At 43.7% G+C, this 288,358-nt stretch overlaps 4 protein-coding genes and 2 pseudogenes across 6 annotated transcripts; 3 read left to right on the top strand and 3 right to left on the bottom strand.

The window, feature by feature from the left end:
* Window positions 1-32,346: 32,346 nt before the first annotated feature.
* On the bottom strand, window positions 32,347-32,468 carry LOC136642603 (5S ribosomal RNA; annotated as a pseudogene).
* Window positions 32,469-58,338: 25,870 nt separating this feature from the next.
* Window positions 58,339-86,618, bottom strand: RBM5 (RNA binding motif protein 5). 2 transcript variants are annotated; one of them, XM_066618504.1, is made up of 25 exons: window positions 86,259-86,618; window positions 85,295-85,357; window positions 84,329-84,539; window positions 80,667-80,822; window positions 79,062-79,131; window positions 78,506-78,579; window positions 76,312-76,395; window positions 74,188-74,248; window positions 73,982-74,047; window positions 70,379-70,539; window positions 69,824-69,921; window positions 69,035-69,122; window positions 68,842-68,919; window positions 68,677-68,740; window positions 65,629-65,717; window positions 65,098-65,176; window positions 63,957-64,048; window positions 63,116-63,277; window positions 62,521-62,667; window positions 62,362-62,433; window positions 61,365-61,544; window positions 60,443-60,517; window positions 59,836-59,933; window positions 59,620-59,749; window positions 58,339-59,030 (listed from the first exon to the last, which is right to left on the bottom strand). In XM_066618504.1, the coding sequence occupies exons 2-25, from the start codon at window positions 85,309-85,311 to the stop codon at window positions 58,905-58,907; spliced, it is 2,478 nt and encodes an 825-aa protein (XP_066474601.1). In that variant the 5' UTR covers window positions 85,312-85,357; window positions 86,259-86,618; the 3' UTR covers window positions 58,339-58,904. The 2 variants fall into 2 exon arrangements, with proteins under 2 accessions (XP_066474601.1, XP_066474600.1); XM_066618503.1 differs by having other exon boundaries at window positions 86,460-86,618.
* Window positions 86,619-91,431: 4,813 nt separating this feature from the next.
* On the bottom strand, window positions 91,432-178,106 carry RBM6 (RNA binding motif protein 6). The gene is made up of 21 exons (XM_066617668.1): window positions 178,040-178,106; window positions 173,363-173,449; window positions 165,326-166,637; window positions 164,636-164,725; window positions 162,854-162,923; window positions 151,135-151,208; window positions 111,658-111,732; window positions 109,322-109,382; window positions 108,353-108,640; window positions 107,929-108,089; window positions 107,250-107,347; window positions 105,992-106,034; window positions 105,330-105,387; window positions 104,003-104,094; window positions 103,758-103,913; window positions 102,062-102,151; window positions 98,883-99,134; window positions 96,613-96,687; window positions 95,223-95,320; window positions 94,329-94,458; window positions 91,432-91,655 (listed from the first exon to the last, which is right to left on the bottom strand). The coding sequence occupies exons 2-21, from the start codon at window positions 173,404-173,406 to the stop codon at window positions 91,530-91,532; spliced, it is 3,393 nt and encodes a 1,130-aa protein (XP_066473765.1). The 5' UTR covers window positions 173,407-173,449; window positions 178,040-178,106; the 3' UTR covers window positions 91,432-91,529.
* Window positions 178,107-182,078: 3,972 nt separating this feature from the next.
* Window positions 182,079-198,489, top strand: MON1A (MON1 homolog A, secretory trafficking associated). Of its 2 annotated transcripts, none has more exons than XM_066617021.1 (6): window positions 182,079-182,271; window positions 188,635-188,782; window positions 190,859-191,326; window positions 192,555-193,320; window positions 196,497-196,644; window positions 197,438-198,489. In XM_066617021.1, exons 2-6 carry the CDS (start codon window positions 188,656-188,658, stop codon window positions 197,576-197,578), a joined length of 1,650 nt encoding a protein of 549 aa, XP_066473118.1. In that variant the 5' UTR covers window positions 182,079-182,271; window positions 188,635-188,655; the 3' UTR covers window positions 197,579-198,489. The 2 variants fall into 2 exon arrangements, with proteins under 2 accessions (XP_066473118.1, XP_066473117.1); XM_066617020.1 differs by having other exon boundaries at window positions 182,079-182,275.
* A 14,719-nt stretch (window positions 198,490-213,208) lies between these two features.
* Window positions 213,209-276,971, top strand: MST1R (macrophage stimulating 1 receptor). Its single transcript, XM_066612952.1, has 20 exons — window positions 213,209-214,420; window positions 235,374-235,556; window positions 236,819-236,944; window positions 239,070-239,240; window positions 246,019-246,197; window positions 249,715-249,889; window positions 251,173-251,315; window positions 252,442-252,600; window positions 253,931-254,024; window positions 258,684-258,911; window positions 259,579-259,725; window positions 262,365-262,518; window positions 262,769-262,858; window positions 263,316-263,516; window positions 268,644-268,724; window positions 269,767-269,948; window positions 273,834-273,943; window positions 274,345-274,510; window positions 275,693-275,829; window positions 276,698-276,971. The coding sequence occupies exons 1-20, from the start codon at window positions 213,209-213,211 to the stop codon at window positions 276,969-276,971; spliced, it is 4,212 nt and encodes a 1,403-aa protein (XP_066469049.1).
* On the top strand, window positions 249,485-249,604 carry LOC136643254 (5S ribosomal RNA; annotated as a pseudogene).
* Window positions 276,972-288,358: the final 11,387 nt, after the last annotated feature.

The following is a 288,358-nucleotide window of genomic DNA, read 5'->3' as shown; positions in this document are numbered from 1 at the left end:
ACAGGCAAAAGCATACTTGCAATGCATGCAGGTGTAGAAGTTCCCCTCTCAAACTCTTACACCAGCAGGTGCCCCACCAGGGCAGTGGGGATTAGCAGTGGAAGGCAAAAACACAAATCTGAAAATGGAACAAGCCACATCTACTACAGAATGGATGCAGGAACTCCGGCTGCTCATGTTTTAACAATCTTTGGATTGGGGGAGGAGCAACTTTAATCATCAGTAACTGTGCAAGCCTAGTCACTTCTGAGTAGACTTCACTGAGAATACAACCCTACCTTTTGGCTGCCTTCAGATCTGCAACAATGTATTGTATACATATACTCTTTTAAAATGCTGGTCCCTATCATTAAAGGTGTTTGAAAATGGTGTTATTGATTTTGCTCAGAAGTAAGCCCATTGTTTCCAGTAAGGCTATGATCCTAGCTTACTCACTGAAAACAAACACCCTATCATTCATCTTTGGGATAAGGCAGGCCATGTCAAAGGAAGCAACCAAAGAACTGAAAACTGGAGGGTCTGAAGTCCATTTGACCACCTCATTATGCTGCATTCGTGGAACAGGCCTTTGTTTCAGGTGTTGCTCAATGGGGCTTCAAAGGGTATGATGTGTGAATGTAACAAAAGAATGCGGAAAAATAAAGCCAATTGCAGAGTTCACATGAGCATATGGGAACTGCATTTGGGTAATGGCTGGTGGCAGGGGCGGAGTGGGAAATTCTTTCCCCAGAGACTCTCCATATTGTATGTCACACATCAAAGGGGTGGGTTAGCAAAGTTGTGACAAAAGAGGGATTTAGTGCTTGTTAAAAATGGGGGAATGGGTGACAAGAGGAGGTTTAAGAAGGCCTTTCAAAGTGTAGCACACTCTATGGATAGCCCCTTCAGTGAACTAGCTGGAATAAGACACTAAGCCCAAGACCATGTTATTCCTTTAGTTAAAATGATAGTAGATGAGGATGAGGTACGGCAGATTTGAGGAAACTAGACCCAGGTCAGCCAAATGACCCTTCACCTGAAAGATTTGTCCAGGTAACCCAAACACCCTGGGTTGAAGAACATTGGAGATCTGCTGCGACCCCACTTTTGAATCAGGCTTGGAGAGACAGCTTTGCTGAGCATGCTGTCTTAGATAAAGTATTTTTTCCTCCATTACAAAGAGGGACTGAGAGGTCAGACTTGCCTGTGATTTTTGACCCTTTTTAACCCTGTTTGGTTAAAGAGATGAACAGATTCAAGAATCATTTACAACAGAAAACTGATGATGGAGAGGATCAATTGAAACAAGAACTGGACATAGATTTCAGTTTGATACCAGACATAATTGGATACAAAATTAAATGGTATATCTGGTAAACTAGGCACAAGACAAAAGGCAATTACTGATTGGAAAAAGCCACAATATTGTAATCAAGAAGTGATAAGCGCTTTGAAGAAATAGTATTAAGAAGCTAAGGAAAGAGAAGTTATGTATTAAACAAGGTTTGGAAGTTATGGAAAGTAAGTTACAAGAACAAATGAAAACACGTGAGCAGAACGGATGTTTAGATGGGTTCCTGCACAGGTAGAGAATGGGCATTTAGTGGAGGAATTTGTTTGGAAGCCTGCATAAATAGGGTTAGAAATTTCAGCAATAGTAGGTATAGAAACCACATTTACAGTCCAATCCTGTCCAGGATAAAATATTTGTCCTATACACACACACGACATGTCACTTTGAGCTTTTGGAAAGGTGAGGTATAAATATTTTAAATAAATAAATATAGATGGAGGGAAACAGCATCCCCACAAGACTCCTGAAGTCTCACTAGTGCAACATGTCTCTTCTTAAAATCCAGCACTATAATGATGTCGGTGTCCTTGCAATCCGGGCTCCCTCTTGCTTCATGAACTCTGCGCTGGAGCAGAGAAGACACCAGAGACACAGCTACTGCCCTCCTTAAGGAAATGGCAAGTGGAAAGGGCACTCAGTGCTATTCAGGTAATCCTTGAATACAGACACACTAGGTCAGTACTCCACAGTAGAAAGTTCAACAGGGAAAGAAAGTCATTCAGAAAAGTCTCCAGACAAAAACCAACTCACTCAGCACATGCAGCAATGAAGTGTTCCTACTTTTCTCACTGAAGAGGCCGCACACTCTCCAGGGTTAACTTGGGATACTGCACTGCTCTCACTCCTTACACCTCACAGGGTGCTGACAGAACACTCGACACCAGGTGGGAAAGGTAAAGCAACCTCTGACCTGTACTCAGTCTCCCTCACTGGGAAAAGGAGTACCTTGAAAACAAAGGGAGCATTGGGCACAGATTTTATGGCTTTGGCTTGAATGTAAGTATGGGGTAGGCAAAAGTCAGGGTACTAAATCTTCTAGGAAGCACTCCAGAAATGCAGCATAATTCTTCCTCCTCCACAGACCCCAAAAAACCTTGGTGCATGAAGGCAGAAGGGTGGAATTGCTTCAGAAGGACTCACCACAGTCTAGTTTCCCACAATGTTTCATGGACACAATCCAGTCAGGAGCCAGAGGTGCGGGAGCTGCTGTGGAATTCATGTGCGTCGCCATCTAATAACGGTGCTTCTTTGGGGAGAAAATAAAAAGCACCAAGAGAAAGAGGAAAACACTGAATGGAAACACCTGCTGCAGCTCTGGGGAGTGGAGTGGCTGCTGCGCTGCAGTTGGGACAGACCTTGTTCAGTCAGGAATGCTGAAGCTGGAGACGGCTGGGTTTGCTGCCAGCTGAGGTGTTAATAGGGGCTCACACTGAAGGGGCTGCCGCAAGAAGACACAAAACAGCAAAGCAAGAAGTGGGTCACGCCTGCTGCAGGAGGACAATGCTGGACCTAGGAACAGAAAAAGTCTGTGGTAGCGTATGAGTGGTGTGCATACACGTGTCGCACATATATTACATACCCACAGGCCCCTTGGTTGTATATGCTCTCCATTTTCCATTTGTCCTTGTGGTTCACACAGCCTGCACGTATTAAATACAGCCACTTCTTCATTCATACTGTGCTCTACCAAGGGTCAACCCTGGCACTTGAGGCAGTACGATGAGGCGCTTGATGAAGGACGTGGCATCTTGCTGTGCCAAATGGTAGATGGCAACACACCCTGTGGTCCTCTGGAACTGCCAGTGCTACGTCCTGGAAGATCCATAATGAGAAAGTGAAGCAAAAAAAAACCCTGATGCCTGTCAAGCAAGGTGCTAACCTTTTCTCCAAGTGCCTAATTGCTTTCAATAGCTGATGACTATGAGCTGCTGAATATACCTCTATGGGTGGGGACAAAGGGGAAATGTGTGGCAGTTGCAGTGTAACCAGAAAAGGAGACTGCTGAATGTTCTCAGGTGGGTGTGAGCAAGAGCTTTGTGGGGGGCTTCAAGTGCATGCTGCCTGCTGGTGGAAGAGGAACAGTATTGCTTTAAGTGCTACTGTGTGCTTGGGTGCTTACCTACTTTCAGCTTATATATGTATGTTCTTATATGGAAGGAGAGGATTGCTTAGAAAAAGGATTGCAGCAGCAGTGGCTACTTCCTTCAGCTCCACTATTGTGAACTTTGGCAATAGCACTAGGGGAGGTAAGTCTGCACCCACCCACCCTCTTCTCACTCTGTCTCATTAGAGCACACAAGAAGAGAATGAGACAATAGCTGGGTGGAGCAGCCAGCAGTTCAGAGGAGGTGGGCATGCAGTATGGGGCACTATACTGCCACCTCCCCCAACCCATAGCTTGAAGCAAGCACTTCAGCTGCTTTATTACTGGGCTTCCCTTTTTACAACAACAAGCTAGGATGAACGAAGACCAAGGCAATTTTTGACATTGTGATCTGGCAGCGGGGCCCTGAAAAGGGTTCCTCACCCTCACTGCTCATGTCCCAGGACAGTTGTCAGGATGACTGAACCTCTGCTGAAGAGTTAGAAGGTATCTGATATGGGGGGGGCATTAAAGTATATATTATCTGACTCAATTTTGCCACCTCACCTTAGTAAGATAAAGACCTAATGCTAAAGACATGCTAACATGCATTCATATTAACAACCATATACCACTGGGTGGCTGCATACCAGGTGAGGTAGGAGGAAAGATTAAATGAGTGTGCCTATCACCCTACAGCAGTGTTTCCCAAACTCCTACAAGGGAGTTGGGAGCACTGTATATGTGCAGGGAAGGCAGCAGTGTCATCCCCAGGATCGTGCTGCTGTTGGGAGGCAGGGTTTATTTTTTCCATTTACCTAACCGGGTGCCAGCCTACAGGAGGTACAGGCAGCCCTGCAGACACCGCTGCAGGGCCTCTGTAATAGTAAAAAAAAAACTTGATTTAAAGAGACTTCCTGTTTATGACTGTAAACAGTGCTTCCCAGGTTGGTGGGTTGGGACCCACCAGTTTGGGAACCACTGCCCTACAGCAAGGTGTAGAGCTATAGCTCATAGGGACCTTTCTATGCAGAAGGTCCCAAGAAGACCAATACAATACAATACAAGACCAATACAGTGTGCATCTTGCAGTGTTTGCATTTCTATCTATTCTGCTGACTGGGACTGCAGCATTTCATGGTCTGCAGCTGGGTGACTTCAGGTTCCAAAGCTCCTGAATGAAAGCTATTGTTTGAAGGCCTCCCAGAATATCAGAGGATTCCCTGTGCTCAGGTTGCCAGCAGCAATATGCTCCAGTTACAGACACAAGTCTGAGTTAGACACCCAGGAGCACTTTTCTCCTAGATTCAGTGATACTCTGAAATGATCCTGGGTTAAAATCTTTAGGCAAGCAGAACAGGGCTGATTTCCACTCATGTTTGAGTGACAATATTTCAATATTTCCCAAGCAATGCATGATCTAGGCTACCCAATAGCTACCTCAGATTCTTTACCTGCTACAGAGCTTTGACTTCAGCTTCCGCGGTCTCCATCCACTTCCTGATCCCCCTCCTTGGCAGCAATAATCTTGAGCTAGAAGAGCCACACAGCCCAGGCCCCTGGAAGGCATGAATGTGTGTGCTTACTGGCTGGTGTTATTAACAAGGTTTTTAAAAGCCAACTGCTCCAGGACTTACACATATCTGATAAATATATATATATGTATAAACACGCTCGTTGGGAGTTGTGTAGCAAATTTGGCAGGCTTTCTACATGTGCTCAGTCTTAGAAGTAGAATCTAACTTGGCGATACAATCACCCTGAGAATGAATGACTTTGATCCATGTGAGAATTCTTATGATGGGATTAGAGGTGATTGTTACAATGCCTCTTTGTCAAACTATGGGCTGTCCCAGCTACACAGGCTGTCTGCACTGCCCGGATCTTGAGCTCTTTAGTGCCATCTGTTGAAAACTTTGACTTATGCATCACACAGATTGGGACTGCATCTCAAACATTTTGGTTTCAAGTGTCTGGTAACCTATATTCATTACTCTCCCTCAGAGGGATAGATGCAGAGAGGGCATATGAATGTGATTGGGGCTGTACAGCTGTTATTGTAAGTCTAAATAAATAATATGGTCATTATCCACTTTCTGGTTAGTAAAGTTCACATTAAGAGCCATATCACTCTACCACTTAATGGATACTTGGAACTAATCCATGTTGAAACACATCACCTTCGCCCCTTGAGTTAAGGCATCAGACCTCTCAATACATGTTCTTGACACTGAGAATTGACTCTTGACTGAGAAAATTACTTTCCGTCACAGCAAAACATAATCTGTATTCTTAAAATTAGGAATATTAAATCAAATTGTGTTTTCTCCTTTTCCCCACCCCCATTAAAATAAGTATGTTTTTAGTTAATCATTTATATTACTGGAGGACAAAGGCAGAACTGAATCCCAATTTTAAAATACAATACACTCTGCAGACTTTAACCACAGTGGGCCATACTGTGGAACTCCCTGCCTAGGGAAACTCACTTTGCCCTTCCCTGATGCCCTTCCATTGGCAAGCAAAGAATTGTCTTTCTAAATTAAACTGTGGCCTATAGATCTCTTACTTCACTTCAAATGGGTTTAAGTAGATTTACTGATTTTTAACTACTGTCTTGGGAATTTTTTCTATTGTTTTATAGTGGATGTTTTTAAAAATAGCATTTTTTGATATGTTTGAATTCAAATAGTGCTAACAAGGCAAACCAAAATTGAAAAAAGAAAGAATTCATAACTTGAAATATAGAAACACATAAATAAACATAAGAGGTCTCAGATACTTTTATTGCTAAAATTTGTCACATATAAAGCCAACTAAGATAACCCTCAAAGTAATGAATGTTGTGGTTGACTACTGTGGTATAAATTAGGTCTAATGGCTTTTTCTGTGGGGAATTGGGATTGTTTTATTGTGATGTTATTCATTGTGATTTAATTTTAATTCTATTGTTAATATTGTTCTTATTGCTGTATGACATTCACTTTCAAAAGTGCTATGAAAAGGCAGAATAGAAGTCCTTCTAATAAATATATTCTACTTTTTTAATAATAATAATAATAATTAACCACAGTCAATGAACAAGAGGCAGAAAAACCATGACACAATTGTAGGATAAGTCAGTATTGTGATGAGGATAAGGAAACACATTCTTATTGTGTGATGAGGATATAGAAACTCCTGAGAAACCCATTCTTGCTGAAAGAAGTTGATAACTAAATACCCACTTTGAACTCCATTGCACTCCGTTTTTATGTTTCACTGTATAATGTTAAAATTAATGTTTTTTAATGCTTCTTACGTGCTATGATTTGTACTTTGTACTTTATTATGGAGTTTTGTAAACCTCCTTGGGCATTTGCTTCAGCTTCAGAAAGGAGGGATATAAATTTCTTAAATAAATAAATACTTTCTAGAAATGGACATTATTGTTATCAAAAATCCTCCGACATTTTATGAGTAGAGGGGAGGGTTAAAAGTAGGGTTGCTAACCCTACAAAATTGGCCTGGTGTCTCCATCAGTCTGCATCAATCTCCAAGTGACAAAGGGCACAATCCTAACCAGATCTACTCAGAAGTAAGTCCTATTTTGTTCAATGGGGCTTACTCTCAAGAAAGTGTGGTTTGGGTTGCAGCCAAAGAAAACAACCCCAGAGATTTTAACAGGGCCTCTAGGGAATTCCAGCATTATCTAAAGTGAGTCTGCCAGAGACTGGCAACAAAAAGCCAACCCTTTTCATGGCTCCATCTTTGTTGGTGGTCCTCCTTCTAAAATAGTAATGATCAAGTTTTCAGCCCAAGCTCCACCCATCCACCCACCCAAGGCCCTCCTAGCTGCTTTCCTCAGCTCTGCTCACTCACCTCTTACCTTTCCTGTCCCCCAGCTGCTTCCACGATTACCTTTGCAGGAATGCCTCTTAATAATAAATACATTAAAATTTGAGTTAAAAATGTTTCTCTAGTTATGCTTTTCTTTAAAAATGTGTTGTTGCTTAAAACATAACAATAATGAGTCACATCTAATTATAGATGAGTGAGCCACAAAAAAGAACAACCATTAACAATCCTTACATTTGTCTGCTAGAGAATACAGTTTTTTAAAAAAGGAGGGTCTTACCCTGGATTAGAGAATCTAAACTATAACAAAAACCTAAAGTCTGTGACTGTCCATGTGCTACCTCCAGGTTCAGGGGAAGTGTGCCTCTAAATACAGTTGCTAGAGAACAATGGCAGAAGAGACATATACCTTCATCTCCTGCTTGCGCACAACTGTTAGGCCACTGTGGAAAATGGGATGTTGAACTGTGTGCCTCTTTGGTCTGATCCAGCAGGGCTCTTACGTGCACAGCAAGAGAGTTTAAAAACGGCCTGATCACAAACATCCAGTTACTTCTGCCTCCCAAACATCTCCACTTCCAGGCTCCCTTAATAGGAAACACTATTACCCAAATACAGAAAGCAGAAGTGAACCCGCAAGAGGAATCCATATGAATGAAACTAACAATCCCAGCAAAAAGAGAGCTGGTTGAGACCTGAACTTTCTCACAGCATATTAATACAGGCAGATGAAAACATGATACATTCTTTGTTTTGCTTTCCCCCCACTTCTTTCCTTATATAATGCAATCTTGCAAGTAGTTTTACAGATTTTTGAGCATTCTTTGTAAGGAGGATTGCCAGATGAAAATGTCATAGCACATTCAGTGCTTCAGTGGTCTGCTCAGTATAGCACTGGATGTTCTGAAATAAGGCCTATCCCCTTCTAATTTATACAGCACTGATATGCCCTGAAATAAGGAACTTCCTTTGAAACAAAGACTATTCACTGAGATGCCCAGCAGCCACCTTACTTTGTAAGTATCTTGATTTTTAGCTTGTGCTTGAAAACACGGCAAGCCTTCTCTCTTTTAGAGATGTCGTTGATTTTTTTTTAAAGGAAAGTAGAAAGGATTTTGTTCTGAACTTCAGCTGACAGAAAACCCAAAGTTATACATGTTTAACAGGAAGTTGTACATGTTTATCAACTAGACTTCAGGTCAAGTTACTTTTCTGCTGTTCTCCTTCTAGTCAAGCATGCAACCTTCAACTTTTGTAAGATATTCATAGTTCTTTTATGTCTGTTACATTTACAAAACATTTAGCTGACAACAGCAATAGTGACATGTAAACTGAGCAGTCGTTCATAACCAGTATTAAACTGACTAGCTAGCTAGCTATTGAAGTTTTTTTCATTAAACAGAAACATTATCAACAAATTATTAACACACAATACCACATTCAAGCTGAAAGCTTCCTTCATGTCTGAAGGATTTGTTGCAGGAGGTTCAGGCTCAGATCAAGTGGTTTCTGCTGTCCTCCAGAGGTTCTCCAGAGGCCTTCTGTCCCAGTAAGGCTACAGTCCTTTAGCCCTTCATGGGACATAAGCATTCGATTCAGAGGATCTTACTTCCCTGCCTTTATATAGCAACCCATGTCTATGGTGTCTCCGGGGAAATGAATTAATACCCAGTTCACTTTAGCATCTCCAGCCAGGGGTGCTATGTTGCGTAGATAGTTCACATATACTTGAGAATACATGCCACTGAGCGTAGAAAGACTTGCTTCCGGGTAACCATGCATAGGATTAGACTGCTACTTTTCCAGACTTTGTCCTGAGAATCGAACAAAGACTATCCTAAACAGTCCACAAAAGATGCCCAAACCAAATATAAGCTGTCGACCTGAAGGCTTGGTTATGGCTGGGTTTACATTGTTGCCACTGAGGCCTGTCTTTGTAACCAGTTTGTAACCACTTCCTTTGACACTGGCAAAACCCTGGGGAAGTGGGTGACGCTTACCTAAGCCTATAGGCAACCCTTAGGGTTTTCTTTTCCGGCCTTGAATCACCCAACCTCATCACTGCTCTTTCAGAAAGAAACCATATTTTTTGCAACAAAGCATTATTTGTATCACAGGGTAGAATACAATCTTGAATTCAAGGGAAAACATTTAACAAAAACATTTTTAAAAGACACAGTAAAGTCATAGCATAGGGAGTGAAGAAAAATAAAACCTAGAGTTCATAGCCAGGGAAGTGGGGTCAGGCAGAATCTGAACCATTAAGAAATTGCTTTTCAACTGTAACATAAAGCATGGCAAAGAGATTAATTTGCAGCTCTGGTGACCCTAGGTCAAATGGCATCTTAGACCCTAGAAAAGCAGGATATCAAACTCCACAGGTGTCCACCCTTCCCACAAGGGCCTACCTGACCTTACTTGGCAGGGTCAGCATTCCAGTGCTTTGCCTGATAGGCTGAAGTTGTAATGGCATTTCTAGGAACTATGCTAACCAACAGAAGATTGCTCCAAAAGTATGATTTTCATCCAGCCCCAAGCCTGAGGATGTCTTTGTTCAGACACCACTGAAGTGAGTAACTCATCCTGGGGGTGCTCTGTGCATGCAGCTGTCACACATAGTGTACACATATAACATACATTGCACACATGGTGAAGTAAACACAAGAAGGAAGAAAGGAAAAAGGATTTGGAATGAAACTGATGAACCTGAACTTTAGGAGTAGAGTATCAAAACTGCATCTAGCTTCTGTGCATTTTTTTCCTCCCTAGGGATTTTCAGAATGGTTGTAGGCAGAACTGCTTACTGGTACATTACCTGCCTCTTGTGTTACACTACAAGCAAGGATATAGGATTAAACTTTTAATATTATGGATGCCCCAAGGCCTCAGTTAGTTCCAGATCAATTGTAAAACAGCACGTCATGAATAGTTGTACAAATGAATATCTTTAACACGTGTAAGAAGGTCAGATTGTTCTGCATCTTCCTCTGAACTGATAGCGCCCTGTTCCTGACAAAACCAGAAATATTGTTAAAACAGTGGGGGAAACCTCAGAAGACTTCTAGGCCACTGCCAAGCTCCACATGGAGCCTAGCCTTCCCACGGAATGGCTTGGATGGGCAGGCAGAGGCAGCCGTGGCGGGGTGCAGCAAGTGCAGCTCCTGGGACATTTGCCCCCCTGCCCTGCCTCAGGTTTGCCACTGCTGGAAAAGGCTACTGCACCCTTTCTTTTAATATAACCAAGCATGAGCTAAAGCTTCTTATGAACATAAGAACATAAAAACAGCCCCACTGGATCAGGCCATAGGCCTATCTCGTCCAGCTTCCTGTATCTCACAGCAGCCCACCAAATACCCCAGGGAGCACACCAGATGACAAGAGTCCTGCATCCTGGTGCCCTCCCTTCCATCTGGCATTCTGACATAGCCCATTTCTAAAATCAAATGGTTGGCAACCTTGCACATACACATCATGGCTTGTAACCCAAAATGGATTTTTCATCCAGAAACTTGTCCAATCCCCTTTTAAAGGCATCCAGACCAGATGCCATCACCACATCCTGTGGCAAGGGGTTCCACAGACCAACCACACACTGAGTAAAGAAATATTTTCTTTTGTCTGTCCTAACTCTCCCAACACTCAGTTTTAGTGGATATCCCCTGGTTCTGGTGTTATGTGAGAGTGTAAAGAGCATCTCTCTATTCACTTTATTCTTCCCATGCATAATTTTGTATGTCTCAATCATGTCCCCCCTCAGGTGTCTCTTTTCTAGGCTGAAGAGGCCCAAATGCCATAGCCTTTCCTCATAAGCAAGGTGCCCTAGCCCAGCAATCATCTTAGTTGCTCTCTTTTGCACCTTTTCCATTTCCACTATGTCCTTTTTGAGATGCAGCGACCAGACCTGGACACAATACTCCAGGTGCGGCCTTACCATAGATTTGTACCACGGCATTATAATATTAGCCGTTTTGTTCTCAATACCTTTTCTAATTATCCCAAGCATAGAATTGGCCTTCTTTACTGCTGCCACACATTGGGTCGACACTTTCATCGACTTGTCCACCACCACCCCAAGATGTCTCTCCTGATCTGTCACAGATAGCTCAGAACCCATTAGCCTGTATGTGAAGTTTTGATTTTTTGCCCCAATGTGCATGACTTTACACTTACTTACATTGAAACGCATCTGCCATTTTGCTGCCCATTCTGCCAGTTTGAAGAGATCCTTCTGGAGCTCCTCACAATCTCTTCTGGTCTTCACCACTCGGAAAAGTTTGGTGTTGTCTGCAAACTTAGCCACCTCACTGCTCACCGCTGTCTCCAGGTCATTTATGAAGAGGTTGAAGAGCAACGGTCCCAGGACAGATCCTTGGGGCACACCGCTTTTCACCTCTCTCCATTGTGACAACTAGCCATTGACACCCACTCTCTGTTTCCTGGTCTTCAACCAGGACTCAATCCAGGAGAGGACCTGCCCTCTAATTCGCTGACTGTGGAGTTTTTTCAGTAGCCTTTGGTGAGGGACCGTGTCGAACACCTTCTGAAAGTCCAGATATATAATGTCCACAGGTTCTCCGGCATCCACATGCCTGTTGACCTTTTCAAAGAATTCTAAAAGGTTCGTGAGGCAAGACTTACCCTTACAGAAGCCATGCTGATTCTCCCTCAGCAAGGCTTGTTCGTCTATGTGTTTTGAGATTCTATCTTTGATGATGCATTCCACCATTTTACCCGGTATAGATGTTAGGCTGACCAGCCTGTAGTTTCCTGGGTCCCCCCTCTTTCCCTTTTTAAAGATTGGCCTGACATTTGCTATCCTCCAATCCTCTGGCACTGTGGCCGCTTTGAGGGACAAGTTGCATATTTTAGTCAAGAGACCAGCAACTTCATTCTTCAATTCCTTAATAACTCTAGGGTGGATGCCATCAGGGCCCGGTGACTTATTGATCTTTAATTTATCAATGAGGTCTGAAACATCTTCTCTTTTAACCTCTATCTGACTTAATTCCTCAGTCAGGAGGGGCCATTCGGGCAGCGGTATCTGCCCGAGGTCTTCTGCCGTGAAGACAGATGCAAAGAACTCATTTAATTTCTCTGCCATCTCTAAGTCTCCTTTTATCTCCCCTTTCCCTCCCTCACCATCCAGAGGGCCAACCACTTCTCTGGCGGGTTTCCTGCTTCTAACATATTTGAAGAAGCTTTTATTATTCCCCTTAATGCTGCTGGCCATGCGTTCCTCATAGTCTCTCTTGGCCTCCCATACACCTTCTTACATTTCTTTTGCCACAGTTTATGTTCCTTTTTATTCTCCTCATTAGGGCAAGACTTCCATTTATGGAAGGAAGCTTCCTTGCCCTTTACGGTCTCTCTAACTTGGCTGGTTAGCCATGCGGGCACCCTCCTGGACTTAGTGGAGCCCTTCTTCCTTTGCGGTATACACTTCCGCTGGGCCTCTATTACTGTTGATTTGAGCAACCTCCATGCACTCTGGAGAGATTAGACTCTTTTTACCTTCCCTTTCAACCTCCTTCTAACCAGCCTCCTCATTTGAGGGAAGTCCGCCCGTCGGAAGTCAAGGGTTTTTGTAAGAGATTTGCCTGGTATTCTTCCCCCAACGTGCATGTCGAAATGGATCACAGCATGATCACTGTTCCCCAACGGCTCAGTAACACTGACATCTCTAACCAGGTCCTGAGTACCGCACAATATTAAATCCAGAGTCACCTGTCCTCTGGTGGGCTCCATGACTAGCTGCTCAAAGGCACAGTCATTTAGCATGTTAAGGGATCTGGTCTCCTTTTCGTAACCAGAACACAAATTGACCCAGTCAATATGAGGATATTGGGATGAGGATATGATGACTCTTGTAAGCCAGGCACATGTAGACTGGACATGCCTAGAGGGGACGGGACGGGCGGATGCAGTCTCTTGAATATCAATATAAAACATATTACATGAAATTGGTCTTCATCAGCTTTTTGCCCTTGAGGGGCAAGTGCCACATGCGGGGGAGGGCAAAAATGTCATGCAAGACTCCTTTGTCCTAGGTTCTTATAATTATTTGCAATGATTTGTAGCCACTGTTTACCATTTTTGCTACTGCTTCAGTGCCATTATCCCAAAATGATTATGCCATTTCAGCCCTCTGGCATTATCCCAATTCTGTGTGTGTGATTGAGGGAGGGACAGATGATGTCAGAGCATCATGTAGCCAGTCAGATTTGATTACGTAGCAATGTCTTGGAGGGCAAACAAAGCTACTTTTTGAATGGGTCATGGATGGAGAGCATGCATGCATGTTACTGAGGCAACTGAGCCAATTGTCCAATTTAGCTGTGCTAAAACAATTTAATTGCTACACTGTAGTGCAACAAGACAGAGCTCATTGGCCTAGCTGCCTCAGTCGTGGGGAAATATTTACACCTTGACAACTGCTACTGGAAACACTCTCACTTCCTTTTGCAAAGGCCCAGTAAAAGGAATATATTGAACTTGTTGAAACTTTAGCAAAAACCATCCCATTTTGTCACTCAGCCACAGTTTAAGCTTCAAAAAAGTAATATTTATTTTCCAATAAATAATACAGTCATTGCTTGGACAATAAACAAAGCATTAAAAAGTAGGAGCCCACTGAGTGGGAAATAAGAGAAGGCTGAAACATACTTTTGCTCTTAGCCTCTGAAGGTCTTTATGACATATGAACGCAGAAAAAGGAAACTAGATATTCATTCATTTGATTAAATATCACAAACTGAGCTGCTGGGGTGGGGAGGTTTAGCAGAGCTCCCTGGCCTTGAAATAGCTTCACATTGTTTTGGCAGCAGTTCTGTTGCTTCAGGATTTTCCAGTTGCCATACACTGCTCACACCCCTGCACTGTTTGGTTTTCCCTTTAGTTTGTCTGTTTACTCTCTGGTTTGAGAAGAGTCCCTTTTTTACCTGCACAAACGGCTGTCTGTTCTGTTGAACCCAGATGGAAGTTCCAAGACTCACATCATATCAGGGATGGAGAAAGGAACTTAATGCAGCTCTCCAGAATTTCCATCAGATCCCTGGCCAGGAAGATTTTAGACCAAACATGGTCCAAATACTTAATTTTAAAAAATCACTTCATTGATCATTTTTACTGGTTTTAGGAGAAATGCCTCATGAAGTAACTTGTATGTGTCATGGAAAGTGAAAGAGAGAGCACATACATCTCAGAATGCAGGGGGAGAAAAAAGTCAAGGCAAAACACAGAGGAAGCTGCTTTATACTGCATTAGACACTTGGTTCATCTAGCTCAGTGCCTGCCCACTGACAAGCATGATTCTTCAAGGTTTCAGGCAGGCATCTTTGCCAGTCCTTCCTGGAAATGTCAACTAGAGACTTTTTATATGTAAAGAATGGACTTTACCACTGACCTTTGGCCCCTCTTCAAAATGTGATCCTGAGGACAGCACCATAGTGAAACTAATTTTCTAATTCCCTAACATTGAGGAGAATCCACTTTCTTGGATCCCAAAGAAGCTTATTTATACACTTAAGGGAGAGAAACCTCTTTCCTGGACTACCAACTTCAAAAGGCTTCTTCTTCTGTTCCGTCATATCCTTCTTACCTGCCAAGGGAGCATTTCCAGTCTGCACAAAGCCCTCTCTCTCTTCAAGCTCACTGTATGGGTTGAAGGCAGAAGTAAAAAAAAAAAAAAAAAGGCAGTTTTAGCAAATTATGGCCTGCCAGACTGGACTTTGGGGATGGTTCAGTCCAAGGCCTTGCGCTAAATCCATCATCGTTGATGGATTACCAGGGGTAAGTCAGAAATAAATCACTTTTGTCCCCAGCTGTGGCACAATCATGGCAGTTGCATTGCTGCCTTCGCCCCTTCCCCGCAAGCTTTTATAGCACTTTCCAAACTCCCTGAGAGTTTGGGAACCACTGGGCTATGTGTATTCATTTTTAACATTTGCCCAGAAATGGTGCTAGGCAATTTTGCATGTGAGACTTAGGACGCCATACAAACTGTGCCCTAGGCTGGTTGGCCCACTAGTGATGTGAAAGTGCTGTAAAGCACTATAGCACCACTCTGAAGGGAGTTAGGCTGGCACATGGACAGGTACTATCCTCCCCATCACCACGGAGGTGGGAGGGAGGCATTCCGGGGTGGGTAGAGGGTATTCCGGGGGGGGATGAGCGGGTAGAAAGCAGGAGGCGGGGCCAGGATTCAGTACTTATCTTAGATCCTATCCCTGTTCCTGGGCAGCCCAGGACAGTCCCAGTCTGCTTGGATTTGCGCCACCTCCTGAGGTGCTGCAGATCTGAGTAGCCCCATTGGGACTGCAGTGGCTCTCCCCGGGGCAAGGAGAAAAGTTTCCCCTTGCCCCTGGCTGAGCCTCTGGCTACCTGAAACTTGCAGTGGATACAGCACAGGCCCACTGGCCTGCCTGTTCCAGCACAAGTTAGGATTGGGCTGCCCATGTGGTTCTTTGTTTCAGCAATTTGTAATGTGAATGGACAGCTAGATTGACCAGAAGGCTCATTAACAGTACAAGTCCTTTCTAGTTCAGCAACATTGGTGATCAAGTGCTGATACAAGAAGTGGTGCAAGAAAGGCTCATAGGTCAACTTCATGTATAACTAAAGTGCTTGTGTTTAGAACTTCAGGGTTCTTTGCAAATCTTTAAAAATAAAGTCACCTTTTGATGTCTTTGTTTTGAAATATAGGGGCCCAGCTAATTCTAAAGCTATCAGCACTAACAAATAACTCACCCCTGACATCATCACTCGTTGTGATCATCATCATCCTACCTTTTCTCAATTTATTATCACAGAAATTAGTGGGCAAATTAATCATACATGTAACATGACCTTTAAGGTCATCAACAGAGTTAAGCTCTGTTAGTCAAGGAGAAAAGTGAACATCTGAGCACAACATCCCCCCACATGAACATCTTGTCCTTGTACGCATAGGCATGGCCAGCTCCATAGCACTGAAATCCCTGGAGGCTCATTCCAAACTTTCTAGTACCCAGAGAGACAGAGACAGAAAGAGGTTGGTGCTTTCAAAAACAAAAATGCTTTTCCAGCCAAACTTGGAAGTTGCAATATCATTGCTCCAAAAGAATATTTTCTTCAGTGCTATCATGTTCTCAATGCATCTTTGGGAACTATCAAAATGCAATCAGTGAGAAGGTTAATTTGAAAGTGCTTGGGGAAACAGATCTCTTCTGGGGTGCCACGATATCCTGAAATCCATGTGGTGTCGATCCCAAGACCAGAAATATTTGCAAACTGGGATGGTGCAAAACAGCTCATTCTGCAAAAGTGCTGACTACATGAGCAGTACAAAGCAGAACAAAAGATAAGGGAGAAACTCATTACAGAGTTGCATGAAGCTCAGCACTGCCTTTCAGGAGCTGGCCAGCTCACCCTGACAAAATGAGCCAAAACAAATGTCACACTAATGAGCCCTCAGGAAGGGTGATGACCTGCTCTGCCCAGGAGACTTGGCAAGCGGCTAGCAGCAAAACTGCAGGAGACCTCAGTTCTGTGGTAACTATGTGCACTTTTTCACCTCCAGGGGAGAGACCTGACAGCACCTCTGTAGCCAATCATTTTCTAGATTCCTTCTGGTGAGTATATGCACCAGGCCCACCTGGCTTAAAACTGGGTCAGAAGCAATCAGGATAGAGTGGAGGGAACACACCATCTCTAGAAACCCCAGTCCTTAACCCTGACCCCTGGAACTATGGTCCCCAGGCTCCTGATCCCTGCTGCAACAAGATATTGAAACAGAACAGAAATCAAATATTGTACAACAATATTTGTATGGCTTTCGTGGATGAGACACAAAGGCTGCAATCCTATTCTCACTTTCCTGGGAGTAAGTCCCATTGAACACAATAGGACTTACTTCTGAGTAAACCTGCTTAAGATGCCTATAATTTCCAGACAGTCCTCTTTACCTAGAAAGTCAGTTTTATACCCATTAATAAAATTCAGGTGGAACGTCTGTCCTTACAAGATTCATGCCAAGAACATTCAAATAGTTGTTGGGCAATTCCAAAGGAATGTGAGTTCCAGTGAGCAATCACTTTTAGATGTCAAACTTCATAAGCAGACTATATGCAATAAATCATCTGAAACAGCTTGAAGGACAATATGACTGCACAATACATGAAAACACTCTCCAATCTTCGTAGCAAATCCTGGAACTTTAGGTAGGTATTTTAACATTCTTTTTCTGTTCGCAAAAAAGTATTGACTGATCTTCTCATAAAGCAGAGACCAAGACCAAAGGAGGACTGGATGAAGTTGTAGCTTAGTTGTTGATATACTCAATGCAAATTCCTCAGTTAAACAGGGACTTCACAGTCTCTACAGATTACTGTATTTGATATTTGAACTATGGCTGTTAGAAACACTATTAGCCATAGGCCAGGTAACAGGGAGATAATGTAAGAAAAATTAACATCTTTACAGGGCTGTATTATTCATAAGGCTGACTAGGGGTCTGTTTTTTGTTTTTTTGCTAGAGCACTGTAACCAGCACCCCAGGGCTCCAATGGTTAAAGGCACTTTGCACTCTGCAAATTGTGAATAGAATTCATCAGGAGCCCCTCAAAATGAATATAGGGTTACGTACTGGGGTCTAGTACCTACTGTACCAGGGTCAGGCTGTCAGCTGTAGTGGGGTGAAAGACTGAAGTGCTGGAGGGGGAACGAAATAATTTGAAAGCCTATGGCCCCAGCCATAGGTTAATATGGCCCTGCATCTTTAGAAGAATGTGGGTGATTTTCTTTTATTCACTTATCAGTTAGAGTTAAATTTAGTTACCATTCACTTTTAGAGGTTGTGTGTTTGTAACTTTAACATGTATTCCCTTCCTTAGTAAAATAAAGAACTGAGCTCCTGGTTATGACTCCATTCTGCAGGCAGCAAGGATTAGACTTCATTGTTCTCAGCAGTCTAGGCATGCTAAGGAAAATAAAATCTCAACACCAAGTGTGTGGACAGAATACATCCCCATTTGCCTCATCCATTCAGAGCATGGCATCTATGGTTTTCTTCATTCAGTCAGACTATGCTGATTTTTCATTCCACTGCCATGTGGGAGCTTGTCATGTGAATGTTAATGGCACATGCAGAAGTCTGTATGGCTCCGATAGTCAACTGTCATCACCATATGAAGCTGCTTTATACAGAATTGGAGTATTGGAACATATACGTCAATATTGTCAAAGCTGGCTGGCAGCAGCTCTCCAGAATTTCAGGTTGCAGTCCTGTTGACACTTACCTGGGAGTAAGCCCCACTGACTATAATGGGATTTATTCTGGGTAGACATGCATAGGATAGGGCTGTCAGTCAGGGATCTTTCGCACTCCTACCTGGAGCTATACCCCTTCACTTGAAACATGGCCATTCTGGTGGCATGTGGAAAGCTGACTACTATGGATGGCATAAACATTCTCGTGGTAGTAGTAGTACTGTACTTGTGTGTGTCCATGAGCTTGTGTGTCTCCATGAGTGTCCCCTCCACTTGGGCATTGTCCAAGATGATTCACAGTTCTCCTTCCTATGGAATCTGGGAGGCTGGATACAAGACGAAGCCTGCACAACCACCAGCATGAGGTGTGTCATTGGGTAGACTCAGAGTAGTTTTGATGGAAGGGTTGATGCCCATCTAGATCCTCCTCCTTCTCGGAACTGCCTCACAGAGTTGATAGCTGGCCTTTATTCAGAATAGGAGGCAACCAGAGGCTCTTGGCTTCTTGCTCTCTAACCTGCTGGAGTTTTTAACGCTCATCATGGATTAGAGTTTTTAAAGCTCTAACTACAGTCATTGCAGGCTCCATTCATCTCCTCCTCTCCAGCTTAAACCAAATGCAGCATCCCAGTTGTGGCAGCAGAAGCAGCAACTTTGGTATCTCAGAATGGCAGTACTTTGACAGATGCAGGACAATTAAGAATGGGGCCTGCAGGGCCTGCAGGGAGCCCTAGACAGAAGTCTCTCTTTGTGGAGGTATAGCTAAAACTCAAGACTGTCATACTGAAAAGCATGGCTGTCATGTGTCAAAATGATTTTGAGAACAGGCCCAGGGGAAGAACATTTCCCATAACAGCTTCATTTTTGCATTTGCTTCCCATGCTGACATTTTTCATGACTAACAAAACCCATATTCTGTTTGCTTCTGCTTGTTGTCACCATCTTGCATAGCATCTAAGAGGTGTCAGCAAGGATAAACATCCTCAGGTCCATCTGGTTTATAAAAAGCAAATTAGCATATAAAACTCAAACCAGGGTAGGTAAAACTGGACTGGATGCAGCAATTTCCTTCCTGATGGTCTCTCGCGAGTTGCAACATTTATCTATGAGCACGATTCCCTTCTGCAGAAGCCACTTCCATGTTGATAAACCACAAGCTCATTATCCCCAAGTTACGAAAGAGAAGGCCTTTTCCAACTCTTACCCCACAAGACTGCCATCAAACAAACACCTTCCTTGACGCCACTCTCCAGTGTATTTTTCCATCCCCTCTCCCTACGTTACTCTTGTTTGAAACATATTTCTTCATCCTTGATTCCAAGAGTCCATAACGACCTCATGACTTTGCTGCACAAAAAGAGTTCTGGACTTATAAAGAGGCCAGTTAGATGCCAGAACCAAGAAAGCTGTGTGGAAACTAGTTCCCCAGAGACAGGTTAAGAGACTGATTTAATTAGCGCAAGCAGCCCGTTAAGAGCTGCCAAACACTGTTCCCAGTTGACACTCTCCAGACTTTTGTCAGGCGAGCTCTGGCTGTCATCACCAAACCTTGTGTTCTTCTGACATAGCCGTACCACTCTTTGGGGAGACAGGCTTGTCCAGGCCTGTTCAACTCCAACCCCCTTCTCAGGGTCTCAGCTAAGGTACTGGGGCTGGTTTGTACTTGTTTGCTGCCATCTTGGAGATGTGGGGAAGGCTACAATGTCAAAACTAACTCAGGAGCAGTCACAGTGGGAAACCTTCTTCTTTTTCCCCCAGTGTCATTTTATAGTTCCCAAATGTCCTGTCCACTCACATTGCATTGGGAGCAGAGACAGCCAGATATGGTTAAATAGCACTGAGGGAAGAATGACATGGCCTGCTGCCACCGCCTGCTCCCCACTGCCTCCCCGTAAGCCTTCCTATTGGGTCTCCAGTCAAGAAAGCTAATCAGGAACTATTAGGCAATGGATGGGCAAGAGTCCACCGCAGTCACTCAACTGCAGGTGGCAGCATAAAGCAGGATTATTTGGGGCTATCTGCTTCCCGGTTTGGGGGTACTATGAGGGGGCTGATGGCATGCACAATTGGGGAAACCTGCAGAACTTTTTCCCAAGAGCCCCTCCTCAAAAAACTGGAGCCACAAATAATAGCACTGCTCAGGGGATGGCCTGGCAGCAGGGCCTAGGAGAGGGGGGTAAAGGGGGTAATTTGTACCTGGGCCCAGGGCAAAAAGGGGGGCCCAGGACCCAAAGGAGGGGCCCAGAAATTTCCTGGGATCTGACATTTTCCTATCTACTCAGATTTGTTGCCCGTATGGGATGCTTGGGACATTACCATGACTGGGGATGCTGGGGACACCACTGATGCCACACGGGTGGGTAGACCTATGCTCCAAAGACTTTTCCAGCTGTCTCTACCCTCCCCTCACCATGCTTCACCCTTCCCTGCCCCTATTCTGCTCACCTGTCACCACCCTCCCCTGCTCTGTTTCACTCTCCCCCCCCCCTTTGTAAGCGGGCCCAAAAGAAATTTTGTATCCCCTGATTAAATTCCTCTCAGAGGCCCTGCCTGGCAAAACCAAAAACAAGGTACATGTGCTGTTTCTCACCTGGTTAGTGGATTCCTTCTCATCTCATCAAGGCCCTGGGATGCTGCCCCAGTTCTTAGTGGGATGAGTGTCCACTAGCAAGATAAGCACATCCTGGGCCATCCTCACTTCCTGAGTGACATTGCTTTGGAAATTGTTCTAGTCAGGTAAAAAGCAGCATGTAAGGTGCCATTTCTCACCTTGCAGGTCCTGCAATGAAATGAGATCACCGGAAATGACAAGCTCCTGCCACGTAAAGATTTGCAGGCCAAATGGGGTGCAGGGATGGGGGAGGGTGGTGGGGCCACAGAAATGGAAGTCAGTAGCCAGTGGGCTGCCAAGTAGCAAACCTTGTGTTATATAAAATGACAAAGGCAACCTAGTAATATGGAGTTAGCAAGGGACAAAACCCAGACAAAACCCATTGACTTCCTTTTAGGACAAAAGTTCCAACAGGAACTTTTAGGAAGTTCCAACAGGAACTTTTAGGAAGTTCCAACAGGAACTGTTGTTGTTAACTGTCATAAATGTGGAAAGGATAGATTAGATAGAGTTACAAATGGATTTCTTCCTTTCTTCAAGCCACTGAGTTTAGTTATATTCAGAAACTCAAACGAGATAGCATCTTATTTCATCTAAGCATTTAATTTCATGTGTTGTACAGCTTTAAGGGAAAGTCTTGCCCCCATTCCACTGCTCCTCCATTTCTTTGCCTGTGCATTTGAGAAATTTCTGCTTTACATAGGGAGCAATTCCAACTCCATCCTATGACCCAGCAGCACCTGGGATAGAGATCTTAGAATGAAACCCAAAAGCACCAGTGCAGCATCATAACTTGTGACTCTGGGAGCTGACTCCTAAGCAGCCCAATCCTAAGCAAGTCTACTCAAAAGTAAGCCCCAATAGGTTCCATGGGGCTTACTCCCAGGAAGAGACCCAGGAAGAGACTCCCAGGAAGAGACCCTGGCCTCTGAGCGGCCCGCTTGGAGGCAGGCTGTGCAGCATGGCCTTTCCCAGTTTGAAGAGACACTTTGCCAACAGTCTGAGGCTAAGAGGCAAAGAAGGAAGGCCCATAGTCAGGGAGACAGACCAGGGACAGACTGCACTTGCTCCCGGTGTGGAAGGAATTGTCACTCCCGGATTGGCCTTTTCAGCCACACTAGACGCTGTGCCAGAACCACCTTTCAGAGCGCGATACCATAGTCTTTCGAGACTGAAGGTTGCCAATACAATACTTCCAGGAAAGTGTGCATAGGATTGCAGCCTCAGTCATCACATTGACAGAACAGTGATATCCTGATCACTGACTTTGTCACCAGTAGATGTGGCCTAATAACCATATGGAAAATGGTAACATGGATATGAAATTTTCATGGGAGAGGGAGAACTGTAGATGATTCCCCTACCTGTATTCTGAGATGCAAGCGGAACTAGAAACCCTTGCTCTGCAGCCAGACAGATTGGTGAAGAACAGCTTCCCAAATAGGCAGACAGAGGAACTCCATTAATACTGGAACTCCAACTAAATGTGACTTGGGAGCTGCAGGACCAGAACCTTCAACATTTTGAAAAAACTGTATAGCAGCTGTATGGAGGGAAGGGGTGCTTTGGGGGAGAGAGGTATCTGGTGCAGCAGGCAGATTTCTGAGGATTTCACCATTCATTTTTTAAAAAGAGCATGACTGTACTTCTTGAGGTAGTTGAAATATTGATGTACCACTTCTGAATCCCATCTTTCCTTCAGGGAGTTCAGAATGGTAAACAGGGAGTTTTCTTTGCTCCCTATTATTTCTACAACAATCCTACAAAATAGGTTAGGCTGACAAATAGTGGCAGTTGCAAGGTCATTCAGTAAGATTTATTTTTACAGTGAGAATTTCAGCTGATATATCCTCATTCCACACTCTAGCCACTACTTTTCTCTCTGGCAGCATAACCTCATATGTATCTACTCAAAAGTATCTTGGAGTTCAATGAGGCTTACTCTCAGGTACGTGGGTATAGGATTGTAGCCTGAAATGCTTCAGTGCTTGGGCAACCTACATCTCATCGTGGTTAGCGCCCCCTTTCCCATGGCCACTACCAGCCCAATAATGAGGTGAGGTGGTGGGTTACATCAGCGGCTGTTTGAAGATTTGGGGTGTGCTTCACCTTGAGTCTGCTGCCACGGCCACCACTTCCCTCCAGCCTGCCAAAGCCACAGTAATCCACTTCCTGCTTGCTCGATCTGGTCATTCCACTGCTTATCTTAATCCTCACACAGTTGCCTTAAAGCTAGAAGTACAGAACTTCTGGCTTTATTTGCAGGGATAGAGCAGATGAAGGAGCTCCTTCATTCACACCATCCCTTTACAGAAAACTGGAAGTCTCCACTTTGGGGTTTGGTGAAAGGGCATGAGGAGCACAGGAAGGGGCTCCTTCTCCCTCCCCCCCCATCCACCACCACCCCAAGCACCACGACACAGGCAGCAGCCACAGCCTCTGCGTCAGGAGGTCCTCCAGGTTGTGCTGCCTCATGGCCTCCAATCACAAAATCCTCACTAGTCTGGGATTTCTCTCCCACACCAATGTCTCCTTCCATCATACTGCTCTTTGGGGGGAAATGCCAAATTCTGCTAAAATGCACATACTGGGTTGAGAACATAGCGACCAAACCTGTGCAAGAATAAGCACACATTCATCAATGTTATTTATTTGGAGCCTAGATTCCAAGTCTCCTTGGCTCAGGACTTGGTTTTCTTACAGCGCTCTGTAGAACAGACTCCCCAGATTGAGAGCGGGGTTTATTTTGACGTGATGCATATATTTTGCATAACTTCTATAATATACACCACACAGGCAGTTGCTCCATCCGCTTGCTTTTAGATTTGGGGCCTAATCCAAGGGCCAAAAAAAATAAAAAAATGATTGGATCAGTTCTCATTGACTTCAGTGAACTCTTGTGGGTCAAACCTTTGGTGGAAGGAGATGGACATGCAGCACTTAACTGAGGTCATTATTGGTTTGGGGGTTCATGTTAAAATGCAAGAATTGTCTAAGCAGAATGAAGGGCAGCAGCTGAAAAAATATAACCTGTATGGAATAATTGATCTGCTGGACTGTGCAGCTGGCTTTCTTTGTGAGCAGATCCAAAGTTCTCAAATTTACTCATTATTCCAAGAATCACTGGCAAATTTCTTTCTGCAAACATCCCCTGAGAGTTCTTTGTGAATGCCTGAAGTGCACGCTGCTTCAGTTACACACATATCCGGTTGCACACATCTTGGCTGGAACTATCTAAACACAACACAAATTCCAAATACTACAACTTGACTGTACAATTTGAAGTGCACTTTCACAAAACAGTTGATCTTCACATATTCTGCAAAGCTCAGTCAATTACACCATTTGAGGGTGAAGAGAAAATAGCCACAGGTATTGTGGCATCCGGCCTGAGCCTGTTCAGCTCTCCGTTTTGACACAGGAAATTCTCAACAAAACACATACTATAAGATGAGCCCAGAACAGAGTTGTACTTGGGAGAGCCCCAGCTCCAAGGGCGGCTCAGCCATAAGGCAAGTTGAAGCTTTCATCTTAGGTCTTGTCTCAATATCTACATTGTGAGCCTCATGGGACAGGGACCTGTCCTCATTTTTTTGTGAAGTGCCATGAATGTAGATGACATTATGTAAATAAATGACAATAATGCATTGAATGAACTTCAATGATTCCTTTATCTCCTCCAACAGGTTAATCTCTAAGCATTGACACCAGTGGGAGAGTGACTGGGGCACACAGAATTGGGGAGTTCTAGCTGATGGCACCCTTTCTTAGGGAACAGGAAGTACATTTGCCACTCTGAGTGAGCACTTGGTCATAACATTTGCTGCAGCTGCTACCCATTGTTCGTTCCCATTCCCATCCCCATCCCCATCCCCATGTCTTCCTGTAAGCAACTGAACAGCCATGACACTTCCAGAAGCAAGGATGTTCCTTGCCCCCAGTGTCATGCAGACCACAAGCAGGAACTACAGTAGAAATGGCAGGAGTGCAAATCAAAAAACCAACTGTTCCTGTGGAGGGTAGCCACTTCCCTGGCTCCTGGGCCTTAAGAAATGCATGTCTGACAGGTGCAGCGGGTACAGCACAACTGAACTACCATTTTGAGGAATGCTCATGTTTCTCTGCAGCATGTAAGGGACAGGGTCCAGAAAGACCCCACTTCCTTGGTTCTAGCCCTTTGCTCTAGGATTTGACTCATTCTCTGAAGAATCTAATACCCTGACATTTCAAACCCAGAGACCTGGCAACCTTAGGTTGGGGAACATGTGAAACTGCCTTTTGGTTTATTAACATAATTACCCTATACGTGTCTACTCAGAAGTAAGTCCTATATTGAGTTCAATGGGATGTACTCACAGGTAAGTGTGTATAGGTTTAGGCTGTCACCTGTGCTGAAAGTTTCAGAGAGGGAACTTTCCAGACCTACCTGGCAATGCCAGAGATTGAACCTGGGACCTTTTGCATGCAAAGCAGTTGCTCTACCACTGAGCTATGCCCACATCCCTGTAAGGGGGAGGAAGAACCCACCTCCGAAGTAACTCTGAAGCAATAGAGTACAATACACTGAGCTAATTTGATGAGCTCTTCCACCACCACCACCACCACCACCACCCCCCAGGCCAGGAGTAATGGTATATAGCTTATATTTGTTCATTAAACTCTGGCTTCTTTTCCCCCATAGTGGAATTTGATTTCACAAGAGCAACTTTCTCTTGTGAAAGTTGGTTCAACAAAGTTGGCTTTAAATGTGCCCTTAAACATTTGGGCACAAATTTGCATACATCCTTAAGGTGGTCTTGTCAGAGTCTCTTCTAGCCAGTATACCTGCTACTCCTTGAGGCCCCTTCTCACCTTTCTGCCAGCAGAACAGCATTATGAAATCCTCTGTTAAAGCTGTAACAATAATTAAAATAATTTTTAGCAGTGACACCACGAACTGCAAAGAGGGCTGGAAAGGGGAAATTCATCTGGCCAGCTTTATGTGTCACGTGCAATTACAGCCCAGTCATTTTTGCTGGGAGAAAAATGCAGTGAGGTCATCTGTGAAAATAGAATTTCCGTGAGTAATACTTTGAACTAATCTTTGTGGCCATGGTTACTCTGTGCCACTCACACTTTGCCCAGATGACATAAGGTCTTGGCCAGGGTTCCTGGGGAACAGAAGGGGATGGAGCCGGCTGCCTGGTTCTGCTGTGCTACCAGCACATTGTATTTCCTGGGTTTCTTTGCAAATCACCTCATTGCTTTGCTTCTATGCTGTGCAAGTGGCTCACACAAAAGCAGGCATGTCCCGTCTGTCAAAGACATCAAGTTAGGAAGCTGGGAATGTGAGACAAAGAGAGTTTCTGAGAAGCACATGTCAGTTTGTCTCCCCACAGGGTGTCTCCAGCATTCCACACCTGTGCCTGTCAAAACTCCTGAGCAGGCCCTCATCTGCACCCCCACTAGCAGTCTGTCCCAGAAATCCGAATTAATCAGTTTGTTAGACTCCAGGCATGCTTTCACCTCTCTGAGGCACAGATTCTGCAAATGGAAAGTTTATGTGCAAGGATTTCTTTCTGTCTTTCTAACTCACAGCCAAATGCAAAGCTTTGTTGCCTCACTTTCTACAGCACTGCAAGAGAAAGCTCAGCTTTTCCATTAGGGAGGACACTGTAGAGAGCAGGGATAAGATGCTGGCTGGTTAGATGTAGATCAGTATAAGGCTGCAGCAATTTTGCAGCCGGCACCCCTCCAAACATTTATGGCAGAACAATTTATTCAGTTTTTGTATGGATAAAGAGGGATGGCCTTAATAAGTACAAAATGGATAACTGAAAATCCGTATATTGAAGGGACTTATAAAGGTATATATTGAGACTCAATATGCCCTTTAAGGAGGAGAGTGAACCATCTTTGTGATTCAGACTGCCTGTGATTAGTCATCCCCAGTGTAATTCTTTTCTGAAAATCTGAGCGAAAAAAGCATTATGGAGTTATAATGCTCACCTGGTATTCGAAGTGAACATCACAAATTCTCAAGGTCATATTTCTAAGTTCCCCTGGGGGCTGGGGATAAGAATAGGCCCTCAGTTTGACTGTACTTGTCATAAGAGGCGACTAAACAGCCACCAGGTAGATGGGACTCGTCAGCCTGGGAAGGCAGCTCAACTGAGAGAAGGAAAACTCTGATCCCAAACCTCCACTGCCTTGTGGCTACATCCAGTTATGGAAAAGGCTTCAGGAGTCAACCTCGAGGCAAAATCCGGAGCCGGAGTCCCTGAGGCAGTTCATGGCTGAACACAGTCACGTTCTGGCAACTCCTGCGACGCCGCTGGAACCAACCGTATTGGCCTCTGCCTTTCCATTGGACCATTTCAGCGACGTGGAGAGGGGGGATTTGCTGCATGGGTAACAGCCTATCCTCCATACCTACTTTACCCAGGCTTCACGCACTGGAGAGGACACTGTTCCAGAACCACCATTCAGAGCGTGACGCCATAGTCTTCCGAGACTGAAGGATGCCAACAAGATTTCTAAGTTAAGAAATATGAGTTGTGTCAACATCACTTACAATGAGAGAGAATGGCACTGTTCTCTCTTTATATACAAATATATATGCTGAGTATGGAAGAGCAAGCACACACCCAGACAGACCATTTTAACTCTGTAAAGCCCTCTTCTTTCAGTCAGTTGCAAAGTTGAGATTTCTGTCTCCTTTACTGGTTGCATTCAAACTCCTAATTGTTTCTCTTGTGCCACCTCCACCACCACCACAGATGAATTTTGTGTCTAATACCTTGTGATCACTAATAAAAAAACAGCAAGATTCGTTTTAAAAAGAATCTCCTAGTCACCAATAACCCCTTAAAGCAGTGGTTCTCACACTTTTAGCACCGGGACCCACTTTTTAGAATGAGGATCTGTCAGGACCCACTGCAAGTGATGTCATGGCTGGAAGCGACGTCATCAAGCAGGAACATTTTTAACAATCCTCAGCTGCAATCCTACCAACACATACCCAGGAGTAAGCCCCATTGACTATCATCGTTAAAAGCATATACAGAGTAGCCTGTTTAAAGTACAGACCTGTAACATTTCTCCAAATGCACATACCATGATAGCATCAAGTATAATATATTAAAAATAAAATATTGAAGTGAATGGGGACCCACCTGAAATTGGTTCGCGACCCAGTGGGTCCCGACTCACAGTTTGAAAAACACTACCTTAAAGAATTATCTTTAAATACATGCTAACTGATTTGCCTAAGAAAAGGTCAAAGAGAAAGACTTTAAAAACTGCAACTTCTCTTAAAATATTTTGCTTTTCTTTTCATTTAAATGTAAATATATCCAAGTGTGTCTTTGAGTCTTGCTGTGAATCTTGCCCTTTTCCAGTGAAACTATTTTGCCCTTTTTATGGAAATCTGAAATGGTTTCTCTGACCAACAAATAACCCTTTGGCTCCTCTCTCTTCTTTATTCCCATATTCAGTCTGGCACCAACTCATGCCAGTTCTCCCTGTACATTTATTTATTTATTTATTTATTTATTTATTCATTCATTCATTCATTCATTCATTCATTCAGCCTATGGCATATAATACATGGACCTATATAACAACTAGATCAAATATCAATGTCCAGTTCATCCAGCCATTCAAGGACAGAGTTACCCTCATTGAAAAAGTCAGACCATGGGCCAGTATACGCCTTCCGTTTGCAACCTGACACAGTGTGGTTTGGCAGGAGAACCTACTGTGGGGTAGATGCTAGCCCCCACTTAAACACTGAATCCTGGCAAACACCATGTAGGGTACGGATCCTGTTCAAAGTTTTCCAGTGCTGGCGAGGCAAGTCGAAACCTGGCACTTTAAGTGTAGGATTGTCTATATATCTATCTGTTTCTGGGTGTTCAACTGCCCATTTAATTTTCAGTTGGGCATTGATGTTGAAATTATTGTGCAGATGTTGTGCGAGTGCCAGAGAAGCCTTCCTGGGTTGAAGCCTACCAATTGATAGATAAGGAAGATTGGCATGCACTGGTAAAAGCGGGTTGTTGGTGATTGTTCTATATTCTTTCACTCTAAAGCCTCTTGTCTCTATAGGGCTAGGGGTGCTATGTGGCTCAAAACGGGGAGCCAATAGATAGGAGTGGGTCTTATACAGCCACTTATGATCCTCACAGCTTCATTTAATCTGGCATCAATCTTGCTAGCATGACAGCTGTGAAGCCATACTGGAGCACAGTATTCTGCTGCGGAGTAGATCAATCCTAATGCTGATGTTCTGAGAGTGGTGGCTGAAGCTCCCCATCTTGTACCTATTAATTTCTGGAGTATGTTGCTCCTGGTATTGATTTTTGTGGCCCTGTTCTCGAAGTGTGACTTATAAGAGATCCCTTGTTTCCCTGTACAATACTGCAGGAATCCAGCCTTACGTTCTGACCCCTGGACAAAAACTCTAGTTCCCACCTTGGTGATCCCTCACACCGCAACCTGTGATCGTCTACTGCGACCTCCTCCTCACTGATCCTCCACTGGCTTATCTCAGCCCCTTTACCTTCATCCAGCACTCTGCTGCCAAATCATTCACTTATCTCATCACTCTGGCCGCATCACCTTCCTTCTTAAATTCCTTCACTGTCTCCCCGCCAATTCCAAATGCAACCCAAGCTTCTTGATCCTCCAGCTCCATGACCCGCCCCCAACTATCTAAAGCAGTGGTTTCCAACCTTTCTAGAGGCTCTAGACCAGCCATTTTCAACCTTTTTCAGCTCACAGCACACTGTCAAGGCACTAAAATTGTCAAGGCACACTCCCAGTTTTTTACTTACATTAAATTACTACATTACAATTAATTTTTAATTAATATAATTAATACAGTTAAATCATTACATGACAAAGGGCACAATCCTAACCAGGTCTACTCAGAAGTAAGTCCTATTTTGTTCAATGGGGCTTACTCTCAGGAAAGTGTGGTTAGGATTGCAGCCAAAGGGGGGGGCATTGGAGGGGAATGTTCCTGTGGGTCTTACTTCTGAGTAGACATGCCTAGGATTGGGCTTTTGGTTGCACTCTTTTTTCTCAAATACACAAGCAGGCAATTGGCACTTCTCTCTCCTCCTCTCCCCCTCCCACAGGGACATTCCCCCCTATTCTCATAATTGCAGTTAGCATCTCTCCTACTGTCCCTCCCCTCACTCGTCCCCACCTTCCCAAGGTCCAGAATCACTTGCCTCACATTCTCTCTCCCCCCCCCCCCCACTACCAATTGCCTGCTCCTGTATTTCAGAAAAAAGTGTTACCAAAAGCCCAATCACAGGCATGTCTACTCAGAAGTAAGCCCCATAATAGTCAACAGGACTTACTTTCAGGTAAATGAGGATCGGGTTGCAGCCTTCCTCTTGCTCACAGCTGGAGATGCAAAGCAGCAGCTGCTCTTTTTTCCCTGCTGTGGCGTGAGGGTCAAAGCAGCCGCTTCTCCCACACGCGGCTGCTGCCTGCCTCCTCTGGCCCCGTGGCACACCTGAGGCTGCCTCGCAGCACACTAGTGTGCCGTGGCACAATGGTTGAAAACCACTGCTCTAGACTGCAAACCCCTCAGGGCAGGGACTTAATTCTGTGTAAAGCACTATCAAAGCAATATTATGGGTGTTGCTACTGTTGGAAGCCTGGCATGCACTGCTGCTACCAAGACTCTCCCTGAACCGCCTCACCCTCACCTTATCTGGGAGCCACTCAAGCATGTGGAGAGCCTCCCGCTATTTGCATCAGTGGCTCCAAAGCTCACAATCACGGCATGGTTTTCTTGCCACTGGAACATTGCTTACTCTGATGTAGCATGAGATCCATCAGCATAAGCCCATAATAGGATTTGGCTGTTGGTGGTGGTAAGCAGGCCTAAGGGTAGTTAACAGTATGCCGAAGGGTATGGGAAGAAAGAAACAATGGATATTCTTCCTCTGAAAATAGAATAGCTAGCAGGCATCTCTCTCTCTCTCTCTCTCTCTCTCTCTCTCTCTCTCTCTCTCTGTGTGTGCGTGTGCCACTGATGATGAATGAATGTGTATCCCAATCATGGTTTATCATTTGCATGATAATCTGACAAAATAATTCCAAATTAAATCCAAGAGTGCTATCCACATGTTTCAGATAAGGAAGTGGTATTCTTTATGGGAACAGCTGCCCTTCTTTTTAGCTCCATTTTTTTTACCTCCCCCCATTTTTCAGTTCAGAGGGATGTATACTCCAGCACTGGTAAGCACTTCTAAAGAAGCCTAGGGAAGGATTTCTGTAGGTCCCTCACTGTCTCCCCAGTAGCCATACCTCTCTGGAGGTTGCCGTAATGGCCTCTTCTGCTATCATTCTAGTGAGGGCAAAATGCACCTTGTTTGAAGCACTTGTTCACCAGCAGCACCCCACTCCCTAACCTTAGACATCACAAACACAAAGGTCTCTGTTACAATAATTGAGTGTTCACGACTGCAGCTTTGAATCAAAAGTCTCCCTCCTGCTCTGCCCATAGCATTGGAAAGGTCATTGAGACTTCAAGGGAACATTCTTTGAGATCTCGCTTGAACTTTTGTGCAGTATAAGCTTGCAGAGTTTTCTTCACTACTAGCTGAGCTATGTGCCCTCCCCAGCTTTAAAAATAATAGTTGGTCAGTTGTAACTTCTACTTTAAAAAAAATGAAATGTGCTTGAGCATTAAATTCTGACATAACAGAGACAGGCAGATAAAGAGCTTTCAACAACTCATGCCCGGTTAGTCATGGCAGCCATTTTAACATTTTCATCATAATCCACAAATGTCATGTACACACTAAGACGCCTGAGGAATTCTTGGTTTTCCTGCAAAGTGGCCTTTAACAAAATTGCACTGCAGGCATTTTGTAGGAGTGGTGATTGACAGTGTGGTGTTTTTGTACTTTTTAAACACATTTCCCCTCATGCCAAATGCCAGTCACCTGTGTCGATGAAGTCATACTCGCCTCAATAGATACACGACCCTGTCTAGAGGCCTCTTGTTTCAGCTTCATGGGGTGAGGGGGCACAAAGGGGTGGGGGTATGGGGTGGGAGTGCCAAACCCTTTAGATGCTTTTGACAATTAGGAACACAGATTTCCTGCAACTTGAAACTGTAGTGATTCAGTCTGTCCTCCAACTTTTTTGAAGTTATTTTAACATCCAGGATGAAGTGAAGTTGGAACGTTCCCCCATGGTTGGCAACCTTCAGTCTCGAAAGACTATGGTATAAACCTACAGCACCTGGTATTCCCAGGCAGTCTCCCATCCAAGTACTAACCAGGCCTGACCCTGCTTAGCTTCCGAGATCAGACGAGATCGGGCATGTGCAAGGTAACAGTTCCCCCATGAACTAATAGAGATCTCAAGGCTACAGTTTTCAGTGGGATCACAGCAGGGCTGGTGCAAAGCCTCCTGACACCTGAGGTGGCATGACAAATGCTGCCCCCCTTTATCTGATGTGCCAGTCTGCTCTTCCCACTCCCCTATGTGTTAGCTTAGCACTTTCCTCTCCCTCGCCCAGTTCTTCTAGTCCCCCTCTTCCTTTTCCAAACCAGGGAGTAGAAGGAGAAAGATGAGCAATGGAGGCAAGTAGGTAGGTGGAAATGAACACCTCGCACCAATCTGCTGCCTGAAGCGATCACTTCAACTGATCTCACAGGTGGGACAGTCTTGCCACTCAGGGAAGTGGGGCAAGTGTATAACAATATTTGTGCCCATTCGAAGAAGAGGTATTAAGTGCTCCACTTGCCATTACAGCAGTGTGTTTGTTTTTAGTCTAGAAATAGCAGCCCTCAGGGATCTGAAATATGGCTAGGACCTAGTGGATGGTCTGAAGTTCTCGTTTAGGTTAAAACTGTCTCCCGGAGAACAGCTGCCTCATTTAATATAAAGTTTGTCCACCAAACAGCTCTCCACAAGGACCAGGGAACTTGAATCCAAACACCAGGAAAAGTGTTCCCACGAACTGGAATTGACTCTGAACCTAAAATCTCTTGGTTGCCTTGAACTTGTCCCCTTGCCTTGAACCAGATGTCCCCTGGTTCTGGTGTTACACTCTCACATAACACCAGAACCAGGGGACATCCACTAAAATTGAGTGTTGGGAGAGTTAGAACAGACAAAAGAAAATATTTCTGTACTCAGCGTGTGGTCGGTCTGTGGAACTCCTTGCCACAGGATGTGGTGATGGCGTCAAGCCTGGACGCCTTTAAAAGAGGATTGTACAAGTTTCTGGAGGAAAAATCCATTACGGGGTACAAGCCATGATGTGTATGCGCAACCTCCTGATTTTAGAAATGGGTTATGTCAGAATGCCAGATGCAAGGGAGGGCACCAGGATGAGGTCTCTTGTTATCTGGTGTGCTTCCTGGGGCATTTGGTGGGCCGCTGTGAGATACAGGAAGCTGGACTAGATGGGCCAATGGCCTGATCCAGTGGGGCTGTTCTTATGTTCTTAACTTGAACCAGAACAAAACCCTTAAGGATGCAATCCTAATCAACTTTCCAGTACTGGCATAGCTGGCATAGCTTTCCAGTAGAGCATGTACTGCATCCTGCAGTTGGAGGGCAGTAACAGAGGCCTCCTCAAGGTAAGGGAATGTTTGTTCCCTTACCTTGGAGATGCATTGCCCTTCCCCCAGTGCTGGAAAGTTAGTTAGGTTTGCGCCCTAAATGTGATAAGTTGTGACCTCAGCCATGCCTTTGAATAGGAGACCTGTGTGAATAGAAAATTTTCCTTCAGTGTTCAAATCCAGATGCTTGTGTTTTGTTCACTTTAATGTGAGCAGGTATCAAATACGAAACCTCAAAATGCAAACTGCAAAAAACTAAACACTGTTGCGGGTCAGTCATCAAATACTGTCAGACAGCAACCATTAAGTACCAAATACAGAACACAAAAATTATGGGTTATCAAATATTCCATGAATGAATTCAGCAAATGTCTGAACCTCCAGTGAAAATCCAGGGAGTAGAGAATTTTGAGAAGAATTTTGGAAGTAAATTCATTTCGGCGCTACTCGCAAGCTTTGATGCTGTGTGTGTGTGTGTGTGTGTGTGTGCGTGCGTGTGTGTTTCACTCCAGATGAAGAGTCATGTGATTTGTAACAGCCTTTGCTTTTATTAAAAACAGATGTCTTGCGCCTCTGCAGTTGTGGAGAGAGGTTAAGAAACCAGTCCTTCAGACTTTTTGTTTGTTGCCACAAACAAGGAAGATGAAGTTTAGGGGTGGAAAAGATTGCATCGCCCCAATTTTGAGGCTCTCTGCTGTCAGTCACAAGTCTTCCGATGTTCCAAGAGGCTCCAAACGAGTACGGAGGCAGCCTTTGCAATTCTCTTTGAGGAAGCAGGGTCCAAGGCGCTTTTCCTAGCTGTGTGTTCCTGAAACTTCAAAGAACCTATTGATCCAGGTGGAGTGAGCATGGACTGTGCCAGCACTTTGTAATTCTGTTTGACTTTTTTCACTCTAAGGCAGAAATCAGTGAAACAGGGAGGGGTTGCAGAGGAAGGAGTGAGCCTCTGAGCCAAGCCGTTGCAGCAAGGGAATGAGGACTCAGCACTCCTGGCATCTGTTTTCATCTCAGGGAGAGGAGTAGGCAAAGAGATTAGAAAACAAGGGAAAATTGGACTCCAAAGGAGATGCTGAGTTTTATTCCCAGTGAAGTCTAGTAATTGGAGTCCAGGGCCTGGAAATGTGCATTCTGAATTTCCTAGGGAGGGCAAAGGGCAGTCCATAGCCCACCTCTCACTCCCCGTGATAAAAGCAGTGGGGTAGAATGATAACAGAGCTGACAGGCATGCTACTTTTGTATTTGCTTCTCTTCATGCTCTCGTGAGGGAGAAGACATTTTGTCTATCCCAAGTGAAACTAGCAGACAATGCTCAGTTCCCTTGCGTTACATAAGAGGGCAGAAAAGATGGTACTCAGTGGATATTTTGTACCTCAGATGGTGTGGCTCTTCTCTTGACTTGCCTTGACCCTTGCAGGCCTTATCTGGGGTTAGGAATCAGGTAACCCGGGTTGCCAATCTCGCATGGATAGGTAGGCTTGGCCTGGATGCTATACGTGCCATGCCGAACAGGTGGTATGAATTGTAAGATTTCATTTTTGAAAAAGAAAAATAGAAATAGAAAGGTTTTAGCTCTTGTGGAGATGTGTTTCCTAAGGTGTGCACAGAATTCTGCCCAGTCACTTAAGGAAAAACAAGATATAAAATGTCGTATCTGTGGAATGACACATACGGTTGTTGGAACTTCGTTTTTACAGGCAGCTGGAGCAAGAGGCAGCCAACCCACAATGGTTTCTCCAGCCAAGGAAGGAAACAAGAGAAGGAAAGAGCACACAGAGGTTCTTAGGTAACTAGGGCCCAAATCCTAACCAACTTTCCAGCACAGGCATAGCAGTGCTAATGGGGCATGTTCTGCATCTTGCAGTTGAGTGGCACTCATGGTGGCCTCTTCAAAGTAAGGGATTGTTTGTTCCTTTACCTTGGAGCTGCATTGCCCTTATGTCAGTGCTGGAAAGTGGGTTAGGTTGGCAGAAGTCACTTGTGCCAACCCGGGGATGTTGCAAATGTTCCATAAGGCACATTTGTGCCAACTTTAGAGTTATGCTGGCCTCCCTGCGCGGGATCCAGGCCCAGTGGGGTATGTTTGTGCCGGCCAAGCTCAGCTAACGCAGGGGTCTAGGGGGGCATGGGGAGGAGGCAGGGAGAAGGCATTTTGGGGCAGGGAGAGAGTAGGCAGGAAGTGAGAGGCAGAGCCAGGATCTGGCAATTATGCTGGATCCTGACCCTGTTCCCAGGCAGTGTGGAGCAGCCTCTGGTCATTCCGTTCTGCTCAGATTTGCGCCACCTCCTGTGGTGGTGCAGATCCATGTAGACTCATTGGGCCCAGTGCAGTGCAGCACAGCATAAAGGGAAAGTTTTCTCCTTGCCTCAGGTTGTGCCGATTCTGGCCCCAAACTTGCGCTGGATATAGTGCAGGCTTGCTGGCCTGCCTGTTCCAGCACAACTTAGGATTGGGCGGTAAGTAACAGAGGTGGGAAAGAACAGTCAGAGTCAGCAGCAACAAGAGGGAGCAGCAAGGCAATGATGATTGTTTGTCTGCCGGCTCACCCATCCACCAACCCACCCACTCACCATGTCAGCCCTTGCAGAGACCAGTAGCCTGCTGACCATCTCAGAAAAAGTTGTTTTGCTCTGGTGTCTGACTTTGCCCCAAGTCACCGCTCAATTTGTATAATTAGCAAATGGTTTTTATATAATGCAAATTAGGCCATCCAGATTTTAGGAATGAGGATATGGAACCCTAGCTAGGAGGCAGACTTTCCTAAAGATTGATTGTGCTGGAGAGGAGACAACATGTGAACAGAGCTAGATGACACTGAGGGTGTGAATGCTGTCCAATAACGGGGGAGCTATAACCTATCTTGTTAGCTGCTTAAGAGTTTGTTGAATATTTCTCTGTTTTCCAGTCTAAGTAACCTTCTCTTGTACTACTGGAAAGTCCAAGGGAAGGGGCACTAACAGCTCAATCCTGTGCTTCCAGGTGCCCACTGGAGCAGCGGTGCCAAAGTGGCTACCATTGTACCCATTGGGTCCCAGGAAACTGCCAAGGGTTTCCTTGGCAGAAGGGTACTTTTGTCCCCTTCCCCCAAGGAAAGCCCTGGCCCCAGCAATGTGTCTTCTCTAATCTGCACCGGCTATTTTGCTGGCACAGGTATGAGATCCTCCGTGTCTGGCCTTTCAAACTGACGTGGAGTTCAGGATCCAGCTGTCCCACCCTCCTCCTGCCTGGTTCCTCGCCCCACCCTGCCCTGCCCTTGTTCTGCCCTCCCCCAGCTTCTAGAGGCCACACCGTCACTTGGCAGTCTCACTTACCCCTGGGTGGCAGAATGTTCTCCTCCTGCCACAGCTGGGTCCAGTGCCTTACTGGCACATGCCCAGCGGCAGCACACCATATTTTCCAGGTACCGGAAATGTGCTTTACAGTACATTTATGGTACCCTGAACCTAAGGCTCAGTACTGGTGCTAGGTAAGTATATGTTTGGGCCCCAAGTTCCCAACATATGTAGTGGTTCCTTTCTGGAGGTCTGTCCAGAAAGTTGGAATGTACGTTGGTTAAAACAGCTAGCTCCGGTCAATAGCTCTCTGACCAGGCTATTGTACAAAAGCACCACAATGGACGGATTGCACCTGTGCAAAAGTGCTAATGCAGGCATCCATAACTTGGATGTCCATAACTGGGGGACCCAGTGTAATGTTGCTTGCAGACTCTTCTGCTGAAAGGTCACAATCTGATGTTGCTTGTGTTCTGTTGTTGGTATAAAGCAGGGGTGCCCAAACCCCGGGGCCACTTGCGGCCCTTGAGGCCTCTCAATGCGGCCCTCAGGGAGCCCCCAGTCTCCAATGAGCATCTGGCCCTCCAAAGATTTGTTGGAGCCCACATTGGCCTGACGCAACTGCTCTCAGCGTAAGGGCGACTGCTTGACCTCTCGCATGAGCTATGGAATAAGGAAACCACTGCTTGCTGTTTCACGTCTGTGATGCAGTAGCGGCAGCAAAGGAAAGGTCAGCCAAACTTTGTGTAAGACCTTTTATAGGCCTTGAGCTATTGCAGGACCTTCATTCATTCATTTAAATTCATCTTTAATAGATTCATTTATGTAAACTTATGTAAATTTATTCAAATTTTAAATGTAAATTAATTCTTTTTCCACCCTGCCCCTGATACAGTGTAAGAGAGATGATGTGGCCCTCCTGCCAAAAACTTTGGACACCCCTGGTATAAAGCATTACAAAATTGCATATCTCTCTCTCTCTCTCTCTCTCTCTCTCTCTCTCTCTCTCTCTCTCTCTCTCTCTCTCTCTCTAAGAACATAAGAACATAAGAACAGCCCCACTGGATCAGGCCATAGGCCCATCTAGTCCAGCTTCCTGTATCTCACAGCGGCCCACCAAATGCCCCAGGGGGCACACCAGATAACAAGAGACCTCATCCTGGTGCCCTCCCTTGGCATTCTGACATAACCCATTTCTAAAATCAGGAGGTTGCGCATACACATCATGGCTTGTACCCCGTAATGGATTTTTCCTCCAGAAACTTGTCCAATCCCCTTTTAAAGGCGTCCAGGCTAGACGCCATCACCACATCCTGTGGCAAGGAGTTCCACAGACCAACCACACGCTGAGTAAAGAAATATTTTCTTTTGTCTGTCCTAACCCGCCCAACACTCAATTTTAGTGGATGTCCCCTGGTTCTGGTATTATGTGAGAGTGTAAAGAGCATCTCCCTAACCACTCTGTACATCCCCTGCATAATTTTGTATGTCTCAATCATGTCCCCCTTCAGGCGTCTCTTTTCTAGGCTGAAGAGGCCCAAACGCCGTAGCCTTTCCTTATAAGGAAGGTGCCCCAGCCCCGTAATCATCTTAGTCGCTCTCTTTTGCACCTTTTCCATTTCCACTATGTCTTTTTTGAGATGCGGTGACCAGAACTGGACACAATACTCCAGGTGTGGCCTTACCATAGATTTGTACAACGGCATTATAATACTAGCCATTTTGTTCTCAATACCCTTCCTAATGATCCCAAGCATAGAATTGGCCTTCTTCACTGCCGCCGCACATTGGGTCGACACTTTCATCGACCTGTCCACCACCACCCCAAGATCTCTCTCCTGATCTGTCACAGACAGCTCAGAACCCATCAGCCTATATCTAAAGTTTTGATTTTTTGCCCCAATGTGCATGACTTTACACTTACTGACATTGAAGCGCACCTGCCATTTTGCTGCCCATTCTGCCAGTCTGGAGAGATCCTTCTGGAGCTCCTCACAATCACTTCTGGTCTTCACCACTCGGAAAAGTTTGGTGTCGTCTGCAAACTTAGCCACTTCACTGCTCAACCCTGTCTCCAGGTCATTTATGAAGATGTTGAAAAGCACCGGTCCCAGGACAGATCCTTGGGGCACACCGCTTTTCACCTCTCTCCATTGTGAAAATTACCCATTGACACCCACTCTCTGCTTCCTGGCCTCCAACCAGTTCTCAATCCACGAGAGGACCTGTCCTCTAATTCCCTGACTGTGGAGTTTTTTCAGTAGTCTTTGGTGAGGGACCATGTCAAATGCCTTCTGAAAGTCCAGATATATAATGTCCACGGGTTCTCCCAAATCCACATGCCTGTTGACCTTTTCAAAGAATTCTAAAAGGTTCGTGAGGCAAGACTTACCTTTACAGAAGCCATGCTGACTCTCCCTCAGCAAGGCCTGTTCGTCTATGTGTTTTGAGATCCTATCTTTGATGAGGCATTCCACCATCTTACCCGGTATGGATGTTAGGCTGACCGGCCTATAGTTTCCCGGGTCCCCCCTTTCCCTTTTTAAAAATAGGCGTGACATTTGCTATCCTCCAATCTTCTGGCACCATGGCCGTTTTGAGGGACAAGTTGCATATCTTAGTCAAGAGCTCTGCAACTTCATTCTTCAATTCTTTAATAACTCTAGGGTGGATGCCATCAGGGCCCGGTGACTTATTGATCTTTAATTTATCAATGAGGTCTGAAACATCTTCTCTTTTAACCTCTATCTGACCTAACTCCTCGGTCAGGAGGGGCCGTTCGGGCACCGGTATCTGCCCGAGGTCTTCTGCCGTGAAGACAGATGCAAAGAACTCATTTAATTTCTCTGCCATCTCTAAGTCTCCTTTTATCTCCCCTTTCCCTCCCTCACCATCCAGAGGGCCAACCACTTCTCTGGCGGGTTTCCTGCTTCTAACATATTTGAAGAAGCTTTTATTATTCCCCTTAATGTTGCTGGCCATGCGTTCCTCATAGTCTCACTTGGCCTCCAGTATCACCTTCTTACATTTCTTTTGCCACAGTTTATGTTCCTTTTTATTCTCTTCATTAGGGCAAGACTTCCATTTACGGAAGGAAGCTTCCTTGCCCTTCACAGCCTCTCTAACTTGGCTGGTTAGCCATGCAGGCACCCTCCTGGATTTAGTGGAACCCTTCTTTCTTTGCGGTATACACCTCTGCTGGGCCTCTATTACTGTTGTTTTAAGCAGCCTCCATGCACTCTGGAGAGATTGGACTCTTTTTACCCTCCCTTTCAACCTCCTTCTAACCAGCCTCCTCATTTGAGGGAAGTCCGCCCGTCAGAAGTCAAGGGTTTTTGTTAGAGATTTGCCTGGTATTCTTCCCCCAACGTGCACGTCAAAACGGATCGCAGCATGATCACTGTTCCCCAATGGCTCAGTAACGTTTACATCTCTAACCAGGTCCTGCGTACCGCACAATATTAAATCCAGAGTCACCTGTCCTCTGGTGGGCTCCGTGACTAGCTGATCTAAGCCACAGTCATTTAGCACGTCAAGAAATCCGGTTTCCTTATCGTGACCAGAACACAAATTGACCCAGTCAATATGAGGATAATTGAAGTCCCCCATGATTACAACCCTGTCCCTCCTTGTCACCTCCCTGATCTGTTTCCTCATTTCAAGGTCCCATCTGATTTCTGGTCTGGAGGACGATAGCACGCCCCCAGTATTACATCGCTGCACAAGCCTGGTAATATAACCCACAGAGATTCTACGATGGAGTCGGACCCACCTTCAATCTCTACTTTGCTGGATTCTATCCCTTCCTTAACATAAACGGCCACCCCACCTCCAACACGCCCCTGCCTGTCCCTCCTGTAGAGTTTATAGCCCGGGATTGAAGAATCCCACTGATTCTCCGCATTCCACCAGGTTTCCGTTATGCCCACTATGTCAATATTTTCCCTTGTCACCAGACATTCCAGTTCTCCCACCTTTGCTCGTAGACTTCAGGCATTCGCATAAAAGCATTTGTACACGGAATGCCCCAGGATGCGCTGCTTATTCGTTCCTTTGTCCCCGCATCCTCTCATTGTGCCAAACCGTCTATCACATCCCATCACGCTACCTTTGCCAATTTCTTCTCCTACCCTGCCTTTGTCTTGTTGTTCTCTAACCTCCCCAACCTCATCCCATAGGGATGAGGAGTCCCGAACCGGATACCCCTCGGCTCCTGTCGGCCTTCCCCCAGGGATCAGTTTAAAAGCTGCTCTGCCACCTTTTTAATGCCACTCTGTGTGTGTGTGTGTGTGTGTGTGTGTGTGTGTGTGTGTGTGTGTGTGTGTGTGTGTGTGTGTGTGTGTGTGTAACTGCTGATTTCCATGGCTCTGAGATTGTGGGGCATAATTCTAAAGAAAGTGACATACCTAAATCCTGTAGAATTCAAGTACTTGTCTGCATGCTGAAATCCCACTGACCCCACCCCTACCCTTTTTTTGCAGAATTCCTCTTTAATATTGGAGTTGATGCGTGTGCAGTATTATTTCCACATCTGTGCCACTTTCACTGCACACTAGACAGAACCCTTTAAATCTACCTACCACATCTGTCAGGAAGTGATCCACACCACATTATTTACAATGGATTGCACTTCCAGAACCACATTCAGATTTGCATCCCAGTGGTAAAACTAGTTGGTTCAGGAACAGGGCATAGATCCATGAATGAGATTCACAAGAGCCAGGATGCCCACTTACAATTGTTGTTTGAGGGCTTCCTTTGTTACTTCTGGTCCAACCAGGTGATGGTTGGACCAGAAGTACTTCTAAAAGCAAAAGCTTATATATTTATAATATCATTTGACTCCAGATTGCTAAGGTCTCATGCAGGACTTTAAATGATCCATGTCCTTTTAAAAAAGAATAGTCCTCATGCACAGAGATTCCCGTTGCAAGGTTTCAAAGAATAGTACTAGAACATAAAGGATATGAAGAGCATGTATACTCACAAAGAAGCAACCTAGAAATGCATACTTGGATGTACTCATGTGCACAAATTCATTCCCCTCCCTCAGTTGTGCAGAATATTTAAATGTGTGCACTCACCTATATGCATGGCTTACAGAGAAAAACATGAAGGACGAGAGCACTGTGGTAAGAGTACACCAAATGTGCAGTAATCATTAGTCTAGAAAGCCTGTCTGAAATGACCTGATAACAAATGGGTTAGATTAGTGCTTCCCACATTTTTTAGCATCAGGACCCACTTTTAAAAATGACATTCTATCGCAACCTACTAGACCCCCCTCCAAAAAAAAATCTAGAAAGAAGAAATAACAACAACAACAACAACAAAGGCATGACAGAGTTGCAACAATAATCCACTGGAATTTGTGTAAAAAGTATAAACTGCCTTCAAGTAACAACTGGTGGAACTTCAAAATTGAAAAAGTAATAGAGAATGAAGAAGTCAAAGTGCTCTGGGATTTTAGAATACAAACCGACAAACATCTGCCACGCCACACACCAGACATAACTATCATCAACAAGAAGGTTAATAAAGTCTAGATAGTAGACATTGCAATACCAGGTGACAGTAGAGTAGAAAATAAAGAACTGGAGAAAATCACCAAATATGGACCTGCAAATAGAAATGAAAGACGGTGGCATAAGAAAGCAAGAGTAATCCCAATAGTCATAGGGGCCTTGGGTGCTATCATAAAACAGCTGGAAAAACACCTGAACATCATCAGGATGAACACGAGTACCATCAGCCAATTGCAAAAGGCCACCTTACTAGGAACAGCACATATACTCAGGTGATATTTGTAATACAATGTCATGAAGACAAAAAATAGCTATCCTATTTTTGGATAGGTATATCCAAAAAATACCTATCCTAAGTTCTTGGGAAGGACTCCATAGGTGGATACAAACAAAATCCAATCAAAAACAACATGACTGTGCAAAAATATCATCATCATCAATGATTAATTAACAATAATCAGGGTCCTGTGCTCCTGAGGCTGCTAAACAACTTACATACAGTGGGTGTGTAGACATTTGATGGGCTCTCCCAAGAGTTCAAGGATTGTTTCCTCAAACGTTTAGTCATTCCAGGTACCCAGGCAGCTGAACAGGAGAGCAACATGTGCAATTAGGGACTTCCAGGCCAGACAAAAGACTAATCTATGCCATGCCAATTACTACAGAAAATTGGAAAATGTGACATTTTAATGTGACATATGAAGATTATCTCATACCATTGGTTAGCTTTCCAGTTAACAACTTTCTTCCGAAAACAGGGCAAGGGTGCTTGCAACATCTTATTTTTAATGTTTCTAAAACTTTTTGTGACACACCAAAAATCGGCTCACAGCCCACACTGGTGGGTTCTAACCCACAGTTTGGGAACCGCTAGATTAGATCTATTCCACCAGATGACTTGGGAAATTCAGAACCAGAATCATTGGGGTGCTGTAGCATACTGGCTATGAGATGAGCTGCAAATCAGGAGTTTCCCAATTCAAATTTTGTAGGTGGCCTTACTAGCAAGCGTCTTAGACCACTACCCCATCCACACTTTTGCACGCTCCAAAAGTTCTATACAAATGCTAAATAGGTTTATTACATCATCTGGGGATAGATTTGGCAGGAGGGAACTTTGTAAGCCTCCCTCCCTTCAAGAGGCATCTGGGACATATAATAAAGAAACTTGACCCTTCACAAATCATTTCTAACAATCAAAGCAGTACTTGGGATGGAGAAAAATAGGAGTCACTCAAGAGGGACATGAGCACTCTTAACAGCCCAGCACTCTCCTGTGTTAGGAAGGTCCCTCCTTTGATTGTCTTCCAGGGCTGTGTGTAGACCTTTCTCTTCCAGGAAGCATTTCACTTGCCAAGTCTGTGAGTTTGAATCCCCTGGTATACCTGCTTGGATGATTTCAATTGCTGTACCTTCTCACTTTTAGCTGCTGCTGTTACTTTTTCTTTTTTCTTTTAAATCGTCTTGAGCATTTTTTAATGTCAAGGCGGGGCAAAAATATTTATAATAAATAAGTCCTCCCCTGGAAGACTGGGAATTCCAGAAACCCTTTCTTGGTCAATCACTTGTGGAATTCCTTTGAAGCAAGAGCATAATTCATAACAGACTCACCTCAGCTCCTAAGGGGAAAAAGGCAATTTGTATGAAAGCAGCATTGCTTTGACAAAGCTTTTCATAGCAACAGTGGACTGAGCATATTATATTTGGTTTCCATGTAGCCGTCGTTGCTTCCTCCCATCTCCCTTTCCCCCTTTAAACCTATTGTTTAATAACTGTATCCCTTTAATGTATAGAGTCCCATGCTTTTTGTACTTTCAAAGGAGTTGGTACCTGTGCATATAAAACAATTCCCAACATTCTGTCTCTTTACTGTTCTGTGAGCTGTCACACCCAGATGTCAATATTTAACCTTTTGGTCACATAGGGCCCAATCCTATCCAACTTTCCAGCACCGATGCAGCTGCAAGTATGGGAACAAACATTCCCTTAACTCAGTGGTTCCCAACCTTTAGGAGCTCAGGGACCACTAAGACAAAATTTTGAGACGGTGGGGACTACATGCAACCCCCACCCCCACCCTCACACACAAAAAATACAATTAAATTTGTAATACATAAGAAGATTATTTAATAATTAATGTGATGGTTGTGCTTGCATTTGCTTCACTAGCTGTGAAAGTCTTGGGTTTACATGGAATACATGAAACACATAATTCCCCCCCAACTCAGAGGTTTTCACACCCACCCAATTCAATCCAGTCTCTTTTCCCCCACACCAGACCACATTACACACAGCCCTTGCCTCTTTTAAGTGTGGAAAAACGCCTCAAAATCGGAGAGGGTAAGCACAAGGGGATTATAGACAAGTCATGCAAGGTAGTTAAATGAGCCAACAAAAAGCACACATCCCTCCACAGTTCCTTTTGTTACATAGCCCTGATCCTGCTCCCTCCCCCCCCCCTGCACACACTAAGGACTCTGGACTTAGGAAAGTGTTCAACACAATTTAGGCAGGTGGGTCCTGAAGGAGAAGAGACACGTGTGAAGGAAGTACCAGCTCAGAGAGACATCTCAGAATGGCTGCTGCATGTCTCAGGAAGAAAAGTCCTTTTGGTGTGCACTGCAAGGTCTTGGGGGGGGGAGCCTCTCTTCACTGCCTGTTCTAATTGCTATCATGCTCTAGCTGTGGACTACTTTGGTTGGAGCTAAGAGAGTGTGAGCAAGCCTATAGGTAGGCTGCAGCCACAAAACAACAGCTGCCTGCTCTACCATTAGTCTGTGGAACTCCTTGCCCCAGGATGTGATGATGGTGTCTAGACTAGATGCCTTTAAAAGGGAATTGGAGAAATTTCTGGAGAAGTTCATCACAGCCACAGTATGGCATGTCTACTCAGAAGTCCCATTATAGTCAATGGGGCTTACTCCAAGGTAAGCATGCATAGGATTGCAATCTGAGGAGCTAGGGAACTGGCCAAGTGTGGGGTGGGGGAGGGCTTCCCATGGACAAAGCTGCTGCTGCTCTCTGAGGAGGAAGAGTCAGGGGTTGCACCTGCTATACTTGGCTATGGTGGCGCCTGTTCTGCAACTTCTGGGATTGCTTCTCCCCAGGTGGGCAGCTTGCAGTAAGACAGCAGAGGTGCTGCCTGTTTCCCTCTCCAAAAGGGGTGCCAAAACCTGGTTGCTTGGATCCCTTGCTCCACCCCTGGGCGTTAGAAGAGCACATCCAGGGGGCCCAATCCTGCCAACTGGGGAGGGGGTACCAGGGCTGGGGCTTGAGCATACTGTTTCTCCCCTCTCCTGCTGCCACACTGTGTCCAACTCCCTTCCTCTGTGTTCCCTGGCCAGCTGGAGTCTGGACTCCCAAGGAAACCCCCCAGCCAGCCAGCCAGCCAGCGATGCCTTTGGGAGCCTGTTCCATCTCCTCCTCCTTCTCCTCATTACTCCCATTCCTCCCCTCCTCAGGCCCCCCCACCTCCTCTTCCAGTGGTGGCAGCCCTGCCCCACCACGCCCAGCCCAAGAGACTTCCCAGGCTGGCTGCAGTTCTGATTTGACTCCTGAAAAACCAGGCTGCGAGGGCTCACCTCAAAGCACAGGGTCAAGGAACGGAGGCAGCAGGCTGGAGGCAGCGGTGGCAGGGCACCTCTCCTCTGCATGCAGCTGAGCCAGGAGGCTGCACAAACGTGCGCACATTACAAGGTGCCTGCGCTTCACTTTTTCGCTTGTCTGGGCACTCCCAGACAAGGAGGGAAGGGAGGTGGAGGGGGGAGGCAGGAGACGGAGAAAGGCTATGCTCTGGTTGGCTCTGAGCTGCTTTGATTGGCTGCTGGTGCTGCAGAGGCTTTTTTTCTTCCTGGAAGGGCTTTTTTTTTCTTTTTCACCAGAGAGGTTGTGGACCACCTGGGAGGGTGCTGCGGACCACCAGTGGTCCACGGACCAAGGGTTGGGAACCCTAGCCTTAATGTGAGAGGCCTCTGTGACTGAACCCCCACTGCAGGATGCAGCTGCACACCTCATTGGCACAGCTCATCAGTGCTGGAAAGTTGGATAGGATTGGGCCCTAAGTTATTTCTTGTACTCCAGTCCATAAATTGACTTATTCCAGGCTTTTCCAGGGAGAGGCATTTCCCACAAATTTGGGGGAAAGCATTGTGGCCTCCCTCAATAACCAACATAAAAATTGGTTTTGGGAATGGGGGGGAGCCTATGGGTAGAACTGGAAGACCAAAGATGAAACTCACTGGGAGGAGGCTGCCAACCTTGTTGGGGTGTATCATCCTTCAGTCCTGTGATGCTCACTTGGATTGATGTGTGGCTAGAACTGGGGGTGTTCCACAGGTGGGGCATAGTGAGGCATGTGCAGGGCACCCTAGGGACACAAGGGCCCACACCCATGCCAGCATGCCCTTGAGGCATTAAGGATCTGCTGCTACTCCCCCTCACCACCTACTAAACAAGAACCCCCAAGGATGCTTGCTGGGTGATGATGGGATAGCAGCAGCAGCAAGCATCTTCCTCCACTACAATTCCTGGATATCCTATCTCCTACATTACATCAGGGCTGGAGCAACTGAGGGTTAATAGCACCAGGTGAAAGAGAAGGTACAGTCCACAGCTGCTGCCTGTTCCCCACTGCCTTCTAGTAAGCCACCCCACTGGATTGAGCAGAGCTAGTGGACCTGTAGAGCTAGTGGCAGTTCCAGACAACATCAAAGGGGAGGTAGCTGGTACATGCAGCTACCTCCCCCTTGATGTTATCTGGAACTGCCACTAGATCTGCAGGTCCACTAGCTTTTGCCCCCCTCCCCACCTGGAACCACTATTGTCAAGGCCACCTAACTCTCCCCCACAAGCTCTGATGCTGAAAGGCCAAATTATACGTCATGCAGACTTCCATGGCAGGAGCACCACAACTGTGTTCCCCTCTAAAAGCAGTTACAGGGGGTCCCCAATCTGGATCAGGGCTACAGCATAGAGTTTAAAGCTTTACCCCTGCACTAGTTCCCTAATTTGAATCCCACCCTCCAGTGCAGTGATTTTCAACCAGTGTGCCATAACACACTGGTGTGCCATGAATCATCTACAGGTGTGCTGCAGGAATTTGAGGGAGGACCATTGGGGAACATGAACCCCTGGCTGGCAGTGTGGTGTGCCTTGACAATTGTAAAAAAAAAACAAAAAACTGATGGTGTGCCTTGACAATTTTAGCACCAATTTTAGTGTGCCATGAGATGAAAAAGGTTGAAAAATACTGCTCCAGTTGGCATTTCCCAGTTAGGGAAATCTTGCAGAGTTCCAATCATTGAAGTCTGTGTAACATGTAGTTTGGCACTCCAAGCCACTCAGGGGAAATGATAAGTGTGATAGAATGGGAAAGATACAGTAATATTTGTCATTGCACCAATTTCTGTTAGTGTAGAAGTATGCAAATTTATATTCATTTCTCTATTCCATATAGGAAAGGTAAACAGATGGCAAGTTAATTACTAGTGGAAATGTTTTATTTAACCACTTCTAGTGGGGCATGGCTCAATCAAACAGCAATTGATCCTGCCCCCCCCCTTTTTTCTTTTTTTAAAGGGACCACAAAGTATAAGATATGCATTTGAGTTAGTTCTTCATATTCATTAAGGGAGGTTTTCTTTGCCCTTCTACTCTCAGAAGATTTGGCTGAGTAAAAAAAACAACACATCTTTAATTGGATTTAGGGGAGCTATCTTGAGGGTCCTTGATGGGTAGGGAAAGTTTCAAATACACTGAATAAACAAAAAAAACAGCCTTATTAATAAAATGGAAAAGACTCTCAATCCAGTAGCCAGGTAAAACAGATCCTTTTCCTGAAGTGTAACACAGAGAATTGGATATCAGAGATTCTCTGACCCCAATTCAACCCTTCAGGCTGTTCAGTTTTTCAGGCACCATTCCTACTTCTCCATCCTCTGCCCAACTGAACTGGAATTTCAGCAGCTGTGTGGGTGGACAGAGGGCCAGTAGATTTATTCAGCTGGTGCCTTTGCTTCCAAGCCATGGTCTGTTTGGGCACAGCATCTGGTGGAGATGAGAAAAGCAACACCAAAGCTATACATTTTCCATCCTCCTCATCCTTATGATTTTGCACATCTGGGTATCACACACTGACTTTACATTCCATACATGCCAAAGTCAACACATAAAACAAGCTCCCTATGCATCAAACTTCCAGCGAGAGAGAGAGGGGAAAAAATGGCCCTCCATGCTATCAAATCAACAAGCAATAGGCATTGTGAGGATGGAAAAAACTGTCAGCAAGCCACACCTTTGTTCAGAATCAACTGTCCAGGCTTTGTGAACTCATGAGGTCACAGATCATTGCCAATGGGGCCTGCACAGTGTGGTCTGGGTGCCAAGTTGGTTCATAGTTCTCATCTCAACTTTATTTACTCTGTTTAAAATTAGAAAAACGTGATGAATCACGTTTTAGGTGGAGCAGCTTGATCAGATCTGGGGAAAACTCCCTGTTTCCTTCCTCTCCCTCTTCATTTTCCATGTCTTTACTTTAAAGAAGGAAAGTTCAAGGTCTGACTCATCTCCCCTTGCCAGGAGGAAGATATTTTTGAGCAAGATCAATAGACCCACAGTGAGAGTGAGATGAGGAAATGCATTTTATCGACCAGCTAAATCTCCATGCTGGGAAACTCTCGCTGGGAAATTACTTCTCTCCAGTTAGAAACAATCACTGAGAGAATCAAAGCACTTACTGTGTGCCTGGCTCTCTGCCAGCTGGGACGTTGCAGGTATTGCTAGTCCCCAGGATTGCTAAAGAGGTGCTGTCATCTGGGTTGATGAAAGGACAGTATCTTCCTTTAGGATTCCAGCAGCATGTGAAATGTCTTTCAGTAGCTTCACATGTTCCCTTCCTGCACAGCACCAGGATACTCGGGTTCCCTCCCCAACGTGACACTTGAAATCCAGCTGTCATGGATTTGCAAATCTCCCCATGAATACTCCTACTGGAGTGTGACACTGTTCCAGAGGCACTGAATGATGCAGCTGACCCGAAGACACTCCACCTCTTCAAAACTGGAGATGGGACTAAGGAATCCCAAATGCTGACAACCTTTCTCTTCTGCCACATTGAATAACACTCACCCTAACCCTATTCTGAATAGCAAATTCTTGAGTATGACCGTTGATTTAAAAAGTGTTCCAGTTACACTATCCCAGAGCCACTTCAAACTCAACTGCACTTCATTTTGCAAGGCAATGGCCAGCATCCAGAAGTCTGTTTTATTGATTAAAGTGCTTCAGCTACAAGCTATAGCAAAACTACCCAAGAAGTGTGCAACCAGGTCCATGAACTCTGAGGAGGGGGATTAAATTTGAGTGTTGTTTTCAGACAACACACACCCACAGAGCAAAGCTTTCGAAATTGAGGAGTTTTTGAAAACCAGTGAGTCATGTGGCAGGAGAGGTTTGCTGAAACAAAATATGTCTCTCAAAGTTATTGTGCCACTATAACATTTTATCCCCATTGAATATTTTGAGGGGAAGCGGCCACTCCTAAAAACAGCCAGAAAAGCTCTCCCTTTCTTTTTCTGTGGTCTCTTTATTTATTGTAATAAAAGGAAACGAAAACACACAATAAAATGAAAGGAAAAACAAACAACATTTAAATATACATTAAAAGTGCAGAAAAAACCTCTACTAGTATAGAATGGGTGAAGTCAAATATTCTAATTGCTTACAGCTTAATAATTTCAGTTTCCACCCCTATATTCATTATATTTCCAACAGCCCCTCTTCTCTCTTTTTTTTCCAACATTAAGTAATTTTTTTTTTTATGCAACCTGCCATGCTACGTGGAAGCTTCCCTAATCTGCCCCATTCCAAAAGCAAATTGAAATCCCAAATGCAATGGATGGCACACTTGTCATTCATTTCACTGTGCACCTTTCTGCATTCATTCCAGAATGACTGAACATTGACGAAAAGGATCCCATTTGTTTGGTTCCTTTTTTAATTTGTTCCAAAATGAATGTGCATGCCTGCTTAGTCACCGTTCACCAAGCTGTATCTTAACAAAGTACACCTGCAATTAAGAGCGCAATCCTAAGTGCTCGTTTGGCCAGTTCAAGTGCCATGTGCTGGCCTGGGAGGGTCGCAAATGTGCTGTAAAGCATGTGCTGGCCTCCCCGTGCTGCCACGAGCCTGAGGACGGGTGAGTTTGCGCTGGCCGGGGATCTGGAGGGGTGTGGAAGAGGCGGGAAGGAGGTGTTTCAGGGTGGTGGAAGGTGGGCAAGCCTGTGGGTGGGTGGGGATGAGAGGAGGGGCCAGGATCCAGCACTTGTGCCAGATCGTAGCCCTGCTCCCAGGCAGCCCAGGCTGCTCGGATTTTTGCCACCTCTATAGGTGGCACAGATCCAAGTAGCCCCAATAGGGCTGCTGCAGTGTTACCTGAGGTCAGGGGAATTATTTCACCATGCCCTGGGTTGGCCGGCAGTCAGTCCCAAACTTGCGCTAGATACAGCTCAGGCCTGCCAGTCTGCCTGTTCCAGCACAAGTTAGGATTGCGCTGTAAGTCATCCATCTGCCATTCCTGCCAACTGCTCAAGAAAATCTAATCATATTGCTGTAGGCCGCAGGCTGTGCAGCATGGCCTTTCCCAGTTTGAAGAGACACTTGGCCAGCAGTCTGAGGCAAAGAGGCAAAGAAGGAAGGCCCATAGCCAGGGAGACAGACCAGGGACAGACTGCAGTTGCTCCCAGTGTGGAAGGGATTGGCACTCCCGAATCGGCCTTTTCAGCCACACTAGACGCTGTTCCAGAACCACCTTTCAGAGCACAATACCATAGTCTTTCGAGACTGAAGGTTGCCAACATACATACCTGATCAGAAATACACAGAAGCAGGAGAATCATAAGATTGCCTTTACTGCTTGGCAAAACAATGCAGACAACCAGTTTATTAAGTGACCGCATGCACAGTGTGGAAAGTTAGCACAAGAGTGCATTGGGATACTCTGGTCCTTTATCACCAGAGGAAATGATTGTTTGGCTCTAGCTGTTTGATTGTTTTTATATGATTTATGGCTGTGGTCTATATTAACACTTAAGTGAAATGTTTTAGTCTTTCAGTGCTGTACAGGTGGGTGTGGGCTGTTTTGATTGAGAAGATGCCAAAAAGTGGAAGTTTCAATTGTCCGTTGCATTGCAAAGCGAGGCATTTGCATTTCTTGCTGCATTCATTGTTCCCTGAGCTCCAATGTAGCTGGGGAATTTGTTTAAAAAGCTGCAGAAAATGGGATTCTATTGGATTTTTATCCCAATACTCTTCCATGCTTTTCTAAGCCATTGGAGCAATGGGTGGAATCACGCCACCTGCTCTTGTATTAAAAAACACACTGCAGAATTTTCTCCTTTGATAGGTTCCTACTACATTAATTATGAGACCCAGGTATGTATAATTTAAGAAGAATTCAATTACCATTCCTTTGTAGTATCGCTTGACTTCACTGAACAGCATAGTTACTGCCGATTTCACAAGCTGGAAAATCAAGACTTGTTTTCACCTAGTTTATTTTCAAATAAATGCCAATGAGCTACAATACTACAGCAGTAACCAATGCCCTGGTAGTTTGTAGGTGATTTTTCGTCCATATGCAGACAGTTGTGGGTTTGATAAATGGTTCAAGGTGGCTGCAAAAATGTTGCAGTCTTAAAACTCCTTCAGTGAAAACTGTAGCTCTGGTTTACACTTCACTTTTCTGAAGTCTCTAATTTGCTTGTTTCCCACTCATATCCTGCATTTGATGGATCTGTCCAAGGATTTAGTGAGGTCATCGGTTTTCCCTCCGACTCTGTTTTATAGCAGCTTAAGGATCAACTCTGGATGTCAGATGAAGTCCATGGCAAATATTTTCCCTTCTTTGATATTTTATATGTTTGTTAACCAATGTCTATATTGCAAAGATGTGCTCAGTGGTCCTTTTTTCCAGGGAATAAGCTTGTTCGAGTTATTAGATGTATCAGTACAGGTAATTCCATGGTTATCTGAGCCATAGGTTATTTTATGGATTATCATGTGGGGACTACTTATTTTACAAGGTAAAACTATATCATGATAATGAATGTAAATGCTTTGAACACTTAGAAAGCACTGTACAAATGCACTATATTCTTGTGCATTGGGATGGGCTGCCTGCCTTTTATTTTAAAAAGTGAAACACACATTAATGAATGTTTATTTACCCAAAAATTTCACAAATATTTTGTGAATGGCAAAAGCCATTGCCAAGCCAAAGCCCTGGAGCATACACAGTGTATAAACAGACACTGGATCAATTTGTGGTTCTGTTAAATGTTTTGAAATGCTAGATCTAAACACAGGTAATTTAGTGGGAAAGTATTAATTATTATTATCTTCATCTATACAGGTCCATCAAGGTCTCACTCGGTTTTGTGTTGGATATAAAAGCAAAACAGGAACTAAAATAAAAGACGGTGCTTTATAGGGTTGAATAAGCAAAAATGAGAGGTCTCAGTAGAAGGCCTTAAATATAAACCCTGGAAATGGGAGAAGAAGCATAGAAGGGTAATACAGGAGCAAATGCAGTCACACACCCTTAGCATTCATTGTGTGTGGTCTGAAGACTGAAAAATTAAGCAAGCTTTATGGGAATGTAGAGTGTTGAGGGAGAACTTGTAGGGGGAGAATGTTGACTGCACATGTTATCTGAGGGCACCTTAGGTATAAGAGGCAACAAGGATGAGTGGGTGGCATGCAAACAGCTATAGTTGAGAAGGTGATTATCACCAATTTGGAATTATCACCAGGCTTAGCTTGTAGGTTTTTAAACTTGCTACAAGAGCAGGCCCTTTGCACTTGCTCTTGTGTCTGCTCTTTTCTCCTTTTTTTCTCTGTACTGTTCAGGGCTGGCCCACCAACGAGGCCAACTGAAGCAATTGCCCTCAGGCAGTAGATTGGAGGTTGGGCCCACCACTATTCGCTTACTTGCCTCCACTGCTGCTTCTCCTTCTTCCACTAGCTGGATTGGAAAAGGAAGAAGGGTTTAGAGAGGCAGAGGCAATGCAGAGGGGGACAAGGACGCTGATCTAGAACTCAAGAGTGAGAGGTGCAGTGGTTGGCACAGCATTGTGTAAAGGGGGGCAGCATTTGACATGCCACCAAAGAGGTCAAGAGATCTTGGGCTGGTCCCAGCACCCTCGTCTTACTGAGGATAGCACTTCATGCATCTGATGAAGAGGACTGGAGGCAACGGAAGCTTGTGCTATAATAAACATGTTAGCCTTTAAGGTGGCATTAGACTCTTTGATGTTTTCACCACTACACACTCCAATGGCTCTCCCATGGGAGCCACAACAGGAGCAGAGTGGGCAAGGAAGTTGCTTGATAGAGCAAAAAATGGGCAGCCATACATCTCTGATGCATCTGGGAGGGAGGAAGCTTGACCAGTGAGTGCTCTCATGAATGGGTTCAATTTAAATTACTGAAATAGTGCTTGTAAATATAGTTTAGTTACTTCTGCCTTTTTCTGTAAATAACTAACTGTAAATAACTAACTTTTAGTCTAACTAAAAGCTCCCCCCCCCCCAATAATCCCTGTCCCTCCATGAAGTCTATCCTTACATCTGTGGGAGTAGCAAGTAGGGCTTCCAGGCTGGAGCTTTCACTTCCGTTCATACTTGAGATAGAGACCATCAGAATAGCCACCACACAGCACTTTACAACAGGCTTTCAAGATGGCAAATATGCAAAGCAACAGGCCAAGACATTCAACCACATTCATCATTAACTGCAAATACCGGAGAACGGTCAGGTTATACACTATGTGAAATGGCTATCACAGATCAGCTATTGTGGACAAAGCTTTCTTTAATCACATTAATGCAGGGCCTGTGATTGGTGGCAAGCTTATCCTTTGGTAACTATGACCTCCACTAATTGTGTGCATTGACCCAAAGCAACCCTCATAGCAAAGAATATTCTCATCAACTCTAAAGCTCCAGGCCTGGAGCTGGTGGAAAACACTGTAGATTGGGTTTATTGGAAATATACTGTCATCTAGTGGGTATTTTGTGGTATTGCAGATGCTTGCGTCTCAGGTACAATTCTGCCTTGATTTGTCTATAATTATATAGCTATATACTAGAGCAGTGATTTTCAACCTTTTTCATCTTGCGGCACACTCGCATGGGAATAAAATGGTCAAGACACACCATCAGCTTTTTGACAATTGACAAGGTACACTGTGCTGTCAATAGGGGCTCACATCCCCAATGGTCCTACTGATAAATGACCCTCTCCCAAATTCCCACGGCACACCTGGGGACAATTCGTGGCACACCAGCGTGCCACGGCACAGTGGTTAAAAATGGCTGTACTGGAGTCGCCACTTGAAAAAGTGCCCCTCTATCAGCAGTGCTCCCTCTCAGAGCTTGATCTGCCAAGGTGCATACCTGGCCTAGTCTCTCATATCGGGGCTTTCCAACCTTAATATATACAAGTACCACCTTTTGCAAGCACCACCCCTGCCTGTGCAGAAGAATGGGCTGTGCAGAGGAGTGGGCTGCTTTCTCCAACTGGGCTTCTGCAGTCTTACTTCCACACATGGTCCTTCTGTTGAAGGCTGTATCTTGCCCACTGCTGCACAACCATCCCAGCCACCTCCACTCCCCAAGAGGTTAGGCACTGCCACATGGGCACCATGGCAATGGGACCAAGTATGTGCTGTGAAGTACCACTAGCACCACTGGTTGAAAAGCACAGGCATATATAATCACTCCAATTAGCTTCTTTAACAGATTTATGGCTGTGATAAGTTCACAATACAACATATTTAATTGCTCAGTATTTGCTCAGTATTCACTTCTCTCCCAATTGTGACTTCAAATTGGTTTAAAAACACAACCAAGTGGTTCACATCCAAAATTTTTGTGTTTATAATTTTACTATCATTAATTAGATTACATGTCACTCTCGCACACTCTTTCATGTACACACAGTATCCTCACAGCAGATGACCAGTATCCTCACAACAGATGACCAGGTATAGGAGCAGTGATGCTCTCTTCCCTGTGTTCTAAAAATCCCTTTAATTAGCAACCCCCAAGGAATCTTTCATTTACCTGTTCAAGGACAATTTAGATACCTTTCTACCAAGATCTCCTCTGCAAAGCAGACATAATCTGTGTAACTTCACCTTCATCCCACCTTTTTAAAGTGCACTTCAGTGATAGATGCTGAAAGTCTGCTTTTTCTCCCAGATGAATGGATATACGGCAACATGAGAAACCCTGGGCCTTGCAGTTTTTGTTCAATCCTAAAAAATTTTCACCAAAGTGTTTGGTTTGGAAATATGAAGTTGCTTCAGTAGACAATGAATTCAGCTGTGATATCCTTGAGGTCACTATTACTAAGCATACAACTTTCTGAGTGAGATGACAAAGGGGCATTTTGCAAAGCTTCAAAAATGTGATTTCAACAATCTCCTATAAATCCTTTATGGGAAACTGATAAGCCTATAAGCAAATTTAAAAGGGAAAATATACACGTTGGATGTGTATACACAGGATGTACAAATCTAAACATTTGAGTTAACACATTTTGATGTCCCAGCTTATATGGTTCCAAGGTGGCACAGTAGCTTCCAAGGTGGCACAGTAGCTGCTGAAAAACCACTTCTATGGAGTTTAGTTTTACATGACCATGCAGTGTGTAGAAGTGCAAGATACAAGTCACCATAGCTCCACTGTTACTCAATACACTTACCCTTGAAGCTGGGATGGAACATGAAATAGGATCAAATGGTTCACATGATCAAATATTTGTTGCCAGTAACATAGAACTGGACAAGAGGCTTGTTTCTGAACAAACATGTGTAGGAATACATTGCATGAATAAACAGATTCCAAGAGTACCCATCCCAACAAAGTTTTGACTAATGCAGCAATTCATTATATTGTCTTAAACCAGGGGTTTCCAAAACCTGGCCCAGGGCCAGATGTGGCCCTCAGCAAGCTTCTTTCCAGCCCGCGGCCAACCTCTTGTCCCCTGAAACCTCTGGCCACTCAACTGAACATGACCAGAACTGTGCTCTGATTGTGTCTGGAGGGTGTTCTGAGGGCCAGATAGGTTGAATGAATGAGCCCATTCATTCATTTATTCATTCATCTAAGTTCCATCTCTTAGTTATTTAAATTTTATATTGAAATTTTTTCCCCGGCCCTTCACACCACGCAATATTTGATGCGGCCCTCTGGTCAAAAAGCTTGGAGACCCCTGTCTTAAACTCCTGAAAGAAACGTAACCTAAAATGTTTAAGAGTTGAGTCTAAGTTTGGGAACCACTGGTTTAGGAAATAAACTCCTTGGGAGTTTTGGGAATTGGGACAAGTTGTTGCAGGGGAGGGGCAAAGTCAGTGACACAATTCCCAGGATTGCACCGCTGTCAGGCTGACAGAACAGGGTGTTTTCACTTACTTTCCACAACGCCAACCTCCAGGGGGTGTGCAGGGAGCCCCGCAGAGCCGTTGGCAGGGTTCCCCAAGCCTCTGTATGATTAAAAAAAGTGATCAGAAACCACTTCCAGTTTTCAATTGCAAAACTGGAAGTAGTTTCTGATCGCTTATTTATTAGTATTAGTAAATAGTATTATTAATACTATTACACCCTTTATAGATCCATCCTTGCCAGACTCAGGCAACGTGAGAGACATCAACAGGCAAGAGAAAAATGCAGCACTCCACACAATAGGTATGAAACTGAAAAAACTCCTTAATATTTTACCCTCAACTGTTCTGCATCCCAAAAAGTACTTCCACATCTCCATTACAAAGAAACTATGTCAGTGGTTTTCAAATTCTCAGGGAGAATTTGAGCTGCTCTAAGTTCTTGAGGGGGCGGGGGGAGGCAGCAGGGGCAGGGGGAGGCAGTGGTGTGATCCCCAGGATCACGCCACTCAGGGGGGCTGCAGGGGCTTGGGTACACTTACCTGAGCCTCCTGCAGCCTCCCAGGGGCACAGGGAGCCCTGAACGAACTCCACAGGGCTCCCTGCAGCTTCAGAAGTGAAAGTGGAGCGATCGGACTCCACTTCCGCTTTAGCAGAGGCGGCATCGCTGCTTTCGCTTTCAAAGCTGCGGGGAACCCTGCAGAAGTTCATGCAGGGCTCCCCACACCCCCTAGGAGGCTACAGGAGGCTCGGGTAAGTGGACCCAAATCCCTGCAGCCCTCTGAGTGGCGCGATCCTGGGGATCACACCGCTGCCTCCTCTCTGCCTCCAGGTTGCCCCCGCCCTTTAAGAGGAAACAGGCCAGGGCTCACAGGCTGGGGCGTCGCAACGCCCCAGTTTGAAAAGCCCTGTATTAGGGTGGAAATTCACTGAATTTAAGTGCAATAGATTCTACAGGCATTTACTTGTGTAGCAACAGAAGGTACTTTCTTACTGTCACATGCAACTTGAATTTTGCTGGCACATTTGTCTCCTTAATCTCTCCCAAATTCTTATGTTCCACTACCAATCACACTTAAATATTGTTGGCATTGGTTGAAATTAAGTTTATGCCAATTGATTTCCTTTCCTGATAAGGGCTTTTGTGGTAGCAGATAGACGTGTCTGCATATAAGACAGATAATATAGATTATTGGGTGGGAATTCACTTTCCTGAAACTCATATTCAAGAGACAGACAACCAAGTTTTTCAAAGGAAAATGAACCCATGGTTTCCTTTCCTCAACATCTATAAAGCAGACTAGAAGGCAGATAGACTTGTGCTTACTTAATGCTAAGTTCATTCAGGTGCTTTGACCCTAAAAGTCATTTCTTATGCGCCGCATACCACCTTCCCATTGAAAAAACAAAGTTTGGTTTAGGCTTTATTTCTTTTTCAAAGAATTCTGGACTGGCATCTAGAATCAAAACCTTCAAAAAGTCTATACAAAGACATATACAAAATGTACAGGAAAGTTTTGCCAAAACTGAGAAACAGTACAAAGTAAGCAGAGACAGTAGTGTCAAATCACATTAACACTTCCTCAACTGCTCCACAGGACAGGAGTGGCTTTTAGACTACACCAACCTCTGAACACAAACACATGAATTTACACTATATACAAGAAGCACCCCCTTTTCTGTCTAGTTATGTTCTTCCAACATGGTTACAGTGCTTTACGTTCTACAATCCACCAAGGAAAGCACCCCCCTTTTCTGTCTAGTTATGTTCTTCCAACATGGTTACAGTGCTTTACGTTCTACAATCCACCAAGGAAAGCACTACATGCTTGAAAGGAAAACCTTAAATGGAAGTGGTTAACCCCAAGGCATAACTAAAACTCTGTCGTGTCTCTTAGGCCACAAGGTTTTTAACAGTCAGTTTGGGACACAGGTGAAATGCTCGGTGCCTTTTATGCTTCAAAAGATGGACAGAACTTATTCCATTTCAGTGAATCGGGCAAACATGGCTTTCCGTACTGCATCTTTATAGGAGTCTGCTGTGGAGACACCGTAAGAGCTACCTTTTGCTCCTAATCCAGCTCCTCTCATTCTCACTTGAGCCTGAAAAAGGAAATGAACATTTTAGCAAATTGAAATAAGCACCACAAACATCACCACTCCTGAAGCTGCATCTTGCTCAGCTAAGTGAGACACAAAGATCACAACACTGCTTAGGCTTAATTCTTTACCAAAGCAACAGAAACTTCTCTCTTGAACACTTTCCAGGTAAGAATTTCCCAACTGTTTCTTAATCTCTAATTCTGGTTATTTTGTATTGCTATCAAGAAACACCTACAAAACAAGGAGCTGAAGCAGTGAAAAACATAGCCCAATAAGCCATATTTCCACAGGTACAGTTATGAAAAGGTCTGCAGAGCTGTTAAATTCATGCTCATGGCATACAACCAATTCACAGAAGCATCCCAATTTCTGAGCAAAAGAAAACAATTTTGCAACTTTTATGGGACATTAAGACAGTGGGCTAGACAGAAGCTGCTGCAGCAGCTTCTAAGGGACAACACAGTTGAATAGTCAATTTCCTCTAAAAGCTGACAGGTCCTCTGAAGATCAACAAAATTTAAAAAAAATCCAAAATCAATTTGGTAGAGTACAGAAATGTATCCTATACACAAACGTCAATTATGCTTACCTCAATGGGGGCTGTGATACCTTGGCATTTCCTTCCTAATCCAGAACCTTCCCTCCATCCCATGGCCTGAAGCATTTTGTTGCCAATATTGCTATGGTCAATACCATCTTTTGTGGGCTGCTCATAATTCCTATAGAAACATAGCATATAGTTAAGCCAAAGAAAGTTAGGGAGAATTTGTTCCAAAAACAGTTGCAGCATCTTTCAAATACATACACAGTGCCTGCATCAAATACTTTTTTCCGCTTTGGCTCTGGTGGCTCTGGGATGCCATACTTCTCACGTCTTTCAGCTGCTCTGTCTCTGTACTTCATCTGAAATTAGATTAATTCCAAATTTTGAGCAAGATTCCCACAACTAATATGGAAACTATGTTCACAGCAACCATTTGGGGACAATGTAATAAAACCAGAGACGGTATTATCAGCACTGACCATTTCCTTCTGATACTGACAATTCTGAGATCAATCTCTCTCCCACACACACAAAAGCAGGGCACAGTTTCCAGTAAATGAGACACATACCCCTTCATCTTTCAGATATCCCAGGCAACCAAGTTAAAAGCCAAAGTACTTATGGCTCTAGAGGTCAAACAGTAACCTTCCACCTTACTCCGTTCTAGCCACTATACATTTCAATTTAGAATTCCCTCCAAAATGCTTTCCTGAAAGTACATTTCTGCCATTTATGTCTCTGCAACTATAAGAACTGGTACTATGTTTAAACTTTCAAATCTCAGATAATAACAGAAGTTTGTGGGATGTCATTACTTAAAAGTGAACAATTCTCACTAACTGTACAATCTCTTTTTTATGTCACTAACCTCTCTCTCACGCATTTCCAAGGCTTCAAGTTCTTGTTCTGATAGTCTAGATCTCCTGTAGATGTCCATGTTTTGCTTTACAAGGAAAACAATTATGAAATATAATCAAAACTGATCATAAAGACTTTAAGAGCAAACTACTATTGTGTTTTCCAATTTAAAGAATACAGCTATATTTGTGAAAACCATTACACATGTTACTAACACATTTCAAAGAATGAAACCACTAAAAGACCACTACTCTTTAGTTCAGAAGTTCCCAAACTAGGATGTTTAGACGTCCCAGCCAGGGAAGCCCTGTCTCCGCCCCTTTAAAGGGTGGGGGGAGGGCAAAGGCAGCAATGTGATCATACTACTGCTGGGCTTTTTTGGCCTTACCTGAAGCTGTGCTGGCCTGGGGGGGGGGGGAAGAGTCTGGGGAACCTGTGGACCCCTCTGCAGGGCTAACTGCACCTCCAAGCTTCTGAAAATAAAAAGCAACACTTCCTGGTTTCGTTGTAAAACCAGAAGTACCTGTTTTTTATTATTTTCAGAAGTTTGGAGGTGCGGGGAACCCTGCAGATGGGTCCGCAGGCTCCCTGGACCCCTCAGGAGGCCAGCATAGCCTCAGGTAAAGCAAAAAAGCCCCTTTAATCCCCATCAGCAGCGCAATTGCAGTGATCACATTGCTGCCTTTGCCCCTCCCCCAAGGAACTTACAGCAGTCCCCAAACTCCCACAGAGTTTGGGAACCGTTGCTTTAGTTTAGATAAAGATAGTAGAGGAAGGGGCAGGCTGAATCTCTACAGTTCCAAACCCTTCTGACAAGTTGTCCATGCTCCTCTGAGCTCAGAGCTAAGAGAACAAGTTGTTTTTATAGTCTTTAACATACAACCGTAAAATTCTACACCACCATATTTTAGTACTTTGAAAAAGCAAGCTACCTTATGCAGATCGGACAGCTGCTGGTGCCTAACTAGGGCATCTTTGTTTGGAAACTGCCTTCTACATAACAAACAGGCCAATTTTTTCCAATCTGTTAACTTTTCTTCCTCATTCTCCAATCTTTCCAGGAAATCCTCTTCATTATCACTGTCTCCACTATAAGCAGCCACCAATCCACGCTGTTAAAAAAAGCAATGTACAAAATTAGTAGCAAATACATTAACAGATGACAGCAAAAAGCAGCCAAGCTTCTTGTATTCTTACATTCCACCAAAGAGCAATGACAGAAAATGATTCACACTGGAAACATGAAGTGCCTGTCACAAAACCCTCAAGTACAAGGAACCTCAAGAACACAAAAGAGCATTGCTCTTACATTGCCAAATATAAGTAATATGCTAAGAAGAGGCAGCTAATTAAATTTTGGACCATTTTTGGAATTCTGAACATTTTAAAATATTTCTATCCCATTTCACTCTCAAAGAGACTTGATACATAATAAGAACTCAGTGAAATCTTTCACACAAGTGTGGAATGCAACCAAATATGGCTAATTGTCTTTCGAGAAAAGGAATACCTTTAGAAGAGAGCTGTCATAGAGAATGAAAATTTTAATAATTATAGATCAATAACTAAGTAGCAAATTGCTCTGTCAGACTATACAACTCCAGAGACAAGGGGGCCCCAAAACATAGTTTTTCTGAAATTTTCTGAAAGAAAAGCACTTTTGCACTCTTGTTAAGTCGATAAAACTAAACTGAAAGATACAAGCCCCACTACTGAACCTATTTAACTAAACTCAAACTCATCATTAAAGATAAGAATTCAAGTTTACCAAGTTTTAATCCAGATGTAACAATTTATGCCAATTAAAAGAAGGCCCCACAAGACAAATCAGTCATTGGTCAATACTTATTTTTCAAGGTGAACTGCAGCAGGCATATTACCAGAAATCTTGAAAAGCACAAATATCAGTATAGGCTACTGTACACTCACTTTGAGTGGGTTATCATCATCTCCATTCTTCATCACCTCTGTCATTATCTGCTGTCTCTCTGACAAGGCGCCCTAAAAAAGTAGTAACTCATGAGTCTAAAGACAACACATGCCAGTCTTCTTTTGTATACAAAGTTCTAGCAGTCAATAATCCTTTACCTTTTTCTCAAACAGAGCAAAACCAGCATCTGCTGCAGCAGATTCTCTTCTTTCTTCCTCCCTTGCGTTCAGAGGCTGGAAGCTATTCTTGAAGTTCTCCTTCTGTTTGTTTAGGCTCTTTGCCCAACGCTCCATATCTTTAGCAATCTGTACAGGAAAATAGCACTCATTAGACTGTGCCCATATGTCACTTTTAATATCTGCACACACCACCACAACCTTTTTCTTCCATTTTTCCATTTCAGGCTATTAAAACACCACTGACAAGATCTCTTTTAACATTATAACCTAAATTTAGTTTGAAACACCTGAATGTGGAAATGTTCAGAATAGCTTGCCATTTAAAAGCTGGCTTAAAATAGCGCCTAGATCCAAGAGAAGTTTCACCTAGTTATTTAAGCATACAGCAAACATATTATATTGTAAACACAGCCACATTCTTCCAGAGCCCTTCTTCTCTAGTGTGACTACTTGCCCTACCTGTCAATTCTATCAATTCTAAATTACTTAGACATGAAATTATCATAATTTGTATTTACATTTCAAGCATGCAAGTTTTGATCTTATATATACAAGCTGTTATTTTAATCATCACCTGTTGAGCTGTTTTGCTCTTGGGTTTCTCTTTTTTCTCTTTCCCTTCTTTGGTGGAAGATTGATTAGTTTGCTGGTATGTTGCGCCATCTGCTGCAGGCATGTAGGTCTCCTTCTCACCATCCCAGTAAAGATACTGTTGTGTTACTGCATTGTAGTAATACTGAGAGAGAAATCAAAATCCCTTATGCTTTCATATACAACTTCCATGCAGAGACAGCCACTGCTGTCAAACACACAACAAAACTGCTTGAATTAAGCAAATGGTGCAAGATTATTACAATACTTGCCCAGGAGACTAACTGGGTTCACCAGATTGTATGACAATTTCTGGTGCATAACATAGGAAGCTGCCTTATATGAGTCAGGTCAATGGTTTATTTAGCTTAGTACTATCTTAAATGGTAGCAGCAATCAAGGGTTGCAGGCAAGCGTCTTTCCCCCTTTTACCTAAACTTCCCAGGACTGAACCTTGAACCCTTGGCATGCAAAACAGGATGGAGCTATGGCCTTTATAACTTTTGTGGAAAAGTCTGCCTCAAATGATGTCCAAATGAAGTGCAACCAAATGCCAAGAACCTATTTGGCAGGTGGCCTCTTTAGGATATTAAGGGTGGGCATGCACACCAACTGAATACCGTCAGACCACTGGTATATTTACACAGAACTGTTTACTGTCAGCTGCTGTTCAAGACCTTTTCCCAGATGCCAAGGACACTCCCAACTGCTGATCCAGCATTGATTGGCACTCTGCTCCCTTCCAGAGGCCCACAGAACTTTTGTGGACAAAAGGATTTTTACTTGGAGTACTCAAATTACAGCTGCAAATAGAATCCTGTTACCTGGGAGTTTGGATCGTAATACAGCCCTGTCACAGGATCATAATAGAAACCTGATGATTCATCATATTGATACGTAGAAGTATCTGGCACGGCTGTAAAGTGAAAGTGTGAACTGTTATAACATTGCTCCAGTAAAATAACCATTGCAGTCAGCTCTCTGTATCCATGGGTCCTGCACAAGTAGTTTCAACCAACTGCTTATGAAAAATATTGGGAAAAAATTTCCAGATAGTTCTTGGAACTTTTTGAAGCAGTGCACCCCACTTCCTCCTTCCTTCCTCCTCCCTGGCCCACCAGTGCTGTCCTTTAAAACACAGTGTGTGGCTGCAGGTTCTGGCTTCCCTCTATCACCACACTCGGTGGCATCAACACCAAACTCAGCCCCTGCGCCTCCCTCTGTCTCTCACAGCACCCCACCTGGCGACTCCCTACACCCAAGAGACACTTAGGCAGCTGTCAACATGGGAGTAGCCAATGAGCCAGTCAGCCAAGCAGGCTACCAATCTGATCTTAAAGGCCAGAATCTACAAATACTATATATAGGGTTTGCTACTACCCGGAGTTTTGGGCATCCGCAGTTGGTCTTGGAACATACAACCCACGGATATGGGAATACTACTGTATTTAGAGATTGCCAAGAAAATAACTGCTGACTGCTAATAAGACATTAAAGCAATGGTCCTTGGAACAATACCATCTTGCTGGATTAGTATATTATCTTAGAGAGAATTAGTTAGAAGAGCCTTTAATTAGGTGCTGTCTCTTGGATACAGGCTTAAGTGAGTCTAGAGTACAGCAGAAGCATTCTGCTCACATATGACAACAGTTAATAAGCACTCTGACTTGTGCCCTTTCTATAGTCCCTCTCTTTCAGCAACACTGTTGCCCTTTCATTTTGTCTCTCAAAATTACACCCCTCATTACCCCCAACTAAGAAGGGCTATTAAAGATGTTTGTTTTTTTTAATTCATCTGAATTACAGCAAAAACGGAAAGCAAGCTATTGTACTTATAAGCTACTTTCTTCCTAGAAATGACTCTGCTATTAATATGGATGTGAAAGAGTAAGTCAAGAAAAACGCTATGCATTCCTACATGATGACATGCTCACTTATAATTTAGTAGTAGTAAAGACTGCTTACCATACTTGGTACCAGGGACTACACCAGTTGAAGAAGTTGATGGAACCTGGGCACTAGTGCTTGGCTGTGCTGCCTGTGTCTGAGAAACAAAGATCAATTGAAGAGCTGGATTTCAAAAGTTACTGCAATTAATCAAGAGTCAATAGTCTTTTTGCAACTCTGCAATTATCATGCAGTTAAAACATGCTTCCTAAAAGACTTAAAGGTCACAGGGGAGTGTGCACACAAGCGTGAGTGTGTGAAGTAATTGTCCCCTGCACGAGTCTACTCAAAATCTAAGTGCCTTTTAGAAGCATCCAGGAGGCCTTGCGTGCACAGGGAGGTCACCTCTGAGGCCCTCCAGTTACAGGCTTGGTTTCTGTGGATACTCATATCCAGATGCTGAGCCTGTGGATAAGGAGGGACCACTGAACACACAATTTGATCATTTATATTTTAAATTATGCTGAATGTATTACAACTCCATACTAAGTGAAACTGTCTGCAACCAGGGAAAGAATCAGAGTCAGAGAGAAGGTATTTCGGATTTACCGGAGAATCAGGCGAGTTGGTCTGCTGATTATATAATTGAGGACTCTGGGAAACAACTGCTGCTGTAGTAGTAGCTGCAACTGGTGCACCTGTCAACACACACAGTCTGTTAAGAATTCCAAGAAAAACCAACAGAAGTACAGAGTACAGCACTCCATTAGTCAAACTACCGAAACTCCATTTACAGTGCAATCCTATATTTTTTTTTTTTCTTGGCATCCTTCAGTCTCGGAAGACTATGGTATGGCGCTCTGAATGGTGGTTCTGGAACAAAGTGTCCTCCAGAGCACAAAGCCTGGGTAGAGTAGATATGGAGGATAGACTGTTACCCATGCAGCAAATCCCCCCTCTCCACTTCGCTGAAATGGTCCAATGGAAAGGCAGAGGCCAATACGGTTGGTTCCAGCGACGTCGCAGGAGTTGCCAGAACATGACTGTGTTCAGCCATGAACTGCCTCAGCGACTCCGGCTCCAGATTTTGCCTCGAGGTTGACTCCTGAAGCCTTTTCCATAACTGAATGTAGCCACAAGACAGTGGAGGTTTGGGATCAGAGTTTTCCTTCTCTCAGATGAGCTGCCTTCCCAGGCTAATGAGTCCCATCTACCCGGTGGCTGTTTAGTCGCCTCTTACGACAAGTACAGCCAAACTGAGGGCCTATTCTTATCCCCCAGCCCCCAGGGGTTGCAATCCTATATATGTCCACTCAAAATTAAGAACCATCGTATTTAAACGGGACTTAGGATGCAATCCTAATCCCTGGGTTAGGTCAGCACACGTCATCTGCGCCAACCCAGGGGTGTCGCAAACAACTCAGGAGTTGATTATGCCAGATTCTGACCCCATTCCCAGTCGCTCTGTCAGATGGCGCAAATCTGAGTAGACCCCTTGCCTTGGGTTGTGCCGCTTCTGGCCCCAAACATGCAATGGATGCAGCGCAGGCCAGCTGGCTTGCCTGCTCCAGCGCAAATTAGAATTGCACTGTTACTCAATTTACTAAAGTATTTCAGCTCTCCTACACAGAAAACATTAAGGGCAGAATATATTTGTCACAGCACACTGACAAGGCACTAAAGCTGTCAAGGCACACTACTAGTTCTTAATTACATTATTACGTTACAATTAATTTAATTGTCACGGCACACTGACAAGGCACTAAAGTTGTCAAGGCACACTACTAGTTCTTAATTACATTATTACATTACAATTAATTTAATTAATATAACTAAGGGCACAATCCTAACCAGGTCTACTCAGAAGTAAGTCCTATTTTGTTCAATGGGGCTTACGCTCAGGAAAGTATGGTTAGGACTGCAGCCTTAGATCATTACATGACAATGAAAGAAATTCCCAAGAAGCTTGGAGTGGGAGGTGTATGTGGTTTCTGGAAAGGTTTTGAAGCAGGTCTGTTCAAACTGTTATCAATTGATATGCTCTGATACGCCAGGAGGTGTTGGTAAAGAGAGATGCAACTGAGCATACTGGAGGAACAGTGAGGAGATGTGGCTGAAACAAGTGCAGGATTCAATGGGGTGGGGGGAGGGGGAGAGAGAGAATGAATGGGAAGCAACTGGTTTTGAATTTTGGAAGGTGGGGAAGAGGGAGGGGTGGGGAAGGGCAGTCAGAGTGGTTAACTGCAATTATGATGAGGGGATGTGTGCAGGAGGGGAGGAGGTGGGGAGGAAGAAAATCATCACTTGCCTGCTCATTTATTCAAGAAAGAGTGCGACCAACCAGGCCTCTGTACATTTACTCAGAAGTAAGCCCCATTGTAATCAATGGGGCTTACTCCTAAGTAAGTGTGGATAGGATTGTGGCCCACCACCCTTCCTGCTAAAGCCTTACCAGGGGAGAGTCACTTTGGGGCATTGCAGGCAAGGAAAAGGGTCTCTCCAGGATCCTTGCCAGCCAGCTGCTTCTGGCTCCTACCTGCTTCCACCATCAGGCTCGCTCTCACTCCCTCTTTGCTCTCACCGCTCGCCCTCACTCCCTCCACGTTCCCGCCCGCCGGGAGCTCTTCCAGGCTTCTCTAGCTGCCTGCCCAATCAGCGCACGGGACAAGCGCCATCAACAGCAGGAGCGTCCAAGCCCTTTCACGGCTACCCCATTTTTGCCTGCTGCCGCATGAGGCTCTGAGCAGTCACTTCTCCTGTGCGAGCAGCTGCTGCTTGACTCCTTGATCTCACGACACACTAGTGTGTCGTGGCACAGCGGTTGAAAACCACTGCACTAGAGCATTCTACCACCTTAGCTGCTGACAGCGTGAACTTACTTTACAGATTAAGGCCTCTAGAATCTTAAACCAAATTTTCCAAATTAAAAATCTAAAAAAAAGAACTAAAAAAAGTGATGCAGTTCTTTACTAGCCACCATTCGACTACATCAGGGGTGCCCAAACCCCGGCCCTGGGGCCACCTGCGGCCCTCGAGGCCTCCCAATCCGGCCCTCAGGGAGCCCCCAGTCTCCAATGAGCCTCTGGCCCTCCGGAGACTTGCTAGAGCCCACACTGGCCTGATGCAACTACTCTCAGTTTAACAGCCAACTGCTTGACTTCTCGTGAGCTGTGGGACGAGGGCTCCGTCTACTGCTTGCTATTTCACATCAGTGATGCAGCAGCGACAACAAAGGAAAGGCTGGACTTGCTTTTTTCAAGGCCTTTTATAGGACTTGAGCTATTGCAAGACCTTCATTCAATAATGTAAGTTCCATCGCCAATATATTCATGTATGTAAATTTATTCAAATTTGAAATATATATTAATTCTTTTTTTCCCCGGCCCGTCATAGTGTTAGAGAGATGATGTGGCCCTCTTGCCAAAAACTTTGGACACCCCTGGACTACATGCTTAAATCAGACACTTTATTATAACCTAGCCTGACAAGATTAGAAGAACTAATTCACTGATGGATACAAATGGTTCTGAAGCCCAACATGACCCAATAAGGTGGAATTTGTACAAATTCTATCTTTAGCAAAGTGGATCAATTCCACATAGATCACTCATAAGAACATGGAAAATGTTCATTTCTGTAATATGAGAAAACTATTACCAGATATTGTAGCTGTATCTGTGTCTGATGTTCCTGTTTGATTCTGGTAAAACTGCTGATAATCCTGCAAACACAAGAAATTAAGCCACGCTGTTGTTCTTATGTGGTACAGGATAAAAGATGCTTGGAACTGAATAACACTGTAGTAATTCTGTTCATAACTACCTGAGCGTACTGGCTGTAACCATCCTGTCCTAGTTGAAGGTAGTTGAAATCCACAGTGCCACCTTCTCCACTCTGAGGCTACAAATTTAAAGACATGGTTAAACATCACACAGCAAGCAAACTCTTCAAACATTAGTTATGTCACCATTAGAGATTGCCTTCCAACAACACATTTCTAGAAGAGATACCTTACCTGAGTGGACGACCACTGGGCTGCAGCAATAGCTGTACTAGCAACAGAGAAAGCACTCACACGATTACCATCTGGAAGAAGCAAATCCCTGAAACAAAAAGCCAAAAAACTAAATACATTTTTCGCAAGCAACACAATCATGTTTTTAACCACTTCCTTAGCCACCACTGGTGATTTTGAATTTGCATGTTAAGTCAGTGGTCTCCAAACCTTGGACCACTGCATCCAGAAAAATTGTTCCATGGGGCACTTTCCATTCCGGCTGCAGCCTCTTATCTTTCGAGCTGATCTTCTCACAAAGTCAAGCTGGCAGTTTCTTCCACCCGGAAAACAGGGTGCAGAGCCTGCTGGGGTGACGGACAGCAGAAGCGGCTGCCTGACCCAACTTTCTGAGGGGTTTGGGGGGGTTTAATTACAAACCTGCCATATCACTATACACAAAGTTTCTTCTATACTATTAAGAATCTGTACACAGCAATATTCAGTTGCAAATAAATTCTGATGCCTGATCTGTGGTTTACTAAAATAAGGAAGGCTACTGTTCCACCAAACCCTGATGTTGGTTCCTGCCTGTCCTCAACCTCTTTCTCCTTTGGAGAATCAGAAATTGTCATAGGTAGACAGATTACACTGGGTGACAGAGAACCCCTATTCATGAGGTTTGATATTGAAGACAGAGAGAATTGAGCAGCAAAGCAATAACGTAAATTTCCAGTTTCATGCCTTGGAGTTGGTGCAACAAACACGTAATGTAATATGAAACAGAAAGGTTACCAACATATAACTCACTTCCTGGCACTCTTTGCAAAATCCACACCAATTGTCTTGCCATCTATTTTCAGAGGTGGCTGAAGACTCTGCAAAATCTGCAGCAACTGAGAAGCATCCTGGAGGACAACATATGAAGCAAAGCTCAAACTGGTAAGGTTATCACTGAGAAAGAATTACACCCAGGGCACTGAAAAGTTTAATCTTGAAGATCAGCAAGTCGTGTGCACCTGTAGACAAGGCTCTGTTACCTCCCATAAAGGGAATTTCATAGCCTAACATAACCACCACTGGTAAGATGACTAAACTCTGTACTATTCTTCTCACATTTAAGAGGTGCCTCCTCAGTGTTTAAGCTAATGAATATCTCAGCCTCCACTAATACCATGCAAGCCATGTAACTGGTACTTAAGTTATCCCAAAGAATTTAATCACACTACCCCTCCAAAGCAAGAGAAGGTGCAACAGTTAGGTACAGAATATCTAAATGAACTGATATTACTAGGAAATAGGACCTTAATTTCTTCAATTGAAACATTTAATCAGATACCAAAGTGAAATAAAACACAGCCTCACCATTGCTGAAGACAACTGTACAAAAGCAAAGCCTCTATTCTGCTGGGTCTGTTTGTCTTTGATAAGTCGAATATTATTCACTGCCAGTGAAGCGTATGGTGACAAAGCAGTCATGATTGATTCCACTACTGTGTGAGGAGCTATGTTTCGGAGAATTAGAGCTAGGGAAACAAACGAGAAGTTGTTACAACTGTGCTTTCTTTCAGAACTTAAATAAGGATTAGTATAACCAACGTCTGATGAAAACAGACTCCTGAAATCATGTCTGCTTCTTTAAAAACTAGTCATATGTTCTGCATTTGTTAATGTGTTTTTATCTATTTGTTAAATTATGTTTTAATCTGTTTTTAACATGTTGTAAGCCGCCCTGGGTCCCTTTGGGGAGAAGGGTGGGGTATAAATAAAGTTTATTATTATTTATTATTATTTGAACAAATGTCAAGCACATTTGAATTTAACCAACTTTCAGCAATAACACAGGCCAACACACATTTTACTTCCTTAAACGTTACATCAATTCCTGGTATATTTGGGGTGCTGATTCCAAAAATGGCATCCGTTTTGCCTATCATGTTTAGTCTAGTGTGGAAGCCTACACCATGGCTTCCTCATGAAGAAGCTGCTTGAACCATTCACTAATGAGACTATACTATATCTCCAAAACTAGACATGATAGGGCAAAATGGATGCCATTTTTGGAATCAGTACTCCAAATTCATATCAAACCACCATAAAGTTTGGGAAAAACTTTTCTGACCCTCAATTTTGTAGGCCCGATTTTGTATTTTGTAATCAATACCTCTTCTCCCATGAGACTATAAATCAAGTATCCCCATCACACAAAATCCATAATACAGTACACTCTCCTTATCCTTGGGCTCAGCATCCTGGATTAGGATGCTGAATCCATGGCTAGAAGGCCTCAGAGGACCTCTTGGATGCAATCAGAAGTGCCTTTGGTTGTGCCTGGGAGATCTTCTGACACGCAGGGAAGACACATGGGATATCCCCATATCTCAGAAAAAATGTCCACAAAAAAAATGTCCTAGCCCTAACCCACTGAATCCTGAAGCTTTTCTTAGTACATAAATGAAGTTGTAGAGAGGAAATCTTGCCTTTAAATGGGCAGGTGACACCAATGAAAGGAAAAATGGTTACAGTGAGGGATGAGGTCATAGGAGACTTGTGAAAGGAGTGAAGGCAGCAGAATCCAAGTGTAAGAGAAGAAACAAATTCTCAAGGAAAAAAGCAATGTGGATGGGAGAAAAAAATGGAGGGTGTGATGTGGGCCATGACCTGATAAGGAATGCAAGATGACACACAGAAAAAGCTACTGCAGTGAACAACTAGGAGAACAAGAGTGAGAGAAGAGAAGCCCTCAAAGCTGCAGCAGAATTAAGTCTAAACTTATCATTGCCATGAACCAGAACCATCATATAACTCTAGGGCAGGGGTCGGCAACCTGCAGCTCTAGAGCCACATGCGGCTCTTTCAGCTGTCTGCTGCGGCTCCTCCAGGTGAAAGTGGCAAAGGGGGTGACAGGAGGCACCTGTGTTGGGAGGGCAGGCTGCTTCCCTCCGCCCCCTGAGCTCACTGCCCTCCTCTCCCTTCACCCTCACCTGCCCCACATTGGTTTCCCTTTTCAATTTTGCCCGCTCTGCAGGCTTAAGCTCCGTTTTTCCCTTCCCCAACTCTCCAGCAGGCTCAGCCAATCAGCATCCAGCAGGCTCCTGGCTTTCTCTATTGGAATGGCTCAGGGCCCTTTACTGGCTGATCACCAGCCAATCCTGAGCCGCCTTCCTCCTCAGCCCTTGCAGCCCGCCTTTCCCTGAGCAGGTCCCCACTCAGTGCAAGGAGAGGCAGCAGAGGAGACATCCTGTGTGTTTACTCAGTAGTAAGCCCCATTACAGTGGATGAAGCTTGCTCCCAGGAAAGGGTGTCTGGGATTGCAGTCGTGGAGCCTGCTCCTATGTGTGTCTACTCAGTTGTAAGCCCCATTACAGCGGATGAACTTACTCCCAGGAAAGGGTGCCTGGGATGGCAGCCTTGAAGCCTGCTCAAGGCCAAGCGCAAGGATGGGTGAGTGGGAGCCAGTGCAGGTCTGTTCCAGAGTAAGCCCCAATGTAGTCCCTGGGCTACTCCCAGGAAGGTGTGGAGGGCTGTATCCTCAGCCTCCTCCTGTGCAGGTCTACTCACAAATAAGCCCCACTGTAGTCAGTGGGGCTTCCTCCCAGGAAGGTGTGGAGGGCTGCAGCCTCAGCCCCCTCCTATGCAGGTCTACTCACAAGTAGTCAGTGAGGCTTCCTCCTAGGAAAGTGTGGAGAGGACTGCAGCCTGAGAGCTCCAACCAACTTGTCTGTTCAGAAGTCCCATTGTAGCCAATGGGCTTACTCTCAGGATAGTGTGGAGAGGGTTGCAGCCTGAGTGAGGGCAGGCAGGGCAGAAGCTGGCCTGTGGTTGCCCCCCCTTCCCCCCCAGCTCTGGCTTCCCCATGCCTGGAGTCTGTGTCCTTTTTTCCTTCCAGCAGGGTGCCTCTGGAAGGTGGGGGGAGTTCTTTAGTATCCATTTAAGATAAGCAGATGTCATAACCGCCATATGTATTGGAATCCTGGAAGATCTGGTGAGGAGGTAGATGTGGTGTCAGCAGTGGCCCCTTTAAGGGTAAGGCCTGGGCATCCAGCAGAGTGTGCTGCACAGCTGCAGCCACTTGAAGGCAATAGGGCCTTCAGGGATATAAGGAGCACCTGAGGAAGGGGGTGTGGGTTGTAGAAGGAGTGCAGGTTGGAGAGGAGACTGACTGGGCTTATTGACTTGGATACTCTGACTGATTTACTTTGGAATCTGATCTTGGACTGTGACTTTTCTTATTGACTTTGGACTCTGCCCTGGATGCTCTGACTGACTTTGTGACTAATGGACTGCTGGAGACACTGGTGTTTGGTGTGTGGCTGCTGTGCCCAAGACCTGCTGAGGACCCAGGGTCTGCTGTAGTGGTGGGAGGCTGCTGGCAGGAGAGAGGACCTCTGCAGGTTGAACAGGTGAGCTACCCTGGAGGTGGGATCCAGCAGGAGTGCAGGACAGAACCAGGGTCATTTGCTGGGGGAAAGAAGGGGAGCTAATTTGCTTAAAGTGGGCATAATTCTCCAGGCAGAGAATGGCCTTGGAATCAGGCAAAACACCATAGAGGACCAGGCGTCTGAAAACACAGGACAAGAATGTATGACAAAACTAACTAAAAGCTACAAGAGGGGGCTACATTATAAAAATGGGACCTATAAGAGCATAAAGGTAAAAAAAAAAACTATATGCAGTGTTATCTTCATTTTAGATGTCAAAAGGGTTTTGTAGCTCCTGAGGTTTTTTTTCCTCCAGAAAATGGGTTCAAATGGCTCTTTGAGTGCTTAAGGTTGCCGACCCCTGCTCTAGGGGAATGAGTGCACTTCATGTTGCTTATCAGGTATTTCGCCTTCACGAGAGAAACATTTTCTAAACCAGTCTATAAATATTACTATATAAAAGTATACAAGACAGAGTTGGCATATTCTTGGGATACAGTCAATCCCACGGTGCAACGGAAGCCTTAAAAGAGGAGACTTTACTCACTGTCACAATAGTAATCCACAGACTGAACAGATTCAGCTCCTCCAGGTGGTAACTCCTGCTCTGAATCTTTAAAAAAGGGGGAAATGCATTGAATCACAAAATAGGATTATGACAACTCTCAAGAGATGCCTACCACAGTGGAAAAGGAATTATATGTATAGTTTAGAATCATGAAAAAGTATCTAACTTACTCAAATATAACTTACCAAATTTATCTGCTCCACAACGGAAGCATTTTAGTCGCCTCCTGAAGTTGTAAAGGCAGCACTAACAAACAAACAAACCCAGCACATTTTAGATTACACATCTGGTTAAACATGCTGTAGGACATGCCACATATAAACCAATTACTTTCAAGGCAAACAGTTAAGAACAGTAACTACAAGATTACTATATGCATAAAAACTAAGGCAAATTCTTGAAGCCAATGGGTTGAGTGTCATACGAACCCAGTTCATAGATACAGTGTATTACTTCTATGGCATCATATGCAGAGTGCCCTTTGATCACAGTGAACCACAACAATTATTGTCCGACAATCTTTAGGGGACGCTTTATGTCCTGGCACTGTTAATTTTAAAGATTTAGCACTGTGCTCTGTATCTAGTCAAGAATTAACTTTTCTACAATCCACTCTGTAAGACACTGATGGAAAAATGTCAAAGGCCAAGGTATTTCAGGCATGCCAATTTCCTAATCCCTCTAGCCAAAGGTTTAAATTGTCACTATTAAGCAGCATTTTTGTGGAAATACACAAGGGAAGTATTCAAAGTGAGTCTCAGATGTCAATATAAAGAGAAGGGATTCTAAAACTGTCATCTGCAAATCCTTGCATATAGTATACCAAATGTATACCCAGTTTTTTACCCAGGTTTTACCCAGAAGCAAGGACTCCCATTCTTTAGCATCTTTACAAGCCAACTAATGCTTATCCCCTTGTTTAAATTTAGGATTCATCGTTCTCTCACTACTCTTGCCATTGTCTGAAATAGGGACAAATGGAAGACTGCAGCAGCTACTTCAATTATTAGAAATATATCATGTGATTCTTTGAAGCACAAAAGAAACTACCATATTCCATGTATTCCAACTTCAAATTTTACACTGCTTACACAAGCAGACACTTGTATACACTTGTATTCACAATTTCAATTGTTAATTCAAAAATCACAATTTTTTTAAGACAGCCATCTTCACCAGCTCCAAGGATTCATTCTTTTCACTGAAACCTATCAAGATCTGCAGTTCAATACATTATTGTCCTTAATAATGCGGTTTTATCTTTTTTTAAAAGAACTTTATCTTGGTTTCTGATATATCTAACCAACTCATAAAAGGTAATGCCAACTCTATTTTAAAGCACCTAATTGTAGAACTGCAGAATCTGGAAAGCATACTGATCCCTCTAGGAGACTTACCAAGAATTAGGAACTGCAATACTGACAGTGCACAGACACATCTTCAGTCATTCATATAATCATGGGCCTAAATGCTTCAACATGGACTGAGGAGACCTGACATCAGAATATCAGAAGGCCCACTCTCTTCCACATAGACCAGCTTATTCCCTTAGAGCTCCAGTGGTGGCCCTTCTTTGTGTACTATCCTTGACTGAAGCAAGGGGTGGTGGCAAGAAGGGCCTTCTCAGTGGTAGCCTTCCAAATACAACATTCCCTCTCAGATTATTTACTTACTATATTTATACCCTGTCTATACCCTAGCTATTGGGGTTGACCCAATCAGCCCCTTCCCTGGACACTTTCCAACAGGGCTTGGAGGCTTCTTTTGAATGACTTTTGATGGTTGAATGAGAATATAGGGAGGGGACTACTGGAGTTTTTATTAACTTGAGAACTTTGTATTTTATGGCTGCTGTTCTAGGTTTTCAGTTTTTATGGCTACTGTTGAGTTAGTCTTTCAATCATGTATACTTTTGGTGTTGTAAACCACCCTAGGCACCAGGTTTTGTCATCTAGGGAAAGGTGGTATATAAATTTGCAAACAGCTACCCTCAACACAGCAATTCTCAACTCTAATCCAGTCAAATTCTTGCTATTACAGAATATACAAAGTTAAAAGTCACAAGAATCTTTTGCCTTATCACAGCACAAATTTCTATAATAGTGATTTTCTTTCAATCCTTTCTTAATAAGAAGATTAATTCCCTTCTTATGGATTTCTGTTCAGTTTATGGCATTCTACTCACATTTTGTTGTTAAGTCAGTAGCATTTACCCTTACCAAAATTTAAAGTCACCTTAACATATGTTCATGTGACTCACTAGAACAACTAATTAGCACTACTTCCCCTTTACAAAAACAATGTCTTACCTTGTTACAAAGCCAATCTTCAAATTTAGGCCTGGGATTGCTGTAGTGCATTGCAATTTGTTTCCCCTGGATCACCAGCTTTTTCTGCAAAAAAAGCACACTTAGTTATTCCAGTATCACTGTACATGTGTCCATTTTCCCAAGGCAGAGCACACTTCGGAGGATTCAGTGCTCATGAATTAAATGGACAACATATGGGGAGGACGTAGAGAACCAACCACCGCCAACTACACTCTGCCCATCCAATCCTGCAGGACGACACGGGCAGTAAGAAAATGGGATGTGCGGTAAAACAGAATAAGGGAGTGATGATCAAGCTGCCAAAACTAAGCGCTGACATGGAACCAGTAAATTTCTCAAAAGAGACTGAGTCCTAATGATATAGCAACACACTGCTTTTTAAAGACTGCTTCACTTCTTCCCCAACTCCAAAATGCCTATAATTTTTAAAACTTCCAACCATTTGGACTGTTCTCAGTTGTTTTCTTCATGATGTGCCCCTCTGGAAGTACAGCAATTCCTCCCAGAAGAAACCTGGTCACACTCCTTGGAGGCTGAATTAAATGTAATGAACTGAACAGAGGTTCAATATTAATCTCTTGACTAATTCATCAGTTCACTTGAAAGCTTGCATAAGTGTAGTGTTCTTTAGAAAGTAGCTTTCTCCAAATAATTAGAATGCTACTGAAGTTTTGCCAATAGGGTAACAGTTTATTTTGCTTTCCGTATCCCTTCAGAATCAGTGAGATATCATAAAGGATGAATCACTTAAATTTATACAGAGAAGCCAAGTTTTTAAACTTTAAACTGTTTTAGTTCTACATATGCAGAATGCCATATTCCCCCCTAACTTTCTGTAAGTCTGTTATATCTTTTCCTTCAGAGAGATGCACCTTTAAGTATGCCCAGGGAGTTAACATGGGCCAAACCTAACGAAGCTGAAAAATTAACTTTAGAAAATTCAAATAAAAAGGCATTAGAAACCATAAAAGATCTAGCAGATCTAGAGCCCAGACCTAATCCTTTATTGCTTGAGTAGGTAAATTTTGTTTCCCTTGAAGGAAGGCAGAAAGGCTGAAGGGCCCAGAAATCAATGGGATATGCACACACAAACAAAAAAATGTTGGTATATTTACAGAATATCATGTTTGTCTGACAGTTAACAGCAATAGGGCCACTAGGGAGACTCAACTACTTTTTCCCTAATACTAGAGGATGTGTGGTTATTTCTGGAGTGAATTTGAAGTAAATTCAAAATGATGAATACTGGTATAGCTTTGTATACATTAAAATTGTGATTTTACAGTTTACTAGCCAAGTGAATTAAGGTACCAGTTTTTGTACCACCACTGCATGCTATAGGCATTGCATAGGTAAATTGAAGAATACAAGAAATAGCTGAAAATTCATCTTCATTGGTTGCCCATGAGAGGTATAGGAAGACTCACAGTACTTGCACACATTTGCCAAAATTAAAAATGGTAACATTCAGACCAAGATGCTCTTATTTTTTTTCTTAGAAAAACAGGTAATTAGTTGCATTTTTATGCTTTACAGTTTTATCTCTCCTACAGTTGCTTGGATCCAGCTTTACAGAAATTCAGTAGAACAAACAAGAGCTTTGGCTATGACAAACGGATTTAATTAACATCGCCAGAAGCATACCAATTTACTGGACTACTGCAGAAGAATAATTCAGTATATTTTGTTTGTTTTTATTGATTATTCATATTCCTCATTGTATGCAACAGTTTACCTGCCCTTAAGTTTAAAGTCACCTTTTAGGCAAAATTGAAAGATCTCTCTTACTTAAAACTATTTTTATATTTGTCATAGATGGCATTTTCACAGCTCATACTAACATACATCCAAAATTATAGTAGTCAGTCCACTTTGGCTGGGCACTTATTTATTGTTGAAATAATTTTCAGAGCAGGATAAACCAGATGGAGTACTTAAAATACTATATTAATAATCACTATCAACAATGTATAGCTTACACATTAGAAATGTGTGCTGATTTTATATAAGGCGGCTCTGGTTACCCTTGATTTAAAAATTTTAATATATACAAAGCTTTAAAAGTCACAGTTTTGGAACAAACCACTCCGTCAGCTTTTTATTTATTCCTTTTTAGAAACTGTACAGACTTGTTCCATTTTCAGGAATATCTAGACTTGGTGAGTGAAGCAACCTGATTGGCTTCCATCCAGCTGGTAGCATCTTGAAAGTGATAAAACTCCACGAAGGCGAAACCACGGCTTACACCTAGAGACAGCATTCAGATATAGACGGGATACTTGTGTTAGTCAGTTCCTTTAAAACAGGTGAATCTCTCTCCAACTGCTTCATAACTTCATGACAAAGCAGTTTAATAATTGCGACGTCAACTCTGAATTTGCTTCTTGTTTTGCCATGGCAAGGAAAGCAAGTTGCCTTAACAGGCTACATTCCTCCTGAATGGGATCCATGTTAAAGATAACCATGCAACAGACTATTAATTTTAACATCAATTTATAGTAGTGTTACTTACCAATACTTTTAATATATATATATGTGTGTACGCATAAATAAATGCAGGCTTCTTCCACTATCTATAGCCTTTCAAAAGGCCAAATTCCTTACCCATGGCAAACCTTTGATTTTCATTTGTACTTGCAGGTGTGGGACACTTTTTGGAAAATGGTTTAGGCCTGGGGAAGAGGAAGACAATGCCAGGAAAAAAATAAAAAAGAACAATTAGAGCTCACCTGTCTTTCTCTTCATGAGCCTCACATCTGCAGGCCGAGGGCCTTCACAGGATTCAATAATTTCTCGTATCTGTGTTTAATAAAGTACTAGTATTCAGAAACTTGAACAGAGATTAAGCAACTACTTATCAAATGCTTACTTGGTATTCACCACAGTAGACTCACTACAAATCAAACTGTTTTCAATAAATCCAAGATCAATTACTTCAGAACTAGGAAACTTAACTGAAACGACAAAACATTCTTCCTCACAAGCTGGTTATCATCAAAAAGCAGACATATGCTATGGTTAGAGGTGTTCTTAAACATTTTTATTTTTTGCAAATTCATTTTTCCCCTCCCCCAAGGAGGAAAGCTGTTATGTTTTTATTCCAAGTGCACATTTTTATAAATTACAAGTACAATCGCTTTAATAGTGTACGAGGTAGGCCATATATATATAGTATAGTGTCAGCAGATGCAGCCAGAGTCATCACTCATGCACTCTCCCTCAGTCCAGCTCTTTATTTTTTCACAGATTTTGGGGGGATTGTTTTTTTAAGCAAAAATGAGAACAGCTGAAAGTGGTGATAAGCGTTTTTTATTTCGTTACCACCAAACAAATAATTCAGAATTGTTAAACAAATGCCAAGTTTTGCTACTTGGACAGCTTCTAAATATGAGCCAATAATATATACACAAATCATATGCATTTAAGTACCACAATAAGATCAGACGTTTTTATCAAATATCCAAAAATGGAACACGCATACCAGAAAGGTTGCTTTTCATATCACAATATATCACATAATGTTAAATTTCAGACAAACTGCAAGGATAGTGACATCCAAATTATAAAAACCAAAATCAAGCATAAATAACACTTTTTATGAAATGAATATTATTTATCGAGCTCACAATGATCACAAAGATTTGTTTTTTAAAGGGATTTGTTTTTTGTTCTTTCCCTTTAAAAAACAAGAACTTTCTTTCTTTATTCTTGAATATTTATTTACAAATCATTCAGGTAGAAAAATACTTTTCCTTAGGGATATGGTGAGTTTGTTCTAACTATTACTGCATACAATATCAACAGATCAAGAAGATACTTCTCACAATAAAATCATATAGTATGTAGAAAGATCTTCAGTGCTGAAATCATTTAGAGTCAGCACTATAAAGATCAACTACATTCTAAAACAATTTTTTTAAACCACCCAAATTGTCTTAGATTTACACTGCAAAGACACAGACCACATGGAAATTAGTTTCTTAATCAAGACTCTAAGAAAAGATACACAAAGGAGTTATAAGACTCAACAAGTACTTCAAGCAACACCCACCAACCAACCAGCTTTTAGGAGACAGGATAAAAGTGATAATTGGTACCATCAACATCCCCCAGTTTCCTAAGCCAGCTGGGAATGGAATCCATAACCACCCATCATACTCACTCCCTAGTAAGTGAAATGCCTTTGAAATTCTTACTAATCTTGTATACCTCACACACAGAACTACTCATTAAGAAAGTGAGTAACCTTTAAGATTTTGGGCATTACTTTGAAGGAAATCATTAAAAACTACTAAAGCAATTCAAACTAAATCAACTATTAAAATGTTCCTTACATCAAAGTCTGTAACAGTAATAGGGAGCCCACGTAACATGATGGTCTTGCTTTCTTTCTCATCATTGATGTCATTTCTATAATCATGTTCTCCATACTCTCCATCAGAATGATACCCATCTTCTGATTTATCACTATTACGGCGTTCACGTTCTCTCTGCCAAGAGAGCATGCAGGTTAAGAAGCAAATACAATGCCACACTGCAGGACACTTTTGTAGTTTTAAAATAAGAAAACACTTATAACTAACAAAAACCATCACTATTCAATCATTTCTCTCAGTTAAATTTCATTCCAGACCGTATTTTAGTCTGCAAATTCTTACTATATTCTGGAAAGATAATATTATGGGCCCAAACCTATTCAATTTTCCAGCACTGGTGCAGCCACAATGCAGCCCAGAGGTAAGGGAATAAATGTTCCCATACCCTGAGGAGGCCTCTGTGACTGCCTCCTCACCATAGGATGCAGTGCACGCCCCACTGGTATGGCTGCATCAGCACTGGAAAACTGGATCACTGAGAGGTGCACCCTCTGCCCCCCAGGAAGAACACTGTGGCAATGGTAAAGCCAGTCTGCCCCTAGTCACTGGCCAGGGAAGGAGCAGCTAAACTAATCTTGCTTTTCCCCCTTCCAGTTAGAAGACAACACTCTGAAACAATCACCCCAGAAGTGCATCTGTAAAGCAAAGCATCCTCTGCCTCTATCTAGAATTCCCAAATTATTCTCATGTGCATGACTGAATTTTACTGTTTTTATATTATGGTCTTTGGACCATGTTGGACCTGGTGTTTACAGCTGGGCACAGGGGCAGTGATCTGGATGTGGAGGAGATCAAGATCACTCCGTTGCCATGGACAGATCAGGACTTACCAGGACTTCCTGGTAAGGTTTAGGCTTGTTGCGACTTCCTACCTCTGCAGAGGTGGGGGACCGTTTTCTATGGTCCGCCCCGGAGGCTAATGGATTCTGAAGGTTTCCTGAGGGCTCTGGGGGATTTTCCCACTGCCAAGACTGGAGTCTCATCTGAGGCCCTGGTTGACCTCTGGAATGGGAAAATGACCAGGGCAGTGGATGAGATTGCTCCGGAGCGACCTCTGCCACGTCGCAGACTCGGAGCAGCTCCTTGGTTCACTGAGGAGCTGCGAATGATGAAACTGCAGGGCAGGTGACTGGACGGTGGCAGAAAACTTGCGATGAATCCAATCGGACACGGAGTAGAGATCATTACAGAGCCTACTCCGTGGCGGTGGTAGCAGCGAAGAGATCTTCTCTGCTACCATTGCATCTGCCGATAGCCGTCCGGCAGAGCTGTTCCGTGTGGTACGGGGCCTCCTTCATCGGGCCCCTCCAGTAGACCAGGAGGAATACACGGTCAGCCGCTGTGACGTGTTTGCGCAACATTTTGCAGATAAAATTGATCGTATTCGTCGTGACTTAGATGCCACATTGACAATGTCTGACGATGTCCCTTTAGCAACTGCTTGTCCAGTGTTGCGGGATTCTTTTCAGCTTGTACAGCCTGAGAATGTGGACAGACTCCTTTGGAGTGTAAGGCCATCTGCCTGCCTGTTTGACCCTTGCCCAGCTTGGCTGATAAGAGCTGCCCGGGTGGCTGAGTGGACGGGAAGGGTGGTCAACTCTTCCTTGATGGAGGGGACGTTGCCACTTGCTTTGAAATGGGCGGTGGTTCGCCCCCTCCTGAAGAAGCCCTCCCTGGATTCCACTGTGTTGGATAACTACCGGCCAGTCTCCAACATCCTGTTTCTGGGCAAGGTAATTGAGCGGGTGGTGGCGGCCCAACTCCAGAGGGTCTTGGATGAAGTGGATTATCTGGATCCTTTTCAATCTGGTTTCAGGCTGGGCTTTGGGACGGAAACTGCCTTGGTCGCCTTGGTGGATGACCTACGCCGGGGACTGGACAGGGGGAGTGTGTCCCTGTGGTCCTGCTGGACCTCTCAGCGACTTTTGATACCATCAACCATGGTATCCTTCTGGGCTGATTGGCCGAGTTGGAGGCACTGTTTTGCAGTGGTTCCGCTCCTACTTGGAGGGTCAGTCCCAGATGGTGGTGCTGGGGGATGCCTGTTCGACACCCTGGCCTTTGAGGTGCAGGGTGCCGCAGGGCTCAATTCTGTCCCCCATGCTATTTAATATCTACGTGAAACCGTTGGGAGGGATCATCCGGGGGTTTGGAGTGGGGTGTCATCAATATGCTGATAACACCCAGCTCTATCTCCATACTCCAGGGTGGCGGTTGAGGGCCTGGAGCGCTGTCTGGAAGCAGTGAGGATCTGGATGGGGGCGAACAAGCTGAAATTAAATCCGGATAAGACAGAGGCTCTCCTGGTTCGGAAATCCTCGATGCAGGTGCTGGACTATCGGCTTGCGCTGAATGGGGTTGCACTCCCTCTGAAGGAGCAGGTCCACAGCTTGGGGGTCCACCTGGACTCGCAGCTGCTCCTGGATTCCCAGGTGGATTCCCAGGTTGTGGCTAGGGGGACCTTCGCTCAGCTTCAGCTGGTGCGCCAGCTGCAGCCGTACTTGGATCGTGCAGACCTGGCCATGGTGATCCATGCCTTGGTGACATCAAGGTTAGATTATTGTAACGCGCTTTATGTGGGGCTGCCCCTGAAGACGGTTCAGAAACTGCAATTAGTGCAGAATGCGGCGGCCCTTGTGGCTACTGGAGATAGGCGGTTTGACTCTGTCAGCCCGCTTCTCCAGGGGCTACATTGGCTGCCCATTCGTTTCCGGGCCCAATTCAAGGTGCTGGTTTTGACCTTTAAAGCCCTATACTGCTCTGGGCCAGGGTATCTTAGAGATGGCCTACTTCCGTACAATCCGGCTCGTCCTCTTAGGTCATCAGAGAAGGCCTTCTTACAAGTGCCACTGCCTAAGGAGGTAGGTGGGGCGGCGGCAAGAAATAGGGCCTTCTCAGTAGTGGCACCAACGTTATGGAACTCCCTTCCCCTTGACTTGAGAATGGCTCTTGAGACTTTTCGGCAAGGCCTGAAGACCCTTTTGTTTAAACAAGCCTTCTGAGTTCACGGCTTTTTTTAACATCTTTTCTACATCTTTTAGTATTTTTTACCGGCCTGATTCCTTATGATCTGCTGCTATATACTCTTTTTTACCTGACTTTTTATCTGTCTACTGTTTTTATTGTATCTGTCAATGTGTTATTGTATGTTTTTATTTGTTTGCTAAATCATGTTTTAATCTGTTTTTAACCGTTGTAAGCAGCCCTGGGTCCCTTTGGGGAGAAGGGCGGAGTATAAATAAAGTTGTTGTTGTTATTATTATTATTAGCAATTCACTGTAAGCTGCCTTGTGAACTATACATTGAAAAATAGAGAACAAATCCTTCCAAATATCTAAAATAAAAATTGTTTCCAGTTTTAATACCTTAATACCATGGGCCAAAAGACAATGGGCCTATGGCAGGTGGTCTCCCAAAATGAACACCAGACAATCAGCCTGGCCACACCCAAAAATGGTGCAGCTGCAGGGAGCCTAGTTTCCCATCCACGTTTAAAGTGATTGTCCTAGGTTGCTTTGTATCAACTCAACAAGTGAATTTTGAATGAAAGGCAAAATAAAAGTCTATTACATTAACAAACTTTATTCAAAACCTGCAAAATATACAAATATTTCACTCACCTCAGGGCTGTCATAATCCCTACCATCGTAATCCCTGCCATCATAATCTCTTCCATCATAATCTCGGTAATCATCATATCTGTCACTTCTGCGCTCTTCACTGGATCTTTTGTAGTCGGAATCCCGTCGTCTGCTTCTGGAGTCCCGATCATCACGATCATCTCTGTCTATAATAGAGCCGTATCTTCCACTCCGTTCAGTTCTACTCACGCTTCACAAATAGAATATGAAAAGACAAACAGTTTGAAGGCGAAGTTTTCATTTCCGTGATATTTACACGAGAGGAGACTTCTATCAAAAAGCTGCAGACCCAACCACACTGTAGATATAATAACATAGCAGTACAATTTCGAGAGTTTGCTATTTTAAGGACACACATTTTGTTCATGAGCTCTGTTTTTACTCACAAAGCCTTGCCTAGACATCGGCATTAATGCATATGACAGCGGAGGGAATTTTTGTCTCATCATATTACCACCTTGGTTGAGCATCTCTAGCACAATTCTATGCATACCCACTCCAACATCTATTGTGTTTAATGGAATTTACCCCCAGGAAAGCATATATAGAATTGCAGCCTAAGAGTTGCTTACAAATGTAAGAGAGCACCCTATGACCCACACCTCATAAGCAATCATATTTTTCATGGATTTTAATTTATCCTGCTTATTTAAGTTACCACAGTATGACCAATACATACAGAAAGAAAGACTGGAAAAGATCAACCATGTATGAAAAACATCTAGTAATTCAAATTCAACATTGTCCTTCCAAGCTCTTAACATATACAAAATTTATTTTCTCCACAATGACTATGAAATGAAAACTATGAAACAATATTCACACTACAAGGATTTGAGATTTGTGCTTCACTATTGAGAATTAATAACAAACTACTTAGTACTCCTTTTATCTCTTAAGCTGCAGCCACCATCATGAAGAACCAAGCACTTCCATGTTACATACCGTTTGTCTGAACCCATGTCTTCGTTTCTTTGTTAAACCAATTTAACAAACCAGGATGCAAAACTAGGAAACAAAAAAGGAGGTGGGGAAAGAAAAACCATCAGTATAGCTGCATTGTGGAGCGCAGACTGCAGAGGTCTGTAACAAGCGGTTACAAAAAAATCCTGCCTGTTTACCATCATGTCTGAGGAGCACCATTCAAGAGCAATCCTCCAAACACTTTGCAGCTAAAAACAATGTTTTGCATCTTATTTATTTTCTACCTTACCTTTCCTCTGCAGAAGCCCAAAGCTATTTACACAAAAAATTCCAAAAAGGTGTTTAACTTGAGAAATCACTGGGATAAATGATACATCTAGCTGTGCTGAAAAAAGGTGCATTCACGTTGACCCAAAAAAGAAAACCACCAGAGGACACACAGAGATCCCTGCTAAACACTAGGGTAAATGGGAGGAGGGGGGAGGAATGGGGCAGAGCAATGGCAGCCTCTGCTGCTGCTAGATCTTACTGGTGTGAAGAGGGCGTCATGTATTAGTGGCTCTGCAGTGCCCGGGAAAGCTGCAGAAGGATCACAGCTGCACCAAGTGGGGAGGGAGACTAGAGCTGCTGCCATTTAGCCACCAATACTGAAGGACAGTCCGGAGCACAAGGCCAGACTCAGAACCCAATCCTATGCCTGTCTAATTAGAAGTAAGCCCCATTATAGCTAACGGGGCTTACTCCCACGTAAGTGTGGATAGGATTGCAGCCTGAGAGCCCAATCCTATGCATGTCTACACAGAAGTAGATCCCATTATAGTCAATGGGGCTTACTCCCAAATAAGTGTAGAGAGGATTGCAGCCTCAGAGCCCCAGCCTATGCCTGTCTACTCAGAAGTAAGCCCCATTATAGTCAATGGGGCTTACTCACAGGTAAGTGTGGCGAGGAATACAGCTTTTGTCCACCTGCCCCCTTCGAGCATACCTCGACCCACCAGAGGCGAGGACAACGCCGACGGACCCTCGACGCCTCCGCGCGTTCCCCGTAAAGAAGACCTCGGTCAGCCTCCGCCCCCCGAGACGGCGCTGTCGGAGGGCTGCAGCACAGCCCGGAGCCCACAGTCGCGGCTCTTCGCCTTGGCGGCGCCCCTTCCCCGCCTCAAAGGCCTCCCGACGCTCCACTCACCACGAGCGGGGAACGGAGGGGAGAAGCGTCGTTCTGTCGCCGCCGCAGCCGCGCGCAACAACTGCCGCAACAGCGCTCCGCGAGACGCCGCCACAAAATGGCGCCGCAGCAGAGCTCGCCGTCTTCTACCCACAATGCCCCGCGCGTCGCCCTCCTGGAAGTTTCGAGCCGCAGCGCCCAGCCTTTCGCTTCGCAGGGCCTGCTGGGTAATGTAGTGCGCTTCGCTTGAGGTGACCTGTCGGTCTGGAGGCGTTTCGCAGAGGGGGAGAGGGGGCTTCGGGGGGCTCTGGACGCCCTGGAGCCCATAAGGCGCCTCAACAGACCCCGCCCTTCCCCCTCGAAGTGCCTCCCAGCAGCAGCCGCGGTGGCTTGTGCGCTCGCTCGGCCGCCGGGAGCGCAACCATCTTGTGAGGCGGCAGGCGCGGCCATTTCAGGAGAGGCTCCGCGGAGCTCGCGCTTCCTGACCCCGAATGAGCACAGCTTGACGTGACAGGAAGGGCCCCATCCCAGGCACGTCCCCTCAGAAGTCAGGCCCAGCGTAGCCTATGTCTACTTCTGAGTAGACATGCATAGGCTGGGGCTCTGAGGCTGCAATCCTCTCTACACTTATCTGGGAGTAAACCCCATTGACTATAATGGGACTTACTTCTGAGTAGACACGCATAGGATTGGGCTCTCAGGCTGCAATCCTATCCACACTTATGCAATCCTGTGCATGCTTTCCTGGGGATAAGCCCCCCAACAGACACAATGGCCTTTGCTTCTGAGTAGATGTGCCTAGGATTGGCCTGTAGTTCACATGCAGCTTTTTTTTCTGATTACAGCGTTATGGAGCAGAGAAATAAACACTTTAAGCCACTTCTGACCAACATTGCATAGACGCAACAGGGAAAAATGTGCACTCCTGCGGACTGGGCAGAAACAGGTTTTAAATAAGAGACATCAGTTGCAATTCTGTGTGCACTTATGGTGCAGTATACACAGAACCTCTGCAGACTGAGGTTGAACCTCTTCAACCTCTCCAGACTGAGAGCAAAGTCCAGCTGAAATGACTTCCTCTTTGCCGACGATGCAGCTGTCACTACCCACTCTGCCAAAGATCTCCAGCAGCTCATGGATCGTTTTAGCAAGGCCTGCCAAGATTTTGGACTGACGATCAGCCTGAAGAAAACAGGTCATGGTTCAGGATGTGGACTCACCTCCCTGCATCACAATCTCCGTGCATGAACTAGAGGTTGTCCATGACTTTGTATACCTTGGCTCAACGATCTCCAACACTCTCTTGATACCGAGCTAAACAAACACATCGGTAAAGCAGCTACCACGTTTTCCAGACTCACAAAGAGAGTCTGGTCCAACAAGAAGCTGACAAAACATACCAAGATCCAGGTCTACAGAGCTTGCGTCCTGAGTACACTTCTGTACTGCAACGGGTCATGGACTCTTTGCTCACAACAGGAGAGGAAACTGAACGCTTTCCACATGCGCTGCCTCCGACGCATCCTCGGCATCACCTGGCAGGACAAAGTTCCAAACAACACATTCCTGGAACGTGCTGGAATCCCTAGCATGTATGCACTGCTGAAACAGAGACACCTGTGTTGGCTCGGTCGTGTCGTGAGAATGGATGATGGCCAGATCCCAAAGGATCTCCTCTATGGAGAACTCGTGCAAGGAAAGCACCCTACAGGTAGACCACAGCTGCGATACAAGGACATCTGCAAGAGGGATCTGAAGGCCTTAGGAGTGGACCTCAACAAGTGGGAAACCCTGGCCTGTGAGCGGCTCACTTGGAGGCAGGCTGTGCAGCATGGCCTTTCCCAGTTTGAAGAGACACTTGGCCAACAGACTGAGGCAAAGAGGCAAAGAAGGAAGGCCCATAGCCAGGGAGACAGACCAGGGACAGACTGCACTTGCTCCCAGTGTGGAAGGGATTGGCACTCCCAAATTGGCCTTTTCAGCCACACTAGATGCTGTTCCAGAACCACCTTTCAGAGCGCGATACCATAGTCTTTCGAGACTGAAGGTTGCCAACAATATGGTGCAGTTGCATCCAGTGAGATTTGCTGCCGAATATTTGTGTATGGCACTATCCATTCAGGGCATGGTGAAGCCATGCTGCTTTAGAACCAACCATCCCTCCCTGCCTATATATCCCCAATCCATTTTCATTCTCATTTCAAAGGTATTCCAGGATAGGGTGACTGGAGGATGCAGTGGCCTTTTTTACCCTCAGGGGAAAAAATCATTTTCCTCACTAAAACCGCATACACCTCAGTTGGCATTTGCCTGGAAAAAATGTACCAGTACATACTGTACAGCAAATTTCCCTCACCCACCTTCACTGTCTGTTCTAGACAACATGGAGGAGAAATAACTTGCTTCTTGACAAATTGGAAACAATCTCCCCACCTCCTCTAGCACATACACAGCTATATCGTGTCCCAGAGGGCTACAGCCTCAGTTCAAAGGCTTTCAGGACTGTTGAAACACACAAGAATTTCTTCCTTCCTGCAATCCAGTATTTCTAAAGATGAACACTTACAAGGCTAACCCAGCCCCTCCCATGAACCCTCTGTGTGCACCACACTACAGGAGGGAAGGACACCTGTCCAGAAACACCATATAGCCTAGGCAATTCCCCAGGTCTCAGCAGTCCGCTTCTGTAGCAGCGATTCTACCCTTGCTATGCATTCTCCCCATGAAACTCACAGCCAACACGTGTTCCAAATAACCTATATGGAGCACTATGATAACCAATATGTATTTTTTCCACTGATTGATAAATGCATATTTTGGTGTTATGTTAATGAAAGCACACTTAAATATTTCCTAATACACTGCCTTACCACAGCACTCAAGCTTATATAGAAGAAAACAGCAGGTAATTGCTGCTCATCTTTCACTCATTTCTTGATTCTCCCCCTCCGTGTATATTATAAAACTGGATGCAACACACCTCACAGTTTGATCAATGAATGCACATTAAAGACCAGTCCAACTGAAAGGAACTGGATTCTCAGTTCCCACCAGTTACAGAAGCCTACAAAATTGAGGATCAGAAAAGTTTTTCCAAACTTTATGGTGGTTTGATAGGAATTTGAGGTGCTGATTCAAAAAATGGCATCCGTTCTGCCCTATCAGGTCTAGTTTTGGAGATATAGTATAGCCTCATAGTGAATGGTTCAAGCAGCTTCCTCATGGGGAAGCCACGGTGTAGGCTTCCTCATGAGGAAGCTGCTTGAACCATTTACTAATGAGGCTATAGTATACCTCCAAAACTAGACCTGATAGGGCAAAACGGATGCCATTTTTTGAATCAGCACCCCAAATATATACCCAGGAATTGATGTAATGTTTAAGGAAGCAAAATGTGTGTTGGCCTGTGTTTTCAGCACCCCTGGTGCTTGTTTATTATTTTTTTCCCTTCTTTTGCTCCTTCTCAAAACATATTTTACTATTTCCTCCATGCAAAATAGTAGAGATGAGGTAACATGGGCACCTCCAGACATGCCACCTTTGCCCCTGCTCACCTGCCTGTTATTGGACCTGTTCCTAAATCATAAACAGAAAATTTAATTAAGTCTGCAATGCCAAGTCTGCTTTCTTGAAAGTTAAATCCTTCAAAACCAATAGGACTTCATTCAGAATAAAATATGTTTCACCCATTTCTGCCCAACCCACAGGTGTACACATTTGATCCCTGTCGCATATATGCAGTGTTGGGTAGAAATTGCTTGATGGGACCATTAATGCAAAATAGTTATTTTTCTTTCAGAAATTTATCAAGCAAGAAAAGCTCCCCTCCCATACCAACACACTTTCCCACTTTTGGTCCCCTGCATTTTTCTCTAGAAGGAAGGAGGTGGCATTCTTGGGAAAGCCCCTCCCACTCCTGGAGTCAAGGCCAATGATTGGATCTTTGGGCTTTTCCCCATTGAAGGGTATCCCATCCCCCAGTCTGGCCCTGCCTTTCATAGACACAGTCATGTTTTTTCAGACCTCCATTGAGTTCATTGTTAGGATCAATAACTATAGCAATAGGCAAAGTTATTCTGTCTGTGACTATCTTTTCCCTACAGTTCACCTGAACATATGGAAAGAAATCTTATGGCTATAGACCAGTGTTTCTCAACCAGTGGTGCTGTCCAGTGGTACTTGTAGGACCCCCCCCCCGGCCCCTGCCACCTAGCAGCAAAACTAGCAACACAATGTGGTAGGATGCTCGGCTTGGGGCACAAAGCTCAAGTGTGCACTTTTCGCACATAAGAAAAAGCCCTCCCATTTTTCCTGAGCCTCTTACTGGTGTTTGCTGCATTGCATCTGGCCTTGCAATCTGGAAGAAACTGGTGATGACATCATCGCCAGTTACTTCTGGTGGTACTTCCAATAGGTGGTCAATGCAAAGTGGTACAGCAAGAATGTTGAAAAACATTGCTATAGACTAGCAAACGTGTGTGTGTGTGTGTGTGTGTGTGTGTGTGTGTGTGTGTGTGTGTGTGTGTGTGTGTGTGTGTGTGTGTGTGTGTGTGAGTGAGAGAGAGAGAGAGAGAGAGAGAGAGAGAGAGAGATTGATCCAAAGCACAAGAGGCAGAGTGCAGAATAACTGAGTACAGAATCCCATCACTCCTCCCACAGCTATGAAGTCAGATTTGCATAGCCAATTCCACCCAAGAGAAACTCAATCCAGTATCCTAAAGAATCTTTGTCAAGTATAGTGATTATAGCACCTTTCAAGCAGTGAGGATGGTGATATGACTTAAATGTACAACAATGCAGTTGTTTTCTGAGGGCTGTAATTTGGGACATCTAGTGGACTGCAGAGGCAGGATATATGACAAAGTACTATCACTTCAAATGATTTACATGGAAGCATCTTCCCAATAAGATATAGCTCACAAATCTGGGAAAAGAGAAAGAAGAGACCAAACATTTACTTTTCTGTTTTATTCCAAAAAAACAAAAAACACACTTCAGCAGCAAAAAAAACATTGATCAAAACAAGAGACAGACATGAAAGAGGACAGAGGGACACAGGATATGGTGGTATGGAGGGATTTCTTTCCACAGTTATTCAAGTTCCTTATAACGGGCAAACATGACTCTCCGCACAGCATCTCGGTAGGTTTCATTAGATTGCCTTCTGCTAGGTCTCCCTTGGGTTCCTAAGCCAGCTCCCTTCTTCCGATTTTCTGCCTAAAGGGGGAAAAATACATTCATATATGCACATTCAATTACAGCTATTAATATTAGCATCTAGAAAACTCACCATGTGCTTTTGGTAGACCATAATGTTAGCAAGAAAGAAAGGTATTCACTATCACCTAACATATAAATGTACATAAAGCCTTTTAAGCAATCTAAAGAAATAGTATAGTTTACCCTTACGATTCAAACAAAGATAGTTAATGTACAGTGAGCATATTGTTTAATATTAGTCTTGCTTAACAAATTGATAAATAAAATAATCATGTTTTAACCTTTACTTGGTGGCGTTACAAACTATTCTGGGGATCCCTTTGCGGGGGTGCCAGTGCCACAGTGCCCCCCCCCAGTGCTACAGTCTATCCAACCTGCTCCCAGCATTGGTATTCCCATTCCTTGCCTTCTTCATCTGGATGCACTAGGTGTAGTGGCACATTTCTCTCTCTCTCTCTCTCACACACACACAAATCCACCCCAAATTTTGTCAAATTACCAGCATTCTTCCTGTCTATATCTTTAGCAACCCATATAGAAGTCACACAACAGATGAATCCAAGTTACCCGATATAGCCCACCGTAAGCATTTAGGGCAAAAGAGTTTTTACTTCTCCCACCCTGTGGGAATTTCAGGTGGCTTTTATCAAGATAGATAGAAACAGATCCTAATTATCTACATTCTTGCGTGAACACCTCAAATTCCCTTCCTGTGGACATCAATACAGCTCCAACTCTGTCTGCTTTTCGGAGGCAGGCAAACCTGTTTTTGTTGTGCCAGGCATTTGGATTAGGTTGAGCTGCTTCTCTGTTTTTGGCACTGTGGCTTTGCTGTTTTGATTCTACTCCAAATGTTTGTGTTTTGTTTTGATTGTTTTTATTCTGATTTTGTGAAACTGTCATGAGTCCCTGTGATTGTGGGGAGAATGCTAGTTTATAAATACCCTTGGGAAACAATGGGCAACCTCCTCTCTTCACTCCTTTCTACTGTTCTCTTAGTTTATTTATTTATTCGATTTATATTCCACTTTTCTCCCCGAAGGGCACCCAAGGCGGCTAATAATTAGGTTAAATACACAAAACAGCAGATAAAGATTAAAAATACAAAACAGTTAAAACAATTAAAACAAGATAAAATACATAGCACGCAGTAAAAGACAAATTTATAACAGCCCTTATGGTGCCTCGAAGGCTTTCCTGAATAAAAAAGTCTTCAGGCCCTGCCGGAACGCTAATAATGAGGAAGCAGCTCTCAATTCAAAGGTGAGGGAATTCCATCGTGTAGGTGCCACCACCGAAAAGGCCCTGTTTCAAGCCACCATTCCCTTCACCACTCTCAATGATGGTACAACCAACAGGGCCCCTTCTGATGACCTTAGAGAACAGACCGGATTATATGGAAGAAGGCGGTCTCTCAAATTTGCTGGTCCCAAGCCGTTTAGGGCTTTAAAAGTCATAACCAGCACCTTGAATTCAGCCTGGAAACGAATGGGCAACCAGTGCAGCCGCCGGAGTAGCGGTGTGACAGAGTCAAACCGCTGACCCCCAGCAACTACACGAGCCACCGCTAGTTGCACCCCCAGTCCAAATCTCACAAGATTGTACAATACCCAAACACCCCATAAAAAACACAGAGTCCAATCCTGAGCTCCTGTGGCGTCCAGCTTCGGCAGTACTGAAAGCAGCTGCTGCCACATCCTACACACCTTGAGCTACTGAAGGCAGCACCTCGGGAGAAGGGGACTTTTGTCCCCTTCTCCCAGGTAAGGGAAGTAGCCCCACAATGGTAAAAGCATTCAAGTAGGGTGCCGAGCCCCACACAAACGCTCTGGATTCTGTGGAGCAGAACTCCACCGGACCTGCCTCTCCCTCCCCGACACACCTCCTCCCCGCCCTATTCCCGCCCTCGCCTGCCTCCCCCCACCCGCCTCCCCCCACCCACTTTCCTCACTGCAGGTCGGGCAGTGCATGCAACCGCCGAACAGTAGAGGCCGGGCACCAGGTGCTGGCCTAGCATTAGGCCTGGCAAAGGTGCCTTACTGCATGTTTGCAACAGCGCCTGCTGGCGGTAAGCCGATGCGTCAAGCTCAGGATTGGACTCTTAGTCTGCATAAACTTCCGCAAGCACGATCTACAATTTAGCTTCAATTTCTTCCTCATAGTAATGGGTTTGCAACCCAATGCCAGCACTCAGTTTCAATGATGTATTCACCTGCGTGCAGACTTGTAGCATTTTAACCACCATTTTTAACAGTGGAGTAAAGTGAAGACCCCAAACCAAAAAGGAAATCAGAAGGTATGCATTACTCTAGTCTTTCCTGCTCAGGTTCTTCAGAACCACCTGAAAAAACATTTTACAAACTGAGTCTCTTCTATATAACATACATGTATTAAAGCAATGTTTATGGGATACAGCTAATTAACTTCAGAAAAACTCTTTAAAATGAAAGATAAATTGGGAAATCCCTAATTCGAATCTCACTTCAGCCAAACTCACTGGGGAGTGCGAAGTACGTGACTTTATTAAAAGCTGCAGATGGACATAATTCATCCTACAGGCAATTGTCTAGAGAACACCAGAAGAAAAATGTGGGTTCATGTCGCAAAACTCTCATGTACTTAAGCGGCAAGCATGGAAAAGAGTTGCCCTTCTGAAGACAGAAGCTTTACCTCCACTGGTGATGTCATGCCCTGTTCATTGCGCCCCAGACCAGAACCTTCCTTCCAGCCCATGGCCTGCATCATACGGCTTCCTTTGTTATTGTTCCCCATTCTTCCTCTGTCTGTGGGCTTATAATCACTGCAAACAAATGTATGTATATTGATATGGAAAGATTTTCAGAGCATGCACAACTGTATAAATAATTGTATAAGCTACAATGTATTTTACAGACATAAGTGAAACTTTATGAGCCAGACTGTCAGATTTACCAAGAGGCCCATTTTCAAAAAAAATTGACCATAAAGAAAATGTAGATTCTCCAAAACTACCTGAAAAAACATAAGCCCACTCAACTTCTTTTGTATAATACACACTAAAGCGTTTTTTAAAAGATGTACTGGGTATGGTTGATTCACAGTCCTAGCTGCAATCCTACCCACACTTACCCAGGAGTAAGTCCCATTTACTATCATTGTTAAAAGAATATACATAGTAGCTTGTTCGAAGTATAGGTCTGTAACATTTCCCCAAATGCAGTCACATCCCATGGGAGCATCAAGTCTAATAAATTAAAAATGAAATATTGAAACGAATGGGGACCCACCTGAAATGGGCTCATGACCCACCTAGTGGGTTCCAACCCACAGTTTGAGAAACACTGCTCTAGGGAGTCTTAAGCAAGCCACTCTCAACCTCAACTGCCTATTTTCAATATGGGAATAATTCATACATGTCTTTACAGGATACTAAGGATTACTAAGAATGTATGCAAGGTATTTTGAGTGCTCTAAAACACGATACAAACAGTATGGAGCATTCTTAACCCTATCATTTCCTTATCCACACAAGTCACTAAAGTTGTCACAGATATACTATTTTAAAAGTCAAAAACATGCCATTACCTTTCAGGATCTCTGACATACTTTGTCCGTTTTCTCTCTGGGGAGTCCCTTTCCATGAACCTCTCTCTTCGGTCACTTCCTTTTTCTTTAAACTTTCCCTTTAAATCAGAAAGTAAAGTTAGTAAATATGACATGACTGCGTCTCCCTCAACATATGCCTAAAAACTTGTTCTTTCACTGAAAATCACTAATCTTCAACCAGATATATCACCTCTTGGGGAACCAAACCATCCTGCCAATGGCTTACATGATAATGGCATGGTGGTAGTAATGTCATATCAAAGTGCTTCCAGGCACAAGAATCAGTCAGTTTAATCTTCTATCAACAAGCTGGGAACACAGTTTGGTTAGTGTACATGTATGGTATTTGGGTTTCTTTCATTGTGTTTAATCAGGGCTGGCCCAAGACTTCCTAAGGCAGCACATCAAATGCTCCCCCCCTTACCTGATGCTAAGTCAGCCTCTGTTCCTTCCATTCTCCAATGTTCTAGCTCAACACTCTCCTCTCCTCCACATTTTCTCTTCCTTTTCCAAATCATGGAGTGGAAAAAAAAGGAAAGACAGTGGAGGAAACTAGGTTGAGTGCCTCCCACCCATCTGCTGCCTGACTGCTTCAGTTGGCCTCATTAATGGGCCAGCACTATTTTTGAGTGCTGTAACTAAAAGAGATAAACATTTCATATCTGAATTCTTAAAACATTGAAATCAATCTCACTTCTCTTTTGAGCATGAATTCTGCAGTCAGAGCCTACATCTTTTGGCAGCTCCAGCTTGTATTCAAACATCTCTCATATGGATGGTCTGCTCTGGAGGAAAGCTTAAACATCCTATGAGAAATTCCTAAACACTGTTCCAATGGCATTCCCATGGCACTGTTAATGAAACACTGCAATCTCTCTACATGGCAAAGAAAAGAGTTCCCACGGTTGGATGTTTCTAAGCAATTGTATTGTTTCATTTTGTTCCACTTGGAACATTCTCTGATGCACAGTGCTACATCCAAATAGCAATTATGCTAATAAAATCCAAAAAAAATAAGACACGTCAGCATTCTGCAGATGGAATGTTACAAGGAGACTGCACAGCTCACACAAAGGAGGAATCTACTGCTTGTCAGTCCAGCATTTGAATGCTATTATATTTGTCTATGATAGTGCTGTTTAAGGTTGCTATCGTATAACAAAAGAGTGGGGTGGACACTAAGGAGGGTAGTATAAAATAAAATCTAAACTGTAGCCTGAAGTAGCTCTTGAAAGTGAATTAAACTATGTGTATATTTCATAGTGTTGAAAGTTAGTATTGGTGGGACAAGCAGAGTTTTGTTCACAGGATATGGCTTTAGCAGAGCCAGTGCTGTGCAGGAGTAACACAGGCATATTTCCCCATTCACCTCACGCTCTCGCCTCTCCAAATATGCCAGTTCTTGCTCTGATCGTTTTATCTTCCGATGGATCTCCAGGTTTTGCTGTAAGAAAAAAGAAATAGAGTGAATAAATACTTCTGAATAATCTCACTTTATGCAATGACAAATATTCCTTCTATCTGTTTCAAATGCTTAGCCAATCCTCTAGTTTTATGAGCAGCAACATACTGGGAAGAACAACAGTCATTTGGGAACAATGTCAATTATATTAAAACAAAAGTACTTAATGCAAGATAAAAATTTATAATTCTCATTTATTGCTGTTTCAGAAGAACTATGCTCTGACAGACATATCATTTTGCGAACCTTCCAAATCTCTTGTGGGCTGCATCCTTATCCCTGTCTTTTTTCCATCATTAACCATGGTTTAGCTGAGGTTAACTAACCATAGTTAGTTTTAAACCAAAATTAGAAAATTGGTTTAAAATGTATTTTAAAGCTAACAGCCAAAGTAACTTCAGTTAGTTTTAAAGCTAGAGTATTACATATAGCAGTGGTCTTCAACCTTTTTCATGGCATGACCCCCAAAAATAAATAAATACAGTATGAGACCCGGGACCCACCATTGGTCCTGCCCCCCTCCTGGGTCTCTATTCTCCCACTGCCTGCCCCTGTTGCTGCCCACTCCCCACCCTATTACAGCCTCCCAGCACTGTTTACTTTAACAAAATCTTATCAGAGAGAACAGAAAAAGTTTATCATGAAGCCTGGCACTAGTGAAAGCTATTTTTGCAAAACTGCTAAGAACCTGAGCAGGACTGGGACACAATCTCCTGGCACCTGAAGGGGTACAACAGATGTCTCCCCTTTTACCTGGTGGTGCTCTAGACCAGTGGTCTTCAATCTTTTTCATTCCTGTAAGTTGCTGTGACTCTACAACTAAGGCTTTGCAACCCCGTAGCTGAAGAACACTGCCATACAGAGTATATAGTAGCAGTTACCAAACTGTGGTTTTGGGACCCACTAGTGGGTTGTAACCCAATTTTTGTTGGGTGATGAAACTGACAGGACAAATTAGGCTATGTGCATCAAGGGTTAAACAAGCTGCTACTTGGGGTGGCACTGCTGCCCAATCACCATTATAGCCACAGTCTTTGGCATTTATAAATCTGGCAGCAGCTTCTAGGGCCTCAAGTGGTTCCCTAAGTTTGGGAATCACTTAAGTATAACAGCATTACACCATAGTTAACACTAAAAAAGGAAGGGAGGAGGAGTTCAAACCAGATACAGGAACTGGAAAGACAGAGCACATGTGAATCAGGAAATATGTCTGTGAGAAACCTTTCTGAAATGTAGAACCTCAACAATAACTTCGCACTTACATACTTCAATGCCTTTACAGTTTACACCAACTCCCTTCTTACAGATACAGGAGAAGCAAATAAATATCATGACCCATTTTTTCCCCCACTGCATTTTCTAGTCTAAAACATGCATATCTTGAAAGATTGCGCTTCCAGAACTTTGAATATTAGTCACTCTAGGAAACATTACTGTCATTATTGAGTAACACACCCAGTGCTTTTCAGAGAAACCTGAGCTGCTAGTCTACCTCTGGAAACAGAAAAAAATAGTCCAGTGGCCCTTAAAGAATGTCTTCTGCGACATGCGTTTTGTAGTCTAGAAACTATTTCATCTGATGTTTCCAAAATGTTCTGTTACAAGAAATGTGTTTATCTTCATGGTGCTACAAGAGTGTGGGTGCAGCTCTTTCTCCAGAATTGCGCATTGGAAGAAAAACAGGATCTCCTAAAATAATTAATTCTGAAATATTTTCAAGGGCAGCCACCATGTAAAACTGCTGTTTGCACACAAACACTGAGTGGCTACTGTTCTATTACAACAAGATTGCTGTAATTATAATATAGTATAACATAAAAGGATTGCAACTATCATGAGTGCAAATATGGGCACACAATGCAGCAGCCCTTCTCAATCAGCTATGGCATTTCATTAAACTGCCCATAGAGGAGGTTGGCCAAGGAGATGAACCAGAGGAGATTTAAAAACCTATCATTCTTCAAACAGCGCATTTTTATTTTATTTTATTTATATACGATATCCAGTACAGCTCAAACCCCAGATTTAGCAAGATTATTTTATCCTGGAACCTTCTACGTTCTGATGGCATTCTATAACTAATATTTTGCTTCTCTGCCAATCAAAAGATTTGTCAAATGAAGCAAGGAAACTAGATGAATATCAGATCCGCCTGAACACACTGCTTCCCTTCTTACTTTGTGCAGGTTAGAAAGTTGTTGATGCTTGACCAGTACTTCCTTATTTGGAAACTGCCTCCTGCAAAGTAAACATGCTAACTTATTCCAGTCAGTCAGCTTGTCCTCATCATTTTCAGCCTTCTGGGGCAATTCTTCCTGTTGCACTGGTGGCCGTGGGGGTGGCTCTTCCTCCTCCTCCTCCTCCTCCTCATTGTCACTATCTCCACCATACTCCCCTAAGAGTCCTATGAGTGGATTCACCACCTTTGGCTGTAGAAAAAGGACAACAGAATAAGATCCACATGCAGTCCCACCCTCTCTGTCTCTTGAGTCATTCGGAAGTCATTTTTGTTGATATTCCTCTGCAATACAACATTCATGAAGGTTAACCAGCACATCAGAGCAGAAGGTAAAGCATAGATCTAGTATCTGAGAAGCTAATTCTCTATAAGGGAGAACACTTAGGGCCCAATTCTAACCAATTTTCCTGTGCTGGTGCAGCCATGACAATAGGGTGTGCACTGCATCCTTTGGTGGGGAGGCAGTCACAGAGGCCTCCTCAAAGTAAGGAAACATGCATTCCCTTACCTCAGAGCTGTATTGCAGCTACACAGGTCCTGGAAAGTTGGATAGAATTGGGCCCTTAGTCTGTAGTGATGTTGTACAGTCCAGAATTCTACCATCTTAATCTACTACCGTAATCTCCATAATGTGTAGAATAGGTCTAAGCCTAAGGCCTGATCTACACATGTAGCAGAATAACACAGTAAAATGGACTATACAACACACAGAGCTGTTCGGGGGGACACCACTTTTTCAATGCTTGCTTCTAACACATCCCTACATGTAGTGAGCAGTATTAGCTACAGCCTTTCTCCCCAATATGCTAGCTGACGAATTTCTTTCCTCCACATCATGTGTGGCATAATGGCCTTTCCATTTGAACAGGTTAAGTTGATTCTAGTTTCTCATTGTGCTGCATGTATAGATCATGTCAAAGATACTAGCTTTTTCTTTAATGTTACGCTTCTGTTAACATTTTGCCTTTTTCTCCTTCCCGCCAAAAACCTCTCCCCAGCATTCCTCTTTAGTTGCTCTTTGTTTTGGAATATTGGCTCTTAAAAAAAAAGAAAGAAACAAAACATTTTGCCTTTTATTAAAAGCAATATTTTGTTTGCAGTATTACAATTCAGGGGCCAAAGACAGTCCTCAGTTGGTGAACCCTACTATAGCCACTCAACATTATTAATTGTTAGCAGCAAACAAAGGGGCCATTGTTCAAAAAATACTGCTATTCCCGAAGAATACTGCTGTTTTATTTCACTTACATTTCACCTTGGCAAGCTTTAGTGTGGTTTAAAGGAGGCTTCCAAGCAGTCTACCCAGCCAAGCCCTGCCTAGGCAGAGAGCTGCTGTTAACAATATAACAGCATCTCATGCTCTCCAACCATTCTCTGGGTCCTTTAAAATTTATTTCAGCTAACATTCATCCTTGCTTCCAGCCTAATGGCATAATACTATTCATGATGAACCATGCCAGTCTAGGGTGTCACAAGTGTGCTGTAAAGCCTGTTGTGTCACCCAGCGACACAGAGCTGGTGGGAAGGCCTCTGCCATTCTGCTAGTGCTGCATCCGCCAGGAGTGCCCAATGGAGTAGGTAAGGGCTGACCAGATGGCGCAAGGGCAGGGAGAGGGTGGATTGGATCCACAAGGGGGCAGGATCCGTGGTGCTGGCACACAGCAAATCCTATTCCCCCTCACAGATTTTATATTGTATTGGCAACCTTCAGTCTCGAAAGACTCTGGTATCGCGCTCTGAAAGGTGGTTCTGGCACAGCTTGTAGTGTGGCTGAAAAGGCCAATCCGGGAGTGACAATCCCTTCCACACCGGGAGCAAGTGCAGTCTGTCCCTGGTCTGTCTCCCTGGCTATGGGCCTTCCTTCTTTGCCTCTTTGCCTCAGACTGGTGGCCAAGTTTCTCTTCAAACTGGGAAAGGCCATGCTGCACAGCCTGCCTCCAAGCGGACCGCTCAGAGGCCAGGGTTTCCCACTTGTTGAGGTCCATCCCTAAGGCCTTCAGATCCCTCTTGCAGATGTCCTTGTATCACAGCTGTGGTCTACCTGTAGGGTGCTTTCCTTGCACGAGTTCTCCATAGAGGAGATCCTTTGGGATCCGGCCATCATCCATTCTCACGACATGACCGAGCCAACGCAGGCGTCTCTGTTTCAGCAGTGCATACATGCTAGGGATTCCAGCACGTTCCAGGACTGTGTTGTTAGGAACTTTGTCCTGCCAGGTGATGCCGAGAATGCGTCGGAGGCAGCGCGTGTGGAAAGCGTTCAGTTTCCTCTCCTGTTGTGAGCGGAGAGTCCATGACTGGCTGCAGTACAGAAGTGTACTCAAGACGCAAGCTCTGTAGACCTGGATCTTGGTATGTTTTGTCAGCTTCTTGTTGGACCAGACTCTCTTTGTGAGTCTGGAAAACATGGTAGCTGCTTTACCGATGTGTTTGTTTAGCTCAGTATCGAGAGAAAGAGTGTCGGAGAAAGAGTGTCGGAGACCTCCCAGACTTAAAAGCCCAACATAGGGTTGCTCAAATCTGTGCCAGCAATTTTGCTGGCACTGATCTGAATAGTCCCACTGTGTAGGCTGGGGCTTTATCCAGTCCCCTTACCCCAAGAAGGCCTCCAGCCTGCTCCTTCCCAGCTCTGCATGCAGCATGGGCCCAGCACTAATTAGGATTGGGCTGTAAGTCTTCAAATGAAAGAGTCATTTTATAGTGCTTGTAATTCCTCCTAACAGTCAACAAATCTAAACATCTAATGTGGAAAGAGACAACCTGTGCAAGTGAATGCAGAAAAAGATGCATCTACAGCCCAGTCCTGTACATGTTTACCCATAATAAGCACTAACCCTGGTAAATGGGTTAAAGACTGAACTGTTCAGCTGGACCACTGCATAAAGCAACCAGCAGTCTATTCAGTGTTGCTGCAAAACAGAAGGGACAGTATAATTTTTTTCTCCTGAAGTTCCCTGCTCCTGGCTCAGAACAGTCACAACTGTCACTGGCAGGTTTTTTGCAGTCTGCACAAGACAATTTCAGAAGGGCATTAAGCTCCACCATTGCTACGTTTGTTAAAGTCAGCAATTAGGAAACATTGTCTCAGCAGACAAATGCCAAGGAAGATCTTCTTACTGGGGGTGTGCTCTCTTCTTTTTTCAGAGTTGGAGGTAGTGGTTTTTTGAAGACATCTTCTGCAGGAAACGTCTCCTCTCGGGGTTCATTCTGAAACCATAAATGCTGGGAGTTAAGCCTATAATAACCAGAGTTTCCACACCATTTGCTCTGCAGCTCTCTGTTTCTTATCAATATCTTATAGCTACTCTCTTTCCACAAGCCTCATTTACAAAGCAAAGTGATCCTTTGGACTTTTAATAAACTTGTTACATTTTGACCTGCCTGGCCCATGTTAACATAGCATGGGTCTGCTTGGCCCATGTTAACAGATTCTTCAGTGAATTGGCATGCCTCTTCACCCTGCAGATACTACTATGCAGGGTGAAGAGGCATGGTTTCGGTCTGATTATTAAATTTAAAGTCATTTATTTTAATAAGAACCTGTGGGGTTCAGTGCTTTCCTGAGAGGATGTTTTTCCCTGATACCCTCTCTCTGCCCAAGATATCCTGAGATAGAGGCCAGATCTACCCTATGAATGGCCCAGCCTCCACAGGATGCAGAGACCAGGCCTACCTGTGGCTTTCAGTAGCCAAGGGTGGGACGGTGGGAGCTCCCCCCCCCCAATGTGTCAAATACACTTGCAGAAAAGAGCAACCAAAATTATTACTGGGTTGGGGCATCTCCCTTACAAGGAAAGGCTACAGCATTTGGGGTTCTTCAGTCTAATAAAAAGGCGCCTGAGGAGGGACATGATTGAGACATACAAAATTATGCAGGGGAAGGATAGAGTGGATAGAGAGATGCTCTTCTCCCTCTCACACAACACCAGAACCAGGGAACATTCACTAAAATTGAGTGTTGGGGGAGGTAGGACAGAAAAAGAAAATATTTCTTCACCCAGCTCGTAATTAGTTTGCAGAACTCCTTGCCACAGAGTGTGGTGATGGCATCTGGCCTTGATGCCTTTAAAATGGGATTGGACAAATTTATGGAGGAAATGTCCATCAAAGGTTACAAGCCATGATGGATATGTGCAACCTCCTGATTTTAGAAGCAGGATACCTCAGAATGCCAGATGCAAAGGAGGCCACCAGGATGCAGGTCTCATGTTGTCTTGTGTGCTCCCTGAGGTACCTTTTGGGCCACTGTGAGAGACAGGCACTGGACCTTTGGTCTGACCCAGAAGGGCTCTTATGCTCTTACACTAGATATGCCACTGGGAAACTACCAAGGTTTTTACCTGGTCAGCTACTAAAGAGAAAAAGGGAGCAGGAAGAGATGCATACACGCTAACCATTAGGTTCTACTCTCTCTGGTCAGCTGGCCTTCTCCCAAGAATCCCTTTCCTTGACAGCCTTCTGTCTCATTTCTTCTTAAATATACACATAGGTTTTGCAGTGTTTTGTAACCGTTATGGTTTCCATAAAATTGTAAAATCTCATATAGACAGATCTGTCAAAAAGACATGTGAACTCACTGGATTATAACTTGACTGCAACTCAGATTATAAACTGGAAGTGAAACTAGGCTATTTATATATTAATATAGGTTAAGAAAACTCTACCATCACCATATCTTGAAGATGTCCACTCTTGCCTAGTTGCAGAGAAAGGCTTTGGCAATAACAGAATTAACGCTTGCTCCTACCAGCAAGCTGAGATTCTTTGCTTATTGTGCAATTCACAAAGATGATCTTATGAGACTGAGATTTACCTTGGCCGATTTATTCCGGTGTCTCTCTTTTCTCTCTCGGTTATCTCTATTGGATGTGTCCTCTCTTTCATTTAGCCTTTCCTGACTCTTACGCCTCCTTCCACTAGGTGGTGGTGGTGGTGATGGAGATGCTTCTCGGCCCATTGGTACTTCTCTCTGAAAGGAGATATTTGAAGCAAGTTTCATAAAAATATTTCCTCCTATCTCTTTACCAAGAAGCAAATACCCATACCACACAGTCTTACCTGCGTATTGGGATCATAGTATACTCCAGATATGGGGTCAAAATAATTTCCAGTGTCTGGATCATAAATGAATGTGGACATATCAGAGGATGCTAAAGGGAAAGAAAAAAGGGCAGAGGTCAGATCATTCCAACAGTGGTGCACACCTTCTAAATAAGAAATGGCTTGCTGGTACCTGTGGCAGAAAATTGAAAAAGCAGCAGCAGACCATTTCAGCAACGTGGAGAGGGGGGATTTGCTGCATGGGTAACAGCTTATCCTCCATACCTACTTTATCCAGGTTTTGCGCACTGGAGAGGACACTCTGTTCCAGAACCACCATTCAGAGCGCAATACCATAATCTTCTGAGACTGAAGGATGCCAACATGGAACAACATGGATGTCATCTAAGCACAGTCTCATCTTGCCTAATGATTGGGCCAGCCCTAGTAGTTCGAGACCTGGTCCTTGTGCCACCCTGGAGCACAGGACTGCAACATGCTTACCCCCCCAGGAGATTTACCCCAGCTGTTTGGATCCTCATGCAACATTCTTGAGTGCTCCAAAAGCCTTCTGAGGCCTCCAGAGCACAGTTAAACAGTACTTCTGGTTTTCTGGTGAAAACCGGAAATACTGTTTAAGGCCTCTTTGGAGGACTCAGGACTTTTGGAGCACCCAGGGATGCAGCACAGGGCTTTGCTGGCCCGTGGAATGGCTTCAAAGATTGGACGGAGGCAGTAGTGGTGGTGCACACAGCCATGCCGCCCCCACAGACATTGTGCCTGGGGTTTTTGCCCCCCTGGCCTACCCAGGACTGCCATTGAGTCCTGGAACAAAGCCATAGGGAGAAGTTATGCTGCTGATAGATTATGAAACTAAAACAGAAATGTTTTAAGGCCCAGGCGACTAGCACTGCACATTTCTACACACTGTCCTTAATATATGACTTTCCAAGAAGGAAGAAAGTACAGATTTCATCATTTGATCAGTTCTTGAGGTCTGGTGAGACACTTTGGATATATGCTGGTCAGGTACCAGGGCACAAATATGAAATCTACAATAAGTAGCTCAGTAGAACTAAAGGGAAACAGCTAGGTTTTGACAAGTGTTTTTAAAGAACAAATTGACAGGAGTATCAATCAGCGCTCCTGAACACTCTTAAGCAAGTTCCTGGGAAATTCTGTAAAGAAGCCTGAAAGCTACAGACAGTTCTCAACTAAAGCTACTGTGCACCAAATGACAAATATTGGATTTGCTTTTTCCCCCCACATCTGTGGGGAAAGTGCCACACGAAGAACAGCAGACAACAGTGCCACATAAAGAACAGTAACAAGAAAATGATCTTACACTCTGATCTCCGTTTTTGTGACTCAGCACCCCTCCTGTCTCTCATGCCCCTTTTGCCCTAGAATATTTTAAAAAAAACTTTTAGAAACACAGAGCAAGAAAGCAAAATATCTGCTGATTTTTCACTTTTTTCACTATTTGTAACATTCCAGGATAACTAGCATGCACAAAGTGCACCAATATGTAGTTTTCTAGGTGCAGTGCAGAGCACAAGGAAAACTAGTAAAAACTCACTGACTGATATCAGAAGAATTTCACCCAGGCTAGCTGTACAATACAGAAGTGTCAAGCTTCCCAATGTTTGCAGAACTCCTTGTGCTTAGTCGCAAAGTGGACAGGAGGAACAGTAATACAAATCCATACTGTAAACTACAGACATCTCTGATGGCAACCTTTGTAAGACCACGCCGACAAACACTGATAAACTGAACTATTAAAACCCTCAGCCAGTCCATGAACGATGATGCTGTGTAAGCAACTGTGGAATGGAATATTCATTCATTGTCCAGTGTGGGTTGGAAAATCTGAATGCAGTCATGGAACAGCAGGAGGAAAAGCATAAAAACCAGCCACAGATTATAACAAGAGCATGAAAAAGCAAAATTCATTTGTACAGCTGATAGGAAACCCCTAGTTTGTTCCAAATACTACCACAGGCGTACCTGACCGTAGCGGGGCATATCACCGTCGTCCCCATATTCGTTCCTAGCAACAGAAAGAACAGCATCTAAGTTAATGTCAACTTTTAAGGATTCAAATGTTACCTAAGTGTTAATTTGCCATCATCCTAAACTCAGTAATTTCAATGAGCCAGTTAGTCTGGGAGAAACTGAACAAGTAACATACTGACAAACTATTCTTATAGCACAAGCCAAGATGGAATATTCCAATATCAGCAAAGGTCTTCCTCAATAGTGAAGAGGCATCCTCATCTCCAAAATCATCTCTAACTTGCCAAATTTCTGTGAGTATAGTAGTATTACAATGAGCTTTGTAGGTTGGTTTTTTGTGTGTGTGTTTTTTTTTTTGGCCAGCTGCTGTCTGTATTCACAAAACCTCCCTTCCCAATTGCTTAGGATTAATGTGGTCATGGCACGTTGCATTTGTTACAGCTGGAACTAATAGTGCCAAGCTGCTGAGAATCCTGGGACAAAGCCCTATACTGCGCCCCACCATTATGCCCCCCTGACAGCACATTGGGAATTACCACTGCCACTGGTAATGAGGATTCAGGTGTTGACCTGGCCAGGTGTGCCCTTTGCCAGTGCCCGACTGACACCAACTTAGAGTGATAAGAGTTGAACAGCAGTATTGCCAGTCAAGAAGCTAGAATGATTTGATTTGTTTATTTAAAGACTGCCAGTGAAGGCAATCAAATCAGATTACAGAGTTAAACAATAACAATAAACATTAAAACCCAAAACAAACCCCACTGAATCACATACTGCTTTGGAGTTTATTTTTTGTCAAAATGGTCTGTATAAAAATCCTCTCAAACTGGTATTTAGGAATCAAACTGCATCCAGGTCCAGCCCAGGACAGTATAGCCACTTACTCGGTGGCTTCTATTCCTACCAGTCCCTGGACCGGAAAGGGAGAAAGAGCAGAAGGAGAAGTATGAAGGAGATGGTGAGTTAGTGCATTGGAGGCATGCTGGAGACACTCTAACCCACCACTCTCTTCCATGCTGCTTCTTCTAGGTCATTGCCCTCTTTCCTTGTCTAATCCAAGCAGCAGGGAGAAGAAGCAGTGGCAGAGAATGCAGGCAGATGTGGACACCCCCTCCACCAATCTGCTGCCTGAGGCAACCACCTCAAGTTAGCCCCATGGATGGGTCGGCCTGTATGCATTTAATGTAAAACATGCAATGATGATAACATGGAATAATTGCCAAAGACAGTTTAATGAAGTATCCATCACCTTCTTTTTCCTGTGGCCAGGTTTACTTCCACAGCACGGCCTTCAATGCTGATTGGGGGATCCAGATCTTGTAAGATTTTCAGTAATCGCAGTGCCTCCTGAAGAGAGAATTATCCGCTTAGGAGAAATAGGGGACAGTTTTGAACCATTGCCCCATAGCGACACAAAAAACGTTTTCACTTCCCCACTCCTGGGCACCAGACCTCTCTGACAATAGCTGGTCTGAGGTACAAGATTGCCCCTTAAAACTTCTACCAACCTGGTCTTTCCTCCTTGAGGAACCACAGCAGTGCACAGCCCAAATTCAGAGTGTGCAAGTATGAGGAACTCCACTTCTCTACAGTGTGGTAACACCTCAAAGTTAACTGGCCCATCTTACTTCCACACCACTTAACTAAAACACTTCAGACCAATTTATGATGCAAACAAAATAAAGTGTTAAGATTGAGTGCAATAAGGGAAAACTGAACAAATACACTTTAATAAAAACAAATCTAGGGGTAATATCACCTAGCATACCACCTTCTAAAAAGCTGGTACCTCCCTCATTATGGTCTCAACTTGGGTCCTGAACTTTCAAAATAGTTACGCTGTTACTCCACATCTTGTATGAGAAAAACCTGTATGAGATCTATAAAATGTTAATGCTGTACTATGTAGTGGAATAAAAAAAACATACAGCATGAGAGTCCAATTCAATGAAGCCATAAGTGTAGCCCATCCGGCCAGTTTTGTTCTTCATGACACGCACGCTGGAAGTGGAGAGGCGGACATAAGGTGCCAAAAGTCCCACAATCACTTCTGGTGGGGTGAAGCGAGGGATGTGTTTTAACATAAGGGCTGTGAAAATGAATGCAAGGAGAAAAAGAAATATTACTTTAAGAAGATATAGAAGTATCTCTTGTCCTGTGACAGACCCACCCAATATAATCTGATTTAGGTTCAGCTATTTGAAAGCATCATTTTTCCGACTGCTATTGAACAGCAAATATTAATATAAGACCAGAAGTAGAGCTTTAAGTGCCTTGTACAAGTTATGCAAACCAAACATTCACTATGAAATTAACAAACAAGACAATATGACGCAAGTGTAATCAACTTACTTTTACTCTCACTCTCCTGATGTTTGGTCTCTGGAGTTTCTCTTCTTGAGTTGTGTTCTGGGTTCTCCTTCCGAGGTGGGTACATTTCAAAATCCCTTTTCCTCTCTTGTGAAGGCCACTGCTCTCTGCTTTCATCCTTCCTCCTGAGCTCAGATTCCTGAGGCTGGCACTGCAGCTCGGGAGCAAGATTCTGGGGATCAATTTCCTGTGGAGGAGCAGGCTCTTCAAGAGGTGATTCTTCTGATGTTGATTCCTCAGGTAACTCTTGCTCACCCTTGTCTTCTATTACTAGGAAAAATAATTGGAATGAAGTCATTTTGGCCATCACCCCCACATTAAATCCATTCCCACAGAGTCTCTTACAGCCCAATCCTCAAAGGCCAGTTGTGATACGTTATTAAGGCCAGCTGTGTCACTATTTATGGCACTGCAAAGAGCAGGCCAGCAGCAGCCATTTCGGATCCACAATTAGATATGGCGGCAGTGGTGGCAGCCCGCTCCTGCCTCTGGCACCACAGGAAAGTGCATGTAAATGCATGGAGGAAGCTATGTACTCCCAACCTGCTTCCTCCATTAAGTGGACAGCATTTACCATTCACCAAATTCTGTGTGCTTGCTTCCCCTTCATATTTTAGCAACGTCTGTCTTGCCAATTCAATGAAAATACATTGAAATGAGTTCTTGGCTGCAATGCTACACTAGGCATCATCCCACTTCTCCCCCCCCCCCAAAAAAAAAAAACAAATTGCATCTCATGAACATTCAAGGATTATCCCAAATTTAGCCCAAGAACATTCTATCCCCATTAGCCAAAAGCTTATCTTGTTTAAAACTTAAAGTTCTTTGAAAATGGACACAGTATTTGGTCTAATAATATCGAACTATTTACATCCCTGGTTTTTATTCATTTAGAACTGGCAAGGCTGTGCCTAAAGATTCGGCTTAACACAATGAAAACAGTAAACTCACCATCTCTTGGGAGCCTGCAGTAATAACAGGATGAACGATACCCTACTGTAGATACTTTGCACTGCAATGAAAAGGGAACACATGAAAAGGAGACACTAAATACTTTTGTCTCTGTGCTACTTTGCAGTTCATATAACAAAACCAGAAGAAATTCTGGTAAACAATATTTTTTTCACTTTGTTAAGACTTGTCAACTATATGGTGAACTCGTGCAAGGAAAGCGCCCTACAGGTAGACCACAGCTGCGATACAAGGACATCTGCAAGAGGGATCTGAAGGCCTTAGGAATGGACCTCAACAAGTGGGAAACAGATAGAGAGGTTTTTGGGATTCGGTCTCTGGGTCAATGCCAAACAAGCAAAAACTCCTTTAAAAGCTTATAGAATGTTTATTTACAGGCTATTTACAAATTAGAAATAGATTAGGATGGATACAGGTTCGAAGTTACCCCATAGTGGATCATTGATTTCTCAGAGAACCACACCCAAAACTCCTTTACTTGTACTCTGTCACAAACACTGACCCATGTGATATTGCGTGTCACTTCCCTCTCCTTATTTGGCATACTGGTGCATGGTTCCAGCCCTAACTGGGAAGTCTGTTAGCCATGTATGGAGAAGTCTCTGGCCTGCAACTGTGATTACATAAGACCCTGGAATTTTCCTTTTGGGAAAGCTATGACACACATGTTTCTCTCTCCAGGTCATCTTGACCTTTTCTACCCTGTTTTTAACAGAAAAACACTAGTCATGCTTTTTCCTTTTTTCCTCCTCTGAGAGAAGTTAGGTTAACCCCTAAAATATCCATCAAAACCCTGGCCTCTGAGCGGCCCGCTTGCAGGCAGGCTGTGCAGCATGGCCTTTCCCAGTTTGAAGAGACACTTTGCCAACAGTCTGAGGCTAAGAGGCAAAGAAGGAAGGCCCATAGCCAGGGAGACAGACAAGGGACAGACTGCACTTGCTCCCAGTGTGGAAGGGATTGTCACTCCCGGATTGGCCTTTTCAGTCACACTAGACGCTGTGCCAGAACCACCTTTCAGAGCGCGATACCATAGTCTTTCGGGACTGAAGGTTGCCAATACCCAATACCCTAATATACTATGCTAGAACAAAATCCTCTTGAAATTAGTGCCAACAACACTTATGTCCAGATTACAAAATGTTTTGAAATACCGCAACTATCTTGCTTTCAGTACCAGTACTTGTAAAGAAAAACAATTACCTCTGGAATTCTTAAGCGATTTAAGAATTTTTGTACCAAACAGTGATTCAAGAATGCCCAAGTCACTCAGTTCTTTTCAGAAAGGAAGCCAGTAAGAGTCCAAATTGTACTCATGCCTTCCCTCCAACAGTGGAATAGCACTGGTACCATGACTTCACTGCAGAATGGAGTAATGGCTGCCATCTTACATGGCTTTAAAAGAGAAGCAGTCAGACTTGGAGATATTAATCACACGAGGGAGCCATAACAAAATGTTGAATCTTCGCAACTCTAACGCCCAACTGACTAAGCAGGCCAATTTTCTCTCCTTACTCTGCCCCCACTGGACTTCTGCTCTTGCTTTTTACAAGCTGACTTCAACATTTCATGGTCACTGGATGCCACCACAATATTCAACCCACATCAGGCTATTTGGGATTTTCTTCACTCACACACCCACACCCACACACATTTTCTTTTAAATTTACAAGTTGATGTACTTCTGTATTCCTGTAAAGCCAGGGAGGCCTTCCAAAGGCCTTAAAACATCACTTCTGGTTTTTCCGTAAAACCAGAAGTGACCTTCTAAGCAGGCCTCTTAGAAGGCATTCTGAAGGCCAGGGGAGCCATGCTTGGTCTTCCTGTCCCTCAGAACATCCTCCAGAGGCAACAAGAGCACAGTGACATCATCAATTTAGGCTTCAAACCTAAGCCATGATCAACCCAATGTCCCATTACACAGCACACTAGCACTGTTATTTTGCACAGCTTGGAATTCAATCATTCCAGCTCAGAAGTCAAAGCAGAACACAGACGGGGATCCTTCTCCAACCCCACAACTCTCCCCTTTCCAACAACCCCATCTTCCCACCTATTCAAGGCAAAGCACCATGCCTCTCTCCCACCTGCCCAGCAGCTCTGTACCCTTTATTTTCAGCTCTGTATTTTCCATGGTGACTGAGCTAGGCGCTACCTGGACCACCCATCTGACCCAAAATTTGAAAAACACTGTTTTAAAGACTTTGAGCCCTTTGTGGGCAGGGAACCATCTATTTATTTTACTTGGCTACAAAAATTACTTAATGAACACTTTTGTTGAAAAGCAGTTATATAAATATTCATAATAATGTACTCACGCGTTTGCAGTGCCAGAATTCAGGGGACTGGCTGTATTCCAGAGTCACTTGTTTACCACCAATCACAAGGTGGCCCTGTTGAAACAGAGATAAACATTTAACATGTTAAATACAATAAGAAACTGATAACAGGATAAAGTAGCATTATGAGGATTTATTGGGGAAGGAGAGCCATCTGGCTCATTTAAAAACCTGAAACATTGGAAATGGATGAAAACAAACAAGAGGAATGTGACCATTGATGGGTTTCAGATATAGCAAATTTAATTTTATTTACACTCTGATCTGAAGTATCAGCACTGCCTGCCTGCCATTCCACTGAAACAGTGCTGCAATATGAGCATGTTTCATTATGTTGTCATATTGACATTATTGGTACTCATCCTAAGTATTTGTTTGCCCGAAAAGTGTATCTTGAGACTCTTTTCTACATTATTTTTTTCACACATGCATCAATCTATTGAAATGCATCACAATGATTACATTCATGTTTGTTTAACTGGAAAATCCAGTTTTTGGTTTCCAGACTTGAACACAAGGCACATGCTTATGTGATATGTTCATACAACTACCTTGAAAGGTGCATTTATGGTGTTCGGAGAAAAGAAAACACAGAACACCATCCTTCACATTGGCAATTGTTTCCACATGTGTGTGTATCCCCAAGCCATGGCTTAGCTCCTAAGAAAGTTTATCACTGAGATAAGGTTTATCATATCAGTACTGTAGAAAAGAAGCAGGTGTGAAGCTTTCTGTGGGTACTATTTGTGGGTACTTACAGCAATTCAGTCCTGCAAAGAAGATGCTCTCAAAACAGTCTCATCCATTGTTATTTTCATTTAACAACCTACCTCTCCTGGTCCAATCTGTAAGTCTCGGTGGAAGTTCTCAGTACTCATTTTGGTGACGCAAGTATACAAGTAATGTTTTACCAGCCAGAATCAATTTGTGCAACATTAAGCATTGAAAACTTGTGCTAGCCTGCACAAAAGGGCTTCATGTTCTGCTGATTCACTGCACACACATTTACTGAAATAAAGTTCCTGTAATCAGGCATGTTGCTTCAAGACCAAGGATTACTGGAAAAATGTTATAAATTCCCTCCTCTCTGCACTCTTAATGCTTCATTGGTACATTTGCAATGAAAACTGCAATTGCATTTCTGACATCATCAACTACTCTAGAAGGATAATCTGGCATTTAGCTGTTCTAAACACATTTGGGCAGACCTCCAGAAAGAAACCAAACTGGCACCTCCCTCTGACACAAAGGATAAAGAAAACAGAACACCTGAGTGATAGTAACATATTGAAAAAACAACATGAATGTGTTCAACATGGAGAATACATGACAAAGGCCAAATCCTGGGCCCACAGTTAAATACAATAGCTCAATTCCAAATCCCCAAATGAAATTGAAAGAGATTAATAAGTTAAGCATTGCTCTAGAATTTCAGAAGAAGCTATGCATGTAGATAACCATTAATCCAACACAAATGAAAACATAACTAACTACACATATGCAAATTTGGAAACATTTTCCCTGCTTCTTTGAATCTGGCTTCAAAAGGTACAAATGGGACCTACAACATGCTGCAACTTCCCAAACCTAAAGCCTAATTAGGTCAAGATGACCAGTTCCTTTTCCCAGGTTCAACTCTATGTTCTACTGTCTTTTTCCAACTGACACCTCAACATTCCTTGGTTCCTGGGGGCCACCACACATGCTCAGTCTACATTAGGCATCCCTTCTTTTAATTCACAAACTTCTCTACTTCTGTATGCCTAGGGAGACTCCCAACCATTACCTTTGACTGAGTGCCTGCATTTCAGATATAAACTGACAGGCACTGAGCCAGCTGAGTTTGCAAAGAGCATATATTATTAAATACTATTTCCTGGAAACTTGAGTTGTGGTCATGTATTGAACATCACTGCTTCACAGTTTAAACACGGAACCCCCACAAAAGAGTTGAGACATATTCTTCATGCTTGTGTCTTAAACCTCTTTATTGACGAGCATGAGGGGTGAAGACACAACTTCTTTTCTTCTGCTGAAGTATCCCACTGCCAAAGAGCATCTTGAGCGGATGAAAATGGTGATGCTGAACACTGCTTTATGATCAGCCCTGAAGGCTTCGGTTCATTTTGCCTGTTTATAAAATCATTAACTACTTCCTTAAAAAGTCCAATGCAGAGTTTACAAGACATAAAAACACAGAAGTTTCATTGCAATGACTCCAAAAATAGATTACACAATTACACATATGAAAGCAAACTGTATTATGGCATTGAGTGGAATTCACAGAATGGGACAGCAAGTAAAAGACAGATATTCATGCAAAATTCCAGACCTGCTGTCCTTTAATTTCCCTTCAATTTATCTGGGACAGTTTTTAGAGGCACTTTCACCAAAGCAATATTGATTTAACAATGTACTGATTACATAGGCTTTTCCGGAATACCATACTGCCACACGGCCAACTTGCACCATGCATGTGCCAATCATTTTGCACCAGAATGTCACAGAATATACTGGGAACAATTGGTGCAGTCCACATCTCATTTCAAGTGAAATCTTGAAATGAAACCCAAATGATTGTGATGTGCTTCAAGCTGTCTTTTTTTAAAATCACCTTTTAGAGTTCTGTGGTTAGTCTCCACTGTAAGCTGCCCTCATGCTTATCTATGGTCAATAAGTGTTGTGGTTGAAAAACCAATGTTGGTCTTTAACTTTTAATATATTAAGAGTTAATATATTATGTTTGGTGCTTTATCCATAAAGACAAAATGTTACTAACTTCTACTTGGCACATGCGCCTCTCTAACAGGCCTAGGAAGAAAGGGCAGATACAAAAGGGAGCAGTGCTCACACAAAAAATCCTTCCTGATCAGATGAAAAAAAAAATCAGTCTAGTTCAGTATCCTGTTTTTCACAAGGGCCAGTCAGATATCTCTGGGAAGTCTACAAATTATATAGACCTCCATTGCTGTTTCTCCCCTGCCACTGATATTCAGAAGCATATTCCTTCTGAACCTAAAAGTAGCACATAGCCATCATGGTCACACTTTGCATTCATTATCAGAAGCCCTGCTTGGTATCCGATTGTCCTCAGAGGCTTCTTTGGTGAGGGATAAAGGATAGGACTCTTCAGTGGTGACTCTCTGGCAGTGGAATTCCCTCCTCCAAGAGGCCCAATTAGCCCAAACGTTGTCTATCTTTAGACAAACAGAGATTTCTGATACCCTTGGCCTTCTCATAAGTTTCTGTGTTGGTGATTTTGTTTCCTGCCTTTGCTCTAGCAGTTTGTAGTTTATTTTTGTGGATTAATTATTTTCAATTTTTATTTTATTTTGTAGGTTGCCCCGATTGCCTCCCCTCCCCCAATGGGACTGAAAGGCAATGCAGAAATGTTTTTTGAAAAGTAGTTAATGATAGACTTTATGTAATCTCCTTCTAAAGACATTTAAGGCACTGGTCATCACCACATCTTGTGGCATCAAATTCCATAAATTATATGCTGTGTGAAGAAATATTTCCTTTTGTCTCTCCTTATTTTCCTACTGACCAATTTCAGTGAATGATCCCAGGTTTTGTGTAATGGGGGAAAGAGAAACATCTGTAATGGATAATGTTATACACCTCTTCTCTTAATAACCTTTTCTTCTAACATAAAAAGAGTAAACCTTGTAACCTTTCTTCAAGAGGTAAACGCCCTAGTCAACCAATCATTTTGGCAGTCCTGCAAACTATATTTGGCAATTGTCTTTTTGGTCCCTTTTCTAATGAATTTCAGTATGGAAGTTGCCTTTTTTACAGCCATCACATACAATATTCTCATGGAGCTATCTACAACATCATTTAGACCCATCTTCTGATTAGTAACTATCAGGTTAAATCACATCAGTATAAGTGAAAGTAGAATACTAGAAAGTAGAATACATAAATAAACAAAATGTGTATTTTGTCCCAACATCCATCATCTTGCACTTACACTGAACTACGTATGCCATTTTGTTGCACATTCACCCAGTTAGGAGAGATCCTTCTAGAGGATTTGACAAACCATGTTGGTTTTCACCACCCTGTATAATTTGGTGCCATCCATGAACTTGACCACCTCACTACCTACCTGTCCTCTTATCCTATGGCTGCTAAGTTTACTCCAGAACCTTTGGTGAGATACCTTGTAAAAAGGATTTTTGAAAGTCCAAGTATAGCAAAGCCTTTGTATTCGCAGATTCAGTTATTCGTGGATCCAGAAGCCCCTGCGCCCCTATTACATTACCTATGACTGTAGAAATACTTGCAGCCCAGGTGCTTCTTGTTTGTCTTATTTAACTGAAAAGCAGAGCATGTAGATAACCAGCCTAAACAATTGATGGTGACTAACATGAAGCAGGAGTTCCCGCTTCCTGTTAGTCTCTCTGTAGCATGCAAGACAGTTGCCTGTTAAGCAAGACTATTAAACAAGAAGCACCCATACTTCAAGCCCATCTACAATAAAACAAAAGTAATAATGGGCATGCAGGGGCTGCTAACCATACAGGTATCCCCCCATATTGAAGGGGGGAGGGGGGAACAGAACCTCCATGGATAGGGAAGCCTGCCTGTATACAATATTAATTAGATCAGTGTTTCCCAAACTGTGTCGTGACTCGCCAATGGGTCGGGACCTGATTGCTGGTGGATCATGAAATGACAAGTTGATAGCTGACAAGGAAAATATATTGAGCCCTATGAAAGTGAAACTGAGCCACACGTGCACGTTCACTTGCGAGTCAGCAAATGTGCTTCAGTTCACTTCAAAGAGCAGGCCTAGAGGAACACAACACCATCAGAATGGTCCTGATCTGATGAATGCAGGCCTTCCAGCTGACAAGGAAAGTGTACACTGAGTCACACATACGGTTCCACTTTGCCTGGCCTTAGCTAGGAACCAAGGCCAGGCAAAGTGGAATGCAAGATCAGCAGAATGGTCCCAATTCAATGAATGCGGAGCTCAACTGCTACAGAAGGTGTCCCCTTCGTAAAACATGAAAACAGATGCTTGAGTAGCTGATAAGATGAATACAGGTTGAGACTAATTATTCTTGTGGGTTCCGTTCCAAGCACTCACATGGATGGCAAAAAACGCACTATATCAAATCAATTTAAAAAACAAAGTTTGTAAGGTAAGAGTCATTAAGAAGACAATCCATCAGCTCTTCACTCAGCCCCTCCCTTCACTAATACAAAACGATCACCTTTCTTTCACATGCTCAGGGGCAAGAGAGGGGTCCATGGAGAGAGAAGGATTGATGGATTGTCAGCCAGCTGCCCCCCTACTCTCTCAAGAAAGCTATTGTTAAAGGACTGTTCAGTTTTTTAAACTGATTTTAAAGGCGTGCATTTTCTCCTTCTCCAGGGATCAGCACATTCCTTCACATTTGCAGGAGCCAGTCGTGTTGAGTCAAATCTGTGTATAAAAAATCCATGTATAAAAAATCCGTGTATAAATAGGCTGGACCTGTATGTGTGGTTTTTTGTTTGTTTTTGAGTCTAGTAAAGCTAGGGTAAAGTAAAGCTAGGTGGTCCCCAAATAATGTCATTTTAAAATGTGGGTCCCAGTGCTAAAAGATTTGGGAACTATTGAACTAGATCATACCTATCCACACTCTTCTTGCCACTCTCAAAGAATTCATCTCAACTTTTCATCTCTCAGGCAGAATCAATCACAAGAACCATCGAACTCAGGCAAATGCCAACAGGAAGGAATCAATGCAAGCTTTCACCCAAAACGGACTCAAAACTTAGCCACAACAATTATATAAACAAACTCCAAATTTGTTTCATAGGGGAAAAAAATGGAATGCTAACTTAAGGATCTCCTTTTAAAGAATAGCTCCCATTTTGGAAGTGAATTACTGTATGCTTTAAGGGAGAACTGTATGCCTTCCAAACTTTTCATAACAAAAAGGTCTCTATGTTTTAAGGGGTAGCTAGTGGAAATAACATGCACGTTTCTTGTTCTTCCTTAGCAGTCTGGCTCATAGATACATTTGTAATACCTATCTGAAATGGTGTATTTGTTTAAAATAATTTCTTAGTACAGGTTGTGCCTTGGCATCCATGGGGGTTCCATTCCCACAACACCCGCAGATGCCAAAAAACATATTAAATGAAATCAATTTAAAATAATGTCCCTTTATTCAATGGTTTAAAAATAGCCTCACTTAGCATTGTAAAGCAGGAAGGTGACAGAAGGCAGTCAGCCAATCAATGGTTTAGTTTTAGTTCACTCCAAGGAATCGATCCCTCCCTTCCCCCCGGAGCAGGCCACAAAATGCAAAGAGAATGCAAAGCAGAGATGGATAATCATTTCCAAATTATTTCACAGGTTCTGGGAGGAAGGAAGGGGTCGCTAGTCTCTGAGTGAACTGAGATAAGCTGTTCTAAGCTCCCCACCCTGGACATAGTTTGATTGCCTTCCTGTTTCTGCTCTCCTGCATTACAATGGTAAGCAAGGCTGAATAAACTAACATTTTCCCTTTAATTTAAAGGTCCCCTCAAATTGCATTGAGATAAAGACACAGGTAAAAAAATCAGTGGATAATTGGGTTATACTTGTAGAGAGGATAGCAATGCAGCCGCTGATCTCAGAACGCATAATATTTCAAAAATTTTAAACAATGCACCAAGGTCTTATCATAGGCAATAGCTGAGAGCAAACCAGTGTTTACCACTGAAAAAATCATGTCCTATTTTTAATATAAGAGACTCATTAAAATGCATCTCAGTACTTTGAGGGCAATTTTAAAAAACCAAAACAAAACTGAGCATCTCAGAGACATTAATATTTCACTCCTTGATATGTTTCTTCATTTTCAAAGAAGATTGCAGCCAGAGATCTTCAGAGAAGTTCTGTTAACTTTTGCTTTTATTTGTAGATAAATTTAGAGCCAGATATGGAATATTTTGCTAATAGCTGAAGTCACAAACATATCTATATATATATATATATTAAAAGGAGGCAAAAAGACACAACAAGTGGAATGGCTGTGTCTGTACACAAGCATGTATTTAAACTCCATCAACTGTTTTTTGTCATAAAAATAACCTCAGGAGAGTAGGTTCTCAGTACAGAAGCAAATAGGATATTCGGCCCATTGCCATTTTCCATTGCAACCTTCTTTCCAACAACAATCCCCTTTTCTCACAGCATCAACAATTGGAATTCCAGGGAGGGAAAGCTAAGCAAGAATATAGATGATCATTTCTACTTAGAATATGTGCTCTTACCAGTATGTTTTCTAAACATTTAAGTGCAAATTGGCCCACACTGTCACATCAGACAGTCGTGCCATTTTGAAATCACCATACCATTATATGCAAGAAAATGAGTGAACACTATTCTCACAGAACCTACAACTTTCACACTTCAGAATTTCAATATTAATGGAGAACCAGCGTTGTACAGTCTCTCTTTACTACATCCTGAAATACCTTACAAATCCATCTTCTTGTAATGTAGCATTCCAGGCTAAAATAGATTACTTCATACAATTGTATGAAGTAAAAAGTAAAAAAAAAAATGGATGAATGTCAAAGCTCATTTAGCTTGAAAATTTATGCTGGTCAGCAAAAATGAACAAATGACTATATAACACATGCAAATCCTAACAGAAACAAAAGAAAAATAAAGATATCAACAAATGTCACAGAAGGTTCGGTGAAATCAGATAAAAGGAAAGCACAAGTATGAAATTTGAAGTTTGTTTATAATTGAAAACGACTGAAAGAGCGAAGGAATGAAACTTGAGGTATTGCTGTAAAACAGCTGGTGCCAAACCTAGGCCCATGGGGTGGCTCCAACATTGAAAAAAAACTCCCCCACATGGCACTTACCTTGCCGCACCACAGCCACATCTCTTGTCAGCTGATCATCCCAGAAACCTGGTATGCTCTGAGTTTCTAGGGTGATCAGCTAAAAAGATAAGCAGCTATGGCACAGAATCGTAAGCACCATGTTAGGAAGGCATTTTCTTGATGCAGCGGTCCTGCAGTTTAGAGGCTGCTGCTGTAAAAGAAAAAGCTATGAAGAGGGTTATACACTGATCACAGCATTTTGGTTGATATCCTATTTGTAGGTGGCTGCAGCCAACTCATAAGCTGATCTCATTTTTACCCAGCCATTTGCAGAATAGAATTCCACAAAAAGGATAGTGGGTGACATGTTTAATGACCCTACACATGAGCACCAAGTTTCTTCTATTGATTGGAAGGGTATCTTCTCCCCATCCCCTTCACTCTGTTTGGGTCATTTGGCATTAGGGCAACTACAGGAGGCATTTCTGAAGAAGAGGGGGAACCTGATGAGCAAACCAACAACTGAAATGTCATTACAGAATTCACTCAGATATATTGAAAAATTTAGTGCCCAGTTATTGCTTCTTGTGTGTTGGCAACCTTCAGTCTCGAAAGACTATGGTATCGTGCTCTGAATGGTGGTTCTGGAACAGCGTCTAGTGTGGCTGAAAAGGCCGATTCGGGAGTGACAATCCCTTCCACACCAGAAGCAAGTGCAGTCTGTCCCTGGTCTGTCTCCCTGGCTATGGGCCTTCCTTCTTTGCCTCTTAGCCTCAGACTGTTGGCCAAGTGTCTCTTCAAACTGGGAAAGGCCATGCTGCACAGTCTGCCTCCAAGCGGGCCACTCAGAGCCAGGGTTTCCCATCTGTTGAGGTCCACTCCTAAGGCCTTCAGATCCCTCTTGCAGATGTCCTTGTATCGCAGCTGTGGTCTACCTGTAGGGCGCTTTCCTTGCACGAGTTCTCCATAGAGGAGATCCTTTGGGATCCGGCCATCATCCATTCTCACAACATGACCGAGCCAATGCAGGCGTCTTTTTCAGCAGTGCATACATACTAGGGATTGCAGCTCGTTCCAGGACTGTGTTGTTTGGAACTTTGTCCTGCCAGGTGATGCCGAGGATGCATCGGAGAATTGCTTCTTAGTTGCTAAAGATTACACCTCTTTCATTTCTACTTGTGTGGTTGGTCTGTGGAACTCCTTGCCACAGGATGTGGTGATGGCATCTGGCTTGGATGCCTTTAAAAGGGGATTGGACAAGTTTCTGGAGGAAAAATCCATTTTGGGTTACAAGCCATGATGTGCATGTGCAACCTGCTAATTGGGTAAGAGGCACTTTTTCAAGTGGGTGCTCCTTTTTTTTAGCAGGGGGAGAGTAACTGGCCCACCTCACCCCAGCACTGTCTGTTCTAGTGGCTGTCTGCTGGTATTCCTTTGCATATTTTTAGATTGTGAGCCCTTTTGGGACAGGGAGCCATTTGGTTATTTGATTTTTCTCTGTAAACCGCTTTGTGAACTTTTAGTTGAAAAGCGGTATATAAATACTGTTAATAATTAATAACCTCCTGATTTTAGAAATGGGCTATGTCAGAATGCCAGATGCAAGGGAGGGAACCAGGATGAGGTCTCTTGTTATCTGTTGCGCTCCCTGGGGTATTTGGTGGGCCGCTGTGAGATACAGGAAGCTGAACTAGATGGGCCTATGGCCTGATCCAGTGGGGCTGTTCTTATGTACTTCCCTATTCAGGACGGAAAGAATACAAACAGGGAAAGTTGCCAAAAAAAGCAAATATGTTGCGCACAATCCCATGAACCCCATAGCTACTTTTATGAGATCTGCATTTCTCAAAATGATAGCCCCCTAAACATCACAGGAAACCACTTCTGAAATGTCAGAGTTCCTAAAGGAGTCTGGATGTGTCACAAAAGTCAACTGCACAAAAAAAAAAATCCCAGTGAGAACACAGACACCTTCGAGTGCACTTAGGACACTTTAGAATCCAACCTATTTGGACAGATTTTTGGTTCTTGACCCAGAATTCATTCTCAATGCAAAATTAGAGATCATCTGAAAACTAATTGAACCTATAACACTTTCTGTTTAAAGCCATACTTTCAGATACTTCTGATTACTCACCTAATAAAATTCCAGGCACAGACTGCACAGTAATAAAAACATGATTTCAGAAAATGTCTACAAAAGAAAACAAGTTTGGAAGTGCCTCTGAGATGCAATGTTTTCATTCCCAACTTGCATTGTTAACATTAATGTACAAAAGCAGCCACAAAACGAACACGGGCTTGCTTTTTTCTGTAACATACATGACTTATATTGATCATTCACCTTTCAAAGAAAGATGATCATCATCATCACCTTTCAAAGAAAGGTCACACCACTGTGTATGATTTCTCCCTATTACAGAAATGTGCCTGCAGCCATATTCATTTAAATGTACTCAAGCATGTTTGGCAGAACTTGTTTATGGACTGTTAATGCTGCTGTTCTAACCCCACTGGTGTTCCAAGATAAACTAAACATGTGTTTACATAAAAAGTACAAAGATATGTACTTTGTACATAAAAAGTACAAAGATATGAAGAATACTGTGCATTAGTCCCCCAGCTAGGCTAGTTAGAACAACCAATGATCTAAGAACAGCGAGTTAGAAGAATGGCTTTCAAGTTCTTTTCTTTCCAGGAATCTTTTATTTATATCTATTTTAGATATTGATATCCTGCTTCTTTAGACTGAAGGACTCCCAGTGCAGCTACAAACAACAACACACCAATTTCAGCTCAGGAACATCCTGTACAAAGGTTTAGTCGGCCAAATAGATGCAGCAGCTGCCTCAGGTGGCATAAGAACAGCCCCACTGGATCAGGCCATAGGCCCATCTAGTCCAGCTTCCTGTATCTCACAGCGGCCCACCAAATACCCCAGGGAGTACACCAGATAACAAGAGGTCTGCATCCTGGTGCCCTCCCCTGCATCTGACATAGCCCATTTCTAAAATCAGGAGGTTGCACATATACATTATGGCTTGTAACCCATAATGGATTTTTCCTCCAGAAACTTGTCCAATTCCCTTTTAAAGGCGCCCAGGCCAGACACCATCACCACTTCCTGTGGCAAGGAGTTCTACAGACCAACCACACGCTGAGTAAAGAAATATTTTCTTCTGTCTGTTCTAACTCTCCCAACACTCAATTTTAGTGGATTTCCCCTGGTTCTGGTGTTATGTGAGAGTGCAAAGAGCATCTCTGTATCCACTCTGTCCATCCCCTGTGGCAAAGTGGCGTTGCCACCTCTCTGCCACCTGAAGTAGCTTTGCCTCCGGTGGTAAAGCTACCTCACCACCTCTCTGCCACCCTGTTATCTGACAACACAACTACTGAGGCCACAGTAGCCACAGCTGCAACAACCATCACCTCTCTCAGAGGAGCAGCACTTGCAGGAGCAGCCCCACTGTCACCAAGTAAACAAGGAGCAGACAGTCCATCTTCCATTCTCCTCCCAATAACTCAATTAATGTAGCTTACATTCTGAATATACATCAGCAGGAACAGAGTAGCCAGGAAGAAGAGGTGGTGAGAGAAGGGAGTCGGTGGGGGGAAGCTGCAATGGTAGGCTCTGGGCAGGTTGGGTTGTGCCACGAACAGAGGGTGAAAGGGGAGCAGCAGACAGTTGCTCTGCTTCAGGCACCAGCTGAGCTTGGGCTGGCCTGCCTGTATGTTTCTATAAAACCTCCATGTTACATAGCATTCTAGGGCATGTTTTAAGTTGTAGTGGACAGCCCTACTGGGCCCTGATTGCCTAATGTGTAACAGCACACCACTGAACAAAGAGTAAGAAAGGCAGGCATCCTGCTTTTTAAAGGAACTTGCCTACCATTACTGATTGAGGAATTCTGAAATACTCACCAGTGAGGACTTGTGTGGGGAATGACATTGCAGGGAAAATGAAGCACAAAGAGACAAGGCCCAGAACCGACGCTAAAGTGGGGTTTATTGAGGAAATATTTACAGAAAGGAACAAAGAAGGGGGTTTTGCTTACACTAGGGGCAGTTCTTCATCCAAGGGGTAGCTCGTAGGTCTCACTGTCATTCATTTCCATGTGGAACAATTAGGGATGAACCCCTTTGGCTGGGTTCACAGGAATACCCTTCTTGAGCTCAGGGACCTGCTCCTAAGGGAGCCTCCCATGGTGGGCACTTGCCTACCCTTAGGTGCAAAAATCCAAGTGGGGACTGGTTCCAGGAGAATGCCCTATGGACAGTATTGGAGCAGGCCCTGGAGTTCAGCTGCTTTCTTCTTTTTATAACTTCCAACCTTCTCCATCTCTTTTTCCTTCCTCCATCAACTCTTCCTTTTCCATGTCCACCTTGTTTCTGTCATACTGTCTCCAGGCCCTCTCTCCTCACTGTACTTTTCCATTCTCAAGCCCCGTCTCCAGTTCACTCTCCTGGCTCCTTTCAGTCCTGCTTCGTCCTCCATCTTGATCCCTCAAACTCCCTGACCATGCTCCACTGCAGACCAGGTCTCACAAGACTTTGCTACTGGGTGATAACATCACCACTAGGCAAAGAATGCAGAAGCCTTGTCCAGCCACCATTTCTCACAGCTTCCCCTCACACTGAGAACCACAACCACATAGTGAGTTCATGGCAGAAGCAAGATTCAAACTGGGAAAGACTTGATTCAGTGTCTCAGCTGTTGTGCTCTATGGTCTTATAAGAAAACTGGCCAAAGATACAGCAAGCAAGATCAGATTGAGGAGGACAAATCTCCATGCCTGGGGAGGAGAAATCTCCATGCCAGCCTTGGCATGCAATATTAGACCGTTACATGATGCTACTATGATTCGCAGCAGCAATTCAGCCAACCAACCAAAAATGCACTCTCACACAATCTTAATATTGTAGAAACGATCTAAACTCTGATATTAATGCATACAGAGAGTCTGTAGCAGACACTTATAAGCTACAACGCTATGTAGTTTAAGATGACTGCGTTTTTTTTTCCTTTTGCCACTATAAGGGAAAAAAACAGCTGAAACACAAGACACAAGCAGCTTGTAGTTACCATGAGAACCAAGCAACATGTAGCTAGCCTATGAACCAGATAAGCTTCAGTTGAGCCCAGCAGCCAGAAAACTAGTTGTTACCAGATAGGAAGTGGGCTTGAAGAATTCAGAAAGCCCAGCCAAAAAGGCTACATGAGACCATTGCTTTTTTTTCCTTGTGCCATCTCAGCCACATGTTTAACAAACAGAATGTGCTGTTTAATATATCATAATCTAGTGTTTCTCAAAAAGTGGGTCGGGACCCAATAGGTGGGTCGCAAGCCAATTCCAGATGGGTCCCCATTCATTTCATATTTTGTTTAATATATTAGATTTGATGCTCCCATGGTTTGGGGGAAATGTTACAGATCTGTACTTTTAACAGTCTACTATGCATATGGTTTTAACAATGATGGTAAACAGGACTTACTGCTGTGTAAGTGTAGGTAGGATTGCAGCCTAGCATTGTTAAAAATTTTCCTTCTTAATGATGTCACTGCGGGTCACAACATCGCTTCTGGTGGGTCCCAAGAGATCCTCATTCTAAAAAGTGGGTTCTGATGCTAAAAGTTTCACAACCACTGTTCTAATCCATATAAACTAATAGCAAGCTCTGGTGGTTAAGCAACTAACAGACTGCAAGCAAAATAAGTCTACTTACTCAGGTATGCGCTGAGGTACGTAAAAGTACATACAGGCCATGCCTCGTTATCCACTGGGGTTCTGCTCCAGAACCCCCAGTGCAGTGGTTCTCACACATTTAGCACCAGGACCCCCTTTTTAGAATGAGAATCTGTCAGGACCGACCGGAAGTGACATCATCAAGCAGGAAAATTTTTAACAATCCTCGGCTGCAATCCTACTCACACTTACCAAGGAGCAAATCCCATTCACTATAATTGTTAAAAGAATATACATAGTAGCTTGTTAAAGTACAGGTCTGTAACATTTCCCCAAATGCAGTCATATACCATGGTAGCATCAAATCTAATAAAACCAAAACATTGAAATGAATGGAGACCTACCTGAAATTGGCTTGTGACCCACCTAGTGGGTCTCAACCCACAGTTTGAGAAACACCACCCTAGTGGATTTTAAAAAAATCAGTGGATACCAAATCAGTGGAAAAATAAGACTTTATGTACTTCTTTAAGACCCACTTCCTGGGTGGACCTCAGCATCAGTGGTAAGTCAAATCAGTAAGTCAAATCAGTGGTAAGTCAAACCACCTGTACATTTTTAAATTAAAAAGTAAAAACAAAACAACCTGATGCAGACTGAGCATGCTGAGTAGCCTTAAGGAACCACAGAAGGTGTCAACCAGAGATACAAATTCAGAAAATGAGAGAGGGAGGAGAAGAAGGGGGGAATTTGTCTTCTTGAGCCTCTCCTCTGGAGAAGGGCAATTTAGAGTTTGGGGAATACAACATTTGCTGCAGGTCAGTTATTTCTATTCCATTTTCAGTTGCCCCACACCATGTGGAAACCATCTGATCCAACTTATTGTGCTCACACACGGGATATCAGTTATAGTACACTGAAGGGATGAAAGCATCATCAGCCTAACAAAGGGCAAGATGTAGATTATAAGCCCTTTGGGGACAGGGAGCCATTATTTGATTTTATCTTCATGAACTTTTTTTGTTGAAAAGTGGTTTATAAATATAAATATTAATAATGCACAATGGTCTAAAAATTTGGAAGGAGAACTTCCAGATCCCCATTCTCTTAGAAAGTCAGTGAGAATTCTTTTCAATGAAGTATTTAGGAAGCAGGTTGGTTTTCTACTAATCAGGCAGCTTCATCAAGAAATCCCTCCCCACTTCTAAAACTATTACAGAAAAGGGTTGAACCTATTGGGTGGCAGCAGCGAACTAATCAGAGGTAAACCTCCCTTCCAATCCACACCCCAATTAGTGAATGTTCACTGAATATACTTTACTATTCTGAAACCATACTGAAATAAAAAATTTCAACTCTCCTCCTACTATACTTAAATACCAAACTCTGGCGGTTGAATGCATTCTGTTTGTATGTGAAATGGGGCCACCCAAAGACCAAATAACGGTTTCTACATGCTCTGGGAGACTCCCTGGGTATGCAAAATTAGATAAGTTTGTAAAGAACCCAAAAAGCCTGATGGTTTAGATGAAACTCAAAAGTACACTGAGCATGCTCGGTGGTTCCAATGAAATCTTGATACGTCAGTTGGAAAAAGAACAGAACATTGTGGGAGGGAGAGAACCGTTATACCTAAACCAATTGAGCAGAAGGTTTGGGGAGATACAACAAAATACTGTATCTTGCCAAATCTATTGCTCAATTGGTTCAGGCTGCCTAGCTTTGTGGTGGGCTCCTTTTGTATATCCCAGTAGTAAACCCAGTGAAAAGTACCAAAAAAGAACTTTGTAGGCTGAAGTCTGACCTGCATCCAATCTCTCTCTCCTGACTCAGATGCTTCACTCATATAAGCATATGTGGGTGGATGGGGGAGCTTTCCAGAGACACCTGGTTGGCCATGGTGGGAAACAGAATGCTGGACTTTTGATATGGTCCAGCAGAACTCCAATTATAATCCATAAAGAATCTAGGGGTACCTTAAACACTATCAATTTATTGTTGCAGATGTTTGTGGACCAGAGCCCAAATACACAGACATACGTATTTCTGAATAGGGAAATCTCTGAACTGGCAATTTTTTTTAAAGTATTTTATCCTAACAAAAACGTTTGAGTAAAGATATTAATACCCAACCATACTAAAGACCAGTATGAAGGTGGAAACTTGCATCATTTCTCTAGCTCAGGGGAAACTGCCATGGCTCTATGCTGACCTACTGAGGAAGGGCATTCTGTCAGGTGACACCATACTTGCCTCTCCCCCAAGGTACATATACGTCATGGTCTACCCAGATCAATGACTGATATTGCCTCTAATACCCCTCAGTGGTAAGAGCATGCTACCTTATTTATCTTCCCTGGCTTCCCCTTGGATTGTATCTTCCATCGACATTCTTGCCACAAGCAGATAACATCGCTTGCTGGCCTGCCACTCATGAACCAATTCAGAACTGCTGAAGCCCAATGGACAGATTCATCAGATAAAGCAAGTACCCATAATTGTTCAGATACACCCCATTGGGTCTGAACAAGGATACTAACCACAGTGCCTGGCTGCAGGATTCTACCTCCCCATCCCCCAAGAAAAATTATTCCCAATGTCTCTGTTGGTCTTTTAACGAGTTCCCTCAATGGCTGCTTAGTTCCTAGTTTTCAACCACACTCACTTCAGCTACCCAGATCACAGGAGCAGATGGAAATATTTGCCAGATCTCACCCAGATCTCAGATAACTTGTCTCAAATTGTTCTCACTATGATGCAAAACTACATACAGAAAGACCTTCCCCTTATTGAACTCAGTCAACAGCCTTAAGATCAGCCTTAAGAAAACACAGGTCATGGTTCAGGATGTGGACTCACCTCCCTGCATTACAATCTCTGTGCATGAACTGGAGGTTGTCCATGACTTTGTGTACCTTGGCTCAACGATCTCCAACACTCCTTCTCTTGATACTGAGCTAAACAAACGCATTGGTAAAGCAGCTACCACGTTTTCCAGACTCACAAAGAGAGTCTGGTCCAACAAGAAGCTGACAAAACATACCAAGATCCAGGTCTACAGAGCTTGCGTCCTGAGTACACTTCTGTACTGCAGTGAGTCATGGACTCTTCGCTCACAACAGGAGAGGAAACTGAACGCTTACCACATGCGCTGCCTCCGACGCATCCTCGGCATCACCTGGCAGGACAAAGTTCCAAACAACACAGTCCTGGTACGAGCTGGAATCCCTAGCATGTATGCACTGCTAAAACAGAAACGCCTGCGTTGGCTCGGTCATGTCGTGAGAATGGATGATGGCCGGATCCCAAAGGATCTCCTCTATGGAGAACTCGTGCAAGGAAAGCACCCTACAGGTAGACCACAGCTGCGATACAAGGACATCTGCAAGAGGGATCTGAAGGCCTTAGGAGTGGACCTCAACAGATGGGAAACCCTGGCCTCTGAGTGGCCCACTTGGAGGCAGGCTGTGCAGCATGGCCTTTCCCAGTTTGAAAAGACACTTGGCCAACAGACTGAGGCAAAGAGGCAAAGAAGGACGGCCCATAGCCAGGGAGACAGACCAGGGACAGACTGCACTTGTTCCCAGTGTGAAAGGGATTGTCACTCCCGAATCGGCCTTTTCAGCCACACTAGACACTGTTCCAGAACCACCATTCAGAGCGCGATACCATAGTCTTTCGAGACTGAAGGTTGCCAACTAACAACACTGGTACCAAGGAGTCCCACAGCATATCAAAGTCTTGTTCAAAATAATCCTCAGCTGACTAAGTTGGGATGGAAAGCAGACTTAATGTCACATTTTACCATCTTTGACCCAGGCCCCCAAACAAGTGTCGCAGCCAAATCAAAATAATAATAATAATAACTAGGTATTTATATACCGCCTTTCTGGTCATTGGATTACTCCTCTGACTTTATTCAAGGCGGTTTACATAGGTAGGCATTTCTAAATCCCTCAAGGGGATTTTTACAATCATAGAGGTTCTCTCTTTCAAGAACCAACAACATTTCAGAATGGATCTTCCTGGTTTGGTCTCACTTCTGGCCTCCAGTTCTCCCACGCAGGCTGACAAGCGGCTCCATCTCTCACATGGAGGACAGCCAAGACGCTTCTTGCTCACACCAAGAGCAGGTGGAATCACTCAGCTCGGTTTATCAGCTGCTTCAAGGTCTCGCCATTCTCAGCCATTCAGGGAGCTGCCAGTGTCCTTGAACTGGCAACCTTCTGTTGTTATCTTCGGGCTAATGGAGGCTCTACCCTCTAGACCAGACCTCCTCCAAAAAAGGTATTTTTGACTCAGCCTTGGGTTTGATTAACACCACTGTTCACCAATGTACCTCAAGAATAAGGAAGGTGATAAACTAAATTAAAGTACCCTGTGGCCCTTTTTGGCACCATTTCTAGCAGTGAAATATACAAATTCAGAAACAGGAGGTGAGAGCTGTGTGTCCTGAACACCAGTGATGTGTGATGAGGTCCAAGTCTGGGGAGGCACAGCCACATGAATCTCTCTCTCTCCCTCCCCTGAAGCTCAGTCTCAGTGGATCTTCCTTGAAACACACCGTCTTCCCATCCAGAAATAGATTTTAAAAACTCACCTCTTCTTCTCACATTCAGAGCTAGGGAGAGGTCAGCAACCTGCCCCCTGATAGCTGCCTCCCTTGGTGCTTTACAGAGTTGGGTCCCTTTGCACAAATTCCCTTCTTTTTTCATGGCTTTCTTAGAACAGACAGAGACAACTCTACCTGCTACCTCCCCAGTGATTGCTGCTGCAGGTACCCTCCCTTTTTATCCTCAATGGAAGTCAGCCATACTGCATGTTTTTGATCAGAAACCAGCCAATTGCAGCCTGAGGCAACTCTGCCTGCTGCCTCGACAGCAACTGCTGACGCAGGCACCCTGCCTGTTTTTGATAGGAAGCCAGTCATAATTACAATGAATTGGCTGCTTCACTGTGTATTATAATATTTGTGTGCTGCTTAACTCACTGACTGTGCTGTGTCGGAGGAGAAATGAGCAGCGTAGAAAGGCAAGGCACTTTTTTTTTTTTTGCTTGTTGGGTCTTTGTGCCTTTTTTTTTTTTTGCACTTTGTTGGATCTGGTGAAGCTCTGCCTCCCCTGCCTGTATGTCCCTGCTAAACAATTGGTATAAATAGCTAGCCATTCATGTCAAGACTGCTGAACTAGAATGGACATCTTTTCCTCCCTGTGCAGGAAGAGTGAGTCCTCTGAGCATTTTTCTGTAACTAACACACCCTAAACATGCTTGTCTTTTAAACTGCTCCACAACAAACATTGTTAGAGCCCATCTATGACCCAACTGCATCTATTGAAGCTCTGGGTCATAAAAAAAGCTGCATCTATTGAAGCTCTGGGTCATCTATGTACTACCCACACCAAATCTTATTTCCTATCAGAGGCAAATGAAATGGGAAGACACCGTAATGTAATTACACTGGTGAGATCATTGCATGCGCACCCCCATAAAAAACCCAGTTGCTCCAGCTTTACCAGAGCCAGGTCCACCTGTCTAGGAGTGACACCCTCAGCATTTCAACAACACCCAAAGCAATGATCTCACAACCTTTCCTGACTCTTGCACCCCTCTTCTATTTTGTGGACATGATTTCAGAAGAGTAGATCAAAAAGAAAAAAACCGTAGGGAAATAGTGTAATAAAAGAGGCAAACCATCATCTCCCCTTACTGCAACTTACACAGTGGAGCTTTAGGGCATGGGCCTTTTATACCTTCTCCAGTTTCTCACGTCAAGCTCCCATGTTGTTGTTGTTCAGTTGTTAAGTGGTGTCCGACTCTTTGTGACCCCATGGGCCACAGCACACCAGGCCTCCCTGTCTACCATTAATTTCTGGAGTGTGTCCAAATTCATGTTTGTTGCCTCTGTGACACTACTTAACCATCTCATCCTCTACTGTTCCCTTCTCCTTTAGCCTTCCATTTTTCCCAGCATCAGGGTCTTTTCTAAAGAGTCCTCCCTTCTCATGAGATGACCAAAGCACTTAAGCTTCAGCTTCAGTATCTGTCTTTCCAATGAACAGTCAGGGTTGATTTCTTATAGGATTGACAGATTTGCAGTCCAGGGGACTCTCAGTAGTCTTCTCCAACACCATAATTCAAAAGCATATATTCTTTGGCGCTCAGCCCTCCTTATGGTCCAGCTCTCGCTGGACCATACATTACTACCGGGGAAAACCATAGCTTTCAATATACAGGAGTATCAACCTCCCATGGTATCTTGCATAAGGCAGGGCAGGTCTGTCTCCATCAAACTTTCCAGGGCTGCCCTCCCCAGGACAGTTGGCATCCTTCAGTCTTGGAAGACTATGGTATCGCGCTCTGAATAGTGGTTCCGGAACAGTGTCCTCTCCAGTGAGCAAAGCCTGGGTAAGGTAGATATGGAGGATAGACTGTTACCCATGCAGCAAATCCCCCCTCTCCACGTCGCTGAAATGGTTCAAAGGAAAGGCAGAAGCCAGTACAGTTGGTTCCAACAGCATCACAGGAGTTGCTACAACGTGACTGTGTTCAGCCATGAACTGCCTTAGGGACTCCGGCTCCGGATTTTGCCTCCAGGTTGCTCCTAAAGCCTTTTCTATTCTTGCATAAGGCAGGGCAGGTCTATCTCCATCAAACCTTCCAGGGCTGCCCTCCGCACATCCTGCAATAATCCCCACCCTGCAATGAGCTGTGAGGGGTTCTTCTCTCAGGATTTAAAAGCAAATTTGATATGCTAGCGCACTACAGAAAATTGGCCTTCTATAGGTGTTCACTTACACCTATGGGTGCCCAAACGTTTTGGCAAGAGGGCCACATCATCTCTCTGACACTATGTTGGGGGCCAGGGGAAAAGAATTAATTTACATTTAAATTTGAATAAATTTACATAAACGAATACATTAGAGACGGAACGTATATGAAAGATTACATTTTACCAACACAATAATGCACATGAGACAATCAGGGATGTGCTTTTACCAAACATACAAATCAAGCCAAAAAAGGGGAGGTTAATATAACTCCTGACCACACAACTCTTTCGCAGAAATAAAACACATGAAGACAAATTGCTCAGAGGCAATGATGCACATGGTATGTGGGGGGGGGGGGTTAAAATAATGCCAATCAGGAGACAATCTAGGATGTGCTTCAAGACTAGCGAGACTCATCGTTCTTCTCCATAGGTAGGGTTAAGGGTGGCGAGCATGTGGGCAGTCCCAGAGAGCCCAAAGCAGCAACTGCAGAGATCTGAAGGTCTTTTGACAGCTCAAAGCCTATAAAAGGCCTTGTGCAAAATGAGGCCAGCCTTTCTCCTCCTGCTACTGCTGCTTTACAGTCATGAAGCAGCAAGTAGCGGAGAAAAAACTTGGCCTGTAGCTCATGTTGGACAGTCGTGTTGGGCCAGTGCAGGCTCCAGCAAGTCTCCAGTGGGCCAGTGGCTTGATGGGAGTCAGGGGCTCCCCATGGGCAGGATTCAGGATCCCTGAGGGCTGCAAATGGCCCCTGGGCCAGGATTTGGGCACCCCTTACACACTGTTGATTTTGTTATACTTGTTCATCACTAGACCTCTGAAAAACTGCTTCCTTTTTATGACAAGTTTCTTTAGGAGCCAGACCCAAAATTATTACTGAAAACATATTAACCATTTGTTGGAACAGCCAGTTTTATATAAAGCAAACATGATCATGGAAAAAAATAGATGCACCAAAAAAAGTAAACTATGAATCCCTCAACTGATATTCCAAATCTATCATTAACAATATTTGAATTTATACTGGACAATTGTCTCGTTTTCTCCAGGTGCCTAATCTGAGATGGTGAACAACTGAATGCTTCATAGTCTGGTCGCAAGATATCTGAAGTCCTATTTCCCAATAATTCCATTGTTCGGCCCCCAAACAGCTTCCATTTCATTTCTTCTGCGTTTTTCTCAGTCAACTAGACAGCTGCATTTATACCAGCCTCCACTTTTTTCCTGAGAAGACTGCAAAGCCACTGAGATTACATAAGCCTCTGGTTCATTCTTCTGTCCAGGAAATCAGTTCACCTCTGTGACTCCCAGCAAACCCTCAGGGGTTGTTCCTTGTAACTGTAACAACTGCAATTCAGGGATGGGTCAGATTCACACTGATTGGCTCTTGCATTCTGTTGTGCTCTGCATAGCACAGTTACTGCTTTATCATACATTGCATGTACAAACACATGCACTTTTTTATCCTCTCAGTACAACATCTGTACCTGCATAACTACACCTACTCAGTTAGATTCATGCAACTGACAGTTATGCCACAATAAACTTGCTAGTCTTAAGATTCCACCTAATTCCAAAGGAGCAGGACATCAGTGCAGATACTCATAGGGATAGATCTCAGTGGGAGAGAGAGCTTCCAACCCTCCAGATCTTCATATTCAGAATGTACCACAATATGAAGCCCATGGGAACAACTGGAACAAGAGTGTTTTTTCCCAAAGGAAGATATGACATATCTTATGACATATCTTGGGGGAGCTCAGGTCTATGCTACATTTGCATGTCCCAGTTGTGAAAAAGTTAGACTTACTGTTCACCAATTAAGTAGTAGAGAGAGGAATTCTCCTTGCTACCTTACAGTAGCAATCACTTACCTGGCAGGCAATGGATTCCTTAAAGAAACTCTTGATGAGGGCTGTGTAGGTCACTTCCTGATCTAAGATGGGTGCCATCTTCTTATGGCATTCAGTGATATTCTCCACCATGGATTTTTTTTTATTCTATCAACATCTTCAGGTAGTCAGGATACACTTCTGCATAATAACCTTTCCACAATCGAAACACTGAAGATCAGAGTAAGGTATCTGCCCTATCCATTCTGGCCTACTGAATGACTGTTAATGTTTTCTCCACCTGGGTCACTTTCCACTCATGGTTAGAGAGAAGTCAGTTAATCATGTCATAGTTAGCAAACATGTAAGCAATACACTTAGGGAGCAAGGTATTGATGGTTTGATTGCTGACCATGCCAACACGGTGGACCAAATGTGCAAGCAACGGGACAGCAGTAGCAACCCCACAAATATAGTACCTACCTAAAGGGAGCTTAAAACTGGAATAACTGGGTAACGCAAAATGGAGAGGATCTACCAGACGAAAAATTGAGGCATTCAGAGAAGTTGGAAGTTCTTTACTCCATTATCTGTTGGGTATGGCAGATCTACCAACTGTGTTTTGGGTCTATTTCCCCTTAACCCAGAGGTTTTCATACTCAGGAAGTTTGAAAACCGATGTAAGTCCCTGCGGGGGGAGGCAGCAGGGGCGGGGGGGGAGGCAGTAGCACAATCCCCAGGATTGCACCGCTCAGGGGGCTGTAGGGGCTTGGGTGCACTTACAGTCTCCCGGGGGTTTAGCGGAAGTGGAGCGCAATCCACTTTCACTTCTAAAGCATTGGTGAGCCCTGCAGAAGGTCATGCAGGGCTCACCACACCCCCAAGAGGCTGCAAGAGGCTCTGGTAAGTGCACCCAAGCTTCCGCAGCCCCTTGAGAGGCACGATGCTGGGGACTGCACTGCTGCCTCCTCCCTGCCTCCTGGCTGTCCCCACCCCTTAAGGGGGCAGAGGCCAGGGCCCACAGGCTGGGGCGTCGCAAAGTCCCAGTTTGAAAAGCCCTACCTTAACTGCAGATACATTCCACGTAAGTCATCTCAATGGAGTTTAAATCACGGCCCCAGGTACAAAGCCCTTTATATTCACACACAGTAACTACTCTAAGATCTCCTCTGTGTGTGGTGGTTAATCTCCAATGCTCTATTATCTGTTATTTATGTAATTGTACTGCAGAATGAGCCATAAAAATTGAAAAGTCTCTCTCTGTCCACTTGACAAAATGGTACTTTTAAATGCCCTTATATTTAGCAGGATGATATCAACTGTCCATATTTACTCCAGCATAAAGTCTTTTTGTACTGGTGTTTCTTCTGAATCTTTTAGGATATGCAAACCACTTTGTGAACATTTTCTGTTAAAAAGCAACACATGCAAGCTTAGCAAAAATTTGGTTAACTTGTTTAAAGGTATTGCTAATTTTTAAATCCATATGTTGATTACAAGGGACATGGGGAGATGCTGTATATTAGATCTTTATAAATTTTGCAAAACTTCACACTTGCTTAGTTTACATGATTTATTCTACTTTCACTACCTTGCAGTTTTCTTCAGCTTCTGGGCCTTTGGTATAATTCAGCAGAGCTTCCCTTAAGTTCTGGAACACCACACTGCCCACACATTTTCAAGTTTATCCCCAAAAGCGCATGGGTTACAAATGCTTGCCACTCCACTTCATGTAGCTTAACCAGCTGCTTTAAATATTATGGCAGCTAAATGGCAGCTTATGGCAGCTAAATATTTTAGCTGGCATCCAAGGGGGTCCATGGGCAGGTGGCACATTTTCCCTTCCAGCACCATCCCATCACACATCACAGAATGCTGCATCAGATGACCCCCTGCACTTTTCAGGGGCATAGAAGCCTGCTGAAGAAAAGGGGGTGGGCTGTAAAGTCCACAAGTGGAAGGTTGCACACAGCCATTTGAAGTACTGCCTTTTATTTCATCATTCCCCTACATTGCATTTACTCAACTACAGAGGTCAACACAAGATCATCTTATTGCCAAACTTACCTCTACAAAGACTTTGGTTCTCCCTCTGTTAATATTCTCAGAAATCTGATCTGAATATTACCCTACATGCTCATTTATGTAATTGCCACATAATCACAGCCAGGTAGTAAACTACTGGCTACATCTGAACTTGAGTGACTGATACAGGATGTGTAATCATTGGCCTCTGTATGAGTACCTTTCTTGCCATGGATGCCCAGCTTCCTCTCTCACTGTAACCAATCACTATAATAGGTTGCTGCTACTTCTAGACATTTGTGGTATTTACTACAGAAACTAAAGGATATGCAAAAACCAGTGCAGTAAACTTTACCATACACAAGGTACAATTGGCTGGCATTTTAAGAGTAATTGATTTGAGCAAATTCAAGTATATGAGCTTGGTCCCACCCCCAAAAAGGAAAAAAATAATTTAGTGCAGGCAACTCCACCCACCATTTCTGTTGGGTGGAGACTCAGTTCTGTTTCTGCCCAGAGCAAGCATGAAAATGAAGCTGCCGATCCAGTCCCCTACATGTCTCCCATATTGTGCTTTGAGTTCTTAAAGCGACAGAATGTATTTGTTGGTTTTAAGAGAGTTTCAACTATACACAATTTTGACTTTACACTTCAACCTTAGAATGTAATTCTCATGTAAGATGTAGACTGACTGCATATTTAAAGGCAGATATAGGATGAATAAGGTTCACAATTTTCCTTCAGTTGTTTCACTAGACATGCCTACACCATCACTGAATTGATCTTTTAGCAAAAGATCAATTCTCTCTCTTCCAAATCCCAAAGACTCAGAAAATCACCCTAATCACTCACTCAGAAATCACCCTAATTAGAAGTCCCGCTACAAAAGACAAGTCAAAACTGGATCGTACATGGGTTTTCATGGCTACCCAAAATATCTTCAGTTCTCCAACAATGCTGAGGGCACAGAACAGTGAAATGAAACCATTCAAGTAAGCTTCTGAGTTAAGGAAGGGCATCCTGTGCTTTGTCTTCTAAACTATAATGCAAAACAATGGATTGTGAATTCAACCAAGGATTTTGCTGTTTCATCAAAAAATGTCACAAAGGATCTCAAACTAACTTTAATACCCTATTTTTATCCATTATTTGAATTTTTTAAAAGAAAATTTGTTTCCTCCTCTGACACTTACTTACCTAGTAACACAAGAATTAATTATTTGAAAGATATATTCTTCTCTCCCCTTTGTGAACAAGAACTTTAAAAATGAATAAAAGTTAAAGTATAACATCAAGAACATTTTAACCTATAAGTCAAGGTGTTCCACTGATTTATATAATGCCACAAAATAGTATTTAATGTACAGGAAATCATCATCATGGCTACCTTCTGAATCAATAGCACACAAATATTTTATCACATGATGTGATTAACCCATTTCTGCCAAGTCCACAGGTTTACACATTTGATCCCTGTTGCACATATGCAACATTGAGCAGAAATGGCTTAAACACTCTAGGTTGGTGGTCCCCAAACTGGTGGGTCACGATGTTGCTGGGGATGGGAGGGGTTTTCACTTATCACAGTCAGTGCCAGATTCCTGGGGAGGGGGGTACAGGGAGCCCTTCACAGGGCTCCCTGCACCTCCAAACATGTTAAATGGAGAAAAACAGGCACTTCTGGTTTCACAATGAAAATCAGAAGCGCTCGGTTTTTTCTCTTTTTCAAAAGTTTCGAGGCATGGAGAACTCTGCTGAGGGCAACCTAGGCCTCCAGGACTCTGGCGCTGGCTGCTGGTAAGTGAAAAATCCCATCCCTAGCAATAGCATGATCCTGGGGATTGTGTTGCTGCCTTAGCCCCTTCCCACACACACTTATAGTGCTTCCAACTCCCTTTGTAGGCATTTGGGAAGCACTGCTCTAAGTTCTTCAGGCAAGACCTCTCTCTCTGTATTTGAGCAGAGATAGAACTATATGATATTGCTGTATTATGACTTGTCATGCAACTGTCATTCTTTCTTCTGGACTTCAAGCATAACCGATTTTAAGATCAGGAGGAGGAAAAAGCCAACTCCACAAACAGTACTTATAGCACTGGTCCATTTAGTATCAGGTTGAGCTATGGAGGTTGCATACAGGACTCTTATTCTCCATTCTAGCTTTCAAAAGCTATGGTCACTGACCAAAGGTAAGTACCGATACCCCTTTAGCTATCCTAGTTCAGACCCTGTGGTAAGCAGAGAAGCACTATGAAAATTCTATACATGGTGTCTTTTCCCATTAAGACACAGAAGGCAGGAACTGTTCCATGAGGCAAATAGGACATAGAAGGCAAGTTCATTAACTATTTGATACACTGATAAACATGACTCAAGAAAATTGTTTCTCTCTGAGGTTGGAAAAACAGCTTGACGAAAAACCAAGTTGCTTAATATATTCCCTGATTCATGGGTGGGGGGCTTCCTTATGTCTACAGGGGTCAGGCATGGCAGAGAAGAGACAAGGATGACGATCCCTCAGGCAGGCGGCTACATCTCTAACACTCAACCATATGGGTTTGGGGTTATTTCTGGTCAAATGGCCTAGTCAATGGAAAGCATCATGGAAAGGGGAGGCAGGATCAAAGGAAACAATTTTTCCCTCCAGTTCACTCCTAAGCTATGTAAGAGCCAATCCCTGATGCCAGGCAGTATTCTTTCATGATCACAGTGGGGACTAGAACAAGGTGGAAGGAGGCACAAGTGGAACATGAGTATATGAACAGGTCACAATTTTATTGCTCGTTACAGCTTTCAGAAGCAGAAGACATACCACGAAGTTGCCAGCCCAACTGCTGACAGCGCTAATTCTCAAGCACATCTGCTGAGGTCAAACTGGTGAGTGGCAGGTGACACAGGACAGCTGCTGATGTAAATCAATCGATCCTGCACAGCCAAGGTGTAGGCAACGAATCAGCCCACCAGCAGACAAGCAGGTTCCTGCTTTGTTGCAGACCTCTTATGAATACTGCCCCAACAAAGGGTCAGGCAGACTACACCAATCACTTGCTGATGGTCTCTGCACAATGCCCAACATGTATGAGTTATACGTGAACTATTTGCGACAAACTGTGTTTAAAAAAACACACAACTACACACATACACCCCAACAAAAAGTGAACAGGTGGCTTTGCTACAAAGGCAAAAACCCAGCCCCTACAGGCCAACTGAGGTAGAACAGGTACAATCCCTTCCCAGTCCTGTTAGCTGGAGACAAACAATGCCCACAGCAAGTGACACACAAGGCAAAAGGAATGAGGAACAGACAAAGCACACTGTCTGGCACTTTCTTTTATGGTCTAGAAGCAGATCCAATAGAACAGGTCTTCCCTTCAGTTTGGCCCCAGGCTCCAAACTGAAGGGAAAAGGTCTTCCCTTCAGTTTGGCCCCAGGTTCCAAACTGAATTATCACAATACTGGCTAGAAATACCCCCAAATCACACAGCAAGGCAGCCGACACTCAGATACCCAGCTAAGAGAGCACCAGTGTTGCCCCTTCTTTACCATGCTGGTCCTAGCAGGCACAAGGAGCATCACAAAAGAGTTGTGAGGGGTGTAACTGCCCATAGTGGGAACTGGGACAAGGTGGGAGGCAACAGCACAAATGACACATCAATATGGATCAATTCTGTTGCTAATTACAGCTTTCAGAGGCAGAAGACAAATTGGCATATTTCAGAGCAAGGACCCAAGCAAGAAGCCAACTGGTAGCACTAATTCCCCAGCACATCTGCTGAGAGTTACAATGCCACCGGCTTCCGTAAATCAATCTACCAAGCCCGAGGAGCAGCTGGGTACCAGCATGCCCACAGGTAAGCAGGTCTCTGCGGACTTTTGTCCCATGCCAAGATCACTTGAGGGGATAACACCAATTAAGAGGATGGGGAAACAGTACCACTTTTTAATGGTTCTGACCAATGCCCCACCACTGTACCAGAAGCTAGATAGTACTGCTAAACTATTGGAAGCTGTAACAAGTTCACAAGTTCAACACGGAGATTGGAGAGCCATATGTCAATGCCTGCATCAGAAAGATGAACACCATCAGGTTCATATAATTCAGGTTGCTTGTATGTGATGCCTGGATGGCGGAGCACTCTATCCCCTTGCATGATCACAAAAGTCCGAATTGCACTGTTGAACTTCTTCCGTGTAACATCCACCTTCCTGATGCTTCTGGCTCCCTGCCACTCCCGCCTTTCCAAGAGCTCTGACCAGATGATCCTGGTATGAGGGAACTGCTGCTTGCACCACTCCAAGTCTCTGCGGGCTGCATGTCTAACGTCCAAGCTCTTCCGCTCACAGAGGTCGTCCTCACCAAGATGAATGACCAAGATGTCTGGTGGGCCATGTGCATCTGCCTCTCTACACAATAATGGAATCAATCTCTCCCAGCGCATCCCTTGCTGTCCAAGCCAAGTAATGTGAAGCCACTCGCCCAGACCCAGCTGGGTACCCCCAGCAGATCTCTTCGCATAACAGCCTGCCGAATGCACGATGGTATGCCCACAAATCCACACAGATCTGGTCCTTGACTCTGAAACTATAAACAGAGAGGGTTAGGCAAAATCGCCCATCTGAGGGCAAATGTATGTCTTTGCAGGCACCCGATCTCCACCTCCAAGACTTCAGGAGGTCACAGATGTGCTGGTTTCTAACCTGAAAGAAGTGAGAAATCCAACGAAGGCTATGGTGACCCACAGGACTGATATGAACTGGTAGCAAGTCAGGTGTGAGCCATCCCTGTGAATGGAGGACCAGACCCTACTGTGTGACAGAACAAATAGGTGATCTGGTTACAAACTGGGCAAGGGCCAGATCTCGATGAAGTCCTCAACACATGTGTACCTCAACCCAAATGGTTCCTTTTGAACCACCTGATGAAGAGTTTGACCTGGTATTTGGAAAGCTGTACATTTAGAGCTTTCTGTATTTAGCAGAGCTGAACCCAACTCTGTCCTGCTTCACTGAAAGGCTAGGCCACTCCGGGGAAGTCCAGGCAGCCCCTCCCCCTCAGGAAGTTCAAAAAACTCTGGCCTGCCTACCTGAGAGGGAGGAGCTACCCACTTGGAAGGACTAAGACGGACATGGAGATCCCACTGGAGAAAGGCCAATGCCTTGTATGATTGGTCCCAGTAGCAGGCCCAAACCAATTCTCCCACTTGCAAGGCTACAAAAAAGATCATGCTGAAGAGTCTGGCCTTGTAGCCCTAGCGGCAAACCCCTTCCAAGGCATGGAAGATGCTTGATAGCAAGTCGTAAGTCATCAGATGCCTGTAATCAGGGGTGGGTCTCTTCTAGCCCTCCAGAGCCTTACATGCACAGAACTAAGTGCAGGGGCAAGGATGTTCCTGAACACTCGAAAAAATAGGAGTGAATGAACACTGTTCTGGGTGCCAGCTTGCAGCACTTAAAGGATACCAAATATAATGGTAGCAATGGCTCTGAGATAGGGCCATGACCAGACCATTGTTCCAAGATGAAGCTACTGCAAAAGGTTTGCCAAACTATTGTATAAATCCACGTTGTCTAAAATGGATAAAATATTCCCTACATCACAGTACATTCCCAAGAGAATACTTTAACAAATTGTTCTAGATCAGTGTTTCTCAAACTGTGGATCGGAACCCACTAGGTGGGTTACAAGCCCGTTTCAAGTGGGTACCCATTCATTTTAATATATTAGAATTGATGCTACCATGGTATGTGACTGTATTGGGGGAAATGTTACATACCTGTACTTTAACAAGCTACTATTTATATTCTTTTAACAATGATAGTCAGTGGGACTTAGTCCTGGGTAAGTGTGGGTAGGATTGCAGCCTAGGATTGTTAAAAATTTTCCTGCTTGATGATGTCACTTCTGGTCATGACATCACTTCCGGTGGGTCATGACAGATTCTCATTCTAAAAAGTGGGTCCCAGGGCTAAAAGCGTGAGAACCTCTGTTCTAGATCATTACATGCCACAGGCACAAATGCATGGTATCACTTCTCCTGAAAGCAAGACAAGGCATCCACTATACCAAAGTCAACCTTGGGTATGTGGCTAGCCGTCAATGAGGTGTTACACAACAAAGCAGCACAGAGTACTTAACCAAGAGCGTTACCCTTTCTGACAGAGATTATTGCTGGTTCAACACCTACCAACACCCACATCACAGTCTATATCAAAACATTACCTTCTTATTTGCCCACCCTCCAAATGCACACTGCTACAACTATGGGGAACAATTCCACACATGTTAAGTCACTAGTAATCTCAGCCTCAACCCAGCTTGCATGGACTCCTGTTGGCACATCAACAACCCCCGGACCGTGCACCAAACTCCAGGCTGCCAGAGGAAACCGAGTGAACTTTTAAGTTAGCACCAATGTCCAGAGGTTTCTGCCAAAGGCGCACTCATTAACATCAGAGAGAATTCTGCCAAACCCTTATCTCTTCTTTAATTCCCTTTATAAATCAAGGATGGTGAAGAGAGGAGATGCCAATGGTATCCTCACTACACAAGTACAGAAGATCCTGACCAGGAAAAAAGTCTGCAGGCACAGCTGAGGTGCCTTTTATGTCCCATAGCAGATACAACTTATTGGGAGACTTGGGTAGCATGTCCAAAGGGCCTATATTTCTTCCTTGGGGAGGAAAGAAATGTCTTATTCCATAGCTGTGCGTGAACAACTGTAACATCCTGTGGACAGGAAAGTGCGGACTCAGTGGACTCTTCTCATAAACAGTGAACCACCCAGGTCAAGTCTAATAGTTAGCTAGCCACTCCAGGACTGTGCTTAAAATCTAAGGCATCATAGGGTACTGAGCAGCCCATGGACTTGGCTTTGTTCAATCACCACTGGGCATGAAATTTAGAATCAAGCATGCTAAAGTTCTGTGGATGGTGATGAGCTGATTGCATATCACATTTTGTAAGCAATGAAATTAGCCAGGCAGCACAGTCTAAAGCTGCATAACTGAACAGCTGCAGGGCAAAAGTATTGTTGACCAAAAATCCCTTGGGATGGATGAAGTAATTAATCAGCTGAATTTCCCCAATACCCTCTTGGATACCATCCTCAAAAGTGACACCCTGAGATTAGGGATAGGTGGTCCTAGAAGGCACCAGTCACTTCAACCTGCTGCAAACTCCAAGGCTATTTTTCCCACTACTATATCAACCATACCTTGGGTAGATTTAAGATTGGAGGCACCCAACAAAAAATCTTAAAGCCCTTCACAGAAATGAGTTGCTGTCTTGATGGGATACCTAATAGGGACCCCTGCTAACTGGATAAGAGGCACTTTTTCAGTGGGTGCTCTTCTTTTATTTAGCAAGGGGAGAGTAACTGGCCCTCCTCACCCCAGCAGTGTCTGTTAGTCACAATCAAGGACACATTTGCAGTGGGTTTCAAAGCATTTGCTCTGATTATACTCCCAAGCAGACCCTCTAAAAGGAATCCTTATTAGCCAAATCCATTTTATGTACAGAACAAGTGCTATTCCCCTTTCAGCCCTCCCACTGGTTTGCCATTAGGATACATAAGGTGCTGTGGATCTTATCCTAAAGCATGAATGCATGATTAGTCACTGTGCTCCTGAGCTGTTCTTCATAGGCCATGGCAGTAGCCTGGAGATAAAGAAAAAAAAATCTTTATGCTAAAACCAATGTTGTCTAATATAATATTTCACATGACAAGCACATCTCAAGTGAACTAGTTTTTTAAGCTAAGATGGTACCACATGAAAGTTAACATACCTAAATAAGATGGCGAGGAGATTATATCTACCAGCATACCAACAACATGTCCAAGTGAGGAGATTTGTATTATTTTATTATTTTAGAACTCTATTATCTGAGAACCAACCAGATCTTACTCCTTAGTCAACCGACCAAAAAGCTAATCTATCAGCAACACAGGGAATGCAAACTCACCTGAAGTCATGCTTCATGGAACTCTAAAGCTTAATAGTAATATTTCAATTTTAAAACCTTTTTCCTGAATGACTTGAACTGACTTACATAAAAGAGACATCAGTAAAACAGTCTTTTGTGGAAAATATACAATAAAGGCAGACAAATTTCAATCAAGACATGGAAGGCCAGGTCTTGCATAGTCTTCTAAAACACCCAAGGAAGGGTTATAAATAACTGACTGATTAAATAACATTTCACTGATTCAGTTTCTGATGGATCAACATGAACTCCATGCATTAAACAATTTATGTTATCAATGGTTGAGAATTATGGCATTGTCCCTGCAACATGTATAAATACAACCACCAAATCTTGCTGGTTGTTACAATTTTCCTTGCATCACCCACCTCAAAAAAAAAAATCTCAACAGGAAATAGGCTTATCATGGAGCCACTGTGCTCTGGGAAATAAGTGAGACAAGAAAACAGACAGTAAGACTAATTAAGCAAGAATACAGATTGAGGAAATTTGGAAAATCCAGAAAAACTGAATTGTCCAAAAGCAGAACAAAGAAATAAATTCATTTAAGAATAGACTGACATGTGGTACATCAGCAAATTAACTTGAAATAGTTTTGAGATTTGTGAAGAAATACATGGCTTCTTATGAGTGTAACATCATATTCTTTAGCAAGAGGAATGTACACCTGATTTAAATGCCATTCTTACAGTGTGGATTTTTCAAAACACCATGAAGGAAGGCCTTTTCAGCACATTCAATATGAAATCACCATTGAGAAAGGAAAGATCTCTTTCAATCTCTTGATTAACCAAAATCTCTGAAGTAGCAACTTGTATTTTTCATTGCATAAAAGAAAATAAGACAAGCCATATGACAAACTGCCAACACAATCCAATTATATCAAGATAGGATAACCAAAGTATTTTCATGTACCACAAAGGACAGCAAAAGGTAACAATGCACAATGAAGTATGTTGCTCCCACTTTGCCCCGACCACCATCCTGCAAAAGCTGCATTTTAACGCTCACATACTGGTAACAACACCTATTAGTAATTTACTGAACTAAGAATTCTTTTTACAATTGTATACAGAGAACTTGCTATGAATCAGTTTTCTTTCATTGCATGTACCATGAAAGTACAGTACAGACAACTATAAAGCTGAAGTGCAGAAAATGTTATAGGTAAACGCTGCCAAATCACACAAAAAACTGTAAAGCAATTACTCAAGTGTTATTCATTTATAAAATACTATGCTAAGGAAGACTATTTCACTCATTCACCTAAAACAGTCTCAGCATATCCCAGTTATTCATTACGACAGGTCGATTCAGCGTAAGTGAGAACACAGTAGTTTTGATGCTTGTAACATGCTCAAGTGTATCAACCAGATGCATCCCAACTCAGAAAAAATAACTTTAAAGAAAATATGACTCCAGTGACCATTAATGTATGTATAACAGCCAGTTTTGCATTTACAACTGCAAGACATACTAAAAAGGGTACACAGAGGTTCAACCTGGTACTATGAAGCTGTGGACCAAGGGGGTGTATTCAAAGTCTAGACTAGAAAAATATTTCAGATATTTAAGTACTAGAATAAGACTACTTAAGAGCCTAAGTGAAAGGACACTTTGATTGTTTTCCAGTCTTGTGCAGAAGTTTATTTTATTTTTGGAATTACAAGGATCACTTCTACATAATTTCCTGCAAAACCTGATCTCTACAACTCCACACATACACTCCTCCTCATTGAATAGCATGATTAATATTCAATCACATTTAACAAAACATCTTACCCAGACTGTAAAGTGCAAGCGATTGCATCCTGCATGCATAAATGCTTAAAAGAAGGATTCAAAAAGTGTTGAACAAATAGAAGGCGCTTTCCACTTGTACAAGACAGGATTGTCTATTTTTGCCACTTTCCCCTGTGGCACACTGCAATGTTCCCCTGCTGCATTGTTGCACACTGCAGTGCTTGCAAGTATGCTCCCAGAAGGTGCACAGGAGTGACTTTTCAAGAGAGAACAAGCTGCAACAAGTAACAAAAATTGGGCCCTATTTTGCACAAGTGCTTTCTTGTTCTATTTCTAATACATTATTTGAACATAGAGAATCAGACTCAATGAACTTTCCACAATGACCCCCTGCAGTGTCAAATAATATTTTAAGAACTTACGCAAAACAAGCTAACTGCAGAAAGAAATTTGCCACCTTCCACTGTTCTTTCTGGAGTCTTACTGATGGCGATCTCAACAGATGTTCAAGCCTGGCTTTCAGGTATGCACAAGAGCTGCATTTTATTGCTAAAGAGTGCCTGGGATTTATAAACATTTTGTTTCCTGCACTAAATGATACTGATCAAACATAACCAAAGTAAAAAAGCAAAGTTGCAAGAGTCGAGCATCTCTCGTCCCCTCAAATAATATCTGACCAAATATCTAAAAGCAAGTTATTGACCACAGTTCCAGCAGTCAAAAAACACAGCCCTAGCTCATCACTGACTTAACTGAGCTGCAGCTACGTTAACCCTCTGGCATATGCTTCAGAACTAAATGTTCTATCTAGACCAGTGGGTCTTACATTTTTCAGCCCTTTACACTTCTAAAAGGAGTCTTGGAGAGCCTCACTTGTGCATGCGCAGAATCTCAGGGAGCCCCAGAGTATCCATACAAGTGTGGAGTGGCACAAGAATGAACCAAATGCCAAATACTGAAGAAGAGGTAGAACAGGAGGGGAATAAGGAAGGAAAGCCACAAACAGGAGGCAGGGGAGATGGATGGACAAACAAACTGAGCAGGAGGCATCCACTTCTGACGTGCTCGTGAAGCCCCTGAAGGAGTCTAAAGGAGCCCCAAGGCTCCTAGGTGCACACTTTGAAAAATGCTGTTCCAGATTGTTTAATAGGAAGAAATAGTGAATAAGTCACATAGGAAAGATAGAAAAACATCCCTTATGATCTCTAGTTGCCTGCAAAAAGTCACTTGAAACATCCTGATGAACCACCTATGATCTAAAACATGATAATTCTCTAGGCAGGGCCTAGAAAGAAGGCCTCCCTTTGTTTAGTGCTACTTGGCAGCAGTAATAAGTTTAATTTTCTGTTCAATTAAGTTACTGCATTTATACTCTGCATATTCAAGAACTCTAGGTTACCTGCAGTGATCACTCAACTCAAACCAAGAAAACAAATCTTCTAATATACTCGAGTGACACATTCTTTCATATACTCTGACAATTGTACTAGAGGAGTTAACAGGAAAAGCTATATTCAAAGCACCTTTTCTAACATCACATACCATAATCTGTTAGAAAGATCCTTCAGAATTTAGAATCAGTCAAACAGGCAATCTGTGCTAATGAGGATAAATGATAAATTGGACATTTAAAATGGAAACTGAGAAAAACCAATGTAAGAGGCCTTTCAATCCTTCCTGGCCTCCAGGTTACTACAGAACACGGGTGACCAAACTTGCTTAACGTAAGAGCCATACACGGTAAATTTCAGATGTTTGAGAGCCACCAGAGAGATGTTTGGGAGCTGCAGTATTTAAGAAGCACTTGAATTCTTATATATATTTACTCAATAGGAACATTAAATGTACGTTTTAACCAAGTGGACTCTCAGTTTATACCTGGTAAATTTAAATTTGAAAAATTTTTATTTACCCTTTATATGAATTGTGATGCAAAAAGGAGCTCAGCCAACATGTTTCTGCAAGCCACAGATTATATGTTGAAGAGCTGCATGTGCCTTACGAGCCACAGTTTGACCACCCTGAAACAGAAGTTTCGAAAGCGCCTTTAAGCTATACATGCTGCAACTTGTTTTACATAAAAATGAAAAGATGAACATTAAATCTGCTTTTTAACATATTTGCTTCCATCTAATTATCTGAACAAAAGTACATAAACTGAGATTGGCTGAGACTGTCAGAGTTACTACAGGTTTTTTTTCCCCAATCTACCCCAGAAAAACAATGAGAAAATTCAGAGAGGGAAGCGAATATATTCAATAAAGCAGATACTTGGTCATACCAATTTCCTATTCAGAAGGAACACTATACTAATGCTTGTGTTCAAAGTTGTTGTTTGGGGCAGGGAGAAAGCAGTTGCCTTGTTGTGCCGAAAATCACTTTGAAAAGCATAAGAATGAAGCAGCCTCCAGCATAGCGTAGAAAGGTTCAAACCAGATGTACAATTTTCTGCATCCATTTTCAGTTATAAGGACAGAATCTTCCTGACTAGTCAGTAGCAAGCACATAACAGCAACAGGAAGAAGCAATCTAATCTTTCAAAACTCCAAATAGACCCCCTAACAACATGCTACCAATGACCAGGCATGGTGCCAAAAACCCAACAGCAAACAGAGGGAGCTCAGTGGGTTCAACAGGCATATTTCAATAGGCACAGGCACCAGTTGTAATCTACTTTGCTCATTTGTCTATCCTGCAGTGAACTGGGACGCTACACTGCAACACCAGAATGTGACTTTCCAAATCAATCTCTCTACTGAGGACAAGCATAGCTATAATTCTGTGCAATTAGCAGGTACTGCTCTAACCCCACTGATATGTTTTGTAATGTTGCCATAAGCTTGGTAGATTTTGGTCATTTCTGCAGCTGAATACCCTTTAGGTATAAAAAAGAGTTTCTAAAATGTGGTGCAATTTTTAAAAAAATCTGTTTTAACTGGTTTAGCTACTGGCCAAAAAACTGTACACAAGGCATCTTTCCTATAAAAAGGAAGATTGCAGCTAGAGAAAAAAATTCTTTATACGCAATACATCACAAAGAAATTCTCCCCCAATATCTTGAACACACACTACAGTCACTGAACAGGCAAAAGCTGGACCTGGTCAACCTGTGTCAGGAAACACCCAACAAATTAATTGAATGCTGGTCTGGATGCAAGATAAAAGTGTTGATGTTTTATTCTTCCCCCCCCCCTTCCCCAAATGACTGTATTACTTGTTAGAAGAAGGGCAAAGGGAGCTTGCATACCGAGAACAAAAACTGAGTAAAATGGTTACTTGTTCTATTTATAATATTGCTAGACTATTTCTTTGAGAGTGACCGATAGATCAGTACATGCAACTTTTGTACTGACTACTTCACATTGTACTAATATACAATCAAACTTTTAACTAGCCAAAATGTTTCCCTGAACCTCTTCATAAAGGAGTTAAGCACCAAAGCCAACCCCTCTTCTGGGAACTGAACTGCAAGTTAATTGCCAGTCTTGCAACACAACTTCAGTGGCTTCAGCTGCATATAAACAGAAGCCATTGTTCAGATTAATTCTGAACTCTAAAGCCCTGAATTACAAACTGTAGACTGTGGGGCACTTTTAGGTGGCTGCCAGGCTACTGGAAATAAAGGCTGGTGCCAAAGCAGCATAAACAGAGTGGGAGACAGGCTGCTTTCAGAACAAGGAGGAACAGATTGGCCAACTCTGAAACAAAATCTAGATGCTGGGACATATTAGGAAAGATCTGGGAAACACTGTGATATGCATCACACTGAACACAAAGGAAACCAATTCGTTCCAGAGATTATTCCTTCACCTGAAAACTTCAATGGTGGGCAGAGATACATGAAAGATATTGGGACATATGACTAGTGTTTCCCCATCATTTAAACAGAGTGCAAAATGGGAAAAGAGGAAGTTTGAGTTCACCAGGAATTAAAATGAATTTTAAAAGGAATTTAAATCCCCTTTCCCTTCCAAAGCCTCCCACTCCGCCATAGCCCTGCTGGATACTGCATGCCTTTTTGGCATGGCTACACCAGTGGGTAGGGGGAGAGGATAGGATTGGGCTACAAATCTTCTTGAATTCAGCAGGATACAATTTCTTGCTCTCACTGCTCTAATTTACAATTAGACAAAAAGTCTCCAGGGCATGGATCAAGACCTGTGTAATTAATGCAACAACAAATGCAACAGAAGTGAACTGTGAGCAATCCAGGAGCATCCAACTGAGAGACTCATGCAACCTACTCTGAGTTATTAAAAGAAAGAGTGGCACAGGGATATAACATACATTGTCCAAAGGAACATTTTTGTAAAAGAAATCAAGGGACAGACAATGAACCTTTTTGGAAGGGAGTACTACGATTTGCAAATACTGCAAAAATAGGATATGTATCAGCAAATAGTCACAAAATCCAGTAGCTGATCTGATGTGATTTGATCTCACTCTCATTTAAGTTCTTTAAATATGTACCTGACAAATGGTAGGAGAGATGCAGGCAGTTAGAGGCTGACTGATACCTTATCTAACAGTAATAAAATACATTTTTTTTTAAAGAGGCAGACATTTCACCTCTCAAATTACAAGTTGTAAGTTATTTGTGCTTCTTAGGATTACTGAAAGATGCAGCATTTCCAGCTTATATGCATTTAGTGAGAAATGGTCACCATTGCAAAATAAGCCATAGTCCAATACTGGAAGTCAGAAATGGAACTTATCACAAACAGCTGACTGATAATGTGGACCTAATGTGCCTCAATTTATCATGTATTAACTGAGAATCTGGGTAATTTCTGAAACCCAAATAGGAGGAAATATAGGGTTTAATTTCTAAACATTTGGAACAAATATACTGCAAAAGATTTTAAGCAGTCTTATCAGTATTATTTATAAAAAATATAAGAAGTTAGCCCAATCTTCTCTATAATTTGGCATTTCTATGAGTGGTTTGGTATTTCCAAGAAAATCTGAAAACTTTCAGATTAACCAGGTGCATCTTGTTACATGCCAGACCTCTTTTATGCAGCTCCAACTTTCTAAGAATCACATGAAATCAAAAAGAAACAGATGACAAAGCCCCATAAATACTCAGTAGATGAAAGCACATGTACAAATGAGGCATGCAAACAGGATTTTTCACTGAGAGCTGCACAATGATCTAATCCAGTGTGTCTGCATATTCAAACCTGATCTATATGCTAAGAGGAAGCAAAGGCTTTCATTTTACTGTACAGCCAAGGAAGTGAAACATCTGACATTAGCAGCTTAGCTTCTATCTCTTGAAATCCACCACATATACAAACTCACAAGGGCAGGAACTAGCTTTTCTTATCTACCACACTTTGAATCTATCAAGTCGCAAAGCGTGCACAACTTGAGGGTAGAATATTCAAAAAAACGTAAGTTCTTTCATTGGTGGAATATTCTTAAGCCTCTCCAGATTTTGGGAAGACCTTAGTATTTTAGCTGCCATATTTTACATTTTGGGGCAAAAAATGAACCTCTGAACCTTTGTTTCCAAAGAATGAGTAGGTGTTCACCCGCCCCACAAAAATATTCTTCTAGCAGCATTTTTGACCGAAGTGTAAAGCAACCTGGTTGGCTTCCATGCAGGCGATGGCCTCTTCCAAGAGGGAAAACTCCACGCAGATAAAGCCATAGTCGTAACCTGGGGACAGCATTTAAATACAGACGGGAGTTGTGTTAGTGCCAGAAAGCCATATTTTCAGAACTCAATTCCCTCCTTCCCCCCAGTACATACCAAGCTACCACCACCATCCCATGTTCCCCACAAAACAAAATAAAAGCAATAGTTGAAGTTTTTTATAAATGGACTTGGACTCAAGTTTTGGTTTGATAGTATTTGAACACAAGCCTCTTTATTCCTTATGAATCCACGCAATACAGCAAGAAATTTGGGTTTCCATCAAAGGGACCACCGATAGCGTAAAGGGTTCATTCTCCTAGAAATTAAGAAGATACTGACCATTCCAGAACTAAAATTAAAGAAGCACAATATCCATGTCACAGGTTTAGACAAAACACAATCTGCTTTAAAGAAAAAAACATTTTAATCCTTCGGGGTACCAAAAAAAAAGTATTTTCTTAAATTATATTATCTTTCAGTTTGTAGTTCAGAGTATGAATATGACCAGAAATATTTTTCATTCCAAGTGCAGAAAAAATATATAAGAAGATTGATAATGATAACTGAACCTAAAGCAAATCCTAGACATGCAAGGATATTAACAGAATCTTCAAATGCTATCACAATAATACTATTAAATATTCTTTATTAATAGTAATATCAGTGTGTTTTTTTGGAAAAGAGTCAATATTAAAATGGGCACATAGGAACAACTATTGTCCTATTGTATAGAACAGTCTATAGTAGTGTTAGTAGTGAAAGCTATTCCAAGAAGGGATGCACCAATCTTCCTATAAAAAGAGGTAAGAAGGGCACAAAAGCAGACCTTACCTCAAAGTTATCAAGGATTCAAAACTGTCCAAATTAAAACTAAGATTTACTCAGAGAAAGATGTATCGCTTTCCAGGAAGGAGAAGCCTGCAGTTTCCAAGGCTGAAACTGCAAGAACTGTTTTGCATCAGTAAAACTCACAAACACTGTGCGTCAAGTGCTTCAATTGCTCAGATGACTTGGTTCTTTCCACACAGAACAAACTTCAGACCATGAACACCATGTACTGAATCAATGTCCTAACTGGCATTACAGATAGAATAAATTAAAATTTAGGAATAAATTTATAGCACATTGTTACCAATGGTTAGCATGATACAGGTGTGGGAATGGGTCTTTGAAAAGGGCCAGAAACTGAGTGAAACATGTCCACTCCACACTGTACTTTTGTAATTATCAAGATATAACTGCCTTCATATAACCTGAATCACTCTAGCAATGCTTTGTTAAACTAGTTTGAAATACCTAAACTAGATGCATTCAGACATAATGCTGAACTATGGCATAAATGAAATATGAAGGAGCCCCAAGCACACCCCCTCCCTCTCACATGAAAATTTCCTGCCTCCCAACCCTGAATTATCAAACTATTGCTCACAAACCTGGTTTGCCCAATTGTGGTTTTCAATTCTGACTTAGAGGATAATGCAAGCCATACTCTGGCAGTTCAGGAGTTGAGGCAAGTTACAGTTTGCCTCAAACCAGGATCAGCGAGTAAGGAATTGTCATGCATGAAGGAGCACACAAGCCCAAGACTGTTTCAGCTCATTCACATGTTACCAAGCCATGACTTGACATTAGTTGTGAAGGTACCAGTGTCTCCAACACTCAGTGTGTAACAGCTTATTACAAACAATATGGGATGCTGCTAAAAACTGAACCATTTGTCAAGTTTCCCCCCCCCCCACTCTCCATAACGCATTGCAACACTCACCCATGTGGTAATATCACATTGTTAAGTTCCTCTGTCTGTTGGTGTCCCCCCCAACTCCACTTCATATGCTGCAACTGGCTGGCAGGCATACGTACAATGTGATGTCAATGACATGCCTATGTGTTGTTACACATTTGCAGGGAAAGCATAAAACTCAACAGGAAGTGCCATCCCTAGAAGGACCCCTATGACTCACATGTCATTGGGCCAACCGTGGTGTTAGGTTATTCCAATCTGTTAATTTCCACCAAAACAAGTTTCCTAAACAGACGGAACAGTCTTAACCTTCACAAGGATCTATATGATAGTGAGCTGTTGCTGCCCTTGTAATCAATTCAATAACTCGATAAAAAATTTCTTGAAGGCAATTCTACACACAATCTACAAGTCCAGTTATTCATATTGTAGAACATTTCATGCCTTCAAAATGTGTTTTTTTTAAATGGGGCTGCCCACACCTTGCATAGAAAATGTAACTGAAAACAGGAAAAGACGTGGAAATTGTGCAGATCTACAAATATGTATACTGAATTAATGTCACACTTTAAGACTATGTCCCAGAACGAAGTGCCATGAAATAAACAAGCAATTATTGTTTCATTCTAACTGCTCAAAAGTGATAAAAGAAAAAGCAAGCAGCCCTGCATGTGATGTTCTTAACAGAAATGTAAATAATGAGAAACACTAAAGATAAAATTTAGCCCACTCTACACAAATTAAAGCTAGTATCTTAATTTGTTAGAGCTGGGGTGGGCAAACTCGGCCCAGGGGCCATTTGTGGCCCTCAGGGACCCCCAACCGGCCTACAGGGAACCCCCAGTCTTCAATGAGCCTCTGGTTCATCAGAGACTGTTGGAGCCGGCGCTGGCCAGTGACTGCCAGTTGTGACCACCTGACACAAGCTGTGGGCCAAGTTAGAGCAAGGCCTTTTATAGTCTCCATGTGATTTCTGCTTTTCCATGGCCATTATTTAAGCCCCCCCCCATTGCCTTTGAACAACTTATGTCTCCATGTGTTTCTAGCTTGATCTGTAAGTTTTTCACTGTTCAAGCGATTTGCGGCAAACAGGTCATAGTTCTCTTGTGGTTCTACATGCCTGTATTATCATTTTCATGTGTATTATAAATAAGCTCAGTAAAATTCATTCATTCATACAAGTTCCATCTCTAATTTATTCATTTATGTATATTTATACAAATTGGAAACATACATTAATTTTTTCCCTGGATCCCGACACAGTGTCAGAGAGATGATGTGGCCCTCCTGTCAAAATGTCTGCCCACCCCGGCATTACAGCTATTCAAACTGTTCATTTTGACTGTATTGAGACAGGATGCTGGTTGAACACCAGTAAGACCTGCTTGTTGTTTTATAAGCAGACAGACAAGGAAAGTACATTAGCCATAATCTGCTTTGTACAGATGGTAATAGTTAACAAAGATTCAATAAATACATATTTCCTGAGCAGCTAGTCAGAGTTGAGATACCAGGAAACGTTCCATCTGCAATGAGCCACAGCACTATTTTACATCTTGGTCTGCAATCATTTTAACTATTGTTGAGGTAATCTATTGGATTCCAAGTAAGCTCTATGATCTGTGATCCAACACATGTGTGGAGCTGTCTGATCAGAAACCCCTTTTGAGAAGAAGTTTGGATTACAATTAATAAAGGCTAGACAAGGAACTGATTTTAAAGGACATTTATGTGATATTGAATTCTCTCTCTCGTGGACAAAACTATGGATTCTGATCATCGCTCATTCACAAAACAAGTGAACCTACAAATATGGAAGGAGAAATCCCAGCCTGCCACCCAACACACACACACACACACACACACACACACCCCAATTGCAGCTGTAAGTGAAATAGACCTGCAAATGATGGCAACACCTAAGTATAATTTTACATGACACCTTCTAGCAACCAAAACACAATTTTGGAAGAATGCTGCTAGGTGACAAACATTTTTACCTGCTGTCACAATAAGGTAAAATTGGGTTATATGGGAAACAAAGAATGGAGTGAATGATTCAATTACAATCCAAGTGGGCAAAGAACATAATGCATTTTTTTTTTGCACACCCCATACACACGTTTCAGTTCCCCATATGCATGCACATTCTATTACTACAAATACAAATTCCCTCCTCCTGAACTTCACCTAAAAACTACCCATCTGCTAGTATACTGGGCAGTGTGCATTAGGCTTCCTGTAGCTTGTGTAAACATCTGACACATGGAATTAAGCTGCCAATGTACATAACAGAACCAGAGTTGACTATATGTAGTAAAGTCTGAGAAAAATCTGCCTGACATGCATAAGAGGAAATGTAGTTATGTAAAGCGTATATGATGCCTAGAGAAATCAGGGCAAAAGACATAATATTACATATTGTTAAAGAGAAGAGATTCAGACTACACTTTTATTGCTGCAAAGACAGTAATAGTTATAGCTTAGCCCCATCGGCACAGCAGGCTTGCCCAAAGGGGCTCTATACATGACGGACAAAAGATACATCATTTTTAACGTCAGAACTTCTTGCTTGCTGAGTGTGATGGCATTAGAGTTAGCTATGTGTTTCAGCTCTTGAAACTACTAAGTTCCCCATGCAACTATTTGTCAACTGAACTAGAGATAAACATGAGGGCAACTGAAAGGGAGAAAAAAGTTTCAGTAGCAGCTAAAGTGGTGAGAGATTGAAGGGAGATGTTTCAACACACAAACATAGCTTAAGGAGCTTCCTGGTGACAAAACACTAACCTCATGACGGATTGCTGAAAAATCCTCACCTTCATAGAGTAAAGCTAAACACTTTTCAATCAACCTTCATAGACAAAAAACCTTTCAACAACTATCAAAATCAAAAAAGTATATTGTTTATTTCCTAAAAGACATTAAGTGTGCCATTTTCTAGAATCCCTCAATCTGCGAGCCTTGGCTTCCTCCCATCTCTGTAATTGTTTCCAACCTTGAAAACAAGGTCTTTGCCTCTGCTACCATGGATTAAATACTGTAGTCTATCAACTATGCTTGGTTAGTGATTTGGGGCTATGGGCAAGCAACTTGGCAGACACTGGAACTTAACTACCATCTTGTGCTAGAAAAGCATGGGCCCAACCCTCAAGAATCCCACATACCCAAAAATTGGCACAACGATCAGGGTGCCTCTGAACTTTACTGTGAAATTGCAGTCCTAATTAAAAGGCACGGCACACAGAATAGCAACAAACCCTACATATCACTTGAGAAGATGCTGAAATCTTTAAAACATCCCCTAGGAACTTGAATTTGCCATACAAACTAAGGATACTAACCGAGAAATAGCCCTATTCACTTCTAAACAAGAGTCCACAGCTTCAAAGGCACAGGTCCAGGAGCAATATCAGCTCCTGGCACTAACTGCTAGAACTTGTGAAACTGAAAACAAGACAACAATTTCAATATGCTTGCCCAGCACATGCCAGGGTATGAACAAAGTCACTATACTTCAAACAGGATAACACCTCATTGAGTGCATAACCTGATCAGACTTGGAAGACGAAGCATTAACCACCTGCACAACTCAAATTATCACACCATCACAGCACAATCTATACTATCTTGCATATAGTGTGGCAGCAAGCTGAACTTGTAGAATTCAGGACTGTTCCACTTCAGCCTGCAGGTGTGGAATTATATTTTAGAATGCTTTCTCATAGAAAACAAAATGAAAGCTTCTGTAACTTCGAGGAAAAAAGTAGTCAGCATTGTTTGACAAAAAAGGCAGCAAAACCATGAACATTAGGGGCAGCAGCTGCCACACACATTCAAAGGGCAGTGTGAGATGGGAACTTACACTCTCAATTTGTCTACAACAGAAAAGGTTGAGGAGAGCCAGAGAGATACACATGCACACAAAGATGGAGATGGGAGTGAGCACACAACGCAGCACCTATTTTTCTCCCTCTACCATCTGAGGAAAAAGTAGGCAGCCTCTACTCCTGTCAGCAATAATACCCAGCTACAGGGCGAGTCTACTGCCCCTCCAGCAACAGATCATGCCAATATTCCTGATGATTTTCCTACAGAACCTCAATGACATCCAGTCAAAGTCTCCAAGGCAACATATCAACCAGGCCACCCACGACCAGGAGAACATCTGTTTAATTTCCTCCAGATCACAGACCACTCTGCTAAAAGTTCCAAAACAAGAGTTCTGATTCAGATCATTCTCAAAAAGATATAAGACAGTTATGTGCAGTGGCTCCTTATTCTGGGCAAACTCAGAAGTTCAGGCATCAGGGAGTCAAGTTGCCACATGCCCTTCTATCCAGAAAACAATGCTATGTCTAACAAACCACAGATTATGTGGAAGAAGCAAAATAAAAACTTGGCTGCTCTCCCCAGTTCTATTGCAATGAAGCAACAGAACCCCCAGGCATGAGCCTGGAAGCTGGGCGAACATCTTGGGCATTTGCTTTGGCCTGAGAAAGGCAGAATAAACATTTTTCAAATAAACAGTCTTTACAGGACACATCATGGCCTGATGTGTCAACAAAAGAGCTGCCCATCTCCTGCACACTTATTTGCTACCACCAAGGCATGAGGCATCAGTTAAAACCACAAACCTTTGGTTCTTCAACTCCTATTCCCCCTGGGTACCCCCCTCCTGATTTCCCTACAACCAGCTCTCTCTTCGAACCATTATATACCTTTTTCATGGCAAGGATTCCCCTCCAATAGAAACCACTGACAATTAGAGCCTAGTTGTGTGAGCGATTGGTGCATGTGAGGCACTGCATTTTCTTTGATACCCTTTCCCCATTACTATATCCTTATCTGTACTAAAACCTACTGCAGCTTGAACCCTGCCTCCCTCCTTTTCGTGTTATTCCACTGAGCTGTGCCATGAGCCCTTGCATTTGGTCCCTGCATATGCAATAGTACCCTGTGTGCCAATATGGTACGTGTTTTTAAAAGCACACCTGGTTACAGCGAGACCTGTGTAGCAACTCACTGATCCTAAAATAACTAAGCAGGCTACCCACAACTGGTAGTCTGTACAAAAAAAAAAATCAAAACAAAACTGGCTAACATTGAAAACGAAAGCAGCAATACATCAACAATCACCAGAGAACACCTGTTTGCCCTGGTCCTGGAGACCAACCCTTGCTGAAAAAGGGGGTCACTCAAGCAAACTTCAAGTTGAATATGCCCTGACTAACTGAGAATGTGCTGCCCACACAGCTAGAGACAGGGACAGGACTATTACACAATCTATCCCAAGGTCCACAGGCACTTTTGGTTCTGAGTACTATTGGCTGGAACCTGTGCAACTGAAGACACAATGAGACAGAGAACAATACATAATATTCAAACAGGACAGAACAACTTCCAAGAACAGAGAATTCCATCTGCACAATGGCCATTGTTCTTGCACCAGAACAAAAACAAGCCATCAAAATGGAGAATTACTCTAGAAAGGTCTTGTCACTGCACAAACCAGGCTCTACACAAACTTTGGTGCAATGTTCCTTCCAGAAAAGTTCTAGCTTGTGCTCCCTGTACCCCCAACTCTGTCCAATTATACTTGAAGCACTGCGTTTGAGACTAAGGAGCTCCCACTGAAAAGAAAACCAATTAAAATTGCAGAGAAACCTCTGCCAAGCCTTCAGGTCCTCAATCATCTCCTAGGTTTGCCAAACAAAGTAATGAGGGGCAGTCGCCCTATGGGTAGCAACATACAAAAGTCTGTCCAGAAATGCTACTTTACATGCAAAGTTCAACTGGCCTGGCAAACATTTAAAATCTCAAATAGTGGCTTCTCTCTTCCGCAGTGCACTCAACACCAACTTTCAAATTCCTGCCATGAAGCAAGAAAATGAGCGATCAAATCAATGCCTAAAAAGGTCAACTGGGAAACTGGCTCAGTCCATTCCTTGGCCAACAAGACCCCTAAAGGTGTGCACCAACACCTGAGAAGTCCAGAGCATCTGCAAATAAACCCTCAGCCTACTTTATTCCCTGACAAAAAAAAATAAAAAATAATTTAAATAATGAGCCACTAGTCAGTCTGGCATGAAAGAGACACACCACATCAAAAAGATGCTAAACTTTTCAAAAGCAGAGCATGAAATAGAGATAGGCAACACCTTATCAAAACAAAAATTGCCCTTGAAAGAAAAAAACAACAACAAGGAGATCAAAATTGCCAGGATGTACAGGCAATGACAGCAAAATGAACTTGTTGCATTCAGCCATTACAACCTACAGACCCAATTTACTAACTAAGGCAAATGGGAGGTATGATATGCAAAAACCCAACAGGAGATCTATGGAATCATTAACCAATGTGCCCCAGAGGTAGGATGATAGAGGAATTCAACAAAATTCCCCAAGAACCCTTTTGGCATCACCCCAAACAAGGAAATCCTAACATTCATCAGTGAGGGCAAATCATGGGGCAGAACACTCTCACCTTCCACTTCCTTATGGACTTTCTCTTGTATGACCTCATTTAAACTATGCACCAAGACTCCTGCCATCCGTCATACAAAACTCTGAAATACTGAAAACATCCAAACAAACAGATCACAACCTGCCCATGGGAAAAGACAGTCAGCAATCCAACAGAATAGCTAGCTAGTGGATGTGTTGCTTGTGGGAACACATGACACATACACCCAGCTGCTTCCCTTACTGTAGGTGGTGCTGGGGTAACTTCTGCTGCCCACACATCAAGGTTCAAATTTACACTGGAACAAAACATTTTCCCACTGCATTGTACTATCAGTACTACTGCGAGGAATCACTGCAACTAATTTTCCTTTTAGTCTGGATGCCCTTTAGCAACTCAACTTTGCAAACAGCCCATGCCCATCCTATGGCAGGCCAACCACCCAGGTCTGAAGCTTGGCAATCTTGGGGGCCTGGTCCCCAATGTCACCCATTTCGCTAGTTCCAAGAGTTGGTAAAGCCACCAAGAAGGCCAAACCCATGGGTCACCTTCAGGGTCAAGAACCACTCATACCTTCAGTAAAGATGAGTACAGGAGGCCCACCCTTCAGTACAAAACCAGCACAAAACCATGGTACAGCAGCTATCCCTAGTACACCAAAGGTCCCTTCTCCAAATTCAGATCTAGCTGCACTAGGTGCCTGGCTATCACTGATCCTGCTCCAGTAGAAAGAGCCATGCAAGTAAAATGCACATTTGCTCAGAAATATGAAGATACAAGGCCCATCCCAAGCCTACCACAGGCAACTACTGATCCATCAGCCCTCTTCACAGTAAAAGCACCACTGTCAGATGGAACCACCCTGCAAGATCACTCATACCCCAATGCTGCTTTGGAGCAAGTCAACCAAAAACAGGCAAAGTCGGCTCTCCTGCACCCACAGGCTCCCCTACTGCACTCCCACTGGTTACTCCAGATTCAGATACCGTTTGCCCTGTGGTCCTCCACTCCAGAAGATCCAATACCTGTGTAAGGTAAAATTAGTGTTCCTTCTAATCTCCCCACTCCCAAGTGCACAGAATCCTATTATGGCCACACAGGAGAAGATCCAGAGCAGTGATGATGTCATCTAGAAGCTCTGGAGCACCAAGAGGTAAACTGAGCAAGGTTTCTCCCAGCTTAGATGGAAGGCTGGGCAGAAGGTGGTCTTTTGCTTGTCTGAAGCAATGCTACCACAACTCTGGCTTGTGCAAAGCCAAAGGAACAAGACTCCTGGACAGGGCCACAACAACGCTATCAAGCGAGCCCACTGCTCCTCCAAATCTCTCAAACAATAAAAATGTTTCATGATCTCTATAAGAGGGTTGCCATCTTTCACTTTTCTAGGGGAGTCTCCCCAAGCAGCTTACACCGCAATCCTACCTTGCGCTGGAACAGGCAGACCAGAAGGCTTGTGCTGTATCCAGTGTGTGATAGGGCCCCAAAGTGGCTCAGCCAGAGGTAAGGGGAAATTCTTCCCCTTACCCCAAGGTAAGTCACTGCAGCCCCTATGGGTCTCCTCTGACTTGCACCATCTCAGGTGGTGCCACAAGTTCGAGGAAAGCAGGGCAGCTTGCAGCAGTTCCACATTGCTCGGGAACGGGGGCTGAGATTCAGTATAACAACCGGATCCCAGCCCCACCTCCCATTCCCTGCCTACCTGCCCTTTGCTCACACTCCCCTCACCCTGGAACGGCTCCCTCCTGCCTCCTCCTTGCCCTCCTCAAACCCCAAGCTCGATTGATGCAACTTATCCGGGGGAAGCTGCCGTGGAGCCTGGATGCAGCCTCTGTGCTCCAGCGCACAGCACGGCTTCCTCCTGAGGAGGAACAAACATGCTTTACGGCACAGTTGTGACCCTAACATCTGGGCGCAAGTTAGGATTGCGCCCTTAGTTAAGCAAAAGCTGTCTCAGAATTGTACCCCTTCAAAGCTCCCTCACCCTTCTTGCACTTGGTCCAATATGGCACTTTAATGGGGCCACAACTAGCTCAATCCCAAGCATGCACACTTCCACAAAGACTATAGTAAAACTCAGCACTCTACTCTAGTTTTACATTCTCCACTAAAAACAGCCACTAGGGAAGACTTCTAGATTTTGGCCTTTATATATCTGACTTCTTGCCCTACTATAGTCTCATGATGGCTGCAGAAGTGGGACAACACTAACTCTTCAAATTTGTACGAATTCCTCTCAGTCACACAACAATTTTATACCTACAAGTTGCTGTTAAGTTATTTTTGAACTCAAGGACACTGAAAGCAAGTTTGGGGGTTCTGCGATGTTTTTGAAAAGAAACTTTTGCAAACATGTGAGTACATCCTGCATCCTCATGTTGCTCACAAACACAGGTGCAAAGAGACGTTTCTACTCCTAGTGGGCCCTTGTGAAGCAGAAAGGAGGGCAGAGCAGCACTGTAGAGGGAGCCTTGCCAGATAAGTCAGGAAGGGGGCTGGGGGGGGGGGTTGCTTAACTTCAGTAAGTAGCAGTTTCTTAGCCCATTTTTGCCCAGCCCACAGATGTATACATTTTGTCCCTGTTGCATATATACAACGTTGGGCAGAAATGGCTTAATTGGTATCTCTGCCCACCTGGGTGAGTAGGCAAAGATTCAGTTAACCAAGTTTGCCACTCATCGAAGTGTTGAATAACACGGTTTTGCTGTAATTGGTTTTCTATAAGTTTCAAAAAAATTTTTTGAATATTTTGATTTTTGCTCCTGTGGAGAATCAAGTCACAATGTGACTGAGAAAGAAAGATTTCCAGAAAGTTTCTCATTTCCCGTCCCCCCACAATATATTCCCCTTCTATAACTAAACTTAGTTTTCCAAATTTCCCATCAGTATGTTTATATTTCCCAGACTTCCTTTCTACTTAATCCCTGAAAATAACCAACTATTCCCTTACACAAATTCATTTAGATCCCAGTCTGGAACATAGAAAATGGACACTCTGAACCACCAACTACTGAAATTAGAAAAGCCACCCACTATCAAAGACTGGAAATGATTTAAGTATAGGAAGTTTGCCTTTAGATTTAGACCTAACAGTATTTGTAGTTACTGAAAAGAGAAGCAAGTTTAATATTGCTGTTAGATCTCAGGCTCTCAGAAAAGGCAATGCTCCAATGAGAGGAAGAGAAACAGCCACTGGAAACCAGCCACTATCAGTTCTGGAAGGCTACATTACAGCAGCTTTATTGTTGACTTTCTTTCACAGTCTAAAGCTAGCACAGATGGTTTACAACTGACTGCCAAGCCTGTGCCTGAAGTCATCAGTCCTGGAAAAGTCAAGGGGACAGACTAGATGACCCAAAAGGGATTTAAATCCTTAGTTAGTGTCAGTAAGTAAGGTGTCACAAGACAAAGTGGGTCACCTGTGCCGGGCTATGCAAATTCACTCACTGAAAAACTTCTCACCTGTAGTATAATCTTTTAGGCGCAGGTTCTTCACTGTTGTCCCACCACATTCTTGAAATGCATTGAGAATCTACAGAAGTAAACCAAATGACAAGATAAGTCCCATGAGGTTGGAGGGAAGGATTGTAACTCAACAGAAGAGCACATGCTTTCAATCCTGATAATCCCTGGCAACTCCAGGAAAGGGAGAGGAAAATTCTGCCCAAACCTTTCAGTCTATATTGACTACACTGAGCAAGATGGACAAATGGTCTGACTCACTTTATGGCAGCTTCTTATATACCTATCAAAAACAGTATTATATCCAATAACATTCCAAACACAACACAGTATCATTCTGTTTCACCCCAATGCAAAGAACTGCATCTGCTTGGGGTGAACAGAACTGAGAATCCAAAACCTGATAAAAAAATACAGCTTCTACCATGCTTATGAAGCAGACTCTGGACATGAAAAGTTATACCACAATATACTGATGTGGCGGTATTTTCTGCCACAGACTAATATGGTTACCCCTCTGAAATTAAAGACTGGTTTTGGACTTTTAATTCCATGTTCGAAGTGCCATGTTTCAACAAAGCTTAAACACACACAAACAATTTAAGGTTTTGTGCTTTTTTAAAGAAAGTGCTTTTTTAAAGAAAGTGCATTTATGTTTTTAGCTATACAGATTGTTTTTGTTACTATTCCAAATGACGTCCAAATGCACCTGAGCATTGAGAATTCCCAAATACTGTATTCTCCAACATTAAGAAGCTCAGAGTTTAAAAAATTCTCCATAGCCAACACAGCTGTTTCAGTCTATGTTGGCTGCAAGCGCGTTCTTTAAAATAGGGATCACTAGATAAGGATCTATAAATGGATTCCTTGATTATTTGTAGTAAATTGGCAAGAGCTTCCAACTCTCAACAACAGCCTCCACACCACCACCACCAGATCAGAATAATTCCTGATACATAGCAACTCGGAGGCAGACTGGAACTTGCATACACAAGTCCTTGCAGTGAACAGTTCATGACTGCAGCAGACAAGTGACTCAATCCATGGAGCCACCACTTTGCATCAGGCTCTGATCTCCCCATCCCTTCACACTTGGCTTCAAGCTGATGAACCACAGGGTCCCTAGTAAAAATCAAAATAGATTCCACAAGACTTAAGTCTGCTCACATTTAACTTTGAAGAACCCTAAAGCAAGTAATTGATGCTTCTCTGGCTGTAATGTAAATGCAGGTTATTAGGCACTACAAGAATTTAAAGCAATTCATAAGAGTAGTGGCAAAGTCTGAAAGTAATTCATGAAGTTTTAGCAAGTCATCATTGTTAACTGGTGTTTTAGAATATAGTTTGTATGCACTTGCATGTAGCAAAGACTTATGACCAACACGACTAGTAAACTAGGAATCCTACTCCACTCCTAGCCAAATCAGGACAAAATTAGTATTTAATGCTAGGATGCTTTGCTGAAAAACAAAAATGCAGAATACATGTAACTGACAGTTCTCTTTGAAAGTGTTGGCATGAACAGTGCAAATGGGCTTCAATCCTCACATTATAAAGTGTGTCCTTAGGATAGCAAAACTGTCAAAGGCCAAGATGTCACAGAGACACTGCCAGGCAGATCCACTGCCACAGATGTTTAGAAACAAGTTGTCAGTATGTGGCAAAATTAACAGCAAGCATAACTATCTTAGTGTCCCCATGTGAAGAACACTCTTTGTATGGAGTAAGAAATATTGCTAAATAAACCAGAACAAGCTTGCAATAACAAAATCAACCACTTACATCATCTTTTGTGGCAGTTTCAGGCACTCTCCCTAGTCGAATCAATTTGCTTGGTTTTATATCTTTGAGGCAGGTCCTGTAGTCCTGGTCCTTCACAATAAAATTTGAAGAGAAATTAAATGAAACAGAGGAAAAAATATTACAATTCAAACACAGCAATTCAGATGTGTTACTTCATAAGGAGTTTTATAGTATGATTTATGACCAATAGCATAGTAATTTAAGCATAAGAGCATAAGAAAAGCCCCACTGGATCAGGCCAAAGGCCCATCTAGTCCAGCTACCTGTATCTCACAGTGTTCTACCAGATGCCTCAGGGAGCACACAAGACAGCAAGATGTTTGCAGCCTAGTGATGTTCAAGAACCACTAAGATCATATGTAAACCTTTTTACAGTTTACAACAGCCTTCCCTTTTACAGTATTTTAATTTCAATACATTAAAAGTTAGGAATGAAAAGCTATTCAATTTTTAGGAAGCTACAGGATTTGCTAAAAACTGAGCGAAAAATAAGTCACTTCCATAAAAATTTGGACATTAGAGAATATCTTTGTGGTATTACTTTATACTTTAACTAAAATGGAATATAATTACAGAAAAAGTGGCATTTTAGTTAGCTAAATAGCACTTCATATTCTTCAAAAATTTGGAAAAGATAAACAGACACAAGCTTTTCAACAAGTCATATACCTGAAGTTCTGGTGGAGAATCCTTGCAAGATTTTCCATCTGCAAAGGACTTCCCATGCTCATAGTCAAAGATCTGATTTCCTGGCATCCGATGATCTACATCCCGGTACTCAATGCCCCTGTAGTCTGTATCCTGCCTTCCGAGGAAATCCAGGTCATCTTTTCCTTTCAGTCCAAGACCAGAGCATTCAGATACTTGCTGTTCACCTCCAGAAAACTCCTGGTTGTTAGCAAAAGCTTGAGAGGACTTATCTTGGTCTTGCAGAGCAGGAAGAGAACCATGGCTATTTTGGAACTCTAGTGACGACTCAATTTCAAGATTCTGTCCTTGGGATTCTTCTTCTCCAGTTCCAGCCTCTGGATGTGGATACTCCTCTTTCTGAGCAAAGGAAGACCTCTCTCTAACAGCATGGGCTGTATCTTCAATCTTGCATTCTTTCTCAGTTAAAGGTACTGTAGACTGACTGTGCTGGAATTCTACAACATTTGGGTCCACAGAAGGCATCTCCCTCTCTATGAAATCTAGAGGTGGCGGTACATCCCGCCCCCTAAAATCCTGATCAACCTGGGACTTTGGCCTATTTCTGAAATTTGGATGTGGCACATCCCTGTCTCTAAAGTCTAGGTCAGCTGCACCCATACCCCTCAAGTCCATATCTGGCATATCTCTTTTCCTAAAATCGGAATATGGTTGATCTCGGACCCTAAAATCTTGTTCAGGCATGTCTCTTGTTCTAAAGTGTGGGTGAGAACCTTCTCTACTCCTGAAGTCTAAATCAAATGTTCCTCGACCATGAAAATCTGATGGGGCATCATCTCTGCCCCTATAGTTCATTTTATGAGTTTCCCTGTCTCTGTAATTCATACGGAATGCTTCCCTATTCCTGTAATCCATTGGAGGAATGTCTCCTCCACTGTACTCCATAGATTGCCCTTCCCTGTCCTGGAAATTTCCTGAATACATTTCCCTGCCCCTAAAGTCTGGGTGGAGTGGCACCCTGCCCCTGAAGTCCAAATGAGTATCATCTCTATTCTGGAAATCAGGTGGTGGATAATCTCTGCCTCCAAAATCATGTACATGGCCCTCCCCACCTCTGAAGTCACTACGTGGTCCATCTCTACCTCCAAAGCTGAAAGCGGGTTCCTCTCTGTTGGCAAACTGAGGATTGAGGATGCCTGGGTGTCCCTGGATATCAAAAGGAAGTGATTCTCTGCCAGAGAAGTTGCCAGAGTGTCTTTCTTGAGCAAGACTATCAAGGGGAGGAGAGTAATCCCTGTTCCACCCGGGAGCAAACCTTTCTTCTTGGCTCCCACTGTAGAAATAAAGACAGCGTTATTCATAATGTCCTTCAAGTTTGCAATCTATACATCAGCATGTTCTTCTCTAATTTTTTTTAAACAGCTGTTCAACAGTACGATCCACAGACGATAGTGATGTTTGGTAGTTTAAGAAGAGGTAGTATACGACAGACGTGATAAGTAAACGTGTGCACTCTCATTTCATCATAACTCCCAGAGGAACTCAATATGGTATACCTGAAATATTAATAAATTAATGAAGATAACAATCTATACAGTGTCATAGTACATGCAACTGGGATGTTTTCAAATTCTCTATTAAAGAAGCCACACCCAAGAAGGCAGTTCAAATGCAATGTGATTTTAGCTTTTCTGTACTATTTTCTTCCTCATAAGAGCATCAGTTACTCAAGTTACTAGATCATTAAAAGGATACTCATCTGTTAATGAGGCCCAGGAATTTCAATTAAATGAACAGCCAGAAAAGTGCACAAAGAGGGAGTTTATTTTTAAATATTGTTTTAGCTTAATTTCTTTTCTTTACTACAGTCAAGGATGCAATATTTTTATTCCTTTTAGTATGTCCTTCATATCTGAGAGCCTGCATCCTGCTATCATACTGTCCACATTCATAGCTCCATCCTCTTCAAGTCTTCTCCCCATTATTCAAGAAAAGACAGTACAGGTGCAGTACTTTTATTACTTAAAAGATCTTTAATTACTTAAAAGAACCTTTCAGTCCCCAAGGCAGCTAACCGAAGGATAATACTGCATCAACTTGACAATCCTCTCCAAGACACAGACACAGTATTGCATGTGTTCTATACTGGTCTATCTAGCCAAAGTTTGGGGGGGGGGGGGAATGATCTACTGCTCAGTGAATTCAGAATACACTGGTTTGCATAGATACCATTTAGAGAAAGCAGCCTGGCTGCAGAAGGCTGAGTTGCCCTTTCCTGCACTGAAAGGATCACCATCATTTAAGAAATTCCTAAAGACATCAACAGTTTCTTGTGCTTTATTTATAAAAGGTTCAAACTATTCAAAGTTGTAATTGTGCACTAGTAATTTGAGATCACACAATGTAGCTCCATAAAACACATACAAAGTTACTTGTTGCTAAAGACAAAACAAAGGTTCATTTTTTTCTAAATAATCAGATACAGATACAGAATAGGACCTTCAGACAAACATGCAAAAAAAGTACTAAGAGATTACAGAGATAAGAGGTCAAATTAAATCTGTGTCAGGCTTCACTGTGGAAGACATTACAGATACCCCATTGTTTTCAAGGCAGGTAAATGTCTGTATTTTAGACCTAAATAACCAATTACAAATTTGCACGCCCTTGGGACCAAAAAGTTTTAAATAACTCATAAGCGAAATTGCTGATCTTCTAACCCAGCCATTTTCAATCACTGTGCATGGAACATGAATGGTGCCACTGTGCCATGAATGGTCTGCAGGTGTGCTGCAGGAGTTTTGGGGAGGGTCATTTATTAATAGAGCCATTAGGGGATGTCAGCCCCCCACCAACAGCTTGGTGTGCCTTGCCAATTGTCAAAAGACCAATGGTGTGCCTTGACACTTTTAGTAGCTTGTCAGTGTGCAGTGAGATGAAAAAGTTTGAAAATCACTGTCCTAACCAAACTTTGCAATGTATTAGAATAATTTTCCTCAACAGAGGATTAAAAAATAACCATTTTAAGGGATGGGGGCCCTGGGAAACTACAGGCCTAGCTTCTGTTCCAGGTGAAGTGGTAGAAAACTATTTAACCTAAAATTGTTAAAACGTAGAACAAGCCTTTTTGAGAAGGTTCTGCAAAGGAAAATTCTGCCTCACCAATGCTGTAGAATGTCAACAAGCATGCAGACAGGGCTGATCTAGCAGACTTAATGGGCAGCATCCCAATTAGCACTTCTGACCTCAGGAACTCCCTCCATTAATGGAAGAAGTGTTTTGCTCACAGAGAAGGCCTTGAAAAGTGAAATGCTCCTTCCATTAATGGAGGAAGCTTTTGTTCATGGAAGGAGCTTCCAAAGACAGAAGGATTGGTTGGAATGCTATCCAAAATTCTTGGACTTGCAGGAAAAGCTTTTGACCAAATCCCTCATTTGCTCCTAATACGCTCCTGAGTGAATTTAGCAGTTACTGAACAAGATAACAGATCCTCTTATGGAGTCATAACTAGTTAGAGAAGAGAAAGCAGATACACAGCTTTCGTAATGGGGGGGGGGGGAAGAGTGGGATCTCTTGAAGACTTGTATGATTTGGTGTCAGGGTTAAGCAACAAAAAACACCAAATGCATTCCTTCAAACTGGACAAATGGATACCTAAATGGCAAACAAAATTTAGCATAAGCACAAAGTGATTATGAGGCAACTTCATCTATACAAATATACTGCAACTACCCAAGAATGGCATCTTGTAAGAGTATTATACAGTTTACCAAAATGTGCGGTAACAACGACAAAGGTACACCCGTTACTGGGAATAATTAGGAAAGGGGTTGAACATAAAACTAATATCATGAAGCCTTTCTAATTCATTTGTGATAAAGCCATATTTGGAATTCCATATACAATCTTGGTCACTCTCCATCTTTAAGGGCACAATCCTAACCAGGTCTACTCAGAAGTAAGTTCTATTTTGTTCAATGGGGCTTGCTCTCAGGAAAGTGTGGTTAGGACCACGGCCAAAAACGGTTTAGGAGAACTACAAAAGACACAGAAGAGAACAACCAAAATGTATTGGTGCACCTTTCTTACAAGGAGAGTCTAAATTATTGGAGGATGTGTTAGTTTAGAAAAAAAGATGAGGAACAGGACAAGACACAAGAGTTTTATAATCAATCGTACAGACAGTGACTAGGAAAGATTGTTCTCTTTCAGTATTAGAACTTAAGACCATTCAACAAATCTCTTGTGTCTGTCCTAAGCCAACAAAATATTTCACACAACACATGAAATGGAATTTACAACTTCAAGGAAATGCCAATAGTTCAGATGGATTTAAAAACAAAGAGATGCATCAAGTCAAATAGCAAAATCTCAATTTTTCAGAGGCAGCCTAACCACTGAATACTAGGTATGGGGAACATACAATAAGAGGCAACCGTTGCCCTCATGACTGCTACAGACTTCCTACAGGCATCTGATAGGCTGCCACTGAAAACAGGATGGTGGACTACTAAACAGATTCTTTGTCTGAACCAGTATAGTTCAAATACTTTTAGATATATATCGTTTGGTATAATTCATGTTATGTCTAAGTACAAAACAGTTATTTGGGAGTGAACCTAGAAAATTGGTTAAAGGGAGTTTTGTTTTGTTTTTTAAACGCTTTCAAATATGATTCCACCAGGTGACGTTCGCTGCCCTGAGGCACCTTGATTAATCAATATTCTGTATACCCCCTTCTATAGTATGATACATACATTTCGTGGTTGGGACCCAGATTGACCCATGCATGCATTCAAAGCACTTTCCTTACACTTCATGAGGTACTATCTGGAGGGACCACACAGGAGGATGCTGTCATTTGAAGGGAGCTAGAAAGCACTTTCTACACATGGGGAACACTGGCACTCCAGATCCCTGACTTTAGCTGTAAATGCTTTTGGATGCAAGATACCACCACTGCGTTGAGAAAACCTTTCAAAACAATGATTAGTCTTTGACAAAATTTTCAAATATTATATTTAACAGCAACCATATAGCAAATATACAAAAAAACCTTCTTGTATTATTTCATAGAAAGAGATCAACAATACAAAATCTAACATTTAAAACATACATATAGAAACTCATTTGCGTTATTTACCAAACCATGCAGATCTATTAACTATCTCATCTACTGTGCCATCTCTAGACACACTGACCTTGCAATGTATTACCTGTGTCAAATCACTGTTTTTTCACCCACCATATCCAAAATATTATTTTCAAAATAGATCACTGTGAAAATATGCATCTACATGAGATGAACAGTCACTTGAACATCTGCATCTCTCTTTCATACTGGCCAGTTCCTTATAAATTTGAATGAATCCACCTTTCACGGTGAAGACATTCACAGCCCAATCCTATCCAATTTTCCAAGGATGGTGCAGTTGTGCCAGTGGGGTATGCACTGCCTCTTGTGGCAGAGGGGCAGTCACTGGGGCTTTCTCAAGGTATGGGAATATGTGTTCCCTTACCACAGGGCTGCATTGTGGCTACACCGGAGCTGGAAAGTTGGATAGGACTGGGCCCTAAAACAGTCATACATCCCTAAAATGGCTTTGTTTAACATGCTTTCCTTGGCCAGGTCATCCTTGAGGTCATCTGAAGGCGCCGTCTAAGTGCTGCCCCTGACTGAAGCCAGACTGGTGGCAAAAAGCTGTAGGACCTCCTTTGCAGTAGGGCCAATATTATGCAATTGTCTCCCAGTCAAAATGAGAACCACACCTCCCCTGGAGATAATCTGGGAAGGGCTAGAAACCTTTTTTGGTTAGCTGTCCTACCTTAGTTTTTACTGCATACTGCTTAGGTGGATACAGCTGCTTTTAACTGCTTTTATTATTGTTATTGCTGTGTCTGCATTTTTTGCCTTTTTGTATTGAGTAACTTTTATTATATTGTATGCTGGGTTTTGTTTTCTATCATTTTATTTTATTGTGTTTAATAAATATTCTAAGCCTTCCTGGGCTTCCGGGGGGGGGGGGCAAAAATCTGTTAAAATACATATATAAATCCTTCATGGTATTAAATATAGAGGAGGGAGGAAAGTGCCATAACTAGTCACTCTGTGCTTACATCCCCTCCCAGGATCTGGGGAAGCTAAGAATTATTGTAGATACTCATTGGCACTGCTGCAGGAATGTTTATATTCTCACCATTCCTGGTCAGGTTGTGGTGTTTGCTGCTACTGATTTCTATATGTCTGATTTTCTTCTCCTTCATCAGTAATACAATGCTTAAATGTTCTTCACTTTGTCAAGCTAAACGAAACGGGCCAGTGAAAAGTTGCAATGCTATCACTCTGCCTGGTCTGCTAACTACACCTTGCCTGTGCAGAAGGTAATTTTATACAAAGTTAAAACTGATCAACTGTCAATATATTATATAATATTTGCCCATTTTGTACCCATCCATGTCCAAAATGTGCCCTGGGCAGGTGTTCCTGTTGCTTTACCCCAATGCCACTACTGGAAGCAAGCTTCTATTTTAGTAGTATTTTTTCACTAACCAGAACTAGGACAACACAGGTGCTGCGTTTCTTTAAAGCAACCACAGAACTGAGGTACAAAATTTGTTGCTTCCTTACCTGCTGGAATAATCAGGTAATTAGTTTTGATTTCCTTGTAACTATCCAGCCCTTGAATGAATGAATTATACTACCCAAGTGTACGTTAATATTCAGAGGATGTATGCTCTTATTCAACAGGCAACATATTATTCCTCACTAATCTGCAGCAATTCATGCTACATCATCCTCATTCTGTACCATCTGCACCATCATAACTGTGTGTCGATCTTGCACGTCTCTTATATCTTTACCCGACTGATCACATGTATGCAGTGACAGCGCTTCTCTCCACCGCTGATTGTATATCATACCTACACCACTTCCAAAGCTTGACCCCAAACCCACAAATACAGTTTATTGGCACAATTATTCATATCTCCAGATGATTGCGTTGTAACAGAACACATGTTCATCTTACATTACCATTTCAGGGGTTACTAATCCCAGATATTCCAAGACCCAATGAGTAATACAAGGCATGATGCCCATACCTCTAGAAACCCAAAACAAAGTATAAGGTTACTGTTACTCATATTATTCACTCGGGTCCACTTCACTATTGCACATACCAAGTTTAGCAAAAATGAGGGCCAGGCATAATCAAGCAGTATCCACCATTTGCAGTGAAAGTATTTCCTTGATGTATACACACAATGCTTAGGCACTGAGTGGAAATTTCCTCCTGAGCACAATTGCAAATATCCATCAAGCAATCATTCAAATTTTCCCCTAGACCTCAGAAGTTCATTAACAAACAGTTAAACCAACAAAGCACATGTCCTGAATGTACAGAAAACAAATCTGAATGAAACCAAAGTACTTCCACAGTTATATTACAGTTGCTGGTCTACAGTGAATACTTGAATTATTCACCTATATACTCATTCTTCCATAATTTTTAACTGCATCAAAGTCTATATTGTATTCCTCTCAAGAAGACTTTTCATGATGATGTTGGTAAGTAGCAAAATGTATTTGTCTTTCACCTAGGAGCAAGTACAGCCGAAGAACATACATGCAACTAGAGTGCTGTAGATAGCCAGCATGGTGTAGGAGTTAAGACTTTTAAACAGTCTGCTGACACTTGCGTTCAAATCCTCACTCGGTGACAAAAGTTGCTGGATGTGTCTGGATCCATCACTCTCAGGCTAAGCAACCTCATAAATGTTGTAAGGAAAAAGGGAGCCCATGTATGCTAGCCTGAGCAATTTGGAAGATGTACTTAACAACCCAGAAAAGAAGTTAGATTTGATATCCATTCACATATCAAACTGACAAAAGTAAAAAGCCAATGGATTTCTGCATAGCTCATCAAAAACATATAGAATCATAAACCAATGACACTTTTACATAGCACTTATTTTTATCCTGACTATTTAGGACACAGAAGGACAAACAATGGGGACCCAAAAGCATTACAACAGTATGTTTCATGTACAAATACTTACCGAAAAGGACCCATTCTGTTGGGCGGTCGAGGGTTTCCCCACATTTTGCCTGTAGTAGACAATTTCTTCACTGATAATTTACGGAATCTATAAAATATAAATATGAAGAAGTATATCAAATGAAATTACAATTCATTAGCCAGAATAATGCTAACTTTTAAACTGCAATCTTTATCCGTTCCATACAAAAGAACTTGAGATTCTTCAACCAACCTGAGCCTGCAAGGTTTTATTTAAAGCTCAGGTTCAGTTCCCCCTACACAGAGGGAGAGTAAATGCAAGGACACTATCACTAGCCTCTTCCAACTCATTTGTATTGATACTCCTTTTGCTATCAGTCAATTTCTCAGTTGAAAAAAGCTGACAGAATATGTATATAGAATGACACTTCATAGGATCAAATTTTATAGGGTACACACTCTATATAGGGTCAAATTTATTATGCTATAACCCACACATATACTGTATATTGTGTACACGAGGGTTTCCCAAAGTGTGGGTCACAAGTCCATCTGTGGTGGGTAACTGTGGGGCCCTCCTCCCCCTCCCTGTCTGGTTCCAAATTGGAGACCTTCTGGAAGAGAGGTACTGGCCCAGTGATGCTTGCTAGGAAGCACCGGAGACCTCTTCCAGGTTGGCAACCAAGTCTGTTGGCCTCCACAGGCCTCAGAATGGCCCGCAGAAGCATTCAGAAGTAACTTCTGGTTTTCGAAGGTAACTTCCAGTTTGCCTCCGAAAATCAGAAGTCACTTCCAGACACTTTCGTGTGCCATTACAAGGCCCATGGAGGCCAATAGAACACTTTGCTGGTCTGGTGCAACCCAAAAGAGACCTCCTGGCACCACCAGAAGCAACAGGATGAGGTTAGCAGCAGCACGGTAAACTTTGGGAACTGCTGGAGTACAGTGATGCAGTAGCTCAACCCAGGTAATTAATCAGACCAAGCACTCAAAATGTTCCCCATTGGCATCTATACACTGCTTGACTAAGGGACCTGCAGACATCCACCAACAAGTGTGCTGGGACGGTCCCACACATTTCTTCAATTATTTCCCTTACAAGTTTGGGTGTTGCAGGTTTTCTACAATGATGTATGCATGAATTAGAGCTAAAACATGCGTACTTTTTTTAAAAAAACACCCTGTTTTAAACAAGAAATAAAACAAAACAAATGTACATGGGTAACTACAAAATTACCCATGACCTTCACTACACACAAGCAAAAAAGGTTTCAAATTACTTCTACCATTCACCTAAATAGGCCAAAGCCTAAAAGGTCCTATATTTCATCAGAATAACTGAACCAATGGCAGCCACTGGATTCTATACACTGCATTTGATGTCACAGCAAATAATTGCAGTTCAAGAGCAGGTAGCTAGTCACTGAAAAAAACATGGGTCCACATTAAAGCAAATCTAGCTAAATCATTAAAAAAAAGGCCACCAACCAACTAGCATGGACCACACAAATCTACCTTGGAAAACCATGGGTATAAAACCAATCATTTATTATGTGGTACTGTTGCACCAATGTTTATTCATATCTACTAAAACAGTGGTTCTCAAACTGGTGGGCTGCGACCCACCAGTTCGTGTAAAGGTTCCCTGTTCCTTTAAGGGGTGGGGGAAGGGGAGAGGCAGGGAAGGATCCCCAGGATCGCGTTCATATGGGGGGCCGGGGGGGGGGTGCTTATGACTTACATTATGTAGGCAGGGCTGCAGCAGGCTGCAGGAGGTGCAGGGAGCCCTGCACAGCCCTTCACAGCGCGCCCCCCCCCCAGGCTTGGAAGGTTCAGAAAAAGCAGGTGCAAAGCACTTCCATTTTGCAGGAGGTGCTTTGCTCCTGCTGTTTCCAAACATTCCAAGCCTCAGGAGAGGGCTGTGCAGAGCTCCCCGCACCTCCTGCAGCCTACTGCAGACCTGCCAACATAATGTCACAAGCACCCCCCTTGCCCCCTTAGCCCCTCCCCCGCAAGAACTTACTGAGGGAGTAAAGCTTCCTCAAAGTTTGAGAATCACTGTACTAAAAGAAATGAGACAGCATAGAGAAGACAAGGTCACAGAGAGAGAAAGCACAAGAAAGGCAATAGACTCAACAAACATACATCACATAGCATACACAATATTGAGAATAATCTTTTTTGATGTTTTGTATCTGTTTTGGTGCTTCTTGTATGCCATCCCAACCAACCTTAGAAATTCAATACACAAAGAACAAAACTATCTCAGTATCTTGATTTAAGTTGCTGAACAAAACATTAAAGGTGGAAGAATGGGTAGAAAGAAGAAAGGTGGAAAGTTGGGTGGGACTGGACCCCAGAGTCACAGACCTGTCTGTCCACAAGCACATGGTGGGGAAGTCACTTTAAAAATGCACACTACTGTCCAATCACATAACAGGTACATTTTGTATTAAGAACATAAGAACAGCCCCACTGGATCAGGCCATAGGCCCATCTAGTCCAGCTTCCTGTACCTCACAGAGGCCCACCAAATGCCACAGGGAGCACACCAGATAACAAGAGACCTCATCCTGGTGCCCTCCCTTGCATCTGGCATTCTGACATAACCCACTTCTAAAATCAGGAGGTTGCGCATACACATCATGGCTTGTACCCCTTAATGGATTTTTCCTCCAGAAACTTGTCCAATCCCCTTTTAAAGGCGTCCAGGCTAGACGCCATCACCACATCCTGTGGCATGGAGTTCCACAGACCAACCACACGCTGAGTAAAGAAATATTTTCTTTCGTCTGTTCTAACTCTCCCAACACTCAATTTTAATGGATGTCCCCTGGTTCTGGTGTTATGTGAGAGTGTAAAGAGCATCTCCCTATCCACTCTGTCCATCCCCTGCATAATTTTGTATGTCTCAGTCATGTCCCCCCTCAGGCGTCTCTTTTCTAGGCTGAAGAGGCTCAAATGCCGTAGCCTTTCCTCATAAGGAAGGTGCCCCAGCCCTGTAATCATCTTAGTTGCTCTCTTTTGCACCTTTTCCATTTCCACTATGTCTTTTTTGAGATGCGGCAACCAGAACTGGACAGGTGTGGCCTTACCATAGATTTGTACAACAGCATTGTAATATTAGCTGTTTTGTTCTCAATACCCTTCCTATTAAAACACAGCATAAAAGCATTCAGTATACTATTATTAAATTGCTACTAGCAACTAAAAAAAACTGATTACACAAGCGTACCTATATAGTTACTATTAAGTGAATTTTTTCATGTTGGGAAGTGTTTACTAGATTAAATACTAGAGCAAAATAATTGCTGAGCTCTAAATATCTTGTTCATATAACAGAAACAAAACTGTATTATATACAGTCTCTCTCTATTTTCTGTTCATATAGTGCCCTCATATAGTATCCATCCTGCAACTTTTCAACTTGCTTCCTTCCTCATCCTGTGTGCATTTGTGGAAACTGTATGTGAGACATTTGAGAGAATGTCTTTCATGCAGTACAGGTTGAGACTAATTCGCCTGGGTTCCATTCCAAGCACTCAGGTGGATGGCAAAAAATGCACTATAGCAAATCCGTTAAAAAAAACAAAGTTTCTTTGCTGGGGTGATTTAAAGACAGCCTTTCTGACCTTTGTGATGTAATATAAGAGTCATTAAGAAGACAATCCATCAATCAGTTCTCATCCAAGGGCTTCACTCAGTTCCTCCCTTCACCAATGCAAACATGCTCAGGGGGAAGGGAGGGGTTGGCTAGAGAGACAAGGATTGATGGATTGTCAGGCTCTCTCTCTCTCATTAAGGAGCCTATTGTTAAAGGACTGTTCAGTTTTTTAAATTTATTTTAAAGGGGTGCATTTTCCCCTTCTCCAGGGATCAGCACATTCCTTCTCATTTGCAGGGGCCATTCCCGTTGAGTTGAGTCAAATTCTCGTATAAAAAATCCGTGTATAAATAGGCTGGACCTGTACACACCTTTCACTGCAGAGTCTGATTCCAAAGACACAGCTATAAACCCCAAGCGGCAGCTCTCAAAGCCAATTCATACAATAAAAGTATCACAGCAGAGGGTGAGGGCACAGAAGGTGGTCAGCACAAGAGACCCAGTAAAAGGAGTCACAACCCCCCTTCATGTTGCACTTCCAGGGCAAATTCTCTGCCATCTCTCCAGTCTGTGAAGAGCCTGCGCCGACATACAAGGCCACCTTAAACAGCCTTTCCAGTTCAGCAGCAGAAGGCGTCGCCTGCGGGGAGCCAGACGAGCAGCACTGCCCGCTCACTATAAATATTCATGCCCCACTTCTCAGCCATTCAAACACTGAAGGCACCTCACAAGAAGGCTCAGTCCCACTGCAGCCTGTGCTGGGCCGGCCTGCCTGCCGCACAGGGTCCCTGCACAGGTGTGTGTGGGAGGCATCAAGGGGTGTCTTCTGCCAGGAGGGGCAGCCCTCGCCCCCCAGCAGCCTCCACACAGACATCCGCCTCCAGCGCCGCTACTACCACCACAGGCCGCCGCCCCCTCGCAAGGCTTTCCGAACCCGCCTCGCCTCAGTCCTCCAGCCGGGGAGGCCTCGGCGCCCCCCGTCGCTCTGGCTGCAGCAGACCCACCGCCCCGCCGCGGGCCTGTGAGGAGCGGCGCCCAGCAAGCCCTCCGCTCCTCGCTCGACGGCGCCACGGACCGCAACGCCCGCCCGCCGAGGGGGGGAAAGAGACCCACCGCAGACACACTCCCCACACGCCCCGCCGCTCCTGGCCTCAGCAAAGCCGCAGCGCCTCCCGAGAAGACACCGGAAGTTCCGGCACACTCCGTCGCGTGACCCAAGCGCTCCTGCGCATGCGCAGAAGGGCCTCTGCGCACTCCTAAGGCTGCAAGGTTCTGCACGCTTTTCTTGGGAGTAGCACCTAATGAACGCAATGGGACTGACTTCTGAGTAGACATGCAGAGGGTTGTGCCCTAAGAGCCACTCTTATGCATGTCTGCTCGGAAGTAAGTTCCATTACAGTCAATGGGGCTTACTCCCAGGAAAGTGTGAATAGGATTGCAGCCTAATCCTATGCATGTCTACTCAGAAGTAAGTCCCATTATAGTCAATGGGACTTACTTCCAGGTAAGTGAGGATAGTAATGCAGTCCACATCTCTTTGAAATCTTTTAAATATAGACAATCATTGCAGAAAATTAGCACCATCATATTTAGGCTCACCCTAGAATGGAAAGTGTCCTTTGTGTATCAATACTTACTCCTACAGCTGTGTCCCTGAGCACTTTTACACCCTTTCCAAGGACATAGTGGAAATGGAAAAGATGCAAAAGAGAGTGACTAAGATGACTACTGGGCTGGGGCACCTTCCTCATGAGGAAAGGCTACAGCGTTTGGGCCTCTTCAGCCTAGAAAAGAGACGCCTGAGGGGGGACATGACTGAGACATACAAAATTATGCATGGGAAGGATAAAGTGGATAGAGAGATGCTCTTTACACTCTCACATAACACCAGAACCAGGGGACATCCACTAAAATTGTGTTGGGAGGGTTAGGACAGAGACAAGAAAATATTTCTTTACTCAGCGTGTGGTTGATCTGTGGAGCTCCTTGCCACAGGATGTGGTGATGGCATCTGGCCTAGATGCCTTTAAAAGGGGATTGGACAAGTTTCTGGAGGAAAAATCCATTATGGGGTACAAGCCATGAAGTGTATGTGCAACCTCCTGATTTCAGAAATGGGCTATGTCATAAGAACATAAGAACATAAGAACAGCCCCACTGGATCAGGCCATAGGCCCATCTAGTCCAGCTTCCTGTATCTCACAGCGGCCCACCAAATGCCCCAGGGAGCACACCAGATAACAAGAGACCTCATCCTGGTGCTCTCCCCTACATCTGGCATTCTGACTGATGTCAGATGCAAGGGAGGGCACCAGGATGCAGGTCTCTTGCTGTCTTGTGTGCTCCCTGGGGCATTTGGTGGGCCACTGTGAGATACAGGAAGCTGGACTAGATGGGCCTATGGCCTGATCCAGTGGGGCTGTTCTTAAGCAAATTCACAAGCCAAAGAGCTACTGTAGCAGGCCAGCTTCCTCCCAGCTTTGACACTGTGTGCCAGAGTGTCAAGTATGCATTCCTTGGCTCAGTACATATGGCTTGTGGCAGCTACCATGCCCACAGTAGTCCTCCCTGCCAGCATCCCACGTGGGTCATGAGGCCGGGTGAGATCAGAAAATGTAAAATCCCAAGAAATTTCTGGGCCCCCTCCTTTGGCTCCTGGGTCCCCTTTTTGACCCAGGGCCTGGGTATGCTTTTTACACCCACCTCTTATGGACCCTAGTGTGTATGTCTTTTTCTGAATGTTGTTTAGTTTTTTTGTTAGTTTTGCTTGTTTAGAAAAATAATTTTACTTTACAATGTGCATTGTTATGTCTCTGGTGGATGTAGTTTCTTTCTTTTGTGTATCATTTTTGAATGATTTCACTTTTGAATCTGTCATAGTGAGCATGTATAGGGTCATGGGAAAAGATTTGCAGAAGGATCTTTGAACTATTTAGCAAGGTCCATTTTGAGATGCTGTAAAATGAATTATTTGAAATTCTTTCAAATGCTCCATAAAGTTGTTACAATAAAATTATTACAACAATAGAAAAAATTAGAGTAATTCACTCAGTTGTCTTTAGATGCAATTTTCTGAGCTCCACCTTCTGGAACCTATGCTTCAGGAAAGATGGAAGCCACCACAACACATGCTTATTCCAGGCCCAGAAGGATACCAGGATCAATGGGATCAAAAGCTGCTGAAAGGTCCAACAGACCTAACAAGGATGCATCCCCCCCAACCACATCTAGTTCCCAGCATAGATCATTCACTAGGGCGACCACAGCTGTCTTAACTCTTTTTTACCTCAGCTCAGAGGTATATACATTTGGTTCCTGTTGCGTATATGCAACAATGAGCAGAAATTGCTTAATACAAAAACCATATCAGGAGCTGGACTGAAACAGGTCAAGATCATCCTCATATCCTGGAGATATTCCATGATGGCATTCCAGGAGTTCCTCTCCCCATACACTTCATGTATGAACCAGTGATTGAAAACCAGTACAGTAAAAAAACTGAAACATAATATGGAAAGTGATCAATCACCCAAAATTTATCAGCACACTTCTGGTGCAAAACAGTGCAAAGGCAGAGTCTTCTGTTCTTCAGACAGATGAAAAGAGAAAATATGTGATGAATAAATGAAGTCTGAGAGGAAATGAGGGCTTGTATTATTACAAACATTTTGCTAATATGAAGGGTACAATTTATGGAAATGGGCTGCTAAGGGATATGCAAGTGAAAAAGGTTGGGAACCACTGCAGGAGAACCATGAATCAAATCCACCTTTAAGGTGTCTGGTGTGTTAAGCCAGAAGCTCTACATACATCATACAACCCATAACACATAACTGGGAGTGTGTAATTCAATTCACAGCAGAGAGATGCAGCTGCATATATTTGCAACCCTTTTTACTCAGAAGTAGACCCACTGCTTTCCATGGGTGTTAATCTTAAGTAATGGTGCACTGAATTGTAACCTGGGAGGTTGTTTCAAATGGAAAGGGGATCCCATCCTAGTGTTTAAAAAAACAGACCTCTGCCAAATGCATGCATTTGCAAAAAGGAACCAGGTTGCAGCAGTGAAAGGGAAGGGAGGAGAATAAAAGGTTAACTTTGGCTGGAATTTCCCAGCAAAGTTACTATAGAAACTAACAGGTGCCAGCAGAGCTGAGCAGAGAAACTTTTCAGAGCTGAAAGGCTCTGCCCTCTGATTGATTGAGATAAGACAAGGTGATAATTGGAGCTTGATTACTTTGCAAAAATTTCATGTACTGAGTACCTATGGTAAGCTAGGTACAGTTTCACCAGTTAGTACAATGGAGTAAACTTCTGAGTAAATACACCCAGGATTGGGCTGCAATCCTAAATGCAGTTACCTGGAAATAAGTCCCAGGGAGACATATGTCTGAATAACATGCTGCAGGTATTTCTAGTGCAATCCTATGCTTGCCTTGTCAGAAGTAAACTGGGGCTTGCTCCCCAATAAGTAGCATTGCAGCCATAGTTTAATATTTCCCAATTAAGAATATGATGTGAATTAGTAATAAAAAGAACAGAAAACATTACATGATTTAGGGCCCAAACCTATCCAACTTTCCAGCAGCTGCAATGCAGCCTTGAGGTAAGGGAACAAATGTTTCCATAGCTTGAGGAGGCCTCTGTGACTGCCCCTCCATCATAGGTTGCAGCGCACACCCCATTGGCATGGCTGTGCAGGCACTGGAAGATTGAATAGGATTGGGCCCTTAATCATTTTAAAGTTTCCTCCCTTCTATCTGAAACAAGAAGATAGGAATACTGGCTTACTCTACAGAGTTGTTGTAAGCATAGGTATAGTTCTCTGAACACTCAAAAAGTGCCATATACATTACTACTATTAAAGTCAATATCATTTTTCACATGAAACAGGGACCAGAGATGTATAGATCAAGAAGAATGCTGAAATCTTCTGCTTTGGGATCTGCAAACGTTGGCTGCTGTGGACTGACTGCTGCAAACCTTTCTCTATTTTCGTTTCTTCTTTTGTCCTCCAAACACACCCAGCTGCAGAGTTGTGGACTACAATCCCCACGATGCACTGGGATTCTTGGCACTGAAAATAGTGACCTCTGAAAGACGAAGTAGGTAGTGTGTTCGCTACTTTCCTGGCAATAGCTGGCAAGGGCAGGATCAGCTGGCTTGGGAGGCATGTCCTTGACTACACCGACAGAGGCTCCAGGGGAGGCAATAGCAGCCTGCTTAAGCATCCCTCCCTCTCCTGGGAGGTTGACATCCCTCCCTTTCTGTTGAGACATCAGTAACAAGAGCAAAACCAGAGGCTGGCTGCTCCTAGATGCTCTCAGCGCCTTCCTGTTAAAACTGTAAGTAAGTATCTTTCCTGTTGCTAGCCGGGGCCTTTGAAAGCAAACAGGAAGAAAGATACAGAGACTGGGCGTGTTGGTTTCCTTCATCCACCTTCTGTGCTCTTGATCTTGTTGGAGCTCTACTTTCCCCCTGCGAGGTCCAGGCACTGAACCGAAGCCCATTCTTTTTATATAGATCCATTCTATCTGTGCTACCAATTAGCCAATGGCTACAAGAATCTAATTAAACCACTCTCAGAAAAGAGATTCTTCTCCAAATTCAGTTTGTTAAGACTTCCCTAAAATCATAGTTAATCTTTCAGGAGCTGTAAGATTCTTGGTGGTTTTTGCTGCAACAGACTGATAGCACAATCTTAGGGATGTCTACTCACAAGTAAATCCGTGTGAGTTCAGTGACACTCCCAAGCAAGTGTGCATAGGATTGCAGCTTAACAGAGCTAGCACTCTGGAAGTTGTACTCTGAGAGAGGAGTCAGAAAGGGAGAAAAATAACAGAGGGAAAGTTGGGGGATCCCTGCAAGAGACTCACTGTCAGCCCTTCTTGTGTTGTGCGGCAGCTTGACTTTTCAGTCTGTTTTACTTAAATGGGGGTCAGAGATGGCATGAAATCACAAATCATGGACTATGTTAAAGAAACATGCTGGGCTGAATTGTCTTTCTTCAGATCAAATAAATCTGCCAAGTTTCAAAAGGGAAAACTGCTTGCCCGATGCCTCCTCATCCTTGGTGTAACAATTGTATTGCTATTAGACATTCAGGCAACACATTTTTCTTTAGCAAAGCACTTTTTGTAAACTATATTGTGTTCTCACCTATTAACAACACTCTCAAAATTGCTATCATTGCTGTTTTATAAATGGAGAACTGAATCTGAGGGAAGAGAAGCTTGGCCAAGGTCACAATCTGTAGCCATGATGAGACTCTCAACCTATATCCTTCAGTTCTAAGCACCCAGTGATGAATGGCAGCTATTTATTTGCCTGGAAGAAAGTAAGAAGATGCATTCAGTTACAGCGGATGGGGCTAAACTTGCCCATGTTGATAGTGTCTGGGGTGGCAAGTTCTCACCCCTCCCCCCACACACACACACAGTTTGGCCAATCAGAATCAATTTTTTTTGCCCCAAATAAGTCAGCAGGATCCATAAGGGAGAAACTCAAGTGTGATAAAATTGGAAACACAATATGAGGTGACTTTAGTGTATGGAACTAGCACTTTCCCTCCCATGCAAGGAGGAAATATAATAAAAGAAGCCATTTATTATATGTCACTGAACTTGTTAAGAGCTGAGCAAGTGTCGTTTCATGGTGACACTGTAGCGCAACTTAAATATGGAATCCAGGAAATGACTTTATATATAATAGCACGTAGAATTCTTTGCAGCCTTTGTCTGATTTTTGTTTACGGATATGTATTTTACCCCACAATATGTACTCTGTGTGTGTGTCAAAGTTTCAGATGCAATCCTACGTGCACTTAGTTGGGAGTACGTCCCATTTAAGTCAGCAAGGCTTACTTCTGAATAAATATGCATAGCATCAGGCTGTTTGCCATGGTAGTTCATGTGACATGCTTTACGCTTGCACAAGATTGGTAGTGAATTGTCTCCCCAGAATTCCTGCCTGGAAGATGCTTTAGCAAACAAAAGGAAGCACAGTCTCATTTGTGACTTGGAAATGCAAGATGACTGAAATCCTGATAGGTTAAACTTCTGGTACTTTCTAGATAAAGCATTAATTGGCCCTGAGAAAATGAGAGCTGAAGCATGACACATTGCAGTTTATTGACTTTCAGACTTGCAAGCAGTGTTTCCAGTAAGCTGTGTGGCCACATGGCTCACCTGAACACTGATAATGTAGGACATAATTGTCAAAGATGGCCTTCCCCATTGCACAGCAGGCAAAGAAGTCTGCTCAGTACTGTGCACCCTTTTCAGGGAATATTGCTTGCAAGCTCTTTAGAGCTAGGAAGCATGGGTTCTTCAGGGATTTTCTAGGCCTCGTCCTACATTTTCAGATTTTGTTATTAAAATAAAGAAGGGCAAAGTACAGATTGGGAGGGCCATAATTCAGTGGTAGAGCACATGCTTTGCATGAAAAAACACCCCAGATTCAATACTTGATATGACCAGATAAAGCAGAGAAAAATTCCAACCTGAAACTCTGGAGAACTTCTGCTGACAATTCTGACCTAGCTGAATTGGCATAAAGCATCTTCCAATGTTCCTACATTAGGTGCTAGCACGTGTAACTGTGCCCTCAGTTTTTCTCTCTTTTTTCGAACAAAGTTATTTGTGGGGGAGAAATGGCAGAAGAAAGGAGCTTAATTCTTTCCCTACCACTGTTTCTCCACTATATCTCTTCCCCACTGTGGTCTTCTCCTACATGGGGTTGAAAATGTGCTTGTGGAGGCAAGCAAGCACTTGAAAACCCATAAAATAGAGAGTGTGAATGGGCAGTTTGCAGCAGAGAAATAGGCCAAGAAAGCCTTAAGTGCTGCCTTTCCCATGCCATTGCTGGCTCTTTGCAGTATTGATTTTATTCAGCAACAGCTTGTCCTGCCCCAATTTAAAAGCTAATATTTTAAAAGCAAATGTTTCTTCTTTACATTAAAGGTAGTCCAGGGTAAAAGAAAATACCCTAATTGTCCTGTAATGAATTAGCAATTCCAAATCGACCCTGCTCACTACAGAAAGTGGATAGCAGGCTCTGTGCTAGCTGGTGCATGTGCCTTAGTGTTCATGCACATGCATTTACATGCACATGTACAAGAATCAGGGGGCATCTATATCACATATCCCACTCAGGGCCCAATCCTATCCAACTTTCCAACACTGGTGCAGCTGCAATGCAGCCCCAAGGTAAGGGAACAAATGTTCCCATGCCTTGAGGAGGCCTCTGTGACTGCCCCCACACCACAGGATGCAGTACACGCCCCATTGGCATGGCTGCACTGGCACTGGAAAATTGGATAGGATTGGGCCCTCAGTTGTAGCCAGAGACCCAGTTGAAGCCAGAGACCCTGGGGCATTTGGTGGGCCGCTGTGAGATACAGGAAGCTGGACTAGATGGGCCTATGGCCTGATCCAGTGGGGCTGTTCTTATGTTCTTATGATAGGAAGTGGTTGGAATCTAAAAAAAGACCACAGTAGAAATGTGCTTCAACATAAAATGTTAACACTTGCATTCAACTCTTCCCCTAAGGCAAACTTTTTGACAGGAGGGCCACATCATCTATCTGACACTGTGCTGAGGGCCAGGAAAAAAAAAATAATTAATTTACATTTCAAATTTGAATAAATGTACATAAATGAATATGTTAGAGATGGGATTTATATGAATCTTGCAATAGCTCAAGGTCTTGCAATAGCTCAAGGTCTATAAAAGGCCTTGCACAAAGCAAGGCCAGCCTTTCCTTTGCTGCCTCTGCTGCATCACAGGTATGAGACAGAAAGCAGTGGAGGGAGCCTTCATCCCACTGCTCACCCAAGAAGTCAAACAGTTGGCCGTCACGGTGAGAGCAGTTGCATCAGGCCAGCACAGGCTCCAGCAAGTCTTCGGAGGGCCAGAGGCTCATTGGAGACTGGGGGCTCCCTAAGGGCCAGATTGGGAATCCTCAAGGACTGCAAGTGGCCCCAGGGCCGGGGTTTGGGCTCCCCTGCCCTAAGGCAAGATGAGAACAATAGATTTATCAGGGTCAAATACCTGAAATTTGGGACTGTCCCTGGTAAATAGGTTATGTGCCATATAATCCTGGGGGAATAATAAAACAATAACCTGAGGCCAGCTCTACTGTTGAGGTATCTGTCTCCACTGCTTACTGTCCAGAACCAATTTCCCAAGTCTTGGGAGGTTGGAATTCAAATATATGCATAGCTTTGGTTTTGGTGGGTCATAAGAACATAAGAAGAACATAAGAACAGCCCCACTGGATCAGGCCATAGGTCCATCTAGTCCAGCTTCCCATATCTCACAGTGGCCCACCAAATGCCCCAGGGAGCACACCAGATAACAAGAGACCTGCATCCTGGTGCCATCCCTTGCATCTGGCATTCAGACATAGTCCATTTCTAAAATCAGGAGGTTGCACATACACATCATGGCTTCTAACCCAAAATGGATTTTTCCTCCAGAAACTTTTCCAATCCCCTTTTAAAGGCATCCAGGCCAGATGCCGTCACCACATCCTGCGGCAGGGAGTTCCACAGACCGACCACACATTGAGTAAAGAAATATTTTCTTCTGTCTGTTCTAACTCTCCCAACACTCGGTTTTAGTGGATGTCCCCTGGTTCTGGTGTTATGTGAGACTGTAAAGAGCATCTCTCTATCCACTTTATCCTTCCCATGCATAGTTTTGTATGTCTCAATCATGTCCCCCCTCAGGCGTCTCTTTTCTAGGCTGAAGAGGTCCAAACGCCATAGCCTTTCCTCATAAGGAAGGTGCCCCAGCCCAGTAGTCATCTTAGTCACTCTCTTTTGCACCTTTTCCATTTCCACTATGTCCTTTTTGAGATGTGGCGACCAGAACTGGACACAATACTCCAGGTGTGACCATACCATAGATTTGTACAACGGCATTATAATATTAGCCGTTTTGTTCTCATTTTCTACCTTCCTACCTTTTCTAATGATCCCAAGCATAGAATTGGCCTTCTTTACTGCCACCGCACATTGGGTCGACACTTTCATCGACCTGTCCACCACCACCCCAAGATCTCTCTCCTGATCTGTCACAGACAGCTCAGAACCCATCAGCCTATATGCGAAGTTTTGATTTTTTGCCTCAGTGTGCATGACTTTACACTTACTTACATTGAAACGCATCTGCCATTTTGCTGCCCATTCTGCCAGTTTGGAGAGATCCTTCTGGAGCTCCTCACAATCACTTCTGGTCTTTACCACTCGGAAAAGTTTGGTGTCGTCTGCAAACTTTGCCATCTCACTGCTCAACCCTGTCTCCAGGTCATTTATGAAGAGGTTGAAAAGCACCAGTCCCAGGACAGATCCTTGGGGCACACCGCTTTTCACCTCTCTCCATTATGAAAATTGCCCATTGACACCCAGTTTCTGTTTCCTGGTCTTCAACCAGGTCTCAGTCCAGGAGAGGACCTGCCCTCTAATTCCCTGACTGTGGAGTTTTTTCAGTAGCCTTTGGTGAGGGACCGTGTCGAACGCCTTCTGAAGTCCAGATATATAATGTCCACGGGTTCTCCCGCATCCACATGCCTGTTGACCTTTTCAAAGCATTCTAAAAGGTTTGTGAGGCAGGACTTACCCTTACAGAAGCCATGCTGATTCTCCCTCAGTAAGGCCTGTTTGTCTATGTGTTTTGAGATTCTATCTTTGATGAGGCATTCCACCATCCCTCTTTCCCTTTTTAAAGATCAGCATGACATTTGCTATCCTCCAATCCTCTGGCACCGTGGCCGTTTTGAGGGTCAAGTTGCATATTTTAGTCAAGAGATCAGCAACTTCATTCTTTAATTCCTTAATAACTCTTGGGTGGATGCCATCAGGGCCGGTGACTTATTGATCTTTAATTTATCAATGAGGTCTGAAGCATCTTCTCTTTCAACCTCTATCCGACTTAATTCCTTGGTCAGGAGGGGCAGCAGTATTTGCCCGAAGTCTTCTGCCGTGAAGACAGATATGCAGATATCCTCTTATGCATGTCCCTATTTTGTAGCTACTATTTTGCTTCCCCATTTGTAAAGTGAAATTGTTACTATTTTGAATGATCCTCACAGAAGAGTGGCGAATGAGATAGAAAACGCATTATACCGTTTAATGCCCATGACGATGAAGGAGAAATTTGCTGCCCAGGAAGTAGTTGTTTTTCAGTTCACCCTTTTAGACCTGTTTCAGAGTCAGCCATAAGTCTCAACCTCCTAGACTGTCACCTATGCCCGGTGGAAAGAAAGGTGTGATAAGAAGAATGTGCAAAAGCCCACAAAAGTATGGAGGCCATCCTAAGAGAAGCAAATGTCAGTTGGGGATATGGTTAGACACTTGTTTATTCACGTATAAAAGAAGCTGAGCTTTTGTAATTGATGTGGAAGCTTGGCACCCTTCACCTAGCATGTGAACAAGGGCATGTTTGAAATAAATAGGTTTGCATAAGCTAACCAGGTCTCCAGTTTTTTCATCACTATTTCTCCTACAATGTGCTTCTTTAGAGTTGTGATAACTATGGAATAAGTACAGACTGGCTCACTGGCTCATTGTTCTCATACGTATGGGTTGCTGGGAAGAAGCTCAGATGCATTTTGTCACAAAGCCCAGGGAAGGTGAAATGGCACATGAGAAAGATGCTGCACTGGGAACAAAACAAAAAAGCACGAGTAAGGTTTTTGTTTGTAGGTCTCCACAAAGTTTCAAGGAATGGCTGCTGATGTTTACAAGAAGAAATGTGGAGATGTGCTTAATGGATCACTGGCTCCAGCTGATGGACAGCATGCTGAGAGATCAGAAAGCCCTACACCAGGACTGACTGAAGGAACAGAACCAGGTAGGCACAGACAAAGAGTGGCTACTGCATTGTATGTGGAGTAGTATTACCATAACTTTTGGGCAACCCAATCCTAAACTGCCTGGCTCCAGAGGAGCAACAGCACAGAAATGTCTACTGCTGCATCCTATGGGCTCTGTGACAGCTGCCAGACTGGCCAACTGGTGCAGACCCAGCACTGGTGCTCCTTGCTCTTCCGATGCCGTAAAAATGCTTTACAGCACATTTATAGTACCCAGCACTGGTGCTGGATCTAAGCACCAGCACTGGGAAGGTTTAGGATTGGGCCCTTATTTCCCTGAACTTCTGGCTGAATATCAGCTGGTGCATGGGAAATAACTCCAGCACTGAGCAGTGGTTTACAAAGGTTTATGGGGCAATTATTCCTTCCCATGGAGATTATTGGTATCAATGTTGTGTTTTCCATTTATGCTGAACATGGAAGTCGTTTCAGAAGAACTCCACTAATCTCCTCATTGTTCTTTTAGAGTTCTAGATTATTTTTTACTATTAAGTTTCTGTATTACAAGACTAAGAAAACATATACACATACATATATATAAAACATATATACAAGTATGCCAAAAACAGATATTTTAAAAAAGAAGCAGAATATTTTTTTCATTAAAAAGTATATATGGCAATCTGTTTACTTTTAACAGGTAATATTCTTTTAACAAGAATATATTCTTTTAAGATGAATATATTAAATAACAGCAATGTTAATGTGGGTACTCAGCTGGCTGCTATAGCTTGGAATATTTTCTCCATATATATAGGATCTTTTATAATTAGTCACTGATATATGACTCTGTCCTGCAACCATCACTTACAATATCAGACTGGCATAAAAGCATAGTTCTGATGTGCAATACAATGAAAAAACCAAAAGCACATGAACTGGCAGTATTTTCAAGTGGTGCATTATGCCAGCAACTGCAAGGGTAGCATTCCCCAGCCCAGAGGAAAGAAAAACCACAGACCAGACCTCACTAGCATCTGCATTGCATTGAAAAATACAGGGTAATTCAGAACAGGATGTTGGCAAATGGTCCTGAATAAATTAATCGCATGAATGGTAACCATGGCAGATGTGCCCTCTGTTGATCATCTAATCCTGTGCTTATTTAGAGCCCAATCCTGAACTCGGCGTGCCAGCTCACCACCGGCACATACTGTTGCAAAAATGCGTAAGGCACATTTGTGAGCCCTAGTGCTGGGCTACTGCCGGGCGAGCACCGGAGCTCTGCTGCTCAGGGGTCGCACAGACTGCCAAGCAGAGGTGAAGTCCCCTTCTCCTGAGGAGCTGGCAGCGGCTGCCTGGAGCATGCTGGATGCGGCGGCAGCCATTTTCGGTACAGCTGCAGCCCTGCACCCTGGGCAGCTCAGGATTGGGCTGCCCCTCCATAGTGTAAATGCAACTCTGATCAGTGGAACTTATTGCAAGAAAGTGATCCTAGAAGTGCAGACTTCCTGCAGGTGGTTGAGTTCTCTCTTACTTGAGCACATAACCAAGATTGCTATAAGATGCTCAATGAACCAGGTTTTTTTTTTTTGTTAAGTCCTGAATGTAAAAGGCTCTGCTTTAGTATAAAAGACAGATAATGAATTTCGTATTCTTTGATGAGAATCTGAGGATTTCATGTGCAAGAATCATCTTCCTGCCTCCTGGCAGTACATCAGCATTTTTAAAATGACAAGTGCTTAGGATCTGACATAGCAAGCTATAAAACCGGAAAGCTTTCAAAGGGAACACTATCATTATGATTTAGGAAACACTCTTGTTTTTAAAATGCAGAATACTCCCTTACAGTATGGTATCCCCATTAAAATAAATGGCACCTGTCTTTTGGCAGTTCTCTGGCAACTAGATGGGGTGGGGGGGAGACACAAAAACTGCAGTCTGGAATCAAGGGAATACCAATAGCTTGCATACTCTTCATTTATTTTCTCTGTCCTATGTGTTTTTATGCACTTAAGAGCTTTCCAAGTCACTCTGTTCTGATACTTTTGCTGTAGCTTTCTTTGAGTGTCCAACTTTGCTCTGAAAAATTATTCTGGTGTGCTGTTTATTAGGGGCAAGCCAGGAGGGAGCCATGTTTGTTCACGCTCAGTCCTATGAGGACCTAACCAGCACAGATAATCGGGTTATAACACCCCAAAGCCCAGAAGAGGGGGAAGAGGCCCAGGCTGACCAGACAAAGATGGAAGAGATCAGCAAGGACTTCAGCGAACTGAGCACACAGCTTACTGGCATGGCATTGGACCTGGAAGAAGAGATCAGGCAGAGCCAAGAAGACAAGCCGGACCCCTCACCACAGGTCTCACGCCGGGACTCAGTTCTGTCAGGGAAGGAAGCAGAGGACGTCACCATGGAAGCCTGGCGCATGCACCAGAAGCATGTCTTTGTCTTGAGTGAGGCAGGCAAGCCAGTATATTCTCGCTATGGATCTGAAGAGGCATTGTCCAGCACCATGGGGGTGATGATGGCTCTAGTGTCCTTCTTAGAAGCGGAGAAGAATGCCATCCGGTCTATTCATGCAGGTACTTACTGTCACATTAGCAGGGCTTCTTCCAAGCTAGTGACACCTTATTGTTATTTGTTTGTCCTTACTGTTAAAAAGTGGAACTGCAAGATAACATGAGAGGCAGGAGAAGTGGCTTTTATAGTCTGCTGGCATTCAAGGCATTTCCCCAGTGGCCTTCTCCCAGAGTGACACAGGCACCAGCTTCTAAAATGCTCTTTGCTAACCTGGAAGCAGCGGGAGATATTAGATGTGATTGTTAAGAACTACTGGTTACAAGTACCAGCTTGCACACAATGGTCAGAACTACATGGGTGAAAGGGACAGTATACCCTTTTACCCTTCAGTTCAGGAAATGTTAAAAAAATAAGCCACAGAGGAAGACTATAAGAGAAATGGTATGTTTGGGTGGTTTCTTTCCCAAAGGAACAGAACCAAAACCAATATTTAGTCAAAATTCAGGTTTGGGTCAGGAAAGTCTTCTCAGGCTGCTAGCATTGTTGTTGATAACCAGGTAACTACAAATTGGGTGGGTGGGTGGATAAGCTAGGCTATTAATCAAAGGTAATATTCCTTGAGGATGTCCCCTTTAAAGAACCATTAACACTGTTAACAATTTGTCATTAACATTTCTCCTATTCTTAGGCCAGTTGTGCACTAAGATGGTAAATCTGTGTTTGAACTGTTCAAATGGAGACTCATAAAATTACTTGCATGTGAAAAAAATGTGCATGTCAGAGAGGAAATTAGGCTAGAATTCTTTTCCCTGGCATCTCGTTTTTCTATGTGGAGGGAATTTGGTTTGGTAGAAAGGTTAACTCCATCAGACTTTCAGTCTGAAGCAGTGCAGGCCAGACACACATCCTTCTCACCTCTGTAAGAAATAGGCCTTTGAGGGCGGAAGGTCAAGCACTTCTTCACCATTCAACACGACAGATGTGAACCATAGATTATGCATGGGCCTGCATGCAATCATAGTAAAATGCTCTTTTAACTATGTAGGAGGAGGACTTCTGTGCTTCTTGGTCCATGTTAGCTTCAGAATACTGGGTTGCCAGTTTAGCGTATGCTCCTCATCACATGGTTGTAAGGAAACTTTGTGAAGATATTGGTTTTCTTGCCACCATTGTCTTTTCCAACCCAAGAGGGGCTTCCTGATAGGTGCTTCCTGATAGGGACTTACAGATGCTTTGAAGATGTTGATATTTTCTCTCTCTGTTTCCCACCCATTCTTACCTCCTCCACAGATGGATACAAGGTGGTGTTTGTACGCAGGAGCCCCCTGGTGCTAGTTGCTGTAGCTCAGACCCGGCAGTCAGAGCAAGAAATTGCTCAAGAGCTCCTTTATATCTACTACCAGATCCTCAGTCTCTTGACATGGACACAGCTCAACCACATCTTCCAGCAGAAGCAGAACTATGACCTGAGGAGACTGCTGGCAGGCTCTGAGCGAATCACTGACAACTTGCTAGACCTGATGGCCAGGGACCCCAGCTTCTTGATGGGGGCTGCACGCTGCCTGCCTATGGCTGCTGGAGTCAGGGATGCTGTGAGCACTTGCCTCCAACAAGCCAAAGCCAGAAGTCTGGTGTTTACCATTCTCCTGTCCAAGAACCAGCTGGTCTCCCTAGTGAGGAAAAAGGACCAGTTCCTGCATCCTATTGATCTTCACTTGCTATTCAACCTCATTAGTTCATCCTCCTCATTTAGAGAAGGAGAAGCTTGGACTCCAATCTGCCTCCCCAAGTTCAACTCCAGTGGGTTCTTCCATGCCCACATTTCCTATCTGGAGCAAGATACAGATTTGTGCCTCCTCCTCATCTCCACTGACCGTGAGGACTTTTTTACCGTGTCTGGTTGCAAGCGCAAGTTCCAGGAACGTCTGAAGAAGCGTGGTGTTTATCATGCCCTCTTGGAGGCACTGCGCACACCTTTCTACAGTGTCTCCCAAGTGGGAATCCCGTATCTCAGACACTTCATCTACAAATCCAAGAGTTCAGGACTCTTCACCAGGTGAGAGTCTGTTCCTTCCAAGCAACATCTCTGTCAGCTCATAAATATAGTCAGGTGATTTCAGAACAAGGATGGTTGGGACTGACTTATTGATCTGTGTCCTCCAGGACCAGAGACGTCAATACCAGTTAGGCTGGCATCATGCTTATTCAAGGCTTATGAGGAGGGGGGAGCATTAAGTTGTTACTGAGCTTATAAGAGAGACCATGTAACAAATTGCTGACTAATGAAGTGGTTCTCAAGCTGGTAGGTTACTACCCACCATCCCAAGAAGCCCTGTCCCTGCCCCCTTAAAGGGTGGGGTGGCAGGGATGGCAGCAGCATGATAACCAGGGTTGTAGTGCCACCAGGGACATAGGGGCTTTATTTAACTTACCTCTGCCTGCACTGGCACCCAAAGGGGTAGGGAAGCTCTGCAGACCCCTCTGCAGGGCTCCCCACACCTCAAAACACTGAAAAAATGTGATTGCGAGCCACCTTTGGGCTGCAATCGTGAAACTGGAAGTGGGTCACGATTGCATTTTTCCAGTATTCTGAGGCATGGGGAGCCCTGCAGAAGGGTCCACAGGGCTCCCCGCATCCCCAGAGGCTGCACAGTCAGAGATAAGTTTTATAAAAGCTCCCCTATGTTCCTAGTAGTGGCATGATCCTAGTGACCGCATTGCCTCCACCCCCCTTGCCCCTGCAAAGACTTATCTTGGTTATCAAACTCCAGGAGAGTTTGAGAACCACTGGACTACCCCAATGGTGTTACAGCTGGAAGAAAAAAGGAATCCATCCTTTCAGCTGCAGATTCTTTGGATAGCTTGCAAAGTGTGTGTTGGTGTTCTTTATTGGACTTGCAGATATGCCGTCAGACTGGCATCCCAATCCTAACCAACTTCCCAACACCAGTGTGGCCATAATGCAGCCCTGAGGTAAGGGAACAAGTGTTCCTATTACCTCGAGGAGGCCTCCGTGACTGCTCCACTACCACCAACAAATGCAGTGCATTTGTTGCCCTTTGGCACAACTGCATCAGCACTGGCAAGTTGGTTAGGATTGGGCTGCAAAGTTATTTACCATGCTATGAGAAGTGCTTCAGTGAGCTGCAATGAATAGTGGATATGAGTAGCCTGTGGCACAGGTGGTGCAAGTGGCGCAAGCAGCAGAGGTTTGTGGTATTTCTCAACAGGCACACCAGGGCCCAAGAGCTTGTTATGGCTCTGAGCTTGTTATTAGTCTGGCTCTGCAGTGCTGGGTAGGCAGGTTAAGTAGTCTGTCTATACTGAGGCGGGGCTTTGTATATACTGTAGTGCAGTGGCGTAGCTAATGTTCGTATAGCCCGGTGCCAAGCTCAAAATGTTACCCTGGAAGTGATGTCACAACCAAAAGTGATGTCACTCCCGGGCTTTTAAGAAAGTGAAAATTAGGAGGAACCCACCTCCTTTCCCCAGCACCTTGTCACCCACTTGTCCTGCTGCCTCCTCCCAGTTAGTGGTATAGTGAAGGCATCTACCTGCTACCTGGGGTCAAAGAAAATTTGTAGCCCCCCCCCCAGACAAAATCAAATTTAATTAAGTAAATAAATAAAAAGTGTGCCCCTGATTTGTTTGAGACACTGTGCTGGGGTGAAGAGGGATGGTTATTCTCCCCCTGCTAAATATAAGAGGGGCACCACTTGAAAAAGTGCCTTTTTACCCAGTTAGCAGGGGTAACTATATTATGATACATGGAAATGTGAGCTGACTCATATTAACACCTTATTGGTTTCATACTGTATCATGATAACATGTCATTGCAACATGTCAATAATAACAAGTCATTGCCTCTCAGAACAATCAGTCTCACAGGTTGGTTTTAAGTTAAGAAAATCCACTTTTTCCATAAGGTAGTTCTGTTTTCATTTTCTGGTTAATAGGTCATAACTTTTGATAGCATTCAGGTATTCCAATGCAGTTTGTTTCATTGTATGCTGCATTAAAGTACATTTCCATTGGCCAATCGTTGTAATCGATGGCCAATACCCTCATGTGTAACCTGTGTAGTCCCAGCCCTAAATTTATCCAATCTTCCTTACCTGTATCTGTAATAAATAAATAAAGTATTCAAAAAAAAAATAATTCTTAAATATATTGACTCATCATGAACGTTAAACTCGTGTTTTAATCCAGTGGACTCTGTTTATACCCAGTATATAATTATAAAGCTTGAAAATTTCTTGTTTCCATTTTATATTAATTGTGATGCATAAAGGAGCTCAGCCAACATATTCCCAGGAGCCACTCATATATCAAAGAGCTGCATGTCACTCACTTGCTGCAGTTTGGCCACCCTTGATCTTGTCCTTTTCTCTAGGACAGGGGTGCCCAAACCCCAGCCTGGAGGCCACTTGTAGCCCAGATTGCAATCTGGCCCCAGTCTCCAATGAGACTCTGGCCTTCCAGAGGCTTGCTGGAGCCCATGCTTGCCCGATGTGAGTGCTCTCAGCATGAGAGTGACTGTTTCACCTCTCGCATGAGCTGTGGGATGAGGCCTCCTTCCACTGTGTGCCGTTTCACATTTGTGATGCTGCTGCAGCAGCGAAGGAAAGGCCAGCCTTGCTTTGTGCAAGGCCTTTTATAGGCCTTGAGCTATTGCAAGACCTTCATTCATTCATTCAAGTTCCATCTCTAATATATTCATTTATGTACATTTATGTAAATTATTCAAATATGAAATGTAAATTAATTCTTCTTTTTTTTTCTCCCCCCCCCCCCAACACAGTGTCAGAGATGTGATTTGGCCCTCCTGCCAAAACGTTTGGACACCCCTGCTTTAGGATGATTCTAACAAGTTGTGTGTTAAAAACAGAGTAAACTGCTCCTTCAACTTGGGGAACATCAGCACAGCACTCGGGCAGCATATTTGAGCTCTGCGGCCAGCATGCACTGGGCATCATGCTGGTATTCCATTCTGAACCTGATTCTGAATTAGACCTGACTGTAGCCATTCTTAGTGGAATTTCATCCTTAGCAATTAAAAGTTCTGTTTCAATGATAGCTCAATTGACAATAAATAGTCTTCCTGTAAGAGGTTCAGCAGCTCTGATTTCAGTTGCCCAGTTGACTGTTCTTCTGTCCCATGAGAAGCAGCTACTCTGCTTTCATCTATTTTCATAGCAAGGGTCTTAACCAGTGGAGAATTTCTTTTTCCAGCCCAGAGATTGATGCTCCCTACATCACTGAGGAGGAAAAGGAGAGACTATTGGGATTGTATCAGTACTTACACAGTCGAGCCCATAATTCCTCCCGCCCTCTAAAGAACATCTATTACACTGGATCTAATGAAAATCTCCTGGCTTGGGTAAGAGTCACACTTCTTTGCTCTTGCAGCTGCTGCTATGACATGGTAGCACAATTTCTAGAGGAAATGTAGTAAAAGCAGAACTTCAAACAGCAAATGCTGTAGCTAGAGTTACAGCTGTGTTATCTGGTAAATGTTATTTTATTATCTGGGTTCACCTTTTTAGGGTCACAAGATCAAAAAGGTATACTAGGATGTATCGTTACAAACAGTTCAGTATTTATTATTATTATTAACAGTATTTATATACTGCTTTTCAACTAAAAGTTCATAAAGCGGTTTACGGAGAAAAATCAAATAACAAATGGCTCCCTGTCCCAAAAGGGCTCACAATCTAAAAAGATGCAAAAGAACACCAGCAGACAGCCACTAGAAAAGACACTGCTGGGGCGAGGTAGGCTAGTTACTCTCCCCCTGCTAAAAAGAGGAGCACCCACTTGAAAGAGTGCCTCTTACCCAGTTAGCAGGGATACAGTACAGCAGGGGTAGCAGCATTTGTACATCTGTTGCCTGTGTTGCCTGGGTGGATAAACAGAGAAACCACTAGTTTACAGCAATGCAGAATTCTTCATCAGATTTCTGTCTTCCTTGAAATCTTAGGAACTCCCTTACCGGAGCAGCTGGTCCAGTAAAAAATAAAATGCTCTTCGTAACCAACCCAGCAACAACTCTATTTGTATATTGAGAAGGAGAAGTTGGTTTACTCTACAAATGGGCAAATAATATTAGGGGAGTTGGTTTGGTTTGCTTTGATTGAATACTATAATGGATGTTTCTAATTTCCTTTTTCCAGGTGACTAGTGCTTTTGAGCTGTATGTGTGCTTTAGCCCCCTTGGGACCAAAGCAGCAGCTGTTGGTGCTGTCAACAAACTTATGAGGTGGATCCGCAAGGAAGAGGACAGACTTTTTATATTAACACCCCAGACATACTGATCTTTACCTGTAATATCTGTCCAGTGGTTATTAAGCTACTTGATGGCAAGGAATGACAAAAGGGGTTTCCTCATCCCTCTGGTGGGACTCGACTTGAGGTGGGACTCATTGAGGCAAATTCATTCCCCAACTATGAATGTGAAGAGAAGGAGAAAGAAGGTGGATTGATGGACTGCAGACATCTCTGCCCACACAGAGCATGTGGGAAGTAGATTTGTATCTCTGTTTGCTGTAGATTTTAGAAATCAAGCCTATTCTGGAACTGAAACATGAAACTCCTGTTGTCATATATGTGATACCCAAGACTCTATCGCAGGCATAATGTCACTTATACCATTTCCAGCACTTCTTTGTTGGGACTGTGTTACATATTCCTGACTTAACTCTACTTTTCCTCCTTACCCAAGAAGTTTTCTTCATTCTGGTTATGGACAATGTATTCTAGCATAGTTGCCCAGCATATGAATGAAATCATCATTGTTAGTACCTTCTCTAATCTTTGCTGACTTTCCATATCCACTATCTAAAGTAGCCAGTTTTCAAGGGCTAGCTAAGCAGTCAAAGGAGTGTAGTCAAAGTGGAGGGAGGGCACTGTATCAATGCTTTACCTTTACACCTACAATATAAAGGTACAAAGTTCAACATATGGCTTCCTTTTAGCTTGAGACTTCCTGGTCTGCAGATTAATCCATACCTGTAGTCTTTGTCATTCAGACTGTTACAGAAATTGGAGTTCTTTTGTTGAATAACGTGGTAATTAAACAACAAAGGAAAGCTGCAAGTACAAGGTGACAGTGTGGGCAGAAATGATGCCCATGGCCCAAAGCAAGAGGCTATAATTGTCAAGAGATTATGAATCAGAAACTGAGTATTTGACCAAGGAAATTAAAATTCAGATTTGAAGGACAGAATGGTTTTTAAGCTGTCAATTGACAAAAAGGCTACTGATGTTTTCATGCAGCAGGTTTAACCAACCTTTCCTAATATCAGTCCATAATGTGAATAAAGTGCCTACAGTGGCTGCAATTTGATTTTACTTTCTGTCCCATAGTAATGATGTTCATATGTAGCACAATAAGAGGCAGAATGCCAACCGTGCTTTTTAGCTTCACATATGAGATCACTTAGAGGTAATCCATTCTGCAGAGTAGGCAGACCAAATCACATGAACAGGAAGGGAGCCAAGTTCTGGGGACACACACACACCACCACCACCCCGTGCTTTATGGATTGCCTAGCATTTATCCATGATATAAAAGGAGAGTATTCCCATGCATGGTAAGGCAATCACATTCCATGTGCTGTAGTCACAAATTAAAAGAACATCATGTCTTCCAGAAATAATGGATGGCATATAGAAATAAGGCCAGGGTTCTCTGCCTGTACCTCAAACTTTAATTGTCTCATTATAGGAAATTCAGTCAGATCACAAGCCCTTCAGACAACCCTAGTATTATACCTGCTTTAAAAAGAAATAGTCAGGTGCCAAAAGGGCATGGACAATACACAGTGTATGTGATAGTGAAGAGGTTCTGGAGAATACCCAGAATCGAGGCTAGATCCTCCAACTACAGAAGTGGACCAATAAAGAAAATTCTCTTTTGGGACTGGCCCCTCTAACCTACACAGATAGGAAATTCTGCAGATCTCCAACCATCTCCTTTACCTCACCAAAACCTCTGTAGTGTATTATTTATCCTAGGCCAGTGGTTCTCAAACTGTGTGTCGGGACCCACCAGTGGGTTGAAATCTGATTATTGGTGGGTTGTGAAACTGGCAAGCTGATAGCTGATAAGGAAAATGTCATGAGCCTTATGAAAGGAGCAGCATGTGCATGTTTACTTGCAAGTAGGCAACTGTGCCTCCGCTCTTATCAAAGGCCAAGCAAATGGAAATGCAAGGCCCACCAGAATGGTCATGGTCTGATGAACATGGAGTTCAACAAATGCTTAAGTAGGCAATCTCCCGAAAACCATAGTACAGGGGTGCTCACACTTTTTTGGCTCGAGAGCTACTTTGAAACCCAGCAAGGCCCGGAGATCTACCAGAGTTTTTTTTTACAATGTTCGCGCCATCATAACATATAACATTTATGTGTACAATGTATGTTGGTGTACCTTGAGCCCCACTGAGTATAACAGGACTTACTCCTGAGTAGACATGCCTAGGATTAGGCTGTGAGGCTGCAATCCTAGCCACACTTACCTGGGAGTAAGCCCCATTGAGTACAATGGGACTTACTCCCGGCGTTTCCTCCCAGAGGCACCTGAAGGGGGGGGTCTGGCACTCCGCAATCTACTCATTTTGCCTCGCGATCTACCGGTAGATCGCGATCCACCTATTGAGCACCCCTGCCATAGTAAAAAGGGGCTTGAGTGGCTGGTAAAGTGAAACTTTTTTTTGTCTCATAAAGCTAGGTGGGTCCCAATAGAATGTCATTTTAAAAAGTGGGTCCCAGTGCTAAAACATTTGGGAACCATTGCTCTTGGTCAGGGATGCTCAAATCCTGGCTCGGGGGCCATTTGAGGTCTTCCCAATTCAACCCATGGGGAGCCCCCAGTCTCCAATGTGGCCCTCCAGAGACTTGCTGGAGCCTGTGCTGGCCTGACTGATCTCAGCATGAGGGTGACTGTTTGACTTCTCGCATGAGCTGTGGGCTCCCTCCACTACTTGCTGTTTCACGTCTGTGATGCAGCAGCGAAGGAAAGACCACCCTTGCTTTGTGCAAGGCCTTTTATAGGCCCTAAGCTATTGCAAGACCTTCATTCATTCATATAAGTTCCATCTCTAGTATATTCATTTATGTAAATTTATTCAAATTTGAAATGTAAGTTATTTTTCCTAGCCCCCAACACAGGGTTAGGGCCCAATCCAATCCCACTTTCCAGCACTGGTGCAGCTGCAATGCAGCCCCAAAGTAAGGGAACAAATGTTCCTCTACTTTGAGGAGGCCTCTGCCTCCCCACCACAGGATGCAACACACACCCCATTGGCATGGCTGCCCCAGCACTGCAAAATTGGATAGGATTGGGCCCTTAGAGAGATGATGTGGCCCTCCTGCCAAAAAGTTTGGACATCCCACCCTAGGCCTAGTTCCCTTTGGGCTGGAAAACTTGTGTCTGGCTGTATCACTTCAGATTACAAGTGGGCAGCTATGTGACTGAGTTTTCCTCCATACAAAAATATTCTCTCCATGGTGTAAACTAGTAAGTCAGGGAAAAAGCTTCTCCCTGACATATAGCTTTCTATATGGAGCAAGTATGGAGAAGCAGTCAAAGTGTGCCCTCATTTGCAGTGTGAAGTGGTACAGCTGGGACATATGCCCATCTCTTCTGTGAGATGTAGGCCGTTGACATGGAGCCTTATACGAAGTGAACATCCCAAACTGTGTGCAGGGTGGGGGGGATACTGGCTAATGATACTGTGATTCATTAAAATGCCCCAATGTGACAAAACAGAAAAGCACTAAGGAACATATTGTCAATGTCAAGGTTAAGAACATAAGAACAACCCCACTGGATCAGGCCATAGGCCCATCTAGTCCAGCTTCCTGTACCTCACAGCGGCCCACCAAATGCCCCAGGGAGCACACCAGATAACAAGAGACCTGCATCCCGGTGCCCTCCCTTGCATCTGACATAGCCCATTTCTAAAATCAGGAGGTTGTACATGCACATCATGGCTTGTAACCCGTAATGGATTTTTCCTCCAGAAACTTGTCCAATCCCCCTTTAAAGGCGTCCAGGCCAGACGCCATCACCACATCCTGTGGCAAGGAGTTCCACAGACCAACCACACGCTGAGTAAGGAAAAGGTTTCTAAAAGCCTGGAAACAAAACAGCCAGATGATGGCAGCAGAGGGTCACAGTTGCAGAAACACTATGGACCAGTGTAGTTTTCATAAACATTTAAAAATAAAAATAGATTCTTCTAAATGAAATATTTGAAATGAAATGTGTTTTCTATTGTGTAATCTTCTATTGTGTAATCTCTTGTGTAATGCGTAAAATGTGTTACGCATGTGAATTTGAGGTTCGTACATCTATGAGACTTCACTGATCACAAAGTTCATGACTGATAGCTCAGTATTTAAATGACATTTGAACGTCAATGCACTGGAATCTCGATTCTTAAAACCTCAGCTACTCAGCTGACAGCACAGTTGTATACATATACATGAAGCAAGTATACATGAAGTAAGTTTTCTGTGTTCAGTGGGGATTTCCATAGTGAGTGTGTTTAGGATGGCAGTCTGACATTCCTGCTTATCCAAATTCAGTTTGATCAAACCTATCTAAACAGTACTTTCATTCAAGAACCACATTTGCATTTTCTGGATAACATCTCTCCCTATCCTGTCTACCACTGATGACAAACGCAGTGCTTTGGTAATTATGCTATTTTGGTTTCAGTGAGTGTTCTGCTTCCTAAACATGAAGTCGTTCTTACATTACTTGCTTGCGTAACTTGTGGTTGGTGACTGTTTTACCATGTGTGCTCCCCACTGTGCTTACTTCACTTAGTGGGGAAAGAAGCTTCCTGCCTGGAGCTTCCACCTTCCAAGGACTTTGAAGGAAAAGAAAGAAGTCCCAAAGGGAGAGGACAGCAGTGGGTTCTTATATGGCTTCTTATATGGCGAGATGGGGTATAGCATCCATTGGAGGTGGGGTCTTTGGGAGGGAAAAAGTCATTTTCTGCACAAACTCTCTCCCTCTCGCTCTCTTTCTACATATAAGTTGCTTCTATGGCTTGGTCACTTCCTACTGGAAGCGTTTTAGTGTCTGTCTCTGGATTCCAGAGTGTTCCTTTTATTGAAAGGGAAATGAGCTAGCCCCTTCTTTCACACAGTGTGCTTCAGAAATTCTCAAACTTGTTGGCAGGGGCGGCCACAGAAATACCCACACTGGGCAGGAGAAACACTGATTCTGATCTAACAGTCTGCAGTAAGAGAGGTAAATATCTAGTCAAGATTTGCCTGCCTGTCCTGAAAACATTCTGATTGATGGACAATGTCTACAAGATGCTGCTAAAGAAAAGACAGAGAGAGGGGGAAGGAAATGACTCCTGCCTGGATTCTGGATAGGATCAACTTACTGACTCTCTGAAGCAAGTGGAATTAGAAAACAAAGTGAACATTAGATCACATGAATCTGTCTAAGCAGTAGCATACCAAGGGCAGGGCAGGAAGGGCAGTACACCCTGGGTGCATGCTATAAGCTGGTACCAGCATGCCTGACCCTTCGAACGTAGACCTGACCTCCTCTGTGTGGAATCCTGAGGTGGAGGCCAGGACTACCCATGACTTCAAGCAGCCAAGGGCAGGGTGGTGGGAGGAGTCCACCCCACATAGCAGTGGCACTAGGTACACCACACATCTTTAACTTGCCCACTGTCTCTGAGGGAGGGTACAACCCATACATATATTATTCACCTAAGGAGAAGTTGATATACACAGAGGTACATGTTAGCAACCAAATCTTGAAAGTGTTCTTCAAGAAAAGAAGCCTCACAAAGAAACTAGAGATAGTGTTTAAGTAGGAATACCAGCAAAGGATGATTAAGTCATGAGTTGGATTTTGCTGCTTTCATTGTCCATACAGTCCTGGGTAAAAGAAACACCTGATGTCTTCTGTGAGCCTAGAGAATGCTAGTTTTCACAACCCTCACTTTTGCCTTATTTCTATTAAATTATTATACAAGTTGCATGTGGTAAGGTACACCTACAAAAAAATGTAGGGCAAGATAGTGAAATTTTTTGCTGATCAAATGATAATATGACAATCATCTTCAGGGACAGAGCTAATAACTTTATTTTTCACATTTTTATACCATCCCTCCATCAAGGACCTGGGTGATGTATATATTCCTTCTCTTCTTTTGTCCTTCTCTCCTTTTGTCCTTCAAGGACCAAGGGTGATGTATATATTCCTTCTCTCCTTTTGTCCTTGCAACAACTCTGTGAGATAGGTTAGGCTGAGAGATAGTGACTCACCAAAGACTACTCAGGAAGCTCCATAGTGAAGTAATGGAGTAATTAATTAATATTATTAATTAATAAAATATATTATTAATACTTAATTATTAATATATTAATAGTACTGATATTATTATAAGTAGTAATTTGAACTTGGATTCCACGTCTATGTCCAACACCAGAACCACAATCCTGGATCCCAGGATGTTGGATGTTTATGTTGAAATGATATTAGTGTCAGATTTGGAGACAGAGACAGAGACAAGAGCAACCTCATGCCTGTTCGGTTTTCCTTTCTTTCTGTCTTTATTCAATGCACAAAATAAAGATCATAAAGAATATGCAAGAAGGTAACAGAAGTAGAGAGGTAATTAAAACCTACAATATATAAGAAAGAGTTTCAAAATGGAAATAATCACAAGAGCAGGGAAATAAACAATTAACTGGCACAGGGAAAGGATGGCACTTAAATAATTCATTTTGTCATTTGACAGTAATTACTTGTCTTCTAGTGTTAGCCATCTGCTCATAAATAATAAAGTGCTCATAAATGTAATCATGTTGCATTAATATTATATATTTAAAAATCTATTGCCATAGAGATTTGAAAAAGAAAATGATTAACATTGCCAATTTGAAATTTCTGGGTGTTTGTTTAGTCTTTGATATATTTCTTCCCCCCCCCCCCCATTTCAGAAAATGTGCTATGTTTTAGAAGTGGGCCAGTGTGGCCTGCAATCTAAGTCACAGCTGCTTAATCCCTTTTGCCACAATCTTGCTCTCTCCCAGAGAGAATAGTGAACAGAGCTTCTCACAGGCCTTCAAAATAATCCTTCCCATTGTCCTCTGGGCTGGGCTGAGCAATACGATATGACATGTCAAGACCTCACCTCATTTTGAGGCATCCAGCTGCCTGCTTTTCCTTCCTTTTCTCTACACTGGAGCCTTGCAAGGAGCAAGCTGCTGGGTTCTTTAAAGTGATGTGTGGGTGATGTGTGGAATGCATGCCCATGGAAGGACCTCATCTGAGGGGGGGCCCATCTAGAGCTGGCCCCCAGAAGCTCCTCTTTTCCACAACATTGATTTGTAGACAGGGCACCTGAGGGAGAGCAAGGGTTGGCCACAGGGTTATTCCTTAGGAACACTTACATTTCTGGGCAAGTTACTAAAACACAACTTACAAAGAGATAAAATTGGGTCTACATACTAGAAATGTATAATAAATGTTAAATACCTATGGTTAAAAAAAAGAGGAGAATTTGCTTTGATAATTGTTTATTATGAGAGACTAAAAAGTAGACACGGGGAAAAGGCTGTTAGAAATACACTTCTTGTGTGTGCACTTCTTGTGTGCGCACACACATGCATGCAATTTAAGGTGCAATCCAAACCTTGGCTTGAGCAAGGGTGGCCATCCCCCCCCCCCACGCAATGGTGCACGTCGTATCCTAATACCTGTTTCAAGGCTTCCCAGATTTGTGCCAGCTATACAGCTGGTGCGTATCCAAGATGCCCTTTTGGGACAGCTTACTTGGGGTAAGGGGAAAATATCCCCTTACCCTGAAGAGACCTCCAGCCACCTCCTAAGTTGCACAGATGCAGCACAGGTCATGCAGCCTTGCTACACCAACACAGGTTAGAATTGGGCTGCCCATTAAAAATATTCAAGAGCAGACACTTAAATCTTGCAGAATATCTTCTCACCTACTGAAATCTCTTTGCACACCCGATCTGGCTCTGAAGGGAAATGTGAAACAATGTCTCTCATTCCAGGTCCCAATACAATGAACAGATTTATCAGATTTATCAGAACTGGCTATCAGATTATGCATATACTCCTTGTGACAAAGATAACCAGAAGTGCACTCAAAAGCAGTGCAGAACAGTGCAGAACAGGCAGAACAGAAGAAATACTGCTCATAACATCTTAAGGCCCAAATCCTAACCAACTTTCCAGCAGTAGCATAGTGATGCCAATGGGACATGTGCTGCATCCTGCAGTTGGGTGGCACTCATGGAGGCCTCCTCAACCTAACAGAATGTTTGTCCCCTTACTTCGGAGCTTTATTGCCCTTATGTCAGTGCTGGAAAGTGGGCTAGGATTGCACCTTAAATTAAAGTCACTGTGTGACAAAAACAGTATTTGTATAGCTTTTGGATTATTAAAGGATAACTTCAGTTAACAGAAAAGGAAAGACTACCAGTATTCAAATTCCTCAAAACCAGGGTTAGTTACAGAAACCAACATCTGTTTTTTTGTTCACAACACAGTTGAACCAATATCTTTTATGCTATCATTTCCAGCTCAAAGATGCTGTTAGCCAAACTATTGGCCTGTCCTGCTATCAGGTCCTGGTGATCCCCCAATACTGTGATCATACTAACAGATGCTACAAGCCAGTTAAGTTGCTAACTGTATATTTATGTATGTAAGTTGCTAACTATTGTTTATGATTCTGCTAATGCCGAGACTCTAATTAACAACCCAATCCTGAGCTGTCGAGGGCTGCCACTGCATCCTACAGATGCTGGGCAGCCACTGTCGACTCCTAGCATCTCCTCAGGGGAAGGGGACATTTGTTCCCTTCCCCCAGGTAACATAAGAAGCCCCACAATGGGGCTACTCAATGTTGTGCCAGCTATTTAAAGGGCACAGGGTAAAGCAGCCCCCTGTTGGGCCAGGCGGCCCAAAACAGGGCTATGGATTCGGTTGAGCAGAGCAAGTTTGCTATAATTCCCATCTAGATGTCTAGTGTCCTTGATGCCTTCTTGGCTAGTTTTTCTCTCCTAATCAAGTCCAACTTCTGCAGCAGGCTCCTCCTAGCCAGAATCTGCAGCATCACCAGAATATCACCAGCACTTTCTTCAGTCTTCACCTATGACTCTGGTAATCTAGAATTACCAGATTTGAGAAGGCACTGTGAATAGGCCACATCTTTGCAGCCCATTGAATAAGCACAGACATCTCTTCAAAGTAAGGTTATAGTGGGTAGGGGCTAAAAGCTACTATTTAGATCCGGAAAAGGGTTCAGATCAGGTATGTAAAGCCTTAACACCATTCAATGTGGCAGAGAAACAGGGCCCCAGGACCAGCTAAGATGATTCTGAGGTCTGGGGAGTGAAGTTGAGAGAATTGTGAGAAGAGTTTTGGAGAGGTTAAAGGGGAACAGGGTAACCACATGGATTTAAAAGGCACAATTCCCCCATGGCTATCAGAATCTGAGAAGGGGACTGCTTTTGTTTGAGAGGAGCAGAAATTATGCATTCAGGGACGATGTGGCTGTTAGTTTCTTTGTCCCATGAAGTCTAGAGTGGAATCTTTCAGGCTGACAACACTGAAGATTTACTGCTGTGGTAGTTAGAAACCACTGATGACACAATACATTGCGGTTATAGGCCTGCCTGTGACACAGGTATCTGGGAGAACGGATTGAAACTGAAACCAGACAAGGCAGAGGCAGTGGCATCACTAGGATTCGCGTCACCCGGTGCGGGAGGTCTGCGTGTCACCCCATGAAGTGGGCGGGGCAACACCCCAGATGATGGGCGTGGTGATGTACCATTGCCCTGCCCCCACTGGTGTTTTGGCAGTACCTTTTGTTAGAACACAGATATTTCAATGTGGATTTGCATTCTGCATGAAATTACACATTGATTGATATATAACATGATGGTATTATTCCTACAAATTCTGATTTTAGTGATTTTGAAAACTTGTGGAGTCACAGACACATACACACCCGTGTCAACTTACTAACAGCTTATTGCAGCAGTTCTCATACTTTTAGCACTGGGACCCACTTTTTAGAATGACAATCTGTCTGGACCCACTGGAAGTGATGTCATGGCCAGAAGTGACATCATCAAGCAAATTAAAACAAATAATTATAAATAATTAAATTAAAATAAAAGAAATAATTAAATAAGGGGAGCCAGTCCTGTTCCACCAAGTGAGTTTTCTCTGTAGTCTGCCTGCAATAACACCCCCCCCCCCAAAAAAAAGAATCAGTGAGATTTCCAGCCCTCCCAGTGCCCAGTTTAAAGCCCTTCTATTTCAAGCACATCAATACAAAGACCCAACTGGCTTTAGAAGTCTGAGAGCCCAATCCTATGCCTGTCTACTCAGAAGTAAGTCCCATTAGAGTCAATGGGGCTTACTCCCAGGAAAGTGGGGATAGGAGTCCAGCCTCAGAGCCCAATTCTATGCACGTCTACTCAGAAGTAAGTCCCATTAGAGTCAGTTGGGCTTACCTCCAGGAAAGTGTGGGTAGGATTGGGCTGTGAGGGAAACTGCAAGTGCAAAACAGAAAACATTCCCCTTACCAGTTCAAGCCTCTTTGTTGGTCCTTTCTGGGGGGGGGGGGCAGGCTGCCTTCTGGGGCTTTTGTTGCGCTCCAGTTCCATTGCATCGGGACCATTCTGGTGTCCCCACATTCCCCTTGCCTGATCTGACCACCAGCCAAGGCACGTCTGCCTACTCGCGAGTAAATGCTACGTTAGGCTGCTTCGCTTCCCATAGGGCTCCATACACTCGCAGCTGGGGGGGAGGGACCGCCTCCTCAGGTGTTTTTGGGGCTGCATTCATTGGATCAGGACCATTCTGACGTCCTTGGAGTCCTCTCAGCCTGCTCTTTCCGACAGACTATGGCAAGCACGCCTACTCGCGAGTAAACGCAGTCAGGTGGTGTCGCTTGCTTTTCATCGGGCTGAATAGGGACCTCCTTCTCAGGTCACAATGGGACTTACTTCTGAGTAGACATGCATAGGATTGGGTTCCAAGGCTGCAATCCTATGCACACTTACCTGGGAGTAAGTCTCATTAAACACAATGGGACTTACTTCTGAGTAGACACGCATAGGATTGGGGCTGTCAGAAGCCAAGCAGGACTCCCAGTGTCCCGCGTTCTAAGTGCAAGCCGGGCACTCCGGCCTCATCGGGGGAGCGTCAGGGCGGCGAGTAGCCCTGGGGCGACGGGGCTGTCCCGTCCCAGTGAAGCAGCCCCCAGACGCGGACCGGGGTCGGCTTCCGGGGTCCTGGAAAGCGAGCGCTTCTCCGCCCCCGGCTGTGGCTGCTGCGCCCGCCTCCTGGAAATCACGCCACGCTGAGCGGGTCTGGCCCGGAGGGAGGGGAGGTTTGCGCAACTCCGACCCGGGACACGACCCAGAGGCTGGAACACGCCGCGCCTGGCGCAGTGGGGCGGGCAGGAGTGAGAGGAGAGGAGAGGGAGGGAGGCCGGCTGGGTCCCGCCCGACGGCTGCCTCCGCCTTCTCTGGGAGCCTCCTCTCCAGGTGTGCTCAGCACTGGGGACTCAGAGCGCGTGGCGCGTTCTTGGACCGGGGGAAGCCAGCCGTGGCTCAGGGAGCCTCTGCCTCCCGCCGCTGCTGAGAGCTCCAAGGCTGGTTCACGTGCGGATCCGGCCCCTTGTCTTGGGCTCGACCTTCTCCGCTGCCCCAGCGCGGTGGGGCTTTGGAGCCCTTGGGAAGAGGAGAGCTCGAGCAAGGGTGGCGCCTGCCGCTCGCCCCTTCCAGGGGGGGCACTCGAGCGTCTCTGCTGAAAGGGGTGGGCTTCTCGGAGGCACCAGGTCGGGAAAATGTCGTGCCCTTCGGGATAGGGCGCTGTAACCACTGCCCCTGACTGCCACACAGTCCACGTTTCACGGGAATAAAATACAAGCACTGGAAAGGTGAGTAGCGAAGGGGTGTGTCTGGCTCCTTAACAGAGAGGTTGGGCAACAAGTGAGAAGGATTCGCCCCCTTTCGGGCATCCTTTTGAAGTTCATAGGAGGGAGGGGCGTCCCCCTAGAGTAGTTCTCCCCTCATTGCCTCCCCACCTTCTTGGACCCCCTGAACTGGATGGAAAGGCACCTTTCATACCGTCCTAGTGCTTGCCTTCATCAGTCTTGAACAGTGTATATATAAAGGAACAATGAACATAATTTATAAAGAACAACTGTCCTTAAGCTCACTTGGTTCACACTTAGAATGAGGCTGCAATCCTATGCACTCTTACCTGGGAGTAAGTCCCATTGAACTCAGTGAGACTGGGCTGTGAGGTCCTCAATGTGAAATACACAGTAACCTTTTTCCAGAAACCAAACATGTGAGGCAAAGTTCACCCTCCTGATGCCCTCTTCCATGTCCCACCTAGCCATTTTCCTACGTCAGGTGTAGCTGCTGCTGGTTTTCGGGTTTAGTTTTGCTTTGTTATTAGATTGTGCTTCTTATGGGGTGGTGTTCTGGAGAGTTGTGTGTGTTTTCTGTATCAGTTAGGTTTTAGTGGTTTCATGTAAGCAACCTTGAATGTGGAAGGTAGAAAGGTGTGGTAGATATGGTTGCCTTGCGACTTTATTTCGCAAACAAGCACATGTGTCAGTGAACAGGGATTGGCCTAGACTTTCCACCAAGTGTATAGTCCTGGGGCAAACGTGTCGATGCTTCTGTGTGATATGTGAAACCCTCTATCACTTTCACATACCTTTGCTCCTGCCACTTTCTCAGTTGTGCACTGTAGAAGAACACAACTCAGATGATTCAGGCTGCAGTGCATTGCCCACTTACCTGAGAATAAGCCCTTCTGAACTCCATGCCGCTTCTGAGTAAAATGGCTATGCAACTTATTAGGGTTAGTGAAAATAAAGCTAAAGGGAGAGCGAGCAAGCCCCTGAATGATTGGGTGTTTAATTTTTACCAGTTGCCCACCCAGGAACTCACATTTGCACAGGTGCAATAGGCAGTCCCCTGTACTTGCATACTTTTGTGTGTGTGCACAGTGCATTTTCATAAATGCCCCTGTTTTGTTGGTCACTTATATACAAAACTTGTTAGCTCAAGATAAAAATGAAAAGGGGCCTGTTTTAATTTTGACCGTATATTTTATGTAGGTTTTGCATTCCAGCTGCAGATATAGAAACTAATGAAAAAAAACTTGTGAAAATTGCCACATGTTTTCATCTACACCATCTCTGTTTTGGGTATAATTTTAGCCAGAAAGGAAAAGAATGGTACCTGTAGTTGTTTCTTTTTAAGCCATTTGTGCCAAACGTTGCATATATGCAACAGAGATAAAATGTGTACACCTATGGACTAGGCAGAAATGGGTTAATTCAGTGGTTCTCAAACTTGGGTGTCGTGACACCCAACCAGAGAGCCCTGGCCTCTGCCCCCTTGAGGGGCAGGAAGGGAGAAAGGCAGCGATGCGATTGTGACCCACTTCCAGTTTTGTGAAGTAGGTTGCAATCATTATCTCTGCATGTTGGAGAGCCTTGCGGAGGCTGGCACGGGGCTCCCTGCACCCTTCGAGGCTGCTGAAGTCTGTGGCGAGCCCTTGACAGCAACACAATACTGGTGCTCGTGTTGCTGCCTCCCCCCCCCCCACAAGAACTTATAGTGGGGCTCAAACTTCCTGCAAGTTTGAGAACTGCTGGGTTAATTGTTTGAGGCTTCTCCTGTGAGTCAGGCCCTCTGCTTTAGAAACACTCCTTTTGAGGAAAGCTAGGACATGGTTTTAAAAAGTGACAAAGATTCTGTTGTGCATAAATGTCTGACAAATATTTCTTTATATAGTTGGCCTGCATCTTAGGTGTGGGTTGCATTCTGAGATTGGAAATTGTGTCCAGTACAGTTGAAACTCTATTAAAACCAACAAATGCATACTGTCTCTTTAAGAACTAAAAGCAAACAAACTAGGATTGAGGGAACAGCAGCTTCATTCTCCCATTTCAGGCTCACTCAAGGGCATAAACAGAGTAAGTGGAATGGCAGGTGGCGTGGCCTGCAGTATTTAAACTATTGTTTTCTCAGTCTTTTTCTGGGGTTGTGGTGGTCAGGCTTGTATACTTGAATTCAAGTGAATCAGTCTCCCATAAGATGCAGGTTGATTGTGTACTTAAGTACTGTTTACTCCCAAGCTTCTTACTATTATATTTCTCTCATACAGTTATGCAAATACATCATCTACGTCAGAGCTGCACAAACTGTTGTGTATGAAAGGGTTAACTGCCAGGGGGAGGGTCCGTAGAACAGCTGAGGAATTAAGAATGATCCAGTACTTAGAAGTCTAGGACAGGTGGGAATGATTATTGGAAATTAGAGGGTAGAGCAGGGGTGCCCAAACCCTGGCCCAGGGCCACTTGTGGCCCCTGGGGGCTCCCAATGAGGCCCTCGGGAGCCCCCAGTCTCCAGTGAGCCTCTGGCCCTCTGGAGACTTGCTGGAACCCATGCTAGCACAATGCAACTGCTCTCAGCATGAGGACGACTGTTCGACCTCTCACCTGAGCTGTGGGATGAGAGCTCCCTCCACTACTTGCTGTTTCATGTCTGTGATGCAGCTGTGGCAGGGAAGGAAAGGCCAGCCTTGCTTTGTGCAGGGCCTTTTATAGGCCTTGAGCTACTGCAAGACCATTCATTCATTCATATAAGTTCCATCTCTAATAAATTCATTTATGTAAATTTATTCATATTTTAAATGTAAATTAATTCTTTTTTCCCCCGGCCCCTGACACAGTGTTAGAGAGATGATGTGGCCCTCCTGCCAAAATGTTTGGACACCCCTGGGGTAGAGTATAGGGATATTTAAGTGGGGCTGTTGTACATGTACAAAGTACCATGTACTTTGACCTTCTACTGATGCAATAAATGGATTTTATGGACTCCATCTGTTCTGTGTTTATTTGGTGTTGAACCCACAACATAACGCAAACCATGACTTGGGGGCCAGGTCCAGTGTTCATCAGGATCCGTCCACCTGGTGAGTGGATCTTTTGGTTCCACTCAGGGGCCTTGCAAAGTCCTCCTCAATCAGGGGACAAGGAAGCTCTGGGAAGTTGCATCTGCCTTGATGTCCTGTCAGGCAGCCTTTTGGGATGCTGGGCAGATGATGTGACTGCCCAGAGCGTCCCTGACCTCTGAACGAGGAGGACTTTGCATGGCTCCCAAGAGGAACACTTGGATGTAGTCTGAATGGGGACCATGTTCTGGGCTTGCACTGGTTGCCACTTTGAGCGCCGCTGATCTACATGTACAATTGTACTTTTCTGAACACTTGCTAAGTTGCCAGTGTTCATTGGTGTGAAGAGATGGAACCGGAGGGGTTTGCACAGATGAGAGTTCTCATTTGCAAAGCCATAAAATTGTTGTCTAGAAAGATCAAGGTGAAGGGCACTATGATTAAAATTCTCATTGTTAGACTGGAACGGTATTTATTATTAAGACTATTTATATACTGCTTTCAACAAAACGTGTTCACCAAGAGATTTACATAGCAATATAAATAAATACTTCCCTGCCCTAAGGGCTCACAATCACCACTTGTCTACTTCCCCAGGTTGCTATCAGTATAGTAATACTAAAGTGATGTATCCCATCTTCTTGTCTAGCCAAATTAGTAGTGTGGGAGTCAAAACTGACTTCAAAACTTTAAGAATTGCTGTCTGCATTTTTTCCTAATTTGAACTTAAGCCAAGCTTTATATCCTGCTCGTAATTCAACCACCATTGTCTTACTGTTGTAGTGTCACTTATTCATGTTTTCTCTCTCTTTTTTATTCAGCTGTCATGCGATGGTGGACCATTCTAGATGGATTTCACATCCACATGGAACTGAAGAACTGGGGTAGCCTTTAACACCTGGGATTCTGCACTGCTGTTACTTCTCCTAGTATGGGTGTATCATTTCTGATTTGCCTTATGCTGGGGTTATTGCCTGTAAGAATCTTCATGAAGAGCTGGCAATGCCCACATATTTCCTATAACGTGACTAGAGATTATACAGTACAATATAACCTCCCTACATTCATTGCTGAGAGTTACATCCAGAACATAGTTGCCCATGAGTATCTTGATGTTATCTTTGTTGCAGTTCGGAACAAGATCTACATGTTGAACTCAGAGCTGGAAATTTTATCTACTCTAGTGACTGGTCCCTGGGGTAGTCCTGAGTGTAAGATCTGTGCCAAATGCGAAATGGAAAAGCCTGTGAACTTTGAAAACACAGATAACAAAGTTTTGGTGTTGGATCCTTCTGTAGATTGGCTTTATAGTTGTGGGACTTCTCAGCATGGAATCTGTTTCCAGCACGAGCTCTGGATGCAGGACAACATTGTTTTCATTAAAGAGACATCATGTTTGTATTCAGCCCAATTCAACAAGGCTTCAGAGTGTCCAGATTGTGTAGCCAGCCCCTTGGGCACTAGAGCTGTAGTTGTTGATAGGTCTCGTGCTGCATACTTCTACATTGCATCTTCCATCAATAGCAGCATAGCTAAGACGTATAGCCCCAAATCAGTGTCCATAAGGAGGCTGAAAAGTACCTTGGACGGTTTTGCCTATCCTTTTCACTCCTTAACTGTGCTGCCAGAATATCAAGACACATTCCCCATTGACTATGTATATTCTTTCAATGACTACCCCTACGTGTACTTCCTGACAGTCCAAAAGGAAAATCCCAGCTCCCAATTGTACCACACTAGGATAGCGCGGTTGAATACCGAGGAGAGTGAAGTTCGTCAATACCGAGAGATGAACTTGGATTGCCGCTTTGAGTCCAAGCGGAAGCGGAAGAGGAGTTTTGGGGCGAACCCTCGGGATGTAGCTTTTAATGTTCTGCAGGCAGCTCATGCTGCTAAGCCTGGCTCAAAGTTGGCTGAAGAGATTGGCGTCAGTGACACAGAACTGGTTCTCTTTGGTGTATTTGCTGAAAGCCAGGGGGAGAGCATGGTGCCACAAAAGTACTCTGCAGTTTGTGCTTTCCCAGTGCGGATGATAAACCAGGCTATTGAAGAAGGGATGAACAAATGCTGCAGTTCAAATGTCCATGAGAAGATGTTTCGAGGACTGGAGTTTTATCAAACTATTGAGTACTGCCCACATAATGTGAGTCTTCAGCTATCCTTGCCTTGCATTCAGGGGTATAGTTGTGTTTGGCTTCAGAGGGCTGATTAGGGTGCTTATTACTGATCGCTCATATCCCATGTGTTTAACACAGTGGTTCTCAAACTTTGAGGGAGCTTTACTCCCTCAGTAAGTTCTTGCGGGGGAGGGGCTAGGGCAGTGACACAGTCCCCAGGATCACGTCACTGAGGGGGGATGTTTTGCAGGAGGTGCTTTGCGTCCGCTTCTGTTGCAGGCTCTAAGCGTCAGGGAGTGCTGTGCAGGGCTCCCCACACCTCCTGCAGCCTGCTGCAGCCCTATGTTGTACAAAGTAAGTCACAAGCACCCCCCTCGGCCCACTTAGTGATGCGATCCTGGGGATTGTGTCGCTGCCTCCCTCCCCTTCTCCTGCCCCTTAAAGGGACGGGGAAGTGTTACACAAACTGGTGGGTCGTGACCCACCAGTTTGAGAGCCACTGGTTTAACATACATACGGTTTACAGGCTTTCATTTGCCTTCACAGCAATTATCAGAGGTAGAGGTAGCATTCTTTTTCAAAGATGGAAAACTAAGAAATTGTAAGTCAAACTCATATCAGCGTGATGGAGCTTTGAACTTGAATTTCATAGATGCATGCCCAGCACTTAATAACGCACTGATCAGCAGAGATAAATTAAAGTGCCACTACAGGTACACAAGAGTCCTTTTTTGTCTTTTCGCTCATAATTGATCTCTTCCTCATTTTTTGCATCTTGAGATCAGAAGTATACCCCATGTGCAACATGGATATGTTGCCCAAACAGGCATCTCCATCTTCCCCTCCCCAGTATTATGTGAAAATGTGATTCTTCATAATTTAATCCTAGTGTCCTTGTATTCAGCCCCAGATTCCCACTCCCAAATTCTTCCATGCTGCCTGTCTCTCTGAATTGTTTTTTAATTAACTTTATACTGTGCATTAGTGGGAACTATGAGATTATCTCAATATGTCTGTTAACATCATTTTAACCTGTACTTGTTTCATGACTAGCTGCAGTTTCTCTTTCTTTAAAAGAGACAAGAGGCTTTCATGTTGGGTATCTAATGTTTAAGGAAAGTCTGATAATTTTTTACTCCTATGTAAAGCAGTAAAGCTGGAAAATATAGAGAGAACATGATTCATCTAATGGTTACTCAAGAAGTCAGGGGCAAGATTAGTTAGTAGTGGTGGCTGAAATCCAGGTGGTTCACCCCCATTCAGAGGTGTAGGCAATTGGAAAGTCAAGTTCTCTGAAATATTTCTTCCCTTTCTGCTCTGATGTTACACTAGTTGTGAGTGTGCTTTTGGTCAGGGATATTTGGATTGAACAGGTGTGAAGAGAATGGGAAAAAGCAATGTTGCCCTGAGGTTGATGCTGCTGTTCTTTGCTATTACGACATATATACTGCAGAGGATCTGCTTTGGGACCAGGCACAGACATGCTTGAGAACTGTGAATGACTAGAAAGGTGGCAAACACAATTGTGGGCGAGATCTGGCCCACATGCTACTTTGGGGGGCCTTTTTTCTTTCCTTATGGGAGTGTTCTGCTTGTGCCAAAGTGTAATGTGTAAACAAGAAAGACTGGGATCTCAAATCTATTCCCTCTATTTTCAAAAGTCCAAAATCTACACATTGCACAATCTTGCACATTGATAAAGGGAAGAGGAATTAAATCTGTGAGCACCTGAGTCGCATGGCATATTTTTTATGTGATTTGAACCTTTCATGAATGAAGAAAGCAGCCAAAGGTAAAACTTGAAACTGACTCTGAGACAAAAGTTAGAACTCCGTATTCTAGGGAGATTTTTATATTTATAATGCAGGATATAATCATTGGAAGTGCATAGACTTTTTTAGTTCACACTCTCCACACATAAGGGAGAGGGAAAAATGGACTGTACAAACCAACTGTGACTAGAACTTAGAATTCCTTCTGTTAAGACCTGTTATTTCCTGGTGACAGCAGACCAGAAGAATTTAGCAATTACTTTTATTCATGGATGATAGAAAGATTGCAAGAGGACTTGCAGCCCAATCTATGCTTCTGTAGCACCCAGGGCTGCAGCGGGATGGGGGTCCGGATCTGGCAGCAGAGTCTGCTGCCATCTCCAACCCCCTCTTGGGCCCACTCCTCCACTCCCAGTTTCCCTGCATCACTTCCGCTGGTGCAAAAGTGCCTTGTGGCACTTTTTGTGTCAGTCAGGCATAGGTTTGGGCCCTTAGCTAGCTGTGCAGATTCCTGATTTTCTGGGCTTTGATCTTTGAGAATGCAGATAATAAGTGCAGCATTTTTTCTGAGCAGTGTTAATCATATTCCTATCATGTTTGAGTCTTTGAAAAGATGTAGTACTAGTCGTCTCATTACATTGTGTACTCTCATGTGGCACAGAAACTGAGAACAGATTCAAACACTAAAAGGGGGAAAAAGCAGACAATACAGTTATCTGGGGACAATGTGTCTTTAGAATGCAGTATTGCTTGGTATGTTCCAAGACTGAAAATTATATTTGGAAAAGGGTTCTGAAGCTGACCCTGATCTTGTATTTCTTAATCCCTGGACCAAACAGGGTAACAATTTGGTAGAGATCTAAACAAAACAGCAAGAAAGATTCAGGATGAAGCAGAAGACTTGGGCCTGGGGACTGTGGAGAAAAAAGATGGAGCAAAACAGGCAGAGGTCAAAGCATAAGGGAGGTTGTATGCAAACAGTGGGCCAAGGTAAAGCAAAGAAATGTACTTATTGGCATTTAATAACTGTCAGAGCAGTTCTATAAATATTGACTTGGAAGATGAACTCAGCAAGACTTATGTGGCTTCCAGCACAATCCTTTGCATGTCTCCTCAGAAGTAAATGTCATTGCACTCAATGGGACTTACTCCCAGGCAAGTGTGTATAGGATAGCAGCCTTATTCCCTAGTAAACTGCAACCTAAAACATTTTCCTGAAGGAACAAATGCAAGAATATATCTCCCTTTGTTGCTCCCCATTTGTCACAAATTGTCATGTTTTGCTATCTTCTCCTTCTTGATGTATAGTTTATCTTGTAGCTGCTTACTCATACTGCCATGTTTGGGCTCTTCAAGTAGGCACTGTTAAGAACTTGGCCATGACCCAAGAAGTACAGCTTCTGTTTATTAAAGGTATCTTAACAATTTGATAAACAAAACCTTCCCCTTGGTGTTGGGAGCAAATACTGCGCATCTTTAATATTTTCTTTTCCATTCCGTTACAGTAATACATCAAACCAAAGTAGCCTCAAATAACAAGGGTGTTCTTAATTCTCAGCTCAAAAGGAACCCCCCCCATTAATAAAGACTATGAATCATAGACCCCCCCCCAAATAAAGTGTATGATTTGGTTGATTAAATATATGGATTAAATTGCTTAAAATGTGTTGTCCTAGTGAGAAATAGTATGACTCAGCTGAGGTTCATTGTTCCCCTTTGAGGGCAGAGGAATTTGCAGTTTAACTCACTGAACCTAAAATGTCCTTGAGACACATTAAGCATGTAGCATATTCACGTGGAAACCAGGCTAGTTGAGACCTGATTGCTACACAAACTTCTTCATATCTCCTTAAGGCTACACAAAACAAACATGCTGGCAAGAGGAACAGCTCTGCAATTCTGTGGTTGCACTCTATGGATTATGCAACAAACCTTAGTCACTCCCTTGACTTCCTTTTATATCCGTAAATGGGTTACTAGCAGAAGGGCAGGTCCCATGTGTTGTACGCATTTAATCTTTCTATGTCCCTCTTTGTGTGAACAAGTCTTTGCATCATACAAATTCATTTTGGAAATGGGGTATTTCTACACAATTGTTTTTCTCATAGTGAACACAATTGTTCTCCCCCTTCACTCTTATTGAATTGTTTCAGAAATCAGCTGAGCAGTTTTCCATAAACAACAGAAATAGCTCACTTTATTTTTCCAAGCCAATATTTGCTCCTCCATTCTCAACTCACTCCCCCAGTTCCCTTTCCACTTCCTCTAACTTATTGGTTCAGGGCAGTGGTGATTGTCCTCTGGTTGCAAAGCGAGAAGGGAAGAGATCTTTTCCCCTCTCCTTGTGGGTGTGTTGCTAGCAAACTAGAAGAGAGAACACCAGGTGCCCTTAGGAAAGTTGTCTTTCAAGGGCTGCTGTTGCAGGTAACCTGAAAATTCTTCTCCAGGGGAGGTTTTCATTTCAACCAACAGAGAATCTGAGTACTTGCAATATTCTTTTCTTCCCTGGGACTAGAATTACAAGCCGCTGAAGGTTATTTCCGAGTATGAACCTGTTGAACTTTAACAGCATCTCTACGGGCACAATCCTAACCAGGTCTACTCAGAAGTAAGTCCTATTTTGCTCAATGGGGCTTACTCTCAGGAAAGTGTGGTTAGGATTGCAGCCTACATTACCTGCATATCATCTTTCACGATTGTGCTACTATACAGAGTAGTCATTTTCAGCCACTGCGATGTGGCACACTGGTGTGCTGCGAATGGTCTGCAGGTGTGCTGTGGGAGTTTGAGGAAGGGTCATTTATTAATAGGGCAATTGGGGGATGTGAGCCCCCACCAACAGTATGGTGTGCCTTGTCAATTGTCATAAAGCTGATGGTGTGCCTTGACAGTTTTATCGCCTTGTCAGTGTGCCGTGAGATGAAAAAGGTTGAAAATGGCTGATGTAGAGAGAGAGGTCACATTTGTCTAGCACAGAAGCTGTAATATATCATTCCTGGGGAAAATACAATTCTTCCTCCTAAAAGTACATTCATTATACTTAGGACTGCCATATTGCATGTGGTTTCGTGAATCTCATAGTCACCTCTTGGCAACTACTTGAGACGGGAATGAACTCGGAGAGCTTTTGTTATTGCCATAGCAGGACAGAAATTCATGTCAGGAAGTAGAACTTTTGGAAGGCAGAAGAAGGTGGAAGGGAAATCTTTGTTATGCTCATTAAGCAATAAGTGCAACTGACTTGCAGTTATGAATCCCTGAGACTTAACTTGCCTTTGCTGTGATTCCCTGGGGCTCCCCTGGAGAGAAATCCTCCATATCTACCTTACCCAGGCTTCGCACACTGGAGAGGACACTGTTCCTGAACCACTATTCAGAGCGCGATACCATAGTCTTCCGAGACAGAAGGATGCCAACTAGCTGTGATTTACCTTCTTGTACTGTGAAGGCATGATTGTTACTAATAATGCAGAATAAAAATCAGAAGAGATTCATTTGTATTCTGAATGTGTATTATGTAATCTTGATTGTCCTGGACATTGCAAACAGGTTTAACTGCTTTTAAACCTTAAACTCCTGACAGTTTCTGCTCCCTGTCCTCTGGTTCTCCAAGCTCTACATGAGCTTCTTCTGTATTATATTGAATACAGGTGGGGGCAAAATGAAGAGTTTGGGGAAAGTAGGAGCAAATGGCAGCAGCACTTCCCTACATACGCAGTTCCTCTCAGTTTCTCAGAACTGTTCAAGCCATCAGTCACAATGGTACAGGTGTTTCTTTTTGATTGAATGAAGTAAAGTCTTGTACTTAATTTGCCTGTTTCTGTTCAATGTTCAAGAAACATTGTTTTTTATAAGTTTATTAGTTTACTTATAATGCAATAATTCCTTGAATAGTGAGATTGGAATGAAATATGCTGTGCACACTTGGGACTTTATTCTGTGTTTCAAGTTCAGATGCCCCCAGTTTTCACCCTTACAGCTGTTTTAAAGCTGTGGCAGGGATAATGCAGTACTGTTTTATTTTAATAACTTGAATACTGGAATGAAAATTGATATACAGATTCAGGACACCATTGTATATTTCAGGTTCAAACCCTAGCTCAGCCCCAGGCCCATGTTCAAAGGGGCCAGGACAGATGCAATACACACCATCATGTTTGAGATGTTACCATGAAACTTAGTACATATATACAGTACACACAAGACACAATTTCTCCATTTGAAGACTGGATCAGCCTCCATGCCTGTTTTTCAGAGAAAAGATGCAAAATAGATTGCTTGTGAAATCTGAAGTGAGGTTCTCCTCAAACAATTTGTTTTACAAAAAATATGTAAGTAGTGATTCTCTTAAATTTAGCAGCGGGAGAGCACTGTTCCTATTCATCCTAGTATAGCATCTTTTCCAGTGGCTATTTGCTGGTATCAGTTTTTGTTTTTGTTTTTTGGTTTAAAGATTGTAAGCCATCTGGGTCAGGGAACCCTCTTATTTATTTTTCTGGGTAAACTGAACTTCTTCTGTTGGAAAAACAGCATGTAAATGTTTTAATAATTATTAACGAATTAGATAAATTAAGCACAGAAAAGAGATTGCACAAAGTCCAAAGGCTTTAGGGATCACAGGCTTTTCTGTTTGGGGGTTAACAAGTGTGGGGGGAAAACACAAATGAGAAAGCTGTGTTTGGTGAGAAAAACACTTAGAGGAGCTCCCTGTTGGGTTGTGTCACTGAATGAGGTGTACAAATATTCATAAAATGTGGCTGGCCTGGATTTTAGTTACACTTTTAAACTGGGCCCTGTGCTAGAGGTAGCAAGGAAACTACAGTATAAGAATTAGGCACATTTGCTTTTAACTACAGGGAGCTGCTTTTCAACATCTAACAGTAAGAACAACTAAACTGAACAGACATTATACCATGTATGCTATAAATGTATATAGCTTTTTATTTCAAGAATGAGTGAAACCTAAGCTTGTGTGACCTCTGTAAGTGATGGAAGTTAGGCAAGGGCTGGCCTCAGGGCAATGTGGCTTATGTCGGGATTCTCTCAGGGGCCCCGCATTGGGGCGGCAGGTGAATCTCCCACTGCTGCAGCCTGCAGTGTGGGCTTGCTCACCCTCCCTTGGGACTGTTTGACCTGAAATGGGCCTTCCAGAAGCAGTTGGCAGTGTTGTTATGTCACTGCCAACTATTTCTGGGTCCCATGCTTTGTGCACAGCACCACAAGTATCTGGCTTGCCATGGCTGCCTGGTGAGTGGTGGGGCCTACCACGTGCCCCACATTAGGCCTTGGTGGTCCTGGGGCCAGCTCTGAGGTTAGGAATTGCATTTAGGAATTCCATGGGGCTTATTTTTGAGGGAAATGACAGAGGATTGTATGCACATTACATGATCTGTACAGTGAAGTGCCCAGAGGGGAAGTAGGATTGCACTCACTGACCCTTCCCATGCCTGTCCATATTCATAGCTTTCCATATGAAAGAACCTACGTGTGTACAAACCTATACAGTTTGTAGATTCTGCGTGTGCCCAAGTAGGAATCCTGCTTGGCAAGTGCCTGATTGCATGAGCAAGGCTGATGCATATAGTTTATAAGCACATAGGCTCTTCTACAAATTGTGCTGAAGGCACATGGGCCTAGGAGAGACAATCCAGCTCCACCCCTCTGCTTGAATTTTCTGGTACACACTCGTAATGTATCTACAGATAGAAGTTGAAACAGCTATTTGCAAAAGGCTGGTGCATATTGAAATATTAAGTAGATATGCAAGGGAAATGCTTAATACTGGTTTAGATAATATTGTCACCCTTAAATGTCATTCCAGAAAATCTATATTGCTTGCCATTTGTTGCCTTCATGTGTTTCAGTCAGCAGGGCTGGCTGTAGGAGCTGCAGAGCCCAATGCAAAACATTTTTGCAGGGTCACCACTAGTACTATGAGGCTGAGGCTCACAGAGGTGAGGCACCTGGCAGCAATGTCACTGCCAACTGTTCCAGGGCGGGGGGGGGGGCGGGCGCCAGGGATTTCATGCCATTTGGACCCAAGGCAGGCAGGAGGGCTGTCCAGTGTCAATGCTCCGCCCGCCTTGGCAAGATCCCCTGCCAAAGTGTCAGCTATGGAGCAAGGAGCCAGCTAAGGTTGCGGATACTCCATTCACCACCCCAGCATGGGACCCCTCCAGGCACAGGGCCCAATTTGGCCAAATTGTCCTAAAGTCAGCCTTATCAGTCTGATGAAAAGGTGATACTCCCAGTTTTTGCCAGGAAACATGCTGTTCAGCCAAGTTGCTCTTCCAGTTATAAAATTAACACCAATGTCATCTCTCTCACTACAGGGCTCTGTGTAAAGCACTTCTGTGGGGTGCTTTTTTCAATACATGTGTAGTAGTCACCTTGTAGCACTGCAGCCTACTGTTTGAAAGGCTTGCATTTCTCTGACAACAAGGGGAGGTGGCTTCAGGATCTGATATCAACCTGGGTCTTAAGATGTCTTAGGATGTTGAAACACATTATTCTGGCATAAGAGAAATAATCTGAGCTGAGGTAGGCTAGAAAGTGAGAGTTTACTTAAAGGTTTAGTGGTCAATTGCTGTAATGTTAGCTCCTGCAAGATACAATGGGTGCACCATTACTGTAGTCTTTCTAGGCTTAACTGCTGTTTGCTTTGGACCCATTCATCTAGGAATTCATTCTAGATACACAAAGCATTCAAACGAATTTACCTGCACTCCCTGTGTATCGGGCACATTCTGACACTGCATTCGCAAGAGGCACATTTTGTATTCCACATCATTGTGATGTTGCCTTGCGTTATGAGTGTTCAAATGTTAATAGTTCAAAGAAAACCTGTTATTCAGTTCAATGTTGTATTCTCTATGGTATTTCAGAAGGGAGTCCTGCTTATTGTATCGCACTCTTAGCAGTGCAAATTGTGTGAAGTTAGTTGATGCTCAAATAAAATACCTAGATCAAATGCTTTTCAAGTACACCTTCATTTCAAATGGAAGTTGGTACCATGATTCAGCATGTAAAATGCTGTTTGGCAGTGACTCTGCTTTAATCTTAGACCCCATTTGAGACATGCTGGATGCTGTTGTGTTCAGGTCCTGTAGCAGGGATGCAGGAGAGTTCCTCTGTGTCCTCATGGCCACAAGCAGTAGTGTACCTTGGGAGCTGAAAAGGTAAATCTGGTACTAATTCACATGCAGTGACTATGGTGATTTATATAATATTTGACACTGGAGCAAAAATGTTCCCTACTTCAAACTCTGGATAGTATCCAGAGTTTCTCTGGAACAAGCTATTCTGTATGCTGTCCTCTATTTTTATAATGACCAGAATAGCTAACATTCTTATGGCATATCAGCTTTATTTCAGAGTATATAATAGGGCAGCAGTATCTTTCAGGTTAGTGGGGGATTACTTCCAGCTGTTCCAGCTGTCAACATGTGTGTGAATGAATACGCTTTCTGTATTTTGCCCACCTAAGGTAAGAGTTGCATGGCAGTCAGGCCAGGGAGGCATTAGGGCAGCCATGGAGAATGTCTATGTATAGTTTAAAAAAAAGTATGGAATGAATGGAATCTTGGTATTTCTGGCAGCTTCTTGGTTTTAGTCTGAAGGAATTGAGGCGAGAAAAGCAAAAGTCATGTGTGGATTGTTCCAGCCCTGCTTAAAAGTATGACTCAGCATGCAATCAATCCCTCTTACATTCATTAATCATGATGAGGAAAGAATGTTGTCTTTTTGGGTTGAGATAACAGTTGCACAGGAAACCACAGTGGTAATTTAATTCTATTCCAATTTTGACTCAGGTGTTTGATATTCATGGTCCATTTCTGAACAGTATCGACAACCCTGCATAACTTCTTATTCTATACATCAGTGTACAGATACAGGTTAAGTGTCCCTTTTCTGAAATGCTTGGGACCAGAAGTGTTTTGGTTATCAAATTTGGGAATATTTCCAGATGCGTAATGAGACCTTGGGGATAGAACCCAAGTCTAAACACAAAATTCATTTATGTTTCATATACACCTTATACACATAGCCAGGAGATAATCTTATACAATATTTTTGATTTTGTGCATGAAACAAAGTTTGTGTACATTGAATAATTAGCAAGCATAGATGTCACAGGTCAGGTGTGGAATTTTCCACTTCTGATGTCACACCTATATCGGTGATCCAATTTTTGGATTAGGGTTGCTTAACCTGTATTATATGTAGTGGCTTTGAGATTTGTATATAATAAGTGTGTGTGAACAAAATAGAACTTTTTCAGAGCTTATGTTGATTGACTTAGTTCTCGGAAGCATGCTGTTAGTGCTGTCTCATTACTGCCCGTATCATACTAAAATGAACTCTTGTAATACTTTTTGTGAGATCAAACCACAAAGGACAAGACAAATGAACTTAGATGTTTTTTAGCTCATTGAAATTGCTATTTGTTGCAGTTAATGGTTTGCATGCTTTTGCTTCTATTGCTGCAGAACAAAACCAACTCTTGAGGCTTAGCAGGCATAATGTCTACACCAGTATACTTCAATAAGAATTACAGTTACTGATAGAATAATTGCTACCAAGACCTGCAGTATTCCTGCCCATTGGTTCATAATTGAATCGGTGAAAAATAAGGGATGGATTTTGGTTCAGAAGCCAGAAGGTCTGATAAAAATAGTATGTGTGTCGTAGCTTCCAGCACTGTGTCCCATTCTCCCAATACTCTCATCACATTTTGGAACCATCAAGAACCAGAACACAGGGTAGAGCTTTGCAGATTACAGCAAACTTCAGTCTTAATGGCTGGGGTCAGAAGAGGGAGCAGGTTTACTCTTTGGGCCAGCAACATCCCATACAAACCAATGGGGGTCATATGTTCAGTTCAGGAAAACGAAAAGTAAAGCATTGGTCACAGTGTTGCGGTGAGGACAAAACTGCTGTCCACGCCCAATAATACGTGGCCCAGCCCTTACTGACAAAGATCCCACTGTGGACAGTATTCCTGAGCCCTTTAAGTATACAAAAAACTCCCTGTACATGTGACCCACTCCATTATAATCAGCATTTTGCTAATAAATTGTTACTTTTAAACACTGCAGGTATCTGCTGTGACTGAAGGAGGGGGGGAGAAAAGGGTCACTGTGTGTTCTTGCAGGGAAAATTGCAATTTTTTTTCCTGTAAGAGGTTGGTATGATCTGAACCATCCTGTGGATTGTACACACATCCTTCTTTCATACTACTGAGGGATACTGTGCCCTGCATGCTTCCACTTGCCTACTGTGCAGTTGTATTTTTACATGGGTTTCCAGAGCCCAGTTCCCTTTTCCACTGATGATTTGTTTGGGGCAGAGAGGGTTTAACCACCATGAGATTTTCATAAGCTACTTCTTGTAGTATTTTTTGTTACCAAAGTTGTCAAGCAATTGATATGAACACTAAAATCAAGACTTGCTGTTCTCAGTACCAGTTTTACACAATTTTGTCTGCACTAAAGGTATGATTGATGGGATTGGAGAGAAAATCTTTTCCCAACATCAGGTTGTTATGAATGACTTTTTATTTCCTCCTTTGACATGTGGCTTACTTGATTTCTCTGTGGCTATTTGATCTTTTGTTCTATGCTTCTAAAATACTGAGACCTAAATTGTAATGCTGGTGGATGTAGGAGCAGGGACAGGAGGAGGAGACAAATATAAATCAAATGACTGTGTATAGCCCTGAACAGAACTCCAGGCTAAAGGAGATCACATATTAGGATATGAAATAGATGTAAGTATCATTTGGATGGAATGGGTAGGGCAAAGCATCTGACACATCTGGTTCATGCGAGGAAGCAGTCTACCTTCCATACTTTCCAGCTCTCAGACTTGAAATAGCCCAAGAACTTGCAGAACATGAGCAAGATGTTAGTGTATTATGAGGACATGTATCTTCTGTCAGGAGATCCAAGTAGTACAGGTTGAGACTAATTATTGCCATTTGTGGATGGCAAAAAATTCATTATAGCAAGTCCATTTAAAAAACAAAGTTTCTTTGCTCCAGTGATTTAAAAACAGCCTTGCTAACCTTTTGACTCTAAGATAAGAGTCATTAAGAAGACAATCCATCAACCAGTCCTCCTCCAAGAGCTTAGAAAGCTTCACTCAGCCCCTCCCTTCACCAATGCAAAGCAATCACCTTTCTTTCATGTGCTCAAGGGGAAGGGAGGGGTCTGCTGGAGAGAGAAGGATTGATGGCTTGTCAGCCAGCTGCCATCTCTCTCTCTCATTAAGGAGGCTATCGTTAAAGGACTGTTCAGTTTTTAAAACTGATTTTAAAGGGATGCATTTTCCCCTTATCCAGGGATCAGCACATTCCTTCTCATCTGCAGGGGCCATTCGTGTTGAGTCAAATCCAGGTATAAAAAATCCATGTATAAGTAGGCTGGACCTGTACAAATATACAAGAAAAGCTAGAACCGGTATGATCTAGTGGTGCAGTCCGCCCCCCCTCCCCAACCGAGGGTTTGGTGTGTGGACTTGTTCAAGTTGTAGCTTTGCAATCTCAATTCTCAAGCTGTGAAATAAGATTTTGTTGAGAGGCTCAGGTAGCACCTGTAATATATTTTGCAATTGCTGGGAGATTTATTGAAATTTTTTTTAACTTTTTTATTTTTATTAAAAGCAAATACAATAAATTAAAAAGTAAAGTTATTGCAAGTTGTGTGGCAAGTACGGAGATCTCGAACTACATTTCTTTGTTCTACTACAAAATCATATAACATATTAACTATCAAATCTTAAACAGTCTACACTTATTAAAAAGTACATATTCAACACTTTCAACATTTTGAGAAAAACATAAAAATTAAATCCCCTGTCATCAGATCCATAGTTATTCGGCCCATTTTCCCCTCAATGTGCAGAAAGTCCATGAATGGCTTCCAATTGTCCATAAAAGTTTTTACTGACTTATCTTTAAGAAGAATTGTAAGTTTTTCCATTTCTGCTAATACCTTTAGCCACCATTCTTCCAGTGCAGGTATCTCTGGAACTTTTCAGTATTTGGCATACAATATTCTTGCAGCAGTTGTCATAGTTTCATAGTCTTTCTGAATCAAATCATCCAATATTCCTAACAAAAAAGCTTCTGGTTTCTTTTGTAAATTCACCTTCAATATCAACTGCATTTGCTGGTGTATCAAAGTCCATTATTTTTTCGCTTTTGTACAGGTCCACCACATATGATAAAACGTTCCTTCTTGTCTTTTCCACTTCCAACATCTGTTCGGTGAGAATTATTGAATTCTTGCTACAGCTGTTACACAGCTGTTAAAGGCAATCTTAGCCAAAGGACAAAGACAGTTTTTATCTGTCTTTATCTGTCTCAACTGACATCTTATAGAGGTGTTTTGTTTTTTTCCACAGGATGCAGCTTTGCTTTCATGTTTTGGGTCATGTCGTTCTGACACAGAGAACAGAGTGTTATTTTTTTCATATGGGAAATATGAGTGAGTTGTTCTATTGCAGCTTACCACTGGTGGTATTTGAGGTCATGACCAGTGGTACATGGGACCCCAAGACCCCTACTGCCTGGCAGCAAGACTAGCAACGCAACATGACAAGCAGCAGCAGGAGGCTCAGCTTGGCGGACAGAGCTCCAGCATGTGCTTTTTGCACTCTTGAAAAGTCCTCCTGTCTGGCCTGAACCTCTTACTGGTGTTTGTTGCCTTTGGCCTCCCAACACAAAACTGGGATCACCACCAGTTACTTCCCATGGTGCTTCCAACAAGTGGACCATGCAGAGTAGTATGGCAGGGGACAAACGTTGAGAAACGCTATTCTATTGTGAACTTAAATTTATGTTAAACCATTTCTGCTAAACATTGCGTATATGCAAGGGGGATCAAATATGTGGACCTATGGGCTGGGCAGAAATGGGTTTAAGCAATGGTTTCCTCACTCACTTCCTCCTTATGAGTCTATGTGTGCAGTAGTTTGTCTTCTCTCTGCCCCTTAATGTATGTCCAGGTATCTGTTTTTTCTTTTATGATGGATTTACTCATTCAAACACGAACCAGCTACTGATCAGCGCTTCCCAGGAACCTGGCATTGTCAGCTCATATTTTTTAAATTTCCAATAACCCTGCAACACATTATAACCAGATTTTCTGTTCTGCTGCCATTCTTCTTGGAATGTTTGATATTAGCTATTTCTCTGTTTCTTACTATTCAGAGTCTGCATTATTGTTGAGACCATAAGAACAGCCCTGCTGGATCAGGCCATAGGCCCATCTAGTCCAGCTTCCTGTATCTCACACTGGCCCACCAAATGCCCCAGGGAGCACACAAGACAAGATTGTTACGTTAATGAACTCTGCCAGCCTGGTGAATATAAAATATCCACACTTTAATGCCTATCTCAATTGTTTGGACAAGCAGGAAGGTAAAAATGTGAGGGTTTCAGTGAAGACAGAATCCAGTAATCTGTGCTCCAGTTTCTCATTAGTGACAGTAGATTATTACATGCACATTACCATGCTTCAAATGTGCATCTGGATGTCCAGGGAGGTTGGTGCTTTCTCAGTACCCTACTGAGTGAGAGTTCCCAGTCTCTGCTTGGGACATGCCTGGTATTTCTTCACCCATGCTCCCCCTCCTCCAGCCACAGTATTGCTAAATGGCTTGCCACAAGGCATTAGTGCTGAATAAGACTGACTGTGTGTGAAATGTGAATGAAGATTCATCTTCACAGTCTTATTTTCAGATTGAAGAATACACTTTTGCAAAACTGCAGGCTATATATATATTTCTACTTAGGTTGACTCTATAAGAAGAAAACCGATTAAAAACAGTGGCATTTGAAAACCTTATCTTAAGCTGTTTTTGTCCAACGATATGCAATAGGGATCAAATGTGTACGTCTGTGGGCAGGGCAGAAATGGGTTAAGGAGGCAACATAGTGGCTGAGTAACTAATTTATCAGCTATATGGCACACTGAGCCACTGCAGTCTTCAGGCAGGGTGTGTCAGAGCACCCTGAAACAGGAGTTTGAGCTTATATTTGCAGCAACCTGGTGGCTGCTATGAGTCAACATCTAATCTCCTTGCAAACAAATAATGCTTGTTGCAATCAATGTGAAAGGGGGTGGGAATCAGACTCATAACCTGGGTCCTTGATACTAATCCCTCATCCATATGTAAATCGTACACTGGTGATAGTCTACACAAGAATTGCACATTGGTTTCACATAAAGGTTCACCACATAGTCTTCAAGGCTGAAACCTGACTGTTATCTACCTCCTGCAAGCCCACCTTGTCTATTGACTGAGCTGTTGTGGTGTCACAGAAAGTGAATTTGGACAATTTACCAGTGACTGTGTTGAACTCATGTGAGTGTTCTACCTGTGTGAACAATATATTCTCAGGGCTGCAAACTCACCCAAGTTTGAAGCTTTGTTTGCATGCCAAGAAAAAATCAAGTTTTGAGTCTTTTTTTTTTTTTTTAGGAGAAGAGTCATGTATTAGTTGCATTTGTTCATGCCTCTTGTATTGCACTGATCACATGACCAGTTTATTTGTGCAAGTTAGGGCCCAACCCTATCCAATTTTCCAGCACTGGTGCAGCCACAATGCAGCCCCGTACGAAAGTTCCCATACCTTAAGGGGGCCTTTGTGACTGCTGCCCCACCACAAGATGCAGTGCATGACCCATTGGCCCAGCTGCACCGGGACTTGAAAATTGGATAGGATTGGGCCCTTAGTTGGCTGCTGGCATATTGTTGCAAGTAACTTAAGTACAAAAGAGGCAGACAGGCTAAGAGCTGTGGGAAGGAGGGGTGCTTAGAATTTTGTACATATGTAGTAAAGTGATCCTGAAAGGATGACAAATGAAGGGAATGGTGTCATTTTGTAAACTTATCTGTACTCAAGTACTGGCAAACACTTACAGAATATATGCATGGTGCATCAGTTGTGAAGGGCAGATACACCTTTGCTTCTTTTACAATTTATTGAAATGGGCCATTGATCTCTTTTTCAATTTAGTATTTAAAGGGACAAGCAGCAAAGGATACATGCATTTTGGTTTTCACAACCTTGGGGCACATGCATATTTTCTACTTGGGTGCTTATTTCTACATATTATTGCATAAGAAGCTGGTATAAGTGGGGGAGAAGGAGTAAACCAAAGACTATAGAGAAGATGTGAGGAGAAGCAGGTCAATATGCATTAGTCCTAGGTAAAAAATTTTTAAGTGTTGTCTAGCACCCGGGATACAGCATTTCAAAACTGTATTATATAAATAGAACAAACTGCGCTGAAGAAGAGTTGCCATGGTTTCCACTAAGGGAAGTTTTGCATTACCTATCTGTTAGAAATATTTGAGGTGTTACTAAGTGTGTAGTTGGGGTGATTCACTAGGTATTGTTTACTTGGGTTTCCAGACAGCTTTTGACAAGAGGACCTCTGATGAATTGCTGGCTGGCTAAAAGACAAGGAGATGAGTAAATAGTTTTCACAACGGGGAGAGGAAAACAGTAGGATCCTCCTAATATTTTTATTAGAATTGATGCTATCACACTTACTCATATGGGGTGAACAGCAGCTTTGAGTGCCCATCGGGAAGAGAAAGCAGGATATAAATCTGTAAATAAATAAATAAATAAATAAATAACAGTGCAGTAATCAAGATTGCCTGAGGTGACTATTAAAACTTAGTTCTGTTTTGCACTCCCCCTCCTGTTAGGGAGACACTCAAGGTGACTTACAATTACCAATATGGTTTTGATGGAGAGAGATAGAGAGCGTGCAACTAAAACGATCAATCAGCCATTGAACCACCTTTGCAGCAAGAAGAAGCTGAATAGATTGTGGGGTCTGAGGATAAGAATGGGTTGAGTACTACGAATGGGAGTAAGAGGCAAACTGACAAAAACATTGGAAGGAGATGGAAGAGGAGGAGGAGAACTTCACTTAGGGTCTAGAACAGGGGTCTCCAAACCCCAACCCAGGGGCCAGATGTGGCCCTCAACAAGCCTCTATCAGGCCTGTGGCAAGCCTCTGGCCCACTCAACTAAATGTGACCAGAGCTGTGCTCCAGTTGCATCTGGAGGGTGTTCTGAGGGCAGGGGAGGCCATGTGCCTCCCCTCAGAATGCCTGCTAAAGGCCTAAAAACATCACTTCCTGGTTTTCCTGAAAAACCCAAAGGACGTTTTTGAGCCATCTGAAGGACTTAGGCTTTCTGAGGCCTTTTAATGTATTTATTTTTATATTTAAAATTTATTTATTTTTCCTGCCTTTGACACCATGCCAGATATTTAATGTGACCCTCTGGCCTAAAAGTTTAGAGCAGGGATCTCCAAACTTTTTTGCCAGAGGGCTGCATGAAACATCTGGCGCAGTGCTGAGGGCCGGGAAAAAATTTAAATATAAAATTTAAATAAATAAATTAGAGGTGGAACTTAGATGAATGAATAAATGAATGAGTGGGCTCATTCACTCTGCCTCGCAGAACACCCTCCAGATGCAATCAGAGCACAGCTCTGGTCATGTTCAGTCGAGTGGGCTAGAGGCTTTCAGGGGGACAAGAGACTGGCCGTGGGCCGGATACAAGCGCGCTGTGGGCAGCATCTGGCCCCCGGGCCGGGGTTTGGAGACCCCTGGTTTAGAGACCTTTGGTCTAGAACAGGGGTCGCCATACCCTGGCCCAGGGGCCAGATGCAGCCCGGAGCAAGCCTCTTTCTGGTCTGCAGCCAACCTCTTGTCCCCTGAAAGCCTCTGGCCCACTCAACTGAATATGACCAGAACTCTGCTCTGAATGTGTCTGGAGTGTGTTCTGAGGGCCAGAGAGGTTGAATGAATGAGCCCATTCATTCAGCTGTTCACTCATCTAAGTTCCATCTCTAATTTATTTATTTAAATTGTATATTTAAATTATTTTTCGGCCCTCAACACCACTCCAGATATTTGATGCGGCCCTCTGGCCAAAAAGTTTGGAGACCCCTGCTCTAGAAGTAGAAGGGGCAATGTGCATTCACCGGATTGCAAATGAAGATCTGTAGCTATTATTTCTTTTGGGGGAAAAGAGGTAGGTGTGTGTGTGTGTGTGTGTGTGTGTGTGTGTGTGTGTGTGTGTGTGTGTGTGTGTGTTTTAAATAAGAGCAGAGAGCTAAAAGGAGAAATTGGAGGGCAATTCAATGGGCAACACTTCAGTGCAGTATCTGAGACCTGCCCCTCCCCATTCCTTTCCCTTGACATACACAGTTGTAACCACACAATCCTAAAGAAACCCCTCATGCTACAACATGTAGTACGTAGGTTGAGTGATACTGGAGAATGAGAGATTTTGGGGGCAGACATCCTTCTTGACTCCTCCCTTCCCTATAAATCACTATATCTTTTCCAGGCGTACTTTGCTTTTCTTCCCCTCCTTTTTGCATACTGTTTTGTAATGAGTATTTTAATGAGTTGAGGACACCACCTCCCATTTCATCCTTGTTGTTAATGTATTTTCTGAAGGGTCTTAAGACAAGGAAGTGCAAGTTTTCTTTCTTTCTTTCTTTCTTTCTTTCTTTCTTTCTTTCTTTCTTTCTTTCTTTCTTTCTTTCTTTCTTTCTTTCTTTCTTTCTTTCTTTCTTTCTTTCTTTCTTTCTTTCTTTCTTTCTTTCTTTCTTTCTTTCTTTCCAATTGGTGGAAGAGACATGTTTCTTCACCCTACTTTTATTATTATTATTATTAACAGTATTTATATACCGCTTTTCAACTAAAAGTTCACAAAGCGGTTTACAGAGAAAAATCAAATAACTAAATGGCTCCCTGTCCCAAAAGGGCTCACAATCTAAAAAGATGCAAAGGAATACCAGCAGACAGCCACTAGAACAGACAGTGCTGGGGTGAGGTGGGCCAGTTACTCTCCCCCTGCTAAAAAAAGGAGCACCCACTTGAAAAAGTGCCTCTTACCCAATTAGCAGGGGTTACTTTTGATTTATAGATCTAGGCCAGTTAGTTTCAACTGGTTTGTTAGTAGCAGGACTAGGTGGAAAATTATTTAAGGTAGGTTGGGGTAGGGCATGTTAAGGGAATTCCCACAGTAAGTACATTCTAGGACCTAGAAAGAAGGGTGAGGCTATGAGTCACTAGAGGTCTGAATCCTTCTAAGGTATGTCTACATGACATGGTACATGGTAACTGGTTTAATTGACGTGCAGTATTCTTCCCAAAACGGATCTTGGGTCCTGCAGAGGGGTAGGGGTGTGTGTGTGTGTGTGTGTGTGTGTGTGTGTGTGTGAGAGAGAGAGAGAGAGAGAGAGAGAGAGATGATGATGATGATGATGATATCTCTTTTTGGTTAAGAATTATAATACCCTCTGAGAGATGCATTCAAACAGAGGTTTTCATAAAACGATTCATCTCATAATTATACCCCAAAACCACTGTGTTAAAATGGCAGGTAATTTGTGTTAACACACTTTCCTCTGTGTGACTCACCCCTGTTAATCTAGATGCAGTGAGAGGATAACTATTGAACAAGAAATATTCTGATGATCTCCCATGAAATGGCCAGTTTCATTATATAAATGTATGTAGCCTGCTGTGTACAGCAATTGGTTTTATATGAACAACTCCTGAAAGGCCTCCCCCCCAAAAAGCACCCACAGCTGTATCTTGAGTATAAAAATAAACAAATCCAGATGTGGATCCTATCATTTGATATCATTTGAAGCATCCTGTCATGTGATACCATTGTGGGAGAAAGCAGTGATAGTACTTTTTCTAGATTAATGACATTTTGCACAACTAGTCAGAGGAAGTGTGCCCAAGTATATACTGGATCTTTTGGATGTTACTGAAAAATGGAATTTGCAGTAACAGTAGCACTATAGGTTTGGGATACAGAGAGAGAGAGAGAGAGAGAGAGAGAGAGATCATTTATAAATGTATGTTCCAGATGGTGATTTCAGAAGGTCCCATTTCCATGAATAACTGAATCTTTACCTTTTTTGCTGTAGTTTTCATTGGGTTGTTCTGCACTTTGCTTTGGTCCCTGCTTCTGTGCCTCTTGAATCAGACCATGAGCAAATTTAAATTCCAGATGTCTTTTCCATTTCACAAGAGTTCCTTGCATAATTTTTATATCCTTAAGGCTTGTTGTGTTTACAGTAAAAGACAAATCTCTTGCAGTTTTGCAGGCTCTGGCGCTGTCCAGGCCAGAAACTTTTGATGGTATGTGTGCTAGGAATGACCAGCATTAATTCCGGACTGATTGTGTTTGTGGCGAAACTTCATATATTGGAAGAAAATGAACCTTGGGAATCTTAAGTGCCACTTCTCTTGACCCTTTAGCAGGACAGCAAGTGGCAGTATGCCATAATAGAACTGTTGCTGTAATAGATGCCATGATAGAACTGTTCTGTCACCAGAAATAATTTGTGCTTGTCTAGTTGTTATGACCTTAAGCTATTATAGTTTAGTGCAGGGGTGTCCAAAGTTTATGGCAGGAGGGCCACATCATCTCTCTGACACTGTGTTGGGGGCCGGGGGAAAAAAGAATTAATTTACATTTAAAATTTGAGTACATTTACATAAGTATACATAAATTATTATACTAGAGGTGGAACTTATATGAATGAATGAAGGTCTTGCACTAGCTCAAGGTCTATAAAAGGCCTTGCACAAAGCAAGGCTGACCTTTCCTTTGCTGCTGCTAGAGCATCACAGATGTGAAACAACAAGCAGTGGAGGAAGCCCTCATCCTACAGCTCACGTGAGAGGTCAAACAGTCGCCGTTACGCTGAGAGCAGTTGCGTTGGGCCAGTGCGGGCTCCAACAAATCTCCAGAGGGCCAGAGACTCATTGGAGACTGGGGTCTACCTGAGGGCCACATTGAGAGGGTGCGAGGGCCACATGTGGCCCCAGGGACGGGGTTTGGGTACCCCTGGTTTAGTGTAAAATAATGCAGATTCTAATTGCTTCATCTACTGTCTGGAAACACTTTGTTGCAGGGATGTTACATATGGTGGTTATATAAAGGAGGTAACAAGACTTTTCTTACATCTACAGCTACCGTGAGCTCTTGCCTCGGAAGTCTTCAGTGGAAGGCAAAAGTGAGCCTGCAGCCTAGGAATCTTTGTCTTCCATTTCTTGATTGTAGCAGATTTTTTTTTTAATCCTCTTGAGCTATATAGTAACTTGGTATCTAAAACAACTTCTGTTCCACTTGTGCCAGGTACACACCTCGGTGGTGGACAACAGTTGTCAGAAGAAGCCCACCTTTATCTCTACAGACCGCTACAGGGTGGATCTCTTCAATGGCCGTATGGCTGGAATCCTGCTGTCCTCCATCTTTGTAACTGCAATACGTGAGGTGACTGTAGCTCACCTGGGCACATCGGAAGGACGTGTTCTGCAGGTCTGTTTAGAGACTCAGAGTTGCAAATCTGTGCTATATCTGTTATAATGTGTTGCAATAGCGGCGGTTATGATTCTTCTTGGTTCTGTGGGTTAGGGTGAAAGTCATAATCGTTTACAGTGTTCAGATGTCTGCCTGTGATACTTCCAAGCCATATGGCTGAAAGCCAACCTGTTCAATTTAGGAAATGTTTCCATTACAAATGTGGACTGCACAAATTGCTGCTCTTCTTTTCGCATAAGGACCTCTGACAGTTCTAACCTTTTGAAGGAACAGGGATCTCAGAACAGGAATCCTTGACATCCTCACAAAATTACAATAATAATAATAATAATAATAATAATAAACTTTATTTCTTTCCCGCCCTTCTCCCTAAAGGGACCCAGGGCGGCAATTCCAGGGTTCCATGCAGGAAACTGTAAAAGTGTAGCGATGTACAGGCACTGAGCTTTGAGATGTCTTTGCATATTTGGCAGCCTGGCAGGCACACCTGCGACTGCGCACACGCTTTGTTGATATGTTGAGTATTAAGCCAGTGCTCTGGAAAATAGTAGAAGGTTATAGAAAGAGCTAGCCTTGAAGATGTTATGGAGAAATCATATCTATGGAATGTGTTTGCGGTTAAGCTAGAGAGCCGGCTGGTTACAGCCAGTATGAATCTCAGCATCCTCTTGTAATTTTCCCTATTACGTAGCCTTATATCATGTGTTTTGAGACTTAATAAAAAGCTGGGTCAGGAGCCGGGAGAGACACTTCTCCCTTGATTTCATTCCTGCTCCTGCTTCCAGCCATTCTGCACCTCTCTGAAACCTGTCTCTGTTGTCTAATTCTTGCCATGGCTTCTCTGCCACACCAAAGCAGCATCTCGAGCTGCTTCCCAAGTAGCACTGCAATGCTACATAAAAGTTAAACCAGTCAAGGGTGGTTTAGATTTACGTCACCCTATAGTGGAAATCTTCTGGTTTCAAGGAATGCATCACCCTTGGAGAAATCCTGGGTGGTTGGACGGTTACCAGATCTGTGAGTGTTCAGGATGGATCTCTGGTGCTCCAGTGAAAGGTGACAAGTTTCCATCTCAGGTTCTCACAGCTCGGACAGAGCCCAGAGATGTTCATAGAATGTAGAGGTACCTCTCCCTTGCTAGTAATGGTAGGAGATTAATGCTGATACAGTATGATGTGCTTACAAAACTGAGGATGTTTTGCAACTCTCCCTGTGCTCCATCGAAAACAGCTGTTGAGAGGGTTGTTTTGTCGTTTTAGGTGGTGCTTCAAAGATCCAGTGCCTATATAGTTACAGTGGCCAACTTCTCCTTGGGGGAGAGAGTGCCAGTGTTGCAAGAAGTCAGCAAGCTGAACAACACTTTATTGTTTGCCACGGGAAATAAGGTGAGGAATAGGGAATTCTTAAACTTGACGGTACCAGGTTTGAGCCTCCAGGGAAGGATCAAAAATCTCTTCATTTCTGGGAGGGTACTTTGATTCTGCATCAGAACATAACATTCAGGCTGCACCAGTCTGTAATTTGCACCTTGGACTTACACAGCTTGGATGTTTAGCAAAATCTAGTGGCAGATGCCTTCTGGTAGAGGTTCCCAAACTGGGTGTGGTGACACCCCAGTCCAGTGGGAACCAGTCATTAACCCCTTAAGGGGGGTGGTGGCAATGTGCTGTGACATAGTGATGCCAGTGACTGCACCTCCAGTGAAAAACAGGGTTTGTCATGTATCTGAGGGTAGCACTGACCCTCCAGAGGGTGTGGAAGCCCCACGGCCCCCTCTGCAAGCTTCCCCACATCTCAGGACAGCTCCCTGATGTGATCTTGACCCATTTCCAGTTTTCAGAAACCAGATACGGGTTGCAATCTTATTACAGAGTTGTTCTGTGGTACGGGGAGGCCTGCAAAGGGGGTTGTGGGGCTCCCACCCTCCAGAGGGCTGGCACTACCCCCAGATACATAACAGATCCCTTTTTTCATAGCAGCAGTGCAATTCTGGAGTTGCCACCTCCCTGCAAATAATTAAAGTGGTCCCAACTTTTAAGTGAAGTTTGGGAACCGCTTCCTTCTTGAATTGCATCGGTTTAGAAGGGCAAGAGGTCTGGTCTAGAGCTTCTGTTAACCTGAAGATAACATCTGAAGGTTGCCAGTTCGAGGCCACCCTCCGTGAATGGCGAGACTTTGAAGCAGCTGACAAGCTGAGCTAAGTTATTCCACCTGCTCTTTGTTGTGAACAAAGAAGTGTCTTGACTGTCCTTCAAGTGAGAGATGAAGGAGGAGGCAGCTGGAGGCCAGAAGTGATACCAGACCATGAAAGATCCATCTGAAATGTGCGGTTTTTGAAAGACAGAACCTTTTTGTTGTTGTAACAATCCCCTTGGGGGTTTAGAGAGAGCCTGCCTATGTGAACCATCTTGAATAAAGTCAGAGGAGTAATCCGATGACCAGAAATGCAGTATATAGATATATGGTATATAGATACTAGTATTATTATTATTAGAACACAGGTTTGATTTTAGAACACAGATAGTGTTAGTACTCAGGTAGTGGTTTGAATGCTTCCCCATAATAGGCTTCCATGCACACAGAAAACTAGCCGTTGCCTTCATCCTTCTTCCCTCCTTTCTTGTTTCAATATATGAATTGTAAGCTCTTTGGGGTAAGGATCTCTCATTTCACTCTGTGTAAAGCATCATGCTCTGTGAAGGTGCTATATAAATTGCAAAAGCCTAGCTAGGACCTTTCCCCTTTCATCCTAGCTTTCTATATGCAAGGAATTTGTGAAATGGGAGAGCATTCAAATATGCATTCCCACACCTGCATTCTGAAGCTGTGCATTCATTTACTCATTAACCCTGAATCTTGTGGAAATGACTATCTTCTTTGGTGTGTGAGGGTAGCAGCTGCTACCCTAACACACCTCTCAAGGCTTATTTGACACACAACACACTCAACACACCCCTCTCAAGGCTTATTTGAATTACCGTACTTGTCAGTACAACCTCTTATGAGGGCTAGCTTGGCTCTTCCAGCCCCAGAAATGTGTGTTTCTGCAGGAATCTTTTGAACTTGCTGATCTCTAGCCAGTGGCCTCTCCTGGGATGCTGAAAAATTGCTAACTGAAAATTTAATTGACTTGCTTTCTTCTGCTGGCAGCAGTTCCTAACCCCTTTGCTCAGTGGTTTCTTCAGATGCAAAGGGACAGACTCACTGAAATGCTGTTAGTTCTTCGGCATGTTCTGCATCTAACTTTTTCTTTCAGCCATAATAACTTTACTGGAGAAAGACAAATTCAGGCTAGGTGGCTGTATAACAACACCACCAAGAGCAAGAATATTATGGACCATATACACGATCTTCCTGGTGTGTTGATTCAAGTTATAAGCAAGGAATGTGGTGATCCCTTTGATGGGAGCGTGTGGGGGAGATTGATGGCCAAGTTCCAGAAAGCGCTGTTGGAAATGTGTCACCTCTTTAACAGTTGCCATAATACCATCTATCTTGTGCATTTTGAAGTTGTCCCAGGTAAACCTGACTGGCCCAGGCTGTCGTCATTTCCTGACCTGCCTCCGGTGTCTGAAGGCACAACGTTTTATGAAATGTGGCTGGTGTAATGATGCGTGTACCCGTCAGGAAGAATGCAAGGCAGACTGGAACCAGGAGATGTGCCCCCCTGTCCTCACTGATGTACGTATGCAAGTATTTCTCTCTCTATGAGACTAATAGAAAATGGGCATGGTGATTAAAGCTCTCTGCAGCTGAGCTACTATGCCACTGAGGTGCCTTTGTGCTACCTTAATTCTGTTTTTCTTGGTAAATGTCTCCCTCAATTTTTCTCTATGTCAGATATGTAACATAAAGCCTAAAGCACGTTCGGTATCTTGGGATCCATACTGTTCTATTTTCTGATAGTTCATTTGAACTGCAGAACCTGAATGTTGCGTTAGCAGATTTCTTTTCCATAGGGTTCATTTTCATCTTGGTTCTTAACTTCTTATTTCTGGCATGAGAACTTGTATTGCCCCATATCTTATTCAATAGAATTGTGGGGGCTTGCTGTTTGCTTTGTGAAAGTTCTCACCCCTTTTAGTATAGCATAGTTAGCCATATGTTTCTGTGTTCCTTTCATTTTCAAACAAAGTGTAAATTTGACATGTAGGTCATGACAAAATAAAAGCTAAAAACACTAATATATTTCATGTGTTTAAACACTATATTACTTATTATTAAATTTAAAACTGTGTTAGTAATTTTTAAAACAACCACAGTAAAAAAACAAAAAAACAGCACAAACCACCATCACCAAACTAAACAACCAAAATAATGCAATGACAACTTTCCAGAATCTTGACACCCCCAGGCCCTGCAAAATTGATAACAGAGGAAGATACTCTTGTTCACAAGCCCATTTTGTCCCCTAATGCGCACATACCTTCTTCACAACAATATAATCCAAGTCTGCATCATTTCAAGAAGCCAAAAACATACCATGTACTTGAGAGAAAAGTGGGATTATCTGCTATCCAATTTTAGAGGGCAGAATGGGGGCAGAACTTGCCCTATCAGGTTCCACAGAGTCATGATTGATTTTTTTTTAATGTTCTGCCTCCTGTTAAATGCTGCTCTCTCTCCCCACCACCCCTGCAACTCAGCTCAAACTTCCAAGGAGTCCCCCCCACAGGACCCTGCTTCCACGCATGCATGCATTCTCTATCTCCCCCATCCCTACAACAGGCATCAGATCAAACTTCCGAGAAGCACCCCTCCGACCCTGCTTCCACTCACTCAAGACACGCATGCATGCATTCTCTCCCTCCCTATCTCCCATCCCTGCCAGAAGCACCGAGCCATCTTCCCTCCTGTGCATGAAAAAAGAGTTGCAAAAAGGGCTTCAGCTCACCCCCAGCTGACACCAGACCAGATCTCAGCAACAGCCTCCAGGACCCTGCAGTGGGCTCCCAGGAAAAAGATGGAAGGTGCCCGAGCATGTTCAGCTCAGGCTCCTTCGTGCCCTCCTCTCCCGTGCCATGTGACTATCAGGGGATTGCTAAGGGTAGTGTTATTCAAACTGTGAGGCACGGCTCTTTAGGATGGCACCAGGAACTCAAAGGAGAGGTGCGGGATGTCCTCTCACAGCGATACAGTCACACCCCGGGGCAGAACCCGTCTTCTGCCCCTCCTCTGCGCTTTTTTTAAAGCAGAAGGAAGGGGAGTGCTCAGCTGCGAGAGTGGCTACTGCCGCCCCGCCCTCTTCCTAGCATGCTCGGCTTGCAGTCTAACCCTTGCTGATCCTTGTCTGGTTGGTTCCTAGTTCCCATCCTGGGATCGCTTCTCATCAAAGTGAAATCTCCTCAACCCCCTCCCTCTTCCACTCCCCCTTTCGATCTCCAAACCTTCCCGCTTTCCTCCCCCTCCCCAAATAAAACGCTTCCTTTTTTACCAGTCATCAGGACTCTTGCTTCCATGCAGTTGGCAAAGGGGGAGGGGAGAGATAAGCACACACTTTACTTGGCCAGGAGCAGAAAAAGGGTACTGTTTTTAGTAATTTATTAATCGTTGTTTGATTGAATAGGAAAGGCTGTATTTTTAAAGTGATGAATCTTGCTATTTGAAGGGAATACTTTTCAGCCATTGATGAAGTGATTGCCAGCCCAATCCTATCCGCACTTTCCTGGGAGTAAGCCCCATTGACTCTAATGGGACTTACTTCTGAGTAGCTATGCATAGGCTTGAGCTGTGCATCTCCTAGTATAGGAGACAAATCAGCTTCCTAACCAAACCCTTATCAGCTCTGATATATTTTCATGGTCTATTTTTGTTTTCCCCACCAGCTGCTGGAAAAATTTAATGTCATTAAATTAATAAAGGGTTCAATCCTATCCAAGGAGAATGGGAGAAATGACTAGTTGGATTGGGGTCCACAGGGGTGTTTGTGTGTGTGTGTAATGTTGGTCAGACTGGTTGTTCACAAAGTTCATTTGATAAAACAATTCTATTGGTATGCTTACAAAGTTTAAAAAAATGAGTCCTCCTGGACCAGACAAAATCTACCTACTCCAGCATCCTGTCTCCAACAGTGATCAGCAGCTGATCATTTATAAAGCATGTATATTGCTGTGTATTAATAACATATTTTTAAGATCTGCATTTAATTAATGATATAATTAATATTAATATAGTTAATATATATTTAATATTTAATATTATATTATAATAAATATAATATTATTATATTATATTTAATGTATTATAGTTAATATGTCTGGCCCTGTTTAATGATGTCACTTCCAGCCCTCAGGAACATGATGGGGAGTCATGGCCAACAACCACTGGGGTCAAGGGAGCCACTGGCCAGAAAGTTTGAGTACCAGTGGCTAAGGAGATTGACTCTAAGCTGGTTTATTAGAAAACAGGAACCTGAGCTGGTGGTAAGGGGACCCTATCAGGGGATTGACCCTAAGATGGGTTACTAGGAAACAGGAGCCAGAGCTGGCTGCCTATGGGGAGGGGCTGAGCTCTTAGCAAGAAACACCTAAAATGGAGGACATTCAGTCACGTTTGGAGGACACTCAGGCAAGAGGCTCAAAAACAGGACAAGTCTAGATGAATGGTCACTCGGGATGCAGGTGAACTAAGAACTTTCAACAGCAAATCACTCAATACTACCCTTTCTCTTTGTTTTCAAGTGCTAAGGACTGGCATGTATGGGACTGCCAGCAGGTGGAGACTACTTTGTATTGCACCCCCCCCCATAGGGATTGCCTCCCCATATTAAGCCTTTGGAGTTCAGTGTGCATGTGTGTATTTAAAATAGATTGTAGCCAACTTTTCAGCCCAGGTTCCCAAATGCAGTAGATCCATTTAAAATTTTTACTTTTTAAACAAAAAAAAACACCCTTTCGTACATTTAGTTCTTTGAACATGGGGGAAGGATATGTAGAAAGGGCAACTCTGAGTTAATCCTAAGAGTAGGTGCGTGATGATATCATTGCCTGCCTCCCTCTCCTGGTTCTTGTTTATAGGGCAGTTTATTTTAGATGACTGCTTTGGTGAGGGAGGGGAAAGCCAAGCTGAACCACATCATGTAGCTATACAGTACAGCACACTATGCAGCGTGTACAACCCGTAGACAAAGACGTAGTGCAGCGGATCCAGGATAGTTCGAAGAAGTAAAGAAAACACAGGCAAGGCAGATGTCCACCACCAAGCTGTATTTACAAATAGTACAGATAGCTCATCTCACTGGTAGCAAAACAGCAAGCATAGGCTTTTATATAGGCTTACATTGGGGCTGCATAGTCACAGTGACTCAGCATATTTGCATGGTCCGGATTGGTCCACTTAGGGTCATGTGGTACACATACAGGTAGCCTTACTTTAGCCACAGGCTTACATACATGTACAGGCCCAGGCTTTCAGACCTTGCCATGTGCAGACAGTAAATTTCTTACAGGATGGATCAAATTATCCTGACAAGTGTGAATCTCATTTCATACAGCCGGCCAAATAGCATTCATGGCGCATACTGAGGGCTGGAAATGGTGTCATTAAGCAGGAAGTGACATCATTAAGCAAATGGTGACCAGAAATAAACCATTCTCATTAGCTGGAAAGGACAATGAAAATATGCATATCTTGACCATATTTTTAAAATGATGTCGTTGTTCAGTCGTGAAGTTGTGTCCAACTCTTCATGACCCCATGGACCACAGAACGCCAGGTCCCCCTGTCTACCACCAGCTTCCAGAGTTTGTCCAAATTCATGTTCATTTTCTCTGTGACGCTATCTAACCATCTCATCCTTTGCTGTCCCCTTCTCCTTTTGCCTTCAATTTTTCCCCAGCATTAGGGTCTTTTCTAAAGAGTCCTCCCTTCTCATGAGATGACCAAAGTATTTCAACTTCAGCTTCAGCAATTGTCCTTCCAATGAACAGTCAGGGTTGTTTCCTGGAGGATTGACTGATTTGATCTCCTTGTGGTCCAGGGACCTTTCAAGATATGGGAGAACCCAATTTATCATGTGGGCTGGAAGAAGAGCTTCTATGGGCCATATCCAGCCCATAAACCTTATGTTTGACACCCCTGTTCTAGATAGTATTTGGGGAATTCTAGGGACTTCCTGATATAGTTTCTGGTGGGGCTCCCTGCTAATAGCTGTCACTTTGGGTTATTAGCACACAATAGCAAAAATGTTTACATGTTATACAGGATTGAATATTTTGTTGCTTACATCATTAAAGGTCATGGTTATCTTTGATCACTAGTCTCACTTCTGATCTTACAAGTTTGGAACTAGGGGATTTTCACACCACTTCAAGCTTTCAGAAAATATTTCCAGCCTTTGTCCTGACATTCTACACCGTAAATGATTTGTTGCATAGAGGGAGCCATGGCTAGGAGCAATTCCAAGCAGCCTTTGATTTGTCTGTGCTGCAAGCCCTAATCTACATTAACAAGAGTTAATGTTTAGCCAAACAAATTTTACTGAGGTAAATATAAACCCTCGCATAACTTGCTTTGTAATCATAATGAGTAATTAGGTTAAATTACATTGGTTTTAATGTGTATAGAAAGACCCATTTTTACAGTTAGCATCAGAGGTCTGTATGAGAAAGAAAATGAAAGATATACAAATTCCTCAAATTGTGCAAGGAATATGTGCAAGAAATTATAATTAGCTACTGGGGGTGCTTTGTCATTTATGGCTGAAGTGTTTTTTTTTTCTTTTTACAAACCTTTTTCCTACTGTATTTTGGAGGGCAGCAGCAGCTTCAGCAATACTTGAAAAACGATAGTAGCCAGCTCTTAGAATCTTAGGGACCCACAAGGCTATCTAGTCCAACCTCCTCCTGTAGCAGAAAATCTGTCTAAAATCCTTTTAGAGTATCATTCTTCCTGTTTCAGTTTAGTGAAATACTAATACTTTCACAGTTGTTTTCTTCGTCTACCACAGATATTTGCCTATAAGTCAAGGGCAGGGTTTGAGCCAAACATCATGGAATTTTCTGTGACCCTCACATAAGTTGGGGGTGTGTGTTTAAACTTAAGGGGTGTCTGACTATAGTTTTGTCTGATTTTACCCGAGCCCCAATCCTGAAACTTAATCTACCAGTAATTGTTATGTAAGAACTGTACCGTCTCTAACTGATTAAAAATATAGTAAAAGATAAGATACATTTTTATTCATTAACTTTTTAAATTCTGCTCTTCACAATCTTTTTGCAGCCTTATAGATAAGGCAAGGAGATGATCTACACTTGATTTTTTGGCAGAAATTTCTTGCATTATAGGCAAATATCTATGGTAATTTGTGTTTTTTTATTTTACCTTTATTATAATAAAAGAAAAAAGAAAACACAATAAAATGAAAAGAAAAACAGTAAAAAATAGATTAAAAGTACAGATAAAGAAAACTTCTAATAGTGTAGCGTGAGCGAAGTTGAATAGTCTAATTACTTACAGCTTTATATCTTAATAATCTAAATTTTCCCTCTTATATATATTGTATCTCCAACATCACTTTTCAAATTGTTGTCCCGGAATAATATTCTCTATCCCTTACAATCTGATCTTCAGATCCACAACTCATTAACTCATTGTTCTCTCTTTCATGCAGAAAGTCAATAATTGGTTTCCAGTTTTTCATAAAATTTTCTGTTGATTTCTCTTTAAGTAAGGTTGCCAGTTTGTTCATTTCTGCAAAGTCTATAACTTTCGTCCACCAAGAGATATGCATAAAGTATTTTATTCCAAAAAGATATGTATAAAGTCTCATCCTCCAAATGACACTACTTTCTATTAGATTCCTCCAGATATTGCTGGCATATTTACATGACCATCTTGGAGCTGTAGAAGGCAGATGCTAGTTATCAGAAAAGGAAACCTGAGATTTTTAGGATAATGAATTCAGTACCTGAGACTAAGTGGGTATCTTTACCCATCTCTTTCTTTCCATCTAGCTTCTCTTTTTAGCTCCCATTCATCATTTGCTTTTTTGAGGGCAGATGCTGAAGGGAATAACTAAACTTGGAAAATACATGTAGGGGGATTGCAGCTAACTGGAACATGACCAAAAACACCTGTCGGACTTTGTCCATATTATAGATGGTACATATTTTTATTCTGTATCCAGTTGAGCTTTCCTTCACCTTGTGCTCATGAAAGCTTACCCCAAGTAAGTAATTTGGCATTACCCTATCAAAATGAACCACATCATAACCTAAGGTGTATTTTTGCCCCATTGCTGTGAAGCCCCAGCTCAAGGGAGGCTTAAAGGACGTTTGTCCTTCCCCTGCATGTTCTATTTTTTTTAGCAGTGCCTGTTGCATCGCCTAGTGTACTATGAATGGGGTCTTATTGGTATTCAGACCATTGGCAACAGAAAGATGGACCTATAGAGCCATTAGACGCCTGCTGGTGAACGGATATTTAATACTTTCTACTGTGTATGTTCTTGCTTTCACAGTTCCATCCCAGAAATGCCCCACTCCATGGCAGCACCAAGGTGACTCTTTGTGGCATGGGGTTTCAGTCGCGTCCATATTTCTCTGGCATTGGTGGTTCACATACAACTCTTGGCAACTACTGGGTTAGAATTGGACAGAGGAATTGTACTGTGCTGTTTAATGAGAGCCTGGCAGAAAGGTAACAAAGTTAAAGATGGTGTGATTTCTAACCAAACAATATCCTATCCCTCTTTTTCTTAGTTTCTCACTCTCCATCCTATGTTTATTGTCATTGACATACATACATACATAGAATAACTTTCTGTATATCTTGCCATCTTGCATATATGCACACATAGCAAGGTAAGTGCCAAGGAATTCTTTGTGACTGTTCCCTAGTTTTGGTACTCTTCCTCATGGACATCCACCAGAGTCCTAGCCTTATTGCTGTTACAGGCCTTGTAAGGTTCAGGTGTTTGGTAGAAAGGTAGGATCTGTTAATGGTCCAACTTCATAGTGTGTTAATTTGTTGGAATGTTAATGGTTTTAGGTTAACTACCCTGAAGCCTCATAGTAAGATAAGCCAAATGTTGCTAAATTATATGCCTCAGGGTGCAATCCTATCTTGCACTGGAACAGGCAAGCCAGGAGGTTTGTGCTGTATCCAGTGCAGGATAGGGCTGCAAAGTGGCTCAGCCGAAGGTAAGGGGAAACTCTTCCCCTTACCCCCGGATAAACCACTGCAGTCCCTATGGGTTTCCTTGGACTTACGCCACCTCAGGAGGTGGCACAAGACCACGTAGCACAGAGCAACTTGAAGCCGCTCCGTGCTGCTCAAGAACAGGAGTTGGGATCCAGCAAATAGCTGGATCACAGCCCTGCCTTCTGCTGCCCAACCTCCCCCCACCCCAGAAAGCCTCCCTCTTGCCGCACAAGCTGCCACAGAGGCCGGATTCAGCCTCCTCAGCAGCTTGCTGCCGAGGAGGCACAAACATGCTTTACGGCATGTTTGCGACCCTCCTAGGGTCCCTCCTAACTCATTGTTAGGATTGCACTGAACGTGGCCTAAAATGTATAGTGTTAATATTCCCACTCCTCCAAGAGTTCTGCTTTTCAGTTTGGAACTCAAGATTGAAGAGAACCTTTCTACATGAGGAGAAGTAGGACTGGTGGGATAGGTCTCCCAGTCTCCTTCATAATCAAGTTGAAAACTTTATCCTTCAGCATTATTCTTCTGTGTGTGCCAATGATGTGTGCCAGAGGAATGATGGATTACTTTTAGTTTAAAAATTGGAAGATGTGACTGACATGAAACTGCTTTCTATGGAATCTGACCACTGGTCCATCTAACTTAGCATTGTCTGTGCTGGCAGCAGTTTTCCATCCCCATCTGGAGATGCTAGGAATTGAACCTGGAACTTTCTGCTTGCAAAGCGTCTGCTCTTCCACTGGGCCATAGTCCCTCCCCAGGAGTACAATTCTCTCTTCAGCTCATATGCTTGATTTGTGGTGGGGGTGTAGGCAGCAGCTAGGCCTCAGATGGAATCTGAAGCTGTGAAGGCAGCTGGTGGAAAGAAGCTCTTTTCTTTTGCTTCTGAATGTTGGCATAGTCCACAAAGTTCCACTAAATAAAATAAAGCAAACAGTAGTCTGATGTTCTCTTCCGGCTCTGATTTTTCTTTGAAGGAATAAGGTAAGCAGCAAAGCCAGGGGTACAGGAAGGTGAAGGACCCTGCAGGTGTGTGATGTATATATGTTGGGGCTTTAGTGGGCAGACTCACTTTTATTTCAGAGTAATTTTACCACTCCACTTAAATTGATTTTTTATATGGTATGTTGTATTTTCCATATAGAGCCCCATTGGTCAGGGTTTACTACAAAATTATAATATTAGGGTGGCCTTAGAACATATTTATCTAGAGTTCTTAAAATCCGTGTGAGTATAGAATATGACATTTCGTGTGAAATCTAGCCAGAATGTTAGCAGAACCTTGGGTTTCTAAGGATTAAAGAAAGGGAGAGAGACATTTCTAGTCAGCTGCAGATGTTCTGGAGTGGGGGCGTAAGCCTCCTTTATTTAGTGCAATGTTGCCATGTGCCATGTGTTGCCAAGTCCATGTCCCTTTCTCTTACAAGCTGATTTTTTCTACAGATCTCAACCCTTTCCAGAACTTGTGAGAAAGTTCCAAATTCTGCAAAAAGAACCTTTAAAACGTGCCCACAAATGTATGCTTTTATGTAACTTGTGGTGCATGCAAGCAGATTTGTTGAATATGATTTATCTTTATGACAGAATTTGATTAGAATGTGGAGTTTCCTACAGTGTCCGATGATAGCTTATGAGAGGTGCTGAGATGATGTCATAGACATTACGTTGCAGCTGCTGCACCCTTGCACTCACTGTGGAAACCCAGACAGGAGACGTTTGTATGTATCATAGTTTACACACTGGCTGCTTTCCCAGAGCGGAAATGAAGCAGCAGTTTCTGCCGTTCCCTAACAGTACAAATAGCTGCTAGTGTTTCACCTCTGTGACCTGTGCCAGACAGTTACATTTGTAACCTTTAATCTCTGTTTTAAAACAAACAAACCAGGAACTAAGTGTGATTGGCAGTCTTTTATGTGAACAGGGCTGGAATGTGGGTGGAACATCGTGTCTGAAATGAGGAACCCCTTGAAATGTGTGGAGGAAAGAGCAGAGGTTATATGAAAGAATAATGGCACTCACGCTTATCGTGCCTTGTTATAGCTTAATGTCTTTCTTGCGTCCGAAATGGATACAACACTGGACCAGCAAGGGTGAATGCTTTTGCTGCAGACCAGAAATAGTCCCATAGCCAGGAATCCTTGGACTGACCAAAGTTCACCACGTCAGCCCTCTCAAAGGAGGAGTGTTCCATGATGGTGGCAGCAGCTATGGCAGCACACAGGAAGCACGGATCTTTCCAGGAGTGTGTGTTTCCAGAAGCCCCAAACCCACCTCTGCCGTTGTGCATCCAAGAATCTGTCACCAAATCCTACTTATTTCCAAGTGTTTGCAACACCTCTACTTAAAGTTGCCTCCTATGACTTTATCTTTGAAGCTGATATGGGCTGAGGACTGAGCCTGACCTCTGCCTGAATGGAAGTCCATCTGGGCACCCCCTGAATTTATTTCTGAGTTCCTTGAAAGCTGGGATGGGTTTGAAATGCAACAGATATGCAAATACTGTACCTTATATCAGTAATTTCCCTGTGTCAAAATGTGTTTAATTCTATCAAATAGGTAGCCCTATAGGACTTTAATCTGCTGTGAAGCTGTTACTTTCCACAGTAAACAAGTGCTTGAAGTCAGCTGGGGATAGAGACAGATGGGCCTTTAAATTAATTCTCCCAGCTGGTTACAGTGCATTTTTTCAAGGTTAGTGTTGTAGAAGTGAACTGTTTAGAATGACTTTTCTTGGTGCTGATGAGCTGCTAGGCAAATTGGAAGTACAGATATTCTTATCTGACAGCAACTGTTACCCTGCACATGCCCAATTTCATCTGATCTTGGAAGCTAAGCAGGGTCAGGCCTGGTTAGTACTTGGATGGGAGACCGCCTGGGAATACTGGGTGCTGTAGGCTTATACCATAGTCTTTCGAGACTGAAGGTTGCCAACCATTTATTCTTATCATTAGGAGCATGTACATTTGTGCCACTCTGTTTCTCTCCCCCATCTGCCTTTCATTGTCAGGTACGACAATGTGCCACACTGGAAGGATTTCGCTGAAGTTCTTGTCTGCAGTTTGCAACCACAGGGGCGTGAGAAGGTGCTAGAGCCACAAAACGTTGAGGTCACCCTAATAGAGAAGAGACAAGATCCATTTTATATCAATGGCTCCTCACATCTCAGCGGCTTTGTGTTTATGGTGAGTGACCTCTTTTCTCCAAATCCTGATTGAAAAATGTCATTTTAGTTGGTTTGTTAACATTTGTGTAGTCTATTCTAATTATTCCATGTGGTGTTCAGAATTTAGTTTGGAATTTAGTGAGAATTTGGGGCTTCAGTGTCTCTTATATAACAAGGCTAAACTCAGGAGCTTTTAGCAATCCAGTCCACAGAAGACATGTATAGGCTGTCACCAAACCAGGATCCACAGGCTCTTGGGCATGGAACGTAGGAGCAGCTCAGTGAGACAAAGGTTTAACCAAGACATTTCCATGATTATTTCTGTTCCTTCAACAGCAGCTTTGGAGTCAGTCTAGGAAATACGCAATCAGTCCTTCACATACTCATTTCAGACTTGGGAACTAATCATTCTCAATTTCGTAATGTACAATTATAGTGCAAACATGTAATCTGATTAACTTCATATAAACTAAACGTTAGAAGGAGCTTCCAGAAATGTGAAGTCAAAGTTCCCACAATGTGTCAGGATTCACTAGCATTTTACCATTCCTGGCAATCCAGGAGGATATCTTGCAATTTCTAGTTTCTTCTCTTTGCCTTCAATTTGTATAGTCAGGATTTTTTTTCATCTCCCTGCATCTTAAGTTCATTGTGTCTTGTCCTGGCCTCAGTGCCTTCGATACAGTTTGTGCAATACAGTTGTTTGTTTTCTCTCTCTCTCTCTCTGCCTGTCTTAATAAAAGCCTTTTTAAATACATTTACCGTATTTATCGGCGTATAACACGCACTTTTTCCCCCTGAAAATAGGGGGCAAATGATGTATGCGTGTTATACGCCGATGTCCAGGGAACGGAATCCTCTTTAAGGGATCCCGTTCCCAATAGTGCCTAGCGGCGGCGCAGCGTCGTGACGTGATGTCAGCGCTGCGCCCGCCGCATATTATCACAGCCGCTGGCAGCTGATGAATATGGTAAGTGGAGACCCTTTCTTTGGGGAGGGGAGGGGGAGGGATTGAGGTGAGGTGAGGTGGGGTGGGGGAAGAGATGGAGGTGAGGTGGGGTGGGGGCAAAGAAATACTGACGTTTGGGAAATGCCTCACTACTTATGATTGGCGTTGTACAGAATGCAGCTACCCTTATTTTTTTCCTGAAATTTCCCTCTTAAAATGAAGATGCGTGTTATACGCCTGTGCGTGTTATACGCCGATAAATACGGTACTTACAGTCTCAAATATACTTGAGAAAGTTTGCTTTTGGAGGGTCCTACACAGAGATACTTAACAATGTGTTTTACCAACAACAGGTGCCAAGCATAACTTCCATCCACCCTGCATACGGCCCACAGGCTGGAGGAACAGAGATCATTATTCAGGGACAAAACCTCTTAGTGGGAGGCGCAAGAAAGGTGATGGTCGATGGCTTGGATTGTCCCGTGAGAACGGATAGGTATGACAAATTCACAAAATCATGGCATTTGGAGCACAGCATTTTACAAAGTCAGGAACTTTGATTTTGAATATTTAGAAAGACATGAATTAAACCAGCCATCCAGCTGGACTAAACGGAAGATGCTGGATTTGTCTTATTTCCTAGCAGTGTTCAGCAAAGAGGACCCCTTACTGCAGTGGTTCCCAATGTTTTTTTCACTTGCTTACCCCTTGGAAACCCATTTCCATAAATTGTACCCCTCGTATTACAAAATGTTTATATAGTTGCTGTTATTTCAAATTTGTATGTTTTCAACTACTGATCCATATCTGATAATACACAATTTGATGAGCAGATACTAGCAGTTGCTCAGGTATTTGCAGCCCCCTAACTGCCTTCCTCCCTGCCTTGCCAGCTCCACAAGGCATCTAATACAGACCTGCCTTTTTCCACCATTATTCAATTTGAATAATGTGAATCACAGTCTTAGTTGCTTGATGAAATGTGATTTTAGGTATGCTTGTATTTGTGGAAGCAGGTGAGCTGACTAGTGTTTTGCAAACGATAGTAGATACCACTTGCTATGGATAGATCATCCTTTAGTTGAATGTGTCAGTACTCCCAGGAGGACACTCTAGGCAAATGGAAGAGGACTCCAACTTCTCTATCAACCAGCCCCTGCCCTTATTGTATTGAATGTCCCAATTCTAACAGATTAGTGTTATAGGTTCCTCTGGATCTTGCTGTCAGCTTACCTGGTTGGAGGACCATGATTTCATGGTTTTGTCTAGAAGCATTTCTCAGATCACACCGTTAAAGGGACATAGGCTATTTTATTAGCATATGCCAGGAGTAAGAGATGTCTTATCCAAGTGGTTCTGTTGCACCTTGTTAACTATTACAGTACTAGTGTTCTCACTATGCTACATTTAATCAAGACCCCCATCCCATTCCCTCCTGTCTGAATGAGCAGACACAATAAATGGTCAGGCAACTTGAAGTACAAGTAAGCATGTTAATATAGTTATGGGCAGCATCCCTTACTCTTGCATGTATCAGCCCTAAGACTGAAAGTATGAGGGCAGGAGCTAAATGGAAAATGACTGAGGAGAGTCCTCTCAAGCTGTTTGTCATCTCTCCACAGTCAAAAAGAGGCCATTATTTGCACCACCCCTGCGGCAAGCAACCTAACCAATGCTTCTGTGACTGTAGTAATAGATGAGGAGCGGTTTGTCTCTCCACAGCGCTTTTGGTATCGACAGAATCCCGAGATACATCGTATCTTCCCCATCTGCAGCTACAAGTGAGTCTGTCTTTTAGCCACAACTCAGTTTCTGAAGGAGTGATCTTCTTCCATTATTTCCCCATCCTGGTCTTGCTGTGATGTATACTGTGAAGGAAGTTATCTGTTAAGTTCAGAACGATCAAATGTCTGATAGCAGAATCCTATGTGTGTCTACTTGGAAGTAAGTTCCATTGTGTTCAGTGGAGCTTACTCCAAGGAAAGTGTGTAGGATTGTAGCCTTATTTAATCAATTAATTTAATTGGCAGCCTCTGACTCACATATTATGGGTCTGAGCGATTGTAGCAGTAGTGTAACTAGCGGGAGGCAGTCCACCCAGGTACCTTCCTTTGGGGGTTACACTTCTAGTGACCAAAGTTGTGAAAATAGCGGTTGTTAGGAGTAATACCATCATGCTATCTACCATTGAATTCGTTTACAGCAAAATGCAATGAAAAAAACCAAAGTGATATATCTCCATTCTAACAAACTTTATGACCAAAAAACCAGGAAAAAAAACTGTCATGTAATAAAAAGATTTCCTTAAGTCAAAACGGATCGATGAGACTGATTATTCAAAGAGCCAATGAGATGCTATTATGACACAGAGTGGAACCTGTGATACCCGGGGTGGGGGTGTGTGTGATACGGGGCGGTTCCAATGTTTGGAGGGGGGCATGAGCACTACCCTAATTCCAGAGCCCAGGTCAACCAGATGGGTAGATCTGGGCTCCTGCCCAGACTTGAAGCCCAGATTTGCCTCCTGGGTAAATTATTAATTAATGTAATAAAGATAATAATTTTGGCATTTGAGGGGGGTGTCAAAAAATTATGGACTCTGGGTATCAAATGACCTAGCTACGCCACTTGCAGCATTAGGATTAGCACCACTGCCAATTTTTTAAAATCACTCAGGTCTGTACATACCCCACCAGGATGTACAGCAGGAACTCTTAGGGCACAATCCTATCCTGCACTGGAACAGGCAAGCCAAGAGGCTTGCGCTGTATCCAGCACAGGAAAGGGGCCCAAAGTGACTCAGCCAGAGGCAAGGGGAAACTTTTCCCCTTACCTCTAGGTAAGGCATCCTGGCCCCAATGGATCTCCTCTGACTTGCGCTACCTCCCAAGGTGGCACAAGTCCAAGGAGAGTGAAGCGACTTGAAGCCGTTCTACCTCCGCGCACCTGTCTTGCCGATTGACAAGGAGGCACAAACATGCCATAAGGCGACTCTCCTGGGTTGGCGCAAGGGACTTGCGCCGGCCCAAAGTACTTCTTTGGATTGCACCCTTAATGTGGGCATTTTTTTCACCTTTGTTTCACACTCCTCTTTTCTTGTTTTCCCCCCAGTGGTTCAAATATATCTATCTATGGTACCAATCTGGATTCAGTTTCTTACACAAAGGTGCAATTTGAGTCCCGGAGATCAAAGACCACAGCTATAGTGAGTATCCTGCGTTGGGGGGGCAGAGAGATTCTTGATGTTTGTGTGCTCATTAATTGATCCTAAGCAGACTTATTAACATAAGAACAGCCCCGCTGGATCAGGCCATATGCCCATCTAGTCCAGCTTCCTGTATCTCACTGCGGCCCACCAAATGCCCCAGGGAGCACACCGGATAAGAGAAAGAGAAAGTCCCATTGAACATAGTGAGAGCTATTGCTGCCTGGTCAGACTTCGGATGTTTTGTTTGTTTAAAACATTTCTATTAGGCTTTTCAACATATAATTCTCAAGATGGCTTAGCTGAGGTTACATTTATAAACCACTACATTGTGAGGTAAAGTAAAACCAAAATTAAACTCTGGTTTTTCCCTCTCACATGTGTTTTTATCTTGAACAAGCTCCAGATGTAGAGGGTTTTGGAGATGTGTCTTCTTGGAGGCAATATAATTTTGCGCTTATATGCCAATAAAGATCTGTTTGAGTTTGTTTTGTAATTTTGCATTAATTTTTACATGGTGAGAAAGAATTATTTTAGAAACAGAAAACTGGATAGGAGGAAGGGACCACAGTTCTTTCAATATATGCATATAAGAAGCAGTGTTCTTACTTAGATATCAAAGTAAGGTATCATTGAGGATAAATGTCTAGCCTTCAGGGGGGAATGGGAAAAGGATCTAAAAGGACCTAAGTATAAAGATGAATGGAAATGGCCATGGAAAATGGAAATGGGCAGTCCTTCAAATACTCTGTTCTCTACTGTTTAGGCTTTAAATGTTAAAAACAGCATTTGGAGTTGTGCTCAGAAGCAAATTAGTGGTCAGAGATAATCTTTAAGTACTGTGAAATAGCACTTTGTGCTGCACGTATAAAATATTGTATCCAAATTAAGTTTCTCCATACTACTATAAAACCCCCTGACAAAAGACAGCCCAGTCAAGGTCTTCCACTGCTTCAAGAACTTTCTGTCTTTGTAACCTAGGAAGCTGCTTATATACTGATTCAGGCCACTAGTTCATCTAACTCAGTTTTGTCTGTTCCAGGGGCGCCCAAACTTTTTGGCAGGAGGGCCACATCATCTCTCTGACACTGCATCGGGGACTGGGGGAAAAAATAATTTACATTTAAAATTTGAATAAATTTACGTAAATGGATACATTAGAGACAGAACTTCTATCAGTGAATAAATTTTACGGAGGCAGTGATGCACATGATTCAATCAGGGATGCGCTTTTACCAAACATTCATGGGTATTGGCAACCTTCAGTCTCGAAAGACTATGGTATCGCGCTCTGAAGGGTGGTTCTGGCACAGCGTCTAGTGTGGCTGAAAAGGCCAATCCGGGAGTGACAATCCCTTCCACACCGGGAGCAAGTGCAGTCTGTCCCTGGTCTGTCTCCCTGGCTATGGGCACTGGCTGGGGACTGCCCAGCTTAAGGCGGGCGGTAGCTGCCCAATGAGATGCAATGATCTCTCCCACCGTCGGAAGCAGCCCCTGGCGTCATGCTCTACGCCAATCGAGCAAAGACTTATAACCGGTAAACTGCTGCTTCCCGTGTTGTGCCGACGCCGTATGGCGAAGTTGGAGTGTCCTCTCCAGTGCGCGAAGCCTGGGTAAAGAAGGTATGGAGGATAGGCTGTTACCCATGCAGCAAATCCCCCCTCTCCACGTCGCTGGAATGGTCCAATGGAAAGGCAGAAGCCAATACGGTTGGTACCAAACATTCATACCAAGCCAGAAAAGGAGGGTTAATATACCTTCTGACCATATACTTCTTGTGCAGAAATAAAACACACAGAGACATAAATTGTTCAGATGCAAGGATGCACATGGGACATGGGGATGGTTAAAATAACAACAATCAGGAGACAATCAGGGGTATGCTTCGAGACTAGCAAGACTCACCTTCTCTTCTCCATAGGTACGGTTAAAGGTGGTGAGCATTCGGGCAGCCTCAGAGAGCCTGAAGCAGCAGCCGTGGAGGGCTTGGCCACGCTGCTCTTGCGCTTCCACTCAACTCCTCTACTCAGGGCATGAGGCGGCAGTAGGCAGGAATCTGCTGCTGATGGCGCGTTGGCAGTGGCGCAGTATAGGGCTCCCTCCACTGCTTGCTGCTTCATGTCTGTGCAGCAGCAGCGAAGGGTAGTCCAGCCTCGCATTACACAAGGCCTTTTGTAGGCCTTGAGCTACCGTGAGAACTAAAGGCTTATAATAGGCTTTGCGCAAAGTGAGGCTGGCCTTTCCTTCACTGCCGCTGCTGCTTCAGAGATGTGAAGCAGCAAGCAGTGGAGAGAAAACTCTGCCCGCAGCTTGCATTGGGCCAGCACGATCTCCAGAAAATCTTAGGTGGACCAGAGGCTTGTTGAAGTTTGGGTGCTCTCCGCCAGCTGGATTCGGAGTCCCCAAGGGTTGCAAGTGGCCGCCAGGCCAGGATTTGGGCACCCCTGGTCTACACTGACTGGTGGTACCTCCCCACACAGACGGGGTGTGTGTGTTTCCTTGCACTTCCTGGAGTGCTAGGATCAAACTTGGAACCTGAAGCAGAGCAGTTGCTTTTCCACTGAGTCGTGGCTCCATCCCCCTGGGGAAGGGAACTTCACAAAAGTGGAGATTAAAATTAAAAGATACCTTTGTTGCAGAGACTTGGCCCTTAGATGGAGTAATAAAGATGTTTTATAGGTGGATCCTATAATGGTACATAGCAAAAGACACAGTCTTTAAGGTATGCAGAGTGCAAGCCGTTCGTGTCAGTAAGTGAAATTTGTGCAAGGAATTATCTCCCTCCTTGCTTTCTTATCTATTTTGAGGCATGTGTCAAAGTACAAGAGGAAAGCGCTGATGCTTGAATATATAATACAGGACTAATTTCCTTTTGTATGTGAAAACATGAACTTAGAGGGGCACCTAGCTGTGACCAAAAGCCAATACATCATGCATAGATTTTGTTTAATAATATTCCTTTGTGTGTTGCTTTTTACAACAATATTTTTTCCTGGGATTGTACTAATTTTTGTTGTTGCTTTTTCCTCTTCTTTTTCCTTGTATTTCAAAAACTTGTTTTGTTGCTTTAGTCTTTATTTTCATTCTTTCAACCAGTGCTGGACGTAGAGGGAGACAAGTGGGGCAAATTCTCCAAGCGCCAACCCTCCAGGGGCACCTCCACCAGCCTCGTCCCCCCACCGCCCATTTGACTTTTTCTTAAAGTGAAAGAAGCAGCTCCGCCAGTTTCTTTCACTTTAAAAAAAATCCTCCCCCCCCCTGAATGAAGGAGGGGGCGGGCCAGAATCGCTGCCAGACAGGCAGTGAAGTGCTGCCTCTCCGGCAGCATTCAGCACCAAACTGGACTGCCCCTCCTTACTCCTTTATAGGAGGAGATGAGAGGGCATCCTAGAGTCTCAGCGTGCTGGGAGTCACAACTCCCAGGGCACTAGCTGCCCTCTCCTCCTGTAAAGGAGGGAGGGCAGCCTGGCAACAGCATGCCATGAGCAGCGCTGCTTTGAGGGCTGCCCCCTCCCTTCAAGGGGGAAGAGGAGGGCAGCACTCATAGCAGTGAGGGGACCACCCGAGAGTGGCTGCGCTCCTGCAGCCGTTCTCAGCACAGTTCCCAACCACTTCTGATAGCCGCCCGCTCTCTTCCTCTAAGGAAAGGGGAGAGGAGGGGCGCCCTTCAGAGTGGCGCAGAAGCAGTGCACACCTCCTCCAATTTTGGAGGAGACGCGTGCTGCATCTCAGGCCTTGATGGAGCCTTCTGCGCCACTGGAAGCAGCACCCAGGAGGCGAGTACTGCCTGGGCGCCCTTCCAGTTGCCCCAAAACGCTTTGATGGAGCCCTTCATGCTGCTTGCAAGAGGCGTGGAAGGCTCCATCGGTGCCTGGGCTGCCTCCTCTGCTCCCCCTTTTTCAAAGGGGGAGCAGAGGAGGCAGCCACGCGGAAGTAATTGCGGTGATGACATCACCACAATTACTTCCGGGTCAGGGGCGGGGGAGAGCAAAGGTGGCCCTGAGTGATTTTTGTTATGCTTTCCTGTAGATGAAAAAACTCAACCCTTTTGGTTGGGAACAGGGAGAGAAGAGACCAAAAACTATGGAAAGGGATAGGATACTATGGAGTATATTAAAATCTGATCCCCTGAACATTAGAAGTCTGACCCATGATTTTGGCTTCTTAAACCTGTAACAGAGCTGGAGGTCTTTCGGGTTTTGTTTTTTTTCCTGCAATTAGGAAGACCAGAAACACCCCTCCTTTTAAAAAATACCCTGAGATAAATCCCTTCAGGAGTATGGAGGTTATTTAAAACCTCTGTAACTAAAGTTCCAATAAAGTGTCAGCCACAAGAAATACTACAGACAAGTGCAAGAAAATGCCTGCATGGTTACATAGCAATCTCAAGTGAGCCAATGAAGTTGATCAGCAACAGATTGCAATCAGGGGAAAAAAGGAAGAACGCATAATTACGTAATTTATGTGATGATGTCTTTCACAGTAAGGCATATTGCCTAGCTCTTGAATTTCATTCTTATAGCCCAAACAATTTAGTTTATTCCTGTGTCAAAATTGTGTGACATGAATAGAATGCCATATTTCAGCAATAAAGTAAAGCCAAGTGGAACTAAACTGCATCTTTTTTTCCAAATGCCTTGTTTTCTACTGTGATTTCAGGTATGTGCAGGACAACGGTCTGATCAGATGCTCGTTTGCCAGAGTCCTGCCTATAAATTCGAAAACAAGGTGGAGAGTGTTAGTGGAAACCTGAGCATCATGATGGATAGAGCTCTAGAGCCCAGGCTGTTTCGAATCAGCTACTACCCCAAGCCAGTGATCCACCCCTTTGAGCATCAAGACAAATTGTATATACTCATGCAAGGAGAGAATGAGATTGAGATTCACGTATGTAGAGTGGGGTTGCCAAACTCCAGCTTTTATGCCATTTTGGGGGAGCAGACTGCAACCTGGGAGAATAAGAGCATAGTGTGTATTCACCATGCATGCATGAGTGCAGATATTCAGTGTAACATCAGCAAAATTTAAACCACAGCAACATTTTCTGCAAGTGGAATATACTGGGAATGTGGACATTCTTGCTCACCGAAGATTCTCCCTTATCTTCCATGAGCTAATCTTCTCTAGCATTGTATTACTTCTAGATGTATACTACTTCTTTGAGATGATGTTCACACACACATCAGAGCCAATTAACACATGAATTGCAAGTGCAAGTTCATGAACACCAAGAAAGCAAGTGGTACATAATGAAAAGAGGCTTATTAAATAAAATTGGGAGGGGGCATTGTCAAGACAGATTGTTTGTAGGACTTGCATATACTGGATACAAAAGAGAAGCTAAGATCGGCAATTGGGTCTTAAGGGTATTGCTACCAAGAACCATCAGAGCAACAAAGAGCTCCTTCTGGATAAATACATGCACAAGGGTGTGCTTGGAATTGGGTTAGATGGGAAACAGGGTTTGGGCATAAGCTAACAAAGTGTTTTGGATGAGAGAAAATGATCTTTACTTATGGTGAGGCAATGTGAATATTTTTATGTGTTTGTGCAGCACATTGGATTGGATGCTCTGGCAGGCTGCATGCCAATCAATATGACGGTGGGTGGTATAAATTGCCATCCCAATGTTCTGAAGAACGAGGTGACCTGTCGAATCCCTGATGGACTGGAGTTCCCTCCAGATGGTTTGCTAGCACAGGTAGAACTGGCAACATTTCTCTTCAACCCATACAGTTATCATGGCACGGATTCTTCGCGCCCTCTTATGGCTGATGTTTCTCTGGGATCTTACCCTTGCCTGCCCTTCCCAGTATGTCTGCATTCCATCTCACGCCCCTTGCTCTCTGGTGTAGTTTTCTGCTGGTAGCTGAAGAGAAAACAGTCTGCAATCTCTTAGACTGGCCTACCAGAAACTATCCAGGAATGGTAGTTCTGTCAGTTTTCTGACTAACTTCTCCACATTTGCTCCTTCATGCCCCTCTCTTAAATATAGGGGCTACTCCGTACTGCACACTTGATAAGGAGTGAGAAGGGTTAAGGATCCTGCAGAACTGTGGAAAAATCGCCAAAGCCAGGTCTTGTGTAGGTCTCTTCCTGGTGCTTATCATCCCAAGAAGATGTGGTACGTCTGACCTTTATAGCAACTTGTGAGCTCAAAACAGAGTTCTGACCTTTATGAAAGGTTTTTAAAGAGATCCCTGCTGTATCCAAACCAAACAAGCCAAAGATGCATTTTTATTGCATACCATTGGGCAATGTTCCTGACTTCCTTTGGCAGAGATCCATAGACTCATTTATCATTGGGGAAGAGTTTCTACAGACCGGAATTCACCAGAGAGTTCTTAGAATTTAGGAAAGAACTTTTCTCTGCGTGTCCATGAGACTCCCAGCCTTGAACTGAGGGTGGATGGGAACAAAACACTGAAAAGCTCTTGAGGGGTCTTAGATATATACTTAAAACTAGATCCTGTGACCTACCTCCTTGTTAATTCTCTAGTGTTTCTGCGCTTCCATCAGAGAAATGGCTGCAGTGCCATGTGTGCATCACTGTTGGCACAGTTTGCAAGGCCACACCCAGTGTGAGATTACTTGCTTTGGATCAAATTCTGCCCCGTGATGGTTTCTGCTCTCAGAGATGTTGGTACAAATCATCTCTGGATTAAACATTTGTAATTTGTTGCTTGTTGGCAGATAGGTATTTGTCTCCCAAAGTTGAGCATTTCAGAGTTTAGAATTATTTTTAATACTGCCTTGCTTATTTTAGTGCACATCAAACCCAGATAGAAGAAGACTAGTACTTGTGGTCTTAACTACTGAAGGGGAATCTATCACCTTTCCTGGTGTAGATTTTTATTTACTTTTTTTTACATTTTTATTCCGCCCTTCTTCCAAGGATCTCAGGGTGGTGTACATAGTTCCATTCTTCCTCACCACAACCCTGTAGGTGAGACTGAGAGATAGTGACTGGTCACCCAGGAAGCTCATGGCTGTGTGGGGATTTGAACCTGGATCTTCCAAGACTAAATTCAACTCCCAAACCACTACACCATCCTGACTCAGATTTTATGGGCTAAGTTCCCTTTTATGTGTGGTCCCATGGTTGTTCCTCTCTTCCTTGGATTTCTTTTATTGAGAATTATTATTTTATTGAGAAGCACAATAGAGATTTATTTTATGTGAGTAGCTCCCAGCTGAGTGGGAGTGACCAGTTGAGTGGAGCAGGAGCGTGTTTGCTGGCCATTTGTCTACTCAGAATTTCCAACCCCCAACCCATTGCTTTTCTCCCCAAAGAGTATAAGAGACATTACTCCTGCTATCCCTGCCAACCTGTTGCTATTCCATCCATTTTGTGCTCCTAGTGTGCACTGCTTCATCCTCCAGGAGCATCATCACCTGTGCCTAAGATCCAGGAATCCTGTGCTGCCCCTTTCTAATCATCCCTTTCCACCCTGCTTCCTTGATCCCTGCTACTGCTGTCTTCCATTAGCCCAGTGGTTTTCAAACTCTCTAGGAGAGTATGCACTGCTGTAAGTCCTTGCGGAGGCGGGGGAAAGGCAGCGGGTGCAGGGAGAAGGCAGCGACATGATCCCCTGCACTCACCAGTCCCCGCAGCAGCCTGTTGGGGGTGCGGGGAGCCCTGTGTGAGTGTCTGCAGAGCTCCCCAGCTAAGTGGAGCAATCACGCTCCACTTCCGGTTTTGCAGAACTGGAGAACAATCACTCCACTTTCACTTCTGATGACCTGGGGAGCCCTGCAGACACTCATGCAGGGCTCCCTGTGCCCTCAACAGGCTGCTGCAGGGACTGGTGAGTGCATCCCAGTCCCTGCAGCCCTCCTGCGCTGCACGATCCTGGAGATCGCATCCCTGCCTCCCCCTGCCCCCACCCCTTAAGGGGAAAGAGGCCAGGGCCCTCAGGCTGGGGCGTTGTGACACCCTAGTCTGAAAACCACTGCATTAGCCTGCTGACAGGAAACGAACCAAATGGATGACCTCTGGTTAACACCACAGCTTCTTTTGGCTGCATGGAATCCATTTCTAGGTGGAGCAAAAGCTTTTCAGACTAATACTACCCTCTTCAGGTTAGTAATGCCCTTCAAACTTCTAGACAGTCTTTAACTGAGTTGTTTCCTCTCTGCCCTACTTGCAACCTAGTTTCCACAACACCAAGTACGCACATTTACTAATATGCAAGAGCTGAGTATGTTAACAAGAAAACCCTTCCATTCAAAGCCTGCAGCTGGCTTATTGACTCTTGCTCCCTCTTCTTGGCCTTTTAGATGTCATTGCTTTGGCATGGTCAATAACCAGCTTCCAATATGTTCCTTCTTCCCTTCTAGATTTGTGTGAATGGAAACTGCACAGACTTAGGCTTTGTGCTTGTGATGTCATCCTTATCCCCTCTTGCTGTTATCTTGGGAATCATTGTGGCCATTCTAGTTGTCTGTCTCTTGGCATTTCTGCTGATGAAATATGCACCATGGAAGAAGACAGGTAATTGCAAGCCTCTTATAACTCATGTAAGATGAGGACTTTCACCAACTGTGTTCTTTCAGCCACATTTCAGCTGCATAAGATTTGCATCTGATTTTGGTCAGAGAATTGTCATGTATCAAATCTGGCCTCATGATCAGACTGGCAAGATGTGTGAGGATAGCAGTGAGGGAGGGGGACAGCTGGGCAACGTACCTAGGATGGAGATTAGCTCACTGCTACTGATAGGCTTGACCTTTTGTTTTGGCAGGGACTGAGAACTTAGAGAGACTTAGTTTCAACCGGGGCACGCCTAGCATCCCACTCCTCCCCTACAACACTGGTTACACAGATGCTAGTGGTAAGGATCTATTAACATTGTTATGTTTTGGAGCAACTGGGTTAAAAACCTATGAATGAAAGCACCAGAAAACAGTCTGAATCTGGGGATTTCTCAGCATGGACTCCATGCTCAGTCTCATGGTATATTTTCTGTCTGCACTAGCTGTGGTATCTCAGGGTGGTATCAACATTCCTGTCACCACCTTCACGCCTGAAGCAGTTGGTTCTTAAGTTTGTTAGAAACAAAAAATGACTGCACTCAAGTATCTAACCTTTTCACTGACTAGCAACTTTTGCTTTGCTTTCCTTTGGGAGAGACCTGTGTTATTCCATTAAAATACCGGAAGACAGACTTGCCAGGGATTTGGAAAAGACCCAATGGCAAGATGCAGTATGAAGAAAGGAGTAGATTTTGCTGTTATCGATCTAACTTTCATTTCCTTCTCCACTGTCCCTTGTTGGCATTGCTCTGACAGGGAACCCACAGAGTGGCTCTCCTGAAGTGCGTTTTGGAAGCGCCTCTTACACAGGTAGCAGTGATGGTTCTGCTGTGCCCTTCATGCGGGTGCCATCTTGCTCCATTAAACATCTTCGTCCACAGCTGTTGGAAGAGGTGAAGGACGTCCTCATCCCTGAAAAGCAGCTGGTTATGCACCACGATCAGATCATTGGCAAAGGTGAGCACCAAATACCTCTGGGAACATATAAGACAACAAGCTACTGGTATCCTGTATGACTCCTTGCACCTGGCATTCAGAGATGGGCTACTTCTGAAGCCCAGAGGGTGCATGCAGTCATACAGTGCTGATTTAAATATTTTGAAAATAGTGCAAGTGGATTTCTTATTACACTATATTTACATTTTTACATTGACTTTTTGTGGCCATAAACTGGTTACTTTTAAATCTATTTTTTTCTTTGGTTCTATGCACTCTTATTTTTCATAAATGTTTCTCTGAAAGCACACAACTTCCCTATGAATATTTTAGATAAGTTTTACATCTGTGATTAGTTACCTGTTTTAATTATATTTGGGTTTTATTCAATTAAAAATAAATTCATAATTGATCATTTTCTTGCCGGTAGCATTACCACCGCCTTTCAGTTCTAATAAAAGTTCATTATTTCTGTTGAAATGGCAGTGTGGTTTGTGCAGTTACGGTAAGTATGATATCATGGTTTTTGAGACTTCTTTCCCAATTTTTCAGATATTTACAACTCAGTTCCAATGAAGGAAACAAAAGATGGTTGGTAATTTTATACTAAAATACTCAGGTAGCACAGTGTTGGTACCCAGTTGTGAAATCTTTGCCCAAGAATTCCAACTAGGTCCCACTGCACCCCAGCAGAGCCTTTGCTGGTCCACTATGTGCTGCTACTGCTGCTGTGTATAATTGAAGAAGAAATGAATTTAATTTGATGCTTGTAGACTGGTAGACTCAACACTTGCCTAGTCAGCTTTTGTCCTCGCTATTCACCTTTCTAGCTACCATGATAATTTACAATGTGCAGATTTAGCAGAATGATGCAGGTTAATTTACTGTGGTCCGGGGCGGGGGAGGGGGAGAGATGGACAGATGGGGACATTGGATATATGCATCTAAAATTACTGGCAGTACTGAAACTCATCCCCTGGGGGCTGGGGGATGAGACTAGGCCCTCGGTTTGGCTGTACTTGTCTTAAGAGGCGACATACGGGTAGATGGGACTCGTGAGCCTGGGAAGGCAGCTCATCTGAGAGAAGGAAAACTCTGATCCCAAACCTCCACTGCCTTGTGGCTACATCCAGTTATGGAAAAGGCTCCAGGAGTCAACCTCGAGGCAAAATCCGGAGCCAGAGTCCCTGAGGCAGTTCGCAGCTGTATACAGTCACACTCTGGCAACTCCTGCGATGCCGCTGGAACCAACCGTATTGGCTTCTGCCTTTCCATTGGACCATTTCAGCGATGTGGAGAGGGGGGATTTGCTGCATGGTAACAGTCTGTCCTCCATATCTACTTTACCCAGGCTTTGCGCACTGGAGAGGACACTCCAGCTTCGCCATATGGCGTTGGCACAACACGGGAAGCAGCAGTTTACTGGTTATAAGTCTTCACTCGATTGGCATAGAGTGTGACGCCAGGGGCTGCTTTTGACTGTGGGAGAGGTCATTGCATCTCATTGGGCAGCTACCGCCTGCCTTAAACTGGGCGGTTCCCAGCCAGTAAGGGTGCTGCCTCACCACGGACCATTAACCTCATGGAGTTTGTGGGGTTTAGGGTGAAAACCGGCAAGTGGATTGAAAACTCTGCATCATGCAACAGAAAGAAGAAAACTCCTACCCTAAAGCTGGGCACCTGGAACGTTAGGAGAATGACACCTGACTTTGCTGACGATCTGCAAGAAATAGGCAACTGGCGCAAGACAGCTGTCATCGACATGGAACTGAGCAGACTGCAGATGGATATCATCGCCCTTCAAGAGACGAGGTTGCCAGATTCAGGATCTGTCAGGGAGAGAAATTTCTCATTTTTCTGGCAGGTAAAACCACTAAATGAGACCAGGGAACATGGTGTTGGCTTTGCAGTCAGAAATACCCTGCTGGGATCCACTTACTGCTGGAAGTGAAATAATTTTGTCCCTGCAGCTGCACTCATCAGCAGAACGAGTTACTATTGTCAGTGTATATGCACCAACTCTGTCGTCTCCAGCAGAAGATAAAGACAAATTCTACGACAACCTGGCCACCACTATCAAGAAAGTCCCCGAGAAAAAGCCATTTTTCATCCTCGGTGATGTCAATGCTAGAGTTGGTGCTGATCACATTTCGTAGCCCATTTGCTTAGGTCAGTTCGGCACTGGGAAGATGAATGAAAATGGCCAACGCCTGCTAGAGTTTTGCGGTCATCACGGTCTCTGCGTCAGCAACATGTTCTTCAACACGAAGCCCTAGCATAGAGTCTCTTGGAGACACCCAAGATCAAAGCACTGGCACCAGCTCGACCTAAATCTCACCAGACGCTCCAGCCTTCCCAGCATCAAGATCACACGCAGTCATCAGGGTGCTGACTGTGACACTGACCACTCCCTGTGTGCAGCAGAGTGAAACTGTATCACATGAAAAGGGAAGGAAGACCTCGCATTGATACCAGCAAGACCTGGGATCAGGTAAAAGTGGAGTAATTTGCACGAGCGCTTGAGGAATCTTTTCCAGCCTGGCTGAAGCAAATGCATCCAACAGATGGGAACATTTCAAGAATGCTGTTTACACCACCACCTTGTCCATATTCGGCAAGAAGACCAACAAAATGGCAGACTGGTTTGAAACCCACTCTGAGGAGTTGACACCAGTCATTGAGGAAAAGAAGAGAGCTCTAGCAGCATACTAAGCCTGTCCCAGTGAGCGCAACCTGCAGGTCCTCTGAGTTGCTTGCAGTAAAGTCCAGCAGTCTGCCAGGAGATGTGCTAACAACTACTGGCTCCAGCTCTGTTCCCAGATACAGATAGCAGCTGACATGGGCAACATCAAGGAGATGTATGATGGTATCAAGCAGGCCCTAGGTCCAACACAGAAGAAAATTGCCCCTCTGAAGTCTGCCACAGGCGAGGTCATCCAGGACCGGGCACAGCAGATGGAATGCTGGGTGCAGCACTACTCTGAGCTATATTCCAGAGAACAGGTAGTCACCGAAGAAGCACTGAACAACACTGAGTGCCTGCCTGTGTTGGAGGAGCTTGACAGTGAACCAACCCTAGCAGAACTTCTTGTGGCTCTAGACTCCCTTGCCTCTGGCAAGGCACCTGGGAAAGACAGCATCCCTGCTGAAGTCCTAAAGTGCTGCAAAGGGATCTCTGTCACTGAACTGCAAGAAATTCTCTACCTCTGCTGGAGAGTTGGAGTACCACAGGATACGAGGTATGCAAACATCGTCACACTGTACAAGAACAAAGGCGACAGGGGTGACTGCAATAACTACCACGGCATCTCTCTCCTTAGCATTGTAGGGAAGCTGTTTGCCCGAGTTGCACTGAAGAGGCTCCAAGTACTTGCAGGGAGTGTCTACCCAGAATTGCAGTGTGGATTCCGAGCCAACAGGTCCACCACTGATATGGTATTTTCCCTTAGCAGCTGCAGGAGAAATGCAGGGAACAACAACAGCCACTCTTTATAGCCTTCATAGATCTCACAAAGGCTTTCAACCTGGTTAGCAGGGACGGCCTTTTCAAGATTCTCCCCAAGATCGGATGTCCACCCAGGCTCCTCAGCATCATCAGGTCTTTCTATGAGGACATGAAGGGCACGGTTGTCTTTGATGGTTCAACATCAGACCCCTTTGACATCCGAAGCGGAGTGAAGCAGGGCTGTGTTCTTGCACTGACCTTGTTTGGGATTTTCTTCGCTGTCCTGCTGAAGCTTGCTTTTGGAACTGCAACAGAAGGCATTTATCTCCAGACCAGATGAGACAGAAAGCTCTTCAACCTCTCCAGACTGAGAGCAAAATCCAGCTGAAATGTCTGCGTGACTTCTTCTTTGCCGAAGATGCAGCTGTCACTACCCACTCTGCCAAAGATCTTCAGCAGCTCATGAATCATTATAGCAAGACCTGCCAAGACTTTGGACTGACAATCAGCCTGAAGAAAACACAGGTCATGGTTCAGGATGTGGACTCACCTCCCTGTATTGCAATCTCTGCGCATGAAGTGGAGGTTGTCCATGACTTTGCGTACTTTGTCTCAACGATCTCCGACACTCTTTCTCTCGATACTGAGCTAAATAAATACATTGGTAAAGCAGCTACCACATTTTCCAGACTCACAAAGAGAGTATGGTTCAACAAAAAGCTGATGGAACATACCAAGATCCAGGTCTGCAGAACTTGCATCTTGAGTACACTTCTGTACTGCAGTGAGTCATGAACTCTTCGCACACAACAGGAGAGGAAGCTGAACGCTTTCCACATGCATGTATCACCTGGCAGGACAAAGTTCCAAACAGCATAGTCCTGGAACGAGCTGGAATCCCTAGCATGTATACACTACTGAAACAGAGACGCCTGCGTTGGCTTGATCATGTCGTGAGAATGGACGATGGCCGGATCGCAAAGGATCTCCTCTATGGAGAACTAGTGCAGGGAAAGCGCCCTACAGGCAGACCATAGCTGCAGTACAAGGATATCTGCAAGCTGGATCTGAAGGCCTTAGGAATGAGCTTGGGAATGTTGGGAAACCTTGGCTACTGAGCATCCCGCTTGATGGCAGGCTGTGCAGCATGGCCTCTCCCAGTTTGAAGAGAGACTTGCTCAATCGAGTGAGGCAAAGAAGGAAGGCCCATAGCCAGGGAGACAGATGAGGGACAGATTACATTTGCTCTCAGTGTGGAAGGGATTGTCACTCCCAAATCGGCCTTTTCAGCCACACTAAACACTGTTCCAGAACCACCATTCAGAGCGCGATACCATAGTCTTCCGAGACTGAAGGATGCCAGTGATGGATGAATGAATGACTGAACCTCTCTGCTCAGCGCTCATAAAAATCCTAGCCATGCACCATTTTGCCTGCCTTTGTCAGCCCTAAGGCAGTGTGAGGGCAGGGGCTAAATGGAAAATGACTGAGGAGAGTCCTCTCAAGTCAGTCAGAAAGAGTCTGCCTCTGGTAAGGAAACAGACTGTATGGCTCTATCAGGTTACATTGCATTCATAAAATTTTAGTCTTCTAACTGCAAACTCATGCAAAACGTCAAGGGTGTGGTTTGGGTTGATTGTGCTAATTTCTGAACTGGCATGTGTAGGGTTTGTTCCAATGCTGCTCTTCCTCTTTTTATCCAGGGCATTTTGGGACTGTTTACCATGGAACGTACATAGATGCATCCCAGAAAGAGATACCCTGTGCAGTTAAATCCCTGAACCGTGAGTAATCTCGCCACCTGCTAATAATGATGGCAGTGGCATCCAGATAAGGGAACTTGGGAGCTTACTCCCTATTCTGCCTCCCTAGTTGTGAAGCAGTAACACATGGAAGAACATGTATTCTGCCCCTCCCCAGCATTAGAGTGCACATTTTCCATAATTTTTTTTTTTAATCATCTCAGTGCAGTTGGCTGTCTCCCTGTATATTGTGCTACTGCAGTTGGACTGGGGACTGGTATAGCGATGGTGTTACAGGGAAATACCTGGCAATGTAATAATCAAATAAAACCCTTAGATAACCTCAGGGGAGAAGAATTGTGTCTTAAACTGGATGCTGGGGACACCTGCTCCACTTGGCATTCTCCTTCTGTTCACTTAGTATGGTACAAAGAGGCACTATTAACGTATGTGCCATTTTTCTGCAGCAAAGCCTTTGTGTCGCTTTGCAGTGTCATTCCATCCAGAATAGGTAGAGATCGCTATGAAGAGGGTTGTGGGAGGAACACTGACATCACTCATCCTTAGCCGACCAGATAGTACTGCTAAGACATGCCATTAAAACTTCTCTGGGGAAGTCTTTGACACATTGCAGGATGCAGTCCTGGGGGAGATCTGGAGAACAACAACTGCTCTCATACCCAGTTTTGGTGCTATTTCATAAACATGTTAAATGAAAAATGTGTCGACACGAGGCTCTCAGTGGAACCAATAATTCCTAGGGCTTTGCCAGTCTTTGAGTGACATTCTGTTGCCTGGTAATGTTTCTACTAGTAAACACTGTCTGTCAGGGCTTTGGAAAGCAGAGATGCCCCTGGCCAACTTGATCCAACTTTCCACAGCTCTTTGACAGTCTTTTGTCAAGTTTGGCTTGTTTGGGATATCCTTCCACAACTCCCAATAAACAATTTCTGTCCCCTGGAACTAGTACCAGTGCTAGTGTACTGGAAAGACAGCTCCTATGGTCTGTTAATCCATTTCCCAATTGTTTTTTTAGGTGTGCATTGGTGTCTTCACACAGTCTCCCCTTCTTTTGTTGTTGCAGGAATCACTGATTTGGAGGAGGTGGAAGAGTTCTTAAAAGAGGGCATTCTGATGAAGAGCTTCCATCACCTCCATGTTCTGTCTCTCATTGGGGTTACCCTGCCTAAAGAAGGGCTCCCCCTGGTGGTGCTGCCATACATGAAGCATGGAGATTTGCGACACTTCGTCCGTTCAGAAACGAGGGTGTGTACTGATTCCTTAATTGGGCCTCCTTCAGCAGCCGGAAACAGGAGGTTCTTGCTTTCTTCCCTTTTGGGTGGGACAAAAGCATCTTTATTTCTCTTATTTGATTTTCCTGATTTTTCACTTTCTCTTGGGCTGAGAGCTCCCTTCATCTCCATTATTTGAGCTGGAATCGTTGTTAAGGAAGGAGGTACAGAGAGGAAAGCATCAACCTGTCCTTTTCCTCCCTCAGAATGTATCTTTCTGTTTTAGCCACCAAAGTAAAATAGGGAAGCACCTTATCATGGGCCAGACCATTGGCCCATCTAGATCAATACTGTCAATACAGACTGAAAGTGGCTCTCTAAGGTTTCAAACAGGAATCTTTTCTCTGCCCTACCTAGAGATGCTAGGAATTGAACCTGGAACCTTCAAAATGCAAAGCTAGTGCTCTGTCACTGAGCTATGGACCTCCCTACCAGCAGAGGCCTTGCACACGCCTTCTGTCAGGAGGTAACAGTCCTGGAGTAAGCAATGAGCAATAGAGCTGGTTTCTGGACAGAGGGTGGTGAAATCCATCCAGCAGCATAGCAGAACATTATTAGCTAATGTATTTTTGTAAGGCTTTTGTCAGAGTGTTTAATCTGTGCAAACCAATTGATTTGCTGCTGCTACAGCAGCAGGTTGAGCTCCAGGTCCCAGGGCAGAGGATTTTTTTTAAAAATTTTGCTGACTTCTTGAGCAGGAGGTACAGGAGTGGTGGCTGATGCTTCTGCTGCCAGAAAATCTCATCTCCCTCCCATCCTCGGCAGTGCAGAACTAGCTGCTTTTGCTGAGAGCTGCCACCATCTCGCTTTTCCCATCAAGGAGGCAAACACAGAACCACAGTGAGTGAAATCCATGCTGCAGGCAGGCTTAAGTCCCATTTCTCTCCCCGCCTCGTGGCTGGTGTTTCTTCGTCATGATCTAAGAAGTACTGCAATGATTAAATCAAGGCACCTCCTGATGTGCAGAGGAGAGATTCAATGGTTTATTCTTCCTCACAGTTTTTAAAATTGTTTTCCGTGGGTTTGTGCATTTTGTGGTACCTTGCAGGGCTTCTGACTGGCAACCTGCTCCCATGTTTGAGTGTACTTTAAGGGTGTGGCATGTGTGTAAACAAAACCTTCACAGCTGCTTCTAGGAAAACATGGCTTGGTGCAGTGTTGTGACAAAGGGAGGGGATGTTTAACCAGTCTGTTCTCTACCTCCCCCCCCCCCACCCCTGCAACTCCCTAGAGCAGCTGGAGGAGGGCATTATAGGGAAAAGGGGGTTTATCACCCCCCTCACTCCTTCTTCACTCCAAATTATCCTCTCCCAAATTTGCTTTGCTTTAGAAATTGACCACTAGTGTGTTGTTATCTATGTTCATCAATACAAAACACCAGTGTCCCTCACCAAAGGCTACTAAAAAAACTCCACAGCCAGGGAATTAGAAGACAGGTCCTCTCATGGATTGAGAACTGGTTGAAGACCAGGAAACAGAGAATGGGTGTCAATGGGCAATTTTCACAATGGAGAGAGGTGAAAAGCAGTGTGCCCCAAGGATCTGTCCTGGGACCAGTGCTTTTCAACCTCTTCATAAATGACCTGGAGACAGGGGTGAGCAGTGAGGTGGCTAAGTTTGCAGACGACACCAAACTTTTCCGAGTGGTGAAGACCAGAAGTGATTGTGAGGAGCTCCAGAAGGATCTCTCCAAACTGGCAGAATGGGCAGCAAAATGGTAGATGCGCTTCAATGTCAGTAAGTGTAACATCATGCACATTGGGGCAAAAAATCAAAACTTTAGATATAGGCTGATGGGTTCTGAGCTGTCTGTGACAGATCAGGAGAGAGATCTTGGGGTGGTGGTGGACAGGTCGATGAAAGACCCAATGTGCGGCGGCAGTGAAGAAGGCCAATTCTATGCTTGGGATCATTAGGAAGGGTATTGAGAACAAAACGGCTAGTATTATAATGCTGTTGTACAAATCGATGGTAAGGCCACACCTGGAGTATTGTGTCCAGTTCTGGTCGCCACATCTCAAAAAAGACATAGTGGAAATGGAAAATGTGCAAAAGAGAGCGACTAAGATGATTACTGGGCTGGGGCACCTTCCTTATGAGGAAAGGCTACGGCGTTTGGGCCTCTTCAGCCTAGAAAAGAGACGCCTGAGGGGGGACATGATTGAGACATACAAAATTATGCAGGGGATGGACAGAGTGGATAGGGAGATGCTCTTTACACTCTCACATAATACCAGAACCAGGGAACATCCACTCAAATTGAGTGTTGGGAGAGTTAGGACAGACAAAATAAAATATTTCTTTACTCAGCGTGTGGTTGGTCTGTGGAACTCCTTGCCACAGGATGTGGTGACGGCATCTGGCCTGGATGCCTTTAAAAGGGGACTGGACAAGTTTCTGGAGGAAAAATTCATTATGGGTTACAAGCCATGAAGTGTATGTGCAACCTCCTGATTTTAGAAATGGGCTATTTATCAGAATGCCAGATGCAAGGGAGGGCACCAGAATGAGGTCTCTTGTTATCTGGGGCATTTGGTGGGCCGCTGTGAGATACAGGAAGCTGGACTAGATGGGCCTATGGCCTGATCCAGTGGGTCTGTTCTTATGTTCTTATGGTGTGGCCATCTAAGAACAAATTTCCATGTGAGAAGTAACACAAAATCTTCAGATGAGTCAACTGCAGATGTACAGTTCACTGTGGGCTTCTTGCTGTTTTCTACATGGAAACACTTTCTGTGCAGGAAGTGTATGATGCAGAATTCAGTCACTCTGCATGAATCACATTCCTGTTAGAGGCTTAAAGATGGGAAGGTTCAGGCCATTGCCCACTTGTTTGGTCTGCGTCTGAGCAGTGACCTTTGGCAGCACTACCTGAGTTCTGTCTTAATGTATATGGAAGCAGGCTGTACAGCAGAGCATCCCCTTGTCACTAATGACCATATATCACACAGTGACTGGAATTTTATGGGTTTTTTTAAGCCAAGACCTGACATTCCTTCCAACTGGCTGTCAGCAGCAGGACTTCTGGGATCTTTTTCCTCATGAAAACATTAAGAAAATAAATCAAAATTGTAGTTCATAATCCAGATGCCTTCCCTCAGGTTAGCTGCTGTTTTGGGGACAGCACATGCTTAGATTGAATTTAGGAGAAAGTTCCCCTTTAAATAGCCCACAAAAGCAGGATCCTCAATTTAAAGTCCAAGCAGACCTGAATATCACTTTCCCATGACAAAAGGATACTTCCCAATACTTTCACTTACCACCTCCAGCCAGCACATTCACTGCTGTGGTAAACTCTGAGTGGAATGTTTCAAGAGCCTTGTGAGCACTTGTCAGATGCACACTTGAGTGAGCACGTCAGAAAATAATGAGAGCCCCTGCCCACTAGGGGGCCACATAGACCCACAGCATATCTAATACATGACCATAAAGTCTGAGGGAAGCTTCACACAAGTCTGAATTCCTGCACCAATATCATTTCCACTTAAAACATTGCATGCAACCCATGTGGACCTTGTCAAGTTATGAGTGTGTTTCTATTTTGCCACATGCTCACTCAACAGGGAAACCTCAATTGGCAGAAAGCTCTTGCAACATATCTAAATAGACACATGTGTTCCATCAGACATAGCAGAATGTCCACAGAGTACACCCAGTTTCCTGTCCAAAAGTAGTATCCAAGTAGAAAATTTGTCTTGTGTGAAGCAGCCCTGAAATTAACTTCAGCTGTGTTGGCTTGAGGAAGCTACAAGCAAGCAACTTAGATCTCAAGAGGGTCATAAACACCAGAGCGAGATGGAGTACTCATTTCAAGTTTCCTGAATGTCAGAGTCTCTCTTTCTCCCTGCTGCCTCCCCAGAACCCTACTGTGAAGGATTTAATAGGCTTTGGGCTGCAAGTGGCTCGAGGGATGAACTATTTGGCCCAGAAGAAGTTTGTACATAGAGATCTTGCTGCTCGAAACTGTATGTAAGTACTGAAGTGTGAGTGCATGTGTGTAGGAGAGAGAGACCCTTACTATGTAAGGAAGAAAGAGCAAGGAGGGAAGATGCATATGTATGACTGGCCTCTGTGCTTCTTTTCCTATTTCTAGTGTTTTGACTAGCTCTTTCTCTCCTTTGGTGGTATTCCCTGCTTATGTTTCTATTTTGCACCTAACATTGTTTCATCAATGCAAGTCATGCCATATATGGCCTTGCCATTGTGCCACAGCTCTAGTTTTGGTGGGTGAGTGAGGTCTATCCTGTTAGCTTATGGTGAGGTGCCAGAGCAGGACCTTGGATCTGATGCTAGTGCTTCCATGTCTAAAGGAGTGCGGCTTATCTGGCCACCATGTTCCTCCTGACTCTTCTTTCCACTCTGCTTTCCAGGCTAGATGAAACCTTCACAGTAAAGGTGGCAGATTTTGGGCTGGCCAGAGATGTGTTCGACAAGGAGTATTACAGCATCCAGCATCAGCGCAGAGCCAAGCTCCCTGTCAAATGGATGGCTCTCGAAAGCCTGCAGACCCAAAAATTTACCACCAAGTCTGATGTAGTAAGTATAAACATAGGCAGCAGCTAATGTATGGCCATGGAAGCAGCGTTGCAAGATGGACTCTGCCCTCCACTTGCAATGGCCTCAGAGTCAAAGTTCTTCCACTCTAGTGACATCCTGTTGTCTTTATGTGTTTGCACAGGTGGCACCATCACCCCCCTCCCAAGCCCACTATAATCATTGCACAGAACACAGTACCTTCCCCTGTCCTAGATTGCTGCTTACCAGTGCAGGAAAGATTAGGCACTGCTTCCCTCCTTCTTTGCTAAGCGGATACAGTAAAGTTTCAGTGATGGAAGCCTCCTGTTCACTGAGGTCAGACCTGCAAGCAAATTGATGCGAGGAATAACTGGCTCACTGTGAATGTGCCATAATCGGCATTATGTCAAGTTTTTTTGGCTGACTAAAGGATCGGGTACAATCTCTTAACACTGGGAATCCAAAGGGAGCTGACTGGAGCAGTGCCTTTGATGCAGCAAGAGATGGGACTTGCTCTACCTAATGCTGTCTTGTAACATGTGTCTCTGTTCTTCTGAAAGAGAAGGAAAGAGTCATGCTGATGCTTGAGGCCAAGAACCAAGTGATATGAGCAGCAGGAAATGGGCTGGGATGTGTTCAGTGAGCCCAGAGCCAAGTGAGAGAGATGGGTGAGAAGCAGTAAGAAGCTTTTGTATCCAGGGACTAAATGAAAGAGATGAAGGGGAGATCTGAGGGGTAGGGGCCCCAGTTGAGGGCTGCATGCTGCAACTCTAAAAATATGTGATAGTGCATAACTCCTAAGGCTTAGGTGCCTTGATGGTTCCTTAGTGCTACTGAGATGAGTGAAGAAGTACCCTGAGCCTCAGATGCTCCATCACTTGCTTGTACATGCAGAAGAATAACTTTCGTTTACTGTTCCAAAGTGCTCAGTGCTAATACTAGCTTCCATGTGCATGTCAGGACCAGGTCTCTTGACTGCAAGCAAGTAATGGCATCCTTCTCTGATGTTCTTATATCATTGTACGTATCTGAAAATTATGGAACTATATAACACTAGTTGAATGGGAAGTGGTGAGGGATACTGGAAACTCAGATAAACCTCTCCTGGCTGGTGCTTTTTTCCTGCCCTACAGACTGCAGCTCTCAGATCTGGATTGCCACCTGCATTCTACTCACCCACGCATTCTGTTCTCTTCTGCCTAGTGGTCCTTTGGGGTCCTCATTTGGGAACTGATGACTCGAGGGGCCTCTCCATACCCTGAAGTGGATCCGTATGATATAACCCACTATTTGTTGCAAGGAAGAAGATTGCCGCAGCCTGAATACTGTCCAGATTCTCTGTGAGTGTATGAAATTTTGGCAGGACCTTTCAAAGTGCTGGCCCTAGGGTAGGAGAGAGTGTTTAACCCCATGAAGTCTTTGGAGTGATAGGAGCAGACCTGTCATATAGAGCAGTGTTTCTCAAACTGTGGGTCTGGATCCACTAGGTGGGCTGCAAGCCAATTTCAGGAGGGTCCCCATTCATTTCAATATCTTATTTTTAATATATTAGACTTGATGCTCCCATGGTATGTGACTGCATTTGGGGAAATGTTACAGACCTGTACTTTTAACAAGCTAATATGCATATTATTTTAACAATGATAGTAAATGGGATTTACATTTGGGTAAGTGTGGGTAGGATAGCAGCCTAGGATTGTTAAAAATTTCCTGCTTGATGATGTTACTTCCGGTCATGACATCACTTCTGGTGGGTTCTGACAGATTCTCATTCTAAAATGTGGGTCCTGGTGCTAAATGTGTGAGAACACTGATATAGAGGTGAAGGCCATAAGGAGAAAACCAGGCACATTAAAGTATGTGAGAAGAGGAGCAGGCTGACCTTTGTGCTGCATTGGAAGGAGGGGGTTTATAATTTTAAGCTAAAATCAGTGATGTTGCAAATCAGCCTAATTTTAAACTGAAAAGATGCACACATGATTTATCTAATGGAGAATGATGTGAGTTAGAGGTAGAAAGAGGTGGCTCACTTGGGTGGCTCACTGCATGGTAACTTGATAGATACCATTGGTTTATCTTGGGGTGTCCAAGACATGGTTTATTATTGGGCACTTCTATGATACTGTTCTGTCCTTCAGGATCTGGTGCTAGAATGCTTGATCTGGTGTATTATCTCGTCTCTAATACTGGTGTGTGTGTCTGGGGCAGGTACACAGTTATGTTGAACTGCTGGAGTCCGAATCCTGAAGAGCGCCCAACTTTTTCCACACTGATCCAGGAAGTGGAGCATATTGTAGCCTGCTTAAAAGGAGACCATTATATCAACCTCAATGTCACCTATGTGAACCTTGAACAAGGACAGCCCTTCCCACCTTCTGTCAACCTTGAACAAGGACAGCCCTTCCCACCTTCTATCAATTGTGTGAATGAACTGGACTTCAGCGGGCTGAGTGAGGAAGCAACCACTACTGTGCAAGCATAGCACTGAGCTGGTGTCTGTTGCAGTCTATCAGCAGCTTCATTCCACAAATTGAACTTCATTCCACAAATTGGACACTTCCTGATTCCTACTCTGTTCAGGCCTTGTGTTACAGCAGCCCAAGTTCATCTGTCCTGGAGTCTCCCTTCAGATGCTAATCACTGTTACTTTTTACGTTTGGGAAAGCCCTGGGCAGAGACTTTCTGTAATCTGATCCTTCTGTTCTTCATTCCAAGTGGGGTGGGGGCTTAAAATTTGCAGGACAGACTAATCCTTCCCATAAGAGGTGGGGCAGGCCCCCTTCGCTCTAGAATAGAGAAGATATTCAGAATACTTGGGAACTTGTATTCTGGACTGTGTTTTTATAAGGAATGTAAAGTAATTTAATATTGTCTCAGCTGAATCTGTATATAAAGGAATATATTGACCATATGTACTGTTCATATTGAGTGTTTTGTGCATCAGACCCTTGTGTTTGCATTCTTGCTCATGTGATGGGTAAACATTGTGTGTGGTCTAAGAGTTTGGTGTTAAGGTCACATCCATAGGTGCCTTGTAGCAGAGGATCATGTCATGTAGAAACTTCATTTTGCAGCAGTCAGCTGAGAAGTTTGGCATCTTCCCTCATGCAGACAAATTTTCAGTGTGTTGAAGCAGAATTTAAAAGCATGCACAGTGAACCACAATGCTCCTTGCTCAAGGCTGGCCCTGTCCCTCTCCAACATGGACAGCAACACTACACTGCTCCAATATTGCACCCGTTGTGTTTGACAGCTGCTAAGCTAGGCAGGGACCTCTCCTGCTTTATCCCAAGCCTTTTTCCAGCAGAAAGGCTCGGGATCCGCAGGGCATCTACTGATACAGCTGGTGAGGTGGAGGTCCAGCTTGTGTTTAAGAAGCTACTAGCAGAAATGCTGTTGTTGCAATTATTAGAAGAATTCATAAAAGGACCAAAAGCAAGTGAAGGGATATCAAGAGTTACTTGTACCAAAGTCTTGCCCATTCCCAGGCTTTGGTTGCAGCTCAGTGCAACTCAGCCCTGGCTCTCCAGCAGTGAGCGGGAACATATAGTCTGCAGTGTCTTTTATCAGTTAAGGTGGCATGAAGCTCTTTTTTCCTTGTTTCTGAAAGACTATTGAGATCTTTGGCTGTGGTACAGAACTGATGCAGTCTCTGAAGAAGTAGCAGAGAAATTCAGAGCGCCATCCCAGAGATAACAGGTTGGTAAGGCTGCATAGCTAGGAAAAATTTGTGCCTTTATTGTGAATTCTCAATGCATTTTAAGGACACTTTATTGTGGAGGCTGCCAGATTTCACTTGGGCTCAGACTGAGTATTCAGCTTTTGATGCTGGAACTTAGCTGTAAAATGTATCTGCTGTGTATTCTCTCCACCACTTGAGTAAGCATAGCTAGCCTTTGTATGTGAGTGTGTTTGATTTTGGGGCCAGCTTGAATCCAGGGGCTTTCTCTTTTTGGAGGGGAGAATCTGAGAACTAAATAGGAAAGCAAGGAACCCAATAAGGTTTGAGGTTGAAAGGGCAGAAAGGAATGCGGGAGGGAAACAAAGGCAGAAACAGGCCACCAAAAAAAGGTATTCTCTTGCTACCCACCAGTTAACCAACATCTGATGGGTAGAGCAAGTCTTCATCTGTCAATTTTGGTATGTCTTCCATTAATAAGAAAAAAATGTCATATTCTGCAATTTGAAAAAAGGACACTATGTCCCTAGGTATCTGAAATGGAGACAGGTGGATGCTGGTAACTTGGGGTTTCAGCTGGGTTCTAAATCCCCATCTTGCCTGTTTAATTCTTCTCCTAAGCAAGTGGCAGGTGGACTACCTAGTATAAATTCAGTACATCTTTTCTCTTCAAGAGTAATTTCCATAGTTCCCTGAGCTTTCAAACCTTTCTGTTTTGACAGCCAAGTAAAATAAAGGAAGTGGAGACTGTGAAGATTATGAAATCCAGTATTTCATAGTCCTTTTCTAGCTGTTTCCTCTCATGTGACCACCTCCTGCTTCAATGGGTGCAAACAAACCTCACATTCTTACCTGTGTACCAGGATGCTGACTCAAAATGCAAGATAAATTGATTAATTTCTTGAGGCTATGTTATACTGTCCACAACTCCCTCCATTGACTGGCAGTGATTCTGCAGGGCCTCAAGTGGTGGTCCTTCTGAGCCTCACTATGTGAGACCCTTTCCGCCAGAGATGGTGGGGATCAGTTTGGGCCTTTGCCCTTGCAAGGTAGGTGCTCTACTATCGGTTGCACAGCTGAGGGGCTCACCAAGATGCTGTGACCCCAGGTTGCATGCTGTGGGGGAGGCAATGTCTGCCTGCTGTAGTGATCCAGTAGCCACAGTCCTTCCCCCCTCACTCACTGCTGAGGTGGAGAGAGACCACCCATTTCTTCCACTTTGGAAGAAGTGGCCGGGCCTTGCTTCAAGCAGTACCCAACCATGTTGAGAATGACTATGAAGGCAGGTTCTCCTGCCTATCCCCTCAGCCATTCTTGATTGGGAGTGAAGCCAGCTGCTTCTTCCATAGCAGGCAGCCACACCCCAAGCGTTCCAGAAGTAATTGTGGTGACATCATCAAGTCACGCCAATCAGCTATGCCAGGGGTGTCAAACTTGTTTCATACTGAGGGCTGAACAGCATTCATGATGCCTGCCGAGGGCCAGAAGTGATGTCATTAGGCAGGAAGTGATGCCATTAAACAGGTCATAACCAAAAATAAGCACTTTTTCTCACTTAGGAACTCATTAGCTGCAAATGACAGAAGAGAAAATATGAAAATTTTGATCATTCTTCAACATATGGGAGAGCCCAATTTTCACGTGGGCTGCCCTTTCAGCAGTAACACCTCAGCGCTGCTCAGCAGCTGAGAGCCTGAGGGTCGGATAAAAAGCTTCCTCAGGCCGCATCTGGCCCCTGGGCCTTATGTTTGACACCCCTGAGCTATGCCGTTGTCTACCGTAGCCACTCCTCATTCCTGTGCTCTGCCTCAATTCAATAACCAGCATTTTAGAGTTCAGTTCATAGCACAACATTTATTTAAGGAGTGCACAGTGGGAAGCAAGGATGTTGGGTGAGGCAGAGAGAAACGAATCAGTTATGCAAAATAAAAATTAATGGTTTCTATTTTAACACTTAAACACCTAATCCTGGACTGAAGCTCTAACGGAAGAGGAGGAAGAGCGAACATGCCTTAGGATCTTCTGTGTTCAACCTGGATTTTTCCTGGTACATCCTACTTCTGTGAAGGAACATGCAGCTACCCTGGATTTGCCTTACATAGTGAGTTTTTAATGTTCTATTCCTTATCATAGGAAGATCCCTTGGAATCTTCCCTCCTTTTCACACTTGTGCATTTTCAAGCCATGTAAGCTTCAATGAGGCAACTATTGTGCTTGTTAGTGAGAGAAAACCAGTGTCTGCAATCATGCTGCTTGAACAGTTCCCTTGGGATATTCAAGATGCCTCTTGGAGGGGGGGGGGCTTTTTACGGCTCCATTGAGAAACTTTAGAAAAACACACAACACTCTTGCAAGTGCCACATTAGTTACTGTGACTGGAAAAGGTCCCTCAGTGTTTCTAAAGTACATCTGGCTGCCGCCTCAGGAGCTCACCCTTCTCTACCTGAGGCAAAAAATGTCACTGAGTTTAAATACGTAGTGACTCTGCCTTTCTTGGAATGGACCTTGACTAGTCACAGTTGGTTACTGTTCTGTTTGCAAGAGTGTAACAGATGCTTCTCTGAGCACCAAGACCCTATTTAAATGCTTTCCAATAGCAGCAAATTGTTCCTTAAATTCCTGCTTTGTCAGCTCAACTAACTGAAGCTTACTGCCAATAAGAGCATAAACAACTGCCTCTTTCCTGCTCCTCATCCCAAATGCACAGGCTCAGTAGCTAAAGTGCTCACAGCAAGGAAGATCTTTCCTCTTAGGCTGGACAAAATGAGGAGAAACCCACATGAACTTGAGCATTTCCCATGAGATAACCACCCATTGGGATACAAAACCCATGTGTGCTTCCTTATCTGTATTTTCCAACAGAACACACAAGTACCTTTTTACTTTTTATTCTGTGAGTTTCAAATTTTCCATGTGAGTGTTGAGCAAACTCACATGGTTGTCAATATCCATGTGTTAGTAGCCCTTGGAGAAGGTGAGATAACACCCAAGACTGCCTGTCTCCCAGTAAAGCCCTTCTTTCCTTCCTTACAACTTTAAAGGGCATGTGAGTTTTGCAACCATATGTTCAAAGCTCGCATGGAAAATTTGAAACTCTCAGAATAAAGAGTCAAAAAGGTAATGACTCTTACCCCTTATGTGTGGCAAGTAGGAGAGACAGCAGTGAAAGTGGCTTTTGCTTTAGCTGTGCCTCTGAATCTGGTCAAGATCTGGGGGAAGAGGAAAGGGAAGGGAAGCCCCCCTTCAGGAAGGGTCTTAGATCCTCTTTCTGCTGGAAAGGAGGGGAGTAATGTTTACATTACTCTAGGCAGGCCTACTCAAAAGTAGATCCCATTGTGCAATGAGTCTTACTCCTAGGAAAGTGTGTATGGGACTACAACCCAGGTCAGGGGGAAGAGGCTCCCACTTTGTCTCATAAATTACTACTTCAGCATCTACATCGGTCTCTGCTAAAAATGCCTGTGTCCTTCCATCAAGCTATTACTTTTTCATTCCCCCTGCTCGGTTTTCAGTGGGACTGTCTCCCAAATCATGGCTAAAGACATGAGAAGGGGGGGAGAGGGGAGAGAACACCTATGTGCATGGCTCAAGCTGGGCACTTCCTGTTTGATTTCTCCTCCCACAGGTCCACCCAGAGTTCTCTGAAATGCCATGAACTTGGGGGCTTTGATGGGAGTGGTAGCTTGGGGTGAGGGTCGGTATTAAAGCTGCATCAAACAGAATAGCTGTGTCTGACCCATGGCGAGACAAAAGGCAACTTCCAACATTAAAAAGAAGGGGAAGACAGAGGCAGGAAAAGCCAGGGATGAGGCTGCCCCCATTTCCAACCTTTCGTGCCTTAAGTACCCCCTCGGGATGGGGGGGGAGAGGAGCATGCTGTAAGCAGGCTAGCTCTGGTGAATTCAGTGGGGCTTACTCCCAGGAAGGGGTGTGTAGGATAACAGACCAAGGAGTGAGGCCACAGCAGGCACCTTTTTTTTTCCTCCAGGCAAGGAGAGGCACATCTCCACCTGACACATTCAATAACACAATCCTATACATGCCTACTCAGAAGTAGTTTCCATTGCATTCATTTAGGGCTTGCTCCTAGGGAAATGTGCACAGGCACAGCTCAGTGAAAAGGGGGCTTCCCTCCCTTTAGCTGTTCTGAACAGCTAAGAGGCTCCAGTACTGCAAGATTCCAGCCAAATTCACCAAGCAAGACAGAGATAAGGCACCTTTTTCCCCCTAAGCAGCCCTTTGCATGGTGGTAAACAAACACAGCAAGCAAAAAACACCAGGGCAAATTAGGAAATTTGCTACCCTTGGGGAAGCTCCTAAACTTTCAGGCAGTCAGGAGCTGCTGGGATACATGCAGACACAGGAAGTCTGTGGAAGGATAATTAATAGTGCCGGAGGGGGTACTAGCCTGTCTGATGCCTTAAAGAAACTCCTGGAGTGGACAGAATGTATTGTTACAAATCTATGTGGGTTGAAATGCATGGATGTGACTCACAGAATAACTGCATGTCTGGTGGGGGCCTTAGATGGGTAGACATGTTGCAGGTGACTGCTGTCCAGTGGGATAGCAAGCTAGGCAAAGGACCCCTCTTTATTTATTTGGATGGTTTACATTCCTCCTTGCCCTCTGAAGAAACGGAGTGCTGAAGGTGGTGTACAACATAGAGAAAAAAACAGTAAAATGCCAAAATAGAACAAAATATAAAGTGTGTTTTAGGATACTTTAAGAGAGCCACCAGTAGAGGGCAACAACAGCAAAAAGATTTAAGGAGTGTAATTTTCACCTCAATGAGTGCCAAAATTCAGCTGTAAACTTAGCAGGGGTTAACTTTCCCCACATATCTTTTCCAGTTGGAGTCCCCCCTACTACCTGGAAGCTGCTATTTGCCACATGATGAAACAACAATGATGTATGGGTACCTGTACGTTTTGTCGCAGACAACTTTGTGTGGGAAGGAAATTGAACTGGGAAAACTGCATGGAGATTAAGGGGAAAAGTGACACTTTCTGCTTCCAGGTCTCGCCCTCTATCCACTTTTAAATATTGTGTAGTCAAAAATAAGAACTAACACTGGCAGTTTAAAGAGCAGCAAGTTTCAAGGTGCTGCAAAAGTCCTCCTTATCTCCTTCTGCTTTATAATGGGGCAGCCTTCCCACACAAGATCTCTGTGTTGTGAAAGCTGTCTTGTACCAGTGGACCAACAGGGTGGAAAGGCATCCTGTTGGAGTCAATGGGATGCACAGCTAAGTGTTGTGTTTAAGATCAGGATATAAATGTTTAGTTTCTTTTAGTGTGTAACCTGCCCTATCCAAAGGGTTCATTGTGAGTAGCAGCAAATACATATAAACAAATAGGATTTGTTCTCTTAAGGACTCGAGTTTCCCCGCACCCATTAAAAAGTCAGCATGAAAAAAATGGGGCTGCTGCCAAGGGGAATGTGTAGGAGTTCTCTTTGAACAGTCCCCTGCTATCCCTGCCCATCAGTAAACAGGGTGGGAAGGATTGTGTGAGAGCAGGCACAGAAGCTGCAAGAGGGAGGAGGGTCACGTGCAGCACCTGTGAGGCCTGTTCCTTGGCAGCTCTACTCAGAAGGAGTCCCACTGCAGCCAGTCATTCAATGATGTTTCCTCCTCCCCACCAGCCTGCAGTGGAAAGCGTGATCACTATGAACTCCCTTCCCTTCCTCATCCCTGGGCTTCTGCAGCCAATCTTTAGGCAAGAACCCCCTTAGGCTCCTCCTTCTGCTCTACCTCAGCCAAAGAAACTGTCAAAATACCCATCATTTGTCCAATGCTCACTGGGTCCTTCCTTCCTATGGGAGACAGGCAAAAGAGCTTTCTCTCGCCTCTCTCCTCTTGCTCGGATGCATTATTAAGCCTTCCCTACCTTGTGGCTAGAACCTCCCTGTTGCTTGCCCAGTCTAAATGCTGGTTCCACTAGGTTTTACATGCTGCAAAAACAGTAAGCAAGCACAACCATACACAGGTAGAATCGAGTCTGCATGCGTGGAGATGAGTGCCAAGTCAGGTGGCCCCTGACTTGAGTGCTTTTCAGTCTTCCATGTGCTCAACTCATGAGACAATGAATCACTGAACATTGTGCATTTTTGCTGTTCGAGTCCAAGTCACTGATTTGAATTCCCGTTCCTGGATATCCCATTGTGAATTGTGAATTTCAATAGATTTTGTATGTCTCCAGAGGGTAGACCAATCTTGGAATTAAGAATCTAAGCAGAGCAGGCATCCATGCCTTCAGAATGCACTAGTCTTTAGAAGTGTATGTGTTTTGGCATAGTCAAAGAGGAAACCTCATTGTATAAACGATGGTTGATGTTTAGGCAGCAAATGCTCCTACAACCATGGACATTGGATACCAGTTCAATTCCAGCAGCAATTAAAGATGCTGGTTTCCTGATGCAGGTGGGGGGATTCCTATGCCTATGGGATTGTCCCTCAGTGCAAGCAGTAAGAAGGGCCAATTCAAAAGTGAGTGGAGCTCCTTGAGCACAGGGTTCCAGACTGTTTCCTGCCTCACTTAAGCTTGGTCGCCATTTTTTGGAGCTTCTTGTCAGCACTGTTTTTTTAAAGACGTTTCTTTTTCTTGCCTTCCCACCCCACCCCCCGCTTTAGTCAGCAATAAAGTTGGGGGTGGTGACATGGAGTGGGCTGTGAGCCAAGGCAAGGTCTCCCTTGATCAGCCACGCACAAGGTCGTTACTCCAAGACCCAAGTATGAGTGCCTCCAGGCTGTTAGAGCAGTCGGGTGACAGCAGCAGCTGGTCTGCACCTAGCTGAGGTGGTGGCAGACTTGAAGAGGAAATCTACAACAGCCTCCCATTGGTTGACCCAGCACTACTGCAGCATGCAGGGCAACCTGCTGTGCTTGAATTACACCATTGCGCTTGCACTTGGAGCCTGCCCAGCAATCCCAAGGACCAGGTCCTGTACTTTGCCCCATAGGCACAATTTTCTCTGGTGCTTGTACTGCTCCTCAGTGTGTTTTCCAGCCAAAACTGTGAGTGACTGTAGTGCAGGGCTGTGAGGCCATTTCTGTGCTACGGAGGCCTACTCAGCAATGTGGTCTGTCACAGTGGTTCGTGAGAAGTCTCTTTTTACCTGGTTATTTTTTTTAAATTACCTCATATTTGGCAGTTTTAGATGGCTGGCCACTCTGTCCTTAGACGCCAGCTCGGAGTCCAGTCAGCCAGTCTCAGGCAAAACTAGAAAGGCTGGATCTCCTAAACCTCCTGAAGGGATCTGCTCCACTTCAGGCAATGCAGCCATACCACCTATTTTAGGTGCCATAGAACAAGTCCACATTCTGAAATGGCTGGAGTGGTTCATTGATACTAAATTGGCCTCTCAGGATATCAAGACAGGTCATGTCAGAGTTAAATGTCACTGATGCTTCCACTGATGGGACTGGTGAAGAGGCTCTGAGGATCCTGTTTCTGTTCAAGAGACTGAATCAAGAGAGCTTTTTATGAAGCTTTATGACGCAGGTTCTGGTTTAGTAATTTCAGGGCATGGACTGCGTTTTTGAGGCTACTTGTGTGTGCATCTTCCCTTGACTGTAGACTTTCCCACTGTAGCCCTGGTCTCCACTCCAGCTGGCGCCACTCTCCCCCTGCCTTGTTTTACCCTTCCTCACCCCTGCTCTGGTCCCTTTGTCACCACCTCCTGCTCTGTTTCACTCCTCCCCTCCCCATCAGCTCTCACAACAACCCTATGAGATGGTGAGGGAGAGAGAGGAGCTAACTGTGGCACTGCTGAAGAGGGGTCCCTCCTCAATTCTCACAAGAACCCTGCGAGGTGGAAAGGGACGAGCTGGCTGTGGTATGGCTAAGGAGGGATCTGAGCCCAGTTACCCTGGTGCTGCCCCCCTCCATGACTGAGGGGGTGCAAGGGACACCCCCCCCTGAGTTCTCACAACAACCCAGCGAGGCGGAGAGAGAGGAGTTGGTCATGGAGCGGCTGAGGAAGGATCTGAGCCCAGGTGCCCCAGTGCTGCCCCCCTCCATGGCTGAGGGGATGCAAGAGACTCCCCCTCAGCTCTCACAACAACCCTGCAAGGTGGAGAGGGAGGAGCTTGCTGCAGTGTGGCTGAGGAGGGGTCTGAGCCCAGGTGCCCCTCCAGTGCCACCCCCTTCATGGCTGGGGGGCAGAGAGGCACTGACCTGGGCTCCTCACAGAAGCCGGGCAGACCTGGGCACAAGACCCTCCTGGCTGTCCTCCTCCCCACGTGTGGCTCCTGCCCCTTGGGACGAACCCCAAGCAACTCCACAGCCTTCCCAAGGCCCCTCGAAGTGCCCCCCCAGAAGGGGGAGCGAAAGAATCCAAGAACAGGTGCCCAGGGGCCATTGCCCGCTTGCCAGCCTAGGATGGCAAAGTGAGGACCGGTCGGAACAGTGCAGGGCGCGTCAAACCTGCGGTGAAGGCCCCGAAGGACCTTGGCATGCTGATCACTGGCATATCTGGGGGGGTGGCACACTAAGTTTTGCAGGGAGCCTCCCTGCAGCATGGAAGCAGCTCCTCCTCCTTGGGAGCCATGTGTCCCTCCTTCCTCTCTGCTGATGGTGCTGGGTTCCTCATTCTGTGTTTAGACTGCAGAGTTTCTGTTTCATGCTCAAATCCTGGAAGCACCTCAGATGCCCCTTGCAAGGGGAGTGGAGCTCTTCATCTTTTACATCAGTGGCACCAGGACCCACCTTTTAGAATGAGAATCTGTCAGGACCCACCGGAAGTGACGTCATCAAGCAGGAACATTTGTAACAATCCTAGGCTGCAATCCTACCCACACTGACCCAGGACTAAGTCCCATTGACTCTTATTGTTCAAAGCATAGACATAGTAGCCTGTTAAAAGGACAGGTCTGTAACATGTCCCCAGATGCAGTCACATACCAGGGTAGCACCAAGGCTGATATATTAAAAATAAAATATTGAAATGAATGGGGACCCACCTGAAATTGGCTCACAACCCACCTAGTGGGCCCCAATCCACAGTTTGAGAAACAGTGCTCTAACAGGAAAATGGAGGGTAGGCAGGCATTTGGGTTATTGCCTTCTGTGCTCTGTATGTTCTCTCACTGTTCTATTGGCTTTTATAGCAGCAGTGTCCCAAGCTGATGTCGTTTCCTTTAACAGCCCCATAGAAAGCTTGGGGACTAATTCCAAATGTGCCCATGCAGGGGCATCTCACCATTTGCCCTGTGTCTGTGCTAGAGCCCTTAAGGACAGCAGCGGACTGGACATTTTTTGCCTTCCTGTTTTTAAAGGATCCCCCAGCTTGAAAGGATAGTGACTTCCCCCCTCTTGGAGGATTAACTTGCAGGCAAAGTGTTTGAAGTAGCAGAGAAAGCTCTCACATGTGTTAGGTATAACAGGAGACCTCACCAGTCAAGTGTCTGAAATGTGGCCAAAATGCTTATCTTTGTTCCCAGGTTGTTACAAAGGCTTAGAGATGTAAGGAAGGCAATTACAATACACAAAAGATAGCCAGATCTGGAAGGCTGAAAGCATAACCTTCACCCTTGCAGGCTGACACTTTTAAAAAAATGGCTAAACTTTGGCTGGGAATATCACAATTAATATATAAAACAAGACTATCTCCACCAAAAACTGAATTCTAAAAATATTTTGACAAATTAAAATATTGCCTTGCCCTTTGAATCTGTTCAATCATCTTGTTAATTAGTTGAATAAAGAAGTGGGCAGTACTTATTAAACTTACACATTATATGAAACTGGAAGAGACTGCAAACCTTACAGACAATAACAACAAACCTATGGTCCATTCAAAGTGGTCTCAATAACCTAGAGAACAGACTGATTAAAGTGAGTAGGAACGGGCACAAATCTTTTCTATGGGAAAAGAAAAATCAACGACATTAGTGAAAAAAGGAAATAATGGGTGACCAGACAGTAAGATTGCCAAAGAAAATGTGGAGGTTATAGTGAACAGCAAATTAAATGAGGCAAGAGTTTGATGCTCTGGCATTTTTATTTTTAGATTATATTAACACTCTGTGTTCACGCTTGCTTGGAAGATCAATTGCTCACCATACTACTTCTAAACAGAATAACAAGCAAAAAGCTTCAATGAGAGAAAAGCAGGTTTAGGTTAAATAATAGGGATTAAATAATGGGGGGAAAATACAAAGGAGCAAGTTAGTTAGGGAAAGTTGTAGAG

This window comes from Tiliqua scincoides, chromosome 2, assembly GCF_035046505.1.
Source record: "Tiliqua scincoides isolate rTilSci1 chromosome 2, rTilSci1.hap2, whole genome shotgun sequence".
Lineage (NCBI taxonomy): Eukaryota > Metazoa > Chordata > Lepidosauria > Squamata > Scincidae > Tiliqua > Tiliqua scincoides.
Note: the sequence above shows the minus strand (reverse complement) of the source record. Positions and strands in the feature narration are given on the sequence as shown.

Coding starts and splice junctions, on each gene's coding strand:
- MON1A (XM_066617021.1), top strand. CDS start 188,656: ATGGCTGCTGATGTTTACAAGAAGAAATGTGGAGATGTGCTTAATGGA. Junction 191,327..192,554: donor CATCCGGTCTATTCATGCAG/GTACTTACTGTC, acceptor CCTCCTCCACAG/ATGGATACAAGGTGGTGTTT. Junction 196,645..197,437: donor ATGAAAATCTCCTGGCTTGG/GTAAGAGTCACA, acceptor TCCTTTTTCCAG/GTGACTAGTGCTTTTGAGCT.
- RBM5 (XM_066618504.1), bottom strand. Junction 70,540..73,981: donor TGTGGATTACTATTGTGACA/GTGAGTAAAGTC, acceptor TTGTTTCCCTAG/CTCTAATTCTCCGAAACATA. Junction 69,922..70,378: donor TACAGTTGTCTTCAGCAATG/GTGAGGCTGTGT, acceptor GTTGTCCTCCAG/GATGCTTCTCAGTTGCTGCA.
- MST1R (XM_066612952.1), top strand. CDS start 213,209: ATGGGTGTATCATTTCTGATTTGCCTTATGCTGGGGTTATTGCCTGTA. Junction 251,316..252,441: donor TGTCCCGTGAGAACGGATAG/GTATGACAAATT, acceptor ATCTCTCCACAG/TCAAAAAGAGGCCATTATTT. Junction 262,519..262,768: donor TGCACCATGGAAGAAGACAG/GTAATTGCAAGC, acceptor TTGTTTTGGCAG/GGACTGAGAACTTAGAGAGA.
- RBM6 (XM_066617668.1), bottom strand. CDS start 173,406: ATGTGGGGAAACCCTCGACCGCCCAACAGAATGGGTCCTTTTCG. Junction 109,383..111,657: donor AATTCTGGCACTGCAAACGC/GTGAGTACATTA, acceptor TTTTCATTGCAG/TGCAAAGTATCTACAGTAGG. Junction 106,035..107,249: donor CTGGCCACAGGAAAAAGAAG/GTGATGGATACT, acceptor TTCTGTTGCTAG/GAACGAATATGGGGACGACG.